Source organism: Podarcis erhardii, assembly GCF_964252035.2.
Source record: "Podarcis erhardii genome assembly, chromosome: 13".
NCBI lineage: Eukaryota > Metazoa > Chordata > Lepidosauria > Squamata > Lacertidae > Podarcis > Podarcis erhardii.
The window spans coordinates 3,651,433-3,876,445 of record NC_138502.1 but is presented as its reverse complement, the minus strand read 5'-3'; the positions used below and the strand labels follow the sequence as shown (position 1 = coordinate 3,876,445).

Below are 225,013 nucleotides of genomic sequence, written 5' to 3'. Positions count from 1 at the left end.
GCAGCGCTACCCAGAGCTGCAGGTTCCAGCTTCAGCTCGTACTGCTGCCAGATCCAGGCCTTATCTTTTGCCTGGGCGGCTGACCCGATCCAGTTCAGTCTTGCTCTCCACACCTGCCCCGCAAGCCTTGCGCGCCGTTGCTCAACACAAGAGCAAGGTTTCTTCGCAGAGGGAGACGCTAACCTGCGGAACTTCTTGCCACAGGCTGCCCTGACGGTTTCTGTTCATGACTCGCTGGATAATGGGTGGCATTCAGGATTAGTCGTGCTCAGCGTGGATCCATTAAAATTAACAAGGATGACTCAGGCTGCCCCTGTATTTACACATTTGAAGCAGTATGGAACCGCTCTTGCAATCCTGGGAATTGTAGTTTTCTGAGAGTTCTTAGGAGAGCCCTCTTCCCCACAGGGAGCTATAGTTCCCAAAGTGGTTTTACAGCCAAACCTTCCTCCCAGGGAGCTCTTGGAAACTGTAGCTCTGTGATGAGTCTCCGAACAACCTTAACAAACTACAGTTCCTTTAAGAAACTACAATTCCCAGGATTCGGGGTGGGGGGAGCGTCAGAGTGGTATGATAACGCTTTAAAAGTATGGCAAAGCTGTGATCTAGGAGGACTTTCAGCTTCGGTGGGACTCCTACGAGCAAAACGCAGCTGGATTTAAAGAATCGTAGACCTGTCAAGGGGACCCCAGAGGCCATCTAGCCCAGCCCGGGCCGTGCAAGAATGACAGCTAAAGAATTTCTGACACAAAGTCATCTGTTTAAAAGCCTCCAACGAAGGAGAGGCCGCTGCCTTCTGAGTCGCTCTTACCCTCAGAAATATTTTTTCCTTCCTTGCCACCAACAACATTTATTTGTCCAGGAAAGTGTTGCCGGAAGGCAGTGTGGTGTAGTGGTTAGCGTGCTGGTCTGTGACCGGGGTTCGAATCCCCACTCGGTCATGTTTTTAATATTTAATGCTGTATTGTTTTTAACATTCGATTGGGAGCCACCCAAAATGGCTGGGGAAACTCAGCCAGATGGGCGGGGTATCAATAATAAATTATTATTATTATTATTATTCACACTGGATGATCTCCACCTCTTTCAGCCTAAGGATAAAATGGGGAGCCATGTTCACCACCTTGAGCTCCTCAGAGGGAAAGGCAGCATGCAAAGATTATTATTAATAATAATAATTTGCCTATTTTGCTTATATTTTGTAATAATTATGTTAAATAAATTTAATAATAATAACAATAATAAATTGCCTATTTTGCTTATATTTTGTAATAATTATGCTAAATAAATTTAATAATGTTGTTGTTTAGTCGTTTAGTCGTGTCCGCCTCTTCGTGACCCCCTGGACCAGAGCACGCCAGGCACTCCTGTCTTCCACTGCCTCCCGCACTTTGGTCAGACTCATGCTGGGAGCTTCGAGAACACTGTCCCACCATCTCGTCCTCCGTCGTCCCCTTCTCCTTGCGCCCTCCATCTTTCCCAACATCAGGGTCTTTTCCAGGGAGTCTTCTCTTCTCATGTGGTGACCAAAGTACTGGAGCCTCAGCTTCAGGATCCGTCCTTCCAGTGAGCACTCAGGGCTGATTTCCTTCAGATTGGAGAGGTTTGATCTTCTTGCAGTCCATGGGACTCTCCAGAGTCTCCTCCAGCACCAGAATTCAAAAGCATCCATTCTTTGGCGATCAGCCTTCTTTATGGTCCAGCTCTCACCTCCATACATCACTACTGGGAAAACCATAGCTTTAACTATACGGACCTTTGTCGGCAAGGTGATGTCTCTGCTTTTTAAGATGCTCTCTAGGTTTGTCATTGCTTTTCTCCCAAGAAGCAGGCGTCTTTTAATTTCGTGACTGCTGTCACCATCTGCAGTGATCATGGAGCCCAAGAAAGTAAAATCTCTCACTGCCTCCATTTCTTCCCCTTCTATTTGCCAGGAGGTGATGGGACCAGTGGCCATGATCTTCGTTTTTTTGATGTTGAGCTTCAGACCATATTTTGTGCTCTCCTCTTTCACCCTGAATAAAAGGTTCTTTAATTGCTCCTCACTTTCTGCCATCAAGGTTGTGTCATCTGCATATCTGAAGTTGTTGATATTTCTTCCGGCAATCTTAATTCCGGCTAGGGATTCATCCCTATTATTATTATAATAATAAATTGCCTATTTTGCTTATATTTTGTAAAAATTATGTTAAATAAATTTAATAACAATAATAATAAATTGCCTATTTTGCTTATATTTTGTAAAAATTATGTTAAATAAATTTAATAATAACAACAATAATAAAATTGCCTATTTTGCTTATATTTTGTAATAGTAATGTTAAACAAATTAAATGTAATAATAATAATAATAATAATAATAATAATAATAATAATAATATTGCCAGAGGTCTTTCTCCTGGGCATGGTCGGCCAATTGGTGTCAAAGAAGGATAGAACTTTCTTTATGTATGCAACAACAGCAGCAAGAATACTCATCGCGAAGTATTGGAAGACACAAGATTTACCCACCCGGGAAGAATGGCAGATGAAGGTGATGGACTACATGGAACTGGCGGAAATGACTGGCAGAATCCGAGACCAAGGAGAAGAGTTGGTAGAAGAAGATTGGAAGAAATTTAAAGTTTATCTACAGAAACATTGTAAAATTAAGGAATGTTAGAAGGATGTTGGAATGAAGTTATGTGGTTTCAGCAGAAATGATATAAAGGATTAAGTAAAAATGGATTGTTAATTGGTGAAAGAAGAGAATGTAAAATTACAGTATGTTAAGATAAATTATTAGGATAAAAACAAAGATGGAAAGGATTTGCTGAAATATCTAACTGAACTAGAATACAAAAAAGGGAGGTGTGAGGTCGTCAAGGAAACAAGCAAATGAAAAATAAGTTATGGGAAGGTTTGATTTGCTTTTTGTTTGTATTTTTCTGTGTTGTTTGTTTGTTTGTATCTATTGTGATGTCTTGTCTTGTTTTTTCTTGTTTAATTTAGTGTTTTCTTTTTACAGATAGGTAGCCGTGTTGGTCTGCCATAGTCAAAACAAAACAAATTCCTTCCAGTAGCACCTTGAAGACGTCTTCAAGGTGCTACTGGAAGGAATTTGTTTTGTTTTGTTTTGTTTTTGTAACCTTTAAAACTGGAATAAATATTATTTTTTAAAAAATAAAAAATTGCCAACCTGTAGCGGCTACAGGCAGTGGGCTTGAGGCGTAGCATAGTTCAGCCGGTACAGCGCGAGGCTCTTAATCTCAAGGTTGCGGCTTCGAATCCTGCACTGCAAAGGGTTGGACTAGATGGCCTTCGGGAGTCCCCTTCCAACGCTGTGAAGATCCCCAGGCAGGGAACAGAGGCAAGGTGCAGCTGCGTGGGCCAGCTCTGTTGCAACACGGAAACTCCCCGCGCCTCACCCTTCCTCGTGAGTTCCCAACATGTGGGGTGCGGGAACCCGCAAATTGCTGAGCAATAAGCTTTCCTGCTCCACGAATTTTCCCATGCAAGCAAGTTGCAGAACTGGGCTGGGATGTGGGTGCGAGCTTTGCACACACACACACACACACACACAGAGAGATATGCACAAACTCACATCCGCCAGGGGAGAAGAGAGCATCAGACAGATAGAGACAAAGGGTGGGGGGGCTTTGGGGGGGGGAGAATGAGAATCACCTGCGCCTCCTTTTCCAGGTGAGGGCAAAGGTGCTCCGAAGTTGATGATTAACCTGCCAGCAGCCGGTTGGGGCCGGGAGGCAGGCCGGAGGGCAAACGGCAAGACGACAAACAGGTTTATGGTGGCGGGAGATCTTGTCGACCGGCAGCGCCTGTTTTGTTGGATGCATGAGAAAGCCTGCTCACGCCCCCCCCCCCAAAAAACCGAATCCGTGCATCAACCCAGGCTGGAACTTTTTGTGCATCTCATGCACTCAGAAGGTGGTGAACGAGCTAAAAGGTTTTTAAATAGGGGCTGGATGGCCATCTGCCAGGGATTCTAGAGCTGCGATTCCGGGTTGGGCTAGATGACCGCTGGGGGGTCCCTTTCAGCTCTACAGTTCTACCTCTCTATGACCTCAGAAAGCAGAGGACTGACCTTAGCTGGAGGTTTTTAAACACAGGTTGGACAGTGACCTGCCAGGGATTCTTGAGCACCATGGAACCGCAGAATTTCAGGGGTCCCCAGAGGTCCTCTAGTCTAACCCTCTGTGATGCAGGAATCCCAGGTGAAGAATTGCTGGTAGCCTCTATTTTAAAATCCTGCAATGGAGGGGAGGCAGCCACCTTCCAAGACAGTCTGTTCCACTGTCGAATGACCCTTTCCGAATGTTCCTAAAAATTATGCAGGTAAAAAAACACGGCCAAACGCCGCTTAAGAGAAGGGTGCAAGACGTTTTCCCTGAAGCTTGAATCTGTTTCGTTCCGGATTGTCTTATTTGACGTTTAATGTGTTGCAAACAGCTTTGAGATTTTTCTTTAAACTATACCGTACAATGGTACCTCGGGTTAAGTACTTAATTCATTCTGGAGGTCCGTTCTTAACATGAAAGAGTTCTTAACCTGAAGCACCACTTTAGCTAATGGTGCCTCCCTCTGCTGCCGCATGATTTCTGTTCTCATGCTGAAACAAAGTTCTTAACCTGAGGTAATATTTCTGGGTTAGCGGAGTTTGTAACCTGAAGCGTCTGTAACCTGAAGCGTCTGTAACCCGAGGTACCACTGTACCGAGGTATGGAAATGAAAGGAATAAAAATAACAAAATAACAAATACCGTACTTTTCGCTCCATAAGACGCACGTTTCCCCTCCTAAAAAGTAAGGGAAAATGTGTGTGCGTCTTATGGAGCGAATGCGGGGGGGGGGGGAGGCAGGCAGGAAAAGCCCCCAAGAACCACACACAAGCTCCGTGCAGCCTGTCCGCTGCTCTTTGGGGCTGGGGGGGGGGGGAATAATATTTTTTTTCTTGATTTCCCCCTCTAAAAACTAGGTGCGCCTTATGGTCCTGTGCGCCTTATGGAGCGAAAAATACGGTACCACTAGGGAGAAATGACAAGGTGCCTAGACCATGGGTAGGTAAACTAAGGCCTGGGGGCCGGATGCAGCCCAATCGCCTTCTTAATCCGGCCCTCGGACGGTCCGGGAATCAGCGTGTTCTTACATGAGTAGAATGTGTCCTTTTATTTAAAATCCATCTCTGGGTTATTTGTGGGGCATAGGAATTTGTTCATTCCCCCCAAAAAAATTTAGTCCGGCCCCCTACAAGCTTTGATGGACAGTGGACCGGCCCCCGGCTGAAAAGGTTTGCTGACCCCTGTCCTAGACATTCCATCTTGGCGACCATAACCCAGGTTCAAAGTGCCATTTGGCGATTCGCTTACATCTCTTGAGTTTCTAAGCCTGGAGGTTTGGGGCCAGGTCGTTCCTACCCCCCTTTCGGGGTTTTTCGGGTGGGGGGGCAGGACTTCCTGTTATGTGCACTAAGAGCAGGAAGCCGACGTCTCCTTGCACCCACATCAAAAAGGAGGGGTGCGAGAGAGACCTCCCACGCAGAACGGGGGGTTCGCAACGAACAAACACGCTCGATTCCGGAGAAATTCGCATTCAGGTCTCACACCCCGATGCACAACGAACGTTAGAGGGTGCCTCCCCCCACAATATCAGGCCTATAAGCCCCCCCACCCCACCTCCGGAGACCCCAAAGACGAAATTTTGTGGGGTGAAGACCCTAAGAATCTAGTCCAACAGCCTTTTCCTCCATGGGTTTGCCTCGCCTTCTTTCGAAGCCACCCAAATGAATGGCCGCCGCAGGGTCTTGTGGCAGGGAGTTCCACAGTTCGTCTGCGTGCTGCGCGGAGGAGATCAATGCAGAGCGCTGTCTGAGATTGCATCGCAAAATATGGACAGGACGTGATGATATGGATGAGAGTGATCTATCCTCACGGACACTAACAACCCCCCTCCTTTGTGAGTAATAAAAAACTTGAAAGTGGTGCCGGAAGGGAATAAAAATTGCATTTCATTTTTATTTGCCGTTGCATTTCTATCCCATCTTTCATCTCAAGGCGGCATACAATTTTTATTTTTATTTTTAATTCCTTTATATCCCTCCTTTCTCCCCATGCGGGACCCAATCCAAATTGAAACAAATGCAACAGAAAACACACTTTTTTAAAAAACCAGTTAAATAAGTAAGCTGACAGCCTGAAATACACTTAGAACGGTCATCTAGTCCAGCCCCCTGAAGCGCAGGAATCTTTTGCCTCACGCGGGACTTGAACCCACGGCCCTGAGATCACGAGCCTCGTGCTCTACCGACTTAGCTACCCAGCCTCAACTCTTAAAACCACTCATGCTTCCCCCCTCGCCTGTTTCTCCCTCACAACAACCCCACAAGGTAGGTTAGGCCGAGAGACAGAGAACGGCTCAAGGCCACCGGGGATTTTCGTGCCCAGGCTGCGAGTTCCGGTCCTGCCAACGAGGCTGAAAAGGCCGATCCGTAGTTCAATGGCAGGACGCACACACTTTTCCCGGAGCCGGTCCCGTTTTCGAATCCTGCCACCTCCTGATTATGGGGGGAAAGGCCGTTTTTCTGGAATCAGAGAGCCTTGCTCTGCCAGCTGGGACACAGGTGAAGCCTTGGCCTCCTCCCTCCCTGGTGGGGATCCAGTTGCTCGCCTCACCGGGCCTGGCCCAGGCCTCTGCTCACGACAGGTGGCCCGCCACTCAAATAACAAGCCAGACACACCACTCAGGGGACCTCTATCGCCTCCCTAGAGGGTTAAAAAGGTGTGGCAAAAAGGTGGATTTACACGGCTGTGCTGCCTAGCGGTTAGATTGGGTTGCACCACAGGGAGGGAATCATAAGAGCGTTAATTGTACCGAGAAGCATGGGCCGGTCTCCCCTCAGCCTGGCGCCCTCCAGATTTTCTGGACATGCATCAGTTTTGAAGTTTATGCAGCAGGAAATAATAATAATAATAATAATAATAATAATAATAATAATAATAATAATAATAATAATTTATTTTTACCCCGCCCATCTGGCTGGGTTTCCAACAGAACACTAAAATACAATAACCTATTAAACATTAAAAGCTTCCCTTACCAGGGCTGCCTTCAGATGTCTTCTGAAAGTCTGATAGTTGTTTTTCTCTTTGACATCTGATGGGAGGGCGTTCCACAGGGAGGGAGCCACCACCGAGAAGGCCCTCTGCCTGGTTCCCTGTAACTTCACTTCTCGCAGGGAGGGAACTGCCAGAAGGCCCTCGGAGATGGACCTCAGTGTCTGGGCTGAACGATGGGGGTGGAGACGCTCCTTCAGGTATAAAAAGTTTGGGGCACCTACTTTCTGCCTCCCGCAGCTGCTCACGAGGCAGAAAGCACTCCCTGGTCAATTTCTGCCTGCCTGGCAGGCAGCCATGCTCCCTCTTCCGTCACAAAGCCATTGTTCAGGGCCTACAAATCCAGCGCCAATTCTCCCCCACTTTGTCGGCCAGGGGTTGAAGGTGGAAAAAATTTAGGGGGAGAGAAAAGGCTCCCCCCGTACAAAACCTGACCTTGGCTTGCTCTTTCCTAGGCTAAATGAAATAAATTTGTTTTTTTTTTGTGGTGGGGGGGCTTCACCCAACCAAACATAAGAAAGACAGGCGATCCGACTTCTCTCTTCTGCATGCCCCCCCCCCCAGCTCAGATGATGGCTTCTGCATCTGGTTCTCCAGAAACCACAGCGCCAGGAGACCGTGATTCACAGTCGCATTAACAAGAGCCTAGTCCCTAAGAGATGAGATTTGAGACCGGGGCGTTTGCCAAACATCTTCTCAACACCTGCTCATTAAACCCAACGCCTCCGCCTTACGGTTCCCCTTGCAAGAGCATATGGGGCTGGAACCGGGAGGGGCTGGAGGCGCCCGGCTAAATTGGCTGAAAACTATAATTAGTAGCGGAATTACCCCGGCCTCCCCTGGAGAAATAACAGGATCGAGGCTGAAGGTTTGCCCAAACACCCCGGCATTGTGTCGCGGCGGCAAAATAGCGGCTTGCAAGCTCACCTCTCGCGGCTGAGCAAAAAAACCAAACGGAAATAACCTCTGCTATGGGGCACCCCACTGCATCCCTCCTGAGGTTTCTGCCTGCCCAGCCAGCTGCCCCCAATTGCCCCCTAAGCCAGCTTTTGCAACCTCCCGGATATTTTGCACAGTGATTCTCATCACCCCGGCCAAAGTAGCTTTCTGCTGGCAAAGGGTGCCCTGAGCATGCGCAGAGAGCCAGTGTGGTGAAGCGCTTCAGAGTGCTGGTCTAGGACCTGGGAGGGACCCGGGTTCAAATCCCCACTCGTCCACGAAGATCGCCGGACGACCTCGAAGGCCAGCCGCCATCTCCCAGGCTGAGCCTACCTCAAAGGGCTGTTTTGAGGATAAAATGCAGAGCAGCAGAACTGGTTGTGACTGGTTTGTCTGGTTGTGATGGGGGGAAGAACCACATACATGCTCAACAGCATTCATCTTTTATCTCACCTGCATTTCTCAGCTAGAAATGCACTCTGCACATGCTTATGAGCCTGCGTTATTCAGATACATTTGCTGCAAACCTCAGGAGGGGGAAAATCTGGACATAAGGACACAAAAAGAGTGTGATCTAGCATCGAGTTGTGCAGGCAGAAGATAAGACATCAGGGCTAGCTAGCAGCCACCTAGTTTGGCAGCCCGGAGTTCCGTAGATCAACAATGTGCTGTGCAAAAGAAGTGCTCCTATTAATCTGTCCTGAATCTCCCAGTCCCAGCGCTAAACTCCACAATGGCTCAGATTTAAGAGCTTTACAGCCTCTAATCCCCCAGCAGGGAACCAGAGCCTGTGCATTTGGGGTTAAAGAGGGCGGGAATTATCTCGCTTCCTTCCGTGGTCTTGGCTCTCCCTCTTGTGGACATTGGCTGAAAGCGCAGTTGGTTCCAGCCCCCCAGGCCAAAGAACGCTATTTGCAGCGACAGCAGTGAAGATCATTGTTTTTCCTTTTTTTGAAAAAGGCGCTTTCGCATTCTTATGAATGGATCGACAAGCCTCGATCCAAAAATGGAATTGTGCAGAGATCAGATGGGCTGCCATGGCAGCCGGTCTTGATCTGCAGGGAGAGCAGCCAAGCTGCAAAAACAGCAGCAGGATATTCATTCCTGGGAGGCCAGATCCGCTGCCCCTGGTGATCTTGCCGCCTGAGGCCGCCTCACCTTGCCTCATGGCTGAGCCGGCCCGGATCTTGATGGCCTGCTCATCCTTCGAGAGGCAGGACTCCTGGGTTGAAGGCTAAAGAGTGAGGGCCACATCGGCCTGGACACACCATCCCACCCAGAGGTGGCTGGTCATTGCTCAGCTCAGAGGCATAGGCATTCTGCACATGCTCCAGAGCCACTCACTCCTTCCTGCCCACGTTCCAGGGCTGAGCCACGTCACAGGGGATTTACTTACAAGAGTCAACAGACATTTGATCCTAAGCCTGGTGGCGCTTGGAAAAATGCCTGCAGGTGCTCGGCCAACACACTGCAGGCAAAATGAGAAGACACCTCATAATAACCGGACCAACTTCAGCAAGCTTGGGACATGCAAGCAAGCTACCGAGTGACACTGGATTCTTTTCACCTATCCGAAGAACAGTTCTGTGGGACTCAAAAGCTCGCACAGGACACACGCCACGCATGCCAAGAACGGCACCCTCTTCTCACAGCAGCCAACCAGGCGCCTGTGGGAAAACTTGCACACAGGACCCAAGAAGAAGGCTTTCCTCTCCCGCCCTTTCCAGCAACTGGTGTTCAGAAGCATGCCTGCCTTAAAACCAGAGCCACACACTCAGGCTGCTATCGCATTTCTGAGCTGCTCAATAGGAAGCTACACAAGAGGGGATTCCTTCTAAAACTCCTCCCTCTTAGGTTTTGAATTTTATTGCGATAGCGGGTCGTGCAAAGCGCTTTTCTGAACAATGCCTTTTATAGGGTAGGGGGCACTGGGTTGGGTTGATGGTTTGGGAGCCACTGGTTTAGCCTCAATTAAATATCTGGATAGAAATACCACCGTGGTAGCTCCCACTGTATACCCCCATGCCCCCCCCAATTATACTGTACTTCCTCCCCAGAGAATGCAGGGGTCTCGGCTGCCTGCCACCCGCATCGCATCTCACCTCTGGCTAGAACCAGATTCCCATGCACATCCTCCGTAACTGGAACCCAGAACCCAGGTGACCGGGCACTCCACCATCAAGCCTTCTCAAGGCTCCCTTACCAGCTGGAGCAGGTGGTGGGACTGGGAGAAGAAACTAGCTTTTTTTTTTATAAAAAAGGGGGTCCCCCAAAGGCCATCCAGTCCACCCCCTTGCGCCATGCTAAAAGCCTTGGTGGTATTCTGCGCATGGCAGGAGGGATGGTATAGGGTCAAGCAGGGATGTGTGGCATGGAAGATGGAGGCAATTTCAAGGGGAAGGAGGAATAATCCCCTCTTTAAAGGAAGTAGGCATGAAAATACCGGGATGGCACTAACCCCCTCCCCAGGTGCTAAGCTTTGACCCCTGCAGGGGTGGGAGGGGAAGTGCTGAGAGTGGGGGGGGGGAGAAATATAAGCCATCCCATAAGTGGTTCCAAAACACAGGCACATACATCCCTCCAGGCCCAACGATCAAGGGATTCCCATTTCAACTCAGCTTTTAAAGGGCAAGGGAGCCTTTTCCCCCCATAGGAGGTAGTGGCTCAGTGGTTAGAGCATCTTCCTCGCATGCATAAGATCCCAAATTCAATCTGCAGGCTGGACTAGATTACTCAAGGGTTCCCACCAGCCCTACAATTCTATGGATCCCGGCTAAAACCCTGACATGCCTCCTGCTGCCAGCCAGTGTAAGACAAGACTGAGCGAGATGATGGACCAAAGGTCTCAGTCAGTAGAACACAGCTTCGCGTATATACGTGTTCCATATGTTCTATCCGTTGCAGTTATTAAAAACAAGTATGTTGGCCGTCTCCCCATACCCTTCAGATCTGCAAGAAGGAAAGCCAACTTTGATCCCCGTTTCAACTCTCTCCCCCCCCCCCACTCCGCCCTTGCACCGTCCGCCTCTTGCTCATCTTTTTGCACGGCTTCCCGCCGGCCCCGCCCTGTTCCCAAGGAAGAAAAAGGGAAATTGCCAAAGGCGCAGCCCGCCTTCGCCATCATCGCGGGGTCGGGGAAAGCGAAAGCCCCGCGCGCCCCTTGCTGGGGGACCCCTGGGAAAGACCCGGTTTCAGATCGCCCACTTTGCCACACTCGCGCCCCCTCTCTCCTACCTCGCAGGGTTGCTGGGAGGATCAAACGGAGGAGAGCTCCGCGCGCCCCCGTGAGGTCCTGGAAGGAAGGCGGGCTTGCAAACGCAGCCGAGAAATACGCAAACAAACTTGCAAGTGGAAAACGAGGCGCCCTGGTGCTGCAAAGCAGGGACCTCACCCCCTGCGCCCTCTTACCTGGGGGTGGGCTGGCTGGCGTGCGCGCCCGCGGAGGAGAAGGAGGCTGGAGACCCCTGCGCGTCCCTTGGCCAAGCTGCTGTGCCCCCCCGGGCGCCGGGACGAGCATCCTCCGTCCGCCCCCCTCCGGAGGGCCGGCGGGAACTTTGCAGCGCGCCGGGGAAGGAGGGAGGGACGGAGTCCGGGGCGGCTGCGCGCCCGCCCGCAGGAAAAGCGGGGGATCCGCGCCTGGAAAAGTCCGCTCTCCGGTTGCGCAGTTCCATTTCCCCAACGCAAACACGCGCTCGGCGCCTCCGCCTGCCCCGCCCTCGCTCGTGTCAATTCTGTTCCCTGGGCAGGATCCAAGCGTCCCTCCGCCCTGCGCCCGCCCCTCTCCCGCCGCTCCTCCTCCTCCCCCGGAGCCCGGGCCAGCCTCGCTCCCCCGCGCGGAGAAGCAGCGGCAGCGAGAGGCGCCGCCGAGGCTCCCCGCCAGCGCGTAAAAGCGCACGAGGGGCTCCCGCTGGAAACGCAGCGGAGGGAAAGTTTCGCCGCCTGCAAAGGGAGGGGGAATTCAAGGCCAAAGTCCAACCCGGCTCGCCCTCTTCTCCAGGGCAGGAGGAGGAGGAGGCCGCCTTGTGCACGGAATGGGCGGAGGGACACCCCGGGGTCATCCAGACCCACCCCGGACGAAGGAAAACCTGCCCCTTCCAGGAGAAGCAGGGTTCTCTCCTCCAGCATAAACCCTCCCCAGAGACCCCCGGACAAAGCGCTGCCCCCCATCATCGCTGTAGTTGCCCCACTGCTGCCCTCCCTCCCAGGGCTGTCCCTGATCCTCCTCCTCAACTGGCCATTGCTCCCCAGTTGCTACTGGGATGCCCCCTCCCCCCCCCCGCACTTGTGCCTGCCAATGGAAAGGACATTTGGCTCCTCTCTGCCAGCCGTGTGTCACCAGAAAGGTATTTCCTTCTCTCTTGGCCTGCTTGGCTCTTGGCACCACGGAGCGGCCCTTTCTCAGGAGCCCCACATCCATCTCACAAAATAGGGGTGGGCTCCAGTGAACTTGGCCCCCGCAGCGCCACAACCTCGAGGGCCCCAAAGAGCAGCTCTTCTGCCCCATCACTGGTGCTTCCACACCGTACATCCCCTCCCCTCCAAGAATCCTGCTGGGCGTGGATTCTGCAAGGCGTGTACTACAGTTCCCAGAAGCGGGGAGGGCACAGAGAATGCTTTCAATGTGGAGGCAGCCTAAAGTTCTGTCTGCCCCAGAAGGTGATCTAATCCCAGCCCTGAGATGGGGATCTCCCGTGTGGAGTAGAGGACAGACACAAAGGAGACTGTAAACAAAATAGCTTTATTTTAATTTTACCTAAAACTGGGGGGTGGGGGGAGTCAGAGAAGCAAGGTTCCTTTGGAGAAAGGGGTCATATATGGGGGGGGGGTCTTCAAGTATCCAAACTCATCAGCAAGGCTGTGCCCCTTTTGATCCAGTGGTCAGAGGGCATCGTTCCGGACCGCAGGTCGATGCCAATGACAAAGGAAGGCCGCCCGGCAGTGCCAGCCCGGTTGGGGTAGTAGTAGCAAGGGCAGGCGTACATCCCTAGAGACATTTATATATTTAGTCATTAGATTTATGCCCAGCTCCCAAGGTGGCAAGCATATCCATACGGTTTGAAACGGTTTGAAACAACCTTCTAAATACCAGTTTAAAAGCTACCCTAAACTTCTAAGTTCAGGACTTATTTTATTATATGTGTATACAGTGGTGCCCCGCAAGACGAACGCCTCGCAAGACAGAAAACCCGCTAGACGAAAGGGTTTTCCGTTTTCGAGGCGCTTCGCAAAACAAATTTCTCTATGGGGTTGCTTCGCAAGACGAAAAAATCTTGCGAGTTCCCGCGGGCTTTTTCCGCTTTTTCCGCCCTTTTCCTAAGCGCTAAGCCGCTTAACAGCTGATCGCTAAAAGCCGCTAGACCGCTAATAGCGCTAATCCGCTAAGCTGTCAATGGGCTTGCTTCGCAAGACGAAAAAACCGCTAGACGAAGAGAATCGCGGAACGGATTCTTTTCGTCTTGCGAGGCACCACTGTACTGTCCTTCATCCAAAGATCTCAGGGCAGTTGACAACATAAAAATGCAAGATAAAAACACAAAATACATAATAATAACATGAAGAAAAACAACACAAACCAGTAACACCCCCTCCCAAAGACACATATAGGATGTTAGTCAGCCAAAGGCCTGGTTAAAGAGGGACGTTTTTGCCTGGCACATAAAGGTGTATAATAAGGGCACCAGGTGAGAGTCCTTGGGGGAGAGCGTCCCACAACGGGGAGCCACTGCAGCAAAGGCCCTGTTCTCATGCAGATGGAACTTTCTTAAGAACATAAGGAGAGTCCGGCTGCTGGATCAAGCCAAAAGAGGCCCATCTAGGCCAGCATGAGCACAGGAGCACTCTCCTTTGGTTTCAGAAACATGGCTGCCTCCATCAAACTCTGGGTAAATGGGTCTGCTTTGACATTTCTCCTGAGTGTTAATATTGGGGGAGAGTGGGGCACCTCACAAGGGAGGGCATTCTGCAAATGGGGGGTTGCCATGGGTCCCCACCAAACAGATGCTAAAAGGCTCAGTAGCCAGGGATGGAGGTGACCCTGGAGAGACAAAGACTGCCAACTTTGGCCTCCAACCTGGTGCCATCCAGCTGCCTTGGAGGACAAAGTTGTGGTCTTGAAAGAGCCAGAGGGCGCCTGGCAGATGAAGGTGATGGGACTATATGGAACTGGCGGAAATGACTGGCAGAATCCGAGACCAAGGTGAAGAGTTGGTGGAAGAAGATTGGAAGAAATTTAAAGTTTATCTACAGAAACATTGTAAAATTAAGGAATGCTAGAAGGATGTTGGAATGAAGTAATGTGGTTTTAGCAGAAATGATATAAAGGATTAGGTAAAAATGGATTTGTTAATTGGTGAAAGACGAGAATGTAAAATTACAGTATATTAAGATAAATTATTAGGATAAAAACAAAGCTGGAAAGGATTTGCTGAAATATCTAATTGAACTAGAATACAAAAAAGGGAGGTGTGAGGAGGTCAAGGAAATAAGCAAAGGAAAGAAAGTTATGTAAAGGTTTGATCTGTGTTTTTTTTAATTGTATTTTTTCTGTGTATTTTTTATTTTTTCTCTTTGTAACCTTTAAAATTTGAATAAATATTTTTTTTTAAAAAAAAAAGAGCCAGAGGGTGCCAGCTTGGCAAAGGCTGGAGCAGCCAGTAACAGGAGGGCGAGATGGGCAAAGAGTCTGAGGCGGCCTACGGCAGCTTCCTCGCACCCACGGGTGACTCCCACCCTCCGCGAGACCCACCTTTGCCGCTCTTCTTCTTGTTCTCCACAGGCTTAAAGTGGATGGTAGGAATGGGGCAGACCAGCTGCATGGGCTCCGCATCCATCAGGCAGGAGTTCTTCTTGTCCCAGCCAGCGCCCTCCAGGTAGAGACCTCGCACCCACACCCCTTCCTAAGAGAGGAGAGGGAGACAACGCAGGGCTGGCTCAGGGGGTCCTAGGCTCCTGAGCTCCCCCCCCCCCCGCAATGTATGCCCTGGGAGAGGTTCTTACCTTGGGCGGGTAGACCAGGTTGTTGTCATCCACGGTGGAGACAATGAACTCCCAGGAGAGGGTGTCCACGGAGATCTGAAAGGGATCGGGACGAGGAGGGAGCCACGTGAGATGGTTCTGCAGCCCAGGGGTCTCCCCCTAAGCCAGCCTTTCTCCATCTTAAGTCCCTGGCTGTTGTTGGACTACAACTCCCATCATCCTTAGCTGGCAGGACCAGCGGTCAGGGATGATGGGAGTTGTAGTCCAACAACAAATGGGGACTTAAGATGGAGGAAGGCTGGCTTAGGGGGGACCTCTGGATCTCAAGCCACATAGACCCACTTCCCCTCCCAGAGAACACCCTCCCTGCAGAGCAGTCCTCGCTGTCAGGCATCACAGCCCTCACTTTTCCTTCCAGGCCGGTCTCCCCATCCCTTTCAGGCAACGTCCAAAGACACACACAGGCCCTTCCAGGCCTCCTGCTGGGCCCAAATATATCTCCCCCACCACCTACGTTGTTCAGGCGTGCAGCGGCTTGCAAGACGGCCGTCAGGAACCCCGTTGGGAAGGTGAAGCCCGAGAGCCAGAAGAGCACGGGAGGGTGGGCAGTGGTGGCCCAGCGGGTAAACTGCTCCACGCGCTGGCCCAGGTCCCGGGTCCAGGCGGCCAGCGGCTTCTGAGATGGGTAGGCCTGCAGGAGGAGGGAGAAGGCCAGGAGCTGGGAGGCAAAGCGGGACACGCCAGCCAGCCCCCCCCCCACAAAAAACAGCCCCCAACTTGGGAAAGAGGTCTGCCGGCCCCAACCCACAAAAAGGGTATGTGTGTATCCCTCTTTGCTCTCCAGCAACTCGGGAAGGAGAAACCGGTATTTTCACTGGGGAATCTTTTACTTTGGAAGAAGCCGTTTTTGAAATATTTTCGTTCAGAAGAAGCTTCTGAATTATGCATTTCTCCCTAATGGGAAATCTCTGCTTCAGATGTAGGGTGAAGGCAGGAGAGAGGATGCCGGGAGGAGGGGGAGCAGAAACCTGGTGGGTCCCACAAGGGATTCCAAAAACACCTCTCTCCTGAAATCTCTCTTACCCCTGGGTAAAATAGGTTCAAAATATGTTCACAAGCAAAACAACAGGTGTTTCTACCTGCAAGGCGCCAGGGTGCTCTCTCCTCGAGGGAGACGAGCAGCTTGGAGCCTCCGGATCACACCCTCCTTCCTGCTCCTTCAGGGACCCCAGGTCCCCCACCTTACCCTCTCCCACATGGGGGGGACGCGGGCGTCGAAGATGCAGTTGAAGATCTCCTCTAGGTCTGTAGACATGACCACCAGGCCCTGAATGCCCTTCTCCAGCTCCACCAGGGAGGAACTACGGCAGAGAGATGCTGAGGTGAGTACCAGAAAGGGACTGGGGGCTGCTGAGGCCTGGCTTGCCCTGTCCCCCCGGGCACTCACTTGATGACCTGCAGCAAGGAGTTGTACCGCTGAATCTCTTGCAGCAAGACCACGTTGAGTGGGGAGGGGTCCCCAGACAGCACCTTGCAGGTGCCTTCGTAGTCAATCTCCTCCGGGATCTTGCTGCGCACGTCTGCTGAAAGCTCCAGCACCTGGAGAGGGGGAGAAGGGACAGAGAGAAGAGGTATGCAGGGCACCTGAAGGGGGCTGGCTGGTGGTTTCCCAGGAACCCCCACCTGCTCCCCGAGACTGCTCACAATCCGGTTCTGCAGGGCCTCAGACATTTGGGAAAGGAGACTAAATCTGCTCCTACAGACCTAAGAAACGAGGGAACTGCCAGGGGATCGTGCCCTGCTGTTTGGTACCACTGCACCAGGATCAGCCTCAGAAGGACTGTTCTGAGACGACGAGACAAGAGTGCCCCTGAGCATGTGCAGAGTCTGTTCTCATCGCCACAAAGCGGATGTTCGGAGGGTGCTTCCTGGGATCCAGGAAGTTCAAATAAGGAGCTGTGAGGGCCTTTCACAAGTGTGAGACACGGGCTGCTTGCCTGCCACACAAAGGCCAGCTCAGGAGGGCTGCCCAGGACGCCAGAGCAGTGCACGCTGTGATAGGAATATTATGGTCTTAGATATATGGTAATGTTCATAACCACACGTACATAGATCAGCACAGGAAGACCGACCTGAAGCCATTTTATTCCTAAACTGAGCAAATGTTTTCTCTGCAAGGTCAAGGTGGAAAAGCCTCCCCATTGTCTTTTCCTTCACAAATCCTGTCTTAAGGGTATGTCTGTGTTTGAATAGGGTGTGAGCCTGTGACCTGGCCCAGGAACTAAGTATTTATCACTACAAAAAAATGGCCGGGCTCCCCAGGCAATCCAGTCAAGTAACCTGCCAGACAGGAGATAAACAAAGAACATTCAAATGTTCTGTTTTAGACCGCCTTTTCTGTGATGTATGTATGATGTTTCTGGGGGTGGTCTTGATCTACAGGGTGGCAATTTCAAAAGTCTTTATAAGGCCTTGCACGCCATTTTTCTGGGTCCTCCTCCTTTCCTGCGGGTGAGGGGAGCACCCTGTTGCAACAGATCAATAAAGATCAGGCTTACTAGCTGCTTTGCTTCTCAATATTCTCTGGTTGGCCTCTTTCTTTTCTCCTACCAATAGGGAACCTCTGTAAGGACTCTGTACGGGCTCTTAGATACTCCATAAGGGAAAAGGGCATTTTTTGTTTACAGCAACGCTTTGCCCCGTGGATGCCCATCCTCCCTGGGTACCTTGTCCTCGCGGCTCTGCCCGGCCACTCCGGTGGGCGTGGTCTGGGGCTGGAGAGAAAGCAGCGTCTCGAAGAGCGTCCTGGCTTCGGTGATCTGGGAGGCCACGTCGGCGTTGGGGTGCTGGCCAAAGGCTTCGGGCGGGTCCATGCCAGGCAGCAGGCTGATGTATTCCTTGTAGGAGGCGATGTTGCCATCCTTGGGGATTAAGTAGGTGTCCAGCACGGAGAGCCTGCAGGGGGAGGGAGGCCAGCCGGCCGGCTTGCTCAGGCAAAGATTTCCTCCTGCATCGGGGAACTTCTCTGTCCCGACAAGCGTGCCGATCCCTGATTTCCCAGCACCCAACCTCTCCCCGCCATCCCAGGCCACCAGCTCACTTGTAGAAGGGGGCAGCCACACTTTGCTCGCAGAAGTAGTCGTTGATGTAGGTGGTGAGGAGGCGTCGGTCCCAGTCGTCCGTCACGTGGCCCCCATAATTGACCCCAGCGATCAGGTATTTGAGGGCGTCCCAGGGGGTCTCCTCGTACTCATCCAGGTACAAGCTCAGGAGGTTCTCTGACACCTGGCAGGGAAGGAAGAGTCACAGGTGACAAGGGAGTGGGCCAAGGGAGCGCCTGCCGTAGCCACCTGGAATGGGGTGTACAAGGGCAGGGTTCCCCAGTACAGACTGGCTTACCCACACCGCCCCTCATTCTGCTGCTTCTGCCACCCTCCTGAAAAAAAATTACTCTTTAGTGCTCAATCAGAGTTAACAGGAATATGGGCTTTTCCCAGATTGCCATTTGTTCTGATGTATCACTAAAGAGCAGGTTTTCCCTTGGAAAGGAGCAGGGCAAGGGGGAAACTGCCAGGACTTCTGCTTTCTAGGCACACCACATGCCGAAGTGTGGATGAGCCCAGTATTTATATTTGTACCAAGTATGCACTTGGTTGGTACATTTATGAACATTTCTTATACAGTGGTACCTCGGGTTAAGTACTTAATTCATTCCGGAGGTCCGTACTTAACCTGAAACTGTTCTTAACCTGAAGCACCACTTTAGCTAATGGGGCCTCCTGCTGCCGCCGTGCTGCCGGAGCATGATTTCTGTTCTCATCCTGAAGCAAAGTTCTTAACCTGAAGCACTATTTCTGGGTTAGCGGAGCCTGTAACCTGAAGCGTATGTAACCTGAAGCGTATGTAACCTGAGGCACCACTGTATATAACTGAGATCAATAATTGCAGTCACCTGTGTATGAAAGTTATGTACATTTTGCAATTTTTTATGTGCTGTAAGCTGCCCAGCTGCCCAGGCTAGGTATAAATAATAAAATAACCAAATTATCATCAGCCCAGAGGCCCAGCTATGGTTCCCTCTTTCTCAGCAGGCAGCCTACGGGACACTTGGGGACCACCACCAAGCTGAGCATCGAGAATTCACCCATTTGCCAGCATCCATCTAAAGCCCTTGTGGCCAGACCTCCTTACCCCCCTACACGCCTCTGCAATTCACGCTTGTACCCCATGTTCCAAAGGAACATGGCAGACAGAATAAGGGTGAAAGGACTGCTGTGAGTGAGCCCTAGTGGCGTGGAGCATGTTGGTGTAATGTGAACACATTTGGATGTTCTGAGATAAGGGTGTCAGGTTCACTGGGGTAACCATAGCAACACCAGCAAGGTCGTGTGCATGACTGGCTGAATCGCTCATCCTCCCACTGGTTCAGGAATGTAGAGACAGGTATAATAGTCTCTGGGGCATTGCTTTCATTATGTGAAGTCCTGTCCTGATGCTATCCTGTTTGCTGTCAGGGTCAGACTGAATCTGTGAGACAGGGGAAGAAGATATGTGTAACCAAGTTACAGGGAATCAGGCAGAGGGCCTTCTCGGTGGTGGCACCTGCCCTGTGGAACGCCCTCCCACCAGATGTCAAAGAGAACAACAACTGCCAGACTTTTAGACAACATCTGAGGGCAGCCCCATTTAGGGAAGCTTTTAATGTTTGATGCATTACTGTATTTTAATATTGTGTTAGAAGCTGCCTAGAGTGGCTGGGGAAACCCAGCCAGATAGGCGGGGTATAAATAATAAATTACCGTATTTTTTGCTCTATAAGACTCACTTTTTCCCTCCTAAAAAGTAAGGGGAAATGTGTGTGCGTCTTATGGAGCGAATGCAGGCTGCGCAGCTATCCCAGAAGCCAGAACAGCAAGAGGGATTGCTGCTTTCACTGTGCAGCGATCCCTCTTGCTGTTCTGGCTTCTGAGATTCAGAATTTTTTCCCCCTTGTTTTCCTCCTCCAAAAACTAGGTGCGTCTTATGGTCTGGTGCGTCTTATAGAGCGAAAAAATTGTTGTTGCTGCTGTTCTGTTGAGAGAAGGAAATCTGTGGACTGTGCTGGAGCTCTGCAGACTTTGCTGCTACATGACACGAGTCGAGGTGTGGTGAGCTGCCAACTAACGTCCACGAGTCACCGACAGGGCAGGTGGCACTCCCGGGCACTTCAGGCCACAGGGAGGGCTCGGCCGCAGTTTGTTCTGGGGTTTTCTGAGCATACACAGGAGCCTCGTGGCCTGGCCCGTCAGAGCCCAGAAAAGGAAGGCGCAGACAGGCTCCCCTCCAGAATCCACCCTTTTCCTGGTCTCCCGATCCCTTTCCACCTCAAAATCCGAGTCGTTGAAGCCGTAGACGATGTTCCAGCCCAGCTGGAGGAACTTCTTCCGCTCCAGCAGGATGCTGTGGAAGAAGCAGAGGGCAAAGAGCAGCTTCTTGTACTTGGAGGGCTTCGTGCAGCGGTTGAACTGGGGCTCCGTGATGAGCTGGTAGAGGCGCTTCATGTTGGCTTTCAGGCCCTGTCAAAGGGAGGAGAAGAGGCGCAGGCTCGCGACTGACCTTGCAGGAGGCACCAAGGAACCAGGAGGGGGTGGCAGGGGCAGCAATGGACTTGGCCTGTTTTCTGTGACTTGTCTCCCCTGTTTGAGCCCCAGGCTGACGATCCAGAACCAGCCATGTTGATTAAGAGGCTGTTTCATAACCTGTTTTGGTTGCCTGGGCTCCAGGAATGCAGGGAGTTTTCTTAGGAAATGGAGGGGGGGAAGGAGACCTGGTCATGGCTCTTGGGAGGGCAGGAGAGGAAGGCAGAGGCCTGAGAGCATGGTCTGGCTTCTCTGCTCTGCGCTTCCAGGGGAGCCATGTTGGGCCTAAGGCTGTGGGTTCTGGCTGTGACAACATACAGGCAGGAAAGGCTGCAGCGCTCGGGACTTTTTAGTTCAGAGAAAAGGCGAGGGAGAGGCGACATGTTAGAAATTTGTAACATAGCATGGAGAGAGTGTATAGAGAAAAGTTTTTCTCCCTCTCTCTCTTAAGGCTAGGACTTGTGGACATGCAAAGAAGCCGAATGTTGGAAGATTCAGGTCTGCTTTTAAAAAGTATTTCTTCGTGCTGTGAATAGTTAAACTATGGAACTCCCTCCCACAGGAGGCAGTGATGGCCGGCAAAGCTGCTGCTATTATTATTATTATTATTATTATTATTATTATTATTATTCAAATACTTTTTATTGCTTTTTGGTAACAACAACAAATAAAATAAATACTCTTACATTCAAAAATTTGTATGTCTTCTTATTTACCCTGCGCCTTATTGCGCCCGGACTTCCTTCCATCCCTTCAACAGTTTTCATGTCTCAAATCTTTTCTTACAGTTTCTTATTTACACTTCATCCACATCACAAGACTGACATTAATCCTGCTACAGTTTTTAAATTCTTACAATTACTCCGTATATATTCAACAAATTTACTCCAATCCTTTTCGAACTTTGCTTCTTTTTTAATTCCGAATCTTATAAGTCAATTTCGCCAATTCTATGTATTCAAACAATTTTGTCTGGATGGCTGGCAAAGCTTTAAAGGGGGACCAAACAAAGTCATGGAGGAGAGGGCTTTCAAGACAGGAGGGGAGAGGGCTCCTGTGTTCGAATCCTGATTGAGGGTTTGCCTTTGGGACCTCTGACTGGCTACTGTGAGAAGAGGAGCCTGGACTAGGTGACTGGCTCTTGTTGTGTACTTAAACCAGGCATAGGCAAACTCGGCCCTCCAGATGTTTTGAGACTACAATTCCCATCATCCCTGACCACTGGTCCTGCTAGCTAGGAATAATAATATAATAATAATTTATTATTTATACCCCGCCCATCTGGCTGGGTTTCCCCAGCCACTCTGGGCGGCTTCCAACGCAATATTAAAATACAGTAATGCATCAGATATTAAAAGCTTCCCTAAAGAGGGCTGCCTTCAGATGTTTTCTAAAAGTCTGGTAGTTGTTGTTCTCTTTGACATCTGGTGGGAGGGCGTTCCACAGGGCGGGTGCCACCACTGAGAAGACCCTGTCCCTGGTTCCCTGTAACTTGGCTTCTCGCAGCGAGGGAACCGCCAGAAGGCCCTCGGAGCTGGACCACCCCCAGCTGAATGATGGGGGTGGAGACACTCCTTCAGGTATACTGGACCGAAGATGATGAGACCTGTAGGCCAAAAACATCTGGAGGGCCAAGTTTGCCTATGCTTGACACATACACTTCCCCCCAGTTCTTCCTCAAACTATATATTTGCTCTATAATGCAGGGGGGGGGGAACGACCTGACGTGAAGTTGCCAATCTGGAGTAAGGCAGAGGGGAACTTTTAACTTGACCCAAGAGGAGAAGGAAGCCTGTGGTTTCCGTAGGGCTGGGCTGGGGCCTTGTGGGGGGGGGGCCTGGGGAACAGGTGGTGGGAGGAGGAAATGACGAAAGAGCCCCCCACCCCACTCCTTTTTGGCCAGCTGGCTCTTTTGCTCTCACCGTGGGGGGCTCCGTGGTCATCTTGATGCCGGCCTGCAAGATGGAGATGGGGAAGTCCGGGTGGGGGCTGGAGCTGAGCCACAGGCGGAAGGAGGGGTGCGGCTCCTCCACCTGGAGCTGCTCCACCAGCTTGTCCAGCTGGGGCATCCAGGAGAGCGAGAGGTGGCAGTTGGCCAGGAAGACCCAGTTGCCTGCCGGGAAAGAGTGGCCAAGCCAGGTTAGAGGGTGGAGAGGCCCCACATCTGCTTGGCGGGGGGCAGGGGGGCTGCCAAGGCCTGAGCTGAGCAGGATCTGTGAAGGAAGACTCAGGGAAATAATAATAATACTAATAAATAATACAGTGGTGCCTCGCAAGACGAAATTAATCCGTTCCGTGAGGTTCTTCGTCTAGCGGTTTTTACGTCTTGCGAAGCAAGCCCATTGACAGCTTAGCGGATTAGCGCTATTAGCAGTTTAGTGGCTTTTAGCGGATCAGCTGATAAGCGGCTTAGCGGCTTAGGAAAAGGGGGGGAAAGGGGGGGAAACCCACAGGAACTCGCAAGACATTTCGTCTTGCGAAGCAAATCCATAGCGAAATTTGTTTTGCGAAGTGCCTCCAAAACGGAAAACCCTTTCGTCTATCGGGTTTTCCGTCTCGCGAGGCGTTCATCTTGCGGGGCACCACTGTAATAATTTTTATTTATACCCCGCCCTCCCCAGCCAAGGCCAGGCTCAGGGTGGCTAACAAGCAATAATAAAAACGAGTTGAATGAATACAACTTAAATACAAGATTAAAATACAACAATAAAATAATAAAATGTTAAAATGCAGCCTCATCACAGGAGGAGAAGGAAAAAGAAAGAGGGGGAGGGAATCAAATTGGCTCCAAGCCAAAGGCCTGGCAGAACAACTCTGTCTTACAGGCCCTGCGGAAAGAAATCAGATCCCGCAGGGCCCTGGTCTCATGAGGCAGAGCGTTCCACCAGACCGGAGCCAGTGTTGAAAAGGCCCTGGCTCTGGTTGAAGCTAATCTAACTTCCTTGGGGCCCGGGACCACTAGGGTGTTGCTATTTATGGACTTTGAGGCTCTCTGTGGGGCATACCGGGAGCAGGAATGCCCCCCCCCACCGTAAGCTAGATTTGCCTCCAGAGCAGCCGTTCCTCTCCAGAAGTTGTTGGACTACAACTCCCGCCATCGCTGGCCATGATGGGAGCCCCAGAAGACCTGGAGACTGGCCTCCGACGTTCCCCATCTCTGCTCCAGAGATCTGAAGGGGTTGGGCGGACGCGGCAGGCTCGCCGGTTGGGAGCTGGACCCACCTTGGTGGACGCCATCTTTGATCATGCGGGTGGCGATGGGGGCCTGGCCCTGGCCCAGGGAGAGGGCTTGGAAGTGCTGCGCCATGCCCGACTGCTCGGCCAGCTGGAGCAGGGAGGAGGTGGGGTCGACGCCAGGGGACAGCACGAAGATCAGAGGGGTCTTGGTCGTGGAGTCGTCCACCACCTGCGTCCAGAGATGGGAAGAGAAGGACAAAATGGGGAGGAAAATCATTCTAGGCCACAGGGAGCGACTGAGTAGCTGAGGCAGGACAGGATTGGGGCAGTGACTGTGAGCTCATTCCCATATCGATGAATTATGGGGGGGGGGGGGGTTGACACTTATTACTCCTGCCTCAATCCATCTGCAGAGACCATTCTCCAGAGCAGTTGAAAAAAACAGAGTATTGATACTGAAGTACCGTATTTTTTACTCTCCAAGACTCACTTTTCCCCACCTAAAAAGTAAGGGGAAATGTGTGTGTGTCTTATGGAGCGAATGCAGGCTGCACAGCTATCCCAGAAGCCAGAACAGCAAGAGGGATTGCTGCTTTCACTGCGCAGAGATCCCTCTTGCTGTTCTGGCTTCTGGGATTCAGAATTTTTTTTCCCTTGTTTTCCTCCTCCAAAAACTAGGTGCGTCTTATGGTCTGGTGTGTCTTACAGAGCAAAAAATACGGTAATCCTACAAGCATCCGAGCATCAATACTCAAGCACAGAGCATCAGTACAGTGGAACCTTGGGTTGCGGACGTAATCCGTGATGGAGGCACGTTCGCAGCCCGCAGCGTTTGTAACCTGCAGCGCCGCGTCTGCGCAGGCATGTGACGCAATTTGGCGTTTCTGCGCATGCGGCGAAACCCGGAAATAACCCTTTCTGCTACTTCCAGGTTTCCCATAGTCCGCAGCCTGAAAACGCATAACCCGAAGCGTCTGTAACCCGAGGTACCACTGTACATGGAAGGAAGGGGCTATATACACAACAGAACCATTATTTCCAAGACCACCCTCATCATAAGCCTGGTAAATCTGGAACTACACTTGATAATCAGATATCACTAATACTCTTTATTCTGAAGACAACGCTTATTCTCCCTTTTTTCTCATGACTTGGGACTTCGTCATTTTAACCCATGTGCAGCTGTATTCATTCCACGTGCCAGCTTTATAGATTTGCTCTTCTTTTAATTTTCATCTGCGTTCATAACTGTTCTCTTTATATGCATTATAAAATGAAATTTAAAAAAAAATTACAAAAGAGAAAGAGAAAGAACATGGGAGTGGGTAAGGGCCTAGGATTCCCCCAAGTGCCACAGACGCTGCCACTCACCGACTTCATGTTCAGCACTGGTGGCTCGATGAACTGGGAGCCCAAGTTAGAGACGATGAAGGCCGTGACGCAGAAAGCCACGCGGTCTGGCCGCAGGGACCGGACGACCAGCATCCGCTGCATCTGGTTACAGGAGTTCTCCCACTCACCTGCAGGGGGCGACAAGGCATGGGTGGGGGGAGACCACCTGAAACTGAAGAGGGGCCCAGTGGGTGGGCTGTAGAGAAGGCCTGGCATGCCCACCAGAGCCAGTGGTCTCCCCCCATCTCAGCTTGACTCCAGTGCATAAGGAAAGGGGACAGACCTCTCACAGGAGGCGATCCTAGAGGGATTATCTGCACCAAGAACACCCCTTTTCAGAGGCTTGGAGCTTCCAAAGTATGCCGGTACAGTGGCTATAGTGTTGTACTAGGACCTGGGGGCCCTGGCTTCGAATCCCCGTTTGGCCACAAAGCTCCCTGGATAACTGCCTCTCAGCCTAAGCCCACCTCACAGCGTTGTTCTGAATAACTGAGGAGGGGGAGGGCCCTGTACTTGAGCTCCTTGGAGGAAAAAAGTAGGATATCACTTTTGGATCTTTACGGCCGCAGCTAGAGTTCAAGCCGTGGCAGCAAGGGAAGATTCCCCGGATGTCACAGGACCAGGGGCGTCTTACCCATAGAGGCTAGTGGCGCAGGGCGCCAGGGTGCCAAGTTCTGGAGGGCGCCAGGGAAGAGGTGGAGGCTGGACGCAACACCTCCCGGCATCAGCTCACCGCCCTCGCCCGCTTCTGCCATGCCACCTGCGCCGAAGCAGCGCCACGCCCAGAGCCTCTGTTTGCCGTGGCCACTGCGGCATGAAGCATCCTCTCTAAAAAAAGGTCTGGGAAACGGGGGGGGGGGGACTGAAGGGAACTTTGCACCATGGCACCCGATATGCTTAATATGGCCCTGCACAGGACATCAGGTGATTGACAGGCGGGTGGGCTAGTTTTGGATCCAGCCAGCCTGCCAGATCCAGTGCTCCAACTCTGTTCTGGAGGATGGCAGTTAACCCATTTCCACTGGACCCCCTCCCGGTTTTCTTTGGGGGGGGGGCATGGACACAATCCGACGGCAGGGACTGCGCAGCTCAGCAGACGGGCGGTGTCTGACCTGGCAGCATGGCCTTCTCCGGCTTGGAGTTGGTGTACCAGAGGTTCCAGTCGCGAGGGTACTGCTCAAAGGAGTTCATGATGCCATGGAAGTTGGTTAGCTTGTCCAGCTCAGTGATGTTGTCCCAGTAGATGTCAGCCAGCCAGCTGGTGCAGGGGTTGTCCATCTGCCCTTCCCTGTCCAGCACCTGCAAGCAGGAAGGGAACGATGGAAGAAGCAAGGGAAGTAATAGTGCCACTGTATTCTGCTCTGGTCAGACCTCACCTGGAGTACTGTGTCCAGTTCTGGGCACCACAGTTCAAGAAGGACACTGACAAACTGGAACGTGTCCAGAGGAGGGCAATCAAAATGGTCAAAGGCCTGGAAACGATGCCTTATGAGGAACGGCTAAGGGAGCTGGGCATGTTTAGCCTGGAGAAGAGGAGGTTAAGGGTGATATGATAGCCATGTTCAAATATATAAAAGGATGTCACATAGAGGAGGGAGGAAGGTTGTTTTCTGCTGCTCCAGAGAAGCGGACACGGAGCAATGGATCCAAACTACAAGAAAGAAGATTCCACCTAAACATTAGGAAGAACTTCCTGACAGTAAGAGCTGTTCGACAGTGGAATTTGCTGCCAAGGAGTGTGGTGGAGTCTCCTTCTTTGGAGGTCTTTAAGCAGAGGCTTGACAACCATATGTCAGGAGTGCTCTGATGGTGTTTCCTGCTTGGCAGGGGGTTGGACTCGATGGCCCTTGTGGTCTCTTCCAACTATGATTCTATGATTCTATGAATCAGGACAGGTTTTCGTTGAGAGTGCTTCTTCCCACAACACAACAGTTCAACTGCGGAACTCCCTCCCACAGGAGGCCATCAGCTCGGATGGTTTTAAAAGAGGATTAGGCAAATCCGTGGGGGGAGATCAGGCTATTTGATACACCTTTGCTTTCAGGGTATTTGGGGGAGGTGAAGCAGGCCTCCCCGTATGCCAAGGTATTTCTGAACATCCGCCATCTTCTCCAGAAGGCCTGGGATGGGCCCAGCGTCCTGGGCGTGAAGGGCTCTGGTCAGATTCTGCCCACCTCTGCTGCATAGCGAGAGACTCTCCTCAACAGGGGAGGAATGGCACAGGCAAAGCGGGGAGCATTATGGGTAAAATATGGTTGCCAGAGAGAGGGCCCCTGGAGATGGCCTTGGCAGCAAATCTGGCCATGGACACACATACACAGTCATCTCAGGAATGGCACTGGTATAATGCCAGGTGTGCCCAGGTGGGGGCCAGCCTCGGACCTCAAGGTGAAAGTACAGTGGTACCTTACAAGACGAATGTCTCGCAAGACGAAAAACGCGCAAGACGAAAGAGTTTTCCGTTTTTTTAGTCGTTCCGCAAGACAAATTTCCCTATGGGCTTGCTTCGCAAGACGAAACGTCTTGCGAGTTCTTGCGAGTTTGTTTCCTTTTTCTTAAAGCCGCTAAGCCGCTAATAGCCATGCTTCACAAGACAAAAAAACCGCAAGACGAAGAGACTCGCGGAACGGATTAATTTCGTCTTGCGAGGCACCACTGTAGGGGGAAGGAAAAGTCTCTGGCCATTTCCCGGCCTGCTCTGGGTTTTCCCTCAGGAAACATCTAGCGAGGAGCAGGCTGCAGGAGGTTGGGGTGGCTTTCCCCCTCTACTTCCCCCTCTCCATGGCTGTCCTGCTAGGCGGGGAGCCAGTCTTGCTCTCTGGCCCATTGTCATGGACGGGGCTTGGCTGAGCTTCAAGGGCCTCTCAGATTACAAAGCCAGGCTCTGGGGAAACCTCCCAGAGGGCTCCCCCAAGGACCTGCGGGACGGCCAAGCTGCATTCTGCCCCTGGCTGCCCACATGGCATGCCTCTGTTGTGGGGCAAGGCCTGGGGAGATTTCTTTTTTTAAAAAAATAATGTAAGATTTTATTAAAGCTTTTTCATAATGCAATAAGCTAAAAAAGAAATCTAAATAAAAGCAGAACGGGAAAGAGACAGCATCGAAGGAAAAACAAAAATATAAAAGAAAATAAAAAGAACATAATGGACTTCTGATTTTCCATCTGTCAGTTATATAAAAGAAATTATTCGAAATATTCACTCTAGAATGACATCCAACTGATCTACCTTCTGTTAGGCAATATTTCCCCAATCTTACAACCCAAATGTATCAAATTAATTCAGTTTCCTTTTTTACACAAAAAGTCCAAAAGGGGTTATCTAATTATTTTTATTAATAAATGTCAGCAATGGTTTTCGCCTCCAATAAGACACCTTTCCATTTTTGTCCACACAAGTGTCTCCACTGTGATCATATATTAAAATAATATTCCATAGTTCTTTACTTATTATATACTCATTAGTTTTCACCCAGTTCCTTATCGCCTGTTCCCATTTCCTGTTGCATTAGCCATAGCTTTCCATTTTGATTTTGAAAAGACACAGAACACAGCATTTGACTTTAAGTCCTTGTTCACTATTATCTCCAGGGTGAATTTGACAGCCAAGATTTACGTATTGGCTATCATCAATCGCCATGTAATTATCTCCATCGACAACCTGCCGACAGAAGACACTCAGTCCGCCATGTTCCTCTACCGGAAGTCAAGGCCCAAGGAGATCTCAACCTTTTGGGGGTACTACACATCCAGAGGGACTGCTCCTCTTGGTAGCCAGCCCAAACTCTCTCCCCGGGGGGGGGGCAAACAAGCCACAGAAGCGTCCCTTGTCAGGGCAATGGGGATGCATGGGGGGGGGGCACAATGGTCAGGGCTGTGCTGATGCAGCAGCAGGACCGCCACTGATCCAATGCTCTTCATACCTCACCCCCAGCCCCAATATTGGGAGGGCAAGTGACTGATAGATGGGGCCCCCCAATCACTTGTCAAATTGGGCCTGCCAGCAGGTGGGGAGATAATGATCTGGAATGTTTCCCCACCCCAGCCCTATATGGGGCGTGGGATGGTGTGAGAACTGTGTGGATTTAAAGGATGGGGGGCAATTTCTGAAGCAGCAAAAGGCAGAAGAAGCATCCCGTGTGTTCTATGAATTTATGTATGGGTTGGGGGGGGGGTTGCCCCTCCAGCAGGTATCATGCACATGCAGCCCACTGCCAAAATCAGCACAATCACTTTTGTGACTTTTGTGATTTGTCCCCACAAAACACCCCATCACAGTTTCTTCCTATCTATTCAAAGGGCCTCTGCTGCACAACACCAAATGTAACAATTCACTGACAAATGTTATCTATGTGCTGGCTCACAGGGAAAACTACGGAAATTCATTTAGACATGTGAGCTCAGCTACTCAGCAGCCCCACTGCCTGAGTGATAATCCCTGGCATCCTGATACCTGGGTGCCATTCCAGAAATAACAAACCCAGATGAAGACAAAAGGGTGTGATTAACTTAGCTGGGAAACAGGGAAATGTAAATATCTCTTTTGTTTCACCTGATGGGTGTTTGGTGGAGGGCAAGGGAACCATGGGGCAGGGTCCAGGATGCTCAGATTCCTGCCACCAGACCTCCCCTTTCATGATGTAACCATGATGTAGTTTGGGGGGGTGTAACATGGGGATTAGCAGCTAATAAAACTTTGGGGGCTCTTTTGTTCGGGGCTTCCATCTTGTTCCACCTTGTGGCAGGTGGGAGTCCTGTCGTGACAGTCTTCAATAAAGACCAAGCCTAATGGCTGCTGTTTTGCTCTGGTATTCCTGGCTGGTGTCCTTGTGTTTTTGTCCAAGGGAGCCCTCAGATTTGCGGCGAAGAGACAGGGGTGCCATGGGTGGCAGGGATCAGCACCCTCTAGGGACAATGGCCCATAGCAATGTCCCCTGGCACAAACAATGACGGCCGGTTATGGCAGGGAATCAGCTGCCTGAGCCTTCCTTCAACACCAAGGCCCTGCCAGAGCTGCAGTCTTACACCAGCTGAGTCCAGACACCAGCAATCTTGCTGGAGCCAGCCAGACAGTCAAAGGCGTCCGACATTATTTTGAGACCATGTAGGAACTGGTAAGATTGGCATCTGCCTGCTCTATAGGCTTGGTGGGCAAAATCTTCACAATTTGCCTCTTCAGAAAATTGTCTCTCCAGTGAAGAAGAGCCTTGAGAAGCCTCTGTGTTGTGGGGGGGGGGGGCGGGCGGGGGACTCAATGGCAACCGTCAAGGTAACCGGGAGAACGTTGTTTTTAAACCCGCCGTCTCCCCAGCCTGGCTGACTTTCTTTTGCGTGTTGATTTCTCCTTGCAGAAATGACATTTTCTCCACCGGCGCCATGCTCAGGCAGTGGGAGAAGAAAGGATAACAAAGGAGGGACCCAAGAGGATAAGGAGAGGTAAAAAACAAAGATGTCTCTTCTTTTTTGTGTGTGTACGGGAAGTTATTGAAAGCGGGGAAAGGGAAAGGCAAATAAGGTTGAAAGGACAAAACCCGAGGAAAACTGCTGCAGAGCAGACACAAGCGGGGAGGGAATGCGAGACCAGAGAGAAGGAAAAGTTGCCCTGGGCTTGGGCAAGGCAGGAAAGAAAGAGCCTAGGCCTTCAAAGCTGTATGGCGGGGGCAACCCATTTCTGGACGCCTCCCTCCCGCTGCACAGAGAATAAAACTACCAGTACCATAAATCAGATTGCGCAAATCTGTTCCGTGCTTGGAATGCTGTGCATCGCATAATTCAATGGAGTGCAAGGCTCTATAGCTCTGGGGTTAGAGCACTGGCCTTGTGAACCGAGGGTCGCGAGTTCAGATCTCGCTGGGGACTTTGTTATGCTTGCACAAGCGATAACTTCCTGAAGTCTCTGCCCATTTGATGCTGCTGAGACATTTGTTCCCGTTTTCCGAACCACTGCCATGCTTCTTCTTTGAGAGCCAGTGTGGTTCAGCAGTTGGTGTTGGACTAGGATCTGGGAGAGACCAGGGTTCAAATCTGCACTCAGCTATGAAGCTCAATGGGTGACATTGGGCCAGTTAGTCACTCTCAACTTAATCCACCTCACAGGGCTGTCATGAGGATAAAATCGAGAGGCTGAGAACTGTTTACACCACCTCGAGCTCCTCGGAAGAAAGGTGGGATTTAAACACAACAAACTCACTAAATAAAAATAATAATTCTGTGTACACTGCTGATCTCTATACGTTAAGATACTGCACAGCTGGAAAAGGTGCAGAAAAGGGCAAGCAAAATGACTAAAGGGCTAGAGCAGCTTCCCTATGAAGGAAGGTTGCCAAAATTTGCTTTTTTTACTTTAGACAAGAAGACAAGAGATACACAATACAGATGCATACAATTGTACATGGTACAGAGGAAGCAGATAAAGAGTTTTCCTCCCTCTCTTATAATACGAGAACCCAATGGGCTCATCCAGCAAAGCTTAAGATCTTTTTTGCAGGGAAAGATTCAAGACAGAGAAAAGGAAAGACTTCTTCCCACGGCACGTTGCTAAACTATGTTTCGCTACGGCAGTAATTAGCGATAGCCACCAATTTGATGGCTTTAAAAGAAACTAGACAAATTTATGGGGGCTAAGGGATGCAGGTGGAGCTGTGGGTTAAACCACAGAGCCTAGGGCTTGCCGATCAGAAGGTTGGTGGTTCGAATCTCCGCGACAGGGTGAGCTCCCATTGCTTGGTCCCTGCTCTTGCCAACCTAGCAGTTCGAAAGCACGTCAAAGTGCAAGTAGATAAATAGGTACCACTCTGGTGGGAAGGTAAACGGCGTTTCCATGCGCTGCTCTGGTTCGCCAGAAGCGGCTTAGTCATGCTGGCCACTTGACCTGGCTCCCTCGGCCAATAAAGCAAGATGAGCGCCACAACCCCAGAGTCGGCCATGACTGGACCTTTACCTTTACCTAATGGGGGATAAGGCTATCAAGGGCTACTCAAAACGATGGCTATACTCTGCATCCAGGACCAAAGGCAGTACGCATCTGCATGCCCAGTTGCTGGGGATGACGAAGGGGTGTGTGCTGCTCTCGCACTCAGGTCCCGCTTGTCCGCTTCCCGTAGGCACCTGGCTGGCTACAGTAATAGAAGGCTACTGAGCCAGCTTGGCCTTTGGTCTGATCCATCAGGGTGGCTCTTGAGCTCTTACCACTCCCCCGCGCAGGAAGAAGTTGTACTCGTCCATCTTGAGGTTGCCGGAGACCTCCAGGATCTTGGCACACATCTGGAAGCTGAAAAGCAGCTTGTGCCGCTCAAAGAGGCCTCGACAGGTATACCTAAGAGAAGCCACACAGAAAACGGAAGGAAGGGTTGGAGCTCGGAGAGAACTCACAGCAGCCTCCTTTCTCAGATATGCTTTTCTTATTTTATTGATACACCAAAAAATGAAAAAATGAAACAAAAATACAAATAAAAAGAGTGATAGACACTATTAATTACAAATCAATAAAGCAAAAAGTGGTCCTTGAACTATAGACCCGACCTCCCGTCTATTCCTTATTTCAATTATATATTATTTGTTGCCAATACACACTTTTATCATAGATGAACTAATTATTGGTTTATCTGAGGCCTCACATGTTTCTTAAAGCTACTACTGAAGTTATTCAAATGCTGCAACAGAGTTTAAAGTGCTATAGCTGTTTTTCAAATAAACTTTGAAGACTTCCCATTTTGAGACAAATTCCCGTTTTGGTTTGTTCTTTATTTTTTTCTGATAAACTGTCTAACTCCATATATTCTGTTAGCTTTTGGATCTATTCACGAATAGAGGGGATTTCATCACTCTTCCATTTTGTAGCGATAAGAATGCTTGCTGCCACTGTGGCATATTAAAAAAAAAACTTTTCATTTTTTGCAGAATATCCAAATCTGTAATCCCCAGAAGATAAGCTTCTGGTTTTCTCATAAAGGAAATCTCTATCATTTTTTGTAGTTCTAAGTGGATACTCTCCCAAAATGCCTGCATTTTCTTATATAGCCACCACATGTGATAGAAAGTGCCTGATTTGTCTCCACATATCCCACAGTTGTTTGAGACACTTTCTCAGATATTCAAGAGGGTGAAGCCTGAACTTCCAGCGCCTGTCTGGAACAGGCGTCCTGTCATTTGACGTTTCTGAGAACAATTCAAAGTGTTGGTGCTGACCTTGAAAGCCCTAAACAGCCTCCATCCAGTATACCTGAAGGAGCGTCTCCACCTCCATCATTCTGCCCGGACACTGAGGCCCAGCACTGAGGGCCTTCTGGCAGTTCCCTCACTGCGAGAAGCCAAGTTACAGGGAACAAGGCAGAGGGCCTTCTCGGTGGTGGCGCCCGCCCTGTGGAACGCCCTCCCACCAGATGTCAAAGAGAAAAATAACTACCAAACTTTTGGAAGACATCTGAAGGCAGCCCTGTTTAGGGAAACTTTTAATGTTTAATAGGTTATTGTATTTTAGTGTTATGTTGGAAGCCACCCAGAGTGGCTGAGGAAACCCAGCCAGATGGGTGGGGTATAAATAATAAATTGTTGTTGTTGTATATGGACTATATGGGGAAAGTCTGAGGATTGCAGAGAACTTCTCCCAGTTAAATTGAACACGCCTCGTTCCTCAGGAAGGAGACCCCAAGGGCAGAGATTGCCAGGTGCAACAGGGAAAGGAGTTGTGGCAGTGGTTGGCACTCCCCCCGGCATGAAGTGGGTTACCTGTAGACGGCATAGGTGTGGTATTCGTTGAGGAAGCGGATTCTCTCGTCCAGCTTGGTGCTCCGATGGCTCTTGTTGATGCTGAGGTTGAAGAGGTCAATGTAGGCATCGAGGGAGAACTGGTACATGGGGTCGATCCTGCCCATGTCGTTGAGGACGAAGAAGAGGATGGACGCCCGCTGAGCACATGGTCGGTAGGCCTGGCGAGAGCACGTGCGGCAAGTGAGTTGGCAAGCAGTCGGAGGGCAGGAGCAGGATGCCCACCAGGAGATGGGGGGGGAGAGGAGCCACTGGGGGTGAATCAGCCATGGGGTGAGGCCTCTACCCCAGCACACAAACCACTCACTCCCAGAGAAATGACCTTTCCTGCAGAATCAGTACATCACCAGTCAAAGAGCAAGTTACTAGCTCCTATGGACTGTGGAGAAGCCCAGGAGGGATTCAGGCACAGCATCTGCACCCACAAATCTTCCTCAAGACCCTCAGTTCTGGGGGGGGGGGGATTCCACCTGAAGTTTATGAAATACGGTATCACCTGGAGAAAGTGGATAGAGGAAAGTTTCCCTCCCTCTCCCACCAGACTAGAACTTGCAGACATCCACGAAGGTGGATATTGGAAGATTCTGGACAGACAAAAAAGAAAGTGCTTCTTCTCACAACACAGAGTTGAAATACGGAACTCCCTGCCACAGGAGGCAGTGATGGCCAGCAACCAAGAGAAGAGGATTTAGACAAATTTGTGGAGGCAAGGGCTGTTGGGGTCTACTAGCCACAATGGCTATGCACTGTCTCCATGGTCAGAGGCAAAAATGTTTCTGAGTACCAGAATCCATCCTCTCACCTCCCGGGCAGTGTCGATTTTGATCTCCGTGGTCTCGCTGGTCTCCAGCTGCTCTGTGACCTCGGTGGCTGTGACCTTTGAGGTTTGGAGTGTGTTCACAAGCTGCACGTCATCCAAGAGCGAGCCCGTGGCTTCGTTCAGCAACCTGTGGAAAGTGGGAGAGGTGAGCCCAGCGAGGGGGGTGCAAGCGAGGGCAGAACACCTGTGCCCACTCCACAGAGGGCCTGAGGACCAGAAACAGAGCCCTGCAGCTTTGCCCAAGAGGCAGGGAGGGAAAGATGCCTCCTCTGGGCTGGAGAAGCCCCAGATGATGGAGGAGGAGGTGGGGTCTGAGCCTGCAGAACTGTCGGCTGAGTTTACGGGGAAGAGAGGAGAGGAAAGGGCAGACTTTCAACATGATGCTCAGCCTCCACAAAAGGTAAAGGGGGTGAAGGGAGTGCAGAACACAGCAGCCACCTTCCTTCTCCTGGTCAGTAAGGACTGCCACGTATCACCCCACAGGCCCAACCACGCAGGCTTTGTGGCCTCCACCGCCAGTTCCTTTACATGATGCTCTTCAGGCACAAAGCGTCAGCACACACACAAGTGACGAACCCTCAAAAGGATCCTGTTTTTCCACAGCACCTGCATGTCCCCTTGCCCAGCCCCGTTACCTCAGGATCTCGTCCTCCAGCTCCTTCAGCTTCCTTTTGCCAGCTGCGATGTTGAGGACCAGGTTGTCCTTCTGCTCTTCCAGCTCGGGCCTCTCTCTCCGGACCACAATCCCCAGCAGCTGAGCTTCCAGCCCCTGAAGAGGCCCAGGACACTCAGTACGGACCCCTCTGCCTCTCCCCCCCCCCATCGTTTGGCATGAAGGATGTTCCCCACCCTCCTAGCAATTCTTCTTCCCTCCTATGAAGTCTTCTGCAGGGGGTGGAATCTGTCCCTTTCCAAACCGCCCATCTCCTCCCACCTCAAATCCCAGGAGCTGGAAAGAATTCCCAGCATCGAGGCGGTGAGAAGCCTGGATGAGGCCAAAGGGGGCCCACCACAGCCCAGCATCCCATTCTCACCAACCAGATGCCCCGATCGGAAGCCCATGAGCAAGACAGGAGCCCGGCAGCAGCGCCAACGCTCTCCCTGGTTGTGCTCCCTACCTGCTCTTTGACAGCAAAGTTGACGATGGTGGTCTGGGAGGACGTCTCCGGCGTGTAGTGTGGGTTGGGGAGTTTGGTGGTGAGGTAGAATCGGAAATCAGGGTGGTATTCCACTTCCTTGTCCCCCAGCCTTATCAGCAGGCGGCCGCCTACAAAGACACACAGGTATAATAATAATAATAATAATTTTTATTTATACCCTGCCCTCCCCAGCCAAGGCTGGGCTCAGGGCAGCTTACAAGCAATAATAAAAACAAGTTGAATGATTACAACTTAAAAACAAAATTAAAATACAACATTAAAATACTGAAACATTAAAATATTAAAATGTTGCCTCATCGCAGGAGGAGAAGGAAAAGAAAAAAGAAAAAAGGGAAAGAAAAAAGAAAGAGAGGGACGGAATCAAATACAGGTCAGGACCAAGGTGGGGGTGGAATTAGGGGTCTTTGACCTGGGCCTTCTTTCTCTCTGGACAAGATGCCAGCCCCTTTCCGGGAAGCTGGCATCCATTCCTCCATCGAATTCCTCTCCCCCCCAAACCTCAAATCCCAAACCTGGATGAAATATGCAGTCAGGTGCCCAGAAGTCACCACCTCCTTTCCCAGCAGCAGGCAGAAGCCAGGCGCTCACCCACTTTGGTGACGGACTTGTTGAGGATGGGGGCCAGTGTGGGGTCCAGCTCCTCCTGAATGTTTTGCAGCAGGACCGGGGTGCCAAACTGGATGGCCGTCTCCAAGATGCGCATATAGTCAGGCATCTGCAGGTCAATTATCTTGAGGCCCTGTGGGAGGCAGAGGGGGCGGGAGCATGAGAGGGCCACCAGAACGCCTCTCTGGCTGCCACCCACGTCAGAGAATCTCCCAGGCAGGTAAACAGATGTTGGATCCAGCTGCTAGACCAACATCCGAATGCACGTCTGCTTTGAAGCAGGTACAGGGGGCTGGAACTGAAGGGCAACGAGTATTTGTTTGCAACAGCAAACAGGGACAAGGGAGTAGGGTGCAGAAATCACAGGGCAGGGAGTTCAAACCTAGAGAAGCAAGCATCTGCAATGAAGCTCCTCCTTACTTTTTTGGCTTCCATGTTCTTGATCCACTTCGTGGCCTGGCACTGGGGGTCAATCATGAGAGGCCACCTGGCAAAGACACATTGGGGCTTCAGGTGCGCTGGGGCCCCTCGGCATCTCACCTTTGGGCTTCTGGGTCCCCGCACCCCCAATAGATGATCCAAGGGGAGAGGGCCGTGGTGGGCCTGAGAAGCATCCCCAGGGGGTGCAGGGAGCCCTGAACTCCCTCTCGCAGACCAAGGCTCACCGGTTGCCTCGTGTGACAATGATCCCGTTCTCGGTGGAGAAGTTGTCGGAGGGCAGGCCCTGGATGTTCCAGTTGCGCACGATGGTGGGGTTGGCAAGGAAGCTGTCACAGGTGAAGCGGGGGCAGCAAGGCACATGGAGCTCTCGAGTCTGCAGGGGGGGGAGCAGAAGCAGGCAAGCCAGTCAAGCCCCACTCAGAACGGCCTGCTCTTCCCACGAGCAGAAGGATCCCAACACGTCTTCCGAGCTACTCACCCGTCAGCCTGGCCAGCTGACACCCTGGGAGGCGGACACCGGCTATTTGTTTACAGTGGTACCTCGGGTTAAGTACTTAATTCATTCTGGAGGTCTGTTCTTAACCCGAAACTGTTCTTAACCTGAAGCACCACTTTAGCTAGCTAATGGGGCCTCCCGCTGCTGCTGCGCTGCCGCTGCACGATTTCTGTTCTCATCTTGAAGCAAAGTTCTTAACCCGAGGTACTATTTCTGGGTTACCGGAGTCTGTAACCTGAAGCGTATGTAACCTGAAGTGTATGTAACCCGAGGTACCACTGTATTTCATAAAATTTATACCCCATGTGGTGGCAAAAAAACAAACAAACGTCAAAGTGGTTTGCAAAGAGAATAAAACCATAACATTATCAGTAAAAGCAATGTTCAAAAGATGAGATCTGCAGTCAATTCAAAGCAAGAGCAGAACTCACGTCAATATTCTACAGGTCTGGGCAGGCTGGCCTAAAGAAAAATGTTTTCAGCAGGTGCCGGAAAGAGCACAGCAAAGGCTCCGGCGCGATGTCAACAAGCAGGGAGGCCAGAGTGTTGGTGCTGCCACGCTAAGAGACTGATTTTTCACCATTGCAGAACATGTATGATGTGGCACGTGGGGAAGTGCCAGCTCCTTGCTGCCAGCCTCATGTCCTTCCACCAAGGGCGGGATTCTTGTAAAGGAATGGCGGGAGGGAGAAGGTGGCCTCTCAGGAAAGGGCCACCAGGCTCACCTGCTTCATCCAAATGTGTGAGACAATGTCATCCCGGTAATTGGACAGGAAGGGCCCCATGTAGGAGACGAAGGCGGCCGCCAAAAGACAGTCCCCCACCAGGTAGCCTATATCTTCCTCCAGGCCCTGCAGGGAAGGAGGAGGAGGAGATCAGGGGAAGGACAGAGCCCAGGAGATGGTTCCCCTTGCAAAGGGGCCCTTGGAGATGTTAAAAAGCTGCCACAATCTCTTTTCTTGCACCCCACATTCCCTTCATCTTCTATTCTCTGAGCTCAGCATCTTCTGTGACTTGTAGCCTCCCCTCATCCCCTTGCACGTCCCAAGGCTTTAGTCTCCCTTGCTGGGTACTAGAAATGATCCTCTCAAAACTTGACGCCCTACTCCAAGGGACAGACAGGGGTGTGTGGAGCAGCCCCCTGGGTCGTACCTTGACTGTTTCCTCCCAGCGGATCTTCTCTCCCGCCAGGCCCGACACCAGCTTGTCGGCTCGGTCCAGCTTGATCTCCATCTCCTCCGACTTCTTGCGCAGCTCCTCCTTCTGGGCCAGCTTCTCCTCGTACTCTTTCTTCAGCATCTCCAGCTTCTCTGCCACCTGAGCAGGGGTTGGGGCGAGGGTGGAGAGGAGGCCTTAGGAGCAGGTCCGTTGCCAGGGCCTTCCTCGCTGGGAAGATGCCTACAAGGGCTGGCCTGGGGTGATGCACAGAGGGAACGCCCTACCACCGCCATTATACAATAGGGCCACATCTTACACAGAAGTCTGGTTCAAAGCACACACTCAAACTGCCCTCGGTCAAGCATCCTTAGCCTTCTGGAGCCAGCGTGCCAAGAGGGCTTTGCACCCCAGCTTTGAAAGCTCTTTTTGCATCAGGAAAACCCAACAGGCACATGAAGGGACTGAGGCTCACAGAGCTTTCCTGGAAAAAACTGCTAGAGAGGTCACTTCCTTTGTCTTCCTACATGCTTCCTTCCTTCCTTCCTGCTTGGGCATCCTTCTTTTTCTTCATCATGCTTCCAAGCTCACCCTCACATGCATGTCTGAGTTGTGCAGCCCAGACACCACTTCTGAACATACATTTTGTACTTTTGTAACTTAGATAGCAGTCTTAAACCTGCCTTCATTTTGCTACGGTAACTGCTGCTTCAAGACCTAGACTATGTAAGTAAACCCTATTTTTATTTCTTCAAATGTGTGTGTGATTGTTGTTTTTAAAGGGGGGAAAAGGGGTGAGACCAGGAAAATCCAGTTTGCCTTAAAGCATCCTGGTTTATTAAATCAACCTTGACTTCGCTTCCAAGTTTAGCTGCAAAGGATGGTACTCTGCTGATCTCACAAACGTGAGCAAGGAAGGACAGTAACTAAACTCTCCAAGTGTCTAAATCCATTCCTACAGCTTGGATTTAACTCACAGAATTTAAACCAGTCCGACTTCAACTGCGTGTGGTTGAGATGCCACAACTTAAATGTGCATAAGATGTAGTCACAATGCAATAAGAAGAGAGGCCAAGAGTCTCCATGACTCCTGTGGCCAAACCGCACTCCTGGATCGCCCTCGGAGGCCGACTGACCTCTCGGAGCCTCTCCTGAGCCTCGGCCTGGGCGGCTTGCTTTTCTGCCAGCTGGGCAAGGGCAGCATTCATTCGAGCGCGTTTGGGCTCCACCACACGGTAAATGCGGCCGTACATCTGGGAAGGAGAAGGTGGGGAGAAGCAGAGGGTGGAGTGCAACCTGCAAAGATCGAGCCCCAAAGCGTCTTCCCACCATGCAAAGAGCTGCTGCCGGGCCCTTCCACAGATGGAGCTTTTGATGCTCACCTCCATGGCTCTAACCCACATGCACAGGGATTTGGCAGCCACCGAGACGCGCCCAATGATGTCTGGCTGGAAGTCCGGCTGAGAGCAGTAGGCGCTGATCTTCTTGAGCACCTTGTCGGAGATGTTGTCCTTGTCAAAGTAGACCAGCTGCTTAATGAAGTTGGGCTCACCTGGAGAAGCAGAATTGAGATCAGGGGAGCCGGGTGAAGCCAGGAGAGCCCTTTTGGGTCGTGCTGGTGGTACCAGACTTCTGCAACCGGGCCCCACAGAGTGACCAAAACAGGACAGTTCTGGGAAGCCCCAAAGCAGGCTGTCTCTAACCCTGGTAGCAAATGCCCTCCCAGAAAAAAGAGGTCTGGGGAGAGGGTAGTGGGACAGATGGAAAGGATTCCCACCCCCCTCTCTGCTGCATCACGGTCCAGATCCATGTTATCTATCCGCACACATGTTGTCTCTGGGCCTGCTTTAGGTTCCTTACTTACCCAGCTGCTTCTTGGCTTCGGCCCAGGTGGGCTCGTTGCCTCGCAGGATCATGACCGCCTGCATGACTGTCTCCACCAGGGTGGGAGGGCGGCCGTAAGACTTGATCTCGGTCAAGTCTTTCTTGTTGAGCGATTCCAAAGCCTGGGGGGAGGGAAAGGAGGGCGCGGGGGCCTTTCAGAAGCGGCTGCTCCAAAGGGAGAGTCAGGCAGGGAGTCAGAGCATGGAAACAGGAAGGAAAGGGGGACACACACACCCTTCTAACCCTTGGAGAGGAATGTAGAACATCCTAAATCTCCAGCCATCACCACACAGCTGGGAAATCCCAGCATGTTGGGGCTGCGCAGGGAGGGTGGCGCCAGAGCATGCACACAGGCACAGAAGGCTGTGTGGTTAAGAACATTACAACAGCCCTGCTGGATCCGCCCAATGGACCATCTACTCCAGCATCCTGCTGGCACAGGGCCAACCAGATGCCAGCGAGGAGGACCTGCCAGCAGCTGGCATTTGCAAGCACTGCTGCCTCCAACAGTGGAGGGAGAAAAGAGCCACCCTGGCTAGTAGCTTCCAATAGCCCTCTCCTCCTCCTTCGCGAATATCTCTAATCCTCTTTTAATGCCAAGCAGGTTGGTGGCATTACTGCCTCCTAACAGGGAAGCTGGGAGAGCGCCAATTTGGTGGAATGGATCTCTCCGTTTGCCTAGAGTCGGTAAGAAACACAATGCTGTTGTTTGAAGTGAAATAGTCGTGCGCATTGCAGCAGAGGAACCCTGCGGGTCACAAATCCTGCCTGCCCCAAACTCCGCTGTGCTGTTTGGTTCGCCAGAGATCTGGCACAGCTCTTACAGGCTGCCTAACTTAGCAGACCCTGCAGCCCATGGGGCAGGGCTTCTACAATGTCCCTCCCCTTCCTGCTACCTTCATGGCTTCCTCCAAAGCAGGCATGGCCTCCTCCAGGTCCCTCTGGGCGGTGTCCGCTAAAGCTTTGCACTTAATCTCCTCTGCTGCGATCTTCTCACTGTTGGCTGAGACCATCTGTGGGGAGAGGAGAGGGGGAGGAGAAGTCTCAGCACCAGGGGTCATCAAACGTTTTCAGCAGGGGGCTGGTCCACTGTCCCTCAGACCTTGTGGGGGGTTGGACTATATTTTGAAAAAATATATATGCAAGAGCACCAGGCAGATTTACCACTGGTGGCGGTGGCAGGAGAGGGACAATGAGTGGTGCACGAAAGGGCTCCGGAGAGGAGCGGCTTTAAATGGCGGTCGCCGAGAGGGGCGCTCAGCCAGCTGTGGCTCAACAAAGCCCAGCCCCCTTCCTCCTCTAGGCAGGGCAGGGAGAAGCCAGGAGGAGGGAGGGAGGAGGTGCCGCCAGCGACGTGTGAGGGAGAGGGAAAGAACACACATGCTGGCAATCCACATGCTGGCGATCCACACGGCAATTCCTGGACCGGCCGCGGGCCAGATCCAGAAGGCAATTGGGCCTGATCCAGCCCGCAGAGCTTAGTTTACCGACCGAGGAGAGCATCCCAGGAGCCTGGACTCGGACACCCACCTTCTGCTGTTCATCAGCTTCTCGCTTCTGCTGAACAATGATGACCAGGTACTCCTCACACTGCTTCTGGAATTCCGCCACCTTCCTCCTGGCTTCCTCCAGCTCCAGCGTCATCACCTCCACCTTCTTCCGGGTCTCATCGATCTTGAAGAGCCCGTTGTGGAGCTTGTTGGCTTGGTCCGAGAGCTCCTTCCGCTTCTCAGCCAGGAGCCTGCAAAAGGAGGAAGGGGAAGGCTCCATGACTGCTCTGCAGCCCAGCCTAGCCCAGAAATTGGGCCACCCATGGATCTCGGCCATCCCACTCGGCTTCCCTGGAGAGAGACCAGAAGGGCCCCCTTACTTCTTGTAGCCAGAGACCAGCTCCAGGTAGTTGGTCGGGGTGACGTAGTTATGGCGCCTCAGCTCCAGCAGCATCTTCTGTGAGTACCTGGCCACAGACCAGTGCATGGTCACAAAGATCCTAGCCACTCGCTTTTGCATCTAGACAGGATGGAGAGGAGAGACAGAATTAGGGAGGAGTCAAGCGCTCCTGTGGCTTCTAGCAATTGGCCATCAGAAGCATTATTGCCTTCATACAGCTTGGAAGAGGAACCCTCACCCACTGCCTGCAGCCACGCATTTGTTTATAAAAAGATATTTGTATACTGCTGCGTCATAAAAAATTATATCAGTGGTTTACAGTGTTAAAAAGAAACCAGAGGCCTTTCTCCTGGGCATGGTTGGCCAATTGGTGCCAAAGAAGGATAGAACTTTTTTTATGTATGCGACAACAGCAGCAAGAATACTCATCGCAAAATATTGGAAGACACAAGATCTACCCACTCTGGAAGAATGGCAGATGAAGATGATGGACTATATGGGATTGGCAGAAATGACTGGCAGAATCCGAGACCAGGGAAAAGAGTCGGCAGAAGAAGATTGGAAGAAGTTTAAAGACTATTTGCAGAAATATTGTAAAATTAATGAATGTTAGAATGATGTTGGACAGAAATTAAGTGGTTTCCAGCTGTAATGCTTTAAGAGATATGGAAAATAAGGTTTTGAATTAAGTAAAAACTAATGGTGAGGATTTGCTGAATTTATAATTTGAATTGGAATATAAGAAAGGGAGGTATGAGGAGGTCCGGAAAATAAGTTAAAAGAAAATAGGTAAAGGGAAATTTTATGTGTTTTTAGTTGTTTTTATATTTTTTCTTTTCTTTTTTTTTGTATTTTTGTATTTTTGCTTCTTTTTTGTTGTTTTATAATGTATTATTCTGGAAAATTTCAATAAATATCTTATAAAAAAAAGAAGAAGAAACCACACAACAGATTTTTAAAGAAATTAAATGCATCAATTAACCGCTGTGGATGGATGCATAGGCCTGGCGGAGTTTTCAGCAGCCGCCTGCTGAATATCCAGTGTCAGAGTGTTCCACAGGCACTAACGGCTTGGTTTCTCGTTGTCAAACGAGCCCTGCCAACCTTCAGGACGCCCCCCCCCCTGCGCCGCTTTGGGAGGGGCAGGGGCTCCCCCTCACCGTGTCCAGGCTCCCCTTTTCCACGGTTCCCAGGTCCACGCCCTCCAGGTACTTCTCCGCCACTTCCAGGAGGGCATCCTTGGGCCACTCAGAGAACCAGTCGATGGTGGTGCAGTTCACCAGGGCAGGGTACTGCCGGATCCAGTTCCTGAGGCACAGCGGAGAGAGCCGTTAGTTGGCGTTGCGCCAACGATGCCTCCCCCCGCTTCCCTTACTCCTTGGGCCTTGCCCTCGGCCCTCTCATTTGCCCACCCCACTTAGCCTGCCATTAACGGCCATTTTTCTCCAGCCGCCCCTGTGGTCCACCAGGAGTCGCTGTTGCTCCGAGCAGAAGCCGCCCCTGTGCCTGTCTAGACAGCAGCCTCTGCTCCGATGATCCCGGCAGCTTCCCCCTCCCCTCACCTGAAGGGATCCCCGACTGGGCTCAGGCACAGCACCACGTGCAGGTTGTTCCGCACCCTCTCAATGAGGAAGGCAAAGAGGCTGTCCTGGCTCTCCTGGATGCCCTCTGTCCGAGCTGCGTCTATGATGTGGCTCTGAATCTGGGGACAGAAAGGCGGGGGGGGGGGGCAGAGAGAGGGGAAAGAAAGAGGATCAAGGAAAAGGATGGGTTAAAAGAATATGAAAAAATGGGTTTATACAAGTAAAAATTCAAGATTGTAATAATTTAAAAATAAGATTTAGGTAGCGTAAAGAGGGAAAGAAATTGTTGAATTAATAATTTGATTTGGAATACAAAAAAGGGAGGTATGAGGAGGTCCGAGAAACAAGTTAATGAAAAATAATGTGATGGAAAGAATGACTGTTTTTAACAATTTTTATTCTGTATTTTTTCTTTCTTTTTTTCTTTTTATTTTTTGTAATGTAAAAACCCTAATAAAAAATTTAAAAAAAAAAGGAAAAGGAACCTGTTGCCAGTTTTGAAACGCCCCTTGTGGGAACAACGAACCGCTCCGTGTCATCAGTCCAGGTGCTGCTCACTAGATCCGCCTCAAACTTTCTGTGCCAAGGAGAGGAGCAGAGCATGGTGGAATCATAGAGAGCTGGAAGGGAACCTGAGGATCATCTAGTCCAGGCATAGGCAAACTCGGTCCTCCAGATGTTTTTGGGACTACAACTCCCATGATCCCCAGCTAGCAGGACCAGTGGTCAGGGATTATAGGAATTGTAGTCCCAAATCATCTGGAGGGCCGTGTTTGCCTACGCCTGATCTAGTCCAATCCCCTGCGATGCAGGAAGATGCAGCTGTCTCATACGGGGATCAAACCTGCAACCTTGCAGCACCGTGCTCTAACCAGCTGAGCATGAGACTCTGAATCTCAGGGTCGCGGGTTTGAGCCCCATGTTGGGCAAAACAGGGGGTTGGACTAGAGGACCCTCGTGGTCTCTTCCAGCTCTACAATTCTATGATTCTATGAACCTGGGTGCACAGAACCAGCATGGTAAGGCAGCTTCCTCTAAATTCCCCTCTAAATATAATTATTGGGGGTTCACGCAGGCCCAGATGCTCAACCCCCCCCCAAATTCAGGTGCTCAAGGGGAGAGGAAGGGCAGGCAGAAAGCTCAAAGCTCCTGAAGGTTTTCAAGCTCTGCAGGTCTTCAGATGCTAGGGGGAAAGGCTCCAAGGCAGGGTCACAACTCTGAGACCAGGTATGATGGTCACAGCCCTACCAGAGTATCACAATGAGTGTCTTTCTGCAAGAGCCAGGTCCACACACACCTGGGGCTTTTTTGGGGGGTGGGGGCGGCTTGGAATAGCTCATTGGTCCAAAAAAGGTGGCTCCTACTATGTAGCCTCAGTACCTCTCTTTTTTAAAAAAATCATGTGCTGCCTGGGACTATTAATTCAATCATCATCATCAACAACAACAATCCTCTAGCTGGTAATCTCCCAGCTAGAAGTTGTTGTTGTTGTTGTTGCTGCTGCTGCTGCTGCCGCTGCCGCTGATGATGATTGAATTTATTTACTTATTTAGGATGTACAGTGGTGCCCCGCAAGACGAACGCCTCGGAAGACGAAAAAATTGCTAGACGAAGGAGTTTTTCGTTTTCTTAGCCGCTTCGCAAGACGCATCTCCCTATGGGCTTGCTTCGCAAAACGAAGCTTGCCCCGCAAGCTCCGGGGATAGCGGGGAAGCGCAGCGCGTCTTCCCCACTGTCCCCGGACCTCTTTTGACCTTTTTTGAAGCAAGATCGCTTCTCCCCGTTGCCAGCCCCGCAATCTCCGGGGACAGAGGGGAAGGCGCGCACCTTCCCCTCTGTCCCCGGACCTGTTTTAAAGCAAGGGAAGGGGCAGCGGGGAGATTCGCTTCCCCTCTGTCCCCGGAGATTGCGGGGCAGGCAACGGGGAGAAGCAATCTTCTCCCCACCGCCCCTTGCTTTAAACAGGTCCGGGGACAGAGGGGAAGGCGCACGGCGCTTCCCCTCTGTCCCCGGACGGTCTCCATAGGAACGCGTTGATTGATTTTCAATGCATTCCTATGGGAAACCGTGCTTCGCAAGACGCAAAACTCGCAAGAAGAAAAAATTTGCAGAACGAATTAATTTCATCTTGCGAGGCACCACTGTAAATTGGATCAACCAAAGGCCTTCTAGAAAAGGAACGTTTTTGCCTGGCACCTAAAGGTGTATAATGAAGGTGCCAGGCAAGCTTCCCTGGGAAGAACACTCCACAGATGGGGAGCCACCGCAGAGAAGGCCCTGTTCTCATGTTGCCACCCTCCGGACCTCTCCCTTCCCAGGAGGAGAACTCATTCAGCCTGTCTGTTGCAGCAGGAAGCAGAACGGCACGGATCCCTGCGCTGCCCTCCCCAGTCCTAGTCTTCCCAGAGCTCCATGGGGTGTGGAAGAGACACAAACCTCCTCAAACTCATCTGGCTTGTACAGGTTGGGCACCTCCCCGGAGCTGAGGATGTTGTTAATGTCCTCGAGGAAGCACTCGTCCGCAATCTGCGTGTCCACAAAGAGGAAGGTGGTGGGCTTCTGGTCCACCCCGGTCTGGCGGTAGAGCTTCTTGATGTCTGTGGGAAATAACAGCCAGGGGAGGGCCGGTCAAAGGAGAGGGTGTGTAGCTACCCCAGGCTGGCTTTGTGGGCCAGACTCCCAAAGCTGGAGGGAGACGATGGGCATCCTTACCTTCCCGGAACTCTTGTTTGCGGTACTGCCTGGAGACCTCGATCTGGAAGGTGTAGTACTCACAGATGTACGAGGCCAGCCGTGCCAGGCTCTGGCGCCCGCTGCCCCCGATGCCCACCAGCAGCATGTTGCCTCGCGGCTGGCTGATCACCCGGACGATGCGAGTTACTGCAGGGAGAATCGTCACATGGCTGTCAAACCCCACCTGCAGGAGGGTGCTGCTACCCTGGGCCGGGGGTAAACTAGTCTTTCAGACTCAGAACAAGAGTCCTCCCCCATGCCAGTTCTTTTTTTTTTTTTTAAAGAATATTTATTAAGATTTCCGAATACAAAAACAAAAAAGACACAAAAAATATCACAAAAAATAACAGAAATACAAAAATACACAATAAAAAGTGATTAAAACAAATACAATGTCCATTACTTATTTTCTATTAACTTGTTTCCCAGACCTCCTCTCACCTCCCCCTTTTGTATTCCAGTTCAAATTATTAGCTCAGCAAATCCTTATTCTCCCCCATGCCAGTTCATGGGGGGGGGGGCGCATCTCATGGAAACGGCACAGAGAGAAGTCTCAGCCAGGGTCCCCTCACTCACTGTGTTCAATGGCGTCCCGGAAGAGCACCAGCCGCATGGGCACCATTCCTGGCGTCCGGTTGAGCTCGCCCAAGGCACGCTCCATCTCGGCCTTCAGGACGGCCATGTCTGTCAGGTCCTCGTAGACGTTGCGCATGAAGTCCCCTGGAGGGGCAATCGGTATTACGGCGCGATCGCATCTTATGTGGGTTTTTTCAAAACAACAACAATGCATTTACTGAAACTGCACCCACGCGGGCATCCCAGGGCAGAGAGCGTCTAGCTTTCCAAACAAGGTGGAGAGCTTAAAAGCCAGCTACCCAAGGCAAAAAGGGGCTTTTAAGCTCTCCTCCTTGCTTGCATTTCACTTGCGGGAGGTCAACTAGCGGCCTTCAATCGTGAAAGTTAAATGCAAGTAAGATGGGATCATACTGTATTATTGGAATCTGTTCTTATTACTCCGCTTCCCTTTCAATCTTTTACCACCATGACTACAAGCGCTTTGAAAAATGGTGGACAGGGAACGCTCCCTTAGCAGAGGCCCTTCTTCCCAGGTCTGAGCGAGAGAGCAGAGCAAGAGCCCTGCCGGATGAGGCCAGTGGCCCCTCTAGTCCAGCATCCTGCCGTCAAAGCAGCTGAGCAGAAGTCTCAGTGCAAAAGCTGCAAGCAGGATTCGAAGGCAAGAGCCTGTCGCCCCTCCTGCCGTTTCCAACAACTGGTGGAGGCAGAGCACAGTCATCATGGCAAGCACAGAATGGTTCGGATGAGCTCAAGTGCCATATGGTAGAAAAGAGAGATGCAATTTTAAACATTAATAACCAGCAAACAAACAAAATCAAATACATCTCCTAAGATGAGTCCTGATGCAACGTGTGTGTGTGTGTAAGCTAAAAATGAACCATGTGCTTTTTTTCTTCCTTGTGCAAACTGATGGAGATCTAAATGATTAATCAATTCAGGATGATGAAGTCAATCAACTTCCAATCAGGAACCAGTTTTAAGACAGACAGACAGACAGACAGCACCACCTCATCTCACAACCCCAAAGGGGATTGGGGGATCTTTAAGCTGGCACCTCCATCACACACATCCTTTGCCTCCCCACCTCCAGCTCCGGAGAACAGCCGGTACATACCAAAGATGGGTGAGCGCTTGTTGGGGCAAAGGTTGTGGAGGGTCAGGTCAAAGTGCGTGCCCAGCTTCTCACTCAAGAGGGCAATGAAGGTCTCCATGTCTGCAGCGTCCACCAAACGGTCGGAGAAAACCCTGTCGGAGAAAAGAAGGAATCCATGTGCTCGGAGGTCACCCATGAATCCAGAAGCGCCCTTGTGGGCTCCAGGAGGAGGGGAAGAGGCACCCAAATTCCTTAAAGCCCAGAAGCGGCTTTGGGAAGTAGGAGGACTTTTCCTAGACCCACAGCTAAACAGCTCCAAGTGACCATCTTCTCCCACCCGGCAATTGTGCCTGGGCACCACATGGGTGTTTTGGCGACTGTTGATGTCAGTTTCTGATGGCCAGGGCACTGCCGACAGCCAGAGTCTCCCAAGGAGACATGGCACCGAGGGGCAGAGCACGAAAAGCCTCCACAAGCAGCAGGAAATGATGAAAATGAGCCGGGAGGGGGGGCTTACAGAGAACTCCCACCACTGCTCTCAGGCACCAGGATAGAAAAGGCGGCTCTTGCACAGTGGCAGAAGGCGGCAAGCAGGGCATCTGTACCTGAAGCACTCGTGAATCCACAGGCGGGTGAGGCTGGCTTTGGTGTCGTGGAAGTCCTTGTGGGCCCGCAACATGCCCTGGAAGACCTGAGACAAGCAGGGATGACAGAACCGCTATGGAGCCCAGGCAAGCATCTTCTAGGCCAGCCCCGAGGATGGGCCCCACCCCCAGCTGGTCTTCCAAGGAGAGCCATCCCACGACCACCCTCGGCAAAGGGCCCTAAATGCGCCTGCCTCTGGTCCCAAGGAAGGGTCGTCACCACAGCTCAGTGGCTCAGACCCCCATCTGACTGCGTCGCAGGGGGTGGGGCAGGAAGACCCCTGGGATCTCTTCCAACTCTACAATTCCATGACTGTACTTTTCTGGTCCTGAGGACGTATTTACCAGGACGTGCCTTGCTCGGTGAGAAGCAGAGGGCGGAAATCTTAAATAACCCATATTTTTCAAGGTTGGCGAGCAAGAGACACTGCCAAGCCCTCTCTCCAGAGGCTTAAGAGCCCTGATGCATCAGGCCAGTGGCCCGTCTAGTCCAGCACCCTGTTCTCACAGAGGCCAACCTGATGCCCCAATGGGAGACCAGCAAGCAGGACCCAGGTGCAAGAACAACAACAACAACAACAATAATAATAGTAGATTATTATTTATACCCCACCCATCTTGCTGGGTTTCCCCAGCCACTCTGGGCAGCTCCCAACAGAATATTAAAAACACAATCAAACATTAAAAAAACTTCCCTAAACAGGGCTGCCTTCAGATGTCTTTTAAAGATAGCTGCTTATTTCCTTGACATCTGGTGGGAGGGCGTTCCACAGGGTGGGTGCCACCACCAAGAAGGCCCTCTGCCTGGTTCCCTGTAACCTCACTTCTTGCAGGGAGGGAACCGCCAGGAGGCCCTCGGAGCTGGACCTCAGTGAACAATGGGGGTGGAGATGCTCCTTCAGGTATACAGGGCAGAGGCCAATTGGGCTTTAAAGGTCAGCACCAACACTTTGAATTGTGCTTGGAAATGTACTGGGAATCAACATAATCATAATCATAATCATCATAATAATTTATTATTTATACCCTGCCCATCTGGCTGAGTTTCCCCAGCCACTCTGAGCAGCTCCCAAACATAGATCCTTTAGGGCCAGTGTTATATGGTCCCGGCGTCCGCTCCTCCCGAGCAACTCTCCCCTCTTGCATTTTCCAGCAACTGGCATTCAGAAGCATTTACTGCCTCTGACTGTGGAGGCAGAGCATAGACATTGTGGCTAGTAGCCACCAATAAGTCCTCTCCACCTCTTTTAAAGCTATCCAGGTTGTGGCCACCACCGCCTCCTATGGGAAGCCAGGGTAAAGCCAGAAGGCCCTTCTAAGCCGCAACATTCACAGGAGGAAGCAGGAAGCCCAGGAAGCAGAGGAGTCCCAAATCCCCCTTTGCCCTCACCCCACCACCTCCTGGTAGCTGACTAGCGACTGCTGCAGTAGGAGGGAGGGGGGGGGCAACAGGCCTGGCAGCAGAAGCAGCCCGGCTTGCTCACAACCTGCGAGCGTTTGATGTGCACGAGCAGCGCTACAGGGCTCAGGGCCGAGGACAAACGTTCAGCGCACGTTTGATGTCTTCAAACTCTCTCCAAAGTTGCCGTGCCCGTTTGATGTGGGAGCTCCACGGCGCTGGCGGGAAGGAGATGAGCTCGCCTGGAATCCTAATGCTCCCAGCCGCTGGGCTGGCACAGAGGATCGCACACGCAGGAAAAAATCCATCATGCCTCATCTGCCGGGTCTCAGGCAGAGGAAGACCCCAGAAACAGGCACATTCTGTCTATGTGCTGGTGAAAACTGCCTTCCCCCAACCTGGGGCCCTCCAGGTGACTTGAACTACAACTCCCACATCAGCTGGGCTGGCTGGAGACTGGTGGGAGTTGTAGTTCAGAGCCCCTGGTTGGAAGGAGCCTGCTTTAGATGGAGGGCGATGCAGATATGTTCAGCCCCCGCTTAGAAGCCTCCCCTGTGTCTCTGGCTTAACCCCCACAACATTTCTGTAAGATGTAGGAGCAGAAGACAAAAGGGGTGGGAAACATTCTGATTCTGAGAAAGCCGCAGCATTTGGCAAAAGAGAAATGAAGATGTCAGGGAGACACCAGGGGAAAGGCGAAGGGGGGGGGGGGGAGAGAGAGAGACAGGAGCATCTCTAACTCAAAGCTGTGGAGAGCTAACAAGGACTTGCTTCCTTGCCTGAGGCAGAATGAGCCCAGAACTTGTGGGTGATCTGCCCCCCTCCTTGTGTTTGCAGCGGCATCAATCAAAAGGCACCTGCCTCCCATGCCTGCTTCTGAAGGATGGGGAAGCACAGCGTGACCGCGCCATGGTTTTCCGGCCACACAGCCTCACCTGCGGCACCCCCTTCTGCAGGCTCTTTGCCACCCTCACCGCCCTACCCGCCCCCAAGGTCCTTCCGAGCTTGTAGGGAACAGTCCCAGGGTCTGAGCAGGCCTCTGTTTACCTTGGAGATGTCGCGCAGGTTGAAGAGGTAGTGGATCTTGGCCGGGGTGGGCAGGAACCGCTGGACGACGTTGTTGTAGAGCTCCACAGTCGCCTCGGTGATGGTGTTCCCAAGGGGCTTCAGTCCCTCGTCGAAATTCTGCAGCTTCTGGTTGATCATGGTGCCGAAGATGCGTCGAATTTGGGAGTCCTGTTCAGGGTGAGGGCGTGACATGGGGTGGCATCCCCCCCCCCATACCAGCACCTGCTGCGTTGGCCCGAGGCAGCTGGGGGTCACCTTCCCCCTTCTGGGCTGTCCTGGGTTTCTCCCAAGGATTCACAGAACTATAGCTTTGAAAGGGTTATCTATTCCTGCCACCTGCAATGCACAAGGGGCGCTAAGTCCTTCTCATTGAAATGAATGAACCCAAACTAGTCCTGTCCGTCTCTGTGATGGGCATCACAGCTCAGCGGGAAATCCTCGCCACGAGCTGCCAACCTTGCCAGGAGTCCCAAGGCCACCCTGTGAGGGGCAAGGGGCCAGCCTGCTCTTCCTGCTCTGCTCTAGGGTGAGGAAGCAGAAGAGTCCAGAGAGAGAGAAAAAACACCTCCAGTGGTGGCAGAGGAGAGCCAGGAAGAGCAGCTAATCTTCACACTCCCAGTCCAGGGCTGCCAGCTCCCCAGTACGCATACTACCCTCCCACCCTCCTTACTGGCACTGCAGGGGTTAAGGTCCCGCTCCTGCCGCACCGTTCACTCCCCAGCCTCAGCCAGGGTCCTGTGAGGCCCGTCTGCAAAATGGGAATAACAGCAGTCTGCCTAGCAGAGCTGTTGTGAGGTTGGGGGAGATGGAAACTGGAAGGAAGAGAAGTGGCTTAAAACACTTCGGTGGGAATCAATCATTCGCTCAGTCATACACTTCAGCTTATCCCAGCCCCCCCAGCCCCCCCAGCCCTAGCCTGACCATAAAGGTATGACAAAGCTGGACCGTCGTGGGTATGGGGCAGCAGGAAGCCCTCCTCTCCACTCCTGCAGGGAATTGTGCCCAACTAAGTCCTACTCGGTGGGACGCGGGTGGTGCTGTGGGTTAAACCACAGAGCCTAGGACTTGCCGATCAGAAGGTTGGCGGTTCAAATCCCTGCGACAGGGTGAGCTCCCATTGCTCGGTCCCTGCTCCTGCCAACCTAGCAGTTCGAAAGCACGAAGTACAAGTAGATAAATAGGTACCGGGAAAGTAAACGGCGTTTCCGTGCGCTGCTCTGGTTCGCCAGAAGCGGCTTAGTCCTGCTGGCCACATGACCCAGAAGCTGTACGCCGGCTCCCTCGGCCAGTAAAGAGAGATGAGCGCCACAACCCCAGAGTCGGCCACGACTGGACCTAATGGTCAGGGGTCCCTTTACCTTTAAGTCCTATTCATTGAAATGAATGAACCCAAACTAGTCCTGTCCATTCACTTCAATGGGTCTAAGAGCATCAGAAGAGCCTGCTGGATCAGGCCCACCTAGTCCAGCCTCCTCTTCTCACAGTGGCCAACCAGATGCCCATTATGGGAAACCTGCAAGCAGGATCCAAGCACAAGAATCCTGGCCCTCCTGTGGTTCCCAGCAATGGGCACCGCCTTGTCCTGCTCTGAATGGGACGAGCGGGTGATTGAGAAGGAGGTGCCATTTTGGATTCATCTCGGGCCGGCGCCGCTTCCTTGCCAGCGCCATCGTCCGCCGTGCCAAGCTCTCCCCACGCCTCCTGGGCAACTCAGATTTGGACAACAGGCCCTGCATTATGCAGGAGAGGAAAATAAAAGGCCGCGGGCACCTCGGGTGGGCGGAGGTGAAAGGGGAGCTTTCCCCCTTGATCTCAGAAAGACTCTGGAAGCCAAAAGGCCAGCTGGACGAGCCCCTCGCCACCAAACCAGGTTTCCTGCGTGGACACACGCACGCACAAAGGGGGGCGAGCCAGGCGGCGTCTGCGGCTGTGTTGCCTGATTAACCCCTGCCCTCGGAGCTTCCCAGCCGGCCTGCGTAGACCAAAGCAGCCCTTACTGTGGGGAAGGTCATGTTGATGAGGTTGAAGCGGCTCTGAAGCCGGCTAGAGATCACCGTTCGCCCTCCTCCGGGGGGCCCCATGGCTGCCATCAGGAACATGTCCTGGGGGGAAGGCAAACAGGCAACGGATCAAAACCAAAAGAAAATAAAAGACTTCTCGCTCTCGCTCCCCCCCCCGCCCAACCTCCGCCCGCCTCTTTCCATAAAAGTGTTTGAGTAGCGCGACGACTAAACAGTCTAGAGGGACCCCGCCGAGGTGGAGGTGGGGGGGGGGGAGGAAGGCAGGCAGCATACAAATCGGGGGGCCTGAGTGGAAGTGGAGGCTGTAATAGCTGCAGTGGCATGCGCCACACTCCAGCCGGGAGGCTCTGCTGCGCGGCACGCCCTCCCGCTCAGTCTTGCCCCCCCCAACCGCACACTCCTGAAATTCAGATGCGCAGCCTCCCGGAAAGAGACAACAACAAGTATTCCGTGCACAGTCGTCTCTGGTTGTAGGTTGCAGAGTTCTTGAACGGCGGAGAGCCAAATCAGACAATTACGTTAAATGCGCAATTGCGCTCAACGTGTCTGGATTTTTATTTGTTTTTTATTGTCTTTTCACAAACAGGGCCGCGGGGCATCAGAGGGGGGAATCAAGGCTGGGGTCTGTGGGGTGCTGAGCAACGCCCTCCCCTCTGCCGTGGCGCTGACAGAAATCAACGCTGCTCTTGGGTTTAAAGCGTAACACGCACGTGTACGCAACCGGGTTCCAATCCTGATCCCCCTGCCCCAAGAGCGTCTGTTTCGAAGATGAAACCATCATGCAGCAATTGCACGCTGGGCAATTTGTCTGGCTCCGCATCCTGCCCTCACCTTGATGTACTTGATGGTCTGCTTGGCCCGGTCGTACCAGAAGCCGTAGTCCAGCCACAGGCGGAGAAGCTCCAGGGGGGGCTGGGAGCCAAACTGGTCCTTGGCGGGCATGTTGAGGTCGTCCATGAAGGTGATCATGCTCTTCCCGCCCAGAGGCACATAGACGCCCTTGGTGCGCTTCTCCACCCGGCTCTCAATGATGCTCTGGACGTTGGTCGACGTGGTCTGCAAAGGCGGGAGGGGAGCGTGAGGCCTGCGTTGACGGATGCGTCCCTGGAGCCCATGCGTGGGGTGTGCCGGGGGGCGGAGCTGGGACCCTCCCCTCCCTCAACCTGTTACCTGAGCGGACATGTTGATGACCAGAACAGCCCACTTGGTGCTGTCCAGGGTCTGCAGGACGCCCTGGGCGATGGAGGTCTTGCCGGTCCCCACCAGGCCGACCAGCAGCACTGGGTTATGGTTGGAGATGAGGGCGTCGACGAGATAGTTGTAGCGCATGGTGTCCACGGTGGGGACGATGATCTTGTAGAAGGGGGCGCTGGGAAGAGAAGGGGAGATCTGGCCTCAGCCCCAGGGACGAGGCATCAGCTCCTGCCATGCTTGGGACTTGCCAAAGCTTGGCTGCTTCCCCTCCCTCTTACACACACGCAGGGCGCCAGAGCCCTGGGGGCCGTTCTGGTCCTTCCCGGCGCGGCTGTCACGGCTCCAGGAAGGACACTGGCCTAAATGCATGAAGACATCCGACACGAGACGCAATTGGCGCAGCTGTCACCCCCGCCGGAGCCTGACAGCTTGGAAGGAAGCCACCGTTAATGAAGGCTTGTCCCTCCGCCCGGCTTCCGAGGATGCAGGCGGCCGGCGGCCCGTGGCAGCTCGGGGACCACGTTCCGGCAATTTCAGGCCACTGATCAGATTAGGGGAGCGAGGGGCGGGAAATGGATCCGAGCCACTGGCTCGAAGAACAAGATCGGCCGAGCAACTCGGTGGCACGGCGAAGGCAGGCTGCTTGGGAGCCAGAAAGGAAAAGGATGCAGGAAACAAGAGAAGGCAGGCAAAGGGAGTGGGGAGGGTAACTATGTGTGTATCGTAGAGGTGCCCCTCTGCTGTCACTCACACCCTGCTACTGCTGCAAGAAACAAAAAACTCGCCTGAGACCCTCCAACACACACACACACATAATGAAGACAGGACACCGCCATCCCTAGAATGAGCCCGTTCTCCGTGGTGCCCCTTTAGCTGCTTCTCCCTCCTACTTTCTTTACGTGTAAGAACTTCAGATGGTCCCTGCTAGGCTAGAGCAAACGTCCACTTCACCCAGCAACCTGCTTCTCCCACAGGCCGACTCCCCAGGCTTGAAGGCAATAGTCCCTCCTGGCTACGAACGGCCATTCATGGACTCCCATCTCCTCCTCCTCTGCCTCATCCATCACTATTTTCTTCCCAACTGCCACATCTTGTGGCAGCAAATCCCATAAACCTGGCACGCAGGGTATGAGGCAGGGCTCTCCTTTGCCTCTCCTGCCACTGTGCTACTGCTTTTGAGCCAGTGGCGTAACATGGGAGGCGTTCACAGGGGCAGTTGCCCCAGGCACAAAATTGTTAGGGGGCACAAAATTTCAATGCCCGGTGCTGTCTCAAATCAGCTGTTCCATCACTGGGCTCCACTGAAAATGGCTTCTTCACATGAATCAGGAAGTGATTCATTTTTGTTATCTCTGTGTCTGTGATCTCCTGGGTGATGCAGATGCTATTAGGCAATTGAATGCGTGTGTGTACACCATGAATTTCCCTCCCTCTTACCCACCCCTTTTGAGTGGCCCCGGGCACTGGCAACCCACACTACGCCACTGCTTTAAGCTACAGAAGGTTGAAGAACACAGGTTTTAAGTTTTAGGGGCTGAGTCACACTCCCATTAAGCTCCTCCTTCCCTGCCTGGGACTGGCAGAGAAGGCTTGTCCTCTATCTTGGGCAAAAAGCTGTTTACTTACTTGGACGGGTACCTCCACATCTTGGGCAGTTTATCTTCAAAGGAAGACCATTGCTTCCGCTTGGGGTCAACATAATACTCATAGACTGTATCCTGGGAGGGAAAGAAGTTAGCTTGTCAGAGGGGTGTGTTTTCAGCAGTCCTTGCAGAGGCCTAAAGCTGGGCCTGAATCATGGATCTCTCTGGGCAGTGGAAGGGTTTTTCATTGTGACTGGCTCTTAGGTGGGCAAGAGGGATGCCCTGTGCACCTTCCCAGTGTTGCAGGAATTTATGTATAGGTTGGGGGGGTGTTGCTCCTCCAGCAGATATCATGCATATGCAGCCCACTACCAAAACCAGCACAATCACTTTTGTGACTTTTGTGATTTGTCCCCACAAAACACCCCATCACAGTTTCTTCCTATCTATTCAAAGGGCCTCTGCTGCACAACACCAAATGTAACAATTCACTGATAAATGTTATCTATGTGCTGGCTCACAGGGAAAACTACGGAAATTCATTTAGACATGTGAGCTCAGCTACTCAGCAGCCCCACTGCCTGAGTGATAATCCCTGGCATCCTGATACCTGGGTGCCAGACAGGTAGCCATTCCAGAAATAACAAACCCAGATGAAGACAAAAGGGTGTGATTCACTTGGCTGGGAAACAGGGAAATGTAAATATTTTTTTTTGTTACACTTGATGGGTGTTTGGTGGGGGGCAAGGGGAACCATGGGGCAGGGTCCAGGATGCTCAGATTACTGCCACCAGACCTCCCCTTTCATGATGTAACCATGATGTATTACTGATGTAGTTTGGGGGGGGGTGTAACATGGGGATTAGCAGCTAATAAAAGTTTGGGGGCTCTTTTGTTCGGGGCTTCCATCTTGTTCCACCTGGCGGCACATGGGAGTCCTGTCGCGACAGTCTTCAGTAAAGACCAAGCCTACTGGCTGCTGTTTTGCTCCAATTTTCCTGGTTGGTGTCCTTGCTTTTTTCCAAGGGAGCCCTCAGATTTCTCCGTTAACACCAGAGAGAGAAGACCCATTTTTTCTTGCCCACCTCCCTTTAGGTCTATTAACTCACATGCCCTCTTTTCACCTTTGGGGTAGCCTATCTTGTTCCGGCAAGCACAACAGCTGCAGGACTTGGCTCAGCCTCATAGCACCACCCCACCCCGCCCCACCCCACCCATCGCTGCCATCCCTTGTGGGAAGTGTATCCAAGTGACCTTGTTAGGAAAGGAGCCCTCAATCTCTCGAAGGAAGATGTCGATTTTCTTCCGGCCCTCCTCGTCCACAGCTGCACACAGGGACCAGATCATGCTGAAGATGAAGTACATCTCCACCACTGTTGAGTAGTTTTCACTGTCCGCGGGATTCAGCTGGGGGGTTCAGAAAAGCTCTCCTCAGACCCACTGCCCCCCCAAGCCCGCCGAAGCCACCTCCCTAGGAACAAAACTTAACAGTGCTGGGATAGCTCACTTGGTAAAGCACGAGGCTCTGAATCTCAGGGACGTTGGTTCAAGCCCCACGTTGGGCAAAAGATTCCTGCATTGCAGAGGACTGAACTTAGATGACCCTTGTGGTCCTATTCTATGATCTGGACAAATTTAACGATACAGTCGTGCCTCGGAAGTCGAAGGGGATCCATTCCAGAAGTCCGTTCAACTTCCAAAATGTTTGGAAACCAAGGGACAGCTTCCGATTGGCTACAGGAAGCTCCTGCAGCCAACTGGAAGCTGCAGAATCCACATCGGATGTCCGGGTTCTAAAGAACGTTCGCAAACCAGAACAATCACTTCCAGGTTTGCGGCGTTCGAGAGCCAAAATGTTCGAGTCGCAAAGCGTTTGACTTCCGAGGTACAACTGTATTTGGAATGTATTTTTGGAAACCATAGTCACCCATGAATCGATGTAGAGTAGTACCTCGGGCTACAGACGCTTCAAGTTACAGACTCCACTAACCCAGAAATAGTACCTTGGGTTAAGAACTTTGCTTCAGGATAAGACCAGAAATCATGCAGCAGCGGCACAGCAGCAGCGGGAGGCCCCATTAGCTAAAGTGGTACCTCAGGTTAAGAACAGTTTCAGGTTAAGAACGGACCTCCAGAACGAATTAAGTTCTTAACCCGAGGTACCACTGTATATTTGACGAAAACAATAAGTCCATGCATGTTATAAAATTCTGTAATCTTAATTGTATTTTAATGTCATTTTGTTATTGTTGTTCTCCTCTGTCTGTTAAAATGTTTTATGCATGCTTTCCCTTTTTCTTTCTTTTTTACTTTAACTCATTGTAATATTCTTAATAATTCTTTTTTAGAGAGTGGCAAGGGGGCCACCCTTGACATAACGCCCCCCCCCCAAATGCTAGGTGGCTTGAGGAGGGCGGAGGCTGACGATGCCCCCAGGGCCTCCAGAGCGGCTGACTGGCCCTCGCTTGCCACTTACCCCTTCATCAGACGACGTCAAGGATGTGAACAGCTTGCAGAGAGACACGATCCCACTGTACTCGGGGATAGGGACCAGCTCCTGACAGTTGTCCTTCTTGAAGGTCAGCATCTTGTTGGTAAATTTGTCAAACATCCGCTGCAGGGTTTCTGCTTCGGTCTGGGAGGAGACGGGGGCAAAGGGAAGCTCGCTGACTGTCAACTACTTGATCTGCTCCTCCTGAAGACCCCCGCAAACCCACATTTGTCCCTTCAGGGCTTCCCTAGGACCTCTCCATCCCACCCTGACCAGTGCCGGATTTACGTATAAGCTAAACAAGCTACAGCTTAGGGCCCCACTCTCTTAGGGGCCTCCCAAAAAATTAAAGGGGAAAAAACCTGGATGTACATTTCCAAAAATATAAGATAAAAAACAAATAAAATAAAACCTACCTACAGTAACAGGGTTTTGTGTTGTGTAGGCTCCTATGATGTAAGTCATGGGCCCCGCCTGCTAGCCTGCTCCCTAAAATATCACTGGTTTGCTCATTTCTATATATAGGGTGCCTACATTCTGTATGGACTGGTTGCATGGCAACATGGGCAAATGGCTTGAGGTACCTATGAGGTCCATAAATGACCATATAGCATGTATTCAACACAAAAACGACAACAATTTGTTGTTGACAAAGGACAGCTGGATATATAAAGGGCCCCATTACCTTCGATCGCTTAGGGCCTCGTCAAACCAAAATCCGGTCCTGACCCTGACCCTCACACGGTCAGTAGCTAGGGCTACTTTATTGTTGCTATTTATTACGTTTATATGCTGCCTTTCCTCCAAGGAAGGGAAAGGACAGACTCAACCGCAGGGGTCCCGGCATCCAGTCGCTTTTACAACCCACAGCTCTCCCCTCCTCAAACACCTTTGGGCGCTTCTCGATCCAGGAAAGGACATAGGGCTTCCAGCCCAAGTCACTGTAGTCTGTGTAAACCATTCCGCACCGGGAGACGGTGGCGGGCGAGGCGACGGCGAGATTCTCCACCTCAAACAGCAGCGAAACCTGTGGGGGAATGGAAACCACCAATCAGTTCTGGCCAAGGAGCTGCTGGATGGGCTGGCTTGTGGGGGCAGCTCGGGCCTACCTGCTCGGGCATGGCGATCCTCTCGCCATTGATGAGGGTCAGCACCTTGTTGTCGTCCATGACAGAGTTCATGCTCTCGATCCACAGCGTGTCCACGGGGCCGTCAAAGAGGATCCACTTCTCGTCAGGTTTCTCGTCTGGGCAAAGAGGAACGTTAAGAACTCCAAGTCCATAACGCGGATTCCTGCCTCCCGGGCTGCAGCAGGAAGGATCTCAGGACAGTGAATTCGCTGCCCTCCTTTGTATACCTTACATGGAAGCCACAATATATAACTAAGGGCTGAGGAAAAATTGCCTCTCCTTGAGTCTTGGAAGAGCCACAGCCAGAGTTCGACTGGGTGGCTGGCTATCAGCTTAAAAGGCTTGAAAAAAGGGGCTGGACAAATTCATGGAGGAAAAAGGCTGTTAATGGCTACTAGCCACAGGGGCCATGCTGTACCTCCATGGTCTGAGGCAGCAACATTTCTGAGTACCAGCTGCTGGAAGCCACCAGAGAAGAGAGGGCTCTTGTGCTCAGATCTTTGTTGGATCCTTAAATGTATTTGGGAAGACATACCGGATAGAGCCTTTAGCAGACTCTTCAGTCATCTTATTCACGTTCCTACATCAAGGAGAGCTAGAAACATGCCCTTTAAAAAAATGAGGGCAGATTCTGTAATTCAGGGGAACAGAACAGCAGCTGGTCAACAAACAAGGGGCAATGGGTGGGGCACCAGGGACAAGGACTGAAACACACAGAATGAATGGAAACACACAGAAATTTCAAAAGCAGAGCAGAGAATTTCTTCCAAGGTCTTGTTTGAAGAGATTGATTGTCTGAGACAGAGAGAGGTGCCAGGTTGCTCAGAAAGGAAGAGTGATTGGCAGCCAAGGCAGGCAGCTGGCACGGCCAAGGTGGGCCTCCCGGAGGGTAAATACCTGTGCAGACCTCGCGCATGATGGAAGCCAGAACGCCATCGTGCCATTCGCTGGTGGCAAGGTCATACCTCCCAAACAACTCCCCGAGGCTCAGGGCTTTGGGGTTGAGGGAGAAGTCCTGCAGTGGGGGGGGGGGTCAGATGGGGGCAGGAGTCTAGGTTAGAGAGTTAGGAGCTACCATCCACGGGCGGGGGCGGGGGGGGGGAAGCAAGGCCTGGCTGGGCAAGCAAAGGTCTGGGCCTCAGATGCCCAAAGGTGGAAAACAGACCACAGAGCTGGAGCAGCCCAGCAAGAACCAACACTCAGCTTTGCAAGGCAGTCGTTCCAAAGGCCAGTTCCCACCACTGCTCACATTGATTATTTCACTCGCAGGGGCGATCTTTCAAGCAGGCAGTTGGAATCATTTGACTCAAGTGCAAATCGGGGTCGCCGTCCCCCCACCAGCATTTGGAAGGTTTACGAGGGCAAGCGGAACCGAGTCTGGCACTGAGTCGTGGCACATGAGTCAAGCCACCCCTGTTACCATCTTGCTCAGCGTAATCCAAACAGTGGGGGGGGTGAGGGGTGAGGTAGCTAGCCACACGCAACACTGCAGCCCCAGCAGCACAAACAGAACCCCAGAAGTCTTCCAATCTGCTTCACAAGAGAGTCAGACACTGTACTGGCAGGGGGCGTGGAAAGAAAGGGGTCAGAAGCTGATTAAGAAACCCATAAGCGACAAGGGTCTCTCTGAAGCAGCCCAATGCCCCAGCCTGGACCAATATTTCGCCCTCTTCCCTGCCTTTCGATCCTCTGTTCCCTGTGCCCCCCCTGAAAAGCAGCCAGCCCTCCAGCACAGAGTAGGGATCCCCCGAGAGGAAAAGACAGTGGGTCACCTTCACCCACCCAAAATCAACATGCATGCCAACAGGTTCCCATCCTCAATTATCATAGAGATTGGGGTCAGAGGAAGGCCTTCCCCCGCTCCTTCTCCCACCGTTTCCTAGAAATGGCAGTGCCATCGCCCCGCTGGCATGAGAAAAAGCAAATGCCCGCGGGAGGCCTCCTGCCGGCACTCGGAGATAATCACCGGTGCCCCCTCAGGGTGAGGCTATCAGGCAAAGCGGCATGAGCTGGGGGTGTTGGGGGGGGCTGAGGAGAGGCAGGCGACAGTGTCCTAGGCTCAGCACAGATTTCCCCCCACCCTAGGCCTGGGGCTCAGTGCCCCCTGCCCTCAAGAGGAAATCCCACACAAAGCATGTACCTGGTGCCTCCTGGCTACATCCAGCAGCTCCTTGGGCTGTGGCGCCCCCCCCCTTGCTGGGAGGGGGGCAGGAAATGGTCTTTGAGAGGTAAGCAGGCAGACAGGCAGGCAGGGGAAAGGCTGGCCAGGCCACAGCAAAGGTGACACAAAGACGAGGAACCACTAGCGAGGACTGGAGAGGAGATAGCAGGAGCTATGGCAGAGCTGAGCCAGAGCAGTCTGTAGTTTGAGGCCTCTGCCCAAGCAAAGCTTCTCCTTTGCGCCCTAATCTCCCTGGGTGCCTGTACAGTGACTAGCGTGCCATGGGCTCCAACTCTAGCTGCCTAAAGTTCACAGCTGGCCTGGAGAGCGGCTGGGAAACTGCCCCCAATACATGGGTCACCCACCAGCATGCTTTGCACAGCCTCCCTATGGCTCAGACTCGGTGGCCACAAGCACAAGGAGGACAGGAGGGGCTCGGCTCCCCCACCAGCACACACACACTTCGGCTCCCGATCATCATGGGGGCAGCAGCATCTCCTGTGGAACTGGCTGCCACTAGATGGGGCGGCAGCAGCCACTGGCTTAAATGGGGAATGGAGATAAACTCATAAAAGGGAGCAGTATTGTCACTAGCTACGGATAGCAAAATGGAGCCTCCAGGTTCAGAGGCAGTGTAGCTCTTAATATGAGACAATGGGGGCAGACAGGAGGGGAGAGTGGCTGCCTTTCTGCCTTGCTTCTTGGGTTTCCTGAAGGAACAGGATGATGGGTTAGAGAGGCGCCTGGTTTAACCCAGCAGGGCTCTGCTTATGTTCCCTGTGGGTGTCACCGTCCAACCCACCTGCCTTTTGCCTGCTCTGTTATACATTTGGGGCCTCTAAGTACTCTGGATTCAGTCTGGCCTGCAGGGCAGGAGGACTCAGTTGCCGCCAGGGAAGAAGATGAGTGCCTATAGGTCTGAAACAGTGTGGCTTCTAAGCAGGAAGGCACTCTGATACCTCTCTCTCTCTCTCTCTCTCTCTCTCTCTCGCTCTCTCTCTCTCTTAGCAACATGGCAGGAGTGAAGGAAGGGGCCCTGGTATACCTGCACATGCCATTCGCATGACGCTGGACAGAATGCCATCCGTCCACTCATTGGTGCTGAGGTTGTACTCTCCGTACAGCTCGCCCAGGGAAACTGCCTTCGGGTTCAGGGGGTACTCCTGGAAGCAGGCAGGCCCAGCAAGGAAAGAGAGCGGGGAGGTGGGAGGAAGAGAGGGGCGGGGGAGACAAAGTCAGGAGGAAGCAAGGTGCGTTTTTCTAGCTAAGACCCAGAGAGACCTCTGTGCTTTATTTACTTTTTATGGCTATCCAGTTGGGGAGAAGCAAACGGAAGCTAGAGGGTTGAGGGTAATGCTACCCCCTGTTTTTGTATCAAGGGTGATCAACTTGCCTCCTGTCCCAAGGAAAGAATGCAGCGGAGAAGCCAGCCAGCAAGGGGGGGGGGGGGCTACAGGAAATGTGGACATTGGGGAAGAAGCCCCACCCAGCCCAGCAAGTCCCAGAAGATGTATAGGATGCCCCCCCAGGAGGTGGAGGAAGAGGAAGAGGCAGCCAAGCTTGGCAGAGGCAAGGAGGGAGGCCAGTCCCCTGCGCAGCCCCGTGTCGGAGAGCCAGGCACCGGGGAGGCAAAGAAGCTTCCCACTAACCCGGACTATGTTGGCCGTCGTGTCTCCGCTCTTGCAGAGGGTGCAGAGGGTGGCCTGCAGGGCACGCCAGGTGACGGTCTTGCCGCTGCCCGTGTTGCCCACGATCATGGAGGAATGGCGAGAGTTCTTGGTCTCGTACAGCTGGATCACCTTGGTGATGGTGAAGGGGATCACCTGCAGGCCCATTTCTCTCAGCTCCCCCTCAAGCACTTCCTTGAGCTGGAGGGAGAAAGAAAGAAAGAAAGAAAGAAAGAAAGAAAGAAAGAAAGAAAGAAATGTCCAGATTGGAAGGAAGGCTGCATAGGCAACACCTTGTTTTTCATGCCATATCTTAGATCAGTCAGTAGAGCATGAGACTCTCAATCCCAGGGTTGTGGGTTCGAGCCCCACAGTGGATGAAAGATTTCTGCCTTGCAGGGGGTTGGACTAGATGACCCTCGTGCCTTCTTCCAACTACACAATTCTATGATCCTCTCTCCCAATAAAGTCCCTGCTTTATCCACCACTACAGTGGTGCCTCGCAAGAAGAAATTAATCCGTTCCGCGAGTCTCTTCATCCAGCAGTTTTATCGTCTTGCAAAGCACGCCTATTAGCGGATTAGCGGATTAGCGCTATCAGCGGCTTTTAGCGGCTTATCGGCTTAGCGGATCAGCTGATAAGCGGCTTAGCGGCTTAGAAAAAGGGGGGGGGGAGGAAAAAAAACCCGCAGGAACTCGCAAAACATTTTTGTCTTGCGAAGCAAGCCCATAGGGAAATTCGTTTTGCGAATCATAGAATCATAGAGTTGGAAGAGACCACAAGAGCCATCGAGTCCAACCCCCTGCCAAGCAGGAAACACCATCAGAGCACTCCTGACATATGGTTGTCAAGCCTCTGCTTAAAGACCTCCAAAGAAGGAGACTCCACCACAATCCTTGGCAGCAAATTCCACTGTCGAACAGCTCTTACTGTCAGGAAGTTCTTCCTAATGTTTAGGTGGAATCTTCTTTCTTGTAGTTTGGATCCATTGCTCCGTGTCCGCTTCTCTGGAGCAGCAGAAAACAACCCTTCTCCCTCCTCTATGTGACATCCTTTTATATATTTGAACATGGCTATCATATCACCCTTAACCTCCTCTTCTTCTCCAGGCTAAAAAATGCCCAGCTCCCTTAGCCGTTCCTCATAAGGCATCGTTTCCAGGCCTTTGACCATTTTGGTTGCCCTCCTCTGGACACGTTCCAGTTGGTCAGTGTCCTTCTTGAACTGTGGTGCCCAGAACTGGACACAGTACCCCAGGTGAGGTCTGACCAGAGCAGAATACAGTGGCACTATTACTTCCCTTGAAGCGCCTCCAAAACGGAAAACCCTTTCGTCTAGCGGGTTTTCCGTCTTGCGAGGCATTCGTCTTGCGGGGCACCACTGTACCATCAAGAATTCCAGGGGGTTAGTGGGCTGCACCTGCGAGGGGCTTCCCTTGGAGAGCAGCAGCTCAGCACTAGGTGGGGCTCTTGCCAGATTACCCGAGAAGAAGAGGCAATGCCTGTGGGGCAGGGAGGGGACGGCATGGCTGACCTTTCCATAGTCAATGACGGGGCACTCAATGCCTGGGAAGAGGTCCTGAGTGATGGCGTTGAAGAGAGGCACATCGCCGGACGTCAGCTTGGCTATGTTCATGTCTTTCATGGCCATGAGGAGGACCTGCAAGTGGAGAGTGTGGAAGAGCTGGTCGGAGGGTATGTGGTATGAGGGGGGGAAAGGATGCCAAGCGCTCCATGAAGCACCCCAGGGAGGACCCCGTGGCATAAAGGAGCAGCTGCGTGACTGATAAAGTCACCAGAGGCAGACATGGAGAGCCAAAGGTCATTACAAGTGACTTCCTCTTCATTCCGACCCCAGAGTTCTTGGCAGCCACTAGCCTTCCAGGAACAGAGGAAGCTGCTTTATATGGGGCCAAACCATTGGTCCACCTAGCTTAGTATTGTCTACACTGATTGGCAGCAGTGGCTCTTCCAGATTTCAGGCTGGAGATTCTCCAAACCCCACCTGGAGACTCTGCTACACATTGACCAAGGGACCTTCCGCTCTCAAGGCAGGCTCTCTGCTGCTGAGCGACGGCCCTTCTGTGCTGGCCACGTTTTGCGTCACAACTGCTGAAGGCAGGGGGCTCCTCACCTCCTCATCAGAAAGGTCGGGCCGCACCCTGCGCTTCTTCCCGGCGTAGCGGAGCAGGGACGTGAGCGCCCGGAGGCCAAAGTCGTAGTGGTCTTGCTTGGAGAGCTGCTGGACAGCCAGCGAGTAGAGAGTGTAAACCTTCTTGGCCAGGATCTGGGAAGGGGAGGAGACAGTTTGGCGAACCTCATTGGGAGCGCTCTTTTTCCGCTCACCCGCTCTGCCCAAGCAAAGCGCTCCCGCCCCCTCCCCGAACCATCCCAACAGTAAGGTAAAGGTAAAGGGACCCCTGACCATTAGGTCCAATCGTGGCCAACTCTGGGGTTGCGGTGCTCATCTCGCTTTATTGGCTGAGGGAGCCGGCGTACAGCTTCCGGGTCACGTGGCCAGAATGACTAAACCGCTTCTGGCGAACCAGAGCAGATCACGGAAACGCTGTTTACCTTCCTGCTGGAGTGGTACCTATTTATCTACTTGCACTTTGACGTGCTTTCGAACTGCCAGGTTGGCAGGAGCAGGGACCGAGCAACGGGAGCTCACCCCGTCGTGGGGATTTGAACCGCCGACCTTCTGATCGGCAAGTCCTAGGCTCTGTGGTTTAACCCACAGCGCCACCCGCGTCCATCCCAACAGTACCTTGCAGTTATTGAAGCCTTCCCCAAAGAGGATGATCTCGGCAATGAGCGTGGAGTCAGGCACCACCATGGAGATGGGGCGGAACATCGACTTGAGGTTGTCAGGCAGCTCCGTGCGTCCGGCGTAACCTGCCAAGAGGAACACGGAAGCACTGGCAAATGTCCACGGGTGGAGGCACCCCCCCCAGCTGAGCCCACCTGTCAGGGACTGGACTGAAGGGGACGGGATTGAGGAGGAATGGTGGAGATCGCCCCCCCTTCCTGAAGTTTCCAGGGGAGAGGAAGGCAGTATTGAATTACAGCAGTGGTTTGAGGAAGGTCACAGCTCAGAGACAGGCGAACAGAAGAAATAGGAGGTGTTGGGAGAAGAGGAGGAGGAGACAGAGGGGAGCCAGCTGACACACTATCACTGGATAATATTTCTGACCCCCCCCCCTTCTCCCAGAACATGGCGTTCGTTGAGATTGCAAGAGCAAAGGATTCAGAAACAATTAGCCCCTGGCGGCCACCGTAAGGGGAAGTGCTGTTGATAGGAAGGGAGGGGCGAGGAGCTCAGTTGGAGCAATGACATCAACAGGAGACAGACTGCATTCCTTTATCTCTTGCTGTGATGATTGAAAAAACTCATTAGTAAGAACTCTTCTTTGTTTTTCTCTGCTTCTTGCTGCCACTGGGGGAGGGACAGTATTCCCCGAAGCCTGACGCCACCGCTGCCCAGACCGATCCTCCTGGCCTCCCCACCTGGGTTCATGGTGATGAAGATGCCGCAAGACCACACCAAGTTGATCTCGTGGCCCTCAAAGGTGAAGCGCGTCAGGTTGGCGGCCAAAGCCGAGAGGATGGAGAGGATCTGCTGGGCCACGACGGACAGGACCTCAATGTTGATGCGGTTGAACTCGTCAAAGCAGCCCCAGGCCCCGGTCTGTTGGCAGAGTGCAAAGTGGAGAGCTTGAGGGGAGCCAGGGCAGGCATGGGGAGCCCTTGGGAGCAGGGCCAGAACCTGACACTTTCCCTTACCTGCGCTAAGCCGGAGTACATGCGCCCCATCGACTTGTAGTCCAGGCCTTCGGAGCAGTTGACCACAATGACATACATGCCCAGAGCCTTGCCCAGGTCCTTCACGGTCTCTGTCTTGCCAGTGCCTGCAGGGCCCTTGGGGGACCCTCCCCGGTGGAGGTGGAGGGCTGTGGTCAGAGTCATGTAGCACCTGTGGAAGAGATGCCAAAGGAACCCAAACATCTCAGGCTCTCCTTGTAGAGCAGGATGGCTAGGGGTTCCCATGACTGGCTTCCCACTTCCCCACTGGCCATCTGGGCCCATCTCCTTGCCTCGTTTCTTTTTCACCCCTCCCCAAACATTATTAGTTGCCTCTTCTCCCTCCCAGGCTCCCTCCTGCTGCCCCCAGCAGATTCCCCCAGTCTTCCGACCCAGACAGACCCAGGCTGTCACCAGGCCCTTCACGGCATGCCAACTTCCATGGCCAGAAACCACTAGGCTTCTCCTGGTCGGGCTCACAGCCCTCGTGGGATACCTGTCAGTCAGTGGGGTGATGACCAGCCGCCCAGAGTTCCCCAGATACTCGTAGCCATAGGCAAACTGGGTGTTGGTCTGCCGGATGACGCAATCGTCCAGCTCCTGAAAAAAAGATTTTCCATAGGAGAGGGGTGGCGGGGTGTTGGGAACTTGTGGGAGTCGGCTGGTAGCTCACCACATCTCAGCCTGTGTGACGCATCAGGAGGATGTGGAGTCCCAGCAGAGTTTTCAGAGATTTCCTTCCCGCAACAGAATGGCTTCTTCCAGAGTCCCCGGTTAAGGGGAAAACTCTTCTGCCACACAGCTCAAAGTAACAAAGCGCTTATCATCTCCAGACAGAAGACAATGCTAAACAGCACTATGGACTTTATACAGTTCTTCTGGTCTTTGAAGTAAAGATGCTTATGTATGGAGAGATCCGCTAACGCTATCACCATGCTAGCTGACGCTGCTGTGTAAAACCCACAGCCTCTTCCCCTATCCCATAAATTCAGAGTCAGACCCTGACAGCAAAGCAGGATAGCATCAGGACAGGACTTCACATAATGAAAGCAATGCCCCGGAGACGATTATACCCGTCTCTACATTCCTGAACCAATGGGAAGGTGAGCAACTCAGCCAGTCATGCACATGACCTTGCTGGTGTTGCTACGGTAACCCCAGTGCACCTGGCACCCTTCTCTCAGAACATCCAGGTGTGCTAACTCAAGACATGAGACCAAGCACTGTGCCGTTTAAACCATTGTTCACATTGCACCAACACAGAATTGTCACTTGCAGTCACATGATGCCCCATGTCCCCCCCCACCCCAGGACCCACATTGCTAAAAACTGTCCTTCCTTCCCAATCTTGGTGTCCTCCAGATGTTTTGAACTTCAGCTCCCATCAACCCCAGTATCAATGGGGCTCACTCACACTTCCATTTGTCCAAAGGCTCCTTTTTTTGTCCCACTGTTGAATCGGAACAAATGTCAATCAGGTTCTCTGCGGATTGACATTTGTTCCAATTCAGCGGTAAGCAACGGGAGTTCCAAGGAAAAGTGGCGGAAAAAGACGAAGAACCTCTTTGACCCGTGACTAGAAATTATGGGGCAAGCAGAAGTGTGGGTGAGCCCGTGGTCATGCTGGCTGTGGCAGATAAAGAGCTGGTAGCTCAAAACATCTGGAGGGCACCAGGCTGGGGCAGGCGGAGCAAAGCCATCATGGTTAGGAAAACAGAGGAAGATGGAAAGGAATTGCTGAAACAGTTAATTGAAGTGGAATACAAAAAAGGGAGGTGTGAGGAGGTCGCTGCAACAAGTGAACGAAAGTTATGATATTGAAATTAATGGATGTGTTTTTAATTGTTTTCGTTTTGTTTGGTTGATTCAATGTTTTAGGGTTTGGGTTGTGTGGTGTTTTTGTTTTTGTATTGTATTGTATTGTCGTTTAATTCTTTTTCTTTTCTTTTGTAATCTTTAAACTGCTAATAAATATTATTATTTTTTAAAAAGCCATCATGGTTAGGTAAAGGTAAAGGGACCCCTGACCATTAGGTCCAGTTGTGGCCAACTCTGGGGTTGTGGCACTCATCTCGCTTTACTGGCCGAGGGAGCCGGCATACAGCTTCCGGGTCATGTGGCCAGCAGGACTAAGCCGCTTCTGGCGAACCAGAGCAGCGCACGGAAATGCTGTTTACCTTCCCGCCGGAGCGGTACCTATTTATCTACTTGTACTTCATGCTTTTGAACTGCTAGGTTGGCAGGAGCAGGGACCGAGCAACAGGAGCTCACCCTGTCGCAGGGATTTGAACCACCGACCTTCTGATCGGCAAGCCCTAGGCTCTGTGGTTTAACCCACAGCGCCATCTGCGTCCCTGCCATCATGGTTAGTAGGCATCAATAGCCCTCTATGAACTTATCCAATCCTGCTTCTTCCGGCACCCCAGGCCCTCCACCATTGCCTCCAGCTCCTCTAGTCCTGGCTGCCTTGCTCTGGACATGACCCCTGCTGTGTTTTGGACCCAGGCACTTCCTGTGGTCTCAACTTGGACTGACAGCCAGCTCTCCCCTCCTCACACACACACACCAGCTCCTGGAACTCTGTGAGGACCTGGCTTCTCCTGAGGGCAAGCACAAAAGCAAGGGAGGCTGCACAAGGCCATAGTGGTAGCCAGGGTCAGTGCAGGGGGCAGCCCCCAGCAGCCTCCCCGCCTGCCTCCTAGACGCCGTGCCGCTTAGATGTGGAGGCCTGAACGTGCAGAGGATGCAGACCAAAAGTCTGCTGCTTCCATTTGAGCTCCAAACCAATCCAAGCGATCTGGCTGCCACCCGCTGGGTGAGAAAAGAGGCGAGAGACACACACGCAGGCTCCAGCCTAGGCTCAGACCCTCCCCAAGAGCAGAGTCTCCTGCGTTTCCGCACCACAAACAGCAGAGGGAAAAGCAGTCAAGGATGGGCACAGAGCTAACCCGGCTGGGAATGGTTAGCAGTGGCTCACCACTGGCACATGGTAAATATGCATCTCTCCATCCCTGCTCCCCTTCTCTGCTCACCCACTGCACCACCCAGCCTCCCGCCAGTCAGCCCGTGTCAGCTGCCCTCCTCACCTTCTCCCAGTAGAGGCGCAGCTGGCTCAGCCACTCAAAGGACGTCACGTCGATCAGGCCACTCTTGTAGAGCCTCTCAATGACATCCCGGGCGTGGACCTCCACCGTCACCAGCGCCACAATCTTGAGGCGCATGATTTTCGTCAGGTTGCCCCGAATGGCCTCCGAGTACTTGTTCAGCATGGACACCTGCGCAGGGAGCAAAGGCCTGACTGTGGCGGGCAAAATGGAGCTTCCGTATTCGGTTGGGCTAGGAAACCATGGAGGAGGGTTGCCCGTCTCTGTGCCCTGCCCATGATCCTTTCCAGAAGGATCTGGCTGGCTGGAGATGGAGGCAGAGCCCCAAACGTGGGAGCCCAAAGGTCCCCACACCCTCTAACATCCCTCAGATGGAAATGGAGACATATTCCACATTGGTGTCATCGTGCCCAAAATGTCTCCCCCTCAAAGGTTGCGGCAGGGATGCAGACGCAGCAGCCAAGAGAACCAAGCCGTAATGGCCACTCTGCAACCCTGAGACCCTTCGCAGCCATGGCAGCAGCCTCATGGGCAGCCCCCCCCCTTTGCTCCCCCCACCCCTGCCTTCTTTATGGGAGATGGACCAAGCAGCAGGGACATGGTGGAAAACTTTCTTAGGTGCATTAAAGTGAGCTCGATCTTGTTTTCATAAAAACAGGAAGGGATGCCATATTGAGTTGGGGAGGGGTGAGTGGAGGCACAGATCTAAGAAATGCACTAGAGGGACACCCGGATATGAACTTTCAATAACACATTACATGCTGTACTGAAGGGAAGGCCCCTTGGGAATTCGGGAATCTGCGTGAGTGAGAAAGCAAGAAGCTGTGATGGCTTAAAGGCTTTCATCATGAACCTGGCATTTTCAGGGCGTCTCCACCTCCTGAGCCACTGGGACCCTCCCTGGGGTCAAACTCCTCTCAGGGTCCCAGATTCTCATGCCCCAATCCACTAGGAACTTCCCCTCAGTTGGACACCTCCAACACTCTCCTCCTTGTCACCTGACAGCTCTCTAGGGTAACTCCGTGACTCCCCCCCCCCAGGTGCTATTGGGTCTCCTAACCCCTACTAGCTCCAGCCAGCGTGGCCAATGCTCAGGAGTAACTGATGGGAGATGCAGACCGGCAGCATCACCTAGAGGGTCCCTCGAAGGGCCACCCCGTCCAAAGCACTGGATAGCCAGAGAGCAAAAGACAGCACGTCCCTCGGACTTGGGTTCCCTAGACACACATCCCACAGAGAAGCAGATCTTGTCAGCCTCCCAACTTAAGGGACACAGGTGCCCACATGTGCTCATCTGTGGTGCCTTGACCCACATGCAGGAATGGGGTAGATCTGCCAGCCCCTGTCTCACCTGCTTCTTTTTCATGGCTTTGAGGTATTTCTTGTCCCCTCGGTCCTTGCAGGTGGCCAAGCACTTGCTAACATCTGCCGTCCACTGGATCTGGCTAGCGGTGATCACCATCTGCAAGGAGAGGATTCTGGGTAAGCATGGAGGGGCTGCCAGTTTGGGGGAGAAAGCATCTGCAAGCAAACCCTGGGCCCATTTTTTTCAGTGCCAGAACTTTCGCTAGGCACTCAGGAGTGGGTGCTTATACTTCTGGGTTGGTTCGCTCATCATCACAGGCAACTGGAATCTCTGATTCACCCGCAAACGTGCATTTAAAGGGGCAGGGGGAAAACGTCCTGTTTGTCAGTACAACTTAGAAGGGGGAGAGAAAGAGTTCCTGGGGTCACTAATTAGCATGGAGTAGTACTGAGTATGATTACTGTTATTACATCTACTGCCCACCGTTCATCAGCAGGTCCCAGGGCTGGTGATATCAATTTAAAATTCAGTATTAAAAACAATTAGCATGAATGACAGTTCCAAGAATAAGGGTGTGCCCTAAAAGCACACACCCCTTAGGCGTCAAAGACCAGGCCAGAATCTGTGCCCAAGGCACAGTCTAATAGAGTCACAGACATGGAACTGTAAACTTCGAAGGGTCATCTGGTGCAAACCCCTAGTATGCAGGAATCACAGATTCCCCGACAGCCAGCCATCCTCTGCAGAAAAACCTGGAATATAGGAGAGTCCACCCCCTTCCAAGGTTGTCTGTTCCACCATTGCTTTGGTGCCGGCTAAGTCCTCAGCGTGACCACCCCATCCCTCTCCATATTCTGGCCTTGTCCAGAGCCGTCTTTCCCGTACAGCTTAGCGGTTCGTTGCGCCAGGGCGCCAGCGGCCTCCCCTTTCCCTGCATGCCCGCCAACTGCTCCCCATCAAACATATGGCTGGCCAGCGTGCAGCTTCTCTCCGAAGCCTCTGCAGGGATTGATTGCTCTCCCGCAGCGGCATGGGGGAGAGTTGCGCGCACCCCCCCCCCATGGCTGGCAGTGCGCAGCTTCGCTACCCCCCCACTATCCGTGGTAATTTGGGGGCACTGAGCGGATATTTGCACCCCAGCGCCACATCTGCTAAAGACGGCCCTGGCCTTGTCCATCACCTGTCCAGGCCACTCCTTCACCCACTTGTCCCTCTTGGTCAGCATCTTCTTCAAAGCGAGACGACAGTTCCTCAGCACCTCCCGCAGGGTCCAGCGCATGGCCCGTTCCACGTCACACAGCCACTCCTGCAAGGTCAACGATCCCCAGCTAGTCCGTTCTGAGGGCAGACTAGCAGGGCTGGCGTCAAGGCTTGCTGCATGCGAGCATCACAACTTTATTGCGCAAAGGCACATGGGGAGAAACGTCGGAGGGATCCCTGGGTCCCGAAAAGGTAGCAATGTGGAGCCAGTGTGGTGTAGTGGTTAAGAGCGGTGGACTCGTAATCTGGGGAACTGGGTTCGATTCCCCGCTCCTCCCCATGCAGCTGCTGGGTGACCTTGGGCCAGTCAGACTTCTCTGAAGTCTCTCAGCCCCACTCACCTCACAGAGTGTTTGTTGTGGGGGAGGAAGGGAAAGGAGAATGTGAGCCGCTTTGAGACTCCTTAAAGGGAGTGAAAGGCGGGATATCAAATTCAAACTCTTCTTCCAAACTCTTCAATGGCTCTCTCGACACATTATTCCACCCTCGTCGCGCTGAACCTGACACAGGGTCTCAGAAAGCAGAGAAAGCTGCAAGGGTGGCAGCAGCAGAGGGAGTGGGAGAGGCAGGGGTTCAGAGGGCTACTTGGAGAGGCTAGAGATGGCCTCTACTGAGACATAGCAGCAGGGGACCAGGAAGGGGATCCCTGAGCTAGACACTGCTCAACTAACCCCAACTCAGGGAGTGTGAGCAGTCTCGGGAGAGAGACCAGGCGTAGCGAGGCCTCATTTAGCACCTGCCCATCAGTACTGGGTTCCTGATGCCTGCAGCGCTTAATAATAATAATAATAATTTATTATTTATACCCTGCCCATCTGGCTGGGTTTCCCCAGCATGGCACTGCAGTTCCTTTCCACAGTCAGGGAGAGAGCTAGGATGGTGCTGAGCAGAAGGCCAAAAAGGACTCACCTCGACGGGTCCCTCCAGCATCACTGAGTGCGTGAAATCTATGTACTCGCCATCCAGAGAGAACATGCCCAAGGCTTCGGATCGGTTGGTATTGCCAATCTAAGGGGAAAAGAAAGAGCTAAGGTTTTCGTCCCAGTCACTGGTGGGGGGTGGGGAGAAGAAAGGGGCCCCATGCTTTCTCACTTTCCCACCAAGAAAGAGCCCAGAATGAGGAGAACGCCAGCTGCCCATTAGCCACAATATTTAGCGGAAAGAAGAAAAGGCACTGGGGAAGAAGCAAAGTGGGCCTTGCTGTGGGGCTGGGGGCAGTCGCTGGCAGTCAAGGGGGCTGGTATGTGGAGGGGGGGCGCGTGTCCCTGCCTTCTGCATCTTGAGGCACTTGATGTTGTCGAAGCACTTCTTGAGGTGGGGCTGGACGGCTTCCGGGTTGCGCGACTGGCCCAAGATCTCCAACAGGTCGTCGTTGGAGAGGAAGTAGAAGCGGGGGAAAACATGGCGCTTGGTCTCCAGGTACATGTCGAGGGACTTCTGGATCTCTTCCAGAGCGCTGTTCATTTCCACCAGCTTGTCCAACAGTCCTGTGGTGGTGGTGGGGAGCATCACAAAACAGTCACCAATGGCCCCACTGCCGCTGGAAAAGAAACCCACCCACTTTGGCCTATCCGCACATCTTCTGCAGGTGCTGAAGTGCCCATGCTGCAATAATAATAATAATAATAATAATAATAATAATAATAATAATAATAATGTATCATTTATACCCTGCACATCTGGCTGGGTTTCCCCAGCCACTCTGGGTGACTCCTAACAGAATATTAAAAACACGTTAAAACATCAAACATTAAAAACTTCCCTAAACAGGGCTGCCTTCAGATGTCTTCTAAAAGTCAGAGAGTTATTTCCTTGACATCTGAAGGGAGGGTGTTCCACAGGGTGGGCGCCACTACCGAGAAGGCCCTCTGCCTGGTTCCCTGCAACCTCACTTCTCGTAGGGAGGGAACCACCCGAAGGTCCTCGGAGCTGGACCTCAGTGTCCAGCTGAATGATGGGGGTGGAGATCCTTCAGATATCCTGGGCCTTTGAGGCCGTTTGGGGCTTTCAAGGTCAGCACCAACACTTTGAATTGTGCTCGGAAACGTACTGGGAGCCAATGTAGGTCTTTCAGGACCGGTGTTATGTGGTCTCAGCAGCCACTCCCAGTCACCAGTCCAGCTGCCACATTCTGGACTAGGTGTAGTTACCAGGTCACCTTCAAAGGTAGCCCCACGTAGAGCACTTTGCAGTAGTCCAAGCAGGAGATAACTAGCAAGGTCCTGTATGGCCTGTCCCCTACTTCCCTGACCCTTGTCACAGTTAATCGCACTGCACCAAACAGGACTGCCCGACATAGCTGTCAACCTTCAATTTTTTTTTTGGGGGGGGGGAATTCCCTTATTCCAGCACTGTTTCCTGCTGCTTCCCCCTGCTATCCTGGATTGTTAGACATCCCGTAGACTGCCCCTAGGACTGGTGAGACAGCTGATCCCTTATTTTCGAGGCTGCTGATCCCTTATTTTCAAATCTGAAAGTTGAAAGCTATGCTGCCCGTCCAGCAAGCAACCAGCAACTTACAAACATATCATAGAATTACAGAGTTCGAAGGGAGCCCCAAGGGTCATCAACTCCTTTCAATACAGGAATCACAACTAAATCCCTGACAGATGAAACACCTCTAGCAAAGGAGAGCCCACCCCCTTATGAGGCAGTCCGTTCTGCTGTTGAATGGCTTTTGCTGCCAAAAAGTTCTTCCTAATGTTTCATAGGAAGCTGCCTTAAACCATCTGGGCCCATCTAGTCCAGTGTTGCTGCCTCTGGCTGGCAGCTGCTCTCTCAGGTCTCCGGCAATGAGAGAGAGACTTCTCTCGTCACCTGTCACCTGAGGCTATTGTGTTGGGCTGAACCTGGGGCCTCCTTCCTGCAAATCAGGAGGGCACAGCCCCGCCCCTGAGTTTTTGTCACCTTCCCCCTTGCTTCTCCTTGCATCCCCTCCCGCAACGCAGCAGCAGCAGCGGCAGCACCTGGGTAATGTGTGGCACGCAGAGCGTTGTTGTCCTTCACAAAGCGGTCCATGATGGTCTTCCAGCTGCTGTTGATGCGGTCAAAGGAGCACGACTCACCGGGCAGCTGCTTGCGGATGTCTTCCCCCAAGAAGATGTTCTGGGATAGGGAGGCGGGAGGAGGAAGAGGGTGAGGCACGAATCGCTGGGATCAACTGCACTTTTTGGGGTAGAGGTCACCAGGCACTGCCCGCCTTGCCCACAGTAACAGCACAGAGGATCTGAGAGGCTCTTGGGGAGACCTCCTCGGAGGAAGAGGCCTGGGACCCCAGGGCAGTCGAGGGCTTGGAAGAAGTTGCAAAGGTCTCTTTTTTATCATGTAAGTTTTTTGGGAATACAGTAAGGTACAGGGACACAGGTGGCACTGTGGGTTAAACCCACAGAGCCTAGGACTTGCTGATCAGAAATTCAGCAGTTCGAATCCCCGCGACGGGGTGAGCTCCTGTTGCACAGTCCCTGCTCCTGCCAACCTAGCAGTCGGAAAGCACGTCAAAGTGCAAGTAGATAAATAGGTATCACTCCGGCGGGAAGGTAAACGGCATTTCTGTGCGCTGCTCTGGTTCACCAGAAGCGGCTTAGTCCTGCTGACCACATGACCCGGAAGCCGTACGCCGGCTCCCTTGGCCAGTAAAGTGAGATGAGCGCCGCAACCATAGAGTCGGTCACGACTGGACCTAATGGTTGGGGTCCCTTTACTTTTAAGGTACAGTAAACTAATATAAATTTTAAAAAACAGCTCCAAGAAGTATAAAATAGAATAAGCAGAACACAGAGTTCCATCTTAACGGTGGTTCTTAACCCTTAGCACCCACAGAGAGGCTCCTCCTGGCTCTGACCCCAGATATTCCTTTCTTCTTTCAGATCTCTCCTGGAATCTTTCCTTTCTCCTCCCAGCCTCTCACCCTGGAAGACCAACATTTCCCTGCCTCCCACCCAGGGTCCTCCATCAATCATCTACCGCCCCCATGAGTATGCAATCTCTGGACCTCAGTAAAGGCCCTGAGTGGACACCAAAGAAAAAAGAGAAGAAAACAAAGAGAGACAAGAACAACAAAAGGAGAGGAAGGGAAAGAGTAAAGGAAAGAGAAAGAAGCACGAAGAAGAAAGGAAAGAGAGAGAGAGAAAAGTGGAGAAAAACAGAAAAAGGAAGAGAAACAATAAAGATACAGTGGTGCCCCGCAAGACGAACGCCTCGCAAGACGGAAAACCCGCTAGACGAAAGGGTTTTCCGTTTTGGAGGCGCTTCGCAAAACGAATTTCCCTATGGGCTTGCTTCACAAGACGAAAATGTCTTGCGAGTTCCTGCGGGCTTTTTCCCCTCCCCCCCCTTTCCTAAGCCCTAAGCCGCTTATCAGCTGATCCGCTAAAAGCCGCTAAACCGCTAATAGCGCTAATCCGCTAAGCTGTCAATGGCTTGCTTCGCAAGACAAAAAAAACGCTATACGAAGAGCCTCACGGAACGGATTAACGCTATACGAAGAGCCTCACGGAACGGAGGGCTTCTGATTTTCCATCTGCTGGTTATATTGCAATAAGAAGAAAACAAGACATACAGTCTATGATAACCATCAATCCTTTCCACTTCCTGTTAAACATTATTTCTTTTAAGTCAAAGTGTCTCAAAATCATTCATTTCTTTTCCCTGCAAAAAGTCCAAGCGGGGTTCTCGAATTGTTATTACTATTGGTAAATGTCAAGCATGTTTTTTCTTCAATATCAACTTTACTTCCATTAATTGCCACCACCATTCCTCCATACTGAGTAACAGCAAAGGTCCCAAGGCAACCAGAAGTGCCTTGGCTTGTGGAAGTTTCATCTGGCAGGCCCCTGAAACAACCCCTCCCACCACCTCCAGAGCCCTGCCTTGATCCTGAACTCTCTCCCTTCACCCCTGCAAAGGCAGCAGGGTACCCTAGGAAGCTCAGAGTTAGTGTAGGAAGGCTTGTTGGGTTGCCAGGAGTCTCCTTGGGAGCAGGAGTCCACTCAAGGAGGGAGAAGATCCAGAAAATGAGCAGGAAGAGAAGAAGATATTAAGTCACCCGGAGTCCTCTGGACCAATGGAGGTGTTATGTGAATTTACAGAGCTGGCTGGCCCTCCTTCAAAAGGGTGCCACATTTTCTGTGCAGCAGGATCCGGTGCAAAATGTCCTGAGGATTGTGGGTAATTTCCCCCTCTCTCAGATTCTGTTTAAAAAGTTACCCTTGCTTTCTGATTGAAAGAGAGACTGCCCATAGCAGCACGAAGGAAGGACCTGCTTCTTTCTGTGGGAGATGCAGAATAGCCATCACTGAAACCCTCTAATGCTCCTCCTCTGATCTGCTCATAATTAATGCTAGCTCAGAAGCCTGTCTGAGCTACTTGTTGCCGAGAGAGAGAGAGAGAGAGAGAATGAGTTTCTCATTTTCATCAGTGAAGCCCCCAAGTGCCTGTTGCTCAGGAGCGCAGGAAGGGGGATGCGGTGGGGGCGGGCCACCCCGGGTGTCACCACTGAGGGGGGTGACAAAATGCCGGGCAGCACTCACTGCGGGGCCTGCAGTGTGCCCGAGCCACATGTCTCTCCTGGCAGAGACACGGTGGCTTGAGTGCACGCAGGCTTCGCGATGCCCAAATGGTCCGCCAGCTGCCTCCTCCCCAGATTTAGAGCGGCTGAGTCGGAGGAGGCAGGCAGACTTTGGAGGCCCCGTGGTGCGCCCCACTCCTTGGCGCGCCACCCCAGGTGCCCAAGCGGCTTCCTCCGCCCGCTGCTGTTGCTACCGCCTTTTCTGCCTTCTGGAGAAAGCGAGCCTCACCTCCAAGTACATCCACTGTCGCTGGACCGTCAGCAGCATCTCAATCACCTCCAGGATGAGCGAGAGGCAGCGCTCCCAGCGGTCCACATCCTTCTCAAAGGGCTTCACGAAGCGCGAGGCCTTCATGGTGGACAAGGCCACCTGGTTGTCATCCAGAGCCTGGAAGACGTCTTCGGTTCCTCTGCAGAAATGGGGAGCACGTGAGTACAGGCCTTCGCAGGCAGGGCCCAAAGCCTGGAACCCTTGCAAGGTCAGAGCACGCATGCAAGGTCAGAATACCTCTCTGGCTTCTGGCTGGGTTGGAATGTACGCCAACATAACTAGACTGACAAACCCCACTTTAGACAGTGTCTGGACCACAAGCTCCTAAACCTCCCGGGTCGTTTTATTTATTTATCCTTCAGAAAAACTGAGCTTTGCCCTTCCGCCGCAGTAGCAATGATTGTGGAAGCTTGCAACAACACAAAAAATACTGTATTTTTCACTCTATAAGACGCACCAGACCACAAGACGCACCTAGTTTTTGGAGGAGGAAAACAAGAAAAAAAATATTCTGACTCTCAGAAGCCAGAACAGCAAGAGGGATTGCTGCGCAGTGAAAGCAGCAATCCCTCTTGCTGTTCTGGCTTCTGGGATAGCTGCACAGCCTGCATTCACTCCATAAGACGCACACACATTTCCCCTTACTTTTTAGGAGGGAAAAGGTGAGTCTTATAGAGCAAAAAATACGGTAATTAATGAGAGCATTAAAAAAATTAACACAACTAAGGCAACCACAAAATTTTAAAATCAGAGATATAGACAGCAGACAAAAACCTAAAAAAGAGGGGACCAGATGCTTAAAGCTATTCAGCCCAACTGGACAGATGCTAGTGACAGAAATGCAACCTGGGTCTTGCCATCCTGGGTGAAGGGGCCACCCTTTTTTTACACCCCCTGCACTGGGCCTACCTGACACGGTGGTGTCCCTTGTCCTTGTATGGCACGATGTCCAAAGTAGTGGCATCCCAGGTCTTGGCAATGTTTGCAAGAGCCTGCAGGGAAGGCAACGGAGGCCAATTGCCAATGCTGAGAGAGAGAGAGAGACTGGAGGCCGGGCACCCACCCGGTGGCTAAAGCAGCAGCAGCAGCAGGACCACTTCCCCAAGCCACACCCACCTGAGGTTATGTATAATGTCAGGTGGGATACAGTAAAAAAATGTGACTCCCTGCCATTTACAGGCATTTTGAGCAAAGGGAAATGGTGACCAGGTGACAGGCAGGTGGGGGGTAAAGGAGACCAGGAGCTGGTCTGATCCAGTCCCCCACCCCTGCTCAATGTGGGGATGAAGTGGGGCCCCTGCAAGTGATGCTCAAGGCATCCTTTCTTCCGAGGAAGTTGAGGCAGGGCCCCAGAGCAGCCGACGCTACCTGTTCAATAGCCAGCTCCTTGGTGGCCGAGGAAGAGATCTCGCCAATCTTTTCCACGTGTTTGTCCAGACCAAGCTCAATGATGTTCTCCAGCCGGAAATCCTCAGCATCCTGGTCAAATGCCCTGAGGACCAGGTCCTTCACCTGTTCCCAGTGCCTGCAGGGAACCAGAACAGGCCAGTCAGAGGATCTCTCTCTTTTCTGGGTGTAGAGCTGAGCACTTCAGCACCAAGAAGAATCTTTCCTATGCCTCTGAACCCTGGCTATTCATGGAACCTTTCCTCTTGGCCAGACAATTCCCAGCATCTCGTCTCCACCGCCCACCGCCCTGGTCTCTCCCCACGTTGCTTTGTTGATGGGAAGATAGGCCAGTGCCCCAGGCCCAAGGACACCTGAAAATCATTATCAGAAATCATGGGGTAGGTGCCAGGAGCCCCTGCAACCACCAGGTGTGCAAGACCTAAAATATATCCAGGACGGCCTGTTCCACAGTGCTGTGGAGTAACATTGCCTTCATGGGAAGCAGGGCTCTTCTCAGCTCAAAAACGACATCCTAAATCTAAGCTCAGAGCTTGGACGATGACTGCAGGAGGTATACCATTCATTGTGGCCTTGGTCATGTCACAGAGGGGTCTCCATGGTCCACCCTTCTTTTTCAGCTCCATAGGATCCTCATCGACCCTCCCCAAAAGGAACAGCCTAGCCAGTAAGCGAACTGCCTACCTCTCTCGCAAGGCCGGGTTCCTGAGGTCTGTGATTAAGGGCATGGTCTTCTTAAACTGCTCAATCTTCAACTTGGAGGTCTCAATGATCTCCCAGTTCCGATCCTAAAGTCAGAAAACAGTCAGCGGGAGATTATAACCACTGTGGAGGGCTGAAACACGTCTGCTGCTGTAACCCTGTCAGGTGGGAAGGGTTGTTGTTGTTGTTATTATTACTATTATTACTATTATTATTATTATTATTATCAGAACTAATATTGGGATTGCAGGCAATTGCCAATGGGCCCTTCAGCACTCATCTTGCTGCGCTCTGCCTCCTCTCCCAAGAAGACAGAATCCAGGCCACCCACTGCAGCAATTATTGATGCCTCCACCTTTAATCCTGGGAGACTGCTTGTCAGGGACCGTGCTGAGGAGGGCTGTACAGATGAAGAATGGTGGGAGCCCCCCTCTCCCCCCGGGCCTGATCAGGAATCTTCCCAGGAGCAGTGGGGCAGTATAGATTTGAACCACTGGTTCACAGAGGGACATAGTTCAGAGGACAAAAGTTAGGAAGAACGGGGTGGTGAACAGCTAGGAGAAGAAGAACCGGAAGAGAGAGAGAGAGAGAGAGAGAGAGAGTGTGTTAACAGACACCAGTTCGCTGGAAAGAGTCCAACCGATCAGTCCAAGGTCACGGAGATTAGATAAGGTAGCTGCACAGAATGCACAGTGCTTGCGAGATCAGGTTGAAAGACGAGGAAGTGACTCAGGGGGGAGTGGGTGTAAACCTTAATTGGGAGCACCTTTACTGCGAAAATGGACTCTTTGTTCTTCCGCTGTGATCACTGAAATCTCTTTAAATGGTAAGAGACTATATTTGCTTTGTGCTGCTTATCCATGTCCAAAGGGAGGGGGGAAGCCACTTCCCTGAAGCCTGACATTGCTTTTCTTAGGACGGAAGCACAGAAGGAAAATTAGCCAATCCTGCGAAATGCCCTTTTGAGTCCCCAATCGGAAAATGACCTCCAGTGGCCCTAAGAAGGGTCAGCTGGGCATTGTCGCAGGGACACGACCCAGGCTTTGCCCCTTACCTTAAGCTCTTTGCTCAGCTTGTTCAGCTTGCGGAAAAGTGCGAATGCTATGTTCTCCATCACTTCCGTCTTCAGGGTCTTGAAACTCACTACTTTCCACTCGCTCCAGTGGACCTCCCACTCCTTGGTGATCTCCCAGACTTGCTGGATGTAATCCAACTCCTGCAGGGGGCGCAGAAGAGAGGTCAGCAACGGCAAGCTCCCCCGCAGGCCTACCCCAGAATTCGGCTTCCTTCTTTCTGGTGCAGGAAGTGGTGGACGGGCCGGTCAAGACAAGCTCCCTCCCTGCAGAGCCAATCCTACCCTCTCCAGCTTCTGAAGGTCCTTGGAGGCCGGCTGGTCGATCTTAAAGATGCCCAGGTTAGAACGAAGGGTGTTCTCCTCCTCCTTCATCTGGGCCAGCAGCCGCCTCATTTCAGCGATCTGCTCCAGGGCAGCATCGGCCGACAAGGCGCTGGTGAAAGGACCTAGCATGGGAGGAGAGAGAGAGGAGTCAATAACCCCAAGCCCTTTTCCTCCTCCCTGCCCTCTCTGGTTGGCCGTCCAGTTGGATAAGGAGTCTGGAGGAAGGCAATGATAGGCAAAGGCAGCAGCGCTCAGTTCTGGAGTCAAGTGTTGCGGTTCTGATTCCTGGATTTAAAACTATGAAAAGCTGACCACAGTGAATGTACTGATCCATGAACCACTTCACAGCTACAGGGGAACCCTAGCTACACAGGCCACAATGAATCTTATCCTGAATGGCACTAGCGGTGGGTGGTGAGGTCTCCTGTGAAGGGCAGACTAAGTCAGCCTGGCCAGGGCAGGGGCAGAGAAGGGCACTGAATGAGAAGGACAGAGATCTGGTTACAGGTGTGCTAGGACGTCAGTCCCACTGAAGACAGAGGCTTACTCCCGCCATAGAATTGTACAGATGGAAGTTTGGGTGCAGTGTGAACAATGGTTTGAATGACACAGTGCTTGGGCTCATGTTTTGAGTTAGCACGTCCCCTACGTCTGGATGTTCCAAGATAAGAGAGCAGGTGCACTGGGTTATCACAGCAACACCAGCAAGGTCGAGTGTGCGGCTTGATGACTCATTTGCCTTCCCATTTCGGGAATGCTTTCGTTATGTGAAGTCCTGTCCTGATGTATGCCCATGTCTCGTCCTGTTTGCTGTCAGGGTCTGACTCTCAATGTGCGAGAGTCAAGGGAAGAGGCTGCGGGTTTTACACAGCAGCGATAGCTAGCGTGGCGATAATGTTAGCGAATCTCTCTGTACATCTGCATCTTTACTTCAAAGACCAGAAGTACGGTATAAAGGCCATAGGAGTGTTTAGCTTTGTCTTATGTCCGGAGGCAATAAAGACTTTGTTACTTAGAACTGTACAGGAGAGAAGTTTCCCCCTTAACTGGGGACTCAGGCAGAAGCCGTTCTGCTGGCAGCAGGAAATCTCTGAAGACTTGGCTGGGGCTCCACATACATCCCACGGGTTGAGGTGTGGTGAGCTACCGACTGAATTCCACAAGTCTCCAACAGGATGCGACCCCCCATTGAAAATAAGTGGCATTAGCAACAAAGTTAAAAAGAGCATGCAAAAATGAATTGATAATGGGTGAAAACATAGAGTTATAATGTTAAGATATAGAGTTAAGATCAATGAAAGAGGGTAAGGATTTGCTGATTTGATTATATTAATGGGAATACAAAAAGGGGAGGTGTGAGGAGGTCAAAGAAACAAGCTAATGAGTTTAAAGTTATAAAAAATGGATTTGTTTTAACTTTCTTTTTTCTATTTTTCTATTTTTCTTGTTTTCTGTATTTTGTATTTTTGTCTGAGAGTTTTTTCCTTTTTTTGTTTTACTATGCATTTTTGTATTTATGACTTTGTAAAATCTTAATAAAATATTCTTAAAAAAAAAACACAACAGGATGCGACCCCAAGGGTCATCTAGTCCAATGCAATGCAGGAAACCCTTGCAATGCAGGAATGCAATGCAGGAAACGGTGTTAAAGAATCCCAAACAGATGGCCACCCAGCTGCTGTTTAAAAACCTCCAGTGAAGGAGAGCCCACCACCTTCCGGGGGAATCCCTTCCATTGTCTAGTAGCTCTCACTGCACATGTAACTACATGCAGGTTTGCACCTTCCTTCCTGGAGGAGGAGAATCTGCATCTCACATACAAACACAACCCCCTGGGTCTGTTTGGTCCTTAGCTACTGTGGCTGCAAGATCACAAGATGGCTGCTGCCACAGCCAACGGTAAGCGACTTCCTTGCAAAGGCAGCTTCACTGGCTGGGGACCAGGCAGCGGGCAGGACGGAGGCAGCGGCAACCTTCTCCTTCCTGGAGAACAGTATGATCTTGCTGCACAGTAATCCCAAGGGGGGTTTACTTCCAAGTAAATGTACAAAGGATCAGGCCAGAAGCTTCCCTTGTGGCGCCCGCAGATGGGAGCCAGGAGGCACATTTACCAGACGCAGCGCTGGCTTGCAGACCTCCAGTTAAGAGTTTAAGATGCCTGTAAAAACAGCAGGAGCCAGATTTCCATCGAGCCTGGGCTGCTTTACAGATTCTTCCGAGGCCTTTAAAACAAGCAAAGCCCAGGCTGAGGTTTCACACAAAGGGGAGGGGGTGGGATTCTTTGCCTTGCAAAGGAAAAGGTGCCCTTGGCTGTAAAAAGACCTGGCCACCAAGGAGGGGAAAGGGGTGGGTGGGACAGAGAGAGAGAGAGAGACTGGGCTCCCCCCCCTGCAGCCATTCACCATTGGTGCCAAAGTCTTGCAGGAGATTCTGGGCCTTCTTCTTGAAGTCGTCGGCGCAGTGGATGAGGCCCGTCTTAAACTTCTCCTTGTGCTTCTTCAGCATGGCTTCGCTGTCCAGGATGCACTGCTGGAAGGCCAGCCACTCTGAGTTCAGCTCCCCCAGAAGCTGCAGCACCTGGAAGCAAGAGGGGAGGAAGAGGGGGAGGAGGAGGAGGAGGAGGCAGAGGTCAGAGGAAGGGGAGCAGAGGCACTCGAGAGAAGAGAGAAGCATGACCCCCCCCCCAAAAAAAACAGCTGCTCTCTTGCTCTGCCCGCCCGCCACCACGCCTGCCACCCTCATCCCAGAGATCAATCAGATTTGTGGCTGCCTCTTGCCCTCAGCAGGGCGCGTAACTTAATTCCGAGAGCGTCTACCTCAGCAGAAAAGGAGAACATTACGCTCAGGATCACTTGGGCAGGGAAAGAGGGAGGAGGAGGAGGAGAAGGAGGCCGCCCTGCTCCTGCCGCCGCCAGAAAGCCCCTCGCACCTCTTCCTCCACTGCAACCTCGTACTTCTCGAGGATGGCAAACTGCTCGTGGATGGGGGGGATCTGCCCCTCGATTTTGGGAAGGTCGTTCTGGAGGGTCTCGTGCAGCTGCAGGCTCCGGCTGAGCTCCTCCAGGGTCTGCGGAGGACGGCTGACGCTGTGCGGGGGACAAAGGGGGTCCCGTCAGAGGGAGGATCCAGAGACCGGGGCAGGGAACATTTCGGGGGGGGGGGCTCGGTACTCACTCGGCGGCGTTGTCCTGGAGGTAGGCATACAGCTCCCGCAGGCGGCTGGTGGCCATCTCATTCAGTAGGTTGGTGAGCTTGTGCTGCCACTCGTTGCAATGCTGGACCACGGCAGACTTCAGGTGGGAGCAGTCCAGCAGCACAAACTGGATGCTGAGCACCGTCTCCTCCTTCTGGACGTTGTTGGCTACCTCCATGTACCTGCAGGGGCCATAAAAGCATAGTAAGAAAGGCGGGAGGGCTGTGCCTGGAGACCTTGGCCCCATCCTATCCAACCCCACTCCTTCCAGAGGCTCCAGCTTTGTGAAAGAGAAACCGCTGTCAGACAACGACACGCAGGGGAGCCCTCTGCATGCTGCTGAACTGTAATTCCCAATTCCCAGCAGCTTTGACGTAAGAACCACCACCAATTTATTTATACCCCGCCCATCTGGCTGGGCCTCCCCAGCCACTCTGGGCAGCTCCCAACAGAATATTAAAAACACATTAAAACATCAAACATTAAAAACTTCCCTAAACAGGGCGGCCTTCAGATGTCTTCTTAAAGGCAGCTAGTTGTTTATTTCCTTGACATCTGGTGGGAGGGCATTCCACAGGGCAGGCGCCACCACCAAGAAGGCCCTCTGCCTGGTTCCCTGTAACCTCACTTCTTGCAGTGAGGGAACCGCCAGAAGGTCCTCGGAGCTGGACCTCAGTGTCCGGGCAGAACAATGGGAGTGGAGACACTCCTTCAGGTATACTAGGCTGAGGCTGTTTAGGGCTTTAAAGGTCAGCACCAACACTTTGAATTGTGCTTGGAAACGTACTGGGAGCCGATGTAGGTCTTTCAGGACCAGTGTTATGTGGTCTCAGCGGCCATTCCCTGTCCCCAGTCTGGCTGCCGCACTCTGGATTAGTTGTAGTTTCCGGGTCACCTTCAAAGGTAGCCCCACGTAGAGCACATTGCAGTAGTCCAAGCAGGAGATAACCAGAGCATGCACCACTCTAGCAAGACAGTCTGTGGGAGGGCAGGGAGGGTCTCATCCTACGTACCAGATGGAGCTGGTAGACAGCTGCCCTGGACACAGAATTGACTTGTGCCTCCATGGACACCCGTGAGTCCAAAATGACTCCCAGGACATAGCGGTTAGAGCGTCAGACTCGGGCCCAGGAGAGGGTCCAGTCCCCACTTGACTGAGAAGGCCCTCTGCCTGGTTCCCTGTAACTTGGCTTCTCACAGCGAGGGAACCGCCAGAAGGTCCTCAGAGCTGGATCTCAGTGTCCGAGCTGAATTATGGGGGTGGAGACGCTCCAGGTATACTAGACTGAGGCCGTTTAGGGCTTTAAAGGTCAGCACTTTGAATTGGATGGAAGGTGTAATTCTGTAGTGCCACACGTTTCCAACAGAGGGGCTGACAACTCAAGGGTAGCTGGAGAGAGGGGTGGGGCCTTTTGTGCAGACATGTTTTGTCCTTCTGTGGATGGCGGGACCCCAGTCAGAGGCAAATTGATCAGACCGAAAGGTCAAAGCAGCCACATAGGAATGGAGGAAGGTGCCTTACCCCTAGTGAGCCAGGTGGGGTCCACCTAGTTTAGTACTGTCTACACGTCTCCCAGGTTTCAGGCAGGGGTGGAATCTGGGACCTTCTGCAGGCAAAGATGGACTCTCTTTTCCCAAGCTCAGCCTCCTGCTCCCCCCGCCCCCCCCCCCAGCCAACCAGAGGCCCCGCTGGGAAGCCCCCAAGCAGGGCCTGCAGGCAGGAGCTCTGTCCCCTTCCGCTGCACCTCGGCAACTGGTATTCAGAGGAGGTCGGCACGCTGCCTCTGCACTCAAAAGCTCGCCTGCACTGCAGGAAAAAGGGGCTTTTGCAAAGCTGCTTGACATTCCGATGAAGTTTGCTGAACTCCTGAACAGCAGATGCTCTGGTGTCACAGTAATGAATCTAACTTACCTAGGCGTAACCTACATAGATTATAGCCAGATTCTTTAATACATCACATCCATCTAATCTGCAATCTCACCTCACCTAGACTCTAAATAGGGTACCATTTGACCCAGATCTAAATATCCCAAGATTAATTCGCTGCTGCGCGTTCTCAGCTAGCTAGTTGGAAGAGGCTGGGGGACGGAATGGAATATCTGGATATGCCTTGGGGGGGGGATGGTGATTTTAGGCAAAAGCATGCATTCACCCTCATGCAAGGCTATTCACGTAGAATCACATGATGCATATTCTGTGAAAGGAAGACAGGCCGCTGTCTGGACCTCGCAAGGTGCAAAGTGGCCCTCGGACCACGTCCAGCCTTGTTCCTGGGCTGCGCAATGGGAACGGCCACTTTGGGGAGGGAGAAGCAGATTCCCTCTGTGCGATTTGTTAATTGAAACAGAGCTTTCCTTCCTATCTTCCTGACTCATCGAAGCAAGGAAGGCCAGCAGGTGGAGAATTGTTTCGGGCCCCAAGGGATCTTATTAAGTCTTCCTGTTTCATTTATTAATTCCCTGTCAACGGGTCACCGGGAACACAAAGCCAAACTCTATTAACAGGGAGAGGGAGGAAACAAACACAATCGGGGCCTCCAAAGAGACAAATGGGGGCAATGGCAGCGCTTGGGGCCTGGCAGAGACGGATCGGGCGGAGGGGAGCCTTTGCGCCGCTCGCTCATTACGGGGCCCAAATTCGCCTCCGTCCCACGCAGGGCCCGTAAATTAGGCGTGTCAGAAGCGCTGAGTCAGGAAAGCACAGCAGGGGGGGGCTGGGGGGGGAGAGAGAAAAGAGACGGGAGAGATTTATCCTGCCGCAAGGAAGGCCTGGCTCCCCTCAGCCGCTGCCACTTCTCCACAGCCTCGGCCCCCTGGCTTTGCCATCTGTGGGGATAAAACATGGCAGAAGAGCCTCTCCTGACAGTGACTCATGAGCTGCTGTACTAACTTCCCATCAAAAGTGTGGTGGTTGGGGGGTTTTTTTAGGGGGGGTCGCTTTCTTCATTTTTTTGCTTGTTGCCTTTAATCTGGGAATTCGGCTACTGAAGTACGCTGGAGAACACGGAGGCATCAAAAGCTCGTAAAACATGCTGTAAACGAAAAAGTTCAAAAGGCAAACGGCAGCTGCTTTGAAGAGGCCTCCGCCAGAGCCGCCAGCCCCAGGGACCCCCTTGACCTGCCCGTGACACCATGCCAGTGGAGGACGCCGCTTTTTAGCTCCATCTTCCTTGCTTTTTTTGAACTGCGGCAAGCCTCGAACCACCGAGGAGACGGAGGCCGCCTGGCATCCTCTCCCAGCCTCCCATCTCCCTCTCGAGAGAGAGGCAAACCCCGGCGGGGTGGGAGGAAAGCTGAGTCTCTCTCTCGCTGCCTCCCTCCAAAGCACTCAACATGCTTGTTCAATAAATTATTAAAAGATTAAAGGATCAGGGATGGAATCCTTCCGTTTATCCCTCTCGCGTGTACACACGAATCGCTCTCGGCCAGGATGCCTTCATCTCACAAGGCCTTGACCGGGTTCGGAGGAGGAGGAAGAGGGAGGCAGGGAGGGAGGGAGGCAGAATCTTACAGGTTGGAAGGGACCCTGAGGATCATCTAGTCCAACCCTCTGCAATGCAGGAATATGCAGCCATCCCAGACGGGGACTGAACCTGCAACCTTGGTGTTCTCAGCACCATGCTCTAACCAACTGAGCTATATGGAGTCTATATGGAGTCTCGCCAGCTTCCCTGCCCGAGCTGGGGAGAGGACCCGAAGGCGAGGGGCCGGAGGAGATGCCTTGCTGTGTCCATCAGGCAAAAAAGAAAAGGAAGGCGGCAGGAAGGAAATCGAACTTCTCCAAGTGGTGGAGAGCAGGCAAGCCTCCGCATGCATACCAAAGGCAGGGGGCTAAGTAAATAGTCCAAACTCTGTATGATGAGCTCAACATGTCTCAGACCACCCCTCGTCTTTCTTCCCAAGCCCGCCCGCTTCCCTCTTCCACGGACAACGTTCCCATCCACCCTGCTGAGCAGGCATGTGACCTCTGCATGATTTATCTTGGACTCATCTCTCCTTTATCCTCCACATTCGGTCCACAGCCAAGTTGTGTCGCTTCCCCCTTTAGCACTGTGAAAATGCAGTCCTCTCTCTCTCTCTCTCTCTCTCTCTCTCTCAGCCCACTCTGTGAAACTCTGGCGCACGCCCTGGCCATCTCTCACCTGGACCCAGCAACCTTCCCTTCTCGGTTCTTCCTCTCCTTCCCTTTGATCCCCTCACCTCCATCCAATGGTCTGCAGCCAAAGCCACTGCTGGTCTCTGTCATTACTCTGATCGGACAATGACCCTCCTGAAATCCCTACAGCCAAGACGGACCCTCCCAATAGGCAAAGGGAGGCAGGCACCTCCGGCGGCAATTGCTGAGAGGTGTGGAATGGTACCCACCCTACCCCCAGCTAGCCTGCTGCCTCTGTTGTAGCGGAGGACACCACCACTGCTCCTGTAAGGTTCAGCTTCTAGTTTGTTTGGTTTATGTACATGGAAAGTGGCGGGGGCAGGTAGCATCTTCATATCCTTTGTCTTGGACCACTCCTTCCTACACCAGCTTCCTGCCCGCTCTCCAAATCAGCACAAGCACCTTGCCCTGACCTTCAAGCCCCTCTGTGACCTCGCTCCTCTCATCTCTCTGCTCTCAGATCCCAACTCGCCCCGCACGCCCTGCTTGTGACCCTCATCCCATCTGCCTCCACCATCCAAAGCCCTCCAGTTCTCTCACTGACTCTTTCAGCTGCTTCCTGAAACGCCAGCACAACACCCTAATTTCTCTCCCCAAACCCAATTCCTGTTAATCCTTTGGCACAAAGCCCCTAGTTCCCATGCTCTGTTGTAGCAAAGCCTGAGCATGCAAGGCTGAAGCCACATCTTATTTCTCTGTTTACCTCTTCCCCTCCTAGATTTATAGAGTTGGGAGGGACCTAAGGAATCACAGTCAAAGACTCCCTGACAGGTGGCCATCCAACCTCTGTTTAAAAACCTCTGATGGAGGGTCAGCCACCTGGTCAAGGTGTTGAATGGCTCTTGCCATCAGAATCTACTTCCTTGCTCTGTCTTCCATGTGAGAGCCCTTCAGAAGACGGCTCTCAGGTCACCCCTCCATCTTTTCTTCTCCAGGCTAAATATACCCAACCCCCTTAACCGTTCCTCCTCTTGTTTCTCCTATGTCAATTTTTAGACTGCAAGCTCTTTGGGGCGGCGACCCTTTTTCCCATTCAGCAAAGCACCAGGCTCACGGATGGTGCTAGATAACACATAAAAGTGATGAACAATGAATCACGGAAAACTCAGTTTCGTGCCGCCCCCCACCCCAATAAGGGCACCAGATGGACTGTGCCTGCCTCTTGTGCCGAGGAGGGGGCACCCACCAAGGGCAGAGGCTGTCCGCCCCAGCAAGGAGGATTTTTACAGCCCCTGAGCCAAGCTGTCTGGCTCCTTTGGCAAGGGCAGCCCCGCCGGGCAGCATCTCCGAGGGCGGCCTGGGCTTCCAAGCCTATTTGCTGAGTCTCCTGCAGCAGCTGGATCTTGTTTACAAAGCTCTTAATGTGACGTCTCCAGGGGGAGAGCTGTACAAACATCCAACTTGCACTCAGACTCTCTGTATTTCTCTCCCCGGTTTGGGTTTCTTAAAATCACTTTTGACATTTGCATGGAAACAGGTTTTCTTCTTCCTGCTGCTCATTCCCCCAAAAGCCATCGCTCAAGCTGCACTGAATTCCAGCCTCCTCTGGGGAAGGGGAAGGGCAGTTTCTGAGCAGCACACAGCGCTGTTCGACAAGAGTTTGCAACGTAAAGGGGAAACAGACTGCCCTCCCCGGCTTGGGCAGCAGGGAAAACACTGCGGGGGGGTTCTGATCCGCAAACCTTTGTGTGTACACAGAGGGCTGAACAGCACCTCCAGGGTGCAACTGCCTTATCTTCACTTGGGGCAGCCCCACCACAAGTTAAAGTCCCGAATGCCAATGCCTAAAGCTACCTTGTATTATTTTTCTTTTTTAAAAAAATAATATTTATTCAGAATTTAAAAATAACAAAAAGAAGAAAAGAAAATTACAAAATACAAAATACAAAATACAAAAAGACATAACAACACCAAAAGAAAAGGATAAAAATAGAAAAAACTAATTAATCCTTTGCGTAACTTTCTTCCTTTACTTATTTTCTTGACCTCCTCTCACCTCCCAATTTTGTATTCTAATTCAGATTGTTGTTTCAGCAAATCCTTCCAACCTTATTTTCATTTAAGTAGTTTAACATAACATATTACAATTTAACATCCAGGGTGCAACTGCCTTATCTTCACTTGGGGCAGCCCCACCACAAGTTAAAGTCCCGAATGCCAATGCCCAAAGCTACCTTGTAAGACAGCTTCCTATCTCGCTGTCTTGTCAGCATGTGCTGATGGGGAAGGGCTGTAGCTTGGTGAGAAGAGCCTCTGCTTTGCATGCAGAAGGTCCCAGGTTCAATTCCAGCAACGTTCCCAGGTACAGCTGGGAGAAATGTCCTGCCTGAAGCCCAGGAGAGACACTGCTGCCAGACAGCACAGACAGAGAGCAAGATGGGCCAGCAGTCTGACTAACTACAGCATAAGGGACCTTCCTATGTTCCCATCATGCAACTTTGTACTACGTCCATCTAGTCCAACCACCAGCAATGAGCAATCTCAACTGAAGCATCCATGACAGACGGCCATGCAACCTCTGCCTAAAAACCTCCGAGGAAGAAGAGTCCACCGCCTCCCAAGGGAGTCTGTTCCACTGTCAAAACAGATCTTACTGCCACAAAGTTCTTCCTGATGGTTAGTTGGACTCTCCTTCCTTGTAACTTGGAGACATTGGTTCGAGTCCTGCCCTCCAGGGCAGCAGAAAACAAGCTGGCAGCCCTTAAGCTGTTTGAAGACGGCTCTCATATCCCTTTTCAATCTTCTCTTCTCTGGGCTAACCTTCCCCAGTTCCCTCAACTGTTCTTCCTTAAGGCTTGGTTTCCAGTCCCCTGATCATCTTGGTTGCCCTCTTCTGTACCCATTCTAGATTATCAATATCCTTCTTAAATTGTGGTGCCCAGAACTAGACACAGGACTCCAGGTGGCATCTGACCAAGACCAAATAAACCGGTACTAGGCTGATCGCCGAAGAATTGATGCTTTTGAATTATGGTGCTGGAGGAGACTCTTGAGAGTCCCATGGACTGCAAGAAGATCAAACCTATCCATTCTGAAGGAAATCAGCCCTGAGGGCTCACTGGAAGGACAGATCCTGAAGCTGAGGCTCCAAGACTTTGGCCACCTCATGAGAAGAGAAGACTCCCTGGAAAAGACCATGATGTTGGGAAAGATGGAGGGCACAAGGAGAATGGGATGACAGAGGACAAGATGGTGGGACAGTGTTCTCAAAGATTTTGGATTTGGATTTGATATCCCACTTTATCACTACCCGAAGGAGTCTCAAAGCGGCTAACATTCTCCTTTCCCTTCCTCCCCCACAACAAACACTCTGTGAGGTGAGTGAGGCTGAGAGACTTCAGAGAAGTGTGACTGGCCCAAGGTCACCCAGCAGCTGCATGGGGAGGAGCGGAGACGCGAACCCAGTTCCCCAGATTACGAGACTATTGCTCTTAACCACTACACCACACTGGCTCTCAACACGAGCTACAAACACGAGTTTGACCAAACTGCGGGAGGCAGTGGAAGACAGGAGTGCCGGGCGTGTTCTGGTCCAGCGGGTGACGAAGAGTCGGACACGACTAAACAACAACAACATTACTTCCCTTGACCTGGATACTAGCCTAGAATAGCATTAGCTTTTTTGCTGATGCATCACATTGTTGACTCATGTTCAGCTTGTGTTCTACTAAGACCCCAAGATCCTTTTCATATGCACTGCTGTCAAGCCAGGTGTACTACTGGCAACTGAGAGATAGCAGGCCCTGACCGAGAAACCTTGGCCTCACGTGCCTGCAGGGGCAGATTCCACCTTTCCAGCAGGTGACTGGCCCCTGCTAGTTACACAGCCCTCTCAGTGGAGCTCTCAAACCTTTGCCTCCTGAATCGCACCCCCCTTCCCCATCCCTCCTTTCATTTCTCCTTCAAAGCATAGTCCTGCCTTTCTTCCATACGGTCTTTCATTGGCGAAGTTCTTTGAAGCAACCCCATTTGCACCCGCTGTGCCTATGGATTTGCCCAAGTGCCAACTTCTATAGTGTTGATCCTGCCTTGCAGTCTGGGCTTGTGCCTCTCCAGAGCTGAGAAAGAGATCGGGCTGCACTTTCCAGGTGGAAAGCTGATGGCACAATCTTAGTGGCTCACACAGGGCATGAAGGCAACAATCCTCTCCTCTTGTTGGGCTGCGAGCATCATTGTTAACCCCCTCACCTCTGAACGTGGGGAGTTCCAAAGAGCCCCTTATAGGTTTATCCTCAAACCCTCTTACCTAGCAGTGTCTGCATCGAAAGACGACACCAGGGGGTTGAGGTGACGGTAGCGGTTGATGAAGGCATCCTTGTTGACCTCCCAAATCTCGCGGTACACATCCCAGGTCTTCAGGTACGCCTGGAGGTGTGTCGCGTTGGACTGCATGCCGGCGCTGATCTGCGACTGGATTTTCTTTATGTCCTCGTCGCGCTCTGGGGGAGGATAAAGAAGAAAAGCCAAATTTGTGATGCTGTCATGACAGTGACACCAGCAAACTCCACGCCGAGGCCATCAGCTCCTGGCAGTCAAGCAACCAGTCCTCCTGGACTCATGCTTTCCAGGCATCTAATAATAATAATAATACCTTTATTGTCATTGTACAAGATGTGTACAATGAAATTAAACGAGCCTCCCCCCCCCAAACACTGAATCTCTTATCGAACAACACACCACCTCGCAAGTCAGTTTCACTATGTTATTTTCCGTTCAACCTCAGGCAGAATGGAGACAAGCAGGAGGGCCCACACCATCAAAATTAGCCATGCAACAGGCCCCGGTAGCACCTACCCCAGGACTTCTTAAGGAACCCAAAGGCGACACTGCTGAACCTCTCACAACTTCTAACTAAAATTGGCCTCCAAACAAGAGGCTTTGAAAGTAGGCAAAATAGGCTCCTTTTAATAAAAAAAGAAGTAGTGATTCAGGATTTATTGGGCGAATTGGTAGAAAAGCATGATCAAATATATTTATTTATTTAAAATATTTACAAACTGCCTTTCTGAACTATATCCACACAAGGCAGCAGGACAATATGTTATGATATGATTCATATACTGAAAAGTTTTTTTAAAATGACTAAAGTAGCAATGCCTTAAAATAGGTTTGGGGGTTTTTTTTTAGTTTAAATAAAAATGGTGGGCAGAAGGAACAAGACAGCGGGAGGGAGGATGGGGTGGAGGGAACGTCCTGTCCCCCCACTCTGAGAATACTGGAACCAACATGGATGGGCAGCAGATTCAGGGCAGGCAACAGGACGGGCCTCTTCCATGCTCCTGCCAACCTAGCAGTTCAAAAGCACGAAGTGCAAGTAGATAAATAGATACCACTCCGGCGGGAAGGTAAACGGCGTTTCCGTGCGCTGCTCTGGATCGCCAGAAGCGGCTTAGTCATGCTGGCCACAGACCCGAAAGCTGTACGCCAATAAAGCGAGATGAGCCCCGCAACTCCAGAGTCGTGACTGGACCTAATGGTCAGGGGTCCCTTTACCTTTACCTCCATGTAACACAAGGGAGGAGCCTAATCTGGATCAGGGCCCTGGTGGCAGGAGAGGTGGCAGTGTTAACCCTTTCCTTCTGCACTGTGCCCCCCCGGCTCCCAGCTGCCCCAGGAGGACAGAAGCTGCACAACTGGTAGGTCACCCTGTCCAGTGGCAAAGGGGGTGCTGAGACACCAGCTCTGCAACCTTTCCCAAATCATCCTCGCCTTCCATGATACAGTGCTCTGGTGTCTTCCAAGGAATCATAGAATGGACCCCAAGGACCACCGGGTCCAACCCCTTGCAATGCAGGAATCACAGCTCAAGAATACCTGGCAGGTGGACATCCAACCTCTGCTTAAAAACCTCCAACAAAGGAAGGAGTCCATTCCACTGTTGAACAGCTCCTAACGTCAGAAAGGTCTTCCTAACATTTAATCGCAGTGTCATTTCTTGTGATTTGAATCCGTTGAATCATAGAATCTTAGGAGTTGGAAGGGACCCAAGGGCCATCTAGTCCAACCCCCTGCAATTGTTCGGGTCCTACTCTCCAGAGCAGAAGAAAACGTGCTTTTTCCATGTGACAGCCCTTCTGGTATCTGGCTATCATCATCATCCTCTTCATCCTGGAGAAGAGTGACTAGTGGGGTGCCACAGGGTTCTGTCTTGGGCCCGGTCTTATTCAACATCTTTATCAACGACTTGGATGATGGACTCAAGGGCATCCTGATCAAATTTGCAGATGACACCAAACTGGGAGGGGTGGCTAACACCCCAGAGGACAGGATCACACTTCAAAACGACCTTGACAGATTAGAGAACTGGGCCAAAACAAACAAGATGAATTTTAACAGGGAGGAATGTAAAGTATTGCACTTGGGCAAAAAAAATGAGAGGCACAAATACAAGATGGGTGACACCTGGCTTGAGAGCAGTACATGTGAAAAGGATCTAGGAGTCTTGGTTGACCACAAACTTGACATCAGCCAACAGTGTGACGCGGCAGCTAAAAAAGCCAATGCAATTCTGGGCTGCATCAATAGGAGTATAGCATCTAGATCAAGGGAAGTAATAGTGCCACTGTATTCTGCTCTGGTCAGACCTCACCTGGAGTACTGTGTCCAGTTCTGGGCACCACAGTTCAAGAAGGACACTGACAAACTGGAACGTGTCCAGAGGAGGGGAACCAAAATGGTCAAAGGCCTGGAAACAATGCCTTATGAGGAATGGCTAAGGGAGCTGGGCATGTTTAGCCTGGAGAAGAGGAGGTTAAGGGGTGATATGATAGCCATGTTCAAATATATAAAAGGATGTCACATAGAGGAGGGAGAAAGGTTGTTTTCTGCTGCTCCAGAGAAGCGGACACGGAGCAATGGATCCAAACTACAAGAAAGAAGATTCCACCTAAACATTCCACCTAAACATCTTCCTGACAGTAAGAGCTGTTTGACAGTGGAATTTGCTGCCAAGGAGTGTGGTGGAGTCTCCTTCTTTGGAGGTCTTTAAGCAGAGGCTTGACAACCATAAGTCAGGAGTGCTCTGATGGTGTTTCCTGCTTGGCAGGGGGTTGGACTCGATGGCCCTTGTGGTCTCTTCCAACTCTATGATTCTATTATTCTATGATCATCATCTCCCCTCCAAGCTTCACAAACCACCAGGAAAACAAGCCCTACAGGCTTTCTTTTACAGCATCCTTTGCAGAGCTGGTGCCCTCTGTTGCTGGGGAGCTGATGGCAGTTGCGATACAAGACATCCAGGGGGCACCAGCTTGGCAAAGGCTGTTTTAGCAGAAGCTGGGAACAATTATCAGGTGCGAGCCAAAGGCACCTTCTTTCCCTGACCCCTTTTCCGGCATACGGGGGAAGGCGCCCGGCTCAGCCTGAACCTCCCCGCACAGGTCTTCTATTACTCAAGCGTCACCTAACTACCCAGACTTCCCGCAGAGCTTCCAGGAGATTCAAAACCAGCACCATGAATCACACATGGCGACACAAACAAGCCTAATGTGCGAGCATCTGCGAGGAAGGTGTAGGGAGGGGGGAGGTAAAGGAAAGCAGCAACGGCAGAATAACACCCAAGTCTTTCTGGGACTCAGCCCAGAAAAGAGGCTGAAGGAAGCAGCGGGGAAGGAGGGGGAGAAGAGGAGAAGGAGACAAAAGCCAGGAGGAGGTGAGCCGAAAGCTTGTGTGCGCAGTCGGTTCATACGTGGCTGGAGTTCAGAGTGCACTTCTCGCCCTCGCTCTCTCCTTGACTGCAACCCCTTGCAAATTCCACAGCTCTCCTTGGCTTGCCAGCTGCGCTACGCAAGGACTGCTAAAGACCATGTAATGACTCCCGAGCTAACAGGGAGGCCAGCTTGGCTCAGCCCCCTTCCCAGCTCAAAACTAACAAACTCCGCAGCTACTAAAAACCCATCCCGTCGCCCCACAAAATGCACTCCACAAATCACTGCTTTGTTTAATAATGCTCTGGGCGTCTCCTAACCCCTTATACTGTCCTTCTCTTTAATGCCATTTGCACACCATTCCTTCCTCCCCAATAGGGCTTCTGATGGCCCCCCCCCCCAATTTTAGGCAGAGAGCAAGAGGCAAGAGAATTGGTGGAGAGGGTGTGGTGGAGATCTTGTGGGAGGCCAGACTGTATTTTGGGGGGACAATGAAAGAATTCCTATGCCCCACAAATCACCCAGAGATGCATTTTAAATAAAAGCGCACATTCTACTCATGTAAAAACACGCTGAATCCTGGACCGTCTGCGGGCTGGATATAGAAGGCGATTGGGCCGGATCCAGCCCAAGGGCCTTAGTTTGCCTACCCATGGCCTAGGACCTAGGAGACTGGGGTTCGAATCCCAGGAACTGCCACCCATTTTGCATCTCCAGGCCCATCAGCTCTCGGACCTGGCATCTAGCATATTTATGCAAATGTTCTCTATACAGAGGTTAAGAAGCATGTCACTTCCTGATGATTATGACTGAATGCTGTCCTCAAAGAGGCTCACCCGTTGCTTCCTCCGATGTCATTTCAGCACCAATCACATGCAAAACACTTGGCTTTATCCAAAAGGTGTTTCTCCTTATGTGTACGAATGTCTCCAAGTGTGATGGGGGAGTTAAAGCCACTTGGAGACATCCAACAGCCAAGGCGAGACTGAACCACTGGGGGTTTCCCCCCCGAAAGGCTTTCTCCCAGGTTTTAGATAGTTTTCGCCCTGCTCATCGGCTTATTCAGGTCTTCTACAATTCTCCTGCCTTTAGCATGCCTTTATCGGCTTTTATTGGGCAGTCTCCAACTAAGGCGTCTCATCGGTGCAAGAATTTACATTTATGCAACCCTCCTCTCCATAATCCCCACCCCCAGAGGAATCACAGGACCCCTAGAACAGATTTAGGGGCATGAAGGAGGGGCAAGTTCCATTAAACAAGCGTAAATCCTTGTGCTGACTAAACACGTTACTTGGCATCACATTGGATATAACCCGTTGTTTTTATTCTGTTTTTTAAGCCATCTCAGGAACCCGGCTGAAGGTTGGGGTAAGAAATCCCGAAATAAAATATTAAATAAGTAACTGAATAAGACATTGGAATTGACTGTCATTCCTGGCTGGGCTCGGAAGCGCCCAGTCCTGGTGGGCTTTGTTTGATGCAAGCTTTGAATGTGAGAGGAGGTGGCCCAGTGCCCTTGGATCTGGCATGGGAGAGGGACAGAAGCCACAAAGAAGGCCTGTCTGTGAAGAACCGACAGTTTGAGCTGCCTGGGCAACGCCTTCAAGCCAAAGCAGCCTTCTTACCCACAAGGAGGTAGATGGGGTCCCGGGGAAACTTGCGCCTGACGAGGATCTCTGGGAGGTGGCGGAAGACAGAGATGCTGTTGATCAGGTGGGTGCTGATGTCATTGACCATGCTGGCCAGCTGGGCGAGCGTTGGAGAAAACTCCACCTGCAGAAGCCAAAGGGAACGGCTCATCAGGAAGGGGGAAGAAGCCCAAAGCAAACTCCCTAGAGAAGAAGCGAGGAGCATCGCTCTCCACCCCAGAGCCCCAGGCTAGGGCTGGGACCTGAGCAGAAAGAAAATCTCCTGGTAATACAGTGGTGCCTCGCAAGACGATATTAATCCGTTCCGCGAGTCTCTTCGTCTAGCGGTTTTTTTGTCTTGCGAAGCAAGCTCATTGACGGCTTAGCGGATTAGCGCTATTAGCGCTAATAACGGCTTTTAGCGGTTTATCGGCTTAGCGGATAAGCAGATAAGCGGCTTAGCAGCTTAGAAAAAGGGGGGGAGGAAAAAACCCCGCAGGAACTCGCAAGACATTGCAAAGCAAGCCCATAGGAAATTTGTTTTGCGAAGCACCTCCAAAACGGAAAACCCTTTCGTCTAGCGGGTTTTCCGTCTTGCGAGGCATTCATCTTGTGGGGCACCACTGTATTTTTAAAAGGCTTATTTCACCACAATCATCATGTGCAATTCCAAAATGTGATGCAGCGGCATCCACACACATTCTTCCCACCCTGCAATTGATTTCCGACGTGACACTGGGGTCCTGCATTTCAAAATTAAACTACGTGAATGGCGAGGTGTGGGGCTTCGGAGCAGCTTCCCTGAAGAGCTATGGGGCAGGCCGAGGTGGGAGGCGGCAAGAGGCTCACCTGAGGGGTCTGGCCTGGATAGTTGTCCTGCAGAATCACCTTCACCCTGAAGAGGGGGTTGGGGCTGCTCTTGCCGTCGCCATTGATGGCTTTGGAGAGCTCCATCAGGGACCACTTGACATTGAGGCGCAGGGCGTCTTCCATCATCCGGTCCATCTTCGTGGTGTAGTTGTACCAGTGCTGGTGGACCTGGGGGGGCAGGAGGAGGGGGAGGAAGGACAAGTGGGGAAATGTCGACTCTTTCTAGGATCAAGCATGTCCGTTGTGCCCTCTGGAATCCCTCTGGAAGCAACTTTGCCCAGGGATGCCAAGGACAAGTGGAGCCTGTTAATGAGGGAACAGCTGGCCCGATGCCCAGACGGCCCCACCTTCCTCCATATGCACACTCAGCACTTCAGCGAAATGTCACGGCCTCTGCTGGGTCTGTCATTCCACAACAAAGCTCACAACAAAGCTAAGGGAAGCAACAGCACCACCTGCTGGCAGATACAGGAATCAAACACGCAATGTGCTTCACTTCCCTTCAGCGTCATTCAGCTCTTTCCAAAGCACTCCAAAGGAGGCTGCGCAAAGCAGTAAGACTGGCTTTTTCCCCGGCCTCCTCACCTCTGGCCCATCGTTCTTAAAGACTTCGTATGTCTGCCGCATGATGTCAATGCACTCTTCGTGGATGGCGACCAGTTTCTTCTGCACCAAGTCCCGGTGGTCTTCCTGGTCCTCCTCAAACTCCAGGTCGTTGTAGACCCTTTTGCCAGTGATGCGCACCAGAAAAGCCTCGCTTATCTGCTGGGCCTTGCGGGCGATGGCCAAGGTGGAGGCCTTGTATTCATTCACAATGTTCTGCACCTGTGTGGGAAAGCCAAAGGGAAGGGGGGAGGAAGAGACTTAAGTAGGTTCAGGAGGGGAAAGCGGGGCAGACTTAGCGCTGGAAGAGGCACCAAACCCATATGCCTAGTGCGGAGACCAGCCTCCTTGCTGCATTAGGAGAGGCCTGGGGAAATCCTGCTTAAAGACCTCCTGGGCAGAGCAGCCCTGGAGCCACGAGGAAAAGAGCAGACTTCACCTCGCAGCACTGCCAGGTAGGTGCTTCTGCAGGGATTTTGCCGAGAGGGGGAGAAGTTAAAACATTTGAAGGCTTTTTTCTCACAAGAATAGTGCCTGTACATTTGGCCTCCTATCACCTAGGTTCTACAGATGCTAAACATGCATTTAAAATAATAGTAACAATAATACTAACAGTAGGAAGATGGAAAGGTGGGTATCTGGGGGCTGTGGCTCATTTGGGGAGAGAGGACTTGTCCCCCCTTTTGTCATCATCCCCTGCCTGCATATGATGATGATTTGAACTTATATACCACCCTATATGCAGGGGTTTCAGGATGGTTCACAGAATAAAAACATTATCTAAAACCACAAAATACATAATAAAAATTTTTAAAAAACCAATAGCCCCAGATGTCCACGCCACTGTGATAACACCACAGGAAGCCACAGTCACAGGAGGTGGAGGACAGGAGGGGTGCCAAGCAGAGGATAACTGTGGGGGTGGGAAAAGACTTCAGACAAGGGGGGCGGCAACAAGAGGGGCTGGCCAAGTCGGGGGGAGGGGCTTTGGCTCCTTTTTAGAAGTTCTCTCTGCAGCAGAGAGGAAGCTCAGAGAACTGTCTCCCAATCAGGAGTTCGTCCAAACTTCACTTGTGCGCTGCCTAGAAAGCATGGGTCTTCTCCCCTTGCTCCGCTCCTTTCCAAAGGAGACCCCGTTCTTTAGCGATAGATCGGAACAAATAGCAATCTGGGGGAAACTCGAATTGCCATTTGCTCCAACTGAGCGGTGAAGAGCAGTTTCCCCCAGAGGAAAGCGGTGGAACAAGAGGAAGTGTAGATACGCCCCAGTTCGAAAAGTAGGGGCTTGCGTGGCACAGTAAGTGGTGTGGAGAGCAGACAAGTCCAAAGGTAGAACAGATCTTTTGGAGAAAGGAAAGCCTGCCCAGAACATCCCTAGAATTGCCCGCCCACCTTGTCCCTCAGAGGTCTGGGAAGGGAAGACCTCCCACGGCCTGCAAGGTCCCCAGCACCCCAGGGCAGAAATCAGCCTGACCAGGGCTGTCTTAAGCATATCCAGCGCCGTGGTGCAAATATCTCGCTGCCCCTCCCCCCCGTTTCCCAGAGTTGCCAGCCTTTTTTAAAGGAGGGGGGATTTTGGTCCGGCTAGTTTACATCGCATGGTCCAATGCACGCTCAGTGCTGCACGTAAGTAAGAGGCGCCCGGATCGCAGCCCGGACGGCCTCCCGGGAAGCCTCCCTCTAAGTGCCCGGCGCCCCTTACCTGCCCCCGTCTGGGAAAGGGCCAGCAAGCAGATCAGGTGGCCCACCAGCTGTCCCATCCTCACTCTGTGCCAGGATTGCACAGGGCGCTTCCCTGCTCTGCTCGCAGACTCCGCAGGGAGGCACGCAAGCAGCGGCGCAGCCAGAGAGGGGTGGGAGAGACACACCCGATTGCCCCCACCAGGCGCCCAGGCAGCCCCAGCAGGAGGGGACGCAAAGGGGCTTCCCTGAGCCGGACGCAGCACGCTCCGATGGGTGGTTGAGAGGAGAGGAGCGGGCTGCCCCAGAGCGGGGAAGGGAGAAAGCCCTGACTCTCCTTCCCGGACACTCAGCCTGTGGCGCCCTCCAAAATCTGGCACAAAATCTGCCTGTGGTTAAGACGCCCCTGAGCCTGACCTTGCTGGCGTGCAGCCGGCATTCCGATATAAAGACGGTGCTTGCTCCTTTGAGGGACCAGAGCAGCTTCTTCAGGCCAGGCTGGATCTTCCTGTCCAGGTAGCGGATGCGTTCCCGGAAGAGGCCCCTCTCCTCTGCAGACAGCATGCTGATGATCCTGAGCACCAGGGGCGGCAGGGGGGGAGATGGATGAGACCCAGCCACAGAAGCAGCCCTTCCTTCTTCCCCACCAAACCGGCCAAAAGGTTGCAAAGACCAAAGTCTTGCAGCCAAAATACACGGCCCTAGCCCCTGACGGCTGAAAAGTATTTCTGCGATCTACCTGAACGCTCTTCGTTAGTGCATAATTGTCTTTGCATCTGGGGCTGGTTTTGTGCGGTTCTGGACTATGCTGTTTGTGTTACAGCAACCCACCCTGGGACCTTCTGAGGGTGAATGGCAGGTAATCAATCATTCACATCATGGTGGCTCCTTCCAGGTGCACCTGATTTGCCCTAAATCATTGTGATTGCAGGTCTCTGAGGCGCGACTGGCGCAAATCTCTATGGACATATATACATGTTCCCTTAAGAATGCTGTCAGCAAGAATATTATTGGCCCAAAAATGGAAGCAAGAAGAACTACCAACATTAGAAGAATGGAGGATGAAATTGATGGACTACGCAGAATTAGACAAGCGAACAGGAAGGATCCGAGACCGGCGGGACCAGAGGTTTAACGAAGACCGGACTAAATTTACTGAGTATCGGAAAAGTATTAGTGATTATCAGATTATGTTTGTGGGACTACAAGAAGTTCTGTGAGGAGTAATTTAAGAAATGTTGTAAAAATGGAAAGGGAGAAATGATTTGTTAGAAAATGTAAAGGCAATACAGTGGTGCCCCGCAAGACGAACGCCTCGCAAGACGGAAAACCCGCTAGACGAAAGGGTTTTCCGTTTTGGAGGCGCTTCACAAAACGAATTTCCCTATGGGCTTGCTTCGCAAGACGAAAATGTCTTGCGAGTTCCTGCGGGTTTTTCCCCCTCCCCCCCCTTTTCCTAAGCCGCTAAGCTGCTAATCAGCTGATCCGCTAAAAGCCGCTAAACCGCTAATAGCGCTAATCCGCTAAGCTGTCAATGGGCTTGCTTTGCAAGACGAAAAACCCGCTATACGAAGAGCCTCACGGAACGGATTAATTTCCTCTTGCGAGGCACCACTGTATTAAGTTAAGAATTGCAGGAGAAATAATCAAGATGGGAGGCTATCAGAGATGCTGAAGGAAGTCCAAACAAGGATATATGTATAAAAATTTGTGTGGTACGTCTTTAAAATTTTAGTATGCTAAAAATTAATAAAAAATATTATATATATATATATATAAAAAGAATGCTGTCAGAGAGCCCGGCTGCTGGATCAGACCAATGGACCACCTGGACCAGCTTCCCATTTCCCACTAGAGCCAACCGAGGAGAATGAAGATAGCAGACCTTCCCAACTGTTGCTCCTCAGAACCAATGCTATTCAGATATAGACTGCCCTTGAACATGGGTGTTCCACATAGCCATCACAGCTAACAGCGCTTTGACTGCTCCTTGAATTCATCTAATTCCTTTTTAAAACCGTCTGACCTGGTGGCCATCGCTACGTAAGGAGAACTGGCAATCTAAACCTTTCCTTTACCTTTTACTCACAGTCTTCGCTAAGTAGAATTGCGCACACAGTTTCAGTCCCTATTTAGGGCAAACTGTCATTTATTCTTGTCTGCCTTGGTGATTGTTAATAGAGAATGAGGAGGTGGTCTTTATCCCAGACTAATTAACCTGGGGGATTCGCGGGCGCGATTCTCCCCTGTGTGTATCTTAAAAGCCTCTTGCATCTGAATGCTGAACCAAATAAAAGCCCAGCGCACAGGATGGTCTCAGGCAGCCTTCCCTGAGCTAACAGGGAGAGTTTGATGAGAAAGAGGGATTGAATGCTGCTGCCCATTTCTCTCCCGCCGCACCAGCTTGGTCTCCAATTAATTCCCAAGTGGGAAAAAAGCTAGCACAAAAGAAATGCTTACACTTGTGTCATGATAAAAATACAGCTGCCAAGACAAAGCTCGTTTCAAACAACACTTTCTCTGCAGAGAAACGCCTCCGTGTCACACTTCAAAAAGGAGACTGTGGCAAAGCAAAAGGGGGGAGGGAGAGAAAGCCCCCTCCTTGCCCAACACACCTTCGGAAATTTTAGTTAGGAAGCAAACCGCTCTTCTGATCGCCTTATGAACGCGGCGACGCCATAATATGGAAGCGAGGCTGATGCCGCAGGAACCTCCTGATCAGCCCCCCCCCCTGCAACCACCCACCAGAGCATGTGGGAGTTGGGGTGGCGGGAGGAACTGAACCCTCCTGCGGCAGGAGAGGCGACAGTGGCAACACTTGGGTTCGGGATGGGGGGCTGCAGGCATTGCTTCTGTACGTTGCCAACACAGCATCCCTTGGACCGTCACAAGCCAGGCAAGGAGGAGAAGGACGGTGGGATGTCCTCCCTCCCAGAAAACAGAAGCAGGAAGAACTGGGAGTTTTCCATTGCCCAGGTGGGAGAGCTTGCCCCAGGCCTCCCAAATAACTTTTCTGTGTGCCTCGTGTTTGTTTTAGCCCCGTTCCTCCCTAAAGAGAATGGTCCAGCCAGGCCGCTGTTGCAGACTGAGGGTTTCAGAGGGAGCATGAACTGGGGGCAGGGGGAAAAGGATTTTTCCATGAGGATGAAGCCCCCAAGTCTGTTTTGCATAGCCCTGTCTACAAAATCAAGTGGAATCTAAAACACATACAGTGGTACCTCGGGTTAAGTACTTAATTCGTTCCAGACGTCTGTTCTTAACCTGAAGCTGTTCTTAACCTGAAGCATCACTTTAGCTAATGGGGCCTCCTGCTGCTGCTGCTGCGCGATTTCTGTTCTCATCCTGAAGCAAAGTTCTTAACCTGAAGCACTATTTCTGGGTTAGCGGAGTCTGTAACCTGAAGCGTATGTAACCCAAGGTACCACTGTATACGGATACCACCCACCACCGAAGGAGAATTCCTTTAGTGAGACAAGAGGAGGTGCTACGAATGGACCACAGGATCAGCCCTGGCCTTTGAGGTCAAAGCTTCTAGGGCCCAGAGCCCCCTCTGCCCCGCACTGCAATCCAGACACCTGGAAACATTTCCACGAAACAAAGGAACGCCGCCATCTTTGCACAGTGCCAGACCCTTTACAAATCATAACATTCAAATCCTTTCCAAAGCAATGGGGGGGGGGCATTCAGATGAGCGTGGGAGGAGCGGCTAAAAGGTGCCTCTGGTTGTTAACTGCCATCCAGACACGTGTTAACCAGAGATTCAAAAAAGCAGCTGCCTTCTGTCCTAAGTGGCATAACCCAGGCCACTGATTACAGTAGGCAGGGAGGACAAATTAGCCTTGGCTGGCTGTAAGGCGAGAGGCACCAGCGTTTGTGAAATTCACCAGTTCTATTCCACAGAACTGTAGAACTGGAAGGGGCAGCAAGGGGTCATTTAGTCCACCCCCCCCCAAATGCAGGAATCGCAGCTAAAGAATCTGCAAATGACGAGAGCGGGAGAGAGCAATCGCCCTCCCGAAATGGGCAGCGTACCTGTTATAGTCTCGTGCCACCAGCAGCAGGTTCTCTCTCAGGTTGCGCAGGTCCTCCTTCCTTTCGTAAACCTCGACCACGTAGTGGGGGATCTCAAAGAGAACCCTTTCCCAGTAGTGGATTTCCACAAATAATTTCAGCAAATGCCTGGAAAGAGAAGGGACAGAGGCACAAGGGGGTGGGAGGGGCGCCTGGCCTCCCAAGACATGTCCAGGCTCCACTGCTCTGACCACAATGCCGTGAAGATGGAAATGACATTAACACCAATTGGCTCCTTTAGATGGAGGATGAATGACTCTTTGTTTAGGAATGAGGAAATGATCAAAAAGGCCCCCCCAAAAAACTTGAGAGAATACTTTGAGATAAATATGAATACCACTACTGAAAAAAGAGTAATTTGGGACGCAAGCAAAGCAGTTATGAGAGGGTTTTTGATACAGCAGAATGCAATTAAGAAGAGAGCTCAAAATGAAAAAAAGGGGTAAATTTTGGAGAAAATAAAGGAAGGAGAAAAGAGACTGAGGGCAAAACCAAAATCACAGGAGATCCTGAAAGAGATAAAGCTACATCAGGTACAATATATGAAATTGATGAATCAGGAAATAGAATGGAAGATTAAACAGATGAGACAAAAGACATTTGAATCGGCTAACAAATCGGCTCCACAGTGCAAGGTTCGCCACCGCCACCAATCAGCTTGCTCACTTGTCAAAATTGATGTCCAGCATCCCGGGTTTCTCCGTGCTCAAAATGAGGAGAGGGGTGTCCAGGCGTTTTAGGCTGTCCTTGTCCAGGGTCTGGGTCCATTCATGGAAGGTCTTCCGCTCAATCTCGTCCATGGCCTGGATGAGCAGCTGGTAGGTCTGGAAGCTCTCTTCTCCGGTCCCAATGTGGGGGATGAAGTGGGCCTTGGTGAGACACTGCCAAGGAGGAGAGGAGAGGGCCCTGCTCAGGAGGCACGCAAGGCAGCTCCCGGGAGGCAACAGACACACCGCTGATTGCAAAGATGGCCAGCGAGGTGTGCAGGGTTAGGGACAGATTTGACTTTCTTGGGCTCACTGCAGATGGTGACAGCAGCCACGAAATTAAAAGACGCCTGCTTCTTGGGAGAAAAGCAATGACAAACCTAGACAGCATCTTAAAAAGTAGAGACATCACCTTCCCAAAAAAGGTCCGTATAGTTTTCCCAGTAGTGATGTATGGAAGTGAGAGCTGGACCATAAAGAAGGCTGATTGCCGAAGAATGGATGCTTTTGAATTCTGGTGCTGGAGGAGACTCTTGAGAGTCCCATGGACTGCAACAAGATCAAACCTCTCCATTCTGAAGGAAATCAGCCCTGAGTGCTCACTGGAAGGACAGATCCTGAAGCTGAGGCTCCAGTACTTTGGCCACCTCGTGAGAAGAGAAGACTCCCTGGAAAAGACCCTGATGTTGGGAAAGATGGAGGGCACAAGGAGAAGGGGATGACAGAGGACGAGATGGTTGGATAGTGTTCTCGAAGCAACCAGCATGAGTTTGACCAAAGTGCGGGAGGCAGTGGAAGACAGGAGTGCCTGGCGTGCTCTGGTCCAGGGGGTCACGAAGAGTCGGACACGACTAAACGACTAAACAACAAGAACAACAAACCTTCTTACACACTGAAGATGCAGGCCCAGGGATTTGCCCATCCACTCTTGAGCAGCAGTGGCTCTCCAACGTAAGAAGAACCCAGCTGAATCAGGCCGACATGCTAGTCCAGCATCCTGTTCTCATGGGGCCCCAAAATGTAGGAAACTGGAAAGCGGGACCAGAACACAACAGCACTCTCCCTACATGTAATCCCCAGAAACTGACTGGCATTCAGAGGTCTATCGCCTCCGACAGCAAAGACCGGACATAGTCACCCTGGCTAGTAGTCACCAATAGCCTTCTCCTCCATGAATTTGTCTAACCCCCTTTTAAAGCCATTCTAGCTCGTGGCCGTCGCTGCCTCCTGTGGCAGGGAGTTCCACAGTTTAACTGTGCACTATGCGAAGAAGCATCTGGGCACAGGGTCTTTTCCATCACCTGAGAGGCCGTCAGGGACTGATGCTCTGCCTCTCCTGTTCACTTAAAATGTTCCGGCAGATTCATGTTCTCCTAAGCACAGAAATACGGCAAGTTGACAACCACCATTTCCCATCATAGTAAAACGCAGCGTCCTGGTTCTCTACCTGTATTCAGGCTCCCCTTTTGCACTGGAAGAGTGTATGTGACTATGCCTAACTGGGAAAGGGGTAATATTAACTTAATTATCACAGCACACACCCTAGTCTTTGCAAGTCGGAAGGAAGGAATGCTAGCGGAGCAGCTGATGATTTTGAGGCTCACCTGCTTTTCACGCCCGCCCCCCCCCTTTCCTTCCTCCCCCAGGATCCACCCCCCAGTCTTGAGCTCAGCTAGAACATTAGTTCGCTACTTGGGTCAACGGTGGGCACAAACGAAATGGGAAAATAAAATCCTGGTTGCCCATTAAACTCTTTCTGGTGGGTGTACTAAAGAAAACAACATATGTCACCTAGAAAAATTGGGCCAATTATTAGTGCCAAAATAAAAAATATAAAAAGCTTTTAAGAAGCTTTTGTCATTAGCAAAGCTGAATCAGGCACCACTTGTTGGTTTCCCCAGCGTGATGGTCTCCCAGCCAACACTCAGGAAACCATGCCGTGGGCCTGGGTGTTAACGCCGATGGCCTTCAACAAGGACCCAGCAGAGAAGGGACAGCTTGGCCTGCTTCCAAACGGGACACTGACTGTGGAACAGCCACACTTTGTTCACTCAAAGGGCATTTGCACAGCACTGCGAACAAAAATCCCCCTCTTGCATTTCCCATGCTCAGTGCTAATAAAATCCAACTTATTTTTTTAAACTCAGCTGCACAATTTCCCCAGGTGTTGATGACCAACTGTGTTGTTATTCTGGCTGTATAGATTGCCGTAGCCATTTCCTTCTCTGTAGCCTCAGTTCTCTAGGAATCAACTCTATCACTTTAAGCCTTCCCTAATAGCATTAGCTTTATATCCATTTCTTTCTTTCTCCCCACTCCTAAAATGCAACAGAGCAGGGGTTAGCAGTGCGGCAAAGTGGCGAGTATTGAATGCTTTCACCGCATGCAACAGACCCCAAAGGATCACAGCACGGAGGGAAGTTTAAATCCATGCCCTACTGAGCTGTTCTCCAAAGTTACTTACTCCCCTGGCATAAATACGGTAACCGTAAGTGCCAACTCCTTAGGGCCCTGAGTGCCCGGGCACCCACAAATTTCAGTGCCAGGGCCAAGCATGCTGCATGGCACCCACAGCTCTGAGCAGCCACACTGGCACTCCTGGCAGGAACAAAACCTGTTGTGGAATAATGTGTCTTCTTCTCCCCATACTTCCTTGAAACAAGGGGACCCCAAGACTGCCCTCATCTCCTTATCCAAGGACAATGGCGCTCCTGTATCAAAGGCGGCCCATTCTCTGAGCTAGAACGTTCTGTCCAGACTTGGCAAGCCTCACCGCAAAAGCAGCAGCTGCGTTCCAGTCATGTGTGAACAGATCCCCTACCTGTCAGCAGCTGGGAAATCCCATGCTAAATAATACTGCAAGGGGAGCTGCGTGATCAGAAGGAATCAGATCCAAAACATATGTGCTGACGCACGTATCATTCTTCCCCCGGGACGCTGTCTACCAAAAGGCATGTTCCAAACCCCTCGTTTCTGAACTTTGCTTTTTCCTTTGAATGTACATAGCCAGGAAAGTATTCCCTGGGCGCAAGTGACTGGGTAAATTCCAGTAGCAGCAGGGGAGGTAAAAAAAAGTGCAGCACAGAGGAAGTTCAAGATCAGAACAGAAAAGGGTTATACGTGTTTTCTGGACAACCACAAGTGGACACAATGAGGCCGGTGGAAACCCATAATAGGGCCTTCTCAACAGCGGCCCTGCAGCAGCGAAACTTCATCCCTTCTGAGATTCAGCAGGCTTCCTCTGAACTTTCAGTAACACACTGAAACACTGCACAGAAGGTAAAGGTAAAGGGACCCCTGAACATTAGGTCCGGTCACAGACGACTCTGGGGTTGCGGCACTCATCTCGCTTTATTGGCAGAGGGAGCCGGCATACAGCTTCCAGGTCATGTGGCCAGCAGGACTAAGCCACTTCTGGCGAACCAGAGCAGTGCACAGAAATGCAGTTTACCTTCCCGCCGGAGCGGTACCTATTTATCTACTTGCACTTTAACGTGCTTTCGAACTGCTAGGTTGGCAGGAGCAGTGACCGAGCAACGGGAGCTCACTCCGTCACGGGGTTTCGAACCGCCGACCTTCTGATCAGCAAGCCCCAGGCTCTGTGGTTTAACCCACAGTGCCTCCCGCTTCCCACAGAATGGAAAGCCCCTTGATAATTTGGGTTATGGGCTTTCATGACAGTCCTGGAATTTTCAGGGCAGTTGGAGACTATGAATTCCTACTCCTGTGACTGTTTTCTAATTCTGAATTGTAAATTGTTGTAACCTGTCCTGGGATCTGCTGGTAATAAATTTAATAATAACAAGTCATAAATCAGGGCTGGCATATTGGGGTCTGGTGGAGTTCATTGTTATAGGTGTAGGCACAGTCATGAAAGGACATTTTGTATGCTTTATGTGGTATCCTGTACAGGTTTTTAAAATCCTATTTTATATATTGTAAACTGCTTTGTGATACCTTTTCTCAAAAAGTGGATCATGGGTTATATTCAACTGGTTTTTACTCAGAGCAGGCCCACTGAAATTAGTGGTCATGGCTAACTACGGACCATTCATTTCAGTGGGTCTACCCTGAGCAAAAGTTAGTTGTATGCAGCCCTGCAAGTCCAATCAATCAATCAATAATCAATCAATTCAAGAGCCTATCAAGGCCAGGGATTTCCTGCAAAATGGCAGGGGAAGGTGGGCTGAGTTCAGCTTCCAGACTGGCCCAGTTGCTTGAAGTATCTGCTTCCACACCGACAGTCCTGAGTTCTAATTCTGAAGCACCCAGTCAGGAGGGCTGGAAACTTACTTTGTGAAAAGAAGACTGCAAGAAACCCAAGCCTTTGTGGGGTGCAAATCAGGTTCTGAGTTGATGTGTCAAGTGACAACAGTGACGTAGCGTGGGTTGCCAGCTATGGGCCACGTGGAGGGTGGAGTGGGAGCAAGGGAAACGGACAGGGTAGGCGTGTGCATTCAACTGCCTAATGGCATCCACGTCACCCAGGAGATCGCAGCCCCAGTGGTGGCTTCACTTTTTCCTTGCTTGACCTCAGCAGGTTTCTAGACAGCCTTCTCCAGCCCGGAGCGCTCCAGATGTTTTGGACTACAACTTCCATCACACAACCTGTGCTGGCTGGGGCTGACAGGGGTTGTGGTCCAAAACATCTGGAGGGAAGCTGGCTGGGGAGAGTTGCTCTAGAACCGAGTGAAAGAGAAAGAGAGACAGAAATCAGTAAGGGCTCCCAAAGCAAACTCTGCTTCCCAGCCTTGCTAGACCTCCCATATTCTGCCGCCAGACTTATTGGTTATTCACCCGTCCCGCTGGGCTTCTTCCCTCCCACCCAGGCCACAAACGCCCCCACCCGTGTGCCTTTGTCTTCATGCCCAGTTGTCTGATGACCCCCATCTCAGCTTGCAACTTGGCCCGCAGCACTTGAGAAATCAGGCAATCCCAGTGGGAAGCCTTGAGCCCTGGCCGTCCGCAGGCTTCTTGCCACACAGCATAGCAAAACCGTTTGCATCCCACACACCCTGGGCCTGAGAAACGCTGAGAAAGAGGGGGGGGGGGAGAGAATATGAAAGTGCCTGTTTCCTCTGCCTGCCAAGAGCAGCGTTCAGGGACTAGCACACCTCGCCATTACACAACAAACATCAGAAGCAGGGCAGGGGAGCTCCGGGGTCCAGGCGTTTGCCAGCTAATATCAACATAAAGGGAAGGCTCCAGGCAGGGGAGAAGCCGGTTTTGGACAGGGAGGTTCAGAAGGGATCTGATCTACCGGCAGCTTTCCTTTACATCCTAACGCGGATTTTGGCAATTTCAATTTTCAAGTGTGCACAGAGCGAAGAGCCGTGTGGGGGGAGGTTTGATTGATGGTGGAAAAGCCGTTTTGTTTCTACCCAACGTATAATTAAACCTGTCAGATGGAACTCAGAGACGGAGGATGTTATAGAGGTAAATAGCTGAGAAATAGACAAAAAAAATTGATGAGGTTGCTTGATGAATAAAGAACAGCCGCCGCGACCATGCCAAGGGCCCGTTGTTTTGCTGACCTGCAGATAGCTGCCCCCGCCAAAAAATAATCTTAGAAGGGCTGGAGAGGAATACCTTCCCACCCTCTGCCCAAGCAAAACAAGACTAATGTGAAGGAGACGTGCATTGCTGTAGGACAGGACAGTCTCTAAATCACTGAGCATTGTTTCACTAGTGCAGGACAGAATACCAAGGTGGATATCCTGCGGATACCGTATGCCCTGCCTCCACCCAACAAAGCCAAGAGCCAGGATCAGGGGGAGGGCTAGCCTCTGCCAGGTCTGCACCTTGCCTGGTACCCTGGCCAGGGGAAAGGAGCGAAATGGTAGAGGAAAAGGAGCAAAGCTAACCTAACAGGAACAGGAGAATGATTCACAACCGCGGGAGCAAAAGCTGTGATTCCTGCACTCCAGGGCCCTGTGGGTCCCTTCCAAGCATGCAGTTCTATGTAAACAGTTCTGACCGAGGCGGAGCAGGAAAAGGAAGTGACCAGCATGTCTGATGCAATCCTGGTGGGCCTGGAGACAGCATGCTAATCCACTCCTGTCCTGCTGACTCCTGCTCACACGAAACAGAACAGGTTGCGTAGCACGCAAAGCCAAGTCCACTACCTGCTCCTCAGCAGCTGACGCCCGAGGCGGACGTTTCACTCTGCCTAATGGTGGGAACCAGCCCTGCCGGCCACTGTGGTCTATTGCAGTCCTTAGAGCAAGAGCCTTACATTCATGGGTTTCTCAATGCGCCGTCGCAGAGCGCGCATCCAGTGGACCAGGCCTGAGTAATGGCACATGTGTGGCGGCAGGAAAGGGGTCCGCTTGCTCAACTCCTTGTTGACCAGGGAGAGCTCTCTGTTGAACAGCATGAAGATGTCAACCGTCTTCTTGTCGAAGGTGCGCTTGATGGCCTGGGACAGAGAAAAGAGGCCTGGTGGGATGCCCTTCCCACAATGAGAAGCCACCGACCCTTGCCCCGCTGGAATGGACCACCTTCCGAGGTCCTCCTGAAACTCCCAAGCATTTCCTTGGCTCAGGCCTCCCTGAAGCTCTTGAGATGCTGGTCAAATTGGGAGCCAGCAGCCAACCGACCTAACCGCTGGCTCCTATTGTAACAGCACAGAAGGCTGAACTCTGTCCAAGGTGATACCTGCTCAAGCTCTACTTTCATGCCACAGAGATGTTCAAGCCCACTGTGAGCAAAGAGGCCCACACTCAGAGTTGCTTGTAAGAAGAGCCAGGATCAGACTAAAGGAGGCCCAACGAGTCCAGCAACCAGCGTTCACAGGGGGCAATGAGATGCCCCCAAGGGAAACCCACAAGCAGGAATTAGCTCAGTAGGCCTCTCCCCACTTGAGCTCCCCAACAACTGGTGTTCAGAGGTGTGCCAGCTCCCCCACTGGAGGCCGCCATGCCTAGTAGCCATTGATAGTCTTATCCCATTGATAGCTCGATGCTCCCTTCCTCCTTCCAGCTCCACAGAGCTCAGCCCTGCCTCAGATTCAGCCGGAGGGCCCGTCGCTAGCAGTACCTCTCGCGATGACAAGTGATGGAAGATGTCCTGGATCTCCACCCCACGCTCCACGTCCTTCACGGTCTCAAAAGCGGAGGTGATCAGGTTCTGGGTCATCACCTCCAGGTCCTTGATGCCAGCACGGAAGCTGATGCCCCCAGGGATTCACAGAGAGAAGGGAGAGGACGTTGGAAGGAGAAGGTAGAGTAGAAGAAGAGTTTGGATTTGATATCCAGCTTTATCACTACCCGAAGGAGTCTCAAAGTGGCTAACATTCTCCTTTCCCTTCCTCCCCCACAACAAACACTCTGTGAGGTGAGTGGGGCAGAGAGACTTCAGAGAAGTGTGACTGGCCCAAGGTCACCCAGCAGCTGCATGTGGAGGAGCGGAGAATCGAACCCGGTTCACCAGATTGCAAGACTACCGCTCTTAACCACTACACCACACTGGCTCTGAGTGTGCCCTGAGAGCGCAGTGCCCTGACTGGGAGCAGCAGGCTCTGCCTCAGGAGATGCTGTGCTTGCTTTCCCAGCATCCTCTGCTCCCTCCCTCTTTCTGTACACTGAATGAAGGACCCAAATGAAGACTTGTCTCCTGCCAGCCCTCCCAGCTCAAGGACAGCCAGGGGGATCTCTCACCGGTTGAAGTCCTCATGCCAAGAGGTGTTCTTCACATCCAGGATTCCCCCCTTCACATTGCGGAGCTGGCCGAGGTATTTGTTGAAGGTCTCCTCGATCTCCAGCAGGCTCCTGGTCATCTGGGGTCCACGCTGGCCAAAGAAGCAGGGCAGCGGGGTCTGCTTGCCGTCTTCCCAGCGCGCAAAGTGCTGCTGGCTCTCGCAGACCTATTGGGCAGACATAAAATCCCTAACCCTCACAGATATTTCTCTGCCCTCCAGGGGAAGGCTAAAGCCTGTGGAGATCCCCAGTCAGGCAACCTGGTGTTTTGGGCAGATCCCAAATCATATGGGCCTAGTGTTCCTCTTCAAAAGACCCAGCCCAGTTACCAAAGCCGCGCGCACCCACAGATCTTTCCAAATGGGGAAAGCAACAGGGGACACATCAGAGAAGGAATGAATTTCTGAGACCTGAACTTCTGCTGTGACATCCCACGTACCTCCAGGAGGTCCTTGCAACGCTGGACAAAGGCATCGACCTGGGCAAAGATGCTGGTCTGGTCCAGTACCCAGCCCTTCCCAGAAAGCCTGTGGGAGGAGACGCATAGTTAGGAGAACAGATGACTTTTGTCATGTTTAGGGGCAAGGGGTCCTTGTTCCCACCCAGCCTAAGGGGCTGCCCATACAAGTAGGGGGCATACAGGGGTCAGAAACAGGATGAGGGTGCATCCAGTGACCATATAGATCCGGGGGGGGGGGGAACACAAAAAGCAATGGAACCCTTTCCAAGACAGAGTCCAAGCATATTGGGAAAGAACACAGAAGCTGAAAGATAGCCAGCCAGTCACCCCCTGTTTGTCTTTCTCTCTCCCCCGCCCCTTCCCACCCACCCCCGCAGGCAAGAGGGTTCTGGAGAAATCATCTAATCAAAGAGCTCTGGGAACATATGAGATCCTCGCCCCAGGAGCACGGCTTGAGTGCCTAATCCAGGCCTGGCCGTGCCTGCCTTGCATCAGAGCTGCTCGCATGTTAAATGTCTTTATATCTTTTACGATATTGATCCAGCCCCACTAATTTGAATTTGAAGCAGACAAGTAACACTTAGACTTAATTGTCAAGGACCAGGCACCCACTTAAGCCTGACATCCCTAATCATAATGATAGATTATGTTGCATTATTTCTGAAGTACAGCCAGGAGAATCGGGGAACAGGAGAGACAGCCAGGGCCAGAACGGAAGCCAGAGAAGCCAGGGATCAGCTGACACGGGGATCCGGGTGAGGGGCAAGCAGGGGACCTTGCTAAGCCGCCCCGCACGGCTCTCCTCTCGCTGCAGCTCAAACAATATCCACCTGACAGACACGGAGCAGGCTGGTTCTCCACAGGTCCAGCCGACTGGCAGGGAAGCAGCCACTGAAGGACAGGCGAGAGCAGCCTAGGCAGCCTGTGTGGCTGCTTGGAGAACATGGGGGCCATTGCAGAAGGAAATAACAGACACAGTCAATAAGAGCATAAGAAGAGCCTGCTGGATCCAAAAAGTTCAGCATCCACACAGTGGCCAACCAGATGCAAGCAGGACAAGAGCTACTCTCCCCTCTCGCGGTTTCTAGCAACTGGCATTCAGAAGCATCACTGACAAAGAGCACAGCCGTTGTGACTAGGAGCCACCGAAAGCCCGCACCTCCATGAACTTGTTGAATCCTCTTTTAAAGGATTGGGGGCTATGACTGCCTCCTGCGGGATCAAATGGGGGTGGGGATACAGTGGTGCCTCGCAAGACGAAATTAATCCGTTCCGTGAGGCTCTTCGTATAGCGGTTTTTTCGTCTTGCGAAGCAAGCCCATTGACGGCTTAGCGGATTAGCGCTATTAGCGGTTTGGCGGCTTTTAGCGGATCAGCTGATAAGCAGCTTAGGGCTTAGGAAAAGGGGGGGGGGAAGGGGAAAAAACCCCACAGGAACTCGCAAGACATTTTCGTCTTGCGAAGCAAGCCCATAGGGAAATTCGTTTTGCAAAGCGCCTCCAAAACGGAAAACCCTTTCGTCTAGCAGGTTTTCCATCTTGCGAGGCGTTCGTCTTGCGGGGCACCACTGTAGTACAAAATTGTTTAAAGGAAGAGCTGAAAATGGCTTGGGAAGGGCTTGGTTTCCCTGTGGTGTGCACACACATTGCTTTTCTCCAACTGTCGTAGCCTCAGGTCAATTTTTTTGGCAACAGTACGTGAAACCTCCCAACCCACTGAACGCTGGTGTATGCGGGGGTGAGTGCAAGAAGCTGATCCCATTTGCAAACTGCTTTCAGCTCTGCCCCTTGTCAGGGGAAGCTGCCTTTTCCTGAGTCAGACCACTGGTTCATCTAGCTCAGAATCATCTACATAGCTCTCCTGGGTTTCGGACCTGGAGATGCCGGGGATTCAACCTAGGACCAAAGCAGGTGCTATAAGCCCTGGGACATGGGCCTTCCCTTTCTTTCGTGGCTCCTCAGCTCCATGCTGCGGAAAGGCAGGGGGACCCTGCCCAACCTTAGCTCTCCCCAGGCCTCCTGTCCCTAGAACGGACACAAGCCAATGCTAGGAGGTCATCTGACACAGCAGGAAGACCAACAGAGCCAGAGCATGGAGGAAATTGGCTGGGGGTATCTTTCAGGCAAGTAGGAGGGCAATGGGCCTCGAATGCAGCACGACTGAAAGTGGTCCATGAGGCACAGGACATCCGGGAGAGGAACTTGGCGGACTGAAACCTTCTGTCAGCAGGTTGCCAGTGGAGATTATTACATGGTGATTGATGATAACCAGGCATACATTTGGCTATCAAATTCACTCTAGAGATAAGAGTGAACAGGAGATTAACCTCTGGTGCTCTGAAAAAGCTGTGTTCTACGTCAAGAGACCAAGAAGCTGTCAGTTCCTGGGAACATGGACAGGGTTAAATGGCTTATGAGCAGAGGAATAAACATCTTGCGCAAAGCCACATAAAAGCCCTAATGGGCATAGGGTCTGCAAAACCCTCCCTTTCTCTAATTATATCTGAGATGGTTATAATTTATGACTGAGAGAGGGTTCTCTGTCTGCCGGTGGAAATTTACATCTGGTGGGCAAGCTACTTTCTGGGTTTAAAAAGTCAATCATTAAACCACTGAAGGCAGAAGAAAAAGCATGCACAAATTGTTTGAGCCAAGGAAGTTTTAAATAATCAAGGGAATGTTAAGAACTTTTATTTTATTTTTAATTCTCTGTTTTCAGAACCAAAGTGTTGCCTTGAAATCAAAAGTAACTTTGCCACTCCATGCCTCCTTTGTGGGAAAGCAATGTGTTTTGAAAAGAGAGAATGTTGTGAAGAATTTAAGGTGGAGATAGGAGATGTAATGAGACTAAATTGCTAGTAAGATAAAGGACATTCGGTCTTGCAAATACACCGTTGGACATTCCAGTGACCGGTGGCATCCTTCAGCAAATGTTCCAGGTCAGCAGCCTGACACGGGATATGGCAGCCCATCTGTTCCCAGGCCAACACCCACTGCCAGCCCAAGGCCTCTTACTTGTTGTGCATATGAGCAGCGTGCTGGTAGCTGTCCTTCCAAGAGGACATGCATGAGATGCAGCCATGGAGAGTCTGCCGGGTAGAGTTGATGTAGCCCTCAAAGAGCCGGTCCAGGGAGATGTCTTTGCAGCACATCTGGATAATTTTGTTGCTCATCTAGGGAGAAGTCAGGAGAGGCCACTTCAGCACCACCTCCAAGTTAATCCTTAGGACCACGAACATCTAACCTGTGGCTGGACTCCATCACTCATTGGCTCCAGTCCGCATGACCAATGGTCAGGAATGATAATTGTAGTCCAACAACAACAATTGGAAAGTCACAGATTAGCTACTACTGTTTTAAAGGTAAAGGGACCCCTGACCATTAGGCCCAGTCATGGCCGACTCTGGGGTTGTGGCGCTCATCTCGCTTTATTGGCTGACGGAGCTGGTGTGGCCAGCATGACTAAGCTGCTTCTGGTGAACCAGAGCAGCGCACAGAAATGCCGTTTACCTTCCCGCCGGAGCAGTACCTATTTATCTACTTGCACTGGCGTGCTTTCGAACTGCTAAGTTGGCAGGAGCAGGGACCGAGCAACAGGAGCTCACCCCGTTGCGGGGATTTGAACCACTGACCTTCTGATCAGCAAGCCCAAGAGGCTCTGTGGTTTAACTCACAGCACCACCCGCGTCCCTGCCACTGTTTTAGACAGACCTTAAAAAACAACTGATATTGCCCAATGTTCCCATATGGCAATTTCCCTCTCATATATGTTACCAAGCCTGCCCATGTCCTTTATCATGTGTTACACGCTAACTCGTGTGTCTACACATGATAACACAGAGATAGGATTTTTGAGATCTTTTATCCAGAGTAATTTGATTTTATTTAAAAGCATTTATATTTCAAATATCTCTTGAACATATAGGGCATATTTCAGGAAGTTGCACTGCACCCCAGGTAATTACCGTACTTCAGTTACTCGGGGAAGGTAATAAGCAGAGCCAGAGAACTGGGTTTGAAAGAAGAGATGTTCATCATTACCAACACCAGAATGGCATTAAGGAATAAAACTGAAGATAGGCTTATAGGCAAAATTGTACAAGGCTTAACCATCCTACTCTTGCCTGGACCAACAGCATATGCTTAGCTTGCTTCTAGGATAGAGACAGGCAGACAAGCAGCCTAAAGGGGAGAGCTTGGTTAGACATACCAGGGAAGCTCAGATGCAAAGGATTTGGGCCACACAAGAGCAAAAAGATAGTGAGGTTTGGGATATGGAGAAGAATGGAAGGAACAAAACTTTGATGACCACCAGTTCCAAGGTGAGGAGAAGGAGAGATGGCGAAGGGTTTTGGGTCAAGGCTGTGAAGCAGGTCAGAGCAGCTGGGCATAAATTCCTGTGTGGCTTAGCCTCCCTCAGAAGCCCAGACAGACTTTTGCTATCTATAAACATTTATGCTGTTATTTTATGCTAGATTTTACAGCTTGCTTTGGACGTTATTTGTACTAGTAAAACCTAGAATAGAATCATAGAATCCTAGAGTTGGAAGAGACCACAAGGGCCATCGAGTCCAACCCCCTGCCAAGCAGGAAACAACATCAAAGCACTCCTGACATATGGTTGTCAAGCCTCTGCTTAAAGACCTCCAAAGAAGGAGACTCCACCACACTCCTTGGCAGCAAATTCCACTGTCGAACAGCTCTTACTGTCAGGAAGTTCTTCCTAATGTTTAGGTGGAATCTTCTTTCTTGTAGTTTGGATCCATTGCTCCGTGTCCGCTTCTCTGGAGCAGCAAAAAACAACCTTTCTCCCTCCTCTATGTGACATCCTTTTATATATTTGAACATGGCTATCCTATCACCCCTTAACCTCCTCTTCTCCAGGCTAAAAAAACCTGTTTAGAAGGAAGGAAATGGTCTAGGTTCGAAGAGAGAAGTGCAGTCCTCACCTTTCTGAACAGGGCTGTGATTCTCTCTCGGGTGTTGTAGTACGGGGAGTTGACCCACACAATTCGGACGAGGCTGATGAGGTGAGGCAACTTTTCGGGGATGTTTTGGGGGCGAAGGGTGGATAGCTCCTGGAACGGTTCTTTCAGGATGGAGAGGAATCGGAGGTTTGACTGGGCCTGCTCTGATCCATCCTGCAAAGCAACCACAGAGCAATAAAGAAGGACTGAACACAGACACGGCTCAACCTCCTCCTGAACCCTTCCCATGAAGGAGAGGCAGACTGGAGGAAGGGCTTGGTGTGGAAGAAACTGAAACCCCCTTTCCTGTGACAATTCTCACCCTGCCCTACCCAACCTGCACCCACCTGGATCTGTTTGGCAAGCCGCTGGAAAGGGGTCACATAAGAAGACTTGGAAAAGGCCAGGATGGTTTCGATGTGCTTCACGCCCTGTTGGCAGAGCTGCTTGCTGATTTCGGAGAGGTCTGTACAGCGGTTCCTCCAGAACTCAATCTCTTCCAGCGGGCCTGAGCTCTCTCTGCTCTCCACAGCCTCTTGTGCCCTCAGAACCTCCTTGATCTGCCGGGTCCAGTGAATCATGGATGCTGGAACAACAGCAGCAATAGCAAATCAAAATCAAAAGAAAAGAAAATCAGATGAGATGAGTGCAAAATATGGTCTGAAGCTCAACATCAAAAAAACGAAGATCATGGCCACTGGTCCCATCACCTCCTGGCAAACAGAAGGGGAAGAAATGGAGGCAGTGAGAGATTTTACTTTCTTGGGCTCCATGATCACTGCAGATGGTGACAGCAGCCACGAAATTAAAAGACGCCTGCTTCTTGGGAGAAAAGCAATGACAAACCTAGATAGCATCTTAAAAAGTAGAGACCTGACCTTGCCAACAAAGGTCCATATAGTTAAAGCTATGGATTTCCCAGTAGTGATGTATGGAAGTGAAAGCTGGACCATAAAGAAGGCTGATCACCGAATAATTGATGCTTTTGAATTCTGGTGCTGGAGGAGCCTCTAGAGAGTCCCATGGACTGCAAGAAGATCAAACCTCTCCATTCTGAAGGAAATCAGCCCTGAGTGCTCACTGGAAGGACAGATCCTGAAGCTGAGGCTCCAATACTTTGGCCACCTCATGAGAAGAGAAGACTCCCTGGAAAAGACCCTGATGTTGGGAAAGATGGAGGGCGCAAGGAGAAGGGGACGACGGAGGACGAGATGGTGGGACAGTGTTCTCAAAGCTCCCAGCATGAGTTTGACCAAACTGCGGGAGGCAGTGGAAGACAGGAGTGCCTGGCGTGCTCTGGTCCAGGGGGTCACGAAGAGTTGGACATGACTAAACGATTAAACAACAACAACAACAAAATCAGATGGCCCCCAGGTCTGCCAAGCTTCAGGAATCAGCTCACATTGTAGGCTCTGGGGCCTTTCACCCCTGTATACATATATATATGCTTTGCCTCAGCACAAAAGGTCCTGACCAGTTTTCATAGTAGCAGCAGTTGCCTTGACCGGCCATGTGTGAGGACAGAGAGTGGAGCCTAACCCAAAGTTGCTCAGTGAATGTGTGGGGCAGCCACACATGCCTCACCTGACGCTCAGCACGGTTAAATCCACCAGACTGGTGAACTGACTGCTAACAGCTTAACATTAAGGCATGGTTTGAGTTGCCTATGGATCAATGCAGTACACAGTTGGAAAAGAGAGAAGATCACAGGTTAAGAGTCTCTGGACATGTGCATAAGAACTGGTGCTTCACCAACGCCTAAAACACTTTAATCGCTGCAGTGCTTGAGCAGGAGTGGAAATGTGGAGGGACCTCATGGAGTGTCTGCTAGAGAGAGAGAGAAGATCTGTCTCCACTCTGGAAAGCAGAAAAAGAATTCTGGGATATATCATGCTATGGCTTCACTGCACAGAGTCCCCTGGGTGGAGAATATACTCTTATACAAAGAGACAGGGTGAGTCACACAGAAATCAGGCATGTTCCTTGGGAGGGGGGTCGAGATCCCTCCAAGAGTACCTGATGCCATTTGTCTTCATTCTGTGTGAACGCACACTGTTTTGAGCCATGGAGGCGCTGTCGGGGCTTTGATGTTTTTCGAACTACGTCGCTCTCCTCCTGTACATCAGAAAGGAGAGGGAAACGCGGCAAATTCTTTGTCCCAGCCCTTCTGCCCACGAGGCTCTGACACTTGCCTAAATGCGCCGCCATCCCTGCTCTTTAATATGGGACTTTGGCTGCTGCGCCTGGGCTCGTGCAGAAATTACCTTCTACTTTGCGGTCTGTTGTCTGATAGATCCCAAATGCATCGTGTCCAAGTGCATTCTGGGGGAGAGCTAAGAGGAGGGGGCCCTGCAGGTCTGAATCATAAAAGGGGCTCCGCTGGCTGCGGAAAGAGGGGGGGGGGCAACACTTCCAGGTGCATGAGAACCCCCGGAAGAGGAAACTGCCGAAAGGAGCCGCAGGGCCTCAGTTGTGGGGAGAGTTTGTGGCACCTGAAGCTCACCAAGTTTGCTGCTTTCCCCCCCGCTCTTGGAATGGAAGAGGCTAATAGCTAGAGAGCAGCCATCTAGGAAGAGTTAGTATCGCAGCGTGGAAGCTGCAGTCTCTGTGCCAAATTACAGGGGTAAGACAATCACACAGCCCAGGGATTAGAATAGCCAAGTATCTCTAAGTGCTTGATAACAGCTGAGGTTTTAGTCACACAAGAGACGACCCCAAGGTAGCCAATTGGATGCTTAACCCAAGCATGCATTGCCATGCAAAATATCCAGCCATGGGAAGATTTTAATGCGCGCGGCGAACATTGCAGGCTGGGTGCTGCCAACCGCACAGGCCTCTCATTATGGGACAATCATGTGAATTTCAAATCCTCCATCTGTCTATGGCAGTGGGGGATTTCTACATAATGCTTTAAAACTTTGAAAAGGGGCACGCTCCACTTTTATGCTTTGGGGGAAAAAAATTCCTATACTCAAATTCGGAGATAAAACAAGGCACAAGATGAACGGGTCGTCTCCCTTTTGTGCTTTGCGTGTGTGTCTGTGTTTTAAAAGCTACAAAATCGAGGAGAGATAAGAACGTTCTGGAGTCTATTCCCCCCACATGCCCAAATGAGCTTGGGCCATACTGAAGTGCTGCGGCGTTCAATCCAAAAAACGGGTCAATTAATGCCTGTTGTTACTAAAAGGCCTTTTTATTTTCCTTTGTTGGAAAAAGCCAACGGTAATGGCAATTTATGCAACGCCACAAGCGAGGCAGAGCGAAGAAGGAGCCGCCTCTCCTGGACGCCAGAAGAAAGCCGAAGGCAGCAACAGCAAGGAAACGCAAGCAGCTGCACCTGTGTTGGGGCAGGAGAGGCCTGCAGGAGGCCATGTGTACATCCAGGCAGTGGGGAAAAGAAGCCAGGCCCAGATCCCTCGAGGGATGGTGCTCTTATGACAATATATCCCCAACCTGCTCCTTCCAGATGTTTTGGACTCCAGCTCCCATCAGCCACAGTCAGCTATGGCTGATGGGAATTGTAGTCCAGAACACCTGGAGGGGCAGGTAGGGGCAGGCTGCTGTCCAACACTAAAAATATACAGTGGTACCTCTGGATACGAATGGGATCCGTTCTGGAGCCTCATTCGCATCCTGAAGCGAACACAACCTGCGTCTGCGGATTGCGATTCACCGCTTCTGCGCATGTGCGTGACGTCATTTTGACCATCTGCGCATGTGCGAGTGGCAAAACCCAGAAGTAACGCGTTCTGTTACTTCCAGGTTGCCACGGAGTGCAACCCGAAAACGCTCAACCTGAAGCAACTTCAACCCGAGGTATGACTGTACATCTGTGGCATTTATTTTTATGCACACAAGAACATTTTGTGGGCCCACACCTTCAGAACAGGATGTCTGACATGTCCCTCATGCAGTACAGCGGCTGAGGGGGCAACCCAGGCCCAGCAGGCTCCCCCGGTGGGCTTCCTCTGCCATTTGCATACGGAAGAAAAGGACTGAACAACCCCTGGTGAGACACACCTTTGCCAGGCTCTGCTTTATTATTCCTAATAGAGACACACGCGCTGCATAATTCAGTCAACATCTTTTCCCCTTGTCCGTAGCGAGATGTTCAATTGAATTTGCGCAGGGCGGAACAAACGAGCCGCTGCGCCGGATCTGACTGGCGATTTCTCTCGCCGGCGCTTCAGCCTTTCTTTTCTTTTCTGCCTGCTGGGCAGTAACAGAACCAGCAGCCCCTGGGAGAGACAAAGGGGACGAGACGCAGCTGGGGCAATGGGATGGCGGGACGGGCCCAGAGAGACAAGCCGCACAAGATGGCGACGGGCCTGTCTCTTCAAACACAGGAGGCTGAGTTCAAAGCACAAAAGGAAGGTCCATATGGGGGTGCCATGTGCCCGCACCCCCAGAGATTTTTCTCCCTGCAACGCATGCCCCTGAGGTAATTTCTCCTTCAACTTGGCTCCAAAACCAGAAGTATTGGAGGAGAACAGCTGAGGGAGAAATCACCTCAGGCGACCACTGCGTCGGGAAAGCGGGGGGGGCAGTTGTGATGCCCCCCACCTGTCGTATGGCCACAAGTGGCAGCTCGGCCAGTGCCTTTTCCGCATTTAAGGCCTGCTCTGGTTCAGTTCTCAAGCCTCTCTTGGGCTCTGCAAGCCCCGGTTTCACTTCAAAGGGGAACTCTGGGAGGGTGGGGAAGAAAGTGCCCCCCCCAACCCAAGAATGTCACTCAAAATGCACTAAGAGAGGTTACAAGAAGTTCCTGAGCAAAGGGGTGGAGAGGAGAGAGAGAGAGAAATATATATATATATATATATATATATATATATATATATATATATGCAGGTTTTGGTGTCCTCGGGTGTCTTCCCGTGTAAAAGTTGGGGTGTCTAGGCGACGTTTCGACGAGGTCTCACTCGTCATCTTCAGGCTGGTGCTTTCGGCTTCTTGTTACTGGAACAGAGCTGGATCTCAGTGTTTGAGTTCCTATAAATACTGTAGAGGGGGTGTGGTGTATAGCCTCCAATGTTCTGGGCAGAGAGGAAGTTCCCAGGCTAGTGTGCCTTTTCTTCTTTTGTTCCTTAATTACTTGAGAGATATCTTGAGTGATTTCTTGAGTGATATCCTGAGTACCACTTAGGTGGGTCATTAGGTGTGGATTAGTTGTTAAAGTCTTTGTGTCTTGACCTCTTGAACTTTGTGAAGAGTTTTCCTGAGAAGATGGCTGTACTGTACTTTGTTGTGCTCTGGCTTGGCTTCGTGTATAGGGGCGAGCTGTGGTTTTGTGGCTTGTGTCAGCCAGGTCTGTGTAGGGATTGCAGGGGGGTGCAGCATCCGGAGGTGCCACCATGGATTGGCTACTGGATGGTGTCTGTAATTCATCTGTGGAGAGGGTCTGGGTTTGGGTCTGGTGTGGTTGATTGGTGTTGGCGTTCTGTGTGCCTCTGGATCTGGTGTCAGTTTTTGTGGGGAGGGCTAATTTCCAGATGTCTGGCAAGCGGGATGTGTCGTCACGCTTGTTCATGTTGTGAGGGTGTTTCTCTATCTCGATGGCTTCCATGATTATTCTCTTGTGGTGATGTTCCGTGTTAAAGAGCAATTTGGAATCTGCAAAATTAATTTCGTGTCCTGTTTCTTTCATGTGTTGGAAAAGAGAGGAAGTTTTTTCTTCTTTTTTGACGGCATTCTTGTGTTCTGCGATACGTGCATTTATTCGTCTGTTTGTTTGTCCAATGTACGTGGCTGGGCAGACTTTGCAGGGTATTTCATAGATCCCTTGGTTTTCCAACTGGATTTTATCCTTGGGGTTTCTGAGGATATTGGCTATTTTTTGGTTGGTGCAAAAAACACAAGAATGCCGCAGAACACAAGAATGCCGTCAAAAAAGAAGAAAAAACCACAAAACCACAGCTCGCCCCTATACACGAAGCCAAGCCAGAGCACAACAAAGTACAGTACAGCCATCTTCTCAGGAAAACTCTTCACAAAGTTCAAGAGGTCAAGACACAAAGACTTTAACAACTAATCCACACCTAATGACCCACCTAAGTGGTACTCAGGATATCACTCAAGAAATCACTCAAGATATCTCTCAAGTAATTAAGGAACAAAAGAAGAAAAGGCACACTAGCCTGGGAACTTCCTCTCTGCCCAGAACATTGGAGGCTATACACCACACCCCCTCTACAGTATTTATAGGAACTCAAACACTGAGATCCAGCTCTGTTCCAGTAACAAGAAGCCGAAAGCACCAGCCTGAAGATGACGAGTGAGACCTCGTCGAAACGTCGCCTAGACACCCCAACTTTTACACGGGAAGACACCCGAGGACACCAAAACCTGCATTCCTGTACCCGTGAAAATCTACGAAAGCATATATATATATATATATATATATATATATATATATATATATATATATATTGGGTTTTTCTCTCCTCTCTGCCCTGAGGCAGATGAATAGGCTGGAGCAGGCAGGTTGTGCCCTTTCCCTTAAGGCGCAGAGAGGGACCCTGGCAAGATAAGGAAAACAAAGGACAGAACAGGCATCTCAAAGCATCCGTACCCTGAAGGCTCAGGATGGGTAATGTGCCCATTAAAAACAGCAGTAAAATAAAACCAAGTACTGTGCATTTTTAACACCCAGAATAGCAAAGGTGTCCCTTGCTGCTTTCCAGGGTGTGCTCTGGCAAAAAAACATCCAGGGATGCCTCCCCTTGTGTACCTTTCGAGTGCTGGGATAAAGAAAATAGGTGCTCTGGGCTGAGCAGCAGGGACAAATGGAGGGCATAAACCATTTGTATTTCGGAGAGCAGCCCTTTGAAATATGCAGGATGCCAACTGGGGCAGGTTCAGTGGCCAGACCTGAGATGAAGAGATCCCATGAAGGAATGAGCTGTGTCACAGCTAGCTGCCTTACATTGAGTCCAACCATCAGTCCACCTTGCTCAACGTTGCCACTTCCGCCAAAAAGCACAAGCTCCATTCTGCTCATCACGAAACATGACAGCTAAGGGTTGACGATATTTGCTCTTCCACACTTACTGTGATATTATTATTATTTAGAGGTCCATGTGCGCAGATTCAGAAATTGCCCATAATGGGGTAAGAAAAGGTAAAGGACCTCTGGACGGTTAAGTCCAGTCAAAGGCGACTATGGGGTTTCAGGCCGACGGAGACGGTGTTTGTCCACAGACAGCTTTCTGGGTCATGTGGCCAGCATGACTAAATGCTTCTGGCGCAACGAAACACTGTGGCGGAAACCAGAGTGCACGGAAATACCATTTACCTTCCTGCCGCAGTGGTACCTATTTATCTACTTGTACTGGTGTGCTTTCAAACTGCTAGGTTGGCAGGAGCTGGGACGGAGCAACGGGAGCTCACACCATTGTGCAGATTTGAACCGCCAATCTTCTGATCGGCAAGCCCAAGAGGCTCAGTGGTTTAGACCACAGTGCCACCTGCGGAAATGTTAGTGGAGGGTGGTGTTGTCCTTGAAGGGAGGAGCCAGTAAACGGAAAGATTCAATCGAGGACAGCCCACTGGTGTGGATAAGAAACCGCAGCACAGCTACGGAAAGTGAAAGACTTCAACTGCGTGCATGTGGACACAGAACAAATCAGATCTCGGAGCCTGTTTGTGAGATATCATCCCTGTCTAAGGTAAAGGTAAAGGGGCTCCTGACCATTAGGTCCAGTCGTGGCCGACTCTGGGGTTGCGGCGCTCATCTCGCTTTATTGGCCCAGGGAGCCGGCGTACAGCTTCCGGGTCATGTGGCCAGCATGACTAAGCCGCTTCTGGCGCACCAGAGCAGCGCACGGAAACGCCGTTTACCTTCCCGCCGGAGCAGTACCTATTTATCTACTTGCACTTTGACGTGCTTTCGAACTGCTAGGTTGGCAGGAGCAGGGACCGAGCAACAGGAGCTCACCCTGCTACGGGGATTTGAACCGCCAACCTTCTGATTGGCAAGCCCTAGGCTCTGTGGTTTAACCCACAGCGCCACCCGCGTCCAATCAACCCTGTCTGGAAGCACCCGTAGTGGTGAAAGCAGTGGGCTCCACGTACCTCGAGAACAAAACCACACACGGTTCTGATTTGAGATGAAGGGCCAAAGTTCCTCTCCCTCCCACCCCACATTCTTATTCTCGAGATTTTTGGTGTGTGCACATTTCCCCTCAGCGTCACCACCACCAGCCCTCTTCCCCCAAAATAATAACAAAAGCAGGATTTTTAATAGATCCGAGGAGAAAAGGTGCTGGAGAGAAGGGCGAAGAATGATTCACCCCCACTAGCATCTTATACATCAGCCGCCCGCCTGTCACAAGGCAGCCTTCGGGGGGGGGAGGAAGGGGGGCGGTGCTGGGAGGAGGGAAACTGGTATGACACATAATACATGAGGTTTATAAAATTGTGCATGATGTGCAAAAAGTGAGGAAAAGTGGAACTTTCGTAGGGTCACCCTATGAAACAGGATCAGCGGAAGATTCAGAAAAGATGAAATAAAAGTTCTTATTCCCACGGGGCATTATTTACTTCTGGAACTCACTGCCACAAGATTTCCTGCTTCAGCCGGTGGGTAGATGCTCTTTGAGGTGCCTTATGAATGCTTATGACTCAGTAAGGTGCAGGGTTGTCTGTTGGCTTTGATGGCTTTAAAAGGAAGATGGGGGGGGGGATACCGTGCAGAAGGAGAAAGCTACCAATGGCTACCCTTCAAGATGGCCGTGCAGCAGCCTCCAGGATCGAAAGCTGGTTGCTGATGGTGACAAGAGGAGAGTGCATGGTTGCTGCACTCTGGTCCCGCTTTCTGGCTTTCCGTAGGCACTGGGCCTTTGGATCTGGTGCAGCTGCTGTGCTTTTCTGAGGTTATTATGGGTGGTCTGTTGACAGCTGTAAGTTGTTGGAAGCTAAAAAGGGGGGGGGAGCTTTGGCCTTCCAGGTCTTGGGGGTACCCTGAAGGGATCTGGTTGGCCACTGTGAGAATAGGATGCTGGACAAAGTGGAGTCCACTTGCTGCGAAAAAGAATTATAACATAAACCACAAGATCCCCCATGGTGAGTTTATGAATTGGTTGGCCAGTCTGCTTAAATTCCAGCTCCCTTGAGCAGCCATAGGCAAACTCGGTCCTCCAGATGTTTTGGGACTACAACTCCCATGATCCCCAGCTAACAGGACCAGTGGTCAGGGAAGATGGGAATTGTAGTCCGAAAACATCTGGAGGGCTGAGTTTGCCTATGCCTGCTCTTGAGAGTTCCTCATTCTCTCCCCAAATTATCAGCACTTGCTCCTCAATGGATTGCTCCACCATTCCAGAGAACGGAATATTATTTGTTATCTTTGTTGTGTTGTTGTTGTTGTTGTTTAGTCATTTAGTCGTGTCCGACTCTTCGTGAGCCCCTGGACCAGAGCACGCCAGGCCCTCCTGTCTTCCACTGCCTTCCGCAGTTTGGTCAAACTCATGCTGGTAGCTTCGAGAACACTGTCCCACCATCTCGTCCTCCGTCATCCCCTTCTCCTTGTGCCCTCCATCTTTCCCAACATCAGGGTCTTTTCCAGGGAGTCTTCTCTTCTCATGAGGTGGCCAGAGTCTTGGAGCCACAGCTTCAGGGTCTGTCCTTCCACTCAGGGCTGATTTCCTTCAGAATGGAGAGGTTTGATCTTCTTGCAGTCCATGGGACTCTCAAGAGTCTCCTCCAGCACCAGAATTCAAAAGCATCTATTCTTGGGCAAACAGCCTTCTTTATGGTCCAGCTGTCACTTCCATACATCACTACTGGGAAAACCAGAGCTTTAACTATACGGACCTTTGTTGGCAAGGTGATGTCTCTGCTTTTTAAGATGCTGTCTAGGTTTGTCATTGCTTTCCTCCCAAGAAGCAGGCGTCTTTTAATTTCATAACCTCAAGGGGAATTGCTGAAGCACACAGGTGTTACTGCATCTCCCGGATTACAGTGTCTCCTTTGCACCTACCAAACCCACAGGGAGGAAGCACTGTGGTGGCCTGTGCTGGGCATGGAGTCGAGGAAAGGTTTATGTCTGTTTGAATAGATCAAGCCTCTAGCTCTCATGGGCACAAGGGCAGGAAATGCTTCGCGCTCACTTCAAATCCTACCACATGGACTCCAAAACAGACCTCTAGAAGGCTGGTCCTTGGACAGATGAAAGTCTACTCAACAAATCGAAGGATCCAAGCAGCGCTTGAAGGAAATTTCTGGGCCCTGCAGCCATTCTCTTCTCTTCCTGACACATGGCAGCCTGTCTGCTCCCAGGCCTCTTAATCATTCTCTCTCTCCCAGCCTGCACATCTCCCCCAGATCTTGCCAGCGTAGATGGAAAAATGAATGCTCTAATAAGGAATGCTCTAAAAAATGCAGAAAAGTGTGCGTTTGTGTGTGGGTCATCCCGGTGCCATTGTTTTCTCCATTTGCACATTGTGTTCTGTGCGTGGTGCAGAATTTAGATGGGAGGTGGGATGGGGGAGAGGAGAGGAGAGGAGCAATTTCACCAAGGAGGCAACCCGTGAAGGTAGGATGGAGGGCTAGGGAGAGGCCTAACACGCCCCTGACTTCCATTTCCTGACAGAAAACGCCTGCAGCAGAACTAATAACCCCACAAAGGGGCCCTGCAGACGTTCACAGCCTGACAAACCCGTTTTCTGTGATTGGGAATGATGGATGCAGCTCATATGCTGCGAGGGGTTAATTCACTTACAGTCCAAGCACTGCTGCTCGGCTGGCAAGCCTCTCGGTCAAGCTTCATCCTCCCCATCAGCTGTCTTCCTCTCCTGCTGATCCTGTTACCACCACTCCCCCCACACACACCTCCAGGGCCCAAGTCCCCAGAGATCCGCCACTCACTCTCCAGCCGCTGAACCAGGGCTTTGTCCTTCAAGGCCATCTCCGTCTTGATGGTCAGGGACTCGATTGGGATGTAGAGGATGGTGCGGCCCCTCATTTTGGAGCGAGTGTCTAGAGAGGGACAAAGATGGAGAAAGAGTGACAAAGCAGAAAGGCACCGGTCTGGCAAATTGCTGTTTGTGGGGGGTCTTGGAGGGAGGGAGGGGAGGGGAGGGGAGGGGAGGGGAGGGGGGGAGGAAGGAAGGAAGGAAGGAAGGAAGGAAGGAAGGAAGGAAGGAAGGAAGGAAGGAAGGAAGGGGTCTCTCATAAGACACAAAACAGGAAACATGGTTTATGGTTCCTCAGCAGGGCGCCAACAGTCATCGCATTTGACATACAGTGGTACCTTGGGTTAAGAACTTAATTCGTTCCAGAGGTCTGTTCTTAACCTAAAACTGTTCTTAACCTGAAGCACCACTTTAGCTAATGGGGCCTCCTGCTGCCACTGCGCCGCCGCTGCACGATTTCTGTTCTTATCCTGAAGCAAAGTTCTTAACCTGAAGCACTATTTCTGGGTTAGCGGAGTCTGTAACCTGAAGCAGATGTAACGTGAAGCGTATGTAACCCAAGGTACCACTGTACCTGCTACCGCACAGCCCTCTCCCTTGACCCAATGTCCCAAGCTGTGTGGGAAAGCCAAACCTCATGGGAGTAATTTATGCAGGTGGCACGTTTAAGCAAATGCGCTCAGCTTCCCTAATGCCTTCCATAATAAGAAGAAATGCAGGGATACATTCCGACATGCACAAGTTTGAGGGTGACCGGGGGAAAGACCAAGGCACCAAGAAACTCTGTGAATACAAAGACACTACCAGGCATGGCCAAACTTGGCCCTCCAGCTGTTTTGGGACTACAATTCCCATCATCCCTGACCACTGATCATGTTAGCTAGGGGTGATAGGAGTTGTAGTCCTAAAACATCTGGAGGGCCAAGTTTGGCCATGCCTGCACTAAGCATACTGGCAATCTGATGGGTAAACCTGGGCAAAAGGCTGGTTGTTTTCTGTTGGTCAGGTAGCCACCCAGTAACCCAGGAATGGCCCAAGACATTTTGACACCTGAGGCGAGCCACAAAATGGTGTCCCACCCCACCCTGGGCAGGGATGAAATGGTGAGTGGAGATCTACATCAAGATCAAGGGGGGAATAATGATCTATGTGGGTAGGAGGGGCCCAGTAGCACCTCCTATTCACCAAGAGATGGGTGTAGAGGTGGCATGGAGGGGGGAGCTACTGAGGAGACAGCAGAACCGGCCTCCAAGCAGCGCACCACAGTCGTCGCTGCCAGCAATGCATTTCTTGGAGAATAGGATGGCCTTCTATAACCACTAGCGGTGGTGCTGTGATGTCAGAGCAACATTCCACCTGCTCAAAGGAAAGGTGTCAGCAATAGAATATTGAGAAAGGGTGCAACTTCTGGGGGAAACCTCCTCTCATGGCCTAAGAACAGGATGGGTAATGAAATATCAGCAGGAAGAGCTCTGAGGCTGAGAAACTGTGGGCCAGGCAGCCATGATGATGTGCATTAGGGAGTGTGAGGTGTACTGAATTTTGCAGATTGACTGAACTATCATATAATTTTAGAGTTGGAAGGCACCCAGTGGTCATCTAGTCCAATCAGTGGCGTAGCGTGGGGGGTGCAGGGGGTGCCAGCCGCACCGGGTGCAACATTGGGGGGGGGCGCACTCGCAGCTCTCTGCCCCTACCTGGCTCACTCACTCTCTCTCACTGCAGTGCTGGCTGTGCAAATCCGATCCGAGCTGCCGGGTTGCCGCCCACTGTGGAGGGGGAGGGTGCCAGGCGTGCGGTGCGGTGCGGAGCGGAGAGAGAGCGAGGGAGGGACTATCTGGGGGAGGGACAGTGCAGCGGCTGCCCAGCGCAGCGCTCAGCGCGGGAGAGAACCACACGAGACCAGACCAGGCAGCAACAAGAAGAAGCTGGCAGCGGCAGCAGGTTAGGGGCGCAAATTACTTGCCTTGCCCCGGGTTAGGGGGCGCAAATTACTTGCCTTGCCCCGGGTGCTGACAACCCACGCTACGCCACTGAGTCCAATGCAGGAATCACAGCTAAAGATCCCTGACAGCTGGCCATCCAACCTCTGTTTAAAAACCTCCAATGAACACCCTCCGGGGTAGACCATCCCACTGTTGAACGGCAATCACCACCATGCTCAGTTGGAATCTCCTTTTTTGATCTGGCAAATCTTTAGAGGGAGGTCTTAGTTAGAACTCAGTAAAATGGCAAGCCCAGCCCTACATAAAAGTCAGATCCAGGAAGGGAGGAGAGCAGGGAGGGGAGTCCTACCTGTGAGAGAGGTCATAAAGTGGTAAATTTCTGAGAAAAACTCGTTCTTTATGCTTTCGGGCCAGGTTGACTTGCGAAAGAGCTGGGGGAGATACACGGCGTTGAGATTGCGGATCAAGGAATCTATGTAGGGCTTCCGGACAGTGCCAAACTGGACGACCTCGTGGAAGTTCTCTTCTGTAATCTCTGCGTTCTCTTGGCGGATGAAGTAAGTGAGCTGCTTCTGCTCCTGCGGGGACAATGCTGAGTTAGAGATGGAAGGGTCATCAGCAGAAACGTATCTTAGTGAGCTCCAGCTCTGGGAACCGAGCTTCTAAACTGCCCTGAGTCTAGTCTACACATATTTTCAGTGCCCAGGACTGGACCACTGGGGCTGATTGATGCCAGAGTGTCTGCTACAGCCCCATAACTGCCACATCCGTCCACAGCACAGGTGCCTGCCGCAGAGACTTGTTCCAGAGTGCAGGCAAAATGCCTCCAGAGAATAAATTGGGAGTAGGCAGAGGTTGAGTGGCAGGTTGTCACAAACAAACATGCAACCTTTTGCTTTTAATTAAGAACTGGATTCCCCACTGCTTTTGGGAAACATGAGCCTGGGAATCTGGGGTAATTTAATCTGAGATACAGAACAGCAAAGAGACTAACCTTCAGAAGAAGAAAGACTGAAACAAAGGTAGCCACCTTATGCCCTATGCAGGCAAACACCCTGTCGGCAAGGGATTAAAAAACTCCTGATAAAATCTGGCCAGTTGGAAACCTACTAATGAAGTATCAAAGGCTGGAAAGGTCCCACTTATTTAGAGGACCAGGGAAATTCAGGATCAGTGGCTATTGATAGATGGGGCCTCCAGGTTCAAAGGCAGTAAAGGTAAAGGTACCCCTGCCCATACGGGCCAGTCATGTCCGACTCTAGGGTTGTGCGCCCATCTCACTTAAGAGGCCGGGGGCCAGCGCTGTCCGGAGACACTTCCGGGTCACGTGGCCAGCGTGACAAAGCTGCTCTGGCGAGCCTGCACCAACGCAGCACACGGAAACGCCATTTACCTTCCCGCTTGTAAAGCGGTACCTATTTATCTACTTGCACTTTGACGTGCTTTTGAACTGCTAGGTGGGCAGGAGCTGGGACCAAACGAGAGGAGCTCACCCCGCCATGGGGATTCGAATTGCCGACCATACGATTGGCAAGTCCTAGGCGCTGAGGTTTTACCCACAGCGCCACCCGTAGTATATCACTGAATACTAGGTGCCAAAGGCAAAGAAGAGGGGAAGAGGGCCAAACTCTGCTAGTGGGCTTCCTGGAAGCATGATGTTGCCACCAGGTTAGATGGATCAGATTCAGCCCCAGGGCAGGGTGCTCTTACGCTTTTGCACTGCGGAGGAAACGGAAAACCTTCCCACATTGTTACCCCTACCAAACACACAGAGGAGCCTCTCAGGGGGTCCGTGACAGACTGAGCCAAACCAACCTGGAATGGCATGACCGGCTCCACTTTCAAGCCGGCAAAGTCGTCAATGTAGAAGACAAGCATCTGCTGGGTGGGGTCCTTCAGAAACTGATCCATGGCGGCCTTGTGGTCCTCTGTCCACATCTCATCTCTGAGGCCAGACAAGGCGATCCGGCTTTCAATGCAGGGTTTCTGAGTGAAAAGGGGAAGAGGCCAAGCTCAAGCAAAGGGAGGCAGAGCGTGCGCATCCGACAGGACGAGCCGTTTGCAGAGACCGCGTTGGATTGCACCGTCTCCCCCCCCCCCATCCCACGTGTTTAGGAGCAGGACTGGGAACCATACAAGCCCAGAGCCTGGCCTGCTATTCCATTGCATCAGACTGAGTCTAAGGTGTGAGCGGCCACACGAGATGACAACAGTTCATGGAGGTTGAGGCTGTAGACTCCTCCAGTTTAAAAGCAGCCTGCCTCTGAATCGGAGCAAACTAGACGGCATGCAAAAATCGGTGCATGCAATTGTTGTGTCTGATTCTTGTTCTTTAAATAGCAAGTGTTGGGGGGGGGGGTCTGCTGATCAGGACAACACCACGCAGGGAGGGCGGGGACTCATTCCGTTCCACATCCCAAGAACAGCAGCCACTCCTGGGGCAATTTTCATCAGGACTGTGGGGTGCAGGGGGTGGGGGAACGGTGAAAAAACATTTCCCCTCCTGGCATGGTCCTGATCATCCGGCCCTACAGGCTCCTATTTAGGTAACAAAAAAATCAGGCACACGTTTCCCATACCATTCAGTTTGGCTCCCCCAGCCCTGCAAGATGCGGGGACAAGCCTCGCCCCAAAACCTGTCGCTTTCCGCAGTTCAAACCCCCCACCCGACCCCACCCCGACACAAATGACTCATGCGAGTCACCAGCGGGGGCCTGCCTCGTGAAAACTGGGAGTCCAAGACTCACAATCTTCTTCCGCCTCCCCTTGTTCAGCCAAACCCCCACCGGGGCACTCAAAGAGGGAGAGAGAAGAGGGCTAATTTGTTAAGATGATTGCAAGACAGTCACTCCAGAGAGCTTCCGCAGATCATGGCGCTCAGTCATTAAGGCAACACAGTTCCAGGCGCAGGAAAAGGTAAATGGGGGGGGGGAGGGGAAAAAGAAAATTAAGGGTAGAAGCAGCGCAGACTGAAAAAGAAGGAAATAGGGAGTTGGGCAGTAGCCACTCTTTGGTCCTGGCGAGAGAGAGAGAGAAAGTGTATGTATTTTTTTCAAAACGCATTAAGACTTCTTTTTCTCATTCCCAAGAGCTTCTCAAAGAAAAACCTGGGAAATCAGGATCAAATTAGCATAACATCTGGCATGGAAGCATAGAGCCAGATGTTCCTAGCCCAAATGTGACAAAATTGTGGAACATTCCATGCAGGCACCCGCCTGCTTTCTGGTCTCCCGTTCAGGGCGTCTCTGTCAAAGGAAGAATCTGGGCCTCGCAACAGCCGGACGTCACCTGAGTCAGATAGGCAACACTTCCCTCCGGGAAAGGCATCCTCTCCCTTTGGCATCGACAGCTAGCCAAATGCAGAAAGGAGTCACATGCAGGGCCAAGAACCTTTGGCACCTGCAGCCTTGGAGAGGGCAGAAGTCGCCCAGCCAAGGGGGTCTTTCCACTGAACTGAGACAGCTGCTTCCGTGACAGGGTGCAGCAGCTGCTTGTCAAGGAACACATCCGAGTTTGGGATAGAGAAACAAGAGGCAGACAGAGAGAAAAGCACCTGATCCGTAACTCTTAAACGCTGAGGGCAAAGAGACCTGGAGGTTCAGTCGTTCCCACCACCTGTTTCAGCCTGCACAGACTTCAGCTATGCAGGAGTAGTTTAAAGTTTTCAAGCGTGGCAAGAGCATCAAAAAGACTGGATCACACTCTCACACACACAAGCACTGTCCTTCAAAAGTGGGTCCAGCTGGGAGCTTCTGCCAACCCTTCCTTTTCCCCCTGCTATGTGAGATTGACCCTGTGGCAAGGTCACACACACGTCCGCCTTCCCAACTTACCAAATCCGCTTCTTCCTCCACAGGGCTGGGAGGGATAGCCAACTCCTCCTGGCTCTCTTCCTCCATCTCGTACAAGGATACCGAAGTAACATCTCCTAAGAGGAGGGCAAAAGGCAGAGAAGCAGGAGTGACTAGTGGGGTGCCACAGGGTTCTGTCTTGGGCCCGGTCTTATTCAACATCTTTATCAACGTCTTGGATGATGGACTCAAGGGCATCCTGATCAAATTTGCAGATGACACCCAACTGGGAGGGGTGGCTAACACCCCAGAGGACAGGATCACACTTCAAAACGACCTTAACAGATTAGAGAACTGGGCCAAAACAAACAAGATGAATTTTAACAGGGAGAAATGTAAAGTACTGCACTTGGGCAAAAAAAATGAGAGGCACAAATACAAGATGGGTGACACCTGGCTTGAGAGCAGTACATGTGAAAAGGATCTAGGAGTCTTGGTTGACCACAAACTTGACATGAGCCAACAGTGTGATGCGGCAGCTAAAAAAGCCAATGCAATTCTGGGCTGCATCAATAGGAGTATTGCATCTAGATCAAGAGAAGTAATAGTGCCACTGTATTCTGCTCTGGTCAGACCTCACCTGGAGTACTGTGTCCAGTTCTGGGCACCACAGTTCAAGAAGGACACTGACAAACTGGAATGTGTCCAGAGGAGGGCAACCAAAATGGTCAAAGGCCTGGAAACGATGCCTTATGAGGAACGGCTAAGGGAGCTGGGCATGTTTAGCCTGGAGAAGAGGAGGTTAAGGGGTGATATGATAGCCATGTTCAAATATATAAAAGGATGTCACATAGAGGAGGGAGAAAGGTTGTTTTCTGCTGCTCCAGAGAAGCAGACACGGAGCAATGGTTCCAAACTACAAGAAAGAAGATCCCACCTAAACATTAGGAAGAACTTCCTGACAGTAAGAGCTGTTTGACAGTGGAATTTGCTGCCCAGGAGTGTGGTGGAGTCTCCTTCTTTGGAGGTCTTTAAGCAGAGGCTTGACAACCATATGTCAGGAGTGCTCTGATGGTGTTTCCTGCTTGGCAGGGGGTTGGACTCGATGGCCCTTGTGGTCTCTTCCAACTCTACGATTCTATGATTCTAGGAATCAGAAGTGCACCCAAGGGCTGTGGCATCTTTGGGGCAGAGGTGGTGCCCGGAGCTCTAAAGCTGGCACAGCAGAAGGGATCTGCGGGTCTACACACCTTTCTGCCACACTCCTCCCTCTCACAGGCCTTGCTTGTACCAGGCAATTAGTTGGGGGCAACTCCTGTTGAATCACAGAGTCTGAGGGTTCAAGGAGACCACCTAATGTAGAACACATCCCTCTTGAGGAAGGGTCGCCCACCCCAGCCCCACACAGATTCCCCCCCCCCCGGCCAACCCAAAGTCATCAGCACAGCTCTGTAGAAAGACACTCACTCAGGAAGTTTAGAAGGGAAGTTTTAGGAGGAGTCCAGGAAGATGGTGGGCTCATCAAGAGATCTGAGCACTCAATCCTACTAGGGAGGATGAAAGGTTTTTGGTTTTTTAATAAGAGCCGGAGCCAAGATGCGCTCTTGAGAGGACACCTAAGGACAGAGGTTTCCATCAAGTCAAGAAGCCTTACACAGAGTGAGGCCATGGATTCATCTACCTTTGTAGTGTCTACACCAGGGATGTCCAACAGGTCGATTGTGATCTACTGGTAGATCCCCGGGAGGTTTTGGTAGATTGTGGCCGATCGTTGGGTCCCTTTAGCATTGCTAAAATCGATTCCAGCCCCGCCCCCTCAGCCCACCCTCCATTGTTGCACAATCTGCAGAACAGAAGAAGGAGTTAACAATGTGAGGCTGTTTGTTGGTGAGCGGCTGTTCCTCCTTTTCCGCAAAAATCCTTAAAATCGGGGCTTTCCTCCTCCCTAAAAAAAACTGAACAGCTTTGACCTGAACACCCCCCCCCCAAAGTGTGGCTTTCCTTCTCCCCCCAAAAAGGCCAACAACTCTGACCTGAACCCCAAAAAACCAGAGGTAGATCACCGCCAGTTTTTAATTCTGTAAGCAGATTGCAGTCTCTTGGGAGTTGGCCATCCTGGTCTGCACCAACTGGCAGTCACTCTGTCACAAGAAGAACACAAAGGGCAAGAAGTTCTGTGAAAGAGCATGGCCCTCAGGACCGAAAGAATGAGGAGACATGCTGTGTCACTGGACAGTGGCCCCAGGTCATTAGCAGAAGCATCACCCCCATGCTCCACAGGGCATTAAGAACAACACCCAGTGTGATGGCGATTGGATCAGGCACAAGGCCCATCTAGTGCTGCATTCTGTTCTCACAGTGGCCAACCAGATGCCTGCGGAAAACCTGCAAGGAGGATTCAAGCACAAAAGCTCCCTTCCCTCCTCTGGTTTCAGGCAACCAGCATCTGGAAGTATTGCTGCCTCCAACTTTGATAGTGGGTATGCATTCAAGATATATCAGAGTGGTTGCCAAGGCTCCTCGGCTACTGCAGGCTCCTGCTGACGTTCCACACAGGAACACAGCCAGTAGAAATACTGAATGGACCGCCTAAGACTGTAAGTCTTGAAAGCCTGATCAAGAGAGCTTAACTTTAAATCCCCTAGGGGAGGAAGGCAAAAGTCCAGGGATGAGTGCTGAGCCAAGTATACAGGGCAAGACCATGTAGGGAAGAGGGAGAATGCCAGAGGTGGTGCCCATGATTTTGCAGAGAAACATTTAAAATTACAACACCCAGAGCATCCAAAATCTACTTTTGTTTTTTTTTATTTGTTTAGTCGTTTAGTCATGTCCGACTCTTCGTGACCCCCTGGACCAGAGCACGCCAGGCACTCCTGTCTTCCACTGCCTCCCGCAGTTTGGTCAAACTCATGCTGGGAGCTTCGAGAACACTGTCCCACCATCTCGTCCTTCGTCGTCCCCTTCTCCTTGCGCCCTCCATCTTTCCCAACATCAGGGTCTTTTCCAGGGAGTCTTCTCTTCTCATGAGGTGGCCAAAGTCTTGGAGCCTCAGCTTCAGGATCTGTCCTTCCAGTGAGCACTCAGGGCTGATTTCCTTCAGAATGGAGAGGTTGGATCTTCTTGCAGTCCATGGGACTCTCAAGAGTCTCCTCCAGCACCAGAATTCAAAAGCATCTATTCTTCAGCGATCAGCCTTCTTCGTGGTCCAGCTCTCACTTCCATACATCACTACAGGGAAAACCATGGCTTTAACTATACGGACCTTTGTTGGCAAGGTGATGTCTCTGCTTTTTAAAATGCTGTCATTGCTTTTCTCCCAGGGAGCAGGCGTCTTTTAATTTTGTGACTGCTGTCACCATCTGCAGTGATCATGGAGCCCAAGAAAGTAAAATCTCTCACTGCCTCCATTTCTTCCCCTTCTATTTGCCAGGAGGTGATGGGACCAGTGGCCATGATCTTCGTTTTTTTGATGTTGAGCTTCAGACCAAAATCTATATACTAACACAAAGAGTCAATGGAAAACCGAGAGAATGGACTCAAAAACCTACTATGGGAAGATAGGTATGATCTGAGACCTGGTGGGATGAGACATGGTTGGAATATGGAATATTGCTCAAAAGGAACAAACCCATCAGAGAGGGAGAGAACAGTAGCTTTACATGTAAATAATAAATACAGCTGTGCAGAAATCCATGGATCAGTCTTGTTGAAAGCACCTGGGTAAGAAGAGAGAAGAAACCAAAGTGAGAGTGTTGTGGCAACATACTGCAAGCCATCCAACTAACCGGAGGGCAAGGGTGTTGTTTTCCTGGAAGAGATCACAAAACTTTCGCACGAGGCAAACTGTGGCAGAGACGGGGAGCTTGCAACCATCTGGACACCTGCGGAATGTCTAAATATGCACTACAAATGCAACGTCCAATAAAATCTTGACTTCCTCGGCTGACAACATTGTTCCTCAGAAGGTGAAGCAAGGAGCAAAGGGGGGGGGGGTCTGCTATCCTGGAGTTAATCCTGACCAACGGAGAAGAACGATTTGATGAACTGGAAGTGGCAGGAACCTTGGGGGAAAGTGACCGTGTCATCTTTGAATTTATGATAGCGAGGGATGTGAAAACTGAGCGGAGTCAGACGCAGAAAGCTGATTTTAATGAGCTTGGGGGAAAGTTGGTGAGGTGCGTGGCCAGGGATTCTGAAAGAGGAAACGAGTCCAAGAGGGATGAGAGATTCTGGAAAGTGAAAAGCTGATGGTTCAATCGCTGGACCAGCCAATAGCTCAGTCGGTAGAGCATGAGAGTCTTATTCTCAGGGTTGTGGGTTCAAGCCCCACCTGGGAAAGAACATTCCTGCATCGTAGGGGGCAGTGCTAGATGATACTAGTGTTCGCTTCCAACTCTATGATTCAATTATTCTATTTCACTGAGAAGGGGGGAAATGGGAGAAATCTAAAGAAGTCGGTGTGGTTGCTCAGAGATATTTACTGACCAGCTTTCAAAGCAGACTCCACTCTGGGTAAGAGCAACACTGGGTACACCCACACTGTCCAGCTCATGAGTTTGGATTTGATACCCCGCTTTATCACTACCCGAAGGAGTCTCAAAGTGGCTAACAATCTCCTTTTCCCTTCCTCCCCCACAACAAACACTCTGTGAGGTGAGTGAGGCTGAGAGACTTCAGAGAAGTGTGACTAGCCCAAGGTCACCCAGCAGCTGCATGTGGAGGAGCGGAGACGCGAACCCGGTTCCCCAGATTACGAGTCCACCGCTCTTAACCACTACACCACACTGGCTCTGCACCCTTTTCTATGGTGCAATAGTAATTTGGAATACGGTGTGCAGTTTGCATTTCAAGGATGGCCATTCGCCAGGGGCGTTGTGCTTGCATCCTGCACTGAGCAGTGGGGTTTAAGCAGATGACCTCCTAGGTCACTCCCGGCTCCATGACACCCAAGTGCGCCGCAACCACATAGCAAGGGCAGAGCAGAAGTGTGAACGACTCGTGCCAAGGAAGGTGCGAAGCGCTCAGGGCCACAGGCACAGTCAGTCCTTCCCAATCCAGCTATTTTTGGCAACTGGACCCTTGCCAAAAGCAAACACCACCTGCAGAGAGATTCCAAGGGCAACTTGGTAGACTGCAGCTCCCCACGGTCCCAGAGGCCCCACAGAAAATAAGGGAGGCGAAGGAAATAAATTCATAAGCAGGCAGCGTGCTGAAAACTGAAGGGCCATCGAGAATGCAGTCGGCATCAAACTGAAAGACATTTGGAGATTGCAGGCAGCTAGGCTGGGCGGTCTGAGAGGTGCACCCCAAGACCCCCTCGTAAAGATCGGCGGGGAGGGTCTGCACACCTCTTGAACCACACGTTGCTTCATTCACACACAACCCGCAATTGCTGTCAGGCCCATCCTAGGGGAAAAGGCTTTGTTCTCCGATGCAGATCAAGGCAGCTGTCACAGAATTCCAAAAAAGCTTCTGTTTATATATTAAAAACAGTTTTTTTTTTAAAAAAGTAATAATACTTGGTTGCGTTTTGCCTAAAGGCTTAGAAGGCAGATGGGATCTGAGTGGCACTTGCAGGTGTCGGCATTCAGCACAAGTGTTTGAGCCTCCCTCTCTCCAGCGCCTGCCCCACCAATACCACGTTCCAAGCTCAGCGAGACCCACCCATGGGTGTAATTGCAATCAGGGAGAGGGAGGGGCGCACTGTTCCAAATTGCAAGGAGGAAGATCTAATTATTTCTCCGCGGCGCAGCTCATTTCGCGGCCTGCAAGAGGGTCCTGGTTCAGTCCCGGGCTTCTCCAGGTGAGGCTGGGGAAAGCTCACGCTTGAAACCCTGCAAAGCTGCTGCTAAGGCAGACAGGGGCAGCCTTGCCTCTCCCAATCCAGGGTCCAGCAGGCACTTTGGAGTACAACTCCCATCAGCCACTGAGCACCGGCTAGGGCTGATGCGAGATGTGGTCCAAAACATCCAGAAAAGGCCAAGTTGGAATAAAGCTGGTGTGGACGATGCTGAGTTAGACCAATGGCAACATCCCAAAGTCACTGCAGGGGGAGGGGATGGCACAGGTCACTAGTATTTTTCCCCACATGGAAAAAACACCCACCACCACCCCATGTTCCCACCCATTTAAAGTCAACAGGTATCCAGTTATTCATATATTTAAACGTTCAAATAGCGTTGGTGTTTTGCAATGGGGGAGGTTCCCCCCCACAAAGACAGGGTTTTGCAATGGGGGGGGGGGGAATGAGCTTCCTATGGGTCACCCAGCCAACCTGCCAACCCCCAGCATGAGACAACATGATGATAAGAGTGTTGGACTAGGAACTGGGAGAGACCAGGTTTCGAAACCCCACTCAGCCATGAAGCTCACTGGGGGACCTTGAGCCAGCCACTGCCTCTCTGTGTCCAACCTACCTCGTGGGTTGCTGTGGGGATTAAATGAGGAGGGGGAGAGCTATGGGTACCCCCTTGAGGTACTTGGAGGGAAAGGTGGGATAGAAATGCAATAATAAAAGCCCCACACAGTGCCGTCTCGCCACTTGGGGCCTCCCTGGCCTGAAAACTATGGCCTTGAAACAAGGATGGGCTTAGGAGGCCCAGTAAGGCTGCCCTAAAAGTGTCTGTTTTCCTCATAGTCGATGGTCGACTGGAGATAAGTGCTCCTCCGAACTCACAGGCCTCTCGTCAGCAACACAAAGCAGGCAGCCGTCTCCTTGGCTGGGGCTTTGCAGGCTCAGCTTTATTATTATTATTATTATTATTATTATTATTATTATTATTATTATTATTATTACCCTGCCCATCTGGTTGGGTTTTACCAGCCGCTCTTTAAAGCTGGCTGGAGTTACTCTATTTTAAAGCACAGCTCTGGAACCCAGTTGGGTGGGCTCTAGCCGAGTGCAACAGCCATCTGCAGGCATCCACATGCTACAAGAACCCAACTTGTTCTGGCAGATCCCCTTTGGGTTTTGCATCTTTAGAGGAGCTGCTCAAAACATGAAGGTCTCCACTGGAAGCCCATCCCAGGCTCTCAAGACCCGCTCCGCCCTCCAAGAAAGCAAAGAGGTCTCTTGGCATAGGAACACTCGGCAGCGGTGCTTCTGGGAAGGCCCCAACTGCTCTGGGAGAGAGCTTTGAGGAACCCAAGAGACACTCACGACACTTCTTGCAGCCAGCCAAGAACACCGCACCAGACACCGCACCAGAGCTGTTGCATGGGAGATGGAGCATGCTTGCTCTCTGACAGCTTCCAGTTACAAGGAAGGAGATTCCGACTCAACATCAGGAAGAACTTTCTGATGGCAAGAGCTGTTCGACAGTGGAACGGACCCCCTCTTAGAGGTTTTCAAACAGAGGATGGAAAGCCACCTGTCTTGGATGCTTTAGCTGAGATTCCTGTATTGCAGGGGGTTGGACTAGATGACCCTCGGGTCCCTTCTGATTCTACAGTTCTATGATTCTCTAAGTGAGGGGAGAGGGCTGCTGTTGTGCTCAGAAGTCCTGCCTGTGGGCTTTCTGTTGCAGCATCGGCTGGCTGCTGTGAAAACAGGATGCTGGGCTAGATGAACCCCCTCTGATCTAATCCTGCCGTCAGATTCCTAAAGAAGAGTCCCAGCTTGTCAAGAGCTTGGCCTCATCCCCTCCTCAGAGAGTCTAAAAGAGAGCTGGGTAATGCCCGGCAGGATCTCCTGCTCCAGCTGACATTCATTTGCACAAAGCCCTGCCAAACTCTGAGGGAACTGTACACACCTGATTTTCAAAAATTCATGAAAATTCGGCTTTCAGCGTGCTCTGTGCGTGTGCTTAAGCGTGGGTTTTGAAACCAGGACTGCGGCGTGGATCCTAACTGGCAAATCAAAAGAACCCAAACAGTAATTTTGTATTTCTTTAAAAAGAAATAAAAAAAAATCTCATGGATTTTAGGAGACAAGAGTTCAGCTCTTCTTCGGAACATTTGGAGTTGTCAAACCAAATTACAATTAACTTCCCCGTAAACCTGCTTGTGTGTCAGGAGTTGTCATGCACTAAAATGTGTAATAGTTATTGAAAGCGGCAGTTTGAGAAGGGTTTATTTTCTCCCCCATATTTCTCTCTCCTCCCCCCCCCACACCAGAGAAGGGCTTGCAGGAGATACAGAAAGGGAAGGCAGGAAGGAAGGCCTGCCAGAGACATTTCAGTGCCTGAGGCAGCATAACCAAATCCACACTCGATCAAGAGGATAGAAAGCTCTCCTTCTGGGAGCCTGATGGATGTGAGGCTGGGACCAGAGAATGCCTGGGTATAGCTGTCTGTCTTTTGCTGCGTTGTCCTCCTCCTATAAAAGGACTGCTGCAACTTTCCCTGGAGAAGATCAGAGGACTGGGGGATGGCAGGCAAGGCCACCGCAGGCAGCCCCTGTGCCGGGATAGTGTGATGTGCAAAATTAACGCCGGCTCTCACCATATGGCAAGCGGGAGGGATACAGCAGCTGGCACAACTGGAACGTGAAAGCACAGACTCAGCAAGCAAGGAGCAGGAGAGGGGGGAAACTGCAGCAGGCGCGTTTCCCTCGGAGGGAGGCAAATCAGAGAAGAGTAGCTATGGCATACTGCTGCAGCGAACACATCCAGAGGATGTGGCTAGCTTTTGACCAGGCTTCCTCAACCTCAGCCCTCCAGGTGTTTTGAGACCACAATTCCCATCATCCCTGACCATTGGTCCTGCTAGCTAGGGATGACGGGAGTTGTAGGCCAAAAACATCGGGAACGCCAAGGTTGAGAAAGCCTGCTTTTGACTAACTGGCCTTTTGCAGAGGAGATCCAATGGCCATAGAAGTCCTCAGAGCTCGGTTGGTTTCTGCAAAGAGAAGGTCTCCTCCAACTATTGGCACTAAGCGCCTGCCGCTGGCTTGCCCCCACTATGGAGGGGACCGATTTCACACGATGGGCTGACATGTCATGCAACATAACCACACAATATTGAGGGGAGCCCAGCCCGCTGCTTAAGAACTTGGGGAGGGTGTGACAAAGTGCCTCAGCCCGTTGGGCCTCGGTCTAGCTGGCATGCCTGCCCCCCAGCTACAAACGTGACTAAGGCCAACCGCTTTCCAATACATTGTCCTCGCAAATGGGCCATAAGCCAGGTCCAAGGTAGTTTTTCCAGTCCAGCCACATTCTCTCCTGGAGGCAAGGGCCTGCGTGCCAGTGGTGAGCAGGGCCAGAGGCAAAAAGTGGGCAGAGCAAGGGATGTAACAGATGAGGTTTACACACACAGCCCTCTCTCCCTCCTCCATCCAGGTAAACAGGAGCCATTGTCCACCATTCAAGGACACAGTCCAGCCAGGCAAAAGCACTCAAGGAGGTGCCAAGCAGGGCCAATGAGTGGCCTGGAGAGGGGGTGTGTGGCTTGGGGAAAGGCCTGAGGGTCGGACAAAGAGCCCTGGAGCCTTTGGATGTGAGGTTTTCCATCCCCACCCTAAACCCTAGGCGAGAGAGGGTGCCTCTCTCAGGAAAACTGGAAGATCTCGTTTCTCCTTAAGGCTCATAGAGCTTTTTGTCAAGCGAGGTGTCTCTCCCAGGATTGATAACTCAATTGTTAACCAAACCCAGCTTGGGGAGACGCATGTCGTCTGCTCTCCTCCTACTGCTGCCATCTGATCAGGGGTTACCTGCTATTGTTAACTGACAGACAAGGTCCCATCCTGCTTCCTTTCCTTCCACCACCCGCTGCTGGAGGAGAGGCAAGACAGGGAGAAGGTGGGATGAAGAACAGGAGGTGGCCCCTGCAGGTGGGATCCCCAGGCAAGAAATAGCCTATTGCCCACTCCCTTCATAGGAATGGATGGGCTGCAAAGACGACACCTAAGACTGGCTCTCCCAGAGTGGGTGGGAAGGGGGGGCTGAAACTGGTCCCCCTCCCCAGGTGCCATCGCTTCAGGCATTTTCTCCCCAAATGGTTGGGGATCTGGGTATGTTTAGCCTGGAGAAGAGAAAACTGAGAGGAGATAGGATAGCCATCTTCAAATATCTCAGGGGCATGGAAGATGGAGCAAGCTTGCTTTCTGCTGCTCCAGAGGGCAGGATCCAAACCAATGGATTCAAGAGACAAGAAAGGAGATTCTGACCAAACATCAAGGAAGAACTTTCTGTTCTGTTTGACAGTGGAGTGGACTACCTTCGAAGGTGGTGGGCTCTCCTTCCTTAGAGGTTTTTAAGCAGAGGTTGGGTGGCCATCTGCCAGGGATTCTGTAGCTGTGATTCCTGCATTGCAGGGGGTTGGATTAAATGACTTTGTGCTCCCTTCCAACCCTTCAGTTCTATGATTCTTTGAGCCACGGGTCCAGGAAACCTCAATGAAAGCTGGAGCAAAATGGAGTCAAAATCTGTCCACCTGCAGAGAAGCAGGAGCAAGGAAAGAAAGGCAAAAGTCTCAACCTGTCCAATCCAAGAGGATTTGGAATTATGAAACTTTGGTGCCCCTTACAAGCCCCATTCCACCCTTGCACACACACACATTTTAAGCAAATCATATCTCCCCCTGGAACCTCCAAAAGCTGCAGCTAAGAAGAAGAAGAAGAGGAGTTTAGATTTTATATCCAGCTTTATCACTACCCGAAGGAGTCTCAAAGCGGCTCACAATCTCCTTTCCCTTCCTCCCCCACAACAAACACTCTGTGAGGTGAGTGGGGCTGAGAGACTTCAGAGAAGTGTGACTGGCCCAAGGTCACCCAGCAGCTGCATGGGGAGGAGCGGAGACGCGAACCCAGTCACCAGATTACAAGCCCACCACTCTTAAACACTACACCACACTGGCTAAGGGGGTCATTGTAAAAACAAAAACACCCCCCCCCAAAGGTAATGGGCCCAGGATGCTTTTGCCCCACATCTGTAACATGAGCACTGGGAACGCTGCTCAGCCTCCCATCTCTGGTTAGAGACGTCCAGAGCAAGGCTGGCTCTCCGCCATTTGTTTGTGCCCCCCGCAGAGCGGCATGTCTTGTGGCGCACGAGCAAAACCTGGAAAACTAGAAGCAGGCGCCACGGCTGAGTTCCCTTGCACACACATCGCAAGCATGTCATCTGTTTCACCTCTGCAGCTCGGAGGCCTCAGGAATACTCTCCTTTGAATAATATGCCTTAACCAGCTCTGGGAGTGGGGCAGCACCTCTCAGCGGCCAGGCTGGAGCCCAATGCCACTGGATGCTTCCCTCCTGGCGGAGCAGAATCCATCCACGGCCGGACACCCACAAGACACCTGTAGCTGCCAGGAGGAAGAGGAAGCAGGGCAAGGCGGCTTCCTCCAGCAGCTGGCATCCATTCCCCCACTTCAAAATCAAATGATCGTAACAAATAAATAGATAAGCCTTCCTGATGCCGAAGCACGTCCCATGTGGACCTCCTCCCATCTCACTGCTCTGTATTTAGATTATGTGCAGTTTAAAATCAGTACTGGAGGCGATGCGTGATTTTGCCAGCTGGGCTTTTTTAAACCCCCCCCCTAAAAAATCTATAAAAATTATAAACAAGCAAACAGATGAATAAGCAAGCGTGGACAAGACGAAGGAGCCCAGGGGAGCTGACAGGACGATTAGCCAAGGGGCAGGTTCAGATCGGAGGGGGCTTCCTCCTCCTTCTCTGAACCACAATGTTCCTTCAGGATGGTCTACCTCTGTCCAGCCTCTTCCCTCCCCTCCTCTCGCCCAGCTCCCTTTCATCTCCTCTCCCGCACTCCCTGTTCCATAATCAAACTCCCTGCGCTCGCCAAGAAGAGCCTCCCACGGCTCCGGCTCGTGGGGGCCCAGCCACAGCTGTACTTCCCGATTCAGGCAGCATTCAATCGCCTGACAGGGGATGTCATTTCCCTGCCTGTCGTGGCAGATGGGATTGGTGGAGAGGGGCTCTGCGCCCGGTTACATTAGGCAGACGAGGACCACCGCCAGGATGCAAGCGCTGCTTGGAGCTTTGAAGAGCTGCCGTTGGAAATCCCGATGGGTTACTGTGGAAACACACCGGAGGAATAGGGAGGGGGTGCTAAGGGGGCGGGGTGAGTGGGAGACAGAATGCACGAGATGCGGCTACTGCCCACAATGACCTTTGGGGGGTTCTAATGCCACAGGGCGAGGTCCAGAAATAGAAGAATTCTTTTTTTGGGGGGCCGCTCTGGCCTCCTAGCTCAGCTTATACAAGGTGCAACATATTATTATTATTTTATTTAAAAGACCCAAACGCATGGCTTGGAAGGATGCTAATGACGAGGAAATCACAAGTGTTTGCTTGGCCAGCACTACGCCAAGGCAGCCGGCCTGATCCAGGTAAGATCGGTGCATGGAAAGAGGCGCTGGGCTCCTACTGCCTACTGGATCAGGAACCGAGAAGATGAACACCCAAAGGCTGCCTGCACACACTCCCCATCCACACACCCTGGTCTAGCGCAGCTGGTCACATGCAGATTCAGCCATTTTTATGCCAGGACGGAATCACAGCATTGGACTTTTGCAAAATAAGGAATCGTCGGAAATGTCTGCAAATGGCAGCGGGCAACGTTGGAAGGGAGAGTGGGAGGAAGAGGATGGAGGGCAGGCATAGAGCTCAAGGGCAGAAGGTAGCCCAGATCAGCAAATAGATGGGTTCCTCCTCTACCCCTTGGCAGAGAGGAGGGAAGCTGGGTTGAGAGGACAAAAGCAGCTGGGAAGGTGGGCATTCTCAACTCTAAGGTTCCCAAAACATTGCAGCTGCCCCCCACCTGAATGTTACCCTTCTTACGAGGAGGCCTCTGTGTATTCTGAACTACAGTGGTGCCCCACAAGACGAATGCCTCGCAAGACGGAAAATCCGCTAGACGAAAGGGTTTTCCGTTTTGGAGGTGCTTCGCAAAACGAATTTCCCTATGGGCTTGCGAGTTCCTGCGGTTTTTCCCCCCTTTCCCCCCCCTTTTTCTAAGCCGCTAAGCCGCTTATCAGCTGATCCGCTAAGCCGCTAAAAGCCGCTAAAAGCCGCTAAAAGCCGCTAAAAGCCGCTAAAAGCCGCTAAAAGCCGCTAATAGCGCTAATCCGCTAAGCCGTCAATAGGCTTGCTTCGCAAGAAGAAAAAACCGCTAGACGAAGAGACTCGCGGAACAGATTAATTTCGTCTTGCGAGGCACCACTGTACTTGGGAACACACCACAAAAACGAAGAAGGAAAAAGAATAGACATGAAACGCTGCAATCTGAGCAATCAGCTTCCTTTCTTTCAGCAAAGGTATGCTTGAAAGAGTGAGAAATCTCACAAGCCAACTCGGGGCTGAGGGGAACTTCTTGTGGTTGTCAGGGTGCGGGGAGCTCATTTGACAGTCTGATGAGCTCCTCCCCAGAGCTAGCAAAGCCCTTCAAAATAATAAGCCACCATAGGCAACTGCATTATTTACATGGCAGTTTTGTGATGCCTCTGAGGAGCAGTGAGGGCACACAGCTGCCCCCGAGGATGGAGCCCACACACAACACTTAAAAGATCCGGCTCCAGCGGCAAAAAGCCTCGTCACGGGCGCCAAACGTTCCTGAGGTGGCGGATCAAAGGGGCACTCAGACTACTCAGCAGCGGCTGAGGATCTGGGACCGGTACACCTGAAAGGGAAACAACTTTTTGTGGAATTACCAGGAGGCTCCTCAGGGATGAGTGGCTCTGGGGGCGTTTCGCTCGGCTGCTGCACTGGCACAGGGGCTGTACGGCTGCTGGTCTTCTTCCCTTTCTTTTCGCCAGGCGTGCCACGCCGCTTGGCACTCATCTTTCACCACAGGATCCTGTAAAAAGTCATAAACACCGTGAAGAAAGGCAAGGCACACAAGCCAGAAAGAATGGCTCTTTGGCTAGAGTCATCGCCTTTGTTCTTGCATCCTCCCCTCTCTCTTTCTTTACAGCTTCCTCTTCCCTCCTTTAATGTGGCCCCCCAGTGTGTCTCAGGGGCCAGGACCTGGGTTCAAGTCCCTACTCAGTCATGAAGCTCAGAGGGCAACCCTGCATCTCTCTCTCTCTCAGCCTAAACCAGGCTTCCTCAACCTCAGCCTTCCAGATGTTTTTGGCCTACAACTCCCATGATCCCTAGCTAGCAGGACCAGTGGTCAGGGCTGATGGGAACTGTAGTCTCAAAACATCTGGAGGGCCGAGGTTGAGGAAGCCTGCCCTAAACTATCTCACAGGCTTGGTGTGGGGGTAAAATGAGGTGAGAACTATCTATCCACTCCTTGGGCAGGAGAAATAAAGCGCAATGAAAAATAATATGCCCCTCCATGAGCCCAGCAATCAGAAGATCAACCTGTTCCCGTGCACAAATCTTGGTGGGCAGCACTGCTATTTCTCCATACTCCCTAATCTCCGCCTTCGCTATTATATCCCTTGTCCTTCACTACAGCCTCATGTCACCTTCCCAACCAAATCACTCTATACACCTTTCCATGCCCAGCCAGTCAGTTTCCACCTACCAACTTTCAACCCACGCAACACCCTCCTTCCAACACCATCAATTCTCTCTATCATCGCATTCAACTAGTTGCCTCTCTCCCACCTCACCTGCTGACCTCAAGCCCCCTCCCTGGGCACGTCTTTCACCAACCCACACATGTGAATGTGATCAGCATCCATCCCTTTAACAATCCTCCAGCCAGGACCCAGCACCGTCACCGACTAACTGTCACCCCCTTTATTTTATTACAGTTATGTTATGCTGTTATTATTAATTACCTGCCTTTCACTCTAAGGTCCCAGGGCAAGTTACGACATCAAAACCCAACATTAAAAAGCAGCTTAAAACTACTTACAATCACAAAAATAAGGTGGGTCCTAAAAATCGACACCTCCAGTATCAAATGCAAGGGTAACTGCCCTTTGAAGGGCATTATATAAATTTAATAAATTAATAATAGTAATAGTAATAGGGGTATCAAATGACTGAATTTATTATTTTGGTCACAGACCAAATACTCACATACAAAATCAGGTCACAGCTCACATACAAAATCAGGGAAGTCATGAAATAGGGATACATTTAAATTTGCAGTTCAGTATAACAGGGACAGTACAGATATAGCAGCAATTATAATATATAAATTAGATCTTACTCACTAAAATATAACCCAAAGTTGTCATTTAAAACCTTAATCATGATGATATCACAGCTTGTTCTCTAAATTTTATGGCAACTGCACAGAATTTGGCCACCTTTAACGTGATCTCTGGATCTTTGTCCTCAGCATTTGCCAGGAGATAGATATATCATCACTCTTCTCCAAGCTTGGAGCAGCAGGCAAGGCGTCCTGCCCTCTGTCCCCCATTTTATCAATGCAACAATCCTGGGAGGTAGACTGAGAAATGGCAGTAGCCTAGGGAGGGTTGATTCCCCTAATTTTCAATTGATTTTATCTGGTTGTATTTTATATTGTTAAGACCTTTTTTTTCTATAAAGCGACTAAGAAATATAATAAAAAAATAACAATAGGGAAAGTCATGTTATAAGAATTCTAAGGTCTCAGGTATAGAATAAATGTTCATAAATGTACAAGGCAAACACACATACAGTATGTAAGTACATAAACCACATGTCTGAAATAGTACAGGAGAGCAATCCCGAAGCCATTTTGACTCTCTCAAATCGACCTCAAATATTTCTCTGCAAGGAGGAAGGAAATGGGAATAGCTTTCCGGTGGTCTTTGGACTGTAGGGGCTTACACCTCCCTGTAAATACAGTCTGGCAAGTATCTGTTAAGCTGAGCAAACTATCAATATGTGTAAGAGATTCAGGAACTCAAAGTATTTACTCTCTCAAAGGAACGGCCAGGCTACCCAGAAAAGGCAATCAAGTAAGGCATGATCAGGTATCCTGGCAGACAGAAGAGATGCAACCCTCTCAAATTTCTGCTGGAGACCGCCTCCTTCTGTGATGTATGATGTTTGGGTGGGTGGTCTTGGGGTACAGGATGGGCAATTTCAAAAGTCTTTATAGGGGCTTGCACACCATTGTTCTCTCCTGCCTCCTTGCAAGGAGGGGAGGGAACTCTGTTGCAACAGAAAAATAAAGATCTGCCTTGCTTTCTATGGATCTTACCTCCATCCATTCATCTCTGACCGATCATGGACTTAGGGGACTCAGAGTCCCTTGTGGAATTGGGCAGCAAAAGCCAAACCCACTATTTTTTTCTATTTACAGGTAGGTAGCTGTGTAAGGGACACGGGTGGCGCTATGGGTTAAACTACAGAGCCTAGGACTTGCCGATCAGAAGGTCACTGGTTCGAATCCCCACGACGGGGTGAGCTCCCGTTCTTTGGTCCCTGCTCCTGCCAACCTAGCAGCTCAAAAGCATGTCAAAGTGCAAGTAGATAAATAGGTACCACTCCGGCGGAAAGGTAAACGCCGTTTCCGTGCGCTGCTCTGGTTCACCACAAGCGGCTTAGTCCTGCTGGCCACATGACCTGGAAGCTGGACGCCAGCTCCCTCGGCCAATAAAGTGAGATGAGCGCCGCAACCCCAGAGTCGGTCACGACTGGATCTAATGGTCAGGGGTCCCTTTACCCTTTACCTAGCCGTGTTGGTCTGCCGTAGTCGAAACAAACAAACAAAATTCCTTCCAGTAGCACCTTAGAGACCAACTACCAGTAACAAACTCAGTTGGTCTTTAAGGTGCTACTGGAAGGAATTTTTTATTCAGAGTTATTCCGCCTGGCCTTTGGCTTGGCGCCAATTTGATTCCCTCCCCCTCTTTCTTTTTCCTTCTCCTCCTGTGACGAGGCTGCATTTTAACATTTTAATATTTTAATGTGGTATTTTAATCTTGTTTTTAAGTTGTATTCATTCAATTTGTTTTTATTATTGCTTGTTATTATTGAGCCAATTTGATTCCCTCTCTCTCTCTCTCTTTTTTTTTCTTTTCCTTCTCCTCCTGCGATGAGGCTACATTTTAATATTTTAATGTTCCATTATTTTAATGTTGTATTTTATTTTTGTTTTTAAGTTGTAATCATTCTTCTTGTTTTTATTATTGTTTGTAAGCCGCTCTGAGCCCGGCCTTGGCTGGGGAGGGCGGGGTATAAATAAAAAATTATTATTATTATTATTATTATTAGACGCCCTGAGCCCAGCCTTGGCTGGGGAGGGCGGGGTATAAATAAAATTATTATTATTATTATTATTATTATTATTATTATTATTATTATTTTCTATAACAGTCCTAACCTGAGTCACGATTCGAACTTGGGTCTCCCTGAGCCCAAGTGCAGCACCTTAACCACACTGGAACCCAATTGTCCCTTTCCAGCCGCCGTCCCCTATTTGCCCCCCCGCCCCCTCCACCAACCAGCCCCCCCCACCCCATTTCCACGTTGCGTCCGTCTCCCCCCCCCCCCCAATTCCTCCACAATACCCACCTTTCCCAGCTCCCAACTTGGCACCTGTTCCCCCCCTACAACTCCAAACGCTCTTGGTCCTTTCCCAGACTCCGCCCACCCCTCAACGTTTCCCCGGGCAACGGATCAACGGGCAAAGCTTAGGGGAGGAGCGTGAGCTCCGCGAGGCTACCAATGGGGCGGCGAGGGAGGGGCCCCGCGGCCTAAAAGGCTGCCTCAAGCAACCGTTGCGAGGGCGAGGAGGCGCGCGCTCGCCTCGTAATTTATAACCGGAGGGGAGGCGGGATTTGCTAAGCGGGGCGGGGCTGTGAGCGCAGTGAGTGACGTGAGGAGGAGGGACTAAAGAGAGCCTTCCTGGCCTTGCGCGTGTCAGCTGGGAATGGGGAGGAGCCCGGCGGAGGGGCGGGGCGGTGGCTTGACGATGTCAATCACTACACAGGCGCAAAAAGTGAGCGTTGTGGAGGGAAAAGGCTTGTCAATCACGTTCAGAGCATCACCTAATTGGATAAAGTTTGAGACCGGGGCGGGAGCGATGTGATAACGCCCCCTTTTTAAAAAAAACCGTTGGACGATGTGAGAGACGTTTGTCCCTCAGACGTCGAGATACCAGCCCACTCAGAATATGTCTGAGGAAACTAATTCTTCCCTCGTCGTTTATTTATCCCATGTTGGGTGGGTGGCGGGAAAGGAAAGGTTTCCACAGTGTCTTACAAGTGTCTGTGACAAAATAAAATTGCCAACTGTCAGAGTTGTTGTTGTTGAGTCGTTTAGTCATGTCCGCCTCTTCGTGGCCCCCTGGACCAGAGCAGGCCAGGCCCTCCTGTCTTCCACTGCCTCCCGCAGTTTGGTCAAACTCATGCTGGTCGCTTCGAGAACACTGTCCCACCATCTCGTCCTCCGTTGTCCCCTTCTCCTTGTGCCCTCCATCTTTCCCAACATCAGGGTCTTTTCCAGGGAGTCTTCTCTTCTCCTGAGGTGCCAAAGTCTTGGAGCCTCAGCTTCAGGATCTGTCCTTCCAGTGAGCCCTCAGGGCTGATTTCCTTCAGAAGGGAGAGGTCGGATCTTCTTGCAGTCCATGGGACTCTCCAGAGTCTCCTCCAGCACCAGAATTCAAAAGCATCCATTCTTCGGCCATCAGCCTTCTTTATGGTCCAGCTCTTACTTCCATACATCACTACTGGGAAAACCAGAGCTTTTACTGTACGGACCTTTGTTGGCAAGGTGATGTCTCTGCTTTTTAAGATGCTGTCTAGGTTTGTCATTGCTTTCCCCCCAAGAAGCAGGCATCTTTTAATTTTGTGGCTGCTGTCACCATCTGCAGTGATCATGGAGCCCAAGAAAGTAAAATCTCTCACTGCCTCCATTTCTTCCCCTTCTATTTGCCTGGTGGTGATGGGACCAGTGGCCACGATTTTCGTTTTTTTTGATGTTGAGTAATAACTAATAAATAAATAAATAAATAAATAATCCAGCAGCTGCTGTCCTGTCTTAGCCACACTCCCAGCATGCATTGCGTTGGATCCTCCATAGTGTTGCTCTCCTAAGGCGTATCTGCTATTGCCAGAGCTGGAAGGCGACGTGTCAGCCCTGACAGCCAGTATGCGCCACCTGAGGAAAAAGTGATTTTTGCATTGTGTGGAGCGAGAAGGAAGCTGTCCTCAAATGAATATGCAGTACTCTGGCCGCCCACGGTCCTTAATAGGCCCTTTCCATACCACTGGGCAAAGCGAGGTGGCAGCAGCACATTGTTGGTTAGCTAACTCGTATTTTGACCACAGCAAATGCCATTCGGATCACCTGAATGAGACGCCAGGAAGTTTGGCAGCAGCTCAATTAAGTGCAACCCCTGCTGCGGTTTTTTGGCTTCCGATCAACATGCTCAAAATCTGAAAGCTCAGGCACAGGACCCTTGTGCTGTGCGGGCAAGACGGAATATGCTCAGTACCAAGTGCAAAAATATAAAGATAAGGAGGCCTGTTTTCAACCAGGAGAAAATGCCCACAGGGATCAAGATGCCAGCCATTGTAACATCAAAATGGATTCAACATGAAAATGAACAAGATGGGTGTGTGTGGAGGTGACTCAAATGGAGTCAGTGAACCACTAAGCAAAGGTACAGCAGGATATATATTTCATGACCACAGATTTCTAATGGATACCAAGATGAAAGAATCAATAATCACAATATTGCAGGATCACAATGCATGAGCAATAATATTCCCCCTCCCTCCACATTATTGTGGCCAACCATGGACGTACCTTTGCTCTAGATATTGCTGAAGTCAAGCCTCCATTGTCCCTGACCATTGGCCATGATGGCTGCTGAGGATGATGGGAGTTGGAGTCCAACAATATTTGAAGGGCGCTACATCAAACATGAAACTCACATACACAAGCAAAGGATCATCTTTGAGGAATGCTGCCAGTTGTAGAAGCTGGACTCTTGGCTAGCACCATTACCGTCAAGATTGCTAACACTGTTGGCTGATATTCTACTTAAAAGTTCTCAGGGTAGTGCACAAAGCCAAACACAAATAGCAATCTGACATTTTAACAAGACCACAATACAATAAAAGACGTAAAGTCGATAAAAATGCTATAAAACAGCTGGGCAAGATTGCAGCAGGACTGAAAGCGCCAATTCTTCCAAGCTACAAACTCGCAGCCACTTACACTCATCTAGAGTGGCCACTTATGCACGGCCCAAAAGAGGAAATGCATCACTGAAAAAAGAGGGCAGAAGAGGATACAGATTTGCAGATATGCTAATTGCTGTTTCTAGAATATGCAAATTTATAAATAATCACTATAATTTAAATACAGATGCATCTCGCCGTAATAGGGAAGACGGTGACCAGGTGAGCTGTGTGCTTGCTGAGGCTGTCGTGAGCCGTGTTATGCAAAGTGGCATCACATAGCCTGGTCATGGATGGGAGGCAATCAACACTAATGAGCAATTAAGTTTCCACTTTGTCTAAACTCTGAAGCCACGCAAGGGATCCACCTTGAGGAATGGTAGCTAGAGGCGGAAGCCATGTGAATCAGAGGCCTCGTTCACACTTCCTTTTGCGCTGCGCTTTGCAGACATGGGTCTGCACTACTTTAAAGCGCTGGGACGAAAAAGAAATTGCTCAGACACAGAGGTTTAAAGAGCAAACCAGTGCCTGCAAAGGGCAGCGCAAAAGGGAGTCCGATGTGCCTGATAAGGAGACTGAGAGGAGGCAGAACAGTTTGGGATTTGGACTACAATGGAGTTGCAGCGTTCATCTGGACTTGAACCTGCTCTTTAACACTGAAAGAGAGCATGTCCACACTTTGTCTTGCCTCACTGTTCTTTAGCATTTGCCCCAATTTAGAGCTGAAGAGCATGTTTTCCCTGGAAAAGGAGTTGAGCAAGGGGGAAACTGCTCAGCGTCATGGTTTCTAGGCACAAGACAGGCGTAAGTGTGGATGAGCCCCAGAGCAAATGTCAGTTGGGTTTCCTGCCAATTGGCATTTGCTCCGAATTCAGCACAAAACAGCAGGTTTATCAGGGGTAATTTGGTGGGGGAAATAGAAAACTGCTCAGATCCTTGCCTAGATCATGGGACTAGCAATAAACTGCTCAGACCCATGTTTTCTAGGCACGGACGAGCAGAAGTGTATTTAGAGAAAAGATAAAAGTGTGTATCTGAAGAAGTGTGCCTGCACACGAAAGCTTATACCAAGAACAAACTTAGTTGGTCTCTAAGGTGCTACTGGACATTTTTTTTTTATTTTCTTAATATTTTGACTGTATCAGACCAACACGGCTACCTACCTGATGATAGAATGGTGACTGGCATGGAGAAAGTGGATAGAGAGAAGTTTTCCGCCCTCTCTTGTAACACTAAAACTCATAGTCATGGGATGAAGCTGAATGTTGGAATGAAGCTGAATGTTGGAATGAAGCTGAATGTTGGAAGATTCAGGACAGAAGGAAGAAAGTCCTTCACACAGCGCATAGTCAAAATATGGAACTTGCTTCTGCAGGAGGCAGCGATGGCCACACAATTGAATGATGCCCTAAACACCTCACTGTTTAGAGGAAACCCCAAAACACAGGAATTAAGCCTATGCACACCACAACCTATACGGACCTTTGTCGGCAAGGTGATGTCTCTACTTTTTAGGATGCTGTCTAGGTTTGTCATTGCTTTTCTCCCAAGAAGCAGGCGTCTTTTAATTTCGTGGCTGCTGTCACCATCTGCAGTGATCATGGAGCCCAAGAAAGTAAAATCTCTCACTGCCTCCATTTCTTCCCCTGTGGTTTTCCCAGTAGTGATGTATGGAAGTGAGAGCTGGACCATAAAGAAGGCTGATCGCCGAAGAATGGATGCTTTTGAATTATGGTGCTGGAGGAGACTCTAGAGAGTCCCACGGACTGCAAGAAGATCAAACCTCTTCATTCTGAAGGAAATCGGCCCTGAGTGCTCACTGGAAGGACAGATCCTGAAGATGAGGCTCCAAGACTTTGGCCCCCTCATGAGAAGAGAAGACTCCCTGGAAAAGACCCTGATGTTGGGAAAGATGGAGGACACAAGGAGAAGGGGACGACGGAGGACGAGATGGTTGGATAGTGTTCTCGAAGCTCCCAACATGAGTCTGACCAAACTGTGGGAGGCAGTGGAAGACAGGAGGGCCTGGTGCGCTCTGGTCCAGGGGGTCACGGAGAGTCGGACACAACTAAACAACAACATACCACAATCTTCCCGACCTGTAAAGCAGACTCATTTTCTCCACCTAGTTTTGTATTATGGCCGGTTACCTGTGTGAGAAAATGCTCCATATAGTCCAGCCCCTGAGGCAACGTGCACTTCCTGTCCCGTTCCTCCCCGCCGCCGCCCCCCCACCTCCAGCTTTCTTGAAATTGACACTTCTGCTCACTGATGAGACTGCATTTCCCTTCCTTTCCCCATGGTACCCTTTGTTGCCAACTCACGTCCATCAAAGGCGCACCACCGCCTGAGCAGCTTGTGGTGGCAACCGGAAGATAGGGACTTAATAACAGGGCTCGCTGGGAGCCTGCTGATAATCCAAGACTAGTGGCAGCTCCCGGACCGATAAGACCTTGCAAAACATCCAGCTAATCTACCTTCCTGGCAGCGGACTGAGGATGCTATGCTACCTGGGAGTCACGGGTGATGCTAATAATGAGACTCCAAATGGATTCTCCTTCTTCCAAGCAGAGGTGGGGGGGGGGAGTTGGAGAGCAACAGAGGAGGCCTCACACACACTGGCAAGGCTGAGCCCCTTCACCCCAAAACACCTCAAGGCAGTCAGCGTCCCCAAGGCGTCTGCTTCTGTCTTTTAAAAGCTCGGGGGGGGGGGGGAAATCAAAACCTTTAAAGGATGCATTTCAGGCTTATTGCCTCCAACTTGTGCTTCTGCTTAGGGCTGGGGGAGCTCTCTGGCTCTGAGCGAAGGCCTGCATAGCTTACAGCAAGCAAGTTTTCCTTACTTCACTCCATTTTGCTTTGTTTTGTTTTGTTTGCCTTGTTTATTACTCACGCTTTACCTCAAGGTCCCAGGGTGGGTTACAGCATCAAAGGTAGGGGTAAAGGGACCCCTGACCATTAGGTCCAGTCGTGGCCAACTCTGGGGTTGCGGCGCTCATCTCGCTTTATTGGCCGAGGGAGCCGGCGTACAGCTTCCGGGTCATGTGGCCAGCATGACGAAGCCGCTTCTGGCGAACCAGAGCAGTGCACGGAAATGCCGTTTACCTTCCCGCCGGAGCAGTACCTATTTATCTACTTGCACTTTGACGTGCTTTCGAACTGCTAGGTTGGCAGGAGCTGGGACCGAGCAATGGGAGCTCACCCCGTCACGGGGATTCGAACCACCGACCTTCTGATCGGCAAGTCCTAGGCTCTGTGGTTGAACCCACAGCGCCACCCGTGTCAAAACGCAGCATCAAAAGCCATTTAAAACAACTTACAACCATAAAAATAAGGAGGTTCCTACAAACATACCCCTCAAATGACAAAAGCAAAGGTGAAGGGGGGCACCTCGAGCATTCTCCTAAAGCTGTGTAATGAAGGTGCCAAGCGCACCCCGGTGGGGAGGGAGTTCAACAGCTTAGGGGCCACCACAGATAAGGCCCTTTCCCAGGTCAGCACCCACCTCTCTGAGCCTCTAAGGGCAGAGCTACTACCAAAAGGACCCCCTATGTCAATCTCAGCACCAGAGAGGGTCTGTAGGGCTGGAGGTGTCTTTTAAGCTGTTGGGGGCCTAGGTCACCTGTTCTCATTTTTCTCATAGGGGTATGTCACCTACTCTCACAGTAATGAACATGGCCCTCCATCCAACTTCTACACAACTTGCATTTCTGAATTCTGAGATGGGTGGAAAGAGCCATTGATTCCTGGAGAGGCACCACTGCCAGACAGTGTAGGCAGCTAATGGATCCCAATGGCCTACGATGGTATAAGGCAGTTTCTTATCACAAACAGAGAACTAGCTATCCATTCCTTGCATGTTGCTGTCCTGTCCACCCACCTTGCAATTTCTCTTATAAAAACTCTTTGCCTCCCAGCTCTTAGGAGCTGGCAACGCAACTGTGCGATACATTTAAAGCAGCGTCACAGCACTTTCAACAGTCCTGGCTTCCCCAAAATAATCCTGGGAGCTGTCATTTTTTAAGGCGCTGCTCAGAAAACCCTCCCAGGGCTCCAATCTCAGAGTTCCTTGGCAAGAGAGATTGACCGTTAAACCACTCCGTCAATTGCGGTTCTCTGAGGGCAATGGGGGCCCCATAATAACTCTCAGCTCTTATCAAACCACAGTTTCCAGGATTATTTGGAGGAAGTCATGACTATTGAAGTAGTACAGTAGTACTTTATTTAAGTACTGTAATGTCTTAAGTTATTTTTTGATACTGAAATGTAATAAAATATGAAAAACTTAATAAATATTATATTTTTAAAAAAGCGTCGACCTCCTTCCTTCCCTCTAACAGACTTCCATATCTCATTACCAATTTCTCCACATTCCTAATTTTACTTTTTTACCTTAAATCAATCTTTTAACAATCACCTACTTATAAGTAAATCGGCTCCTTAATTTCCCATTACCAAACATTTCAACTTAAAGCTACAAACATATTCAACTGTTTGCAATTTTCTTTCTGTTACGGCTAAAATCTGGGTGTGGGGCTACCCTGCCACCCAGCTCCTCGGACTAAGTGTCCGCGGGTCCCTGCGGAAGAAAATGAGCTCAGCCGGGAAGGAGCAAGCTGCAGAAGATCCAAGTTTATTGCGCAACAGGTTCAAGACCAGATTGAACAGTGAGAAAGGGGTGACACGAGTTTTTGAAACTCCCTCCATGTCCCAGAATACAGTGCAAAACACGTCATGAATACATTAAAGAGAGGTTTGGTTACACAGATTACATCATGAATATATTAAAGGGAGGTTGGGTTACACAGATTAACATATGGAGGAGGGAGGGGGGGAATATGCAGAGTCGGAGATATGCGCAGATAAACACTTCCTGAGTATTGGGGATGAGAAGACAATGGTCCAGTCTGCCACCTGACATTGCCTGGAGGAAAGGCTGATCAGAGCAATTTGACAGGATTAGGGTCTTGACACCTTGCTTTTGGATTATAGATTTTAGTCCCTTTTGACATTGACAATTGGGAATAAATGGATATATTGTAGCGAAGAAGAAGATAAAGAAGACATGCCCCCCCCCTTTCCGTATCACTTTCATATAGAGTATAAAATTGCCCCAGTCCTTTTGGAACAAATCATCACAGCGATTCCGGATCTTCCCCGTCAGCTTCGCCAGTTCCACGTATTCGACCATCTTTACTTGCCAATCTTCCAATGTGGGGAGTTCTTGTTGCTTCCATTTCTAGTCTAGGTCTCTGGACTGGAAGCTGGAAACATGGGGTGCCCCATTCAGCTCTTTCTTAGCAGCCTGACTCGAGGGGGTTGCTTTGCCCCTGGCTTCAAGATCGGGCTAGCAGTTGCCCATTCTAGTCTCCAGATGTTATGTACTGAAGTTCTCACCCTGGGCCAGCAGGGGGATACTGTAGATAGTTTTCACTCTGGTCCACATATGCAAATAAGGGATTGAAAGTGATTGGATAGTTACAGAAAATGGTTACTGCTGCGTTCTAGTGGAGCTCTATATAAGCAGGCTGACTGAACCCTTCAGTTCAGTTCTGTTCTGGCCTGTGAACAAACAAGAGCTGTTTGAAGAATCGCTGTGTCGTCTGGTATGCTCACCCACAACTTAACACCAGAGGCTGCCTATTCTAAGACAGGGAGGAGAAAGACATAACCCTGGATACAATCCTTCCTTCACCACCCCTTCAACATTTGGGGAACTCCGAAGCAAGACCCACTCAAAACAAGCCTACTGTGAATGCTGCAAAAATCTGATTTTTCTTTTCTTTGTTTGGGTAAGCCCCAAAAGCCACATCACCATTCATTGAGCATCATTTCTCCTGCGCCCAGCCCTGGGAGAGAACACCTCTTTGCAGGCCCAAATCAGTCTTCTCCACAGTCCAAGCAATTTCTTGAGGGCCAAAATCACTATTGCTCGGGATCCCCTGGGAGCAGAAATCTTCCTCCTGTCTTGTTCTCACTCACCAAACACATACACAGCAGCTTTTTAAAATTATTTTGTAATTCACTGCCCAAATATTTCTGGCAAAGGCATTATAATGTGAAAGAGGGAGAGCTACAGGAGGGCTGAGGGAGGGGGGGGGCCGACTGGGACGGAGGGAACCAGAGCGATTAGGAATGCACCAGGGCAACATCTGGAAAGGAAGCAAGGGCATAAAAGAGAAGGCAAAGGTTGCATGGCCCAGGTGGCGTCCTTCTAGGAGAGGGGGCCCAGGATCAGGGGGTCAGATTTCAGGGGCCAGAGCAGCAGCAAGAATTAAGGGGGGGAAAGCCTAGCCCATGGAGCAGGGGGAAGACCCCTCAGCTGGTTGGGGGGCAGTTGGGATTCCTGTGCCAAGGCTGAATCTGAGGCCACGGTTTCCGTGGGTTGTTTCAACAAGAAGGACAACTCCAAGCAAGAAGTTTGAAGCTGTGGCTCTGAAGATGCACAGCCCAAGCTTAACCCCAGCAGAATCATAGAGTTGGAACGGATTCAATGCCCCCCCCAAGGAATCATGGGAACTGTAGTTTCCTCCTTGCATAGCAAACTGCAGCTCCCGGGATTCTTTTGGGGGAAGCTGTGCGCTTTAAATGTGCATTGGGTGTTGTTGTAAACAAAAATTACCCTTTTTCCCTTATGGGGTATCCAAGAGCCCATATAGAGTCCTTACATAGGTTCCCTGTTGGTAGGACAGAATAATAGAGGCCAACCAGAGAATACTGAGAAGCAAAGCAGCTAGTAAGCTTGATATTTATTGATCTGTTGCAACAGGGTGCTCCCCTCACCTGCAGGAGAGGAGGAGGGACCCCGAAAAATGGCATGCAAGGCCTTATAAAGACTTTTGAAATTGCCACCCTGTAGATCAAGACCACCCCCAGAAACATCATACATACATCATAGAAGAGGTGTAACCTAAGACCACCCCTCAGATACATCACACCTACATCACAGAAAAGGCGGTCTAAAACAGAAATTTGAATATTGTTTTTCTCCTGTTGTTTATCTCCTGTCTGGCAGGTTACTTGATTAGATTTCCTGGGTAGCCTGGCCAGTCTTTTGTAGTGATAAATACTTAGTTCCTGGGCCAGGTCACAGGCTCACACCCTATTCAAACACAGACATACCCTTAAGACAGGATTTGTGAAGGAAAAGACAATGGGGAGGCTTTTCCACTTTGACCTTGCAGAGAAAACATTGCTCAGTTTAGGAATCAAAATGGTTCCAGGTTGGCCTTCCTGTGCTGATCTATGTACATGCGGTTATGAACATTACCATATATCTAAGACCTCAAAATTCCTATCACAGTGTGCCCTGAAAGTGTCCCCATCGCCACCGCAGAACAAAAACAATGATGCTAAGTTTTCCCAGAGACTTCGGATTCCTTGCCATCCAAAATCCCCTGTGTTACCAGAAGCCGACTCGCTCTTCCAACGCAGGGAACACAGACTGTTAGTTTAGGCATGCCCAGAAATTTCTCCTTGGACGCTAAAGTCGGTCCGGCTGTCTTGTTGCTACCCAAACAGTCCAGCTGCCGGCTGAGAAATTCACGTGGCCTAGATAAATGAAGGGATTTAAAAAAAAAAAAAATACAACCAAAGTCATTAAAGTCTTCACACGAGGGGCATCATTAGGTAAATTGCCCAGTGATGACTTTCTAAGTACCCCATTACAAGCGGGTGGGAGAATGCCACCCTCTGACAAAATGCCAGGGCACAGCGTGCTCTGAGGCCTGTTTGGCTCACCCATCTGGCTCACCTCGGAGCAGTGGGAAGGTTCAAAGCAGCCAGTGCCACCCAGTTACCCTTGCAGGGTAACATCAGGGCCCCAGCGGTGTCTTTGTTCAAATCCGTTTTGCTGGATTTTGGACAGATGGCTTGAAAAACAGTTATGAGAAGGAGGCTGAAATAGAGCAGCGGCGTAGCGTGGGTTGTCAGCACCCGGGGCAAGGCAAGTAATTTGCGCCCCTAACCCCTAACCTGCCGCCGCTGCCAGCTTCTTCTTGCTGCTGCCTGGGCTGGGGTATTTACGGTAAGGTAGCCACGGCGGCGGCGGCGGATCCGTGTCAGGTGATCTGAGGCGAGTTGCCGCTGGCGCTGCCGCCCAAACGACGCCGCTTGCCCGGAGGAGGAGGAGGGCAGAGAGGCGAGGAAAATGCAACATGGCCCAGCAGCTGCAGCAGCAGTGGCGGCGGGGCTGTGAGGAGGGGCTGCCTGGCGCACCCTCCGTGGCCTTGACGCGCGGGGACCGCGGCGAGCGCTGAGAGCCGCTGCCTGCCGGACGCCTTCAGCCCGGACGCGCGCACAGCTTGTCGGTTCCGCGAGACATGGGGCTCTGCTACAGCCTGCGCCCGAGGCTCTTCGGCGACTCCGGAGGCAGCGAGCGCACCCCCCCCAGATGTTGCGCCCGGTGCGGCCAGCCCCCCCTGCACTCCCCACGCTACGCCACTGACTCAGAGTCAAGAGTGGATTTCATGCTCTTTATTCAGCTCATAGTGGTGGGGAGGAATGGAAGTCTCCTCAACGTATCTGCTTTATATACATTATTTACACAATGGGCTGCACGTGATTGGCTAATTCCGGAATTCTCCTGTAGGCCAATCAGGTTGTGGATTCACTTCTATCTGGAGCTGGATTGGGTGGCTCCTGCCGACCAATCATACTGCTTCATTGTTCTGGGACCAATCAGACTGCTGCATTTTGGATCCTATTGTTCTAGGACCAATCAGACTGCTGCAGTTTGGATCCTATTCAACTCAGTACATAACAGAGGCCATCCCAAACTACGCCTGCCCCACGGCAGAATTAGCACAATCCCAGAGTCTCGCCATCACACATGCAGAGCATCTAATCCAGCCCGTTCCAAAACAGCACCAATTCCTGGGGTGGCTCCATTATTTTCCTTATGGCTCCCCCCAAAAGACAATACAGTAGTAACTCTCTCCTCCTCAAACCCTGCCCTAAACCCTCAAAACAGTACCTTCCCCACATTCTATTAAAGACCAGGGACGTGATCGGCCAGCCCCAACTAGCTACCGTATTTTTTTGCACCATAACACTCACTTTTTCCCTCCTAGAAAGTAACGGTGCAATGTCTGTGTGTGTTATGGAGTGAATGCCTGTGGGTGGCGGGGGGGGGGGATCTGCTGCAGTCGTGAGCAGAGGATCCATGGTTCCCCTTCCTTCCCTCCTCCGTGGCTCGCTTTGAAACAGCAAAGCGGGAGAAGAGCCACTGAGTGGGGAGGAGAGAGGGACAGAGAGCCTGCTTGCTTTAAAGGAGCAAAGCGGGAGAGGAGAGGAGCCTTCTCCTCTTATACCCCTCTCCTGCATTATTAGCAGCATCCTTCTCCACCCACCCCATGCGTGTTCCTTGTCCCTTGAGTGCTTTTCCTTCCCTCCCCACTTAAGACGTGGTTACAAAGCACGGATCCACATGGATCCTCAGGATTTTTGCACTGGGTCACCCCAAATTCACCATCAGATCACATAGCATGTCCATGACTACAGCTTGCACCAAAAAAATCATGCACCCACTGTTGCCTGGAGCCGCAGTGGTGCAAAAACGTGGTTACAAAGCATGGATCCACATGGAGCCTCAGGATTTTTGCATTGGGCTACCCCAAACTCACCGTCAGATCACATGTCTGTGGCCACAGCATGAACCACAAAAATCATACATCCACTGTTTCATTTAGAATATTTTTTTCTTGTTTTCCTCCTCTAAAAACTATGTGCGTGTTATGGTCGGGTGCGTGTTATAGAGTGAAAAACACGGTAATTCTTCCAGTTGCAAATCCACTTAGACAAATTCACAGAGGAGAGGGCTGTTGATGGCCACTAGCCACAATGGCTCGGCTCAGCCTCTGTGGCTGGAGGCCGCGATCTTCTGGCTACCAGCTGCATACCCTCCAACATTTATCTTATGAAAATAGGGATGTCAGAAGGAAAAGCGGGACATTCCGGGATCAAATCAGAAACCAGGACGGCTTCTGTAAATCCAGGGCTGTCCCTAGAAAATAGCAGTTGCTGGAGGGAGAGTGCTGTTGAGGTCGGATTCTGTTTATGGGTTTCTCAAAAGAGGCATCTGGCTGGCCACAGTGAGACCCCCCTGATCCAGCAGCCTTATTTTTACCTTCTTACAAGAAGGAATGACAAGCTACAGTCCATTCAGGAGGTTTTCCATAGGAGTGTGTTGCCATGGATGGCACCCTAGGTCATTAGTGAAAGGTTTTCTTTTTTTTTCCCCTTTCATGAAATACATCTTTGATTTTCAAAAAATATAAACATACAACAAAACCAATTTCCAAATCCAAATATCAAGATTATTCTGAATTTCATGACTCTCCCCCCTTCCATGGGTCCTATTGAGCCTATTTTCAATTGCATATCAATACGTCTCCATTTTATTTAATCTTTCTAAATTATCCATCGATTCTGTTACATTACAAGTGTGTTTAAAACCCTGCCAGTGTTTTAACCTGCTTACAATGATCTTGTATATAAATTATGAACTTTCCCCGTTCTTTTTTGAAGTTCTTGTCTTCTTGGTTGCTGAGCTTCCCAGTTAATTTTGCCATTTTGGCATAGTCCGTCAACTTGGTTTGCCATTCTTCTGTGGTCGGGGCTGTCTCTTCCTTCCATCTCTGGGCTAGTAGCATCCGTGTGGCTGTTGTCACGTACATGAGCAGTCTTTTCTGGGTCCTTTGGGATCTCAGTACCTATAATTCCTAATAGAAAAGCTTTTGGGGGTCTTTTTAAACAAAGGTTATTTTAAACATTTTTTTTTTCATTTCATTATATATCATTTCCCAGATTTTTTTTATTACAGGTCCACCACATATCAAAAAAGGTACTGGTTTTCTTTCTTTTTTTCCAGCTCAGGGGCAAAAATGTCTTGGGGCAACTCTGCAGCCTGTGACATCAATACAGTGGTACCTCGGGTTACAGACGCTTCAGGTTACAGACTCCGCTAACCCAGAAATAGTACCTTGGGTTAAGAACTTTGCTTCAGGATGAGAACAGAAATTGTGCTCCGGCGGCGCAGCGGCAACGGGAGGCCCCATTAGCTAAAGTGGTGCTTCAGGTTAAGAACAGTTTCAGGTTAAGAACGGACCTCCGGAACGAATTAAGTTCTTAACGCGAGGTACCACTATAGATAACGAGCGCCTTTGCACATTTGCCTCTCCTCCAGTGGCAGTCTACCCCAGCAGAGACGTGCTTTGTGCATCAGAAGCTGGGCTGGCAGTCAGCAGGGACAGTACAGAAGGAGGGTTACTTTGTGCCTGGGTGGCCACATGGCCTCACAGGAAGGTGCTCTGTGCCCGCTGGAATGTGCCACTGTGACATCACCCCCCTCGACCTCCCACCCCAGAAGCAGCCGTTAAACGGCTGATTCTGCCAGCCAAGTCCTGGCACCTCGGAGCTCCCTGGCAATCTCCAGACGTCTCTTCTCGCTTTGCTCCAGTAGGTTGCCTCTTGATACACGGACAGAAGGTTGTAGGGGCAAGTGAAGGGGTGCGGTTTTCAGGCTGTCTAAAGCCCCAAGTCCTTAGAGAGAAGGGGGGGGGGAGAGAGAAATTAACCACTGGCAATCTACCGTATTTTTTGCTCTATAAGACGCACCAGACCACAAGACGCACCTAATTTTTTGGAGGAGGAAAACAAGAAAAAAAATATTCTGAATCTCAGAAGCCAGAACAGCAAGAGGGATCGCTGCGCAGTGAAAGCAGCAATCCCTCTTGCTGTTCTGGCTTCTGAGATAGCTGCGCAGCCTGCATTCGTTCCATAAGACACACACACATTTCCCCTTACTTTTTAGGAGGGAAAAAGTGAGTCTTATAGAGCAAAAAATGTGGTATTTTCTTTTAAAGGAAAGCAGCCCACAAGGTTAAACTCGAGGCTTGAAACAGCCATATTCTTAGCAATTTTGGACGGCTGGTATAAGACACACATATAAGACACACACATCTTAATCTGTATCGTGGCACCTGTGGAAAGTGTGCCGTTGCCACAAATTAAGCAGGCAGGTCCCTGCCCGCAAGGGACCTACAATACGACAAATAACCCAAAGGAACAGAGGAAGGGGAAGGGAATGCAGGCAGCCATAAACAAGGATGAATCTGCAAGTATTACAGTGAAACTGGCACCAGATTTAGGGTGGTTCCCCCATGCTGATGGGGTGCAAAATTGAGAAGATCCATAACTGAGGAGATCAATTTGGGGGCGCCCGATTTTGGCCTCGCACAGGGTGCCACAGTACCAAAGTCCACCCCTGGCGACACAGATGCGTTTTATTTATTAAAACCTTCCATCGGGCTAGATTACAAGGCAGTCTGTATAAACAGACACAAAATAAAAGCAGCAGGTAAACCCTTAGAGCTAAGTGATAATATAATATACATTCTTATATTTACTTTGTTCTTGAAATGACACACGAACCAAAACACAAGCTGTCCTTTCACAATGCGCCCTTCTCGGATTTTACCGTACATTTCTCCAGCCACATAATGCATTCGAAAATTCATATGCTAGCGCAAACTATCCATATTCAGTAGTACCTTGATTCTCAGACTTAATCCATTCTAAAAGCAAAGCGTTCCAAAACCAAGTCACACTTTTCCATAGAAAGTAATGCAAAATATCCGTTCCAGACTTTTAAAAACAACACCTAAAACAGCAATTTAACATGAATTTTACTCTCTAACAAAACCATTGATCCATAAGATGAAAGCAATAATCAATGTGCTGTACTATAAAATAAGACAGTATTGTAGATGATTAAAAAATATTTTTTTTAAAAAAAAAAATTCATATTGTAGATGATTAATTTTTTTTTTTTTAATTCATACCTGCACTGATGATAGTCCTTGTTTGGATGGGGGGGCTTTTATCCATTTCTGCAGTCACACAATCAATCAGTAGCTGAACTGGGTTCCACACAGTCACAACAACAAATTAACCAAAAAAGCTTTAAAAGCAAAAACATAAAATAAGTAGCAAAAACAAAAGTGCCAAACTTAATCCATTCCGGAAGTCCGTTTGACTTACGAAATGTTCAAAAACGAAGGTGTGGCTTCTGATTGGTGCAGGTGCCCCGGAAACAATAGCCGACATCCGCGTCGGACGTTCAGCTTCCGTAAAACATTCAGAAACCGGAACACATACTTCCAAGTTTTCAGCGTTTGAGAACCAAGGTGTTTGGGAACCAAGGTACCACTGTATTTGCACAGATGAGTGAAAAAGGCATACAAGAATGCATTATGTTTGGGGGAAATCCGGTACAGTGTATTAAGGAAAAGTGCTTTGCAAAAATGGCTATGTTAGAAAAAATATTCTATGCAAAACTTCATTACATCTGGGAAAATTGCTTCTCAACAATAGGTGCGTTAGAGGAATCTGTATAGAAAAATGGGTCTATTGGGATAAATTTTGACTAAAACATTGAAGAATCTTCATGAGGATTTTGGGAGGCCATGAGAGGTGTGGAGACAGCAGGGGAGAAAGGGTGGAGGGAGGAGATGGAGGCAGAAAGGCTCTGTATTTACAAAATGGCTGCCGTGGCTGGTTTCCCACATCCCTAAGTCCTGCCAGGGGCTAGGGATGGCGCTTTCCCGCTGCCAGGTGGACTTTCCAAACACTGAAGCCCACCCTGTGCCTCTCCCTCCACAGGTGATGGCTGCCCACGTACCCCTAGCCCCCGGGCTGCCCCAGATGCTCAAGGCGGGCATGAAGTACTTCAGCGGCCTGCAGGAAACCCTCTTCAGCAACCTCACAGCCTGCAAGGCCTTGGTGCGCTCCTTGCGCACCTGCTACGGCCCCCTGGGCCGCAACAAGCTGGTGGTCAACCACCTCGGCAAGAACTTCCACACCTCCCATGCCGCCACCATCCTCCGGGAACTGGAGCTGGAGAACCCGGTGGCCTGCCTTCTCCGCACCGCGGCGGAGACGCAGGACGTGGAGACAGGGGACGGGACCAATTTCGTCATCCTCCTGGCCGGGGCGCTCTTGGAGAACGCCGAAAAGCTCCTGCACTCAGGGCTGCCGGTGGTCCACATCCGGGCCGGCTACGAGATGGCCTGCAAGGAGGTCCTGCGCTTGCTCCCCGGCCTGTCCTGCTACGTCCTGAAGAACCCACGAGACGTCGAAGAGGTGTTGTGGGTCCTGCAAGCCGCCGTGGGCAGCAAAGTCTTCGGCCACCAAAAAGCCTTGGCCAGGCTGGTGGCCAAGGCCTGCATCCTGGTGCTGCCGCCGGACCGTGCGGCCTTCAACGCGGACCTCATCCGCGTCTGCAAGATCCTCGGGGGTGGCGTGGCCGACTCCAGCGTGGTGGAAGGGGTGGTCGTCTGCGCGGAGGCCGAAGGGATCGTCCGGCGCATGGAGAGGGCCCGCATCGCGGCCTACTCCTGCTGCTTCGGCCCGTCCGGTTTCGAGGCGAAGAGCACCGTCGTCTTCAACAGCGCGTCGGACATCAAGCTCTTCAGCAAAAGCGAAGAGAACATCATCGAGCAGCGGATTCTGGACCTGGCCAGAGCCGGCGTCACCGTGGTGGTGGTCGGGGGGAAGGTACACGAGATGGCACTCTTTTACGCCAACCGGTACCGGCTGATGGTCGTCCGGCTACACTCCCGGATGGAGCTACAGCACCTGTGCAAGGCAGTGGGGGCCACTCTGCTGCTGACCGTGACCCCGCCGGCGCCCGAGGAGCTGGGCCACTGCCGCCGCGTCTACATGAGCGAGATTGGCAGCACCAACGTGGTCGTCTTCAGCCAAGAAGGCATCGCTTGCCCTGTGGTCACCATCTTGCTCAGAGGGGCCACCACGGAGATGTTAGACTGTGTCGAGGAGGCCATCCACGATGGCATCAACGTCTACAAGGTCTTGGGCAGCGACGCCCGGCTGCTCCCTGGCGCCGGGGCCACCGAGATGGCGCTGTCGGTGCGGCTCAGTACCTTGGGGATGTACTTCCCCGGATCCGAACAGTACGGCATCTTGGAGTTCTCCCAGGCCCTGAAGACCCTCCCGGCTACCCTGGCGGAAAACGCAGGCCTGCCTGTCAACGAGGTGATGGCCAAGATTGAGGTGCAGCACCAGCTGGGCACCCAGAACACGGGCCTCAGGCTGGCGAGCGAGGAGGTGGGCACCATTGATGCCGCCAAGGAAGGGCTGTTTGACCCATTCTTGGTGAAGTACCGAGGCATCATGCTTGCAACCCAGACGGCTGTCACGCTGCTGGGCGTAAGCGAGGTCATGATGGCCAAGAAGAGTGGTGGGCCCAAGCCTAGAGGGGAGAACCCTAACTGGGACCAAGAACCAGACGCGTTGGATTGACGGCTTGGATACTAGCCAATGTCACCTTATCAATAAAGTACAATGGCCATGGTTAATTGGGTCTCTCTCTCACTCACTCACTCACTCACTCACTCACACACCCCTCTGGGGTTGCCTATCTGGTTAAATGGGCAAGATAAACATTACTGTCCCATTTGCCAAGAATACGCTTTTCATGGACTCATGAAACTGTTGCATCGGAAGTGTCAGGGAACTGCCATCGGAGCCAGAGGGAGAGGGAGGGCTCCAGAGGGATTCCAGAGAGCGTACCGGGAGGGAGAGAAGCAGCCCATCTTCTGGGGAAGGAAATCAGCGTAACACTAGTGGAGAAGGGGGGCAGATGGGGGAATCGGCGAGGTGCCTCCATGACTCCTCGCCGGAGACCAGCGGGGAGAGCACGGGTCCTCCGCTGCCCACACCCTCCCTGCGCAGAAGGCTTCTGCGCAGGGAGAGTAGGAGGAGACTAGGCGTCAAAGAGCTTCTTTGCTGGAAGAAGTTCAAGAAACACCCACTGACGGATTCTGCCAGCGATTGAGACAGCCACGGGTGAGTGGCTGTCCGGACAGAAAGGGTTCACCCAGGTAACTCAGCCAAGCGTGGCGCCGATTTACGCACAAGCAACCCCTAGAACCATTACAGGAAGATACCCCATGGGTCATCTGGTCTAACCCCCTGCAACAGCAGGTCATCACAGCTGATTTTCTTTCCCGTTGAACAAAAATGATAAATATGGATGCTGGGACGAAGGGAGCCCAAATTCTGCTCCATATACAGTGGTACCTCTGGTTACGTACCTAATTCGTTCCAGAGGTCCGTTCTGAACCTGAAAGTGTTAACCTGAAGCACCACTTTAGCTAATGGGGCTTCCTGCTGCTTCTGCGCCACCGCTGCACGATTTCTGTTCTCATCCTGAAGCAAAGTTCTTAACCTGAAGCACTATTTCTGGGTTAGCGGAGTCTGTAACCTGAAGTGTATGTAACCTGAAGCGTATGTAACCCGAGGTACCACTGTATTGTGCAAATTAGCTGAGATCAGTGTGTCGTTATGGGGAGGAGATAAGACTAAGCCAGAGCACTGAATAGTTAGTAATTAGTTAGTAATTAGTAATTAGTAATTAGTAATTAGTAATTAGTAATTAGTAATAGGTTGCACAATACCCTGGCTGCTACATGCCCTGGTTGGACAGAGAACTCAGGAGAAAAGTGAGACCAGAATGCTTGGTGCAGAGCTAGAGGTTTTGGACTACAACTCCCATCAAGCCATGCTGCCTAAGGCTGATGGGAGTTGTAGGCCAAAACCTCAGCTTGGGCACCAGGTTCCCGCTGGGAGGATGGAAAGGAAGTTATTCCTGATTGGCTTTTGGCATTTGCACCTCCCGCCTCATCCTCAAAACAAACCGGCAAGGGAAGAGGAAGTGGTTGAGCTTCACAAATGACCATGTCAGGATTTGAACCTGGCCCTCCCTATCCAGCCCATGACAAAAGAAAAGAAAACCACAATTTATAAGTCGCTTGTAATCCGCAGGTCTCTAAGGAACTTGCATTAAAGAAAAATATAGGCCCACGCATAATAGCATAGCAGGAAAAGCAGGGATAATATAATACATTAACATTTCATACAGAATACAACTTACGGGAAAACAAAAGCAGCAAACCAGACCCATAAACAGTAGCAAACAACATTAGGCGTATTCAAACACCCAGTAATTAGCAGATAAACAAAACCTCACCCTTCCCTTCACATCGAACCAACAATCTGCCCCACTTAACCTCCCACCCCAGATTTAGGGCTGTGCGGGTGGGGTATAGATAATAAAATTATTGTTATTATTATTAAGCCAAGGTGGCGTGAAATTATAATAAAACCTATATTTATATGAGAAGATCCATTAGAAAGCAGCTGCACCAAAAGGAATTATTGTAAAAATAAGAAATATTGGGGTGGATTTTGTCCTTGCTCAGGACGCCGTTATTACCAACGTCCATCCCCGCACTCAGAAATCTGGTGTTAGGCCAGCTAGTGCAAATCTGCCGTGGGTACGTCCAATGGGATGGTTCCTGGGGTTGGTTCCGGGGGGGGGGGAGCCTCCAGTGAGCTGTCTGTGCTGGGCCCGGGGGTGACCTGAGTAACACGGTCCAGGTCCAGTCCCAAATCCAAGGGTTCCACGAGGAGTTAGTCTGTCTCAGTGGCGTAGCGTGGGTTGTCAGCACCCGGGGCAAGGCAAGTAATTTGCGCCCCCTAACCCGTGGATTTGCGCCCCCTAACCCTAACCCCCAGATGTTGCGGCCGGTGCGGCCGGCCCCCCCTGCACCCCCCACGCTACACCACTGCCACAAAGTAGTGCGAGGCTTAATCACATGGCGGGGAAGAAGGCAGCAACTGGGTCCCGGGGGCGTCTCTGATGTGACTTTACGGGACCATTTGCAAGCGGGGAGCGGCACCCCATCCGCGCGAGCGCGCCCCCAGACGCAGGAGCCGCGCAGGCAGGGCTGGGGGCTGAGGCGCCAATGGAGGGGAGATGAAGGGCCTGCGAAGCCCTCGAGCACCAGAGAGCTGCTCCTGGTTTCGCGGGGGGGGGGGGCCTCGGCCGGGGGCGGCAGCCCTTTTGTCCGCAGGATGGCAGCGGCGCCACCGGCCAGCCCCATTACCGGCCCGGCCAGCCTCCCGGGGCGCCAGGGCTCCGCCGCAACTAACACCTTCCCTCCAAAACTGGGCTGGTCGGATGTAGTTCTCTCCTGCGCTCAGCTCTGCGCTGGGCGGCCGCTGCATTTTCCCTCCCCCAGATAGTCCCTCCCTCGCTCTCTCTCCGCTCCGCAATGCACGCCTGGCACCCTCCCCCTCCACAGTGGGCGGCGACCCGGCAGCTCGGATCAGATTCGCACAGCCAGCACTGTGAGAGAGAGAGTGAGCCAGGACCAGGTAGGGGCAGAGAGCTCCGAGTGCGCCCCCAAAAATGTTGCGCCCGGTGCGGCTGGCACCCCTTGCACCCCCCACGCTACGCCACTGGTCTGACAGGGCTGAGGCAGGACACAAGGCAGGAAACCAAGCTAGGTCAGGCACAGGATTTCTCTCTCTCTCTCTTTTTTTAATAATATTTATTCAAAATTTAAGAATAACAAAAAGAAGATAAGAAAGTTACAAAATACAAAATACAAAAAGACGTAACAACACCAAAAGACAAAAATAAAAATAGAAAAAAACTAATTAATCCTTTGCACAGCTTTCTTCCTTTACTTATTTTCTTGACCTCCTCTCACCTCCCAATTTTGTATTCTAATTCAGATTGTTATTTCAGCAAATCCTTCCAACCTTATTTTCATTTAAGTAGTTTAACATAATATATTACAATTTAACATCCTCTCTTTTCGTCAATTTCATCAACTCGTCTTTACTTAGTCCTTTATGTCATTACAACCAAAACCATCCAGTTTTCTTTTTCCAACATCTTTCTAACAGTCCTTAATTTTACAATATTTTTGAAGATATACTTTAAATTTTTTCCAATCTTCTTCCACTGACTCTTCTCCCTGGTCCCGGATTCTGCCAGTCATCTCAGCCAATTCCATATAGTCCATCACTTTCATCTGCCATTCTTCTCGGGTGGGTAATTCTTGTGTCTTCCAATACTTCGCGATGAGTATTCTTGCTGCTGTTGTAGCGTACATAAAAAAAGTTCTATCCTGGTCAGGCACAGGATCTCAGGCAGGTTCTAGCAAACAGCAATGATGCTCCTGCAACCTGGGGCAGGGTCCGACAGCCTTTTATCTTTGCCTGGGTAACGGCTGGTCCTGATCCCCCGGCGACTCGCCTCCCTGTCTCGCCCAAAGGCGAGCACTCCTCCTGCAAGTACTCAGGTCTCTCCTTCTCTCAGACCTCAGTCTCTGCAGCTCGGGAGACGTCGGTGGGTTACTAGACCCAGAGGCCGCCTCAGCCTCCCCTGACCCCGGTAGTGGAGCAGCTGTAAGTGATGGTCCAGTTGAAGGCAACAAGGTCATCCCCGTATCTGGAGCCAGGGCAGGCTCAGGCCCCTGACACGGCCCAGCTGGTGCTTGTTGCAGGGGAACCTGGGCAGACTGGGGCTCTTCAGAATCAGGCCCCAGACTAGGTTCGGATGCCGCCTGGGGCAAAGGATCCGGTGCGGACTGAGACTCCTCTGGCTCCGAGGCCGAGCCCGAGTCCCGGGCCAGCACACTGTCAAAAGGAAAAGGGAAGGGAGGAAGGCTGCTGGCAAAGCGGCACAGCTCCACACCTCTGCCCAGGAAGCAGCCCGCCATGGGTGACTCGCTCTGCCCCCATGGGATGCTCGCCCTGCCCCCATGGCCCCGCCTCTGCCCTGCCCAGCATCCCATTCTCCCAGCAATGCCCCAGGGGGAAGTGCTAAAGCAGGGTCCGAGCACAAGCGTCCTCTGCCCTCCTGCGGCCTTCCACAATTGGTATCTCTAAGCAGGGCTGCCTCTGAGTGTGGCGGCAGGGCACAGCCATCGTGGCTGGCAGCCATGAACAGCCTTCTTCTCCAGGAGTTTTTCTAATACGCTTTTAAAGGTGTCCAAGTTGGTAGCCGTCACTGCTTCCTGTGTGAGGGAGTTCCACAGGCCCTGAGCCATGCATATTTCCCCTCTGGGTCTCATAATAATAATAATAATGATAATAATAATAATAATTTATTAGTTGTACCCCGCCCATCTGGCTGGGCCTCCCCAGCCACTCTAAAACATCAAACATTAAAAACTTCCCTAAACAGGGCTGCCTTCAGATGTCTTCTAAAAGTCAGCTAGTTGTTTATTTCCTTGACATTTGAAGGGAGGGCGTTCCACAGGGCGGGTGCCACCACCGAGAAGGCCCTCTGCCTGGTTCCCTGCAACCTCACTTCTTACAGGGAGGGAACCTCCAGAAGGCCCTCAGAGCTCAGTGTCCGTGCTGAACGATGGGGGTGGAGATGCTCCTTCAGTAATTCCCGCCATACCCTTTCTTTCTCTGCCATGCACCCCCCTTCTCCCCCCCCCCAAGCCAACAATTGCTCCAGGGGATACAGACCATGCTATCTCTTGTGCACCAACATTACAGCCCAGAGCTCCCCAGTCGCATCGAAGTCCTTTTCCAGAGCCAAACTAGGAAGTCTCCCTAGCTTGAATGTGTATTTACAGTCTTAAGAACATAAGACGAGCCCTGCAGGATCAGGCCCATGGCCCACCTAGTCCAGCATCCTGTTCTCACAGTGGCCAACCAATGCCCCAATGGGAAACCCGCAATCAGGATTCAAACGCAAGACCCCTCTCTCCTCCTTCACTCTGCAGCAACTGATATCCGGAAGCCCCGCTGCCTCCTCTGGGTCTGCTTCTTCCCTAGATTTTCCCTGGAGGAGAGGATCTCCTGATTCCTAGAATCATAGAATCCTAGAGTTGGAAGAGACCACAAGGGCCATCGAGTCCAACCCCCTGCCAAGCAGGAAACACTATCAGAGCACTCCTGACATATGGTTGTCAAGCCTCTGCTTAAAGACCTCCAAAGAAGGAGACTCCACCACACTCCTGGGCAGCAAATTCCACTGTCAAACAGCTCTTACTGTCAGGAAGTTCTTCCTAATGTTTAGGTGGAATCTTCTTTCCTGTAGTTTGGAACCATTGCTCCGTGTCCGCTTCTCTGGAGCAGCAGAAAACAAACTTTCTCCCTCCTCTACGTGACATCCTTTTATATATTTAAACATGGCTATCCTATCACCCCTTAACCTCCTCTTCTCCAGGCTAAACATGCCCAGCTCCCTTAGCCGTTCCTCATAAGGCATCGTTTCCAGGCCTTTGGCCATTTTGGTTGCCCTCCTCTGGACACGGGGGGGGGGGGGGGAGGGAGGCAAAGGAGAAGCAGGGCTTAGTTCTGTGGCTCCCAACTCTCTCAGCCGCCGGCGCAACCAGCCGTTCCAAAGGCTTCCCTGGCATAGCTGCACCTGCATCCGTTTGGCGGCGCCGTCTAAGAGCAGCAATTAGCGAGCGCGCTTCCCCCATCCAGGCGTAATTAACTAAATGGCCCCCGCAAATAAGGCCCGTCTCGCGGTAATCAATTATATTAACGCGCGGCTAACAGAAAAGGCTGCTCCATCTTGGGCGCCGGCCTGGGGACCCAGATGTTGGCAGTTCTGGCTGAGGCCGGGTGTCGGTGAGGCCGGCGCGGTTGGAGATGGAAAAAGATGAGCTGCACACAGCAGGATCCCAGCGAGGTGCTCCTGCGCAAGCCCAGTTGAAATGAGGGGGAAAGGATCTGGAAACCAAGCCTGGTTGAGGAACAGTTGTGGTACCCAGGTCTGTTTTGCCCGGAAAAGAGGAGATGGGGGAGCCATCTTAATGTATCTCCCACCATTTGCTTGTTTACTGCTGCTCAGAAGGGCAGGACCCAAACCGATGGGTTCAAATGACAAGAAAGGAGAATCTGACCTGTTAATGGAGAAATCTGACGGCTCCCCTGGACAAAAAACAAGGACACAAGCCAGGAATACCAGAGCAAAACAGCAGCCATTAGGCTGGGTCTTTATTGAAGACTGTCGCGACAGGACTCCCACCTGCCACCAGGTGGAACAAGATGGAAGCCCCAAACAAAAGAGCCCCCAAAGTTTTATTAGCTGCTAATCCCCATGTTACACCCCCCCAAACTACATCATGGTAACATCATGAAAGGGGAGGTCTGGTGGCAGGAATCTGAGCATCCTGGACCCTGCCCCATGGTTCCCTTGCCCTCCACCAAACACCCATCAAGTGTAACAAAAAAAATATTTACATTTCCCTGTTTCCCAGCCAAGTGAATCACGCCCTTTTGTCTTCATCTGGGTTTGTTATTTCTGGAATGGCTACCTGTCTGGCACTCAGGTATCAGGATGCCAGGGATTATCACTCAGGCAGAGGGGCTGCTGAGTAGCTGAGCTCACATGTCTAAATGAATTTCTGAAGTTTTCCCAGTGAGCCAGTACACAGATGCAGTTATCAGTGAATTGTTACATTTGGTATCGTGAAACAGAGGCCCTTTGAATAGACAGGAAGAAACTGTGATGAAGTGTTTTGTGGGGACAAATCACAAAAGTCACAAAAGCGATTGTGCTGATTTTGGTAGTGGGCTGCATGTGCATGATATCTGGTGGAGGGGCAAACACCCCCCCCCAACCTATACATACGGTAAATTCCTGCAACAGACTCAACATTAGGAAGAAATTTCTGAGGGTCAGAGCTGTTCGACAGGATGCCATGGGCCTGATCTGACAGGCTCTACATTGGTCCCTTGTTTCCCAAACACCTTGGTACTCAAACAACATGGAACCCAAACACTGCAAACCTGGAAGGAAGTGTTCCGGTTTGTGAACTTTTTTTCAGAAGCTGAACGTGCTCCGTTTTGAGTGCCACACTTCGGTTTGGAGTGTTACGAAGCGGTCTGTCTGTTTTTGCTATTTATTTTGTGGTTTTGTTCTCACGGCTCTTTTTTTGGTGACTGTGTGGAACCCAGTTCAGCTACTGATTGATTGATTGATTGATTGATTGATTGTGTGACTGCAGTACATTGTTTATTGCTTTCATTTTACGGATCCATGGTCTCGTTTGAAAGTAAAATTCATGTTATAGTAAGGTTACCAGACGTCCCCAGTTCCCAGGGACAGTCCCCAGATTTGCAAATCTGTCCCTGGGAAATGTGGCAGCGGCAGCCTCAGCAGCCCGGAGCCAGCCTGGTAGCGCAGTTGGCTCTGGCTGGCTTCAGGAGCTGCTCGCTGCCGTGGCGCCTGTCATTTTTCCTCGCCGGAAGTCCTCAGATGATGTGTTTTGTGCCACTGCCAAAGGGGAACCGGGGACGTCCAGCGCTACACATCTCCTGCCCCCTTCCCCCTTTGTTTTGTCTGATTTGTTTTGACTGATTGTTTTGAGGGAGGCTCGGGAGTTGCAGGCGGGCAGATGTTGCCCAGTTTTTTAAAAACTCTGTGCATTTATGTTTCACAGGGTGCGAAAGAAGGGCTTTGCACCTTTATACAATATGCACGTGTGCTTGGGCCCAGGGTCTTTTGCCTCACCGTCCCCACTACTGACTCCCTGTTGCTACTCAGCTTCAAAAAAAAAAAAAAAAGGGGGGGGGTCCCCAGTTTCATTGAAAAAAATCTGGTAACCATAGCCATACGTTGTTTTTAAAAGTCTGGAACGGATTAATTGCATTACTTTCTATGGGAAAGCGCACCCTGGTTTTGGAACGCTTTGGTTTTGGAACAGACTTCTGGAACGGATTAAGTTTGAGAACCAAGGTACCAATGTACTTAGGTTCTTATGCCTACCCTAGCTGGTCCTGGTGCATAGCTGTCAACGTTTTCCTTTTTTTAAGGGAAATTCCCTTATTCCGAATAGGATTCCTCGCAAGAAAAGGGAAAAGTTGACGGCTATGTCCTGGTGACTTTGCTGGGCCTTTTTATTTCCAAGCAGAACTGCTGAAAGTGTGGATGGTTGTAGCAGTCCGGTGTGTGTGTGTGTGTGTGTGTGTGTGTGTGTGTGTGAGCCTGTGTGTTCATATGTGAAGTTTTGAATGTCTTGGCACAGATAGTTGTGAATGGGCAAGGGACGCAGACTAGTGTGTCCTTGGGCTTTGGGGGGAGAATTCCTAAGGAGACAGGAAAAGAAGAACATAAAATGAATCTGCTGGAACAGTCCAATGGCCCATTTAGTCCAACCAGAATAACTTTGTGGCAGTAAGATCTGTTCGACAGTGGAAGATGGTGGACTCTCCTTCCTTGGAGGTCTTTAACCAGAAGTTGAATGGTCATCTGCCAGGGATGCTATAATAATAATAATAATAATAATAATAATAATAATAATAATAATAATAATTGAGATTGCTGCATTGGGGGGTTGGACTAGATGACCCTTGGGGTCCCTTGCAACTTAATAATTCTATGATTCTGGTCCAAAGATCAAGTCATTGCTTACTGGGTTCCATGCTCAGAAAGGCGCCCTCTGGTGGCTGCAGGCAGCAGCTTTTGAGGCAAACCTGAACCTCTGGACCTCTGCCATTTTTGAAAGATGCTTACAGAACGTCTTACGAATTCTCTCCTGCTGCCAGATTTAATCTGTCAGGGTGTGGATGACTGGATTGAACCACATATTTGGAACAATGACAAAAGGCGGAATAGGTTTTCGTTATTTCGTTTTTAAATACATAGCATTTGTTCCCCCGCCCCACCCCACGAGACATCACCTTGCCAACAAAGGCCCGTATAGTTAAAGCTCTGGTTTTCCCAGTAGTGATGTATGGAAGTGAGAGCTGGACCATAAAGAAGGCCGATTGCCAAAGAATTGATGCTTTTGAATTATGGTGCTGGAGGAGACTCTTGAGAGTCCCATGGACTGCAAGAAGATCCAACCTCTCCATTCTGAAGGAAATCAGCCCTGAGTGCTCACTGGAAGGACAGATCCTGAAGCTGAGGCTCCAAGACTTTGGCCACCTCATGAGGAGAGAAGACTCCCTGGAAAAGACCCCGATGTTGGGAAAGATGGAGGGCACAAGGAGAAGGGGACGACAGAGGACGAGATGGTTGGACAGTGTTCTCGAAGCTCCCAGCATGAGTTTGACCAAACTGCGGGAGGCAGTGGAAGACAGGAGTGCCTGGCGTGCTCTGGTCCAGGGGGTCATGAAGAAGCGGACACGACTAAACAACTAAACAACAACAACCCACCCCAAACCAATTATGAATTTAGGAGAAAGGGGACAGGAATCCCAGAGATCAGCACAAACTCAGAACAAGTGTTACTATGATGGAAGAAAGGGGGGGGGATCTTGCTTCAGAAAAGAAAGGAGGGCCTAAGCCTTCTTTACGCCCACCCACCCACAAATCCAGAAGAGCTATCTCACCTTTTAATCTCTTTGCAAATGCCGATTCCTCAATCGGTGCAAAAAACCCGAAAAATTAAATCAAATTAACTTTGTGTTTCCATGGGGAGCTAAATATAGAGCAGAAGGAAGTGTATGTTTGGAGTGTGTGGGGGGGGGGATAAATGAGGGGGGTGAGACCAGGCTGGGGTTTGGGGAGGAGGAGGAAGAGGCAGAAGGAGTGAGAAGAGGGAGATGGGAGCACAGAAGAAGGTGTGAGGAGTGAGAGGAGAAAGAAAGAAAGAAAGAAAGAAAGAAAGAAAGAAAGAAAGAAAGAAAGAAAGAGGAGTGCACAGAGAGGTGGCAGGATGGCAAAGAAGTGAGAACAACTAAAGAGGAATGGAAGGATCTGGGGGGTCCAGATGTGGAATCCAGGGGGCGCTGGGGTGACTTTCCGGCACGAGGAGACACATCTGGGTGGCGGGGAGCTAGGCCTGCAGGAAGAGATCTGGAGAGACAGCACTGGGGAGTTTACCAACTGCACTGGCTCCCGGAGGAGTGTAGGATCAGGTTTAAGGTCCTGGTTTTGACCTTTAAAGCCCTATGCGGCCTAGAACCCACGTACCTACGGGACCGCCTCTCCTGGTACGCCCCGTGGAGAGGTCCACAAATAACAACATTTTGGAGGTCCCAAGTCGCAAGGTGGTTAGATTGGTCTCAACTCGGGCCAGGGCCTTTTCAGTACTGGCCCCGACTCGGTGGAACGCTCTGTCCCAAGAGACCAGGGCCCTGCGGGACTTGACATCTTTCCGCAGGGCCTGCAAGACAGAGCTGTTCCGCCTGGCCTTTGGTTTGGACTCAGTCGGACCCTTATGTTTCCCTCCCTTTATGGTTTTGATCTATGGGCTACTTTTAAAATGAGGCTGCATTTTAAATTGCGTTTTAACCTGTATTTTAAATTGGTTCCCTCCCCCCATTATGTTTTTACTGTAATTTTACTGGTGTTAACCCCCCCTGAGCCCGGCTCTGGCCGGGGAGGGCGGGGTATAAATAAAATTATTATTATTATTATTATTATTTCCTATCTGGCAAAAGGGGGCGCAGCTCAACAGCATGCAGAAGGTTCAGTCCCTGGCGGCACCTCCAGGCAGAGCTCTGGAAAAGACACCCCTCCCTACTGCCTGAGATCTCGCTGAGCTGCTTCCCTGCCTCAAGTGGCGGGGAGTCCCAAAGGTCTCTCCTCCTCTTTCTCTCCCTCCCAGGCAGGCGAGATCCTGCTTAGGTTTGCTCAGAGAGGCCAGGATTTGTTAGAGGCGGGAATGAATTTAGATCCGCTTAGTCCAGAAGTCCTCAGGCCCGGAGTTAGATGTGGCCCTTCAGACCCCCTCCATCAGGCCCCTGGGAGGGACTCTCCACTGGCTTTGCTTCGTGGTTTCACTTCACCGGAACGGGTCCTCGAACCCTTGCTCAACGCCTCATGTGGGAACCAGCCTACGGGACTAAGGTAAAACTTGCCTCTGTTGCTCCGCCCACTTTTGCCTCTGGCCCCGCCCACCGCTGGCATGTGGCCCCTGGAATATTCTCGCGGAGGGAAAATGGCCCTCAAACTGAAAACACACACAAACCCCCGGCATGCTTGTCTTAGAGCAGGTGACGGTCAAGGGAGTCAGGGCGTTTGGGTCCCAAATCACACCAGGCGCTTTTAAAGTGCCATGACGCCAACTTTAAACTGTCATGGCTTCCTCCCCTCAAAGGATTCTGGGAGCTGTAGTTTGTTCAAGGTGTTGAGAGCTGTGTGTCCTGTTTTCAGAGCTATAATTCCTGATACGGCTTGATTATTAAACCGCTCTGGGAATTGTAGCTTGAGGAGGGCAATAGGGATCTCTGAACAACCCTCAGCACCCTTAAGGAAATTGCAGGAGGGCAAATTTATTCCCCTTCAGAAGTATCTCAGTAGTTTGCCACGTGGAACAAGAAGAAATGAGGTTAGGGAGTTTAACTCATTGTCTCCCCAAGGGTGCAGTGGTACCACCCCCTGGAAGGACAATGGGGTTCTCAGGGGGACACTAAAAGGCAAGGGGGGGGCGGTCAAAGTGACTTTGAAAAGCTGGCGTCACTGGATCAAGTCCCTCCGTTTGGCTGAATTAATCAAACTAATTGCATTTTGAATAAACACACAAATAATCGTTAACTGTTCTGAATTTTTATGGCCTCGCCACCTTCCTTCGTAGGTCACACAAATGGCTGCCCATTTTCGTAGGGTGCGGCGGGAGGCACTGGGAACGACCTCCAGCTGACATCTAACTCTACGGAAAATGTAAACCTGCAGCTTTTTTTTGGGGGGGGGACTAATTTTGGGAGGGGGGTTGGATAATGAACAAAGGCGGGCAGCCAGAGACCAAGTGAGCGGCGACCTTTACGTGAGCCTTTGAGATTTGGCGCACCTTTCTGATGCTAAATCAATTCGCAGAGCAGGGGAGACACACAGCTATATATACTCCTTTTTTTGGGGGGGGGGGGGAATAAACCCTTTTCTTGGCTCATGGGCCCATCTCATTTCTTTTGTCCTGGCTGCTTTATGTCCAGGCGGCCTTTCGCTTCCCCCGGCTCTCAGACAGGTTCCCACCAGAACTTCCTTTCACACTCCGACCTCCAGGAGTGATGACTGATTTTCCCCGCTTGTAAGGCTTGAACTTTTCAATCCGTCAATATTTGACTTCTCCGTGGGGGCTGCTCTGTTCCGGCTCCGTCCTTTCTGCCCGTGTGCCAGAGGCTCCCCAAACCACACAGCCTCCCTGCCTGGCCAACACCAAGGTGTCGGCGGCTGGAATGTGGCCGGGTGCCCGCAGGAGCCCGCTGGCCAAATGCGAGGAGGGATCAGGGTGTGTGTGTGTGTATGTGTGTGTGTGTGTGCGTGCGTTGGCCTGTCAGACCCAGGACCAGCCTGGCACCGTCAAATGCCCATGCTGCGCTCCAGAGCGACCAGTCGAAGGAGCTCAAATCTGGGACGCCGAAATGCACCTGCTCTCTCCTCTTGTAGGGTCGATGGGGAAGAGGTTTGGGTTGGAACAGAGGATGCTGGGAAATTCAGTAGGATTCTGGGAGGGGGCTGCTAATGGCGTCCGAGGAGGAAAGCCGCGTCTCCATTGCCAGTACAGTGGTACCTCGGGTCAAGTACTTAATTCGTTCCGGAGGTCCGTTCTTAACCTGAAACTGTTCTTAACCTGAAGCACCACTTTAGCTAATGGGGCCTGCCGCCGCACCACCGGAGCAGGATTTCTGTTCTCATCCTGAAGCAAAGTTCTTAACCTGAAGCACTATTTCTGGGTTAGCGGAGTCTGTAACCTGAAGCGTCTGTAACCTGAAGCGTATAACCCGAGGTACCACTGTACCAGGAATACAGGGCAGCGACAGCCACTATTATAAGAAAAACTGCTCCTTTTCCCTTATGGGGTATCCAAGAGCCCGTATAGAGTCCTTAAGTGGGTTCCCTATTGGTAATTCTGATCTTTATTAAACAGTTGCAACAGGGTCCCAACTCAACACACGGAGGGAGGGAAAAGAGAACCCAAAACAAGCCCTTCTATAGACTCTTGAAATTGCCCACCCTGTAGCCCAAGACCACCCCCCAAAACATCATTGCATACATCACAGAAGGAGGCGATCTACAGCAGAAATCCTGCCTGCTGGGATACCTGATAATGGTCACTGACTGCATTACCAGGGCAGCCTGGCTATTCTTTTGTGACGGTTAATACTTTAGTTCCTGACTCCAGGCCACAGGCTCACCCTATTCCTACACAAATACGCCCTTAAGACAGGATTTGCAAGCGCAAAGACAATGGGAAGGCTTTCCCCCATTTGCCTCCCTTACTGCAGAGCAATATCTGAGGTCATTGGGAGAAATCAAAATGGCTTCAGGATTACTCTTCCATACTATTTCAGACACATGTCTTGTATATTTAGGTATGTGTGCATTTATGAATATTTATACAGTGGTACCTCGGGTTAAGTATTGAATTCATTCTAGAGGTCCGTTCTTAACCTGAAACTGTTCTTAACCAGAAGCACCACTTTAGCTAATGGGGCCTCCCACTGCTGCTGCGCCGCCGGAGCACGATTTCTGTTCTCATCCTGAAGCAAAGTTCTTAACCTGAAACACTATTTCTGGGTTAGCAGAGACTGTAACCTGAAGCGTATGTAACCTGAAGCGTATGTAACCTGAGGTACCACTGTACTACGCTTGAGACCTTAGAATTCTTATAACACCACCACCACGACTCATCCCAAGTCCACCATTTTGTACAGGAAATGTACCCAAAGCAAAGCCCTTTGTGTGAGAAGTTTACTTGGAGACAGAAACAGAAGAGGTCTGAATTTGGGAAAAGGCAGTCTCTGAATTCCCCCAAAGAAGGACCGGTAGGATGCAAACCACTTTGCCTCAATAAATCCCATTGTTTTGGGTGGGTGTGGTTTTTGTTTTTTGTTTTGCTTTTGCTTCCAGTTGCAGTTTGGGATCGGGCAGGGTGAGATCTCATATTTGTTGGGCCTGGAACCAATGGCCTGACCTGAACAGAAGTTGGAAGACGGAGCCTGGAGGTGGGAGGAGAGACTTCCTGGCAAGCCAGGACTGCAGGTGTTGCAGGTAGAAATAAAAAACAGCATAACCTCCAACATTTCTCCGATGAGAATAGGGACGTTCTGCTCCATAATAACTCCGTATAGTTAAAGCTCTGGTTTTCCCAGTAGTGATGTATGGAAGTGAGAGCTGGACCATCAAGAAGACTGATTGCCAAAGAATGGATGCTTTTGAATTCTGGTGCTGGAGGAGACTCTTGAGAGTCCCATGGACTGCAAGAAGATCAAACCTCTCCATTCTGAAGGAAATCAGCCCTGAGTGCTCACTGGAAGGACAGATCCTGAAGCTGAGGCTCCAAGACTTTGGCCACCTCATGAGAAAAGAAGACTCCCTGATGTTGGGAAAGATGGAGGGCACAAGGAGAAGGGGACGACAGAGGACGAGATGGTTAGACAGTGTTCTCAAAGCTACCAGCATGAGTTTGACCAAACTGCGGGAGGCAGTGGAAGACAGGAGTGCCTGGCGTGCTCTGGTCCAGGGGGTCACGAAGAGGCGGACACGACTAAACGACTAAACAACAGCAACAGCTCCCTAATGATAATTTTACTATTTATACCCCACACATCTTAACTGGGTTGCCCTACCCACTCTGGTGGCTTCCAACATACATAAAAACATAATAAAACATTCAACACTTTAAAAACTTCCCTATACAGGATTGCCTTCAAGCAGCCCAAGGAGGTCAGATAACTCCATATCCTCCAACCTTTCTCCAATGAAAATAGGGACATCCTAAGGAAAAGAGGGACATTCCTGGATCAAATCAGGAACCGGGATGGATGCTCCTGGAAAATAGGGACACTTGGAGGGTCTGGAACAAGAGCAAGGTGAGGTTTTCTCAGGAGAGCTGAGGTGAAAAGGCTGCGTCAACTCATTTTCTTATAAAATCAAAGCATTAGCTGCCTCTCTTTTTCTTCCTCACTTGGAGTACTGCACTTCAGAAAAGTCCCTTTGCCTCCCAAATGTCTGAAACCAACAAAAGCACAAGACAGGAAGGTGCCGTACATGGAGTTGGACCACTGGAACATCTTGCTAATATGTATTGTCAACACCGACAACCTTGTTATTACCAACACACTCTTTTGACAGAAAAATAAATTTAAAACTTCATGGAGGCATCCTCGGTCAAACCACTGGCACCTCTTAGACTATGTTATTGTCATAGCTGTCAACGTTTCCCTTTTTAAAAGGGAAATTCCCTTATTCCGAATAGGATTCCTCGCAAGAAAAATGAAACGTTGACAGCTATAGTTATTGTCCGTGTTAAAGATCACTGTGATGTGCTCCTTACCAGAGCTATGACGAGCACCGACGACTGCTGGACAGATCGCTGACTAATATGCTCCACGGTGGCGATCAAGATTATACCTCAACGCAACGCAGGTTTCAAGGAAGGAAACCAAGGCGCAAAATGAACACTCAAGCCCTTCAAGATCCCATTAAGTGGGGTTGCTTCCAAACAACTCTTAAGGCGCATCTGCTTTCAGAATCCCCTGATAACATCAAGGAACACTGGACCAAGTTAAAAACATCCATTATTGCAGCCTGTGAATAAACTATTGGATACCAAACCAAGAAACACCAGGACTGGTTCGATGAGAATGACAGTGAGACTGAACGTATGATTGACAAGAAAAGGAGGGCCTTTCAGATCTGGCAAAGAGATAGAAACTGTGCCACTAAGAAAAAAACCTATGCCAACGCCGAGGTTGAGGTTCAAAGAAGAACCAGAGAACTAAAAAACGCCTGGTGGATTAAAAAAAAGCTCAAGAGATCCAGCACTTAGCTGACGCTCATGATGCACAGAGTTTCTTCAAAGACACAAAGACCATCTATGGGCCAATAAATCATGGCATATGCCCCCTACGCTCAGTGGACGTTACCATAATTCTAAAAGATACAGAAGCTATTGCATTGCACTGGAAAGAACATTACCAACATCTCCTTAACTGCAGCAATGGGTCGCCAGGATTTCAGAGGGGCTCCTCTCTCGACCTAGATATTCCATCAGGGATCGAACCCGCATGCAAAAGCAGACTCCCTTCCCTCTGAGCTATAGCCCCTTCCCCCCCATCAGTGCGCACACTCAAAAACAACAACAACCGCAGAAAGTTATTTTTAAATTGTGCAGGCAGCATGTGAATCGATGTGCTTGAATCATCGAGAGCACAAGATGGTGGGCTTTCTGGCTGCTGCATCTGGGAAGTCTTCTGAGAGTGGGCTCGGGGGTCCGGAGGACCAGTGCGCCAATCTGGGGCCACATACTTTGCCACGCTGCTCATCCTCGGAGATGCTGTCATGTTGCCACATCACCACCTTGGCGGCTGGAAAAGCGCATTGAGGCAGAGGGCCTTGTGGGGCGTCGGGGAGAGAGAGGATTTGGGTGGGGAGCAGATGGCAGGGAGCATTCCATGCAAACGAGGTGAGATCAGAGTTTATACATAAAAGGGAAATGTCATTAGCGTTGCTTTAAATGGAAATGCAATCAAAGGTTCTTCCCACTCCTTTTGTCTTAATTAGGGACTATTGATATGTATTCCTTCCTCTCCAAAACCAGGCTGGAAGGTGTCTGGGGATTAATAAAGTTCATCAGAAGAGCTCTCCTCTCCCGCCCCACTGCCAGCCCCCTCCAACCCCAGTAGGGGGGCCAACTCGTGCGCCTCTCCCAGGTAGCTCTGATCCCACCCCCTTGCTCTCCAGAGAGGGCAGAGGCCCAGATATAGGGCGCCCGCGTCAGGAAGCAGAGCTGTGAAATCACACAGTCAGGAGCACGGAAGCTGGCACCTCGGTGGGTGTCAAATCCACACACACACACCAGCCAGCCTCCACCTCACCTGCCACCATGCGCGCACCCCCCCCCCCCGGAAGTCAGCACATCTGTCAGGCGCATGGAGGAGAGGTGGCCCTGCAAATGGGACGGACAGATGGGAAGGGGTGGCAGGAGGGGTGCGAAAGAGAGACCTGGGCCTGCGGAGACAGGAAGACACGCAGGCCCCAGGGACGGGAGGAGGGCACGGCTCTTTGCTGCTGCATAGAATTTCATGCGCAGAGGGAGGGGGGGACACGCACACTGGCTCTCAGGCACAGAATAAACGCACGCACAGGTGCAATTCCTGGGGCCAAAAACAGGCAGGCAGGCAGGCAGGCAGGCAGGGTTCACATGGAAATATCACACCCTCGCACTCCTCATTAAGTGATCCACCCACTTTGTAGTGGCAACCAGCGATGGGAATGTTCAGTCAAGCCAGAGGCCTCCATTTGGGTGGGGGGGTTAAAGCATACTGTGGGGTTTCATAGAATCATGGAATGGTAGAGATGGAAGGGGACCCGACGGTCATCTAGTCCAATGCAGGAATCTCAACTGAAGCAGCTCTGGCAGATGGACACCCCCCAAAAAGGTAAAAAGGGTAAAAGGACCCCTGACAATTAAGTCCTGTCACAAACGACACTGGGGTAGCGGCGCTCATCTTGCTTTACTGGCTGAGGGAGCCAGCATTTGTCCGCAGACAGTTTTTCCAGGTCATGTGGCCAGCAGGACTAAGCCGCTTCTGGCGAACCAGAGCAGCGCACGGAAATGCCGTTGACCTTCCCGCTGGAGCGGTACCTATTTATCTACTTGCACTTTTTGGCGTGCTTTCGAACTGCTAGGTTGGCAGGAGCAGGGACCGAGCAACGAGTGCTTTCGAACAGCAACAGTTGGAAGCAGTAAATGCTTCTGAATGCCAGTTGCTGAACAATGCAGGAGGGAAGAGGGGTCTTGCATTCGAATCCTGCTTGTGGGTTTCCCTCTGGCCACTGTGAGAACAGAATGCTGGACTAGATGGGGCCATTGGCCTGCTGGTCGTATTTTTGTCTTTTCTGACATTCTTAGGAAATGGGAGTGATAGGGAACAGCTTGTGTGTGCGTTTGTTGTATTTTTCTCCACAAAGGTGCCCAGCTCGCCCCCACCCCTTTCCCTCAGTTCCACCTCAGCAGGGTCCCTCGTCTTCAATTCAAGCAAGACAAAACCCAGGCCTCTCTCGCGCTCCCCCTTTCGTGGAGGGGAGAGGGTCTTGGATGGGGGTGGGGGGAAAGAAATCATGGTGTCATTTTTGCACACCCTGGCCTGCCATTCTCCACCGCTACAGCTGTTCCACTATTCCTCCTTTCCAAGGACGGAGCTGTGGGAATGGAAAGACATTTGCTGATCTCCTTCCCTGGTGAGTGATTGATGTCGGTTTTAAATTAAAACCCTATATATTTCCCCTTCTTTTAATAAAAGTTGGTTTCTAGGAACCCCCCCGCCTAACCGCTCCTCCTGTCCTGACCACGCCACCGCCAGATAGTTGATAGACGGGGTCCATTGTTCCTGAGGTTTGCTGAGCACACAGGTTTCCAAAAGCACGGGAGGGACGATTGCAGCTCCTCCACCCCAAATGAAACCGCCTTCTGCAATCTGTCACTGCTTCTTTCTCTTTTTCAGGGAGGGAAAATGTGGGCACTTCGAATCAGCTGAAAATTCCCGCAAGCTCCTGGGGACGACGACTAAGACCTGCCTCTGAGAGCTTGGAGGCTGTCGGCAAGGAATAAAAGTGTTGAACCCCAATTCAGGAGGGGATCTGTCAAGTTCTCTCTCCCTTTCCTGATCTTTTAAATCCAGCTCTTCGCATTTCTTCAGCAACTCACAACTCTCCATTAAAATTATCCTCGTGAAAGTTCACCAGCGTTGTTTTAGCGAGACTTTCCCCCCATTCGACACCTTTCCGGACGCAGCTTTGAGTTGTGAACGCATTTTTGCAAGCCGTTTCCCCTTGATTTGGCTCTTTGCTCTGATGAGTGGGTGTGTTTATTTGCAGACTTCTACCCTCGTGTGTGAATTTTTGTACCCATTGCTCAGCTGGAGAACTGAGTTGCAACATTCGGAGAATTTTTTGGAGGTGGCATTCTGGGAAGTGCGAAACGCTTCGGGAAGTGTGAATTTTGTAGGTTCACCCTGTCAAATGCAAACGGAACTTGATCTAACCCCCAATCCCTTCATCAGAAGCCAGTCCTACAAGTGTGGGGTTCACCCCACAGAATTCTGGCTACCAAGGGGGCAGCAGGGGACCCCATTGCCAAGTCCAGATTGAACATAATCAATGGGTTACGGAGGCAGCAGCTGAGATGAGAACCAAAAGGGCTTTGCAACATCACTATGTTGGGGTGGGATCCAGTCCATAGCTGTCAACTTTTCCCTTTTCTTGCGAGGAATCCTATTCAGAATAAGGGAATTTCCCTTTAAAAAAGGGAAACGTTGACAGCTACGATCCAGTCACAAATTCAGGGTGTGCAGTTATCGTCAACCAACTGCGTGGGAATTTTCAGAAGCCAAAAAATATTGTGATTTTTAAACGTATAGTGCGAATTGTGAGTTTGAACTCATCACGCCAAAAACCAAAGACATGCTTGGTGCCCAACACCCAAACACTGACGAAGACCACTGCCCCCCCAAACCTCAGGAACCCCAAAGTTTGGTGGCAATCTCTGGAGAGGCGTCCGAACCCCCAGAGGAACAGATGGACGGATGGTGAAACTGCTTTCCAAAATATATAGAAGATTGGGAGGTCTAGTGCTGTGACAAATCAGCTTCCAGGAAAGAGGAGACGTTTTGTGTTAAGGGAAATGGCCGGGAAAGGCGCAGGGAACTCTAGGGCAGCAGCATCTAATCTCCCTTCAGACAAATCAGGATGAATGCTCAATAAGCAGGTTCCTTGGGAGCCAGCAGAGATCGAGATGAACTGAGGATTTGGCAAAGGTGCCTGAGACAGGAGAGAAGAAGCAGAAGAATTGTGCCCTGCAGATGTGATTTCCCCGAAAGATTTTCAGGGCTGGGCTCTGATTGATATACATATATATCTCCTTATGACTTTTATTCTTTTTTATATTAAGCAGACCTACTTCATAGTCCAGGGACGCGGGTGGCGCTGTGGGTTAAACCACAGAGCCTAGGACTTGCCGATCAGAAGGTCGGCGGTTCGAATCCCCGCAACAAGGTGAGCTCCCATTGCTCGGTCCCTGCTCCTGCCAACCTAGCAGTAGGAAAGCACGTCAAAGTGCAAGTAGATAAATAGGTACCGCTCCGGCGGGAAGGTAAACGGCGTTTCCGTGTGCTGCTCTGGTTCGCCAGAAGTGGCTTAGTCATGCTGGCCACATGACCCAGAAGCTGTACGCCGGCTCCCTCGGCCAATAAAGCGAGATGAGCCCCAGAGCCGGTCACGACTGGACCTAATGGTCAGGGGCCCCTTTTCCTTTACTTAGTCCTCTTGGACACCCTTTGTGACCTAAGTATTGTTCTGGTTTAAAGACCTCAGCAGACACCCAGAGTCCTTCCAGGGCTAGGAGTTCGAGTCCTCCGTCTGGCTGTGAGGCCCTTGGATAGAGGCCCACAGCCAGCGAACCTGCCTCTCGTTTCCTCAGTGGAGGGGTTTTCTTCAGAGGAAGCGAGGGAGGGGGGAAAGACCCCATTGTGTGTGTGCGCCGCCAGGGAATGATTGAGAAAGCTGAAAGACAACCTCGCCATGCATCTCCACACACCGGTGGCGCAGTCAGCTTAGTCCTGCTGGCCACATGACCCGGAAGCTGTACGCCGGTTCCCTTGGCCAATAAAGCGAGATGAGCGCCGCAACCCCAGAGTCGGCCACGACTGGACCTAATGGTCAGGGGTCCCTTTACCTTTACTTCATAGTCCCACCCCTACTTTGCTAATTATGGGGGTGAACCCAGGAACTACGAAAGCCATTGAAGTCACTCCCGTTTTTTTTTTTTAATTTAATTTTATTTTATAATGCATATACACAACAGAGAGAGCAGTTATAACAGCAGATGAATGTGTGTGTGTGTGTTAAGGCTGAAGTAGCAACCAATCAGGACCTTAACATCACAAGTAAGCTTTATTTTTTCCCAAAGCATTAAGGCTATTAGGGCAAGCTTGCATTGGAAATTAAGGCAACTGAATAGCTACGGAAATAATTTTTCAAAAAACAAACAAACCGCCTAATTACAAAGAGCGCTCTTCTCGCCAGCACTCAGAAATGCCTGTTGTTATTTTTTAATTAAAAACCACAAAAGTGTCAGAAGATTTGCACGCAGCCGTCGCCGGGTGTCTGGGAAATGAGAGCTCTGCGTCTCAGGGAGTGGCTGTTTCAGATGAAGCGAGCGCTTGTGGGGTTGGTGACATATTTGGGGCAAGCGGGCTAAATAAAAATAAAAACCAGGGTGGGGTTGCACATGGCAGAAAAGTGAGATAGGCTCTTGAAAGCCCAGATTTCCTTTTCCTGGGCCATTGGGCCCTGCATGCGCTGCGTCCGGAAAGCACATTTCTTCCCTCAAAGAATTCTGGGCAATGTAGTTTGTTGCGGGTTGCTGGGAAGTCTAACTCTGCCGGGGGCAAACTCCTGTTCCCAGGGTTCTCTGGGGGAAAGAATTTGCTCCAAATGCACTTTAAATGTGCAAGTTGCGGTGCAATGGTTAGACACCATTTTTCAGCCTAACCTACCTCACAAGGTTGTTGAGAGGATGAAATAGCGATGTATGCCAGTACAACAGCAAGAATGTTAATTGCACAAAACTGGAAGACTGGAGTGGCGCTGTGGGTTAAACCACAAAGCCTAGGGCTTGCCGATCAGAAGGTTGGTGGTTCGAATCCCCGCAACGGAGTGAGCGCCCGTTGCTCGGTCCCTGCTCCTGCCAACCTAGCAGTTCGAAAGCACGTCAAAGTGCAAGTAGATAAATAGGTGCCGCTCCGGCAGGAAGGTAAACGGCGTTTCCATGCGCTGCTCTGGTTCGCCAGAAGCGGCTTAGTCCTGCTGGCCACATGACCTGGAAACTGTACGCCGGCTCCCTCGGGCAATAAAGCGAGATGAGCGCTGCAACCTCAGAGTTGGCCACGACTGGACCTAATGGTCAGGGGTCCCTTTACCTTTACCTTTTACCTCACAAGGTTGTTGAGAGGGTGAAATAGCGATGTATGCCACTACAGCAGCGAAAATGTTGATTGCACAAAATTGGAAGACTGGAGATATACCAGCAAAAGAACAATGGCAAGAGAAGTTGATGAACTATGCAGAACTGGCAAAAATGACAGAAAGAGTAAGAGAAAAAGACAACAGAGGCTTTGAAAAAGAATGGGGACCATTTATATTATATTTGCAGAAACAAAGAAAGTCAAGAGACTTGACGGCAGGGTTTAAATAAACATCCACATTATTAGTATGAGAAAATGTTTAGATAATAGTGAAATATTATTGTGTATTTACTTTTATTTTTCGGTTTTCAGGCTTGATGTTACGTTATTAATAATTTTTTTTCTATTAGGAGATAGCAAAGTGGGTGAAAACAGAAACAAACCAGAAGGGGAAGCCCTGGAGGGGAGGGAGGGAGGAATATATAATAAATGCTAAGAAACTGAGATGTATGTAATGAATGAAAGAGAAAAATGAATTTTTTAAAATTATTTTTTTTAAAAAAGAGAGGATGAAATAGCGGGCAGGCGGGGGAGAACCTTGAGCTCCTTGGACTAAAAAAGGTGGTATATCAATGTAATAAATAAATAAAATAAAATGTGTACACAGCCTTAATGCTGATCCTGCCATGATTACCTCAGAAGAGCCTTCCTGGATCGATCCGGTGTGGCCCGTCTAATCCAGCATCCTGTGTTCCTGGTGGCCGACCAGATTTCTGTGGGAAACCTGAAACCAGGACCCGGGCGCAAGAACACACTATAGTTCCCAGCTACTGGAATACAGAGTCATGATCAACTGGACTTGGGAAGATGTGTTGGGAGGGCAACAATCCTTGTGACTTTTTAAAAAATGCGTATTAAGCAGACCTACTTCATTTGCCTAGTATATCACCCCTGATTTCCTAGTTATGAGGGTGAGCCCAGGAAGCCATTGAAGTCACTCCTTTTTTTTTGTAAAGATTTTTATTTTATTTCATAATGCATACTCAACAGAGAGAGAACAGTTAGCAGGTGGAAATTAGAAGGTAAAGACAAAACTATGACATGGGCAATAAGCGGTTCCATGTGGGTTAAAGTAAGAAAGTCCAAATAAAGAATATTAGCGTTATCCAATTGTGAAATATACTTCCAGATCTGCCAGGTTTGTTGCATCTGATTTCTTTCCGCAGGGCCTGTAAGACCGAGTTGTTCCACCTGGCCTTTGGCTTGGAATCAACTTGATCCCCTTCCCCTCTTTCCTTTTTCGTTCTGTGATGGAACTCCTATTTGGCGACTTGCCTGGCTTTTTTTCTGGCCCACGTAGGACCAGTCTGGATAGTTGGCCTTGGTGAAGACTTGACGTTTTCATCCCCAAAAAGTTTCTGATTTGAGTTGCTACTGAAATGAAGCTGCATTTTAATGTTGTCTTTTAATCTTGTTTTTAAGATGTATTTTAATCAATTGTTTTTATACCTGGTGTTAGCCGCCCTGAGCCCAGTCTTGGCTGGGGAGGGCGGGGAAAATCAAAGATCCCACCCACCCAGCTCCCCATATAAAGGTAAAGGACCCCTGACTGTTAGGTCCAGTCGTGGACGACTCTGGGGTTGCGGCGCTCATCTCGCTTTATTGGCCGAGGGAGCCGGCGTACAGCTTCCAGGTCATGTGGCCAGCAGGACTAAGCCACTTCTGGCGAACCAGAGCAGCGCACGGAAACGCCGTTTACCTTCCCGCCGGAGTGGTACCTATTTATCTACTTGCACTGGTGTGCTTTCGAACTGCTAGGTTGGCAGGAGCAGGGACCGAGCAACGGGCGCTCACTCCGTCGCGGGGATTCGAACCACTGACCTTCCGATTGGCAGGCCCTAGGCTCAGTGGTTTAACCCACAGTGCCACCCGCGTTCAGCTCCCCATATACCTGTGTGCTTTTTAAACCACCACTTGTTACTTCCAGTCCTGAGGTCTAGCAACCTGGAATACACGTTGTCGGGGCTGGGTTAGATGGTTTTTGGGTAACCTCTAACTCAGTAGCTCTGTGGCACACACACAACCCCCCCCCAACACATCGCTGAGCTCAGGTGCTGCTTCCTGTGTGCTGGCTGTCCCCGTCACCCGCACCCGGTCCCCTCCCTCCAGTTCCTGGCGTCATTTCTCACTTCTGTTCTTCTGCCAGCTGCTCCAGTCCTTGCCCAGAGAGAGGCAGGCAGACGCAACCCCTCTCCGTCCCAATTAACACCTCGGAGAAAGAGGTGCCAAAGGATGGCTTCGCTGACTGCGCCACCAGTGTGTGGAGACACATGGCGAGGTCGTCTTTCAGCTTTCTCAATCATTCCCTGGCGGCGCACACACACAATGGGGTCTTTCCCCCCTCCCTCGCTTCCTCTGAAGAAAACCCCTCCACTGAGGAAACGAGAGGCAGGTTCGCTAGCTGTGGGCCTGTATCCAAGGGCCTCACAGCCAGACGGAGGACTCGAACTCCTAGCCCTGGAAGGACTCTGGGTGTCTGCTGAGGTCTTTAAACCAGAACAATACTTAGGTCACAAAGGGTGTCCAAGAGGACTAAGTAAAGGAAAAGGGGCCCCTGACCATTAGGTCCAGTCGTGACCGACTCTGGGGCTCATCTCGCTTTATTGGCCAAGGGAGCCGGTGTACAGCTTCTGGGTCATGTGGCCAGCATGACTAAGCCACTTCTGGCGAACCAGAGCAGCGCACGGAAACGCCATTTACCTTCCCGCCAGAGCGGTACCTATTTATCTACTTGCACTTTGAGGTGCTTTCGAACTGCTAGGTTGGCAAGCAACAGGAGCTCACCCCGTCGCGGGGATTTGAACCACCGACCTTCTGATCAGCAAGTCCTAGGCTCTGTGGTTTAACCCACAGCGCCACCCGCCAAAAGCTAAAACATTCTCCCCACAAGCAACACCCTCCTGCACCTTCTGTTCCAGCGGTTCCCACACTTTTTCAGCCCCTGACTTGGTACCGTGGACCTAACCATAGAACCTCTACCCTATGAAAATCACTATCCTGAATCGCAGTTTGCATGACCCGCTGAGGAAGATAAGAACAAGCAGTAATGAGCAGCTGCACATTTGTTCAGAATCTGATAAAAACTGTTTAGTTTAATCGAGTCGGAAAAATTAAAGAAATTGATCTGGCGATACCAGCTTTTCAAAGATACATCTCCGGCAACTCAATGCTGCCTGCCCTTTTGCATTCCCCGACTGCCCTTCCAGGGGACGGCACCACCTCGGATGATGTGCAAGAGGACTTGGAACATGGCTAGGCCAAAGCGAAGATGTTGACCCTAGAAGCAACAGGCCCCCTGCCCCTGCGGGGTGAAGACATCTCTGAATGCGGCAAGCCACCAGAGTCCATTTGGTGGGCCTGAAAGGGTCTGTCCATGCCAGCCTTGGTATTTGCTGGGAGATAAAGGTTGTCTGAAGAGACGATGTCTGTGCCAACTCAACATCTGGCTTATCCTTAGTCCTGCTCCCCGCCCAAAGACAAGGCTGCTTGTGGATGGAACAGGGTTCCCTGTCTGGGGCATCTGAAGTCACAGGGCTGGACCAGCCTAGTTCCTCTCCTGAATCCATCTCTCCGTTCCCAAGACTACAGCCTCCTTTTCCCCAAGCTCAGATGTATCTTGGGGTCCTTCAGATATTTCCCCAACCCCTCTGACCCTCTCCTGGACACTCCAACCCCAGTTCCCAGAGCATCTCTCGTAAGTTGGAAGGGCTTATTTTAAAGATCTAGCAGCCTGTATTTCCATGCTTTCCTTTGCTGCGTATTACGTGGTTTTAAATCTCTGCTGGGGTCCTCTCACCAAAGAGTACTTGCCCTAGTCTGGGATCTTGGCATCCAGGAATTATCCTTTCTATCTTCGTCTTCTTTGGCGATCCCTCGTAGCCAAGTAAGATTGTCTTCCATAAACACGAAAAACTTAAAGGCTTGGGGATCCCACAGCAGACCCTGATAGCGACAGGCTTCGAGAAAGCCAGGACTACAATTCGCCAGCGTATCTGGGACGTAGAATTACAATGCCACATGAGCAAAATGATCAAACATCCAGCAATAAGGGACCATGGGAGAGGTTTCTCTCCAGCTAACTATCTGTCAGGTCTTCAGGTACCCAAATACAGACGGTCTTTTACCCTCGCTAGATTTAATGTTCTCCCCTCTGCCTTACTTCAGGGCAGATTTGAGGGCAAACCATATACAGCACAGGTCTGTCCTTGTGGTTTTAACAGGGAGTCCGTAAGTGACTGTAGAGGTCAATTCTGGATCCACACGTCCTTCCACAGTGGGGACATAGGTTTCCGGACGGGAGTTGATCACGGTGTGGATTTGCCAAGCGTGCCTTCCTCTTAGCATGTTTCTCCCTTGCGTCCTGAGTTTGAGCGTCTTCAGAGCCCATGACACCTTTGGTAAAGGTTGTTCTCCAATTGGAGAGCTCACAGGCAAGTGTTTCCCAATTGTAGGTGTTTATACTACATTTTTTTAGATTTGCCTTGAGACAGTCTTTCAATCTCTTTTGTTGACCACCAGCATTACACTTTCCATTTTTAAGTTTGGAATAGAGTAGTTGCTTTGGAAGACGATAATCAGGCATCCACACAACATGACCAGTCCAACAAAGTTGATGTTGAAGAATCACTGCTTTGACACTGCTGATCTTTGCTTCTTCCAGTACACTGATATTAGTCCGCCTGTCTTCCCAAGTGATGTGTAAAGTTTTTCTGATACATCATTGATGGAATCTTTCAAGGAGTTGGAGATGGTTTTTATAAGTAGTCCATGTTTCACAAGCATACAGTAAGGTTGGTAGTAGAATAACTTTGGAAAACAAGCATTTTGGTCTCCTTTCTATATACAGGTGGCAACCACCCTGCCCATTCTGCCCTGTTCTGGGTCCAAAAGGACCTGCATGTCAGTGGTCGCGCATCAATTGGACGTGCGCAAAATGGCCGCCGCCATTTCCTTGTGTGTTTTTCCTTGCCAGTGGCACAAGCACTTACCCAGTGACGGTTTCTGGCAGGTTCAGGTACCTTCCGCCCTGGCATTAAGCAGTACTCTCAACCCAAAGGGAACCAGGGCGCATGAAAAGGGTGCCCACCTCACCCTCGACCGGACTGGCTGCCATCTAGTCCTGGCCAAGAGGATCTCAACTGTGCCATGTAGTGGTCAGTGTGTTGGGGACCAGAACCTCGGGAACCAGGGTTCGAATTCTCTCTCGGCCATAAAACTCGCTGGGTGACCTTGAGGGCCAGTCACAGCCTCTCGCCTTAACGTACCTCAAAGGGCTGTTGCGATGATAAAATGGGGGTGGGGGGAGGGAACTGTGTATGCCACCTCGAGCTCCTGGAAGGAAAGTTTGGATGTAAACGTAGCAAAATAAATAAAATAAATAGTATAAACCCCAATAGAAGGTTCCCTTCAGGAGCCTCCGTTTCCCACACGCTGAAATCCAGGCACCTTGTTCTCTTTTCTGCAGCAAAGCACACTAGGTTTGGGGGGGCGCAGATCACTTTGAGGGGACAGATCCTGCGGGTAAAGCACCGGGGGTCCTTGACGGTGGCCTGCCCCTCACCTCGGCCTTTTGTGGACTGGCGAAATGCGCTCAAATAAATCAATCCACCAACCAACGCGGCAGCGGCGCATGAAAGCAAAGAGAGCATCTTTCGCCTGCCGCCGAGGCCCTTTTCAAAGCAATTTCCTTGACTAATTTTGAGTCCCTGTGGTATTTTGGATCTCTTCCCCCGTCACCGTAGCAAAACCCAAATAAGAGATGGTTATTTCTGATCCGTCTGACAAGCAGCTGCCTGACCTTTTGGGGAAACGAACTCGCTTCTGAAATGACAGAAATTCGTCAAGATTTCCCCCCCCTGCCTCAGAGCTGGGGGGTGGGAAAGAGATGCAGGCTTGGCTCTCGCACAAGTACCCCATAATATCACTTCCCCCAAGTCTGAGTTGGGGGGCCCTGGGGGAAATGTATTATGGTGACCCCCAGGCGCTGTCCCTGCACCCTGGTGGGCTTATCTGGCTGAACTAGCAGGGCTGAGATGGGGTCTTTCTGAATGACCCACAATGCCCAGTCTTCCCCAACCTGTCGCTCTCCGGATGGTTTGGACTCCACCTCCGATCAGCCCCAGCCAGCACAGCCATTTTGGCCGGATAGGAGTTGCAGTCCAAAATAGCTATGTTGGCCTGGGGCTGAAGAGAGCTGGAGTCCACAAGGGGCACACGGGCTGTTAATGGGAGTTATGGTCCAAAATGGCCACACTGGCTGGGGCTGATGGGAGGTGGAGTCCCCAACGGCCACACGGGCTGAAGATAATGGGAGTTATGGTCCAAAATGGCAGCACTGGTTGGAGCTGATGGGAGTTGGAGTCCCCAATGGCCACATGGGCTGAAGTTAATGGGAGTTATGGTCCAAAATGGCAGCACTGGTTGGAGCTGATGGGAGTTGGAGTCTCCAATAGTCACATGAGCTGAAGTTACGGGGAGTTATGGCCAAAAATGGCCACACTGGCTGGGGCTGATGGGAGTTGGAGTCCCCAATGGCCACACGGGCTGAAGTTAATGGGAGTTATGGTCCAACATGGCTGCACTGGCTGGGGCTGATGGGAGTTGAGAGTCCCCAATGGCCACACTACCTGGGGCTGATGGGAGTTGTAGCTCAAAATGTAGTTGTTTATTTATGGCGGAAGTATTTCCAATCCACACCTTTCATAATACTGTACCAAGGTGAGGAAGCTGACATGTGGGGCTACCTTTGAAGGTGACCCAGAAACTACAACTAATCCAGAATGCGGCAGCTAGACTGTTGACTGGGAGCAGCCACTGGGATCACATAACACCAGTCCAGAAAGACCTACATTGGCTCCCAATACATTTCCGAGCACAATTCAAAGTGTTGGTGCTGACCTTTAAAGCCCTAAACGGCCTCAGTCCAGTAGACCTGAAGGAGCGTCTCCACCCCCATTGTTCTGCCCGGACACTGAGGTCCAGCGCCGAGGGCCTTCTGCCGGTTCCCTCCCTGCGAGCAGCCAAGTTACAGGGAACCAGGCAGAGGGCCTTCTCAGGGGTGGCACCCGCCCTGTGGAACGCCCTCCCACCAGATATCAAAGAGAACAACAACTACCAGACTTTTAGAAGACATCTGAAGGCAGCCCTGTTTAGGGAAGCTTTTAATGTTTAATGTATTACTGTATTTTAATATATTTTGGAAGTCGCCCAGGGTGGCTGGGGAAGCCCAGCCAGATGGGCGGGGTATAAGTAATAAATTATTATTATTATTATTGTAAAATCAGCAAAAGCGTTCCAAAAAACATCGTTAAAACATAGTTTAAACGGCCGTGATGGCTGGGCCTGAGGGGAATTGTTGTCCAAAACAGGCTGGTGCACACCAGATGTCCCCCACAGCAACACAGGGTTAAAAAGAGGGCTCACTCCAGCCACCTGGTGCTGCTTTGAGTGCAGAGCCAGACAAAAGGGGGGGGGGACCCCACAGTCGCCATCATCATGACTCCGGGGCCCTGAGGTGCCCTGAGACTGGGTGCTGCCATGAAGCCCACCCAGCCTAGAGAGGTGGGGGTGGCCATGGGTGTTAGGCCTAATCTCTGGAACAATTCCCCCCAAAAGAGGGAGCAACCCCCATCACCCTTGGCTTTTAAGCACCAGGGCAAAATCTTCTCCTGATCTCGCTTTTTTAAAGACCTTGCCTTTGATTGATTGATCGGTTTTTCGACTGATTGCTGCTCTCTTGGTTTGCTTTCCAACGGAGCCTGAGTTTTAATGCTTTCCTTTCTCTTTCTTTCTTACGAACGTGCAAAGAACGAACGCTGCGTATTTCTGTCGCGAGCTCGTTCTAAAACAACAACAACAGTTGACTCTTTAACACTGTAAATGTTTAATTTTGTTGGTACTTTCTGTGCCTCCCTTTGGTGACATTTGCAGGAAAGCGACTTAATGGATGCTGTAAATAAAACAATGTGAGATTTCTGTTCAAACACCTACAATGGTGGTCTCCCCCCTCCATATGCCCCCTTAACTTGGGGGCATCAGGATAAAAAATGCACCAGCGTGGAGTTGTTTCCCTTTTCCAGGATACTCTATTCCGTGCACCCTGCCACCCCCCTCCTCAGGGCAGACAGTTTTCTGTGGCTGCTGAGCATGGTCAAGGCACACTGCGTTTTCCCCCCCCCCCCATCCTGTAGAGTTTTTTTCTCTCTCTCAAATTCCCCAAACTTCCTGGTTTAGCCCCCTGACGTCTCCTCCCTGGCACATGGGATGCTGCTAATTTAGAGTCATAGAACAGGGACTCCCAAAAACCATCTAGTCCAGCATCATAGCTAAATAATGTCTGCTTAAAAATCTCCAAGGAAGGAGAACCCACCATCTCGCAAGGCAGCCCGTTCCACAGTCAAACAGCTCTTGCTGTCAGAAAGGTCTTCCTGATGTTGAGTCAGAATCTCCTTTATTGTAACTTGAAGCCGTGGGTTCGAGTCCTACCCTCTGGAGCAGGAGAAAACAAGCTTCCATGGGACATCCTTTAAGATGTTTGATCTCCTCTCTCAGTCTCCTTTTTCCCAGCCTAAGCATACCCAGCTCCCTCGACCGCTCCTCATCAGGCTTGGTTTCCAGGCCTTGAGCCATCACGGCCGCCTCCTCTGCGCACCTTCCAGCTTCTCGATACCTGTCTTAAATTGTGGTGCCCAGAACCGGACACAGGATTCCCGGTGTGTTTGGACACATGGGATGCGGGACGCAGGTGGCGCTGTGGGTTAAACCACAGAGCCTAGGACTTGCCGATCAGAAGGTCGGCGGTTCGAATCCCCGCGACGGGGTGAGCTCCCGTTGCTCGGTCCCTGCTCCTGCCAACCTAGCAGTTCGAAAGCACGTCAAAGTGCAAGTAGATAAAGAGGTACCGCTCCGGCGGGAAGGTAAACGGCGTTTCCGTGCGCTGCTCTGGTTCGCCAGAAGCGGCTGAGTCATGCTGGCCACATGACCCGGAAGCTGTACGCCGGCTCCCTCGGCCTATAGAGCGAGATGAGCGCCGCAACCCCAGAGTTGGTCACGACTGGACCTGATGGTCAGGGGTCCTTGGACACATGGAGGAAAGGGCTATCAAGAGCTACTAACCATGACAGTTATGTTCTGCTGTCACAGTCAGAGGCGGCAAACTGCTGCGAGATCAGGAGGCCGGACTAGGCGGGCCCTCTTTGGCCTGATCCAGCGGGCCTGTTCTGATGTACTTACCGTATTTTTTGCTCTATAAGACTCACTTTTTCCCTCCTAAAAAGTAAGGGGAAATGTGTGTGCGTCTTATGGAGCGAATGCAGGCTGCGCAGCTATCCCAGAAGCCAGAACAGCAAGAGGGATTGCTGCTTTCACTGCGCAGCGATCCCTCTTGCTGTTCTGGCTTCTGAGATTCAGAATATTTTTTTTCTTGTTACCCTCCTCCAAAAACTAGGTGCGTCTTATGGTCTGGTGCGTCTTATAGAGCGCGAAAAATACGGTAGATAGATGGGTGGCTGAATGGATGGCTTCAACAGACCGTCTTCCCCATACCCCATGACTTATGAAGGCACATCACACTCCAAAATCACACATTCCCAAAGGATTTTCCCAGCTTTCCTGATCTTCTCCGTCCATCGCTCATTGCCGGTTTCTCTCCCCCATCCCAGATCCAGGAATAAAACCTTTGCACAAGGGTATCTGGTTCCCTCTCCCCTCCCCTGGGCTGTGGATTCTTAAGCCTGCTTTCTCGCCTAGGGAACCCAGGCGTCCGGGCTGCCAGTCAACACCTTCCTGGCGCTCCCGTGATCCTCCCGAGGAGGGAGCGGCCGGGAGGGTGTGAGTTGTGGAGGGAGGCAGCTAGGAAAATGCAGCCACCCTCTTCCTCTCCAAGAGGGAGCCTGGGGGTCAGGGCATCTTGCTTGGCACAGTGTGCTTCCTGTCGCTGGGCAACAGGTTGCCATGGTTACAGTTGCTGTTGCCCAGGGCGATGGCCAGCAATAGGAACACCTCCCTGTGGGGTGTGGTGGTGGTGAATGGAGATGTAAAATTTCTTAAGGGGGGGTGGGAAGAGATGGAAGCATGAGAAAAACGCTCCCTTTTCTTTGGTCTCTCTCTTTCTCCTCTCAACGCCACCCCCCCCTTTCCCCAGGGGGTGAAAAATGCACTGGTGGTGGCTATATAAATAATAATAAAAAATTAAATATTTGGTGTATTTGCTTGGCTCTCCACCTCGAGCCAGGGTTATAGCTTCCAGGCTCAGAAATAATATCTAAAATGAACCCATCTTGACATTCTGATGTGTACAAAGGGAAACCGGTGTTTGCAGAGAGGCCAGGGAGGAATTAATATATTCAGGACTTTATTGTGGGAGAAAAATTTGCCTCTTTCACCCCCCCTTCCACATTTCCAACCAACCAGCATTTCCTCACCAGACTCTCTCTGCCTCTTTGTCTGCGTGTGTCTGTCTCCCATCCCTTTGTCTAAAAGTCCCGTGCAAAAAAGAAAGAAAAAATGAACATGAAAATAAGTATTATTTCCATTGCATTTCATCCCTATTCTAGATCATAATTTGTGAAGTTGGGGCACAGGGCGCATGTGAGTGGCGTCATCCTGTTGGCTTTCTCCCACACCCCCTGCTTCCCCAACCCGGTGCCCTCAAGACATTTTGAGGTGCAACACTCACAAGCATCTTTGGGACCCTTAACAAATTTCCCACTTTCCCCCAACCCCCCTCGTTAAAAAAGGGGAAAACGAACAAACAAACCTGGAGCCTCAGACACACCTTCCGGGGGGGGGGATGCGCCAGGAATGAGCAAACCTCGCCCAGCTCTAACCCTTAGGCCTCGCTCCATCTTTGAGATCTGACGCTGTACCTCAGGGAACCACCAGGGGTCAGCGCGCTGTCACGGGTATTGCCATGCAGTTCCTGCAGCAGGCACCAGAGGGCGGTGCGTTCATCCAAGGCTTTAGAGTTTGGGGTGGTTGTTGTGGGGAAAGGGGGGGGATTGCAGAGGAGGGAGCGTGGGGGAATCCCTCTCCCCCCTGGCTGCTTCAGGCCTACCCTGGCCCATCCCTCTCTCTCTCTCTCTCCTCCTTGCATCCTCCAACCTCCCTGTCCCATTCTCTGGTTTGGGGGTGGGCCCCATTGTCCCTCTGCCTCAAAAGCAGCCCTGACCCTCCCCAGCTGCAGTGGGGCAGGAGCAAGGCGGAGGGGGACGTTGATTGATGAGGGTCCTTTCTCCCCCCTGACAGCGCCGGCCCGGCAGCTGCCGCATGTTCCTTTCGAGAGAGGACCCCCGTCTGTCAAGACAGGAGGGGACCCGCTCCCCAACCCCCCATCATGTGTTTGAGAGGACTGGGAGGCAATGGGAGGGACTGGGAGGCGATGGGAACAGGAGAGTCGACAGGAGGAGGAAGGAGGCTGAGGAGATGGGCCGCAGAGACCCACCACGGCCAAAGATGCTCCAGCAAAACGGATCTCAAGCTTTCGGTGGCGCATGGGTATAAGACAAGACAGGGGGTGAAGAAAGAGGGCAGAGGGAATGTGTGGGGAATGCAGCCCCCTTTCGGGTGTCCCCCCAGCCCTATAAGCTTGGCGGATATTTTAATAACCTGCAATGCCTACATATGCTCAACTGTGGTTTTAGTTTGTTTAGGGGTGTACTATGGTGATATTTAATTTGTTTAGGGGTGTACTATGGTGATATAAGGGAAGCGGGTGGCGCTGTGGGTTAAACCACAGAGCCTCGGACTTCCCGATCAGAAGGTCGGCGGTTCAAATCCCCGTGACGGGGTGAGCTCCCGTTGCTCGGTCCCTGCTCCTGCCAAACTAGCAGTTCAAAAGCACGTCAAAGTGCAAGTAGATAAATAGGTACCACTCTGGCGGGAAGGTAAACGGCGTTTCCGTGCACTGCTCTGGTTCGCCACAAGCGGCTCAGTCATGCTGGCCACATGACCCGGAAGCTTTACGCCTGCTCCCTCGGCCAGGAAAGCGAGATGAACGCTGCAACCCCAGAGTTGGCCACGACTGGACCTAATGGTTGGGGGTCCCTTTACCTTTACCTTATGGTGATATTATACTTGATTGCGCTCTTGAATTAGAGAAGTTTTCCAGGTGAGCCGCTTTGAGGGTAGGGGACTCCTGTGCGACAGCGTCTTCTCCCGTAAAAATGAGAGGGAACTTGGTGAAATGGGTGGGGCAGGGAAAGCGGCAGCACCCTCGTTTAATCCACAAGGAAATCAGCTGTGGGACCCCTGATAAGACTTAGGAAGCATTGAAAGAGGTTTGTTCGTTCATTTTCACGGAGGATAAGGTTATTATTGACAGCTACTCGTCGTGATGTCTCAATGCTTCCTCCACGATGAGAGACAGGCCCGTCTCCCAGGAGCTTGGGAGGGCAATGGCATCTGCGACCCACTTGAGAGATTCCCACCGGCTGCCATAGACTCTCCATCACGGGGAGTTTTCAGACGGATGGCCGTCTGTCAGGGCTTCCTCAGCTGCGATGCCGGTGCATTTGCAAAGCTAAGCGGGGTCCGAGGTGGTTTCAAATTGGATGGGGGACCACATGCCGAGATTCCTGCATTGCAGGGGCTTGGACGGGATGATGCTTGCGGTCCCTTCCGCCTCTATGATTCTAGATATGCGATTCTTGCTTTGCAGGGGGTGGGCTAGATGCCTCTTGAGACCCACAGAATCCACCACCAGCCCAACGTTGTAAAGGGGGCCTTTCCTTGGTCGGGAGCCAGCTGCAGCCTTTCGGGAGATTCGGCCTGCTAGGGCGGATCTTGTTGTGGGGGGTCCCTTCATAAGCTCTGTGACAGCCCCCCACCCTCCCTGGATTAGTCTGGATCAGATCAGTCTGAAACCCACTAAATTAGAGAGGATGAATCTCTTAATGGCTGCATTAGGAGAGGGCCGCCCTGGAATCAATCTTCAGCGAAGGGCGGTGTGTAAATAATTTTCACAAATGAGCGAGGTAAAATGCACAAAAGAGGACAGTTGTGCTAGAAAAAATGGACAGATGGAGAGGTCAACAGAAAGAGAACTGCCAGCATATGTGTGTGTGTATATATATATATATATATATATATTTGGCATTTTTCCTTTGAGCCCAAGTGTAGGCCTCTGGCTGAGGATGGGGTCCATTGCCCCACACAGCAGGCAGGCCTTTGGGATCTACTTTGGGGTTTGTTTTTGCTAGAACCAGGCCCCAAAGAGGGCAGGGCCAGAAACAAAATGGCGGCTCCATGGCCCACGCAAGGAGGAATCGAGGCCTTGGACTGCGAGAGAACAGAGGTCCCAAGAGCCAAAATTGTGGCGAGGCATTGTGAGGGAGCCTCTCTCTTTTTCGCTATTGCTGCTGTTACACAATCTGGCAAACGCCTGCCAGGAAAGCACCCAACCCGTCGCTAGGGCGAAGGCAGGGTTGCACGGCGGCAGCGAAGCGGGAGCTTTTGGGCGCGGCGCTGGCAGCCGGGTGCCGTCTCATCTCCGCCCTGCGGGGTCTGCGTGGGAGGAGAGTGACAGGGCCTCGCTCCATCCCGTCTTGCCCTCCTGCCTGCCTTGTTCCTCCGACAGGCCCTGCGCCTTGTCAGGGACAAAGGGCAGGCGAGGCCCTCCGCCCACGCCAGGGCAGTGCCACGTGGCCGCTGCAAAGGGCCGGCTCGGGCGCCGTGACCCGTACCCGTCTGGGGCAGGCTCAGGAATCCCGTCGCCCGCCGACGGCACAAGCCATCCAGGCGTTTGGGTTCTTTGCTGGAGTGCGACAGGCCAGCCTTTCCCCCAAGATGGACCATCGGTTTAGGCCAAAAGGGCTCCAAGTTGAATAAGGACAGCACTCGGACTGTGCTTGCTTTCCTATCCATTACTCTCAGGCTCCCCCAGACGTCTACAACCCCGAAGTTTGCAGAATCACAGCATTGGAAGGGACCCCCGAGAGCATCTACTCCAACCCCCTTGCAATCACAGCCAAATTCAGCTGATTCAGCAGGAATCACAGCTGAAGAACCATTGGCAGATGGCCATCAGATCTCCGTTTTAAAACTGCCACTGTAGGAGAATCCACCTTCTGAGGGAACCCGTTCCACTGTTGAGTGGCTTCTACTCTCAGAAAATTCTTCCTAATACAGTGGTACCTCGGGATAAGTACTTAATTTGTTCCGGAGGTCTGTTCTTAACCTGAAACTGTTCTTAACCTGAAGCACCACTTTAGCTCATGGGGCCTCCCTCTGGTGCCGCACCGCCAGAGCACGATTTCTGTTCTCATCCTGAAGCAAAGTTCTTAACCTGAAGCACTATTTCTGGGTTAGCGGAGTCTGTAACCTGAAGCGTACGTAACCTGAAGCATACGTAACCTGAGGTACCACTGTATTTAGTTGGATTGGCCTTCTTGTCTCTGGAGCCCACTGGTTCAGGTCCTCTTCTTCAGAGCTCACTCCATCTTCCATGTGGAAATATTTGCAGAAAGCCATCATGAAACCTCTCCCTCTCCTCTTCTCCAGGCTAAACATACCCAACTCCCTCAACTCACTGTTCCTTGTAAGGCTTGCTTCCCAGACCCTTCTATCATCTTGGCCGCCTTCCTCTGCACACAACCTTGTCGATATCCAGGAAAGATCTCAGGACTCCTGGCTGCCTGGTGTTCCCCGTCTGGGCGTTGGAGCTGTTACCCAGCTTCAGGCATTAGGCCGTAAGGCCACCACCCAGAGGACCTAGGCGTCCTGGCCCCCTTCCTCCATTTCCCTAGCCCCTCTTCTCCCCCTCCCCTCTTCTCTCTCCAGCCAACCACCTAGGAGGTCCAGGTGCAGAGGAGAGAATTCTGGCAGATACAGCTTCTCTCACCCTGCAACGCTGACAAGCTGCACCTGCCAAATTCATTTCCTCCCCTAAAGGTATGGGAGAGAGCCATGCGGCAAGAAGCTGGTCAGCGATGTGCATGGAGCTCAGGTCGAAAGTTGTGCACGGAGCTCAGGATTGAACCCAGGGTGGTGGGAGCATCAGCCTAACCTTTTCCTCCCCTCCCCAATTCAGGCCTTATGGTTTTTCCGTTTCCACTAATAGGGCCGGGGTTCAGGGGAAGAGATTTAGAGGCGCAGCGTCGCAGCAGGGATCGCTCTGGCCACATAGCAACACCTGCATTGTTGTTTGCTTCTGACAAATTTAGGGCTTCCTCTTCCCTCCCCTCCTTTTTTCCTCTTGTGCTATGTCTCCCGAGATTGCAAGCCCACAAGCAATGTGGGTTTCTGGGGAAAATGAGGCTTTCTGGGTAAAAATGCTGTAAATTAATCTGCCCATCCATCCTGCGGGGGCATTTGTCATGGAGGGCAGCAGCGACGGAGTGGTACCCCCATCTTCTACCTTGTGTGCCAAGTTCCGCCAAGAAGCTTTGTGTGGTTTTTTTGTAAGCGCACACCACGGCGCAGGTTCTGGGTAGCTGTCTGACTTGTCGCTCACGCTCAGCGGCTGAGGACTGACAGCCGCCCGGGAGCGCAATTCTCTGACCTTAATTTGAGAAGCGCGGCGTGGGCTTCTGCTACTCGGCGGCAAGGGAAGGGCGCTTTGCATATGCTCGGGGGTACTGCGGCGCTCCCCTAGCGCGGCGCAGGGCTGAACCCCAAAGCTGGTGGCTGCGCCCAGGCCTGCGCTCCGATCAGGCCCTGACCTCCGGCGCAACCTGGGGCACCCAAAAGTCTTCATCGCTCCCATCCTTGGGTTCGCCAGATGCTGCTCAACTCCAGCACCCAGCTGGCGCAGGCTGCTTTCTACCATTTTTGCTTCGAAACCCAAAGCGTAACCAAGGGACGCTTTTTTTTCTTTTATAGAAAAGGAAAACACAGAGATCCAAGCGAGGCCGCTTTCCCTCCTTTGATATCCCTCCTTCCAGGGGTCCGGTGCGACTCTCAGACCTCCCCAAACTGGAGGGATTCTGGCGAAGGGGGCCTCTTTGATTAATTCCCTTTTGTTGCCGGCTCTCCCTTGCCCTTCCTCTGGGCCTCAGCAAGGTAAACTCAGAGAGAAGCAAGGGGGAGGCCCATCTGTGTGTCCCCCCCCCTTTGCCGGCAACCTATTAGGCCACGCTGTCCATTCTGCCGGGCTAGGATGGAGAGCGTCCCCCCCCCCCCAGGTCTCTCCCAACTCCCCAAGCGCACGTTTAATCCAGTCGATCCCACCCACCCCCACCCCAAGACGGGAACCCCGCAAACGCAGCCAACCTCGTTAGCGGCGGCTCGTTCCAGGAGTGGAGACAGGAGGAAAAATGTGACCTAATTGGGGAGTGACCCCAGGCGACCCCTGGCTCCCAGCCAAGCGGCTCAGCTCGCTGAGCTAATGGGCTTCTCCCCCTCCTCTCCTGCCCCACCGAACAGTGTGGGCCTCCCCCCCCCACACTCCTCCTTGGCGCCCGGCACAGGATTTGGGCACAAGATGCCTTCCCACGGCGGGCTGGGAGCTGGAAGAGGGGGAGCCATGAAAGCCCCCTCCATCTCGCCACCCTTAGCCCCTTTCACCTGACCCCGGAGCAGTTTTCCTGCCGGCAACGAAGACCTCGGCATTTGGCAGCGTGGGCCCACGGTTTTGCAAACCCGCATTTTGGAAAGGCCACAGCTTTGACCCCGCCAAAGGCCCACTGCGAAGTCAAACTTCCAAGGCTATTCTTCTTCTTAATTCCCAAACACCAATTTAGCACCGGCAGCCTGCAGCTCGGAACAAATCTTCAGCTTCGTTTGCAGGCTTTGAAGTGATAACGTCGAGCGTCGACTCGACGCACCTTTATTTTTAAATGCGGTGCGATCCGCGGCTTGATTAAAAAATTAAGTGTGTGTGAAAGAAGGCCAAAGCTGGAGTCCACACCCTGTTTTGAAAGCACATTTGATTCATGCTTAAAGTACTGGGCTTCTCCTGAAGGATGCTGGGAACCGTAGTTCACCCATTCCAAGCAGCCCATGGCAAACTACGGCTCCCAGGATCCTTTGGGGGCAAGCAATGTGCATTCAGGGTGCTTTGAATGTATGGTGTGAACATGAATCGTGGCCTCTGCAAGGCAAGATCCCTGACGCATGGCCACGCAACCTCTGCTTTAAAATCTCCAAAGAAAGAGAGTCTGCCATCTTCCAGGAACTTGACCGAGAATTTCTTAGCCTCCAATACAGTCTGTGGGAGGGCTAATAATAAACTATAGTTGCAGCGTACCAGAAGATGCAGCAGGGCAGTTTCCTCAGAGCGCCGCCCTTGTGGCTGCTGGCAGAAGTGCCTTTCCCACACCCTGAAAAGGCTTCCTTTCCCAAAGCAAAAGATGCGCTTTCAAATAGGTTCCGTGGCTCTCTGCAATGCGCCGGGACGCACCCAGCAATTGGGCTCAGCTTCTCAAGAGGCCACCAGTGCCCGCTGCTGCCCCCACACTTCCAGGCCGCTCTCCCCTACACCCCCCCCCGGTCCATCCGTCCGTGTCAGGGCACGTCAGGGCTGGCGTCGCTCCGGTTTGCTCTGCCCCCGATTTTTGCTGCCAGTCCCGAAACAACCTACGCCAGCCGTTGTCTTCTCTGCACAAACTGACAAGGTGTCTAGATGTGGCAGGAGGCAGGCCAGGACGCATAGGTCTGAGGTTTCGTTTTGGGGAGGGGGGCGGGCGCAAGAGAGAGAGGGAGGGAGGCAGATTGTGGAGGGGGGAACCTGTCACTGGTGCAGAATGCGGCGGCCCGCTGTGATCTGAGCGAAGATGAGTGAGAGAGGGAGGGAGGGAGAGTGCGCCCCACTTTGGAGAGCTGCCTGCTTACGTGGCAAATCTCCTGCCCGACCCTCACGGAAACTCTCGCCCTGTTTTGAGCTCCCTTTGGGTGCTGTTTACTTAAGGACTGTGTGTGTGTGTGTGTGTTGCGGGAAGAATCCTCAATTAGATCTCTGGTACATGGGACAGACACAGCCCTGGGGGTGCTGCACGCTGTCAGACTACATCAGGGAGAAAAGCGAGGTTTGCTGATACAACTGCCCGAAATGGGGGTGTTGTTGGGGAGGGGGTTACGCAAGGTCAGGTGTTGGGGGCACAGCACTGGCAGGCTCCAGCCCCCTTTTGGGACAGCAGGAGGAGACGGTTAAAGGACAGAGCCTCTGAGCCTGCCTGCACCCCAAGCTCAAAGAACGGCCGGCTCCCATTTATAGGATGAGCCGGTTTTGGGGTACGGCAGGGGGTTAACAGGATACGAGGGCAACTCCTACCCCCAGTTTACTTCATTGGAAGTCTTCTGCCTTGAGAATTTATTCCCCCGCTAGCCCCGAGCGATGGGACGCGGGTGGTGCTGTGGGTTAAACCACAGAGCCTCGGACTTGCTGATCAGAAGGTTGACGGTTCGAATCCCCGCAATGGGGTGAGCTCCCGTTGCTCGGTCCCTGCTCCTGCCAACCTAGCAGTTCCAAAGCACGTCAAAAGTGCAAGTAGATAAATAGGTACCGCTCCAGTGGGAAGGTAAACGGCGTTTTCGTGCGCTGCTCTGGTTCGCCAGAAGTGGCTTATTCATGCTGGCCACATGACCCGAGCTCCCTCAGCCAGTAAAGCAAGATGAGCGCCGCAACCCCATAGTTGGTCACGACTGGACCTAATGGTCAGGGGTCCCTTTACCTTTTCCTAGCCCCGAGCCTGCTAGGAAGGCTGCTTTCTGGCCCTTGGCCTCTGAGCGCGTACAGAGTGACGTCAGATAACTGAAAACCCACCCTGTTTTCTCCGCATTTTGGGTTGTGGGGGGCTTTTTCCTCCCACTGGGTGGATTCGGGGAATGTATGAACCCCCTGCGGAAAACATGTGAAACCAGGAAGTGCCGATGACCATATTTCGGGTGGCTGCAAGATGCAGGATTGCCGATAGCAGGGTGGGCAACTGTGTGGGTTTTTTTGTGCCCCTTGTGTGGCACATTAGTCACAATCCATTTCCTCTCCCCAACCGTTGACACCTCCATAAATATGCCGCGCCCCCCCCTTTTAACGCCCCAATGTTATGGCTGTCAACATGCAACCTCCAGCAATTGTCTGGCTTTTTCTGGGGTGGGTTTCTCTGGGTGTTTCGGACGGAAATAAGCACAGAAGAGTCCAAAAGCCCAGCTGCACAAGAACTTCTATAATCAACAATGTCCAACAGTAAAATTCCACCGACAAAGCTAAGAAACTCTCAGATAAAAAAAACAACCACCTCTGTTAAAGCTGAAAAAAGACCACATTTTTCTTTTTTTTTTGTTTCGTTCCGTTCCCCTGCCAAAGGCAGGAAGGGCCCCGACCACAATCCCCAAGTCCAACACACACAAAAGTCCCTCCTCTCTCGGAGCGCCGTGAAAAAAATCTCCACACACACAAAATACGCGGCTTTTGAAGGCCAGCCAGATGTTGGCCGTGGAAGGGGGGGGGACCAGTCTTTCAGTCTCCTCCCCAAATGGGGGCAATGTGAAGACCCTCAGAGAACAGCCCCACAACCTTCCCCCCCCCCACCCTGCCCAGTCGTCATCTCAGATGGGGAAGGGTGGCCATTTTGTGTGACTTTTCTTCTTCTAACAACTAAACAACGAAAAAGCTTAACAAAACGGCCGCCGGACGGCTAAGCAACCGGTCCTCTTTCCGAGTAATCCCCAGTCCGATCCGTGGATTCCGCCAGCGTCTCTCTGACCCCCAAACTCCAGCAGAGAAATGGCCTCCTTCATTTCTCTGTGATTTGCAGAAGTGTATGGGGTTAATGGCCAAGGGGATGAAAATGGGGTTTTTTGGGGTGGTGGTGGGGGGAGATGTATGTGAGGGGTGTGTGTCAGAAAGGGAAGGAAGGTTTCCTCATGTGTGAGCAATGGTATGATGGTGTCTCCTTAAGCCAGCTTCCCCTAGCCTGGCGCCCTCCAGATGTTTCGAACTACAACTCCCAGTGCTGGCCTGACCATCGAATTTGCGGACAACCCACAAAGCAGAAGGTTGGAAGATTCAGGACAGATATAAGTCCCTTCTTCAGGCATGGTCGAACTGTGGAACTCCCTGCCACAGGAGTAGGTGACAGCAACCAACCTTAGATGGCTTTAAAAGAGCTTTAGGCAAATTCATGGAGGTGTAAGGCTATTATTGTTGGCTCCTAGCCAGGATGGCTGTGCTCTCAGCAGTGCTTCTGGGTACCAGTGGAGAGGTCTGCTCTTGAACTCGGCTCCCACTTGCGGCACCCAGTTGGTCCGCGTGAGGATAGGATGCTGGGCCAGACTCAGCTGCAAGGAGGCGGGCGGGTGTGGAGGACTCCCTGGTCCTGAATGGGGTAACGGTGCCCCTGAAGGACCAGGTGCGCAGCCTGGGAGTCATTTTGGACTCACCGCTGTCCATAGAGGCGCAGGTCAGTTCTGTGTCCAGGGCAGCTGTCTACCAGCTCCATCTGGTATGCAGGATGAGACCCTCCCTGACCACAGACTGTCTGGCCAGAGTGGCGCATGCTCTGGTTATCTCCCGCTTGGACTACTGCCATGCGCTCTGCATGGGGCTACCTTTGAAGGCGACCCGGAAACTACAACTAATCCAGAATGCGGCAGCTAGACTAGGGACTGGGAACGGCTGCCGAGACCACATAACACTGGTCTTGAAAGACCTACATTGGCTCCCAGTACGTTTCCGAGCACAAGTCAAAGTGTTGGTGCTGACCTTGAAAGCCCTAAATGGCCTCGGCCCAGTATACCTGAAGGAGCGTCTCCACCTCCATTGTTCTGCCCGGACACTGAGGTCCAGCTCCGAGGGCCTTCTGGTGGTTCCCTCCCTGTGAGAAGTGAGGTTGCAGGGAACCAGGCAGAGGGCCTTCTTGGTGGTGGCGCCTGCCCTGTGGAACGCCCTCCCACCAGATGTCAAAGAGAAAAACAACTACCAGACTTTTAGAAGACATCTGAAGGCAGCCCTGTTTAGGGAAGCTTTTAATGTTTGATGCATTACTGTATTTTAATATTTTGTTGGAAGCCGCCCAGAGTGGCTGGGGAAGCCCAGCCAGATGGGCGGGGTATAAATAATAAATTATTATTATTATTTATGGGCTGAAATTGTAGTCTAAAACAAAAGGGGGCCTCAACTCTTTCCCTAGCGGAACCTAAAATGGGGGGAAGCAAAATGGGACGGGCAAAATGACTCCCCTACACCTGGACTGGCCTTGTGCTTTTCTTGGGCGGGGAGAAGGTTGGGTAATGGAGTTTGCCGCCAAATTATCTCCTCACAGAAACCGAGAGGAATAGGGCAGGTTCCGCAGAGCCAAAAGGTAACTTGGCAGAAGAAACCCTGCAAACCTTCAAGATTCTCAGATTTAATACTTGAAATGTCAGTTTTGAGGGATGTATCAGGGGTGGGAATGGAAAGGTAACTATTAAGTCTTGGCAGGGTGTTTTCCCTTGGGGGGCGGGCGGGGGGAGGATTAGTGACAACATTATGCTTAACCTGTTGCTGCTTCCCCCAAAACCAACTGACCACAACTGCATGACCCTTGAGTATGTTGTCAAAAAGAATTTGAAATTGTGCAAGGAAATTTGTGCGTGATTTTTTTTTTTTTTTTTTAAAAGAGAAACACCACCCCACTTTAATTCATTTTGGTGGATGTTAATAAGTAAGGGCTCGCCCACAATTTCGCTCGTCCTTTGCCTAGAAAGCCTTTCCCTCGCTGCATTCCCCCTGGGGGGAAAAAGTGCTTTATTGCTAAATCGGAACAAACAGCCATCTGCGGAAAACCTGGTTGCCGTTTGTTCCGATTCAGCGCTAAAGATCGGGTTTCCCTGGGGTAACGGAAGTGCGTATGGGCTCTAAGTCACCTTTATTTGTTGAACAGGGGTGAGAGATCCGTTGAAACTGGATTGTGGGGCGCACCGCAGGTGAGAAATGGAGGGATGTGTGTGTGTGACCCTATCTGGAAAGAAATCAGCCGACGTGGGAGCCCAGTCCTTCCCCCCTCGCCCCCGGAAGTGGGGCGAGAGGGGGTCTTGTCTCTGTTAAACTCTCTGGCGCCTGGCGGAAAGGGGGTCGATTCTCTTGGCCTGTCCATCTGAGCCAGGCCCAAATCCACGGAGAGAGAGGAGGAGAAGGAGGAGACAGCAAGGCCGAGGGTCTTTCCCTCTGGCCAAGTCCAAATCCTGGGAACCCCCCTTGAATGCCGTAGAGGGGGGTCCCCGCAGCTGTGCACGGACCCCAGTATCCAGGCCGGGCGAGAGGGGCGGCAACGTCCCCCCGGTCCGTGCCGAGGTTCCTCCCCACCGTTGGGGGGTGTGGTGGTGATGGCTGGGGGGCGCAGCCTCCGCCAGGAGGGAGCCATGCTGCCCACCCCCCCTCATACTTTGTAGTAGATGTTGGCAGGGCTCTGGGGGGGCATCTCCTGAACGATGTAGACCGGGTGGCCGTAGTCCCCGCTGACCTTCTCGTAGTGGGGGCAGAAGGCGCTGTCTGAAGTCCGGAGCGGGATGATGATGTCGCTGGGCTCCGAGCCGTTGTTGTTGCCCCCGCCGCCCCCCCGCTTGGGGCTGGTCAGGGTGCTGAGCGACAGCGGCGGGTGGTGGGACTCGCTGTGCTTGGCCCGGCGCCGGCGGTAGCAGAGGGCGCCCGTCACGGCGGCTGCCACCAGCAGGACGAAGGCGGCCCCTCCGGCGGCCCCCGCGATGATCGGGACGCTGGACTGGGGCAGGGGGCCGTTCTCGCCTCCCACCTTCCCGGTGGCGTTTCCGGTCGGGGGTCCTGGATTATTTTTTGTGGGGGGGGGCAGGAGGGAAAAAGAAGAAGAGTGTTTAGGGAGATGCTTGTTTACCAAGCGTCAGTATAAACCAGGCATCTACAAACTCGGCCCTCCAGCTGTTTTGGGACTACAATTCCCATCATCCCTGACCACTGGTCCTGTTAGCTAGGGATGATGGGAGTTGTAGTTCCAAAACAGCTGGAGGGCAAGGTTGGCCTATGCCTGGTATAAGCAAACGGCTCCCTGCTTGCCCATCGTGTTGCCTGCCCCACGGACTGAGGCCTCACTGACATTAAGGGTGGCCAGCACCCGCCCCTGCAGTCGAGGGCCTCCTCTGTGATGGCCCCCAAACCGTGGACCTCCCTTCCGACAGAGGTGCGTTGACACAACTCTCGAGTCTGTCCTCTGACTGACACTGGTGGGCTTCGGGCTTTCAGATTTCAGTGGCGCTAAAATTCAGCACCACTCCCTCTTCCGTTCTACATCTTTGTTGCAGTGCTCCTTTGGCTCAGCGCCCAACGTGGGCAAACGGATTGCATTTCCCTAAATCTACTTTTGTGACCGCTAAGGTGTTCCCTGTCGCGGGACCCTGGAGCTGAAATTGTACAGGTCTGTTCCGTTCGAATGGCTTTATAATGAGAATCACAGAAGTCGGAAGGGACCACGAGAGTCATCTAGTCCAGCCCCTTGTGGCGTAGGAAGGTTTAATTTAATTTAATTTTAATTGTGAGAGTTTTACTTATTTTTTTATAAGGCAGGTAAAACATTCGAAAGAAGAGGGCGAAAGGCTGTTTCTAGGTCACAACCCTGCAGGAGGAGTCTTTGGGTCTCTGCAAAATGCCCCTTGCTCATCTGAGTGGAGGGGAGAGATGGGGCTGGAGCAGTTGTGCAAGCTTGCCTAGTGCGCAAAGACAACATTTGCATCCATTGCTCCGCCTACTTTTGTCCCTGGCCCCGCCCACCACTGGAAGTGGCCAATGGGTGGCTACCCAGAAGGAAATTGCCTCTCAAGCTGTTAAAAAAGAAAAGAAAAGTTTCCCCAGCTGTGCTCTGGATTATATCATATCAGCGGTGGAGGGTGATGGGTCCCCTCCGTGGGGGAAATCTCCCTGCTTGCAGAAATCGAGCATGACAAGGAGATGTCTGGGCTGACCCGTTTTCCTGACAAGCTAGCTTTTTAGTCTATTTCGGGCAGGGGCAGGATCCAGCGCCGCGGGAAAGCCAAGCAAGCACCTCGCTCACCCCCACCCCACCCTGACATGTTCAATCCAGGAAAAAAGCCCTTGATTTCCTCCTCCGAACTGGCGTTTTCTTCCCCTGTGAAAAGGAGATTTGAGTTACACTGTTTGCCTTTCCCCCCTTGCCAGTTTCGCCGAAAGTGTTTCTTTTGGGTTATGTTTCCTAAGCCACTTCCTGCCGGCTGCCAAGACAGGCAGGCGGAGCTCTGCTTCTTTCGCTTCGGCGTGAACCAGGCCGTGGGGGGAAGACGCAGCCTCCAAACGAGAGGCTGGCTTCTCCATACAGCGGCCCCCAAGTTCACCCCCCTGGCCCCAGTGAAAAGATCTCCGCGTGGGGAAGTGTGGTGGAGCTTGGACTGCGCACACCCCATACGGGTGCACAACACATGGCTTCCCGCAAAGAATCCTGGGAACTGTAGTTTGCTACGGGCGCTGGGAATTGTAGTTCTGCTAGAGGGGAACAGCAGAGCCCAGGACTCTTGGGTAGAGGTCATGTGCCTTAAATGCAGGGTGCACATGCAGCCTTTGGAAAACCTTGGCCGCTCACAGAATGCAATTCCTGAATAATAATAATAATAATAATAATAATAATAATAATAATAATAATAATTTATTTATACCCTGCCCATCTGGGAGGCTTCCAACAGGATATTAAAAACACAATAAAACATTCAAAACTTCCCTAAACAGGGCTGCATTCAGATGTCTTCTAAAAGTCAGATACAGTGGTACCTCAGGTTAAGTACCAGAGGTCTGGTCTTAACCTGAAACTGTTCTTAACCTGAAGCACCTCTTTAGTTAATGGGGCCTCCTGCTGCCGCTGTGCCGCCAGAGCTCGATTTCTGTTCTCATCCTGAAGCAAAGTTCTTAACCCGAGGTACTATTTCTGGGTTAGCGGAGTCTGTAACCTGAAGCATATGTAACCTGAAGCGTATGTAACTCAAGGTACCACTGTAGTTGTTTATTTCCTTGACATCTGGAGGGAGGGCGTTCCACAGGGCGGGTGTCACCACCAAGAAGGCCCTCTGCCTGGTTCCCTGCAGCCTCACTTCTCACAGGGAGGGAACCGCCGGAAGGCCCTCGGAGCTAGACCTCCGTTTCCAGGCAGAACGATGGGGGTGGAGACGCTCCTTCAGGTCTCCTGGGCCTTTGAGGCCGTTTAGGGCTTTCAATGTCCACACCAACACTTTGAATTGTTCTCGGAAACATACGTTTCCAAGCATTAACATAAAAAAATTGTTATTATTATTGCAGGCGGTTGGACTGAATGACTCTTCGGGTCCCTTCTGGTCATAGCTGTCAACATTTCCCTTTTGGCGCACTAAGGATGAAGAGGTTAAATCGGTAATGATACAATGGGCAAAGGATTTTGGGTATAATATTCAATTCGATGAATGGGAAAAACTGTGGAAAGAGAATATGAAATTTACGGCATGTACGTTATTGAAAGAGAATGTAATGAAAATGTTTTATAGATGGTACATGACTCCTGTAAAATTAGCGAAGATGTATAAGGTTTGTAACAAATGCTGGAAATGCAAAGATAAAGAAGGGACGTTCTTTCACCAGTGGTGGGAATGTAAGAAAGTTAAAAGCTTTTGGGAAATGATTTATAATGAGATGAAAAAAATATTAAGATATACTTTTGTGAAAAAACCAGAAGCTTTTCTTTTAGGTATTGTAGGAAAGGACATAAGAAGAAAGGACTATAAGCTTTTCCAATACGCAGCAACGGCAGCCAGAATCCTGTTGGCCCAAAAGTGGAAACAAGAGGAGATACCGACGATAGAAGAATGGAGATTAAAATTGATAGACTATGCCGAACTGGACAAATTAACTGGGAAAATTAGATATACTAAAGACCAAAAGTTCATCGAGGACTGGGGAAAATTGGTGGATTATCTGAAAAACATTTGTGGTATAAACACAACGTTAGTGGGATTTCAAGAGGCACTGTAAAAATACAAATAAGTATTGTTTATTTAAAAAAAATGGGAATAAGGAGGAATAATGGCAATATGGAAAAAGGGAATGTGTACTAAAGGTATAAGTACGAATGATCTCAGAGGCGCTGAAGGAAGTTCAAAACAGGTATAATATGTTGTATTCGATATAAAATGTATAACTGGATGAAAACTAATAAATTTATTTACAAAAAAAAAAAAAACATTTCCCTTTTCTTGCGAGGAATCCTATTCGGAATAAGGTAATTTCACTTAAAAAAAGGGAAATGTTGACAGCTATGCTTCTGGTTCTACAGCTCTAGAAGGAAACGCAAACCTGTTCCTTTCCCCATTCAGAGGTTATAGGTGCGTGGGAAAATGCTGGTGTGTGAGCAGGGGGCGAGGCCTTGCCAAGGAGCCATGCGCCCCCCTGGCGGCCACACAAGACAGCCAGAGCTTTCATGCGCAGAGCCGCACAATGCATGCAGGAAGGCTTCTGGGCTGCGCAAGTTTCTAGCTCTCAAGGAGGTTAGCAGGTGTGTGCCTCCCTCGCAGTGGCTGCCTGTGCTGTACGGACAGTGGGCACCAAGGGGGCAGGTCTAGCTGGCATGACCCAACCAGGGGGTGGCTGCCCCACGCAGCCTGGCTCAAGCAGCAGCCTGCAACTTCCAAAACGGACCACCTTCAATAATAATAATGGTCTGATTCGGTATACGGAGAGCGGAGGAATTAACTGGAAACCTGTTGGTTGGTGGAGAGACGCTCAAATAGCAAAGCGGGCCCTGCCTGGAGAGGGAAGGTCCTCGTTAGTGTCTGTCGACTCTGGTTAATGGAGCTAATTGCCTCCTCGATACCTCCCCCCAGCCCGGCTCGGCAGGGTTCATTTCAGCCATCACTATCAATAAACCTCAACCCCGGGGCCCCCTCTCCCGGCTCCCAGTTCTGTCCCCGACACGGAAGACAGGCAGAACAAAACACTTTGCAAGGAGCTAGTCCCCCCCCCCGCCGTCCCCCGTCGCAAAGCCTCGTCTTCAGTGTCCCCCCCCCCCCCGGTCTGGGCCTGTCAGGGCCGGACGTGGACTGATCCTGGGGCGAAGCAGTGAAGGAGGGTCCGGCCCAAACGCTGACCCACGGGGCCCCTGTCCTGGTCTCCTTCCCCCCTCCCCTCGAAGATGTGAGCAGAGCTGGGAGCCAGGACTCCTGGGCTGTCGGAGGAGAGGCTGGAAGAGGAGGAGGGGCAGGAGCCAGGACTCCGGGGTTCTCTCAGAAATGGGGTACGAGAAGCCATCTCATTCCATTGCAGCAGAATTGGGGGGTCGTCTTTTACAGTGGTGCCCCGCAAGACAAATGCCTCGCAAGACGGAAAACCCGCTAGACGAAAGGGTTTTCCGTTTTGGAGGCGCTTCGCAAAACGAATTTCCCTATGGGCTTACTTTGCAAGACGAAAATGTCTTGCGAGTTCCTGCGGGTTTTTTCCCCTTTTCCCCCCCTTTTCCTAAGCCGCTAAGCCGCTTATCAGCTGATCCGCTAAAAGCCGCTAAACCGCTAATAGCGCTAATCCGCTAAGCTGTCAATGGGCTTGCTTCGCAAGACGAAAAAACCGCTATATGAAGAGCCTCACGGAACGGATTAATTTCGTCTTGCGAGGCACCACTGTATTTTTATTTTTGCATTTTATCTGCCTTGTTTCAATCTGTGTAAGCCGGTCCATGAATAATAATAATAATAATAATAATAATAATAATAATAATAATAATAATAATAATGGCTTCCCCCGCATGCTTTGGACCACAACTCATCCCAACCCCAGACAACAATGACTGCCATCTTGAGCTGGATTTGTTGGGGGGGGAGGGGGGTGCCTAATGCCTTAAAGCAGGGGATTCTGGGAACTCGGACTCCTGGGTCCTGCACTTACTCGCCAGGAGGCTGCAGGCTTCTCTTCGCTTAACAATGGGCTCTGGGGCAAAGGCCCTTCTCTGCTCAGGCCTCAGGATCCTACACACCAAAAAGCATTTGTGGAATGCAGGATGCCGCCCCAAATCCCGCTCCCCGGACCCTCAAGTCCATGGGAGCCTCTTGGGAAAGGAGGGCACTGGGGCTACTGTGCCTTGGGGCAAGAGGGAGGGAGGGGTTAGGGAGTGGGAAACGTGGAGGGAAAACATGGGGCGGTGCGTGGGGCTGTGTGAGCCAGGGTTTTGGTGCAGGGGGGCTCCTTCCTCTCGTGACTGCGCTTGGGGGGCGAGGAGGGAGTTGTACGGTTGGGGCATACCTGGGTTCACTTCCTTGCTCGGCTCGGCTGCCCCAGACGTCCCTCTCTCCTTCTCGGTAGGCGTGTCTGGAACGGACTTCGGGGTTTTGGAGCCCGTGTTGGGATCTGGGGGGGGGCAAGGGCGCACAGTTAAAACTACGGAACCCGGTTCCTGCAGGGAGAGGCGGCGGCAGCCACCAGCTTGGAATGAGGACTAGACAAATTCATTGGGGCAGAGAGGGCTCTCGATGGCTCCTAGCCACAATGACTACGATCTGTCCTCTGCACTTGGGGGGCAGCAATGGATACCAGCAGATGGACGGCCCCTGGTCTGATCCAGCAAGCTCTTTTTACGTTCTGAAGGGCAGAGAGATGGCAAGTGGGGGTGGGAGCTGGGGCAGGGTGGGGCAGAGACCCGACTAGGGGCAGGGGGAGACACATTCAGTCCCCCAGTTTATGGGGGCGAAGCGTCAAAAACAGAGCAAAAACACACAAACTCAAGAATAAAATAATAAAATCAACGCGCTCGTTAGCAGTGCGGCATGGTAAAAACGGAACAAAACACACAAACTCAAGGAGAATGAAATGAACAACAACAAGGAAACGATCCCCACGGACTCCAAAAACAGTGAAACAATTCTGTCAGATGCCGGCCACCTCCCTGCCCTCCGACGTGGCAATTAAGAAACACAACTGAGGCTCGGTTCCTTTTATGGCACCACTCTGGGATAGAAGGGGGGGGGTGGATTTTAGGGCTGTCTTTGTTTTTATTATGTATGTTGTGTTTTTAATATTTCAGTTTTATTTTGTGAACTGCCCCGATATCGATGGGTATAGGGCGGTATGCAAACTGAGCAAATAAATAAAATAAATAAATAAGCAGGCCAGTTTCCGAGCCACACAGAATTCCGCAACCAGGCGGAAAAGGAGCATAGGGAGTTCTGTGTGCTTTGGGTGCCTGCATGCTTCTGCAGCTCAATTTTTTTTTTTTTTTGCTGCGGTTAAAAGTAAGGGGTGGAAAGGGCTTCACATTCTCTTCGGAGTTTTAATCTTGCAAAGCAGAAGGGCGTGGGGTGTGGTCGAAGGAGCCTGCAGTAGCATACAGGAACCACTAGGGTGTGCTCTCAACACTGATGCACAGCAGCAGGTGAGGTCACCTGTGGGCGGAGTCTGAGCTCACACCTGGCGAAGGAGGCAGCCAGGTGGAAGTACCTGCCCAGCCGCTGCCAAAAACAGCCAGCACACCTGCAATTTTTTGCCAATAACAAGGCTTTTAAAAAACACCTGCGTTAGGTGACCTGACATTACGGGAACCTCCATGGCTATCTTCCCTCTCCCTCCAAAAGTGAAGATTCTTTCTAATCCCATCTCCAGCACCCCTAATTTTTTTAGTTCTGCCTTCCCCTGCATCCCTTTCCCAGTCTTGGTATGTGGCAACGTTCTGTCTCGGGCATCTCCACCGATTTAATTTAATCTACATTTAAATCACTTTCCCGCCACAACTGCAGAAGCGAGGGCAGTTTAACCTATTCATCTAAGCTTGTTTCTTTCCCGTTTGGGAGTGGGCTGATGAGCTGCCTGGCAGCATTTTTATTTTTTTTAATAAACCCGAAACCAAATTTCTGAACTGTGGTATTTTAAAATTCAGTTTTTTATTAAGTAGCCAGAGAGCAATGGAAGATGTGGTTTAAAATATCAAGCTAACGAGCAAACGAAACCCTCCCAGATTTGGGGGGGGGGGGGTTGCTTGAGAAAACCTTGCCCCCAAATTCATTTTGCTTCTCTGTTTTTGATCTCACAACGGCCCTGCCAGGCGTGCTTAGGGGCTGAGAGACAGAAAAGCTTAGCCCCAGGCCACAGGCAGGCAGCTTCGTGGCCAAAAAGGTGTTCAAAGTCAGGACTCCGGGCTCCAAACTCCTCCTGCTGCTGCCCTGGATTCCACACATTTATTCTGTTTGTGCAATTTAATCTGAGGGGCAGGATCCGTGAGAGGCGGGCTGAGCGACAAGCGGGCATCAAGGGGCACATTTGCCCAGGTAGGACAGGGGGTGAGAAACAGTCAGGGCTGGGAGGAAAGAAGGGGAAAGCAAGAGGGGCTGAGACTTGGGATCGTAGGATCGACTCCCCCTCCTCTCTCTTGCTCCCATCCCAATCTATTCCTGCCCCCCATATTCCCATTTACTGGGCGGCCACGAGCTCATCCGAGTTCCAGCAGGGGCTGGTGGGCCAGACTCATGCCAT

General features: G+C 51.2%; 2 protein-coding genes and 1 pseudogene across 5 annotated transcripts in view; 1 reads left to right on the top strand and 2 right to left on the bottom strand.

Annotated features, from left to right (window-relative positions):
- Window positions 1-12,763: 12,763 nt before the first annotated feature.
- On the bottom strand, window positions 12,764-154,454 carry DNAH2 (dynein axonemal heavy chain 2). The gene is made up of 88 exons (XM_081835573.1): window positions 154,277-154,454; window positions 150,517-150,662; window positions 136,948-137,042; window positions 134,930-135,100; window positions 133,464-133,692; window positions 131,122-131,232; window positions 120,606-120,844; window positions 120,241-120,432; window positions 118,307-118,464; window positions 115,272-115,359; window positions 114,794-114,999; window positions 114,174-114,303; window positions 113,371-113,553; window positions 107,095-107,309; window positions 106,390-106,536; window positions 102,775-102,931; window positions 100,660-100,899; window positions 100,054-100,242; window positions 99,202-99,349; window positions 94,177-94,369; window positions 85,756-85,956; window positions 85,511-85,667; window positions 84,984-85,158; window positions 82,540-82,703; window positions 82,237-82,398; window positions 81,165-81,268; window positions 80,442-80,598; window positions 79,983-80,065; window positions 79,032-79,212; window positions 76,203-76,341; window positions 74,506-74,723; window positions 74,146-74,244; window positions 73,157-73,282; window positions 72,022-72,132; window positions 70,653-70,841; window positions 68,063-68,166; window positions 67,549-67,738; window positions 67,273-67,453; window positions 66,533-66,660; window positions 65,900-66,052; window positions 65,300-65,425; window positions 63,748-63,966; window positions 63,144-63,261; window positions 59,917-60,053; window positions 59,697-59,834; window positions 58,793-58,951; window positions 57,571-57,723; window positions 56,360-56,451; window positions 54,710-54,908; window positions 54,371-54,595; window positions 53,516-53,620; window positions 51,498-51,686; window positions 49,013-49,098; window positions 48,429-48,559; window positions 47,315-47,458; window positions 46,718-46,885; window positions 46,442-46,602; window positions 43,985-44,124; window positions 43,583-43,730; window positions 42,403-42,542; window positions 42,063-42,273; window positions 41,429-41,545; window positions 40,513-40,654; window positions 40,031-40,200; window positions 39,785-39,901; window positions 38,646-38,810; window positions 38,219-38,344; window positions 37,222-37,370; window positions 36,977-37,043; window positions 36,539-36,689; window positions 35,909-36,057; window positions 35,426-35,559; window positions 34,773-34,917; window positions 33,932-34,131; window positions 32,393-32,519; window positions 26,319-26,505; window positions 25,186-25,334; window positions 23,860-24,043; window positions 22,560-22,750; window positions 20,383-20,574; window positions 18,120-18,304; window positions 17,746-17,974; window positions 16,467-16,618; window positions 16,266-16,380; window positions 15,534-15,710; window positions 15,041-15,115; window positions 14,790-14,940; window positions 12,764-13,028 (listed from the first exon to the last, which is right to left on the bottom strand). Exons 2-88 carry the CDS (start codon window positions 150,644-150,646, stop codon window positions 12,874-12,876), a joined length of 13,533 nt encoding a protein of 4,510 aa, XP_081691699.1. The 5' UTR covers window positions 150,647-150,662; window positions 154,277-154,454; the 3' UTR covers window positions 12,764-12,873.
- A 13,715-nt stretch (window positions 154,455-168,169) lies between these two features.
- LOC309326748 (T-complex protein 1 subunit theta pseudogene) lies at window positions 168,170-172,268 on the top strand (annotated as a pseudogene). Its single transcript, XR_014161575.1, has 2 exons — window positions 168,170-168,348; window positions 170,554-172,268. The product of XR_014161575.1 is annotated as a T-complex protein 1 subunit theta pseudogene (transcript).
- Window positions 172,269-215,218: 42,950 nt separating this feature from the next.
- Window positions 215,219-225,013, bottom strand: part of EFNB3 (ephrin B3) — a 72,944-nt gene continuing 63,149 nt past the window's right edge. The window contains exons 4-5 of one of the 3 annotated variants that reach the window (XM_081835790.1): window positions 222,794-222,898; window positions 215,219-217,342 (exon numbers count right to left, since the gene is read on the bottom strand). In XM_081835790.1, coding sequence (XP_081691916.1) covers window positions 216,942-217,342; window positions 222,794-222,898 — 506 coding nt within the window. In that variant the 3' untranslated portion in view covers window positions 215,219-216,941. The remainder of the gene's footprint in view (window positions 217,343-222,793; window positions 222,899-225,013) is intronic. The other 2 variants (XM_081835788.1, XM_081835789.1) reach the window with 2 other exon arrangements.

Excerpts from the sequence above, each read along its gene's own strand:
- DNAH2 (XM_081835573.1), bottom strand. The coding sequence starts at position 150,646 with ATGAGTGCCAAGCGGCGTGGCACGCCTGGCGAAAAGAAAGGGAAGAAG. Across the intron at positions 44,125-46,441 it reads AGCCAGATGAGTTTGAGGAG|ATTCAGAGCCACATCATAGA; the intron begins GTTTGTGTCTCT and ends TTCTGTCCCCAG. Across the intron at positions 42,274-42,402 it reads CTGGTCTCTGGCTACAAGAA|GCTCCTGGCTGAGAAGCGGA; the intron begins GTAAGGGGGCCC and ends CTCCTTTTGCAG.